The 225,601-nt window shown below is 42.3% G+C and overlaps 1 protein-coding gene across 3 annotated transcripts; it reads left to right on the top strand.

Annotated features, from left to right (window-relative positions):
- Positions 1-76,055: 76,055 nt before the first annotated feature.
- On the top strand, positions 76,056-209,745 carry NPNT (nephronectin). Of its 3 annotated transcripts, XM_056566068.1 has the most exons (14): positions 76,056-76,317; positions 116,185-116,285; positions 131,299-131,352; positions 165,224-165,316; positions 172,441-172,560; positions 173,655-173,774; positions 175,267-175,401; positions 175,751-175,873; positions 179,668-179,718; positions 179,848-180,321; positions 191,121-191,207; positions 192,502-192,600; positions 199,127-199,386; positions 205,200-209,745. In XM_056566068.1, exons 1-14 carry the CDS (start codon positions 76,247-76,249, stop codon positions 205,290-205,292), a joined length of 1,881 nt encoding a protein of 626 aa, XP_056422043.1. In that variant the 5' UTR covers positions 76,056-76,246; the 3' UTR covers positions 205,293-209,745. The 3 variants fall into 3 exon arrangements, with proteins under 3 accessions (XP_056422043.1, XP_056422023.1, XP_056422034.1); XM_056566048.1 differs by having other exon boundaries at positions 179,668-180,321; XM_056566059.1 differs by lacking the exon at positions 131,299-131,352 and having other exon boundaries at positions 76,058-76,317; positions 179,668-180,321.
- Positions 209,746-225,601: the final 15,856 nt, after the last annotated feature.

Below are 225,601 nucleotides of genomic sequence, written 5' to 3'. Positions count from 1 at the left end.
GGACAAGCGACAAGCAGAGCTATGTGCACCAAGGACAGGCAGGGTTCTGTGCAATGAGGATAAACAGGGCTCTGTACACTGAGAACAAGCAGGACTCTGCACTGAGGACAAGCAGGGCTCTGTACACTGAGGACAAGCAGGGCTCTTTACACTGAGGACGAGCAGGGCACTGTACACTGAGGACAAGCAGGGTTCTGTACATTGAGGACAAGCAGGGCTCTGTGCAGTGAGGACAAGCGGGGCTCTGTGTACTGAGGACAAGCAGGGCTCTGTGCAGTGAGGACAAGCAGGGCTCTGTGCGCTGAGGACAAGCAGGGCTCTATGCACTGAGGACAAGCAGGGCTCTGTGCACTGAGGGACAAGCAGGGCTCTGTGCACTGAGGACAAGCAGGGCTCTGTGTACTGAGGACAATCAGGGCTCTGTGCAGTGAGGACAAGCAGGGCTCTGTGCGCTGAGGACAAGCAGGGCTCTGTGCACTGAGGACAAGCAGGGCTCTGTGCATTGAGGACAAGCAGGGCTCTGTGCAGTGAGGACAAGCAGGGCTCTGTGTACTGAGGACAAGCAGGGCTCTGTGCAGTGAGGACAAGCAGGGCTCTATGCACTGAGGACAAGCAGGGCTCTGTGCACTGAGGGACAAGCAGGGCTCTGTGCACTGAGGACAAGCAGGGCTCTGTGTACTGAGGACAAACAGGGCTCTGTGCAGTGAGGACAAGCAGGGCTCTGTGCGCTGAGGACAAGCAGGGCTCTGTGCACTGAGGACAAGCAGGGCTCTGTGCGTTGAGGACAAGCAGGGACTCTGTGCACTGAGGACAAGCATGGCTCTGTGTACTGAGGACAAGCAGGGCTCTGTGCAGTGAGGACAAGCAGGGCTCTGTGCACTGAGGACAAGCAGAGCTCTGTGCGTTGAGGACAAGCAGGAACTCTGTGCACTGAGGACAAGCAGGGTTCTGTACACTGAGAACAAGCAGGGCTCTGTGCAGTGAGGACAAGCAGGGCTCTGTGTACTGAGGACAAGCAGGGCTCTGTGCACTGAGGACAAGCAGGGCTCTGTGCACTGAGGACAAGCAGGGCTCTGTGCACTGAGGACAAGTAGGGCTCTGTACACTGAGAACAAGCAGGGCTCTGTGCACCGAGAACAAGCAGGGCTCTGTGCGTTGAGGACAAGCAGGGACTCTGTGCACTGAGGACAAGCAGGGCTCTGTGCACTGAGAACAAGCAGGGCTCTGTGCACTAAGGACAAGCAGGGCTCTGTGCACTGAGGACAAGCAGGGCTCTGTGCACTGGCTCACACATCAGGATGATTGAGAAGCCAGGAGCCTGCACAGAACCGTGCTTGTCCCACCCTCACTTTCTGTATTTGGTCTCCTCACAGAGACAAAAAGGCAATAACTGCAGGGACATCATTTTTTCACCCAATAATATACAAAATGTGTAACCAATGTAATTACACATATACATATAATGGTATTATCTACATTATATAAAACATTTTTGTTAACGACAGGTACACTTTAACCCCTTCCCGAGCTATGACGTACCAGTACGTCATGGGTCGGGTGAGGAGAATATGACGTGGGCCCGCGGGTCGGGTCCGCACCATAACCAGCAGATCCCCGCTGCTGTTAGCAGCTGACATCTGCCGGTAATGACGGACATCAAAGCCGGCTCCGATGTCCGTAATTGAAATTGTTAAATGCTGTGATCAACAGCAATCACGGCATTTAAACATCAAATGCTGGTAATCCCTGGGGGTCTAGTGGTCCCATCTGCAGCTCCACAATGTAATCGCGGGCTGCAGATGGGTTGCTGGGGAAGAATGGGGACTTACCCGTCCTTCCTAGTCCTTGGTGGATCGACGATTCCTTAATGGCGTGTTATGGTGCTTTTTATTATTAATCCGGGCTGCAAAATGAAACAAATGAAACTAAACAAACTTGAACTCACCTTCCTACGTTCCTCTGTTGTGCCAATATTGGTGTCCCGTTCTCTGGTCCCTGTCTTCTTCTACTTCCTGCAGGTCGGTAGTCACACTGCTCTCAGCGTATCGCCGGCTGCAGCAATGTCCCGCAGCAGGCGGGGATACGCTAAGAGAAGTGTGACACACCATCCCACAGGAAGCGTAAGAAGACAGGGACCGGAGAACCAGACGCCAATATCGGCGCAACAAAGGAACGTAGGAAGGTGAGTTAAAGTTTGTTTTGTTTCATTTTGAAGCCTGGGCACAGAAGATTAACAAAAAAAAAGTGCATTTGGCAGCTCTAAGCAGCCCCCAGCACCAAAAACATAGATCAATGTAATACATAGATCAATATAATGCTATTGTAAGCCATCTATTGAGGGGGGCCAAACAATGTGTTAAAAAAATTAAAAAAATTAAAAGGAATTGTCCAGAGCAGGAGCCAATCTCCATAGCAAACCTAACCTGCTCTGGACAGTTCCTAAAATGGACAGAGGTGTCAGCAGAGAGCACTGTGTTCAGACAGAAAATAAATTAAACTAAATTAAGTTAAATTAAGAACCTCTTGTGGAGCATACAGCAGCTAAGTACTGGAAAGATTAGGATTTTTTAATAGAAGTAATTTACAAATCTGTTTAACTTTCTGGCACTAGCTAATTAACCCCTTGGGGACTTTTTTTTTTCCTCCGCACCTTTTAAAAATCATAACCCTTTCAATTTTCCACCTACAGACTCATATGATGGCTTATTTTTGCGCCACTAATTCTACTTTGTAATGACATCAGTCATTTTACCCAAAAATCTATGGCGAAACCCAAAAAAAATCATTGTGCAACAAAAACACCATTTTGTAAATTTTGGGGGCTTCCGTTTCTACGCAGTACATTTTTTCGGTAAGAATTACACCTTATCTTTATTCTGTAGTTCCATACGATTAAAATGATACCCTACTTATATTGGTTTGATTTTTGTATTGCTTCTGAAAAAAAATCATAACTACATGCAGGAAAATGTATAAATTTAAAATTCTGTTTAAAAGTCATCTTCTGACCCCTATAACTTTTTTATTTTTCTGCGAATCGGGCAGAATGAGGGCTCATTTTCTTGAGCCGTGATCTGAAGTTTTTATCGGTACCATTTTTATATTGATCGGACTTTTTGATTGCTTTTTATCAATTTTTTATGGTATAAGAAGTGACCAAAAATACGCTATTGTGAACCTTGGAATTTTTTTACGTGTACGCCATTGACTGTGCAGTTTAATTAACAATATATTTTTATAGTTCGGATATTTACGCACGCGGCGATACCACATATGTTTAATTTTATTTTTATTTACAAGTTTGTTTGTTTTTTTTTATGGGAAAAGGGGGGGGGGGGACACTCCTGCTGCGTCCTAGCTGATCGGGACACCGCTGTCTCACTGCGGTGATCCCGATCAGCCCGACTGAGCTGCCGGGAATGCTTTTTTTTTACATTTTAAACGTGGCAATCAACTTTGATTGCCGCATCTAAAGGGTTAATAGCACGCGTCACCACCATTGGTGACGTGCGCTATTATCCCCGGGTCCTGGCTACCGTCAGCCGCCGGGACCAACCTGATATGATGCAGGGTCACCACGTGACCCCGCGTTATATCGCGGAGGCGGGTGTAGGACGTACAGGTACGCCATGCGTCCCCAAGAGGTGAAAAAAATTGTTTTCCACCAGAGTCCCCCTTTAATTCCCACTAATACAAGCTATGCACTGAATCTCCAAATATCCTTTTTAATTGGGGCAACCAATAACTATCCTCTCTGGGCATCAAACTTTTACCAAGGTAGCAAATGTCATTAAAACCATATCAGACGGATCCCTCCAAGGAACAGCACAGCATAGGGCCGGCGCACAAACTCCAAAGGTAAAAAACTGTTTTATTTTACCGGGCATGCAACGCGTTTTGCTGGACAACCAGCTTCATCAGGCATGTTGGGAATGGGAAACACTAGGGGTATTTATACAAAGACAAAAAGGGAACAGAGAGAAAAAAATCCAGTAAGATTCTCTGTTAATTAACCCTTGAAAATGTTTTTTTTTTGTGGTAGATGGTATATCCTCAATAACTTTTAGTTTTAAACCATCAAAATTACCTGCATGGATCTGACAAATTTGTCGATGCAGGTAATTTTGATTGTTTAAAACGAAAAGTTATTGAGGATATACCATCTACCACAAAAAAAAAAACACATTTTCAAGGGTTAATTAACAAAGAATCTTACTGGATTTTTTTCTCTCTGTTCCCTTTTTCCTGATGGATTAAATGAAATGATTGAGAACGCTGGTCAGCATGAACTGCTATCCATTATTTGTTTTATCATATTTAATAATTTTTTATGTGTTTTTTTTATATGTTTTTTCTATATATTGTTTTTACACCAGCAATGTATGGGTTAATGTCTTTGTATAAATACCCCTAGTGTTTCCCATTCCCAACATGCCTGACGAAGCTGGTTGTCCAGCGAAACGCGTTGCATGCCGGGTAAAATAAAACAGTTTTTTACCTTTGGAGTTTGTGCGCCGGCTCTATCCTGTGCTGTTCCTTGGAGGGATCCGTCTGAGTGCTTTGCCTGTGTTGCCAGGAGCGGCTGCCGAGCTTCGCCCGTTGAGGGTATATTCTACGTTCACACCATAGTTGTACTTGGTCGGAGTACAACTCTCCTCGGGGAGCATTACTGCTTTGCAATTTCATTTCGTACATATTACGTTGTCACACTAGGAGTGCTCTCGCATTTGTTTTTAGTTGCTATTAAAACCATATTACCAGCAGCGAGATCTCTGTGAATGTAAAATCTATGCAGTTAGGAAAGTTCCTGGGACTTGATATGACAGGGTGAATCTAGTTGACACAGCTCACCATATTATGTTTTCCATAAACACATGATAAATCCAGCTTTGCCACTTTTTGCTACTTCAGCTTTAGCTTAAAGGAGTACTGCAGAGGAGTAAATCAACTGGTACCAGTAAGTTATACAGATTTGTAAATTACTTCTGTTTAAAAATCTTAATCCGTCCAGTACTTATTAGCTGCTGTATGCTCCAGAGGAAGTTGCTGCCACCCCTTCCTGTGTCAGGAACTGTCCAGAGCAGGAGAGGATTTCTATGAGTATTTGCTCCAACTCTGGACAGTTCCTGACATGGTGGCAGCAGAGAGTACTGGAGTCAGACTGGAAAGAACTACCCAATTTCCTCTGTAGTATACAGCAGCTGAAAAGTACTGACATTTTTAATTTACAAATCTATATAATCTTCTGGAACCGGTTGATTTGTAATTTTTTCTACAGAGTACCCCTTGAATGTCCTGACACACACAGCACATATTGACTATGATAATTTTTCTGTTAAACTTCCATAATGTACATTCATAAGTGACTTATTTTCCTTCCTCTGTACAATGGCTCTGTTGTTTAGAGATCGGCATGGTGCGTTCACTTATAAACCCTAAGGTTTATTTATTAAATATATTACAAATAAGTCAAGCATCAACTGCTTCCATCTGACCTCTGCTTACATTTTCTATACCAATTACATCTATCTATGTTTGTGGAACTGTTCTCAAAGTAATCCTAAAACTAAGTGTCAGTTAAAAATCAGATGCCTTGTATTATTATAACATATTAAAGAGTACGTGCCACCAAACTAAACTTTTAATATATTGTTCCTTATGTAGCTATAAGACACTTTGTTATTTACTTGCTGTCAAAATTCTAAATGTAATTGAAAAAACGATCACTAGGTGGCTCTGTTCTGTTCCTTGCGCAAGTCAAACAGTTAGTGTGGTCTCCTCTGGGCCTGGCAGGAGACCAAACTCAGGAAGTGCATGCAGGGCATGGCGAGGCACAGCTCTCACAGGCTTCAGTGATGTTGCACCTGCTGGGGAATGCCCAATTTCTTCTGCTGGGAGTTCACGCAATGTACGAAAGGGGAAAGGTAAGATACACAGCTTTTTAACCCCTTAATGACCGAGGGTTTTTCCGTTTTTGCATTTTAGTTTTTTCCTCCTTGCCTTTAAAAAAATCATAACTCTTTCAATTTTGCACCTAAAAATCCATATGATGACTTATTTTTGCGCCACCAATTCTACTTTGTAATGACGTCAGTCATTTTGCCCCAAAATCTACGGTGAAAAGGAAAAAAAAAATAATTGTGAGACAAAATTGAAAAAAAAAAACGCTGTTTTGTAAATTTTGGGGGCTTCCGTTTCTACACAGTACATTTTTCGGTAAAAATGATACCTTATCTTTATTCTGTAGGTCCATACGATTAAAATGATACCCTACTTATATAGGTTTGATTTTGTCGTACTTCTGGAAAAAAAATCATAACTACATGCAGGAAAATTTATATGTTTAAAATTGTCATCTTCTGACCCCTATAACTTTTTTATTTTTCTGCGTATGGGGCGGTATGAGGGCTAATTTTTTGCGCCGTGATCTGAAGTTTTTAGTGGTATCATTTTTGCATTGATAGGACTTATTGATAGCTTTTTATTCATTTTTTCATTATATAAAAAGTGACCAAAAATTCACTATTTTGGACTTTGGAATTTTTTTGCGCGTACGCCATTGACCGTGCGGTTTAATTAACAATATATTTTTATAATTCGGACATTTCCACACGCGGAAATACCATATATGTTTATTTTTATTTTTATTGGTGTATAGGAAACCAGTGATCGATGATTCTGCCGCTTGATTGCTCATGCCTGGATCTCAGGCACTGAGCAGTCATTCGGCAATCGGACAGCGAGGAGGCAGGTAGGGGCCCTCCAGCTGTCCTGTAAGCTGTTCAGGATGCCGCGATTTCGCTATCCCGAACAGCCCACTGAGCTAACTGGCATGCTTTCAATCAATGCCGCGCGATATTAGGAGGTGTTAGGAGTAGTTAGGGAATATAATCTGAGTTTAGAGAAATATTGTTTGATGACAATAAAAATATGTTTGTAATGTATTTTTATTAGGGCAGAAGTGTGGGCCAAAATGCTGAAATTTATCAACACAGTCACTTTCAAATATTGGTGTATAGAAAGCTGCAGCACTGATCTCTAAGGCTTCCTGGGGTGTTGATAGTGTCTTAAAAGATCAGGGGTACAAATTTAGGTCATATAAGACCCCTAGAGACACACACACACACACAAATTGATTTATATACAGCTATAATTTCAAATAATACCAGTATAAAATAAGGTATTACCCACCTACAATGATTTAATATTAAAAGAAAAAGGAGAATTCTGGATCTGATATAAAAAGGAAACATTGTATTTTTCCATTGTGTATCAGATACACTGATCTGATGATAGACTGTGAATTCTCCTTTTTCTTTTCATATTTTTCTATACACTTTTTTAGTATAAAAATGTTTGCTTAGTTAACCTAGTCTATCTTTGTTGTGAGCTGCACATTCTTTAATTAGTTTTTAATGAGTTAATATTACCTTTATACTATTATTGATCAATTATCAAAGACCGATATCAAAGACCGATATTACCAATGATACAACCTTACAAGGCCTATACAATACAGGCACAACATGACCACTACCCTTACAAAGTGACTTAAAAATACTACCAAACTTTTAATAGATAAAAAATATAAAAAATTACCAATATGATTTACCATATAATGACAATCTGAGTGATAACTACAAGTTCTACATAGAAAGTCTGCAAACCATAATAAGTGTTCAGGGGTGTGGAAATTTTATAAAAAAACTACTTGTCCACGGGACTAAAATGGAGCAAAATCTACTTGTCCCTCATGACGATGCACTTATCCGGCCAATTTTCACTTTTACGCTCTAATTTTTTCCTCCTCGCCCTATAATAGCCATAACTACCTACTATAAGGACACCTTTTAATTTTTCAATAACATATTCTCTGAACCAAAAAATATATATATATATTTGGGGAAGTGAAATTGAAATAGTAAAAGATAATTTAGCAGATTTGGTGGTTTTCTTTTCTGCGCCATTTACCTTGTGGTCAGATAACATGTTAGTTTTATACTTTAGGCGCCTGATTACAGCAATACCAGATTTGTATAGTTTACGTCATGTTTTACTAATTCTGAACGTTTTCTAATTTTTTTAATTGCCATTTTTTAACCCCTGTAGCTTTATATTTTTTCCGCATACCAGGCTGTATGAGGGCTCATGTTTTGCGCCATAATCTGTTTTTTGTATCGGTACCATCTTGGTATTGATCTGACTTTTTAATCGCTTTTTAACTTTTTTTTCTGGGATATTATAAAAATTGCAAATCTGTGGTTTGGTATTTTTTTACATTTACCGTACGGGATACATAATGTTAGGACTTATTGATAGCTTTTTATTCATTTTTTCATTATATAAAAAGTGACCAAAAATTCACTATTTTGGACTTTGGAATTTTTTTGCGCGTACGCCATTGACCGTGCGGTTTAATTAACAATATATTTTTATAATTCGGACATTTCCACACACGGAAATACCATATATGTTTATTTTTATTTTTATTGGTGTATAGGAAACCAGTGATCGATGATTCTGCCGCATGACTGCTCATGCCTGGATCTCAGGCACTGAGCAGTCATTCGGCAATCGGACAGCGAGGAGGCAGGTAGGGACCCTCCAGCTGTCCTGTAAACTGTTCAGGATGCCGCGATTTCGCTATCCCGAACAGCCCACTGAGCTAACTGGCATGCTTTCACTCTCACTTTAGATGCGGCGTTCAACTTTGAACGCCGCGTCTAAAGGGTTAATAGCGCGCGGCACCGCGATCAATGCCGCGCGCTATTAGCCACGGGTCCCGGCCGTTGTTAGAGGCTGGGCCCGACCCGCTGTGATGTGGGGCCACGCCGTGGCCCCGCGTAATAGATCGGGAGCGGACACATGACGTACCGGTACGTCATGTGTTCTTAAGGGGTTAAAAAATTTGGAAGAGCAGGAGAGGTGTTAGGAGTAGTTAGGGAATATAATCTAAGTTTAGAGAAATATTGTTTGATGACAATAAAAATATGTTTGTAATGTGTTTTTATTAGGGCAGAAGTGTGGGCCAAAATGCAGAAATTTATCAACACAGTCACTTTCAAATATTGGTGTATAGAAAGCTGCAGCACTGATCTCTAAGGCTTCCTGGGGTGTTGATAGTGTCTTAAAAGATCAGGGGTACAAATTTAGGTCATATTTTATAAAAAAACTACTTGTCCACAGGACTAAAATGGAGCAAAATCTACTTGTCCCTCATGACGATCCACTTGTCCGGCCAATTTTCACTTTTACGCTCTAATTTTTTCCTCCTCGCCCTATAATAGCCATAACTACCTACTATAAGGACACTTTTTAATTTTTCAATAACATATTCTCTGAACCAAAAAATATATATATATATTTGGGGAAGTGAAATTGAAATAGTAAAAGATAATTTTGCAGATTTGGTGGTTTTTCTTTTCTGCGCCATTTACCTTGTGGTTGAGATAACATGTTAGTTTTATACTTTAGGCGCCTGATTACAGCAATACCAGATTTGTATCGTTTACGTCATGTTTTACTAATTCTGAACGTTTTCTAATTTTTTTAATTGCCATTTTTTAACCCCTGTAGCTTTATATTTTTTCTGCATACCAGGCTGTATGAGGGCTCATGTTTTGCGCCATAATCTGTTTTTTGTATCGGTACCATTTTGGTATTGATCTGACTTTTTAATCGCTTTTTAACTTTTTTTTTTGGGATATTATAAAAATTGCAAATCTGTGGTTTGGTATTTTTTTACATTTACCGTACGGGATACATAATGTTATATTTTAATAGGTCGTACAATTTCGCACGAAGCGATGCCAAATATGTTTATTTTTATTATATTTGCATGTTTGTATATAGGAAAAAGGAGTGATTTGAACTTTTAACATGGAAGGGGTTAATGCAGCGGTCTTCAAACTGAGGCCCTCCAGATGTTGCAAAACTACAACTCCCAGCATGCCCGGACAGTCCTGGCATGCTGGGAATTGTAGTTTTGTAACATCTGGAGGGGCACAGTTTGAAGACCACTGGGTTAATGTGTCTTTCAAACTTTTATTAAAACTTTTTTTTTTTTTTTTACACTTTATTACACTTATAGGAGGAATCATTAGATTTCTCAGACAGATGAATAGATTCTATTTAACTCTATTAATCTGTGAGCTCTGTGATCCATTAATTGAGCCTGGTCCAGCCAGGATCTATCAATGACAGAGCCGGGACAGGAGGGAACAGAGGTAAGTCCTCTGGCTACCTCTATAGTGGATCGCCCCCCTGCGATCGCGCTGCGGGGGGGCGATCCACCCCACTAGCCCACCAGGGAGCATTCACATCTCCCTTTAGACGCCGCTGTCAGCTTTGACAGCGGCGATCTAAAGGGTTAATAGCCAGCCGCGTGCGATCGCCGCATGCTGGCTATTAGCGGCGGCCCCCGGCTACTGAAAACAGCCGGGGGCTGCAGAGTATGGAGCGGGCAGGAATCCCGAGCCCGCTCCATACATACTGCAGAGCGCCGCATGCATCTCCCCGTGCAGACGTGCCTCCTCCCCTCAGCTCTCCGAAGCTACATATGGGGGAGTGAAGGCAGAGGACGCAGGTCTGCACGGGGAGCAAGAAGCCACGCCCCCCTCATCTCCCCCCGCACGTCTGCAGACCAAGAAGCCACGCCCCCTCATCTCCCCCCGCACGTCTGCAGAGCAAGAAGCCGCGCCCGCTCATCTCCCCCCCCCCCCCCCCCCCCCGCACGTCTGCAGAGCAGGGGAGAGAAGACAAATACACAGCTTCTCATCTCCCCTGCTCTGCTTCCGAGGATACAGTTTTTTATTGTCGGAGGCGGCAGAGTATGGAGCGGGCAGGAGTCGGCAGCCCGCTCCATAAAGACTGCAGATCGCCACTGCACTTGTCAGGTCCGGCCCTGCTTGCCCGAAGCCCGGACAAAATTCACCTGCCCGGCGCCCAAAACTGCTTCTCGGGCCTCGGGCGATAGGAATTCCACATCCCTGTGGGGAGCCCCACCTGATGATGAGATAGGGGTTCCCAATAGGTGTACAGGTCCCCAGATATATATGACCCCTAGGGCTGGGCGGTATACCTGTTCATACTGAATAATGGTAATTTTATATATAAAATTTTCACCGCCCGCACATAAGGATAATGGGGCATCTTCTATGTGCTGGGACCTGTGTGTCACAGTGGGGGAGTGAGCTGTGACACTCTGTGCAACCAGTATACAGCTGTTTCTCCAACCAGGGAGCCTCCAGCTGTTGCAAAACTACAACTCCCAGCATGCCCAGACAGCCATTGGCTGTCCGAGCATGCTGGGAGTTGTAGTTTTGCAACAGCTGGAGGCACCACCTGGTTGGGAAACACTGTGCAGCCAGTATACCGCTGTTTCTCCAACCAGGAAGCCTCCAGCTGTTGCAAAACTACAACTCCCAGCATGCTCGGACAGCCAATGGCTGTCTGGGCATGCTGGGAGTTGTAGTTTTGCAACAGCTGGAGCCCCACCTGATAAAGAGATAGGGGTTCCCAATTGGTGCACAGGCCCCCAGATATACATGATCACCCAGGTAGGGTTCCTATTTAAACAATTATACCCCCTTAAACATATCTCTATGGACGTTTTACACTTACTGCTGCCTGTAAAGATCGCAGGACCTTGCTTTCGGGCCGGGGGATGCACGACGCGCGGGCCAGGGGATGCGCGGGCCGGGGGATGCACGATGCGCACGTCAAGTGACGTCATCCCATCCCTGCCTATGCGTCCCGGCGTCCTGCGCTTCCTATGACGTTACGGATAGTGCGCACCGCTTCAGGAAGGAGGCCGCAGGTACAATACACACGCTGCGCACACATTTAAAATTCTTCCGGCATTTAGCGCTGCTTGCCCGAAGCCGGGCTAAATGCTGGAAGAATCCACCTGCCCGGTGCTCAAAACTGCATGTCCTGGGCGTCGGGCTATATAATTTCCACATCCCTGAGTGAGTACAATGCATTTAGATCCAATAGCTCTTCTTCAAGCCATAACTTGTATTGGCAGAGCTTGTGTTACCCTTTTGTGCCTGTTTCTGCCCGTTCACCTCTTTTACTGTGCCCTTAAATACACTACTTCAGAAATAATTGTGTTCCCCAAGCACATACTGTGCCACACAGACAGTGCCCATGAAACCAGCAGTGCCAGAGTAATAAACAAACAGTGGCCCATATTCTGCCTCAGTTGGTTCTCAAGGTCGTAACAGTGCACCACACGGCAAAAATGCCCCCCTTTGCACCTCATAAAATAACAGTGCTACCTCTTTGTATCCCACACAGTAATTTGTACTGTTTTATACTGTATTTTGTAAAATACTAAGTTTCTCAGTGGCCTCAAACAGTAATAGCCTGTATAGATCCCAGAGTAATAATGGCCTCATGTAGTAATAATTGCCCCTATGTGTCCTCACGTAGTAATAATGGCCACTTTCCTGCTGCCTACAAAGTAACAATGCCCCTATGTGCTCTCTAGACAGTAATAATGTCATGTTCTTCTCCTACGCAGTAACATTCACCTTTGTGTCCCCTACAAGCTTTATCCATGTACTGATGACATGGATACAACTAAAAGCAGTTCTCTTCCAGGGCACTAAGCTAAAATTCATGTACCCCAGATTCCCAACTTATCACAACCCTGTATTTTATAAATGGATGTGAAAAAAGAAAAAAAGGTATATGTATAAAAAATGCAGAGATCTATTGGTCTCAGGAAAAGTAATAACAGAACAACTGTTATGAACACTTTCAATTCTGTGTCCAAAAATCACAAGTTCAAGGGAAAAAAGACCTTAAAAAATATTTTAATATGTCGTAGGGCCCAGTAAATGATGTCATTGTGCCTTCTATTGTATCGGAGAGAAGATCAGTTTACATCACATGTTTCTCAGGGCATTATATTATGGTTCTGTCAGCCTGACATGCTACTGACTGTCACTCATTAATAAACACAATGCCCTCTATAGCCTAGGGTAGAATGTACCTGTCTACATATCATACAGCATGTAGACAGGAAGATTATGTGCATTGTAATATAATTCCAGATTCATGTACCATACATGGGTTGTACCTGTGCAAATAGTTATGATCATGACATAGTGATGGGGGAGGGGTGGTGAGATGTTAAGAAGGGATGCCAGTTTTAAGCATTGTATCTTTAAAGGACAATAGCTTTCTATATATATATATATATATATATATATATATATATATATATATATATATATATGGGTCAAGATGCTCCGCACTTCACTCTGATAGACTCTGAGGGGAATTTATCAAACCATTTATACTGCTTTCTTGTCTTAGTTTGTAACATGAAAATTCGCAGGTTCGGCCCGTGCGACATTTTCTGTGAACATTTTATTTAGAACGTTTATATTTCATTACCATGAAGCGTTTATATAAAAAGCACTTTGTGCAGCGGTCACTGATCTATCATGTGCAAAAGTTTCACGAAAATGTTGCACGAGCCAGATTTAGAAGTTATCACAGGGCAAGTCAACCCTGCCCTATAGAACTCTCTGCGACAATTGTATTAAGGTCTGTGCGACATTTGATTCAATTGTCGCATGGCCGCCACCTACTCTGTGGTTTTTCGATTGCGTAAAATAGAGCATAACTTTAATAAATTTTATTCAGCATCCGCAAAATTTATCAAAGTCCGTTTTGACAATTGATAAATTTGGCGCATGTCTTCAACTTTCGCTGAAACATCTGTGCTCCCAAGCCGTTGAAAATTCGCACCAATCTTCGTAAATCCCAGCCTCTTTGTATTACTTGATCCCCAGTTCATTTGAAAGGAAACTATACAACACTCCAGATGTGCTTCACGTGATGGACCTACGAGGATCAGCTGATCGAACGCAGGTCTGTACTCAGGAGATGGTTAAAAATCCAGAAGGCTCGTTTCACACTAGCATAATGGGGGAGATTTATCAAAACCTGTGCAGAGGAAGAGTGGTGCAGTTGCCCATAGCAACCAATCAGATTGCTTCTTTCATTTTCCACAGGCCTCTAAAGAGGCCTGTGGAAAATGAAAGAAGCAATCTGATTGGTTGCTATGGGCAACTGCACCACTCTTCCTCTACACAGGTTTTGATCAATCTCCCCCAATATCTACACAAATTCCGGCCATAAGTCCTAGCCTGACCACAGATCCCATGGCCCAAACTGTCAGCTATTATTTTGGGGCATCAGACCCGCAGACAGGTTGGGCCTTGTAGCCATAATACAGATGCAATTATGTGTCCGTGTTATGCTAGTGTGATACCGCCATCATAGTGATTGTACACATACTGTAGTGGTGGTTTTTGTTTGTTTTCTCCTATAAATATAGCAGTTTTTGTTGTGGTTTGTCAATAAACTTTCGAGCCAAAGCCAGATATGGATTCAAAAGAAATGAGAGAGAAAAAAAGAAAGAACTTTTCCTTATGGTTAATCCACTTCTCGCTTTGACAAAAATGTTTTACAAAAATCTTACAATTCCTTTGTGAAAGGTCATTAATAGTAAAACACTATCTTTATTAGTAAGTACTCTCTAGTTATGAAATAACTAATGGAATGGTAATAGTAGTCCTAATGATGGAGCTTCACATTGTCTACCACAACATAATGTATCACAAACACCTATATCAACTTTATAAATGACAATATACATTGAGCAAGCAGTGTGATCAATTGTTATACACTTTATTTTCACTAACAAAATACATATCTTGTGGACTTTCACAGTTCCTTGCAATTCTTCATTCATTGCGTAAATCCACCATATGCTATGGTTTATTTCTGTTACCAGGATAAATCTGTGGTAGTTATTGACGGTATTTTTGCCAAACATGTCAAATGTCTCTGGTATGGGTTACCAGATGTACGCAAGGGCTCATTTTAAATAGAGGCAAGCACATACACAGATAGACATATATAGAACTGGAGAATCTTGTTGCCAAGTGAACTTAAAATACATGGTACAAAAATAAATTAGTTCTTCCTAGTATCTTTCCATACTTAGCCAGCAATAGCAACACTCTCTAAAACTGCTAAAGTAACCTGCAGAAGTTGTGGGAGCTCTGTTCACACTTATTTCTCACATTTTTCATTTTTGACATGTTGGCAATGCTCTTTGATGACCAGAGTAGCATGGCATAGTGCAATATTCAGTGATGTCCCAGTACAGGATATAGTCCAATGCAGTACTTAGGCCCTGTCAGGTTGAGTCCCTCTGTGTCCTAGGGGCTCTCCTCCCCTATCTATCTCACCCATAGTGTTATATGTATTATGTATAAAGGACCTTTTGAGGACCTTTGAGTTAGTCACATGATAATGTGGTCACATGTTAAAGTCACATGTTTTGTTACCCAGAGAGCACCAGGTGACCTGCAGCTTGACCTATGGGCTCCTTGCTCAGCCCCCCTTTACAATCGCTCTCTTGTGATTAATTCTCTGCTGACGTCAAGTTCAGTCCAGTAGTCTCAGAGCCAGTGTCCAGCACACCTGAAGACCTCAAGCCTAACCTACAGCCACATGTCAGTAAGTCAAGTCATCTCTGTCTTCTGTCATTATCCTCAGTCAAGTCAAGTCTATTATAGTCAGCATGGCTGTCCTAAAGTCTGTCAAGTTACTGCAAGTCCCAACAAGCTGCAAGGTCCCCTCCGCGTTACTGTCCACCTCTCTGGGATCCTGGTCTAGCTGTAAAGACTGTTACCATCTGTCTACCTCAGTAAAGCTGCCGTTAACGCTGACCTCACCTTGGACTCTTATTAGCTGTGCCTAACTAGGACTAGCGCTACTCGCATTCGGGTGGTTATCAGGAAAACCACACTCTGGCATCACAAACATTTAGGGGTTACCATCTGCCCCCGGGCTATAACATCTGCCCCATACACCTCACCTTCACACCCCGTGGCTCACCACAATACTATCCAGTATGATTCTGAATCCATCATAATCTGTTAGGATTTCTATAAAAACAGAGTCATGATGCCATAAATACTGGTCATTGTGTAATATTATATTCATTTGATGCCATCTGTGCTATTGAAATAAATTGATCTGGCACCAGTACGCTGCTGTAAAAGGTGGCATGCTGTTTTGGCAGTTTGATGACTTATACCACAAACAGAGGCTATTTTAAAATGTAAGCATAGCCTAAGATAACCTCTTTTAACAGGGTTCTGCAAATAAATGTTAGTTATTTTTTAACCCCTTAAGGACCAAGGGCGTACCTGTACGCCCTGAGTCCGCTCCGGTCTATAACGCAGGGTCAAGTCATAGCGTGTCGGGCCCGGCCTCTAACAATGGCCGGGACCCGTAACTAATAGCTCGCGGCACTGATCGTGGTGCTGCGCGCTATTAACCCTTTAGACGCGGCGTTGATCGCTGCATCTAAAGTGAAACAAAACTACCTCAGGCTAGCTCATCGGGCTGTTCGGGATCGCTGCGGCGAACAGCTGTAGGACAGCAGGAGGGTCCCCTTACCTACCTCCTGGTGTCCGATCACCGAATGACTGCTCAGTGCCTGAGATCCAGTCATAAGCAGTCAAGCGGCGGAATCATCGATCAATGATTTCCTATGAGAAACCATTGATCAATCTAAAAGATCAGTGTGTGCAGTGTTATAGCCCCCTATGGGAGCTATAACATTGCAAAAAAATTTGAAAAAAAAAGTAAAGATCATTTAACCCCTTCCCTAATAAAAGTTTGAAACAACCCCCTTTTCCCATTTAAAAAAAAAAGAACTGTGTAAATAAAAATAAACATATGTGGTATCGCCGCTTGTGGAAATGTCCGAATTATAAAAATATATCATTAATTAAGCCGCACGGTCAATGGCGTGCGTGCAAAAAAATTCCAAAGTCCAAAATAGTGTGTTTTTGGTCACTTTTTAAATCATGAAAAAATGAATAAAAAGCTATCAAAAAGTCAGATCAATTCCTAAATGGTACCAGTAAAAACTTAAGATCACGGCGCAAAAAATTAGCCCTCATACCGCCCCATACGCAGAAAAATAAAAAAGTTATAGGGGTCAGAAGATGACAATTTTAAACGTATACATTTTCCTGCATGTAGTTATGATTTTTTCCAGAAGTATGACAAAATCAAACCTATATAAGTAGGGTATCATTTTAATCGTATGGACCTACAGAATAAAGATAAGGTGTAATTTTTACTGAAAAACGTACTGCCTAGAAACGGAAGCCCCCAAAATTTACAAAATGGTGTTTTTCTTCAATTTTGTCACACAGTGTTTTTTTTTTTTTTTTCATTTTGTCATAAATCTTTGGTTAAAATGACTGTCATTACAAAGTAGAATTGGTGGCGCAAAAAATAAGCCATCATATGGATTTTAGGTGCAAAATTGAAAGAGTTATGATTTTTTAAAGATAAGGAGGAAAAAATTTAAGTGCAAAAACGGAAAAACCCTTGGTCCTTAAGGGGTTAAAAGTATTGGCGAGGAGGAGTATTTAAAATACTGGTATTCATCTGCCTGTGACCCACCTCAGCAGAGTGGGCATTTCTTATGTGTTGAGATACAAGTAGGAAGTACTTGGCAGCTGAGAAAAGCACCATGGGAATGGCACAGGTGGGGCATTGATGACAGGTGAGTTCCAGTGTTTTATTGTCCCCACCGACACCATAATGACTTATAAATACATTATATTATAAGAATTTAGCTCAGTAGAGACAGGCAAACTGCATTAAACAGCAGTCAGAGACAGTGACACAGCAGTATAGTTGAAACAAGGTTTCTTCTGTTGTTATTAAAAATACAACCTTTACAATCAGGCACAAAAATATTTAGTAAATCCTGCTTATCAAAGAATTAGCTAAACATAATAAACATTTCCTAGCAATTCAAGAGACTTCCTACCCATCACCCGACCAAAACAATATACTGTACATCAAGATGAGTTACTTCACACAAGTAACATGTGGCCCCACATTTGGCTGGCAGACGTCATTTTTTCAAACTTCCAGCAGAATTTCAGTTAACTCAGAGTCTCTCAGTGCACACTGTATAGAACCATTAATGAGCCTGGCCTCCAGCTCCAGGACTAACTCCAGCCAAACTAAGAACAGGGTGCAGTGTCTGTGGGGAGGGGTGGCACAAGGACTGGTATGAGTGGCATTAGGGCTACTCTGCCAGTGGGTCATTCCCCCTGTGGGCACTGGTGTTGGGGCAGTGGTGGTCGCCACTCAGTGCTGCGCCATTTTATGCTAGGGATGTTAGGGACCCGCTACTTACAAGTGGCCGTGACGTGGCTAGTAGGCTTGCACTTCATGATCATAAAGTACACTATTGACCTGTTAGTTTAATAAATGTTGCTGAAAATCATTAGATCAAGGTGCATGTTGTGGATGTGCGACCATTTCAGTTTTTTTTTCTCTATTTGAATTCACATTGTGTTTTCTATCCCCCTCTTTTTTTGTTTTCACTTGGTCAGCACTCTGCCCCTCCCCCTCAGCCCAGGCCTATATAAATTAGCAGGAAGCTGTATTAGGGCCATATTCTTTTCTGGCAGCCTCCCAGTCTCTGGCTGGGATCACATGATGAGTGAGCTTTTAACATCTGTGTGCTGTGTGACATCCATTGCTGCCCCAGCACCGAGTCTGTGGGGAAGCGTGGCCCAAGGACTGGTTTGAGTGGCATTGGGGCTGCTCTGCCAGTGTGTCATTCCCCATGTGGGCACTGGTGTTGGGGCAATGGTGGTCTCCACTCAGTGCTGCGCCATTTTATGCTAGGGATGTTAGGGACCCGCTACAGGCTAGTGGGCTTGCACTTCATGATCATAAAGTACACTAATGACCTGTTAGTTTAATAAATGTTGCTGAGAAGCATTAGATCAAGGTGCATGTTGTGGATGTGCGACCATTTCAGTTTTTTTTTCTCTAGTTGAATTCACATTGTGTTTTCTATCCCCCTCTTTTTTGTTTTCACTTGGTCAGCACTCTGCCCCTCCCCCTCAGCCCAGGCCTATATAAATTAGCAGGAAGCTGTATTAGGGCCATATTCTTTTCTGGCAGCCTCCCAGTCTCTGGCTGGGATCACATGATGAGTGAACTTTTAACATCTGTGTGCTGTGTGACATCCATTGCTGCCCCAGCACCGAGTCTGTGGGGAAGCGTGGCCCAAGGACTGGTTTGAGTGGCATTGGGGCTGCTCTGCCAGTGGGTCATTCCCCATGTGGGCACTGGTGTTGGGGCAATGGTGGTCTCCACTCAGTGCTGCGCCATTTTATGCTAGGGATGTTAGGGACCCGCTACAGGCTAGTGGGCTTGCACTTCATGATCATAAAGTACACTAATGACCTGTTAGTTTAATAAATGTTGCTGAGAAGCATTAGATCAAGGTGCACTTTGTGGATGTGCGACCATGCCTGTTTTTTCTCTAGTTGAATTCAAACTAAGAATATGGACTGACCAGAAAGGGAATGACATTCTCTACTACCAACCTGCATGTTACTTATTAAAAATCCAGGTCTGTAAATTTTGCCAATGTCCCTAAGCGACATGGAGGCATAAGCTGTGCATATTTGGCTTATCCCCTGACTGCTGAGCAGTTAAGAGTTAAATTTCCCTCTCCTGAGTTAGGCTGGCCCTCTCCCCTCCTGTGTAAACTGCCTGGCAACAGGACTTGGTAGCACCTATTTAGTATGGCCCTATCAGGGGGCTTTGGTGGTTATCGTACTTTTGAAGTTCCCTCCCCTCATTTCCCTTTGACCAGGAGTTTTGTCCCTCACTCCAGGTTTTATGTTTGTAAGTCACAGCTGGCTGAGTAATGAAGAGAATGCGGGTCATCCTGGGTAGACCTGCGCACCGGCAGGTGTGACAGTACCTCCCAGAATGACAGCAAGCCATCAGTGCCTTTGTTGATATGTTTATATGTTTCTAGTTATTTATTTTGTTATTTATAAATAAAAGCTGTGGCCGACTTTCAACCACATAAAAATGTAAATTGTTTGTTTGTGGGGACAAATACTTTTGGTTATCATACCACCTTGAGACTCTTGAATTTTGCTCCATGTCCATCTAAAAGGGGTGTAGTCTGTAACCAAACTGAAAATTTTGCTCCCCAAGTATTATCTTGCCAAACATTCACAGTCAACAGTGCAATTTTTTCTCAGGGGGTATACTTCTTGTTTAGGTAAGTGACAAAGTGTTTCTCACTTTTGACCTGTGATCACTGAAAACAATATGGACCTTTTGGTAAATCCAGTGCAATTTTAGACTGGCGTGGATTTACTTAAGACCATTGTTTTGGATGCGTTCCAAGTGACCACTCTAGGTTTATGTGCTGCTCCAAATTAGGTCATACGTGCACGGAGAAAAAAAACACTGACTCTTGGCCGGATCAAAGCAATTCTCTGTTTATTTTATTGTGTACACACAAAAGATATGCTTTAGTAGGGCGTAGCACATTGTATAAGCATTCTAATTGGTTAGCAGACTGTGTTTACGTAAGCATTGCATCATATTTTCTGTGTCATGCAGGATGGTCACGAAGGGCATAGTAAAGGATGTAACCACCATCTTAGAAGAATGATCTTCATTTTATATCTCTTATCCATAACACCAGTATGTGAAATGCCGGTCTTAGTAAATTCCCACCTATCTGTTTACTGTTTCCCAAGAAATATATACTGTAAAGGCTGATATCATTATTCTTCCACCTGTCTTAAAGTTGAACTGAGTTAGGAAGCCCAAGATTATGTATATTTAATCCCAGACACTTTTAGATCAAGGGAGAATTCTCATCTATTTTTTATGTAATTATTTTCAGGTCTCCTCAGTTTATTCTTACATCTAACATATTGTTTGCGGTCATGTTCATACACAGATTTTCAGCATTTCATGCATTATTGGTGCCTTCCACTTGAAATGTACCCTAAAGTGGCCATAGTTGTGGGAATGTGGTGGAAGCTCAGGGTGGCTTTTTTTTTTAAGCAAGTAAGCCTGTGAGGCCATTTACTGTAGTTACATAGCTAGTTAAAAAGTCAGACATACGTAAATCAAGTTCCACCAAGAGCTTAAGAGATGTAGACGTAGAGAGGTATGGGGATAAGCTTGAGAACTTTGTTTTCCCCCATTGGTCCAGATATAGAAACCCATAAGTCATTAACCAATATGCCTCAACTGTCCCTGCAATGACCAGCTCTTGAGGTAGACATTTCCACAGATTTACAGTTCTTATGGTAAAAAAGTTTGATGCATGGAGACTGAACCTCTTTTTCTCCAGGCAGAAGAAGTGCCCCCTTGTCTTTTTAGCACCAGGGCATCCCTTCTTTGAATTATTACCCAGAATTAAACAGCATATTTAATATAAGGCTGCAGCTATGTCTTATAATGTCGATAATAATATTATGTCCCTTTCTCACAGGTACATGACTTAATACATGACTTTGGGGGAGATTTATCAAAACGGAGTAGAGGAAACATTAAACAGTTGCCCATAGCAACCAATCACATTATTTCATATTTGAGAGGCCCTTTTAACAATGAAAGAAGTGATCTGAGTGGTTGCTATACGCAACTGGTCAACTTTTCCTCTACACAGATTTTGATAAATCTCCCCCAATATTCTTTACAATGTGTTCTATGATCTATGTGTACACCCAGATCCTTCTCCAGCTTTACTCTCCCTAGGACATCTAACGCATGCAGGTTATTAGTACCCAGATACATAACTGTATGTGGGCGTGAAGGTGCACCACAAATCTAAGACTAGCTCTACACAATTGTCTGTCAGCCAAACACTCTTTCCACTGACAGCCATTCTTTCCGAACCCTTGTGCACATGCACTACATTGATATAGTTGAGCACAAAATTTATATTAGGACAATCTAGGTTACTCGTCAATCAACTTAGCTAAATTTTCCAAGTGATCGGTTCCAATGTTGTCTAATGGACATTTAGGGCCTTGTTACTCTGTCAGAGCCTGGGTACACCAGAATTTTTATTGGTATTCCGATAAGCTAGTCCAATCCTGTATGTGTTTACATGAGGTGTAAAGCTATCTTAAAATTATCTGCTGGTTTTGCTTACACCCTCGGCCCATTATGTGCTGATTTCTTAAGTTGGTTATCTGCTTCTGTGTCACACAAGAGTTCATGCACTCAATACACAGGCTGAAAAGGTTGTTTGTACCATAGCTCATGAATTAAACTCTTATATTGTCTATGTAATTATTTTCCACATCTTATGATAATATTTGTCTGCATGTTATACTGATCTTGTAATGTTCCTAAAATCTCGTGAAAAGGAAACTATACAGTAATTAAATTATACACTAATGATTTCAATGGTACTTTTGGAATGGTACTTCTTCTAGAGTTCTTCAATGTGTGAATGATACTCCAAGTGATAATGATCATTAACTGACACTCAATGTAATGATGCTCATCAGATGGTACTTCTTTCTCTAGAGCTTGTTAAGAAAGTAAAACATTAGACTTTTACTTGAGGTTAAGATTGATTTACTGAAGAGTGTGGCTGAAGAGGAATACATCGCTTGAATCTTTCAAAGTTACCACATGTCAATGAGGAATTCCTTCTGTGCATCTTATGTGATGCTGTCTGTAATGCTCATTTCCAATTAAAGTAAAATACTGAGACCTGATCACAGTGAATTGTACTGTGTTACAGTGGTTTCCCGAACAGGACCATATGATTAACCCATAGACGACACAGGGCGGTCCTGGCTTTGTCCTAAGGCTAAGTTTCCACTTGTTTTTTTTTTGGGATATTTGCCACTGCAGTTTTTGAGCCAAAGCCATAAATGTATTCAAAAGTAATAGGACATATAAAGGAAGGACTTACACTTCTCCTCCCTTATGGATCCATTTCTGACTTTGGCTCAAAAACTGCAGTGGCAGTTTTCCAAAAACTGCCAGAAAAAAAACAAGAGGAAACTTAGCCTAAACGCACCAGTATATACATATATGTCCTGATGTATTTACTATATATGAAGCGAGTGCGTGAGCTGTTATTAGCAGCTGGGGACTCACCACTAATGGCAGACATCAGTGATCAGGCTGATGTCCATCATTAACCATTTCAATGCGGTAATTAATGCCTATCATGGCATCTAAAAGGAAAATGACAGTTGTCGATGGATTTGGAGGGCTCATTGTATCCGCACAGCACGATTAATGGGGTTCAATGCATTAAATAGCAGCTGGAGGTCTCTTACCTCCGTGCAGCAGTCTTCTTGTACGGTCTGCATCAGGCAGGCTGTACAAGAAGAGCGCCAATAGTACTATGTTTGCTATTACATAATACTGAACAGTACATGCAATCGAAAGATTGCATATAACAGTTTAAAAAATATATTTAAACCCTTAAGTACCAAGCCCATTTTAACCTTAACCCCTTAAGGACCGGAGGTTTTTCCGTTTTTGCATTTTCGTTTTTTGCTCCTTGCCTTTAAAAAATCATAACTCTTTCAAATTTACACCTAAAAATCCATATGATGGCTTATTTTTTGCGCCACCAATTCTACTTTGTAATGACGTCAGTCATTTTGCCCAAAAATCTATGGTGAAGCGGGAAAAAAAATCATTGTGCGACAAAATTGAAAAAAAAACGCTGTTTTGTAATTTTGGGGGCTTCCGTTTCTACGTAGTACATTTTTCGGTAAAAATGACACCTAATCTTTATTCTGTAGGTCCATACGATTAAAATGATACCCTACTTATATAGGTTTGATTTTGTCGGACTTCTGGAAAAAATCATAACTACATGCAGGAAAATTAATACGTTTAAAATTGTCATCTTCTGACCCCTATAACTTTTTTATTTTTCCGTGTATGGGGCGGTATGAGGGCTCATTTTTTGCGCCGTGATCTGACGTTTTTAACGGTACCATTTTTGCATTGATAGGACTTATTGATCACTTTTTATTGATTTTTAAATGATATAAAAAGTGACCAAAAATGCACTATTTTGGACTTTGGAATTTTTTTGCGCGCACGCCATTGACCGAGCGGTTTAATTAATGATATATTTTTATAATTCGGACATTTCCGCACGCGGTGATACCACATATGTTTATTTTTATTTTTATTTACACTGTGTTTTTTTTTTTATTGGAAAAGGGGGGTGATTCAAACTTTTAATAGGGGAGGAGTTAAATGATCTTTATTCACTTTTTTTTTTCACTTTTTTTTTGCAGTGTTATAGGTCCCATAGGGACCTATAACACTGCACACACTGATCTTCTATGTTGATCACTGGTTTCTCATAAGAAACCAGTGATCAACGATTCTGCCGGATGACTGCTCATGCCTGGATCTCAGGCACTGAGCAGTCATTCGGCGATCGGACAGTGAGGAGGCAGGAAGGGGCCCTCCCGCTGTCCTGTCAGCTGTTCGGGATGCCGCGATTAGCCGCGGCTATCCCGAACAGCCCGACTGAGCTAGCCGGGAACTTTCACTTTCACTTTTAGCCGCGCGGCTCAGCTTTGAGCGCGCGGCTAAAGGGTTAATAGCGCGCGGCGCCGCGATCGGCGCTGCGCGCTATTAGAGGCGGGTCCCAGCTTCACTATGACGCCGGGCCCGCCATGATATGACGCGGGGTTACTGTGTAACCCCGCGTTATATCAGAAGAGCAGGACCAAGGACGTACCGGTACGTCCTTGGTCCTTAAGGGGTTAAGGACCAGGCCAATTTTCATTTAGCGTTTTTGTTTTTTCCTCCTCGCCTTCTAAAATCCATAACTCTTTTATATTTTGAATGAAACCTCTCATTTTACCATAAAATGTACTGCAAACCCCAAAAAAATTATTTTTTTAGGGAGGAGATTTAAATGAAAATCACAATTTTGCACATTTTGGAGGGTTTCCTTTTCACACTGTACACTTTACGGTAAAAACATGTGTTTTTCATTCTGTGGGTCAATAACATTAAAATGATATCCATGGCTAGATACTTTACTGATTTTGTACAAAAACTTTTAGATTTTTTTTTTAAGCGGTACAAAAATAGAAATCTAAAACCGCCCTATTTTGACAGCCTATAACTTTTTCATTTTTCCGTATATAGGGCAGTATGAGGGCTAATTTTTTTTTTTTGCACCATCATCTGTACATTTTTATTGATACCACATTTGCATATATAAAACTTTTAGATCATTAAATTTTTGGGGAATAAAATGTGACAAAAAAGCAGCATTTTTTTTACTTTTTTTACGTTCACGCCATTCATCGTACAGGATGATTAACATTATATTTTGATAGTTACGCTTTTTGGGGGTAAAATGGGAAAAACTGGCAATTTTCATTTTTATTGGGGGGAGGGGATTTTTCCCTTTTTTTTTTACTTTTTTTATTTTTAAATTCTTCAACGTTTTTTTTTTTTTTTTTTTTTACACTTTTTATGTCCCCATAGGGGACTATCTATAGCAATCATTTCATTGCTAATACTGTTCAGTGCTATGCATAGGACATAGCACCTATCAGTAGTATCGGTGATCTTCTGCTCTGGTCTGCTCGATCTCAGACCAGAGCAGGAGATGCTGGGAGATGGACGGAGGCAGGTGAGGGGACCTCCGTCCACCATTACAGATGACCGGATCGCCGCGGCAGCGATGCGGGTGATCCGATCATCTATTTTAACATGCGCATTGCCGCAGATGCTGTGATATATACTGATCATGGCATCTGAGGGGTTAATGGTTGACATCCGTGCGATCGCGGATGTCGGCCATTACCGGCGGGTCCCCAGCTGCTGATAGCTCCAATGCTTGCGGTCGGAACCTGCCGTGTATGACGCGAGCACCCTTCCGATGCTCGCGGTCATACATAGGATGTAAATGTACATCCTGGTGGGTGAAGTACCGCCAAACCAGGACGTACATTTATGTCCGTGGTCGTTAAGGGGTTAAAAGCCCTTCCCCTAATAAAAATTTAAAGCACCCCCCCACAATTTCTAATTTTACAAATAAAAGATGTAAAAAAAAATAAAAAAAAACATGTTTTGTCTTGTCATGTGTGGAAATGTCCAGTCTATTAAAATATAATGTTTACAATCCCATACGGTGAATGGCATAAACTTAAAAAAATTGCAAACGCCAGAAATGCTGATTTTTGTCACATCATATATCAGTAAAATATAATTATAAGAATGTGATCAAAAATCTAAATAAAAATTGTACCAATAAAAACCACAGCACAAAAAAAATGCAAAAATTAACATTGGCTGCGTCTTTAAGGCCAAAACAGGCCTCGTCCTTAAGAGGTTAACTTTCTGCATAGTTGAAATGTGCAATATTATCCCTCTCATGCATTTTTACATATCCAGCATGCAGCAGACAGAGCAGCAGCATTCAGATAACTAATACCACACACACATTGTCCGTTACAACCTCCAGACTCCAAGAATGTTTATTTATCTACTGTACTTCGATCACTAGTCATGGCAATGATAAAATATTGACTACAGAAACCTGATTTGTTATAGTTTGCCCTAGGTTAGGGAGAGATACTCACAGAAAGTACCTTCTGAAAGAGATAGGAGACATACTGAGGACTTATATCAGAATGTTTTTAAATGTTGTTCTTTGTTAGTAAATTACTGTATGACCTCATTGGAGGAAGGATGTTTCTTGGATCAGGATCAGGTTGTAGTTTCATATCTCCTTTCTTCAGCTGTGGCATAGCTTATTGCAGTGACGATGCCCGGCCAATCACAATAAATACCTCAGTTGTTCTTTGCAAGTTGCAAGTATTAAGGGAGAGTTATCAAAACCTGTGTAGAGGAAAAATTGACCAGTTGCTCATAGTAACCTTTGGCTTATTTCATTTTTAAAAAGGCCTCTGAAAAAGAAAAAAGGCAATCGGATTGGTTGCCTTGAGCAACTGCTCCCCTTTTATTTGCACAGGCTTTAATAAATCCCCCCTAGCACTAGCTCATTATACCTGTGTTTATTATCCTTTTCTCTTATCTTGACCCTTGGCTTGTTCTCTGACTACTCTACTACTTACTGTATCTGTACTGCAACACTCTCACCAGTATTGACTTGGCTTGTTTGACTATTATGTTTGTATTTTATTTATTGTCTATCTTTTTGCTGTGCAGTTGACTTATATATGCTGTTTGCATTTTAGTTTTTGACCTGTCTATGTTCAGCACTTTAATAGGGTAGGGACTGGCACCATGGTTTAGGCCATGAGCACCCCAATAAACAGAGACAGAGGTTTGGGTAAGCTCGGGCCGCACTTATCCTTGCCTGATATATAAACATTCTTAATTAGTACCAATTGTCGGGGCCCAGTACGGGAGGTGTTACCCCGTACCCTTGCTGCCCTGTCAGGCAGCATCCCTTCAGTGTCCCCTGGGCCCCCTTGCATCTGTCCCCCATGTAAATATGTTTATTATGTATTATACTGTGTAATTTGTGAAGAAAGCGTTGTCACTTTGACTGTTTACCACGTGAGTTGTCATGTGATTGTTACCCAGGAGGTATCAGTGACCAGGTGACTTAAAGGTGTAGCCCAGTGCTGAAAAACGTATCCCCTATCCTAAGCATAGGATATAAGTTTCAGATCACTGGCCAGATAGCGGGTGTCGACCACCGCATGAAGCAGCGGCCGACACGCCCCCTCAATACATCGCTATGGCAAAGACGGAGGTTGCCGAAGGCAGCGTTCCGGCTCTGCCATAGAGTTGTATTAAAGGGGGTGTGTCAGCCACCACTTCGTGCGGTGGTCAACACGCCCCCTTCCCGCGGGCTGTTGGGGCCCCCGTAAAGGAGGTCACAGGGGGCCCCAGCAGTCGGACCCCCCGTGATCTGAAACACTATCCCCTATCCTTAGGATTGCGGATAAGTTTTTCAGCACTGGATATCTCCTTTAAGGGTGACCAATGGGACCCCCAGAGCCTCCCCCATAAAAGCCCTGGGTGGAGCCTCTGCTCTCTCTCTTGCTTCCAGCTGAGGTCCAGTCAAGTCGAGTCTGTGTGTGTGTCCAGAGTCATAGGAGGCGTCAAGCCTGCAGCCAAAAGCTACAAACCTGCAAGTAAGCCACAGTCACAGTGTTGTCAGTCACCAGTCCAGTCAGTCACAGTTATAATTTGTCAAGTCCACATGGCCTGCATTAAATTGACCCCATCTACTACAAGTCCCAGCAAGCCCTTAAAGGGGTACTCTGGTGGAAAACATTTTTTTTTTTTTAATCAACTGGTGCCAGAAAGTTAAACAGATTTGTAAATGACTTCTATAAAAAAAATTATTTACCCTTCCATTACTTTATAGCAGGTGTATGCTACAGAGGAAATTCTTTTATTTTTTAATTTCTTTTTTGTCTTGTCCACAGTGCTCTCTGCTGACACCTGGTGCCCAATCAGGAACTGTCCAGAGCAGGAGAAAATCCCCATTACAAATCTATGCTGCTCTGGACAGTTCCTGCCACGGACATAGGTGTCAGCAGAGAGCACTGTGGACAAGACAAAAAAGAAATTCAAAAAGAAAATAATTTCCTCTGAAGCATACAGCTGCTAAAAAGAACTGGAAGGGTAAATAATTTTTTAAGAGAAGTCATTTACAAATCTTGTAACTTTCTGGCACCAGTTGATTTAAAAAAAATGTGTTCCACCGGAGTACCCCTTTAAGGTCTCTGCGTCACTTGTCACCTCCGTTGGCCCTGGCTGAACTGTATAGACTTTTCCACCTGTCTAACCTCATTAAAGATACCATTGTCCGTAACTTGGTGTCGGAGTCATTATTGCCCCCGTGCCTAGACCAGGATCTAGCGGTATAGCTTCGGGAGGTATTGAGGATAAACCATGCCCTGGCGTCTTGAATACAAGGGGTTAATGCCATCTGCCCCTAGGGTAATTCCACCTGCCCTTTGCATCACACCCTCTACCACACAATAAATATTTAAACAATAATGAAGGACATTACAATGCGAAAAAATGTGAATTTATCATTGCTCTTACCCTATTTTTGGTGTAAATGTGTCGCACGGTTTGTCTCAGATGATGTTTAGAGACTTTTCATTGCAACTTTTGCTTTAGAAGCTTTTTCAAAAAATTGTGGAGCTATGCCATAGTCTGGTTAACATTTTGCAATGGGGTAAAAAGACATTCACCTACACCACTCTCAATGAATTCCCCCCATGAACTCCACAAGACCTCTGAAGGTCTATGTTATTTTTATTCTCCCACAACTTAAATTTTCCATCTATGTAGTTAAAGGGGTACTCAGGTGGAAAACTTTATTTTTTTTTTTTTTTTTTAAATCAACTGGTGCCAGAAAGTTAAACAGATTTGTAAATTACTTTATTAAAAAATCTTAATCCTTCCAGTACTTCTTAGCTGCTGAACACTACAGAAGGAACTATTTTCTTTTTGGAACACAGAGCTCTCTGCTGAATCATGAGCACAGTGCTCTCTGCTGACATCTCTGTCCATTTTAAGAACTGTCCAGAGTAGGAGAAAATCCCCATAGCAAACATGTGGTGCTCTGGACAGTTGCTAAAATGGACAGAGATATCAGCAGAGAGCACTGTGCTCGTGATGTCAGCAGAGAGCACTGTGTTCCAAAAAGAAAAGAATTTCCTCTGTAGTATTCAGCAGCTAATAAGTACAGGAAGGATTAAGATTTTTTTAACAGAAGTAATGTACAAATCTGTTTAACTTTCTGGCACCAGTTGATTAAAAAAAAAAGTTTTCCACCAGAGTACCCCGTTTAGGGCTTGTTTCTGCAGAACAAGTTATATTTTTAAATAGAAAAATTTTGGGGTACCCATAATTTATTTTTTAGCTTTTATCAATGTATTTTTATGGATTGCACCCCCCCCCCTCAATTTTTTATATATTTTTTTAAAGTAAAACCCCAAATGAACTTGTCAACTGTATTGTGTGGAATGGTGAGAATGCAGCATTACCAATTATGTATATCTATTATTATACTTGAGAGCTTTAGCACAATAAAAATCATTAATAGAAAATATACATTTTCTGTTACTGCATTTCAGAAGATACAGAGGTCCCTCAAGTTACAATATTAATTGGTTCAAGGACAACCATTGTAAGTTTAAAATGTTCAACATAACAAGGCAATCCACAAACTGTCCCCTCCCGTGCTTCCCACATACACTACCCTAGCTCATTCAGTTCTCACCCACCATCAAGACCATCAAAAGCACCCTTTTTGGACCATATTATTTTTTTTGCAGGACTGCTGAGGTTCTGGTCCAGCAACAAAACTGGATATAGTCCAAAAATCAGCTGACCAGAGTCACTATCTGACTCTATCCGGCTCATTCAAATGAATGGGGAGCAGCACAGGTCCGGCAGGGATACAGCAATGGCTGGTTTTCAATTTCTTCCTTTGGATCCGGCTGCCGTATCCCCAAAGCGTGATGTGAATGCCCTCTATCATGGGGCCATAACTATAAGGAAAACAAGAGAATCAAAATAAATCCTATTATATCTTAACTTTTATTTTGGTTTCTTAAAACTTAAAATATCTACAGTGGGGATCAATTTTTATTAATGTGCATAAAGAAGCCAAGGAAAGATGGAAAAATCTCCAAAAGGCATCAAATTACAGATTAGACATTCTTATAATATGTCAACAAAAGTTAGATTTTATTTCCATCATTTACACTTTCAAAATAACAGAAAACAAAAAAATGGCGTCTGCAAAAGTTTAGGTACCCGGCAGAGTTAATATCTTGTACTGCCCCCTTTGGCAAGTATCACAGCTTGTAAACGCTTTTTGTAGCCAGCCAAGAGTCTTTCAATTCTTGTTTGAGGTATCTTTGCCCATTCTTTCTTACAAAAGTCTTCCAGTTCTTTGAGATTTCTGAGCTGTCTGTCACGCACTGCTCTTTTAAGGTCTATCCATACATTTTCATGTTGAGGTCAGGAGATTGTGAAGGCCATGGCAAAACCTTCAGTTTACACCTCTTGATATAATCCCCTGTGGATTTCGAGGTGTGTTTAGGATCATTATCCATTTGTTAAAGCCATCCTCTCTTTAAACGGGTATCCCGGGAATTTTTTTTTATTTGACTATGCTGCAGGGGCTGTAAAGTTAGTGTAGTTCATAATATAGTGTCTTTACCTGTGTGTGACGGTTTTCTCACAATTCTTATGTGATTTTCATGCCAATATTTATTTTTATCAGCATACAAAATGACTGCTGCCTCGGATTTTTCCCAGCTTGCAATGCGGTTGAGACCTGACTCACTAGTCAGCTGATGACAGGGAGCCTGTCTGCTTCAATGGGTGGAGAGAGCAATCTGCAAGTAATGCAACAGCTTGAGGCACTCTGAAAAAAACAGATCTGCAGGAAAATGGTATCATGGGATTTGTAGGCAAACAAGAAAACTCAAAACAGGAAATACAAGTTCAGAGAAAGTTAGCCACAGTGTTCTGGAAATCTCACAGCATAGCTATTTAGCCCAAGACAAGCGCAGATCCTTCCTAAGCATGTCCATTACTGTCTGCCAGGTACATACTAAAATCACCTTATGCTGGATAACCCCTTTAACTTCAGCTTTTTCACAGATGGCATCAAGTTAGCATCCAAAATTTGCTGAAATTTTATTGAATCCATTTTTCTTTCTACTCATGAGATGTTCCCTGTGCCACTGGCAGCAATACAACCCCAAAGCATGATTGATCCACCCCCATGCTTAACAGTTTGACAAAGGTTCTGTTCCCCTTCTTCTTCTCTTACCTTTGCTCATTCCGGCCAAAAAGTTCAATTTTAACCTCTTCGATCCACAGAACTTGTTTCCAAAATGCATCAGGCTTGTCTATATGTTCATTTGCAAAGTGCAAACGCTGATTTTTGGGGTGAGGACGTAGAAGAGGTTTTCTTCTGATGACTCTTCAATGAAGACCATATTTGTACAAATATTTCTTTATGGTGGAATAGTGTACCACAACTCCAATGTCTGCCAGATCTTTCTGGAGGGATTGTGCAGTCAAACGTGGGTTTTGAATAGTTTTTCTCACAATCCTGCGAGCTCTTCTGTCTGATATTTTTCTTGGTCTTCCAGATCTTGCTTTAACTTCCACTGTTCCTGATGACTGCCATTTCTTAATTACATTCTGAACAGAGGATATTGACATCTGAAAACATTTTGCTATCTTCTTATAGCCTTCTCAAGCTTTGTGAGCGTCAATTCAACTATTTTCACTTTCAGATTTCTAGACAACTGCTTAGAAGAACCCATGGTGCTGATTGTTGGGCCAAGGTCAGATGAGTCTGGGCATTTAAAACCTTTGAGATTTACATCACCTGGTCTTCCCAGATGATGATTGATAACAATTCATGACATTGCCAGGTCTCAGCTTTGCAAAGGGGGCAGTACATGCTATAAATTCTGCAGGGTGCCTAAACTTTTGCAGACACCATTTTTTTTGTTTTCTGTTATTTTGAAAGTGTAAATTATGGAAATAAAATCCTACTTTTGTTGACATATTATAGGAATGTCTAATCTGTAATTTGATGCCTTTTGGAGATTTTTCCATCTTTCCTTGGCTTCTTTATGCACATTAATACAAATTTTTACCTGGGGTGCCCAAAATTTTGATCCCCACTGTAAGATACAGTGGGGAGAAGTATTTGATACACTGCCAATTTAGCAGGTTTTCCTACTTAACAAGCATGTAGAGGTTTGGAATTTTTTTTATCATAGGTCCTCCCCCCCCCAGGTTGTCCTGTTCCCTTTGCAGACAAGCAGCCCCAAGGAATGAAGAATGATGTTTCCACCTCCATGCTTCATGGTTGGGGTGGTGTTCTTGGGATTGTACTCATCCTTCCTCTTCCTCCAAACACGGCAAGTGGAGTTTAGATTAAAAAAAAAACTCCATTTTTGTGTCATCAGACCACATGACCTTCTCCTATTCCTCCTTTGGATCATCCAGATGGTCATTGGCATCCCGCGATGCGAATCCCGGTGTCTGTGGCCGGAACGCAGCATGTCACAGTACCCCCCCCCCTTTGGTCTCTCCCTCCTTTTACGGCTCAAGAAGCTTTTGAGAAGATCCTGATCCAGGATGTTATACTGTGGCTCCCAAGACCTCTCTTAGGGACCAAATCCCTCCCAATCTACAAGAAAGAAACGCTTACCTCTAATGAGCTTGGAGTACAGAATTTCCTTGAAAGAATATACATCAGAAGTACCAGAGATGGGAGCAGGAGAAATGTCCTTTTTAGAGTAGTGGTTATAGATGACTGGTTTCAGGAGGGAGCCGTGGAAAGAATTTGGGATCCGGAGGAAGGAAGGCAGATGTAGCGAATATGCTACTATATTAACCTTGAAAGGCCTCTTGACCTTGAAAGGCCCCAAATAGCATGGTCCCAGTTTGTAGTAAGGTACTCTGAAGTGGATATATTTAGATGACAGCCATACGTTTCCCCGAGTGAAAATTCAATAGGAGGACGCCTTTTCTTGTCCGCTTGAGATTTCATACGGGTCGTGGCACGAAGAAGGGAGAATGGTGGTGAAGTCCCTTACTAGTTCATCAGCCATAGGGACTCCGGAGGAAGAAGGTAAGGGTAGAGGAGGACGAGGATGAAGTCCATAGACTATATAGAAGGGTGATGTTCCTGTGGATTCGGTATCCCTATGGTTGTATGAGAACTCAGCCCATGGTAGAAGATCAGACCAGTCGTCATGGCAGGTGGAGACAAAGTGGCAATGATAATCCCCCAAAATCTGATTCACCCTCTCAACTTGACCATTAGACTGGGGGTAATAGTAGAGGAGAAATCCAAATTAACTTGAAGTTGTGAGCAGAGTGTCCTCCAGAATTTGGAGACAAACTGGACTCCTCGGTCAGAGACAATAGGTGTTGGCAATCCATGGAGATGGAAAATATGGGAAAGGAACAGTTTGGCAAGTTGAGGTGCAGATGGTAACCCAGGCAAAGGCACAAAATGTGCCATCTTAGAGAATCGGTCCACGACAACCCAGATGACTGTATTGCCACTAGAAGAAGGAAGATCCGTAAATAAAGTCCTTTGCAATGTTAGACCAGGGCAGATCAGGAACAAGCAAAGGATGTAGTAGACCGGAAGGCTTGGAACGTGATGTTTTGTCCCGGGCACAAACAGAGCAAGAACGAACATAGTCCATGACATCCCGTTTCAGAGTGGGCCACCAATACTGATGAGAAATTAGTTGCAAGGATTTACGGATACCAGCATGACCTGCCAACAGAGAAGAATGACCCCATTTCAAGATCCGGAGTCTTAAACAAGGAGAAGCATAAGTCCCAGGGGCAGACACTGAAGACTTGCCGGTGCTGCGGAAATAAGACGATCTGGTGGGACAATATGTTGCAGATGGGGTTCCAGGTCTTGTACCTCAGAAGATCTAGATAGAGTATCAGCTTGAAGATTCTTCTCTGCTGGACGAAAATGAATAAAAAAGTTAATTCTGGAGAAGAACAGGGACCAGCGAGCCAGACAAAGATTGAGATGATGGGCTTACTGAAGATAAAGCAAGTTCTTGTGATCCGTATAGATGGTTATTGGACGCACAGAGCCCTCTAAGAGATGACGCCATTCTTCCAAGGCCAACTTAATAGCCAGGAGCTCTCGATCTCATATAGTATAATTTCTCTCCGCTGAAGAGAAGGTCTTCGAGAAGAATCCGCAAGTCACAGTCTTACCCTTGAAAGATCTTTGTGTCAAGACTTCTCCAGCACCAACAGAAGACGCATCCACCTCTAAAGTAAATGGCATGACCGGTCAGGTCTTGACAACACTGGAGCAGATGCAAAGGCAGACTTTAACTTTTTGAAGGCTTCTTCAGCCTTAGGATTGGCAGCTTTTTTGGTTAGAGATATGATGGGGGCAACCAAGGTGGAATAGTGGGGAATAAACTTGTCGATAATAATTGGCAAAGCCAAGGAAGCACTGAATCGCTTTCAGCCCAGTTGGTTGAGGCCACTCCAGTACAGCGGATAACTTGTTAGGATCCATTTGTAGTCCTTGACAGGTAACAATATATCCCAGAAATGGAAGGCTGGTCTTTTCAAAGGTACACATTTCTAGTTTAGTGTAGAGTTGGTTGTCTCTGAGACGCTGCAAAACTTGACGGAGATGGAGACGATGAGTGTGGAGATTGGGTGAATAGATGAGGATTTCATCCAAATAGACAATGACACAGGAGTAGAGAAGGTCCCAAAAAATGTCATTGACAAACTCCTGGAAGACTGCTGGAGCATTACATAGTCCGAATGGCATAACAAGATATTCAAAATGTCCATCTCGAGTATTGAATGCAGTCTTCCACTCGTCCCCTTCTCTTTTAGAATTAAGTTTTAGGCCCCTCGAAGATCCAATTTGGAGAAAATCCTGGCAACTCGCAGACAACTCCAGTTTTTAACTGTGATTTTATTCAGTCTCCGGTAGTCGATGCAAGGACACAATGACCCATCCTTCTTTTCCACGAAGAACCCAGCTCCGGCAGGAGAAGAGGACTTCCTGATAAATCCTTTCTGTAGGTTCTCCTGGATATGGTCTGGGTTTCTGGAACAGAGAAGGGGTAGATACGGCCCCTGGGAGGTGTGGTACCGGGCAGCAAGTCAATTGGACAGTCGTATGGACGATGCGGAAGCAAAACCTCAGCTTGCTTTTCGCTGAAGACATCAGCAAAATCCTTGAGAAATAAAGGTAAACCGGGTAGAGGTCTAGACGAAGGTTCCAACTTGGTCACATGTATGTGAATGCAGTGATTATTGCAGTGCGGAGCCCAGCGAAGGACTTCTCTGGTTTTCCAATCCAGCTGTGGGGCATGGAGCTGCAACCAAGGTAGACCAAGCAAGAGAGGTGAAGGAAGTACAATGTGGGAGTATGTAGAAGGACAAGTTCTCCCTATGGGAGACTTCGACCTGCATCACCAGGGGTTCTGTGCGGTATAGCACGGTACAGTCCAGTCTTTCTCCATTGACCGTGGAGATGAACAGAGGTTTCAGGAGGTGGAAAACTGGCAGACGATACTTATGCGCTAGAGAGGCATCAGTAAAGTTTCCAGCAGAGCCAGAGTCCAGGAAAGCCAGAACAGAGAGGTTCTGTTTGGAGGGAAGAAGAAGCTCAACCGTCATATTTAGACGTGGAGAGGAGGAATTCACACCTAGGGTGGCCTCTACAACAAACCCTAGGTGCAAGTGTTTCCCTGTGGTTGGGGATGCAGAGGACAGTCCTAAACCTCCCTGGCGGTATGATTCTGTCTGGAAATTTGTACCAAAAGCGGTACAATATTTTGCATTGAAATTCCACATCTCCCCCCGTCACATTCCCCCTCCCTTGTTACATTCCCCCCCCCCCTTGTTACATTCTCCCCCCTTCATGTCACATTCCTCCCCCCCTGTCACGTCCCCCCCTTGTCACATTCCCCCCTCTGTCACATTCCCCCCCCTTGTCACATCCCCCCCCCTTGTTACATTCTCCCCTGTGTCACATTCCCCCCTCTGTCTCCTTGTCTTGTCCTGCAGCAGCATACACTGGGTTTGCCGGGCAGATTTCAAACCTAGTTTATTTGCTGCAGAACAAGCCCTTTCCCCTTCAGCCAATCACAGGCTTTACACCACTGCGGTCTGTGATTGGCTGAAAAGAGAAAGGTCCTGTAAGATGAATAGTGAAGGGACCAGAGCGCACGGAGGGGAACGGCACCTGCAGGGACCGGGATTAGGTGAGCAAAATATATTTTTTTTTTCCTCCTTTTTTTTCCTTTTTACTTTTTCACTTAGCTCAGTGTTTTTCTACCAGGGGGCCTCCAGCTGTTGTGAAACTACTGCTCCCAGCATGCCCGGACAGCCTTTGGCTGTTCGGGCATGCTGAGAGTTGTAGTTTTGCAACATCTGGAGGCCCCCTGGTTGAGAAACACTGACTTTTAGTATATGTCTTTACCTGCTCTGGCCGGCCCCCACCACGGGAGCTGACCCGAGCAGATAATCACATATTTTCCCGGGGGCTGCATCGCTATATCGCAAAAAGCAAAAATCGCGATTCGATTGCTTTTGCGATATACTGTGCAGCCCGCACAGCAACTCTGCAATTCTACCCCGAGCATGACTCGGGGTTACCGCTTCTAGCAGCGAAAATTAACCCCGAGTCACGCTCGGGAATACCGCTAGGCTGGTTAGGGAAGTGTAGAAATTATAAATAAAAAATATTTATGTGAACCAGTCCTCAAAAGCACAGGGGAGAGAAAAAGGAAAAGACTAGTGGAGATGGGATCCAAGAAATGGTCTTTATTATATAAAAAGGATATATATGACCAATCGCCTAGCAGGGCCCTTGCTAAAGGCGAATGGAATATACTGGGTAAAAAATAGATATAATAAAAAATACAGAATATAGTAGGATTAAAATGAGATAAATATGATGGGTAAGTAGCACCAAAGAAAATTCATTAATTAAATATCTGCTGCATATATCAGGAGAAAACGTTCTCAGTCCATGTAATTCATAGGGATATTTCAATGAAAAATCCACAAGAAATGTCCAGAATGAAAAGTCACAATTAGTTTGGGTGTGTCCGGAGTAACGGTATATGGTAGTGAGTGTAGCGACAATAGCTACAATAGGAAATTCATGGACAGGTAATGCAGACAATGTGGCAAACACTGTCAGCGATGAAGATGTCAAGTCTCGGTGCACAGCACCACTCACCCTCCTTTGGAGTCCTCAGGTCCGGGCTGGCACGGCTGAGTCCGGCACTCTGGATATCAATGCCCGCCTGGGTGGTATGCTGGGTGAATGGCTGAATCTCCGGGGGTCTGAGTGTCCTGGGCTGGCACGGGAGGCGTCCGGCCTTGGGGAGGATGATGTCCAGGAGTAACTCTGCCGACCGGGGCTGTGAGAGGATGCAGGTAACAGGTGGTGCGGATTGCACGTATGAATGAGGTGCTAACAGCGCGCGTGCAGCAGTGGTCCCGGAATCGTGGGCATCCAGCTGTTGCAATTGGAATATGGCAGATACAGTCTATTTGAAGTGATATACACTTATGGATAAGGTGCAGATAATGGGCTAGACGCGTTTCAAGGCCGCGGGCCTTTTCTTCAGTAGCTATAGCTATAGCTACTGAAGAAAAGGCCCGCGGCCTTGAAACGCGTCTAGCCCATTATCTGCACCTTATCCATAAGTGTATATCACTTCAAATAGACTGTATCTGCCATATTCCAATTGCAACAGCTGGATGCCCACGATTCCGGGACCACTGCTGCACGCGCGCTGTTAGCACCTTATTCATACGTGCAATCCGCACCACCTGTTACCTGCATCCTCTCACAGCCCCGGTCGGCAGAGTTACTCCTGGACATCATCCTCCCCAAGGCCGGACGCCTCCCGTGCCAGCCCAGGACACTCAGACCCCCGGAGATTCAGCCATTCACCCAGCATACCACCCAGGCGGGCATTGATATCCAGAGTGCCGGACTCAGCCGTGCCAGCCCGGACCTGAGGACTCCAAAGGAGGGTGAGTGGTGCTGTGCACCAAGACTTGACATCTTCATCGCTGACAGTGTTTGCCACATTGTCTGCATTACCTGTCCATGAATTTCCTATTGTAGCTATTGTCGCTACACTCACTACCATATACCGTTACTCCGGACACACCCAAACTAATTGTAACTTTTCATTCTGGACATTTCTTGTGGATTTTTCATTGAAATATCCCTATGAATTACATGGACTGAGAACGTTTTCTCCTGATATATGCAGCAGATATTTAATTAATGAATTTTCTTTGGTGCTACTTACCCATCATATTTATCTCATTTTAATCCTACTATATTCTGTATTTTTTATTATATCTATTTTTTACCCAGTATATTCCATTCGCCTTTAGCAAGGGCCCTGCTAGGCGATTGGTCATATATATCCTTTTTATATAATAAAGACCATTTCTTGGATCCCATCTCCACTAGTCTTTTCCTTTTTCTCTCCCCTGTGCTTTTGAGGACTGGTTCACATAAATATTTTTTATTTATAATTTCTACATATTACATTAGGCCTTTTGGGTGAAGGCAACACCTTTAACCTCAAGCACATTATTTCTTTTATCCTAAGTGAGCTACACATATTTTACATTTCCTATTTACCTTGGTTAGGGAAGTGGTCTGCACTGGCGCAGTATAGGCAAAGATTCTCGGTTCGTCGGTGAGTCCTTTCCTGCGGGGTCAGGCGAGACCGGTCCACTTGCACTACGGGGGGCAACGTAGAAGATTGCGGTGGTTGCTGGAAGACTGGTGCCAGCCGAGGAAAGCTGCTGCACAATGGCGGATAGCTGGTTAAGCTGCTGTTCCTGCTGGGCCAACTGCAGGGACTGGAGCGCCACGATAGATGCAAGATCCGTGTTGTCAGGCAGAGGAACCCCAGTTGGATCCAAGGCCGGATCTTACTGTCACGCACCTGAATGTGGGCTGTCACGAAACTGGATGTGGATCCTGTGGCTGATGACTCGGACCGTATCGGGGAGCGGAGTATAAGGTGCCGCTGGTCTTCACCAGAGCCCGCCGCAAAGCAGGATGGATTTGCTGCGGCAGGAGACACCCAGGTCGCTACCCCCGACATGGCTCGACCACACAGGTAACTGGGCAAAGCAGGGTACCGGAGAATGAGGCAGAGGCATAGTCAACATAGCAGAAGGTCAAGGCAGGCGGCAAAGGTTCGGAGTAAAAAAACATAGCAGGAAGGTCAGGAAACAAGGGTAGGCAAAACAGGCAATGGGAATGCTTTCTCTTAGGCAATAAGCACTGAAGATCCAGCAGGGGGGCGTTGGAGGTGCAAATAACTTATAACATGATGACAGGTTGAATACACTAATTCTAATTATGGGCGCACTGGCCCTTTTAAATTTCAAAGTTCCGGCGTGCGCGCACGCCCTAAGGGACGTGGACGCACGTGCAGGGTCTCAGAGGAAGCAGCTGCAGGAGCGGAGTGAGGTAAGAGATGGGCCGGGATTCGAATGCCAGCCCGCCGGCAGTCAGGGACACGGGGATGCAGCGCTCACAGCCGGTGTCTGTGGCCGAAGCGCAGCATGTCACAAGGAGGACCTTGTGTGCACTGCATGATTTTAATCCGTAATGCCGTAGTGTGTTACTAATGGTTTTCTTGGAGACTGTGGTCCCAGCTCTCTTAGGGTCATTGACCAGGTCCTGCCATTTAGTTCTGGGCTGATCCCTCACCTTCCTCATGATCATTAATGCCCCACGAGGTGAGATTTTGCACGGAGCCCCAGACAGAGAGAGAATGACCATCTTGAACTTTTTCCATTTTCTAATAATTGCACCAATACTTATTGCCTTGTCACCAAGCTGCTTGCCTATTATTGTTCTATAGCCCATCCCAGCCTTGTGCCGGTCTACAATTCTATCCCTGATGTCCTTACACAGCTCCCTGGTCTTGGCCATTGTGGAGAGGTTGGAGTCTGAGTGTGTGGACAGGTGTCTTTTATACAGGTAACTAGTTAAAACAGGTGCAGGTAATACCAGTAATGAGTGGAGAACAGGAGGACTTCTTAAAGAAAAAAACACAGGTCTATGAGAGCCGGAATTCTTACTGGTTGGTAGGTGATCAAATACTTATGTCATGCAATAAAATGCAAATTCATTTTCTTGAAAATCATACAATGTGATTTTCTGGGTTTTTGTTTTAGATTCTGTCTGAAACCAGAACAGCAGAAACCAGGAGATGCAGGGGATAACAGATGAACTGAATGTCCAACACTAAAAAGGTCAAGAAACATAGAAAACTGTTCGCACTGGACACTGAACAAACTAGACTCCCCACTCTTATCATGGAGGGACATCAAAACTAACGCCAAATAGACTTCTAGCCAGCCGGCACACTCCACCGTGTGATCAGGATACTGGCCTAGAAGGAAACAAAAATATAATACACAGAACACTAGGCTGAGAACAGGATGAGTCTGAACAGACTCCACAAAAAACAAATTCCAAAACATGAAGTAATACAGGTCAGGATACCTAACAGGAAAAAACAAAACCAAACTCCAAACATGGAGGAATACAGGTCAGGATACCAAACAAAGAGAACAGACACAAGCAAGACTCATAGTGTGAACAAGATCAAAAGGTTAAAGCAGAACGGACATACATAATCCTAAAAACTGACAAATGTAGTTCAGACTAAAATCTATCATAAAACAGGCATATTTACCATGACTAGAAAACAGATATATCACAAGATAAATACAAGGTGCAAGATAAACCAGACATGGTCAGAATAGCACTATAACAGGCACCCAGTAACACCTGAAGAGGCCTTTTATAACTCCCAGGGCTGAAGAGTTAACTTCTATGAATCGAAGGATGAATAACATAGAAAACAGTACATCACAAACCTAGAATCTAAATAGACACCAAAACAGAAAAATACAAAAATACATAAACAGACATTACACCATGTTTCAGGGATCTGTGCTTTCATGTTTGTATTGCGTTTCTTGAAGCCTCACTGTTTAAAATAAATAAATAAATAAATAAATGAATTAATAAATGTCATGCATTTATCATGCTATTGTTATCCTTAGAGTATATGTACAGCCTTGCAGTGCATTGTAATTTTTTATTTTTCCATTTATTTATTTTAAGCTCCTCTATAAACTGAGTGATATTCTGATCACTTCTATAATTATTTGGTATACTTGCCATACTTACCATGGTAGGTGGGGGCCCTTGATAATCCCTTGGCATTCATGGTATCCCACAATGTCCTGTGATGTTTGCTGGCTACTGATGGATGACAGAGGGCACTGTGTCGCTCTGTTAAACCACTTACATGCCACGGTCCCTACTGACTGTGGTATCTAAGGAGATCCTGGATTTTTTTTCTACAAAACTATCAGCTCCTCCTGCTTTATAACATGATGTCAGCAGATTGGGCTGTATATTCAACATAATAGGTTCCCTTTAAACTGCAGTGAACTAAGTTATCCACAATACGGGTAATTGTGGCAGGAACCTAGCTAATATCACCCCCATGGTTCTTCTACTAATCAGAACGTCATAATAGTATACTATGGCTTCTCTGAGGACTTCCGCCTGCACTGCACTATTACGGCATGGGTTTACAGGTAGTCAAGAGGTTATTGTTATCACTGATGCATGTGTATTATGCATGTACATATGCAATAAATAGAATAATACTTCCTCCAAGAAATACATAAACTCATATAACCTACATAGATGTACAATTACAGTAAACACGTAACACGGTAACACATAAATGAAAATCTCAATATGTTTGGGAGGTATGATATTCATGAGATGCAGTAACCACAGTCATGCTCTGTATATTTCAATGGGTTAAATAAAAAAGAATTTCCTTAGTTGTCTACTAGGGAACAAATTGCTTTTTATTATGCATAATCCAGTTGCTTCTGATGTCTTGATTTAAGAGATAAAAGAATTAACATTTGTAATTAGTCTCCAACTAAAAGTCTTTAATGTTAACTAATGGCGAGTCTCAAATATACTAAGCCGATCGCTTTATTTCTTCTCTTTTATTTCCTGTTGTTGGAGTATATACCCCCCCCCCCCCATCACCTTTAGTTCACAGAATAGATTTGTAGATCATGGTGTTGAATATTCTGCTCTTTTATGGAACTCAACTGTGACTATTGACTTCTCAAGCCAGACAGTCCAGTCTCTCAGAAGCAGTTTTGCTTTGTGTCTATATGATATTAGCAAAACACACATTTTCAGCTGTGCGGTGTCATTCCACATTATTTACATTGTTGTATTATAAATATATATTTTGACTGTATGCTTTTCAGTTCATTACCTTTATAGGCCATTAGAGAGGAAACATAAATGTGATACATAAACAATGGGTATACAGCATTCATACAGGTGTTGTGTTGGAATTTTCCTTTGTTGGGTTGGTGTTGGTTACATATTGGTGTTCCAGTTTTTTCCCAAGCTCCAAAAACCTTTCGATAGGTTAATTTGCTTCCTATAAGCATAGCCCCCTGTCTGAGTGTCTGAGACTGATGTGAATGGTGTCAATTTCTGTACAGTGCTGCAGAATATGTTGCTACAACATAAGTAGCACAAATAAATAATCATTCCTACCTTTTGTGTTCTTATTTTATAAAACACCACTACATCATTTTCATTATGTCTTCTGTTTTTCCCCCCAACATGTTCAGTGGAGAACTAAAAGTAAAGAGCGAGTCATTGGTGTTACTTTAGACAGATTCAATGAATACATTTAACTTTGTAGTTATCAGAAAAAGAAATGTGTTTTAAAAACTTTTTTTTTATTTTTTAAACATACCTGTACTTTTAAAAGATTTTTTACAAACCTACATGGTGCATCTGATGTCGTCTTCAGCATGAACAGTGACTGGCTAAGCGGCAGTATGAAACTCTGGGCTCCAACGTCACTTTGGTCCCAAATATCACAAATTCTGGCAGGAAGAGGACACCAGAGGGACAATGGGATCACTGAAGGTAAGTAAAGTTTTTTTCTATTTTTTATAACTTATAACATGTGCAATGGCAAAAAAAAAAAAAAAACCCTGCTGGTAAACACAAAGTTGGTTTGTGGTGGGAGATGTTCATAATTAATGCACTGGGTTTGCAAGGGGTTATGAGAGCAAAAAGGAAAGAAGCAGCAGCAAAGCTAGAGGTAAAGTAAGTAAGTAAGTGGTAGCACTATGCACTGAACTGCTGATGATGATAATGATGATGAAAAGCCTACAGATTAAAGTGAGAGTAGATGGAGTACATTCAGTAGGCAGCACTGTGTACATACAGTAGTAACAAAAGAAATGTTTACATTTACATAGGCACAGCTGCCCAGAACATCGTGGGTAGTCAGAGATAAGAGGAAAGCTTTGATTTATTTTTCAGGCCCAGTATGGACCCTTATGGAGGAGACACAGGCTCTCAGATTATAGGTACACAGCCCAGGCTCTCTCCATCACTGCTATGTATAACTCTGGTTAAGCCCCACACCACTTAAAGGGGTATTCCAGGAAAAAACTTTTTTATATATATCAACTGGCTCCAGAAAGTTAAACAGATTTGTAAATTACTTCTATTAAAAAATCTTAATCCTTTCAGTACTTATGAGCTTCTGAAGTTAAGGTTGTTCTTTTCTGTCTAAATCCTCTCTGATGACACCTGTCTCGGGAAACACTCAGTTTAGAAGAGGTTTACTATGGGGATTTGCTTCTAAACTGGGCGTTTCCCGAGACAGGTGTCATCAGAGAGGATTTAGACAGAAAAGAACAACCTTAAAGGTGTACTCCAGGCCAAAACTTTTTTTGATATATCAACTGGCTCCGGAAAGTTAAACAGATTTATAAATTACTTCTATTAAAAAATCTTAATCCTTCCAATAGTTATTAGCTTCTGAAGTTGAGTTGTTGTTTTCTGTCTAACTGCTCTCTGATGAATCACATCCTGGGAGCTGTGCAGTTCCTATGGGGATATTCTCCCATCATGCACAGCTCCCGGGACATGACATCATCATTGAGCAGTTAGACAGAAAACTTCAGAAGCTAATAACTATTGGAAGGATTAAGATTTACAAATCTGTTTAACTTTCCGGAGCCAGTTGATATATATAAAACATTTTTTGCCTAGAATACCCCTTTAACTTCAGAAGCTCATAAGTACTGAAAGGATTAAGATATTTTAATAGAAGTAATTTACAAATCTGTTTAACTTTCTGGAGCCAGTTGATATATAAAAAAAAGTTTTTTCCTGGAATACCCCTTTAATGTGTTCCATCTTGGGTTCTCTGCAGCTAGAGGCAGAATTCCACTAACTACAGGCAGTGAACAGCAGAGACAGCTAGTGACCAAGGCTCTAGGGCTTTTTCATGGGATAAGGAATTTTTGGTAAATGTATTGATTTACACATTTCTTATGCTACCACATTTAGGGAGTCTATTTGAAACGACAGTGACCATTTAAAAAAATGAACGAAAACCAGAGTATATTAAAGGAGTACTCCACCCCTAGACATCTAATCCCTGAACTTGATGGAATAAACGCTACTCAAGTTTTTTCACCACAACTTGGTGTGCTTGCGGTCTTCTTTTGCATTTATCTATGTTACATCCTGTGACCAGGGATCTGCACCAATAGCACCCACAACTTTTGGTGTGCTGCTTCCCTCTTGGTTTTTCTAATCCCTGATCCGGATATTGCGCCGGGTCCCACTGGCCAGGCATTTTATTCCCTATCCTTTGGATAGAGCATAAGATGTCTAGGGGTGGCGTACCCGTTTAACATGTATGTTGGATGTTCTGTTAGGAGCGCATATTTCTGATTCCAGTCATCTTCCTGTACCCTCCTAAGAGCACATTCTACAAGTCTTTTGCATGCAGCACTATGTTTTGCTCTCAAAATCACAGGTCAGATTAACCTCTTAAGGACTCAGGGCGTACCTGTACGCCCTGAGCCCAGGGTTTAAACACAGGGTCGGTCCCGGCTGCTATTCATAGCCGGGACCCTGGGCCGCGCGCTATTAACCCTTCAGACGTGGCGATCAAAGTTGACCGCCGCATCTGAAAGTGAAAGTAAACACTTCCCGGTAGCTCAGTCGGGCTGATCGGGACATCGCGATAAATTTGCGATGTCCCGATCAGCTAGGATGCGAGCGAAGACCCCCTTTCCTTGATCCGTCGCGTCCGATCTGGGTTTGATTGCTCCAAGCCTGAGCTACAGGTTTGAGCAATCGAGCCCCTATCTCGCTGATCCATGCAAAGCTATGGCTTTGCAGGAATCAGGGTAAAAGATCAGTGTGTGCAGTGTTATAGTTCCCTATGGGGGCTATAGCAATGCAAAAAAAAAGTGAAAAAAAAGTTAACAAGGGTCATTTAACCCCTTCCCTAATAAAAGTTTGAAGCAAAAAAAACTGCGTAAATAAAAAAAAACATGTGGTATCGCCGCGTGCATAAATGTCCGAACTATAAAAATATATAATTAATTAACTATAATATAATTAATTAATTATCATTTGGCCCAGGCGTTTTTAATTAGCAGGAAACTGCATAAGGGTTTCCTCCTACCATTCTCCTAGCCCTCACATGGTAGGTTTCATACTGGTATGGTTCTCTGTGGCGGCCATTGTTTCTGTGATGCTTTGTCTGTGGGGTGGAGTGGCCCAGAGCCAGGGGCTTGGTTGGGCAGTAGTGGGGCTGCCTGGCCACTGGAACGCTCCCCCCCCCCCCCCCCCCCCCCGCTGGGCATGGAGTCTCGGAGGCAGTGTTCGCCGCCAGGCGCTACGCCAGTGTCAGTTTAGGGACCCACTCTAACTAGGTGGCCTTGACGTGGCGAGTGGGCTTGTACTTTTGTATCAAAATGTATAGTAACAACCTGTTAGTTTTTGAAATTATGCTGAGAGGCAAGTAGATCAAATTACAAATGGTGGATGTGCGGCTGTTTTTCTCTTTTTGTGTTGCACATTTGTAGTCTTTCCCTTCTTCCATGGCGAGCACTCCGCTCCACCCATTTGGCCCAGACGTTTTTAATTAGCAGGAAACTGCATAAGGGTTTCCTCCTACCATTCTCTCAGCCCTCTGGCAGTGAGCACATGGTAAGTTTCATACTGGTGTGGTTCTCTGTGGCGGCCATTGTTTCTGTGATGCTTTGTCTGTGGGGTGGAGTGGCCCAGAGCCAGGGGCTTGGTCGGGCAGTAGTGGGGCTGCCTGGCTACTGGGTCACTCCCCCCGTCAGGCATGGAGTCTCGGAGGCAGTGGTCGCCACTGGGCGCTACGCCAGTGTCAGTTTAGGGATCCACTCTAACTAGGTGGTCTTGATGTGGCAAATGGGCTTGTACTTTTTGATCAAAATGTATAGTAACAACCTGTTAGTTTTTGAAATTATGCTGAGAAGCAAGTAGATCAAATTACAAATGGTGGATGTGCGGCTGTGTTTCTCTTTTTGTGTTGCACATATCATTAATTACACCGCACGGTCAATGGCGTACGCGCAAAAAAATTCCAAAGTTCAACATAGCGTATTTTTGGTAAAATTTTATATCATAAAAAAAAAGAATAAAAAGCGATCAAAAAGTCTAATCAATGCAAAAATGGTAACGATAAAAACTTCAGAACATGGCGCAAAAAATGAGCCCTCATACCGGTCTGTACGTGGAAAAATAAACAAGTTATAGGGGTTAGAAGATGACAATTTTAAACGTATAAATTTTCCTGCATGTAGTAATGATTTTTTTCAGAAGTACGACAATATCCAACCTATATAAGTAGGGTATCATTTTACCTACAGAATATAGATAAGGTTTCAATTTTACCGAAATATGCACTGCGTAGAAACGGAAGCCCCCAAAAGTTACAAAATGACATTTTTTCTTCAATTTTTTTTCTTCAAATTTTTTCCATTTCGCCGTGGATTTTTTGGTAAAATTGCTAATGTCACTGCAAAGTAGAATTGGTGGTACAAAAAATAAGCTATCCTATGGAATTTTATGTGCAAAATTGAAAGCGTTATGATTTTTAGAAGGTGTGACATCACGCTCCACCCCCTCAATGCAAGTCTATGGGAGATCCGTCACGCCCCCTCCCATAGACTTAAATTGAGGGGGCGGGGTGTGACATCACACGGGGCGGAGTTGTGACGTCACGCTCTTCCGCCATTGTGGTCGGGATCCGAAGCCTCCAGCGTTGCCGGAAGCAGTACAGGTGGGTGCTGCAGCCAAGATCCTGGGGGTCCCCAGCAGCGGGACCCCAGCGATCTGACATCTTATCCCCTATCCTTTGGATAGGGGATAAAATGTCTAGAGGCGGAGTACCCCTTTAAGGGGCTGGGAGAAGAGGGAAAGTGAGGAGGCTTACCAGGCTGTGGCACTTGATCAGCTCAGCTCTGCCTCCTTTACACTTGATTGAGAAATAAAAAGACATTTTTATAACTCTGGCAACCACCATCAGCTCCAAGAATTGTACAGTTTTTTTTTTTTAATACCCTAAGGCTGGGTTTACACCGTGTAAAATAAAAAAAAAAAAAACTTCATTAACATACAGTAGGTATGAAAAGTGAAATTTTTTTAAATCTATAAATATGCTCTAGGAAAGTGTGGTGACCCCGTACAGGATGTTGTCTTGTCAGGTAAACATAGCCTCAGGCACTTCTATTGTCACTGTTTGGGGCCCACTACTCCAGGGTATATTACGTTATGTTATTTTGTGATTCAAGTTTATGTAAATGTTTATCAGTGTTACTGTATGTTTAAGGGAAATCATGCAGAGTAAACATATGTGATCCTGATGCCCAATAGGATGCCCCCAGCCTTAATCTTTAAGTAGTGCAAGGGGGGAGAAGCTAGTCAGTTGAGTGAGAGTGGGAGCTGAGGTACAATGGGAAGAGGAGTTAGGAGAAGCCTGTGGTAACCTGAAGGAGTCCTGAGGAGAAGTAAAAAGTCAGTAACCATGCATCTACAAGCACCCCATCGCACAGATCCAGCCTACAGTCTCGGATAGAGGTGATAGAAAGACTCAAGCAACTCTTGGTCCCATAGTCTATAGTCCGTGCCTGGTGGTAAGCGAAGTCTACAGTTGCTAAAAGTCAGTCAAGTAAAAGAAACCACATGTTTCAGCAAGGCAACAGGCTCCTCAAGGTTACTCTGCATTTCCACTGCTCTGATCTGTACTGTAAATTATTTCACCATACATCCCTACCACAGAAAAAAGATAGTTTTCCATAAACCTGCATCTGTGGTCATTATTGTCCCCAGTGCCTGGCCCAGGAGAACTGCCTAAACCTTGGAGCATGGTGGTTAATAGTGTTGCTCGCGAATATTCGCAATTCGAATATTATTCGCGAATACCGCATATTCGCGAATTCGCGAATTTCGCGAATATAGCGCTATATATTCGTAATTACGAATATTCGTTTTTTTTTTTTTTTTCTTCACAGTACACATCACAGTGATCACCCCTCTCTGCTTCCAGCTTGTGTGGTGTAAAGAAGGCTGTAATACTACTGTGTGAGACTGACGTGCGAAAATTCGCATATGCGAGAATTCGCATATGCGAAAATTCGCATATGCTAATTTTCGCATATGCTAATTTTCACATATGTTAATTTTCGCATATGCGTATTTTCGCATATGCGAAAATAAAACGAGAATATAACGAATATGCGAATATTCGCGAATATATGACGAATATTCGTCCATATATTCGCGAATATTCGCGAATTCGAATATGGCCTATGCCGCTCAACACTAGTGGTTAATGGGACTCTGGCATCACAAACTGTGCATCACCCTATTAGGAAACCACAAAAGTTTATGGAAAAGAGGCCATTAGAGCACACATTGGGGGACAGAGTTATCAAACCCTGTGAAGAGGAAGAGCTGTACAGTTGCCCATAGCAACCAATCATAACAATTACATTTTTTTGAGGTCTTAACAAACAAAATGACAGAAGCATTCTGATTGGTTGCTATGGGCAGCTGCACCACTTTTCCTTTACATAGGTTTTGATAAAGCTTCCCCATTGTTTTTAAATACAGAAATAATCCCAAGGTTGAAATTACTACAGTTTTTTTTTATACGAATTGTGCACCGACAGACACTTTTCTATAGATTTTATTGCCACTTTTTAAACCTATTGACTGCAGTTTTTTTATTGTGATTTTACAATGTGTGAACATAGCCTAACAGCTTTCCAACAGTGTCTGCAGCACTAAGCAGTAACTAGCGCTAACAGATTATTTTTCTCTATGAAAGTCCTGTACAGTACAGTAAGTATGTTTTGGGACTGGCCACAGGGCAGGTATAATAATAATAATAATAATAATATATATATATATATATATATATATATATATATATATAAGTTTAGCTTGATTATGCTATGCAATAACCATCTCAATAAAGGTTCTAATAAACCCAAAGGTAAAACTGTAGATTTAAACTTCATAAAATTTCACCAATTAGTCAATGGATAGAATCCAGTCTTTTGTCCAGTCACTATGGTTGAATTTCCTATCCTTGATGCCTGATGGGCTAACAGTTTATAGCTAGCATCTATTGCTGCCTAATCCATTTAATGGTACATAGAGAACCAAGTGCTATCTTATAATACTCTTGCCTATAATTGGCAAATCAGGAATGGCTGAATATCACTTCCATCCATGTGATCACCAGTAACACTGCTGGCATAGCCGTCATGCCATGTACAGCCAGGAAAGCTAGCTAAACATCGGTCTTTGTTGATCTCTTCTGTGTTTCCTTCTGGGTCTGAAAGTTGCTTTTACTGTATATCATCAATTATACTATGATGGAGTATTCTTTAGAGACCTTACATATGTGCAAGGAGTTATAACAATATGTGTTTTGCAGTCTTTTGATCACTGTCCATACAATTATAATATCTTCTGTTCTGCATTAAACATGGGCCCTATGAAGAACTAGCAAAAGTGTAAACAAGTCCATAACTTGGCACTTCTGTTGAGGCCAGTTTTTAGAAAGCCTCAAGTACCGCGTTTTGTGGGCAGAAAGGCTGTGATATAAAATGACAATGACTAGCTTTTTTCTGCAAAATTGTTACAGTTTTACTACCATCTGCAAACCAGTCCTCTTCCTGTGTTCACCCAAGAGGACACGTTACACATGTTTAGACTTTAATAAATTAATAGCTGGTGTTTCTTCTTCATGATGTTCAAGAACCACATTATTTCCTGGATGTGTTGCCTATAGTTAGAATTGTCCTGCAGGATCGAATAAATAATACATCAAAGCACAGTTTTTGGCATCTATTTATATTCTTTATTAGAGGGATGCAAAAACACTAAAAAGCTTTCAGAGTTCTTGAAATATTAAAAGCCCTTTATTTCTTCATTATAAACTTTTATCATATGAATTACCCATTGTTTGGATGGCACCAATTTAGAAATTAAAAAAATTTAATTTGTGATAGAAATTCATTTTATAAAATATAGTTCTGCAGCAGCTTGGAAATGTATAATAAGGAATAATGCACCCTATTAAGCACCATAGCTTACCAACTTTTAAAACTAGTGTATGTAAATGCACATGCATAAAGTATATGTGATGTTCTATTTACTGCAATGCATTAGAAGGCGTCTATCAGCAGCCTAAAACCCCAAAAGTTCTGACAGCGCTATGTACACCACATGGAGAGATGTTTAACCATAATCTTGACAAGTGCCCAGAGATCTCTGCATTTAGGGCTTCCACAGCCCCTCCTGTCAGGGACAACTCTTTTAATTGTAAATAACCAAAAAAAAAAAAAGAAAACATTTCCAAAGAGTATATATTGGAGTGCTGTCCAACAGACCTGAAAAATATATTCAAAGGGGTACTTGGGGAACTAAAACCCATAACCCATCCTTTCCCTCTCATCAACCTATTTAACCCCTAAAGGGGGAACTCTAGTGGAAAAGATAATTATTATTTTTTTTCAAAATCAACTGGTGCCAGAAAGTTAAACAGAATTGTAAATAATTTCTATAAAAAATTATAATCCTTCCAGTACTTATCAGCTAATGTACAGTGGGGATCAAAAGTTTTGGCACCCCAGGTAAAAATTTGCATTAATGTGCATAAAGAAGCCAAGGAAAGATGGAAAAATCTCCAAAAGGCATCAAATTACAGATTAGACATTCTTATAATATGTCAACAAAAGTTAGATTTTATTTCCATCATTTACACTTTCAAAATAACAGAAAGCGAAAAAATGGCGTCTGCAAAAGTTTGGGTACCCTGCAGAGTTAATATTTTGTACTGCCCCCTTTGGCAAGTATCACAGCTTGTAAACACTTTTTGTAGCCAGCCAAGAGTCTTTCAATTCTTGTTTGAGGTATCTTTGCCCATTCTTCCTTACAAAAGTCTTCCAGTTCTTTGAGATTTCTGAGCTGTCTGTCACGCACTGCTCTTTTAAGGTCTATCCATAGATTTTCAATTATGTTGATGTCCGGAGATTGTGAAGGCCATGGCAAAACCTTCAGTTTACGCCTCTAGATGTAATCCCCCCTGGATTTCGAAGTGTGTTTAGGATCATTATATATTTGTAGAAGCCATCCTCTCTTTAACTTCAGCTTTTTCACAGATGGCATCAAGATAGCATACAAAATTTGCTGAAATTTTATTGAATCCATTTTTCCTTCTACTCGTGAGATGTTCCCTGTGCCACTGGCTGCAATACAACCTCAAAGCATGATTGATCCACCCCCATGCTTAACAGTTGGACAGAGGTTCTTTTCATTAAATTCTGCTTCCTTCTTCTCCAAACGTACCTTTGCTCATTCCGGCCAAAAAGTTCAATTTTAATCTCATTGGTCCAAAATGCATCAGGCTTGTCTATATGTTAATTTGCAAAGTTCAAACGCTGATTTTTGTGGTGAGGACATAGAAGAGGTTTTCTTCTGATGACTCTTCCATGAAGACCATATTTTTACAAATATCTCTTTATAGTGGAATAGTACACCACAACTCCAGTGTCTTCCAGATCTTTCTGGAGGGATTGTGCAGTCAAACTTGGGGTTTGAATTGTTTTTCTCACAATCCTGCGAGCTGTTCTGTCTGAAATTTTTCTTGGTCTTCTTGATCTTGCTTTAACTTCCACTGTTCCTGATGACTGCCATTTCTTAAAGGGGTATTCCGCCCCAAAGGATAGGGGATAAGATGTTAGATCGCCGCTGTCTCGCTGCTGTGGACCCCGGGGATCACCGCTGCGGCACCCCGCCATCATTACTGCACAGAGCGAGTTCGCTCTGTGCGTAATGACGGGCGATACAGGGGCCGGACCAGCGTGATGTCATGGCTCCGCCCCTCATGACATCATGGCCCGTCCCCTCAATGCAAGTCTATGGCAGGGGGTGTGAGGACCGCCACGCCCCCTTCCCATAGACTTGTATTGACGGCGGCGGTCCGTGACGTCACTAGGGGTGGAGCCGTGACGTAACTATGCTCCAGCCCCTGTATTGCCCGTCATTACGTGCAGAGCGATCTCGCTCTGCGCAGTAATGATAGCGGGGTGCAGCAGCAGCGATCCCATGGGTCCCCAGCAGCGGGACCCCGGCGATCTGACATCTTATCCCCTATCCTTTGGATAGGGGATAAGATGCCAGGGGTGGAGTATCCCTTTAATTACATTCCTAACAGAGGATATTGACATCTGAAAAACGTTTTGCTATCTTCTTATTATTCTTGTGCACTAGAAAAAATTTAGTTTAGTTTAGTTTTTTCATTTTGGAAAAATTTTTTGGTTCGGTAATATTTTCGGTTTAGATTTTTCGGATACATTCAGTATTCGGGTGTTCGGTTAGATTTTTGGGATACATTTGGTAAATCTTTTTATTCTTTTTTGGACTTTAGCAATCCTAAAAAATTATGGAGATACCTTTTTTATTAAAATTTCGTAGGGTACCATAATAAAATAATAATAAAAATGATACAGTAGTGATGGAAAAAGTTGTATCTAACGAAATGTATCTTTTTTATTATGAAACGTTTATTAATTTTTAAACAGGGATCAATTTATGTGAGCGGGTAAAGCACTTAAAATGTAGCTGACAATAATAAAAATGTAGTGTGTGTGTGTTTTTCACTTTTTTTTTTAAACATTTTTTAGGTAGTACTACTACTCCCAGCATGGAACACACTGTTCCATGATGGGAGTAGTAATTACCTGTACTAATTGACAGATCGCGGAGGTCCCTTGCGATCCTCTTGTATAATGTATAAATGCGGTGGCTGCTCTTCTATGGTCCCCTGCACTGACGTATATATATACACATATTCATATTTCTCGCAGAGCTGTGATTGGTCCGATGGTTCCAGCCAATCACAGCTCTCTGTGAGAAATAGGAATATGTGTATATATACGGCTGTGCATGGGGACCATAGGAGAGTGGCCGCCGCATCCATACATTATACAGGAGCATCACAGCGTCAGGAATGATACCCGCAGTGATCTTTCCTTTACTCCAAGTACTACGGCTCCCAACATGGAGTACACTCTGCTCCATGCTGGGAGCTGTAGTACCTGCATTAATAGACAGATCGCAGCGGGTGTCAGAAGTTACACTCCCTGCGATATGTCTATTAATGCAGGTACTACAGCTCCCAGCATGGAGCAGAGTGTGCTCCATGTTGGGAGTATTAGTACCTGCAGTAAGGGACAGATCCCAGCGGATGTCACTCCTCCTGACACCCGCTGCGATCGTCCTTATGTGAATGTCGGGATCAGCTGTTCTCAGGGCTACAGAGCCGGGAGAACAGCTGACACTGAGCCGTAGGTATACATCGTATATCTACTGCCCAGCAAGAACTTACAGTGAGCCTGCAATGTGTATACAGTATACACATTGCTGGCTCACTTAACCCCTTGCTGAGCTGTGCGCTATGCGCAAGCCCAGCAAGGAAAAAGTTAACTTACACTGCTGGACAGTGTAGGTTAACCCTTTGGGCGGAATACACTATATACAGCTATCTATAGATAGCTGTATATAGTGTATACAGAAGACAAAGTCCGCTCACTTCCCTCGAGTACCGGGCAGGTCAGTGTAGCTCTGCCCCCATTATTTTTTTAATTTAAATAAATAAATAAAAAAACGCATAGGGTTCCCCGTATTTTCATTCTCAGCACAATACCAACCAAACAGCAACAGCCTGAGGTTACCAGGGTGGGCGAGGACCATTGTTATTGGCCCTCCCCAGCCTAAATAACACCAGCTTGTTACTGCCTAGGCCCAGGAGCGCCATTTTTGACGCTCCGGGCCTGTTGGTACCGGCTCTTCCGGCACCCCTGTGGCGGTGGGTACCGGGGTAATAATTGGGTGTTAGCGCTAGCTGTTTTTGGGGCTAGCGCTAAGCCCTGGCTTAGTAATGGATTCAGTCAATAAGACCAGCTTCCCCTTCTAAGCCTGAAAATTCAATTAAAAAAAAACACAACACATTGGAAAAATTATTTTATTTAAAAAAACACTCCCCCACAGCCCTCATTAACCATTTTATTCAAAGAAAAAAAGAATAATCCGCTGTAATCCATCGAATCCGCAGTAATCCTCTGCATACACGGATCTGAAACGAGAAGAAAAAAAACACAAAAAATTGGTTATGACATTTTTGGCACTGTCCGCTGGGGAGAGAACCCATGATGCAATGTCTACCGAAACAGGGAGCCACCAATTGGTGCAAAACTACAACTTCCAGCATGCCCAGACAGCCTTTGGCTGTCTGGGCATGCTGGGAGTTGTAGTTTAGCAACAGCTGGAGTCTCCCTGTCTGGGTAGACACTGCCAGAAGGGTCTGTTCACATTATACAAAACGGACAATGTGAACAGAGCTTCAGATTAACTAGCCTAGTTCCCTTCTGTAGCTCCGCCCCCTAATGACATCATCACTAGGAGGCGAAGCTACACTGACCTGCCCGGTACTCGAGGGAAGTAAGTGGACTTCGTCTTCTGTAAACACTATATACAGCTATCTATAGATAGCTGTATATAGTGTATACCGCCCAAAGGGTTAAACTACACTGTCCAGCAGTGTAAGTTAACTCTTTCCTTGCTGGGCTTGCGCATAGCGCACAGCTCAGCAAGGGGTTAAGTGAGCCAGCAATGTGTATACTGTAATCACTGTAAGTTCTTGCTGGGCAGTAGATATACGATGTATACCTACGGCTCAGCGTCAGCTGTTCTCCCAGCTCTGTAGCCCTGAGAACAACTGATCCCGACATTCACATAAGGACGATCGCAGCGGGTGTCAGGAAGAGTGACATCCGCTGGGATCTGTCCCTTACTGCAGGTACTAATACTCCCAACAGGGAGCACACTCTGCTCCATGCTGGGAGCTGTAGTACCTGCATTAATAGACATATCGCAGCGAGTGTAACTTCTGACACCCTCTGTCTATTAATGCAGGTACTACAGCTCCCAGCATGGAGCAAAGTGTACTCCATGTTGGGAGTAGTAGTACTTGTAGTAAAGGAAAGATCACTGCGGGTATCACTCATGACACCCGCTGTGATGCTCCTGTATAATGTATGGATGCGGCGGCCACTCTCCTATGGTCCTCTGCACGGCTGTATATATACACATATTCCTATTTCTCACAGAGAGCTGTGATTGGCTGGAACCATCTGGCCAATCACAGCTCTGTGGGAAATATGAATATGTGTATATATATACCAAGTTATGCGCCACGCCGTGCAGCAGGGGACGCACACCGGAGGCCTGAAGCAGCGCGGACCCGACCCGGCAACAGGTAATTAGGCAACCGGGGATGGGGGAGGCAGCGGGGCGCCGGCACCGATAGTCAGGGGGAGAGAACGGGCAGCGGCGCCGATAGCCAGGGGGAGAGAAGGGCCGGCAGCAGGGCTCTAGACCCCAGGGCAGGCAGGGGCAGAGAAGCCGGCAGCGCTGGCTGTCTCTGCACCTGCAAAGCCGCTGCAGTTCATTGATTTAAAGCGGCCACTTTAAATCATTGAACTGCAGCGGCTTACCGGCGTATAACACGCACATAGACTTTAGGCTAAAAATTTTAGCCTAAAAAGTGCGTGTTATACGCCGATAAATACGGTATTTTTGGGGGGGCATGTTGCATTTAGGAAGTCCCCAGGGTGCCAGAAAAAAAACACATGGCACACTATTTGGGAAACTTCACCCCTCAAGGAATGTAACAAGGGGTACAGTGAACCTTAACACCTCACAGGTGATTGACGACTTTTCGTTAAAGTTGGACTGAAAAATGAACAATTTTATTTTTAACACTAAAATACTGGTGTTACTCCAAAATGCCCCCCCAAAATTTAAAACTTTATTTCTCCCAAGTGAGTAAATACCCCATAAGTGCTCTGCTGGTGTACTAGAGGGCTCAAAACAGAAGAATCACCATTGGGCTTGTGGAGAGAGAATTTGGCTGGAATTGAAGTCGGGGGGCCATTTACAAAGCTCTCATTGTGCCAGAACAGCAGAAACCCCCCACATGTGACACTATTTTGGAAACTATTCCCCTCAAGGAACATAACAAGGGTGAGTCCTTACACCTCACAGGTTTTTTGAACAGTGGGCCGTAAAAATGAAAAATTAGATTTTTAACCCAAATTTTTCATTTTCACAATGGGTAATAGGAGAAAAGGCCCCAAAAATTTGAGAATTTGGCTGGAATTGAAGGCCATGTGCACTAACAAAGCCCCCATGCTGCCAGAACAGCATGGGGGCTTTGTTAGTGCACATGGCCTTCAATTCCAGCCAAATTCTCTCTCCAAAAAAATAATTTTGCTCCTTCGCTTCTGAGCCCTGTAGTGTGCCCGCAGAACAGTTTATATCCACGCATGGGATATTTTCTTACTCAGAGAAGAAAAGGTGTTACAAGTTATGGGGGGCTTTTTCATCTATTATCCCTTGTGAAAATGAAAAATTTGGGGTAACACAAGCATTTCAGTGACAAAAATCTAATTTTTCATTTTCACGTCCAACTTTAATGAAAATTTGTCAAACACCTGTGGGGTGTAAAGGCTCACTATATCCCTTGTTACGTTCCTTGAGGGGTGTTGTTTCCAAAATGGGGTCACATGTGGGTGTTTTCCTTTTTGCGTTTATGTCAGAACCGCTGTAAAATCAGCCAATTTAGGCCTCAAATTGTACATGGCGCTCTCACTCCTAAGCCTTGTTTTGTGCCCACAGAGCATTTCATGTCCACATGGGATATTTCCATACTCAGGAGAAATTGCCTTAAAATTTTGGGGGTCTTTTTCTCATTTTACCTCTTGTGAAAATGAAAAGTTTGTGGGGCAACACCAACGTGTTGGTTACCCTAACATGCTAGTGTAGCGCCCAACTTTTCCTTTTCATAAGTGGTAAAATGAGAAAAAAAAACTGTAACGCAATTTCTCCTGAGTACGGAAATATCCCATATATGGCATTAAATCGTTGCCTTGAAATAAGACAAGGCTCAGGAGTGAGAGAGCACCATGCCCATGCATGTTAGTGTAAAATTTTTTATTTTTTACACTAACTTGCTGGTGTAGACCCCAACTTTACCTTTTCATAAGGGGTAAATGGAGAAAAAGCCCCCCAAAATTTGTAGCGCAATTTATTCCGAGTACGGAAATAACCCATATGTGGCCCTAAACTGTTGCCTTGAAATACGACAGGGCCTAGCAGTGAGAGAGCACCATGTGCATTTGAGGCCTAAATTAGGGATTTGCATAGGGACAGGCCCGGATGCAAGCATGGCGCTTGCCTCCTTCACCAAAAATACTGTATGGCAGTGTTTGCCAAACAGGGTGCGCCCAGCTGTTGCAAAACCCCCAGCATGCCTGGACAGTCAATGGCTGTCAGGCAATACTGGGAGTTATTTCACAACAGCTGGAGACTTAGTTTTCGAAACCGTGTCGTACGAGACGTTGTAAGGGTGTATATGTAGTGTTTTTTTTTTTTACCCTTTATTGTGTGTAGGTGAAGTGTTTTTAGGGTCCATTCATACAGGTGGTGGTTTACAGCGAGTTTCCTGCTGCAGGTCAAGCTTGTCCTGGGATGCTCGCTTTAAAAGCCCGCCCATGTGAGTTCACTTGGGGGGGGGGGGGGGGGTTGTAGTTATGCGACAGCTGGAGGCACACTGGTTGGGAAACACTGAGTTAGGTAACAGACTACCACAGTGTTTCCGCACCAGTGTACCTCCAGCTGTTGCAAAACCCAATCTATCAGCGTGCAAGGCCGAAGGGCATGCTGGGAGTTGTATGTATGCAACAGCTGGAGGCAAAACTACAACTCCCAGCATGACCTTTGTCTGTCTGTGCATTCTGGGAATTGTAGTTATGCAACAGCTGGATGCACACTTTTTCATGTCTGACATTGGGGATCGGGGGCCCCAGCTGCTGGTGTCCACTCCCGGCACCTGCTCTCGCCCTTCAGCCTAGTGACACCCCCAGCCGTGACACCTCCAGGTGCCGTTAGTGACACCAGCAGCAAGAGTCCTGATTCGTCGGCCGGTAACGGGCGATGAATCAGGACGGTCGTGAGGTGGCACCAGTGCCACCTCACTCCAGCTGGCAAAGAGTGATTGGTGCTGTCTCGGACAGCTCCAATCACCCTTTTTTACTGGGTCACCGGAGACCCGATTGACCCGGAATCACCACAAATCGCCGGTCTGAATTGACATGGGGGGGGGGGGGTCTCAGGACCCCCCAGGGGTTTGCACGGAATGCTGTCTTTACATGTGCCTGCTCGGAGCGGCAATTCGACGCTACGAGCAGACACACTGCGATGTGCGAGTCGCCGCCGAATGCGCAGTATACTCGCACATCGCGGCAGCTCTCGGCCTGGCTCATTGAGTAGGGGGAGCGGCCGCGATGTGCGCGAGTACACCGTGCATGCGCGGCGACTCGCACTTTGCTTCAGCGTGTCTGCACGTAGCGGCGTATTGCCGCTCCCAGAAGGCACATGTAAAGGCACCATACAGAGGTCCTTCAGTGGCGGATCCACAGCATAAAATATGCTGTAAATCTGCTTGTCTGAACGTACCCTGAGAATTCTTTCTGTGGAGCTCCATCAAGGACTCCATGGGGGAGATTTATCAAAACCTGTGTAGAATGGTGCAGTTGCCTAACCAGCAACCAGTCAGATTGCTTCTTTAATGAAGCAAGAGGCCTGTGAAGAATGAAAGAAGAAATCTGGTTGGTTGCTAGGGGCAACTGCGCACCACTCTTCCTCTACACAAGTCTTGCTAAATCTCCCTCATGTATCTGCTGCCCAGCCACAAGATCTGAACAACCTGAGACAACTCACTGAAACAGAGGAATCCAAGTCCAAGTATCTGCAAGCACACGTCTGGACAGAACTGGACTACCACTTGGACATCTGGCATGTCACCAATGGAAATCACTTTGAAAATTTGGGGGGACATTTATCATTGGCGTTACACCAATTTAATGGTCTAAATGTCCCAGCAAATTTTGTGTAATTGCATTTTTTGCGCAATTTTTGTAGAACATCTTACAAAGTTGTCTACTGTTTGGTGCACTGTACACCACCTTTTTTTTGCAGTGGAGCTGTATTTATTATTTGCACAAATACAATTTAGAAGTGTTTTTTTTTTTTTTTTGGCGCAAAGTCTACTTTTTTTACGCAAACCTACACCACCTAATAGGACATGTACAGATGTGTCAAATGCCAGAGCACAAAGCTTAAACCAATCTCTGCAGCTCCCTGGTTTCTGTAATTGTGCAGAATTAATTAAGTTGGTGCACTATTTTGGTAAATTCTGGGAAACTGTGTAAAAAATACACCAAGCAAACAGGGGTAAAACCTCTTCTACCTCACATCAACATTGATAAATGTCCCCCTTGGAGTGTATAGATTACACTTGGATAGATAGGGGCCCTGATTTACAGTACTATGGACTTGGATTTGCTACAACCCTGATAAACTCAGGTTCTCACAACTCGACCTATTTTCTATTGAAATCATCGAAAATCCTTTGAATAAGTGGCTGGAAATTCTCACCAAGCAAAAGCTGGTCAGAACTTTCCTGACCTGTGCATCCTTAGGCCATGTTCACATGGCAGAATTTCTGAGCCGGATTCTGGATTGGAATCCTGCACGGAGATTATGCTGAGTCCTGTTGAATTCAGTGGGATTCTGCTGCGCTGTGCACACGGTGGAATTTCCTTGCCAAATTTTTCGGGCACGGAAATTCCATTTTCTGTGTCCAAACAAAGAATGAACATGTTTTTTCTTTGTGCAGAGACTGCACAGAATGCAAAACTGTCTAGGAGACGGCGCATTCCTATGCGGTCCAAGCGTTGGCAGATTATGACAGCACCCGCACTCCCTGGAATGTCCGCACTGAGATTCTCCGTGCGGACATTCCAGCATGTGAACATAGCCTTATAGTAAATAGAATGGAATCATTCAAGTCCGAAACAGCATTCCAATGTTGGTTTCGTCTTATATGGCAGCTGGGCCCGCTTATGACTATGACTACCATTAAAGCTGCACAGATATGGCCAGTGATCTGGAAATTGATCAATAGTAATAGATCAATGATTTACTCTTGTATGTAAGGACTCTTTTTGTAAATTGTTATATAATGTGGAATTTCTCCATATGTATACAGATTATGACTATGAACACATTGGTCGAAATGCGTCAGTCATTTTATTAGGATCAGTATGGATTTTAAACTTGTGGTAAATAAAGGAATTTTGGACCATTGTGAGCTGGATCTTCTGTTTGTATACTTAAAAGGGTTATCCAGCATTTGAAAAACAACTAGCCCTTAAAGCGTTACTATATTTTCGGCTGGCGGCAGGATCAGACGGACTGCCTGATGTTCCATTCTGGAAGTCCCATAGACTTAAATGAGGCTTCTGGGCTGGAACATCAGGCAGTCCATTTAATTTTGAAGGGTACCTTTCATCAAAAAAACTTTTGATATATTATAGATTAATGTATGCGGAATAACTTTCCAAGTGCATGCTATTAAAAAATATGCTTCTTCCTATTTAATTTTCCACTTTGAAAAAATGACCACTAGAGGTCTCCCTACCAGTCCTGGCTGCAAGCCCTTTTTATAGATTTCAGACTCATGCTGGAGTCCTAAATCTCAGACTTCAGCCGGGACACAGACAAGCTCAGCACTGCTCCCTGTCTCTCAATCAGACAGGCAAGAGCCAGCACTGTGCTCATAGCACAGCAGTCTAGTCAAAAGTATCTTCATTCCTAAGTTGCCCTGTCCAGTCTTCTTCCTTCTTCCGTGTGCACGGATCATCACACTGCAGTCAGCGCATCGCTGGCCGCAGCAATGTCCTGCCTCGGTCGGTGATAGGCTAAACACTCTGTCATGTAAAGAGCCTGGGCCCTGCCTGCTGCCCGGAAGAAGACCAGACCAGAGGAGCGAACAGCTGTAGCGGCGCAACAGGGGAAGGGAGGAAAGTGAGTTAATGTTTGTTTTCTTTTATTTTTGCAGCCCCGGCACAATGGAATTAAGATTCTTTTGACTAGACTTCTCCTTTTAAGGGTGTATTCAACACACACACACCAGCTTTGTCAAAGTTGCAGATTTTACAAAGCAGTGGAAAATACATGGGAATTGCCATGCGGATCCGCAACTGCAGATGATTTTACAACTTCAAGTCCGCAGTTGATCCTGTGTGTGTGTGAGAAAATACACCCTAAAAAACAGCACCACACATGTCCTCAGGCTGTGTATGGTATTGCAGTTCAGTTCCACTGAAGTGAATGGAGCCAAGTGGTAATACCACTCACAACCTGAGGACAAGTGTGGTGTTGTGTTTGGAAGAAATTATCTCTGTTTCTCAAAACCTGGATAACCCCATAAATGTTACATCCAATATCCCATCATTTGACCTATGGAGTCCCTCCGGCGTAGCATGTGAGACCTCTTGTGTGCTTAAAGGGATTCTCCGGTGGAAAACTTTTTTTTTTTTTTTTTAAATCAACTGGTGCCAGAAAGTTAAACAGATTTGTAAATGACTTCTATATAAAAAAAAATAAAAAAACTTAATCTTTACAGTACTTATTAGCTGCTGAATACTACAGAGGAAATTATTTTCTATTTGGAACACAGAGCTCTCTGCTGACATCATGACCACAGTGCTCTCTGCTGAGATCTCTGTCAATTTTAGGAACTGTCCAGAGCAGCATATGTTTTCTATGGGGATTTTCTCCTACTCTGGACAGTTCTTAAAATGGACAGAGATATCAGCAGAGAGCACTGTGGTCATGATGTCAGCAGAGATCTCTGTGTTCCAAAAGGAAAAGTGTTTCCTCTGTAGCATTCAGCAGCTAATAAGTACTGGAAGGATTAAGATTTTTTAATAGAAGTCATTTACAAGGGTTTTTAAAAAAAAAAGTTTTCCACCGGAGTACCCCTTTAACCCCTTAAGGACCGAGCCCTTTTTCACCTTAAGGACCGGAGCGTTTTTTGCAATTCTGACCACTGTCACTTTAAACATTAATAACTCTGGAATGCTTTTAGTTATCATTCTGATTCCGAGATTGTTTTTTCGTGACATATTCTACTTTAACTTAGTGGTAAAATTTTATGGTAACTTGCATCCTTTCTTGGTGAAAAATCACCAAATTTGATGAAAAAAATGAAAATTTAGCATTTTTTCTAACTTTGAAGCTCTCTGCTTGTAAGGAAAATGGATATTCAAAATATATTTTTTTTGGGTTCACATATACAATATGTCTACTTTATGTTTGCATCATAAAATTTATGAGTTTTTACTTTTGGAAGACACCAGAGGGCTTCAAAGTTCAGCAGCAATTTTGACATTTTTCACAAAATTTTCAAACTCGCTATTTTTCATGGACCAGTTCACGTTTGAAGTGGATTTGAAGGGCCTTCATATTAGAAATGCCCCATAAAAGACCCCATTATAAAAACTACACCCCCCAAAGTATTCAAAATGACATTCAGTAAGTGTATTAACCCTTTAGGTGTTTCACAGGAATAGCAGCAAAGTGAAGGAGAAAATTCAAAATCTTCATTTTTTACACTCGCATTTTCTTGTAGACCCAATTTTTGAATTTTTGAAAGGGGTAAAAAGGAGAAAATTTTTACTTGTATTTGAAACCCAATTTCTCTCGAGTAAGCACATACCTCATATGTCTATGTTAATTGTTCAGCGGGCGCAGTAGAGGGCTCAGAAGGGAAGGAGCGTCAAATGGTTTTTGGGGGGCATGTCACCTTTAGGAAGCCCCTATGGTGCCAGAACAGCAAAAAAACACACATGGCATACCATTTTGGAAACTAGACTCCTCAGGGAACGTAACAAGGGGTAAAGTGAACCTTAATACCCCACAGGTGTTTCACGACTTTAGCATATGTAAAAAAAATATATATTTTTTTTACCTAAAATGCTTGGTTTCCCAAAAATTTTACATTTTTAAAAAGTGTAATAGCAGAAAATACCCCTCAAAATTTGAAACCCAATTTCTCCCGATTCAGAAAACACCCCATATGGGGGTGAAAAGTGCTCTGCTGGCGCACTACAGGTCTCAGAAGAGAAGGAGTCACATTTGGCTTTTTGAAAGCAAATTTTGCTCTGGGGGCATGCCGCATTTAGGAAGCCCAAATGGTGCCAGAACAGCAAAAAAAAAAACACATGGCATACCATTTTGGAAACTAGACCCCTCGGGGAACGTAACAAGGGGTAATGTGAACCTTAATACCCTACAGGTGTTTCACGACTTTTGCATATGTGAACATTTTTTATTTTTTTTTACCTAAAATGCTTGGTTTCCCAAAATTTTTACATTTTTAAAAAGGGTAATAGCAGAAAACACCCCCCAAAATTTGAAGCCCAATTTCTCCCGATTCAGAAAACACCCCATATGGGGGTGAAAAGTGCTCTGCTGGAGCACTACAGGTCTCAGAAGAGAAGGAGTCACGTTTGGCTTTTTGAAAGCAAATTTTGCTCTGGGGGCATGCCGCATTTAGGAAGCCCCTATGGTGCCAGGACAGCAAAAAAAAAACACATGGCATACCATTTTGGAAACTAGACCCCTCGGGGAACATAACAAGGGGTTAAGTGAACCTTTATACCCCACAGGTGTTTTATGACTTGTATATGTAAAAAAAAAATTTTTTTTTTTACCTAAAATGCTTGTTTTCCCAAAAATTTAACATTTTTAGAAAGGGTAATAGCAAAAAATACCCCACAAAATTTGAAGCCCAATTTCTCCCGAGTACGGCGATACCCCATATGTGGCCCTAAACTGTTGCCTTGAAATACGACAGGGCTCCAAAGTGAGAGTGCCATGCGCATTTGAGGCCTAAATTAGGGATTGCATAGGGGTGGACATAGGGGTATTCTACGCCAGTGATTCCCAAACAGGGTGCCTCCAGCTATTGTAAAACTCCCAGCATGCCTGGACAGTCAGTGGCTATCTGGCAATACTGGGAGTAGTTGTTTTGCAACAGCTGGAGGCTCCGTTCTGGAAACAGTGGCGTACCAGACGTTTTTCCTTTTTATTGGGGAGGGGAGGGGGGCTGTGTAGGGGTATGTGTATATGTAGTGTTTTTTACTTTTTATTTTATTTTGTGGTAGTGTAGTGTAGTGTTTTTAGGGTACAGTCACACGGGCGGGGGTTCACAGTAGTTTCTCGCTGGCAGTTTGAGCTGCGGCAGAAAATTTGACGCAGCTCAAACTTGCAGCCGGATACTTACTGTAATCCTCCGCCCATGTGAGTGTACCCTGTACGTTCACATTGGGGGGGGGGGGGGGGAGAAACATCCAGCTGTTGCAAAACTACAACTCCCAGCATGGACGGTCTATCAGTGCATGCTGGGAGTTGTAGTTTTGCAACCGCTGGAGGCTCCGTTTTGGAAACAGTGACGTACCAGACGTTTTTCATTTTTATTGGGGAGGGGGGCTGTGTAGGGGTATGTGTATATGTAGTGTTTTTTACTTTATTTTGTGTTAGTGTAGTGTAGTGTTTTTAGGGTACAGTCGCACGGGCGGGGGTTCACAGTAGTTTCTCGCTGGCAGTTTGAGCTGCGACAGAAAATTTGCCGCAGCTCAAACTTGCAGCCGGATACTTACTGTAATCCTCCGCCCATGTGAGTGTACCCTGTACATTCACATTGGGAAGGGGAACATCCAGCTGTTGCAAAACTACAACTCCCAGCATGTACGGTCTATCAGTGCATGCTGGGAGTTGTAGTTTTGCAACAGCTGGAGACACACAGGTTGTGAAACACCGAGTTTGGTAACAAACTCAGTGTTTTGCAACCAGTGTGCCTTCAGCTGTTGCAAAAGCTACAACCCCCAGCATGTACGGACAGCGGAAGGGCATGCTGGGTCTTGTAGTTATGCAACAGCCGGAGGCATACTACATTGGCTGGGGATGCTGGGGATTGTAGTTATGCAACAGCTGGAGACACACTGGTTTACTACTTAACTCAGTGTGCCTTCAGCTGTTGCAAAACTACAACTCTCAGCAGTCACCGACAGCCAACGGGCATGCTGGGAGTTGTAGTTATGCAACCACCAGATGCACCACTACAACTCCCAGCATGCACTTTAGCTGATTGTGCAAGCTGGGAGTTGTAGTTACACAACAGCTGAAGGTACACTTTTTCATAGAAAGAATGTGCCTTCAGCTGTTGCAAAACTACAAGTCCCAGCATGCCCATAAGGGCATGCTGGGAGTTGTGGTGGTCTGCCTCCTGCTGATGCATAACTACAGCTCCCAGCATGCCCTTGTTGCATGCTGGGAGCTGTTGCTAAGCAACAGCAGGAGGCTGTCACTCACCTCCAACGATCCTCGCCGCACAGGTCAGTCCCTCGTCGTCTCCGCCGCCGCCGCTGCTCCTGGGGCCCCGATCCCAACAGGGGCGCCGGGGATCGGGGTCCCCAGCACCGGGGGTCGTCTTCCCGCACCCGCTCACGTCCTCCAGAAGAGGGGCGGAGCGGGTTGCGGGAGTGACACCCGCAGCAGGCGCCCTGATTCGTCGGCCGGTAATCCGGCCGACGAATCAGGGCGATCGTGAGGTGGCACCAGTGCCACCTCACCCCTGCTGCCTCTGGCTGTTCGGGGCCGTCTCTGACGGCCCCGATCAGCCAGTAATTCCGGGTCATCGGGTCACTGGAGACCCGATTGACCCGGAATCTGCCGCAGATCGCTGGACTGAATTGTCCAGCGATCTGCGGCAATCGCCGACATGGGGGGACATAATGACCCCCCTGGGCGATATGCCGGGATGCCTGCTGAACGATTTCAGCAGGCATCCGGCTCCGGCTCCCCTCCGGCTAGCGGTGGGGGCCGGAAATGCTCAGGGCGTATCCATACGCCCTCGGTCCTTAAGGACTCGGAAACGGGGGCGTATGGATACGCCCTATGTCCTTAAGGGGTTAAAGGGGTTATCCAGGGAAAAACTTTTTTTATATATATCAACTGGCTCAAGAAAGTTAAACAGATTTGTAAATTACTTCTATTAAAAAATCTTAATCCTTTCAGTACTTATGAGCTGCTGAAGTTGAGTTGTTCTTTTCTGTCTAAGTGCTCTCTGATGACACGTGTCTCGGGAACTGTCCAGAGTAGAATCAAATTCCAATAGCAAACCTATTCTGCTCTGTGCAGTTCCTGAGACAAGCAGAGATGTCAGCATTGTTGCCAGACAGATAAAAACAACTCAACTTCAGTAGCTGATAATTATTGGAAGGATTAAGATTATTTAACCTCTTAAGGACCAGGCACGTATGAGTACGTCTCTGCACCCTGGGTCTTAAGGACCAGGCACATACTCATACGTTCGTGGGAATTTTGGTCCCTGCCGCGCGGCGATATCTATCAGCAGGCACCCCGCGCAAATGCACAGGGGGTCATCAGACCCCCCCCCCCCCCATGTCGGTGATCGGCCCAAATCGCAGGTGAATTCACACTTGCGATTTGCGCGATTCAGGGTCATTATGGGTCTATGGTGACCCGGAATATAAGGGGGATCGCGGGTGTCTAAGACACCCACAATCCCCCTGAAGAGATAGTAGTGAGGTGGCAGGGGTGCCACCCCTCCTATCCCTGCTTTGGTGGTCTAGACGCGACCACCAATAGCAGATCGGGGGCGGGGGGGTTAACTTTTGTTTTCCCCATCCTGCCCACCCACAATAGGCGGGGCAGAACGGGGAAATGACAGAGGACCGGCGCCGGAGTCCACTTACCGATCTGCGGAGGCTGCGGGCGACGATCGGCATTGGAGATCGGTGGGCGGCGATGTCGTGCAGCAGGCTCCCTGGATCCGACGTCTGCCATGCAACATCTGGAGGGCTGCAGTCCGAGACCACTATATAGTGGTCTCTATACTGTAGCACTTCAGATGTTGCAAAACTGCAACTCCCAGCATGCCCAGATAGCTGTTTCGGCATGCTGGGAGTTGTAGTTTTGCAACAATCGGAGGGCTACAGTTTGAGACCACTATATGGTAGTCTCTGAACTATAGCCCTCCAGATCTTGCAAGACTACAACTCCTAGCATGCCCACACAACTGTTTGCTGTCTGGGCATGCTGGGATTTGTAGTTTTGCAGCATCTGGAGGGCCACAGTTTGCAGTGGTCTCTATACTGAAGCTCTCCAGATGTTGCATAACTACATCTTCCAGTATGGCCTTCGGTGATCAGTACATGCTGGAAGTTGTAGTTTTGCAACAGCTGGAGGCACACTGGTTGGAAAATATTGAGTTAGATAACAGAACCTAACTGAAGGTTTTCCAACCAGTGTGCCTCCAGCTGTTGCAAAAGTACAACTCCCAGCCTGCATGGTCTGTTAGTACATGCTGGGAGTTGTAGTTTTGAAACAGCTGGAGGTTTGCCCCCCCATGGGAACGTACAGGGTACATTCACATGGGCAGGCTTACAGTAAGTTTTCTGCTTCAAGTATGAGCTGCGGCAAATTTTTCGCCGCAGCGCAAACTCCTAGCAGGGAACTCACTGTAAACCTCCGCCAGTGTGAATGTACCCTAAAAACACTACACTACACTAACACATAATGAAGGGTAAAACACTACATATACACCCCCTTACACTGTCCCCCCCCCCCCAATAAAAATTAAAAACGTATTGTACGGCAGTGTTTCCAAAATGGAGCCTCCAGCTGTTGAAAAACAACAACTCCCAGCATTTCTGGAAAGCCACTGACTGTCCAGGCATGCTGGGAGTTTAGCAACAGCTGGAGGCACCCTGTTTGGGAATCACTGGCGTAGAATACCCCTATGTCCACCCCTATGCAATCCCTAATTTAGTCCTCAAATGCGAATGGTGCTCTCTCCCTTCGGAGCCCTGTCGTATTTCAAGGAAACAGTTTAGGGCCACATATGGGGTATCTTCGTACTCGGGAGAAATTACACTACAAATTTTGGGGGGCTTTTTCTCCTTTTACTTCTTATGAAAAGGAAAAGTTGGGGTCTACACCAGCCTGTTAGTGTGAAAAAAAAAAATTACACTAACATGCTGGTGTTGCCCTTTACTTTTTATGTTCACAAGAGGTAAAAGGAAAAAAAGCCCCCAAAATTTGTAACGCCATTTCTCCTGAGTACGGAAATACCCCAGATGTGGGAGTAAAATGATCTGCGGGCACATAACAAGGCTCAAGAGTGAGAGCGCACTATGTACATTTGAAGCCTAAATTGGTGATTTGAACAGGAGTGGCTAATTTTACAGCAGTTCTGACATAAACGCAAAAAAATAAATACCAAAATGTGACCCCATTTTGGAAACGACACCACTCAGGGAATGTAACAAGGGGTATAGTGAGCCTTAACACCCCACAGGTGTTTGACAAATGTTCGTTAAAGTTGGATAGGAAAATGAAAAAAATATATAATTTTTTCACTAAAATGCTGGTGTTACCCTAAATTTTTCATTTTCACAAGGAAAAATAGGAAAAAAGCCCCCCAAAATTTGTAACCCCATTTCTTCTGAGTAAGAAAATACCCCAAATGTGGATGTAAAGTGCTCGGCGGGCAAACTACAATGCTCAGAAGAGAGGGTGCGCCATTGGGATTTGAAGAGAAAATGTGTCCCGGAATTGAAGGCCACGTGTGTTTACAAAGCCTCCATAGTGCCAGAACAATGGACTCCCCAACATGTGACCCCATTTTGGAAACTAAGGGGTACAGTGAGCATTTACACCCCACAGGTGTCTTACAGATTTTTGGAACAGTGGTCCATGAAAATGAAAAATTTAATTTTTCATTTGCACAGCCCACTGTTGCAAAGATCTGTCAAATGCCAGTGGGGTGTAAATACTCACTGCAACCCTTATTAAATTCTGTGAGGGGTGTAGTTTTCAAAATATGGTCACATGTGGGGGGTCCACTGTTCTGGCACCACGGGGGCCTTTGGAAACGCACATGGCCCCTGACTACCATTCCAAACAAATTCACTCTTCAAAAGCTCAATGGCGCTTCTCCTTTTCTGAGTATTGTAGTTCGACCGCAGGGCACTTAATGTCCACACATGGGGTATTTCCATACTCAGAAGAAATGGGGTTACAAATTTTGGGGGGTATGGGGGGTATTTTCTGCTATTAGCCCTTGTAAAAATGTGAAATATGGGGGGAAACACACATTTTAGTGAATTTTTTTTTTTTTTTTTACATATGCAAAAGTCGTGAAACCACTGTAGGGTATTAAGGCTCACTTCATTCCTTGTTACGTTCCTCAAGGGGTCTAGTTTCCAAAATGGTATGCCATGTGTTTTTTTTTGCTGTTCTGGCACCATAGGGGCTTCCTAAATGCGACATGCCCCCCGACCAAAATTTGCTCTCAAAAAGCCAAATATGACTCCTTCTCTTCTGAGCATTGTAGTTCGCCCGTAGTGCACTTCAGGTCAACTTATGGGTTATATCCACACTCAGAAGAGATGGGGTTACAAATTTTGGGGGTATTTTCTGCTATTAGCCCTTGTAAAAATGTGAAATTTGGGGGGAAACACACATTTTAGTGACATTTTATTTTTATTTTTTTCCATATGCAAATGTCGTGAAACACCTGTGGGGTATTAAGGCTCACTTAATTCCTTGTTACATTCCTCAAGGGGTCTAGTTTCCAAAATGGTATGCCATGTGGTTTTTTTTTGTTGCTGTTCTGGCACCATAGGGGCTTCCTAAATGCAACATGCCCCCCAAAAAACATTTCAGAAAAACGTACTCTCCAAAATCCCCTTGTCGCTCCTTCGCTTCTGAGCCCTCTACTGCGCCCGCCGAACAATTTACATAGACATATAAGGTATGTGCTTACTCGAGAGAAATTGGGCTACAAATACAAGTATAAATTTTCTCCTTTTACCCCTTGTAAAAATTCTAAAATTGGGTCTACAAGAACATGCAAGTGTAAAAAATGAAGTGAATTCAGGTAGAAGAAACAGACAAGGTCGCACATCTACATATTGTAATTTGATCATGTGTCTGCACTCTTCCCCACCCCCTCATCCCAACCCTATATAAGTAGTAGTTGGCTACACAAGGGCCATTTCTTTCCTAGCAGCCTCCCAGTCTGACTGGGAGAGCATGGTAAGTGAGCTGTAGCACCCTGTTCACACTGGTGGTGCTGTGCGGCGTCTGTTGCTGCCGTGGCGCCGTGTCTGTGGGGAGGTGCGACCCATAGACTGGTTTGAGTGGCATTGGGGCTGCTCTGCCAGTGGTTCGTTCCCCCTGTGGGCACTGGTGTCGCGGCAGTGGTGGTCGCCGCCCAGTGCTACGCCATTTTATGCTAGGGATGTTAGGGACCCACTCTAAATAGCTGGCCTTGACGTGGCGAGTGGGCTTTGTACTTTTTGATCAAAACGTATACTAAAAACCTGTTGGTTTTTGATATTATGCTGAGAAGCAATCAGATCATTATACAAGATTGTAGATGTGTGACCATGTCTATTTCTTCTACCTGAATTAACATTGTAAAAAATGAAGATTGTGAATTTTTCCTTCACTTTGCTGCTATTCCTGTGAAACACCTAAAGGGTTAAAACGCTGACTGAATGTCATTTTGAATACTTTGGGGGGTGCAGTTTTTATAATGGGGTCTTTTATGGGGTATTTCTAATATGAAGACCCTTCAAATCCACTTCAAAACTGAACTGGTCCCTGAAAAATAGTGAGTTGGAAAATTGCTGCTGAACTTTGAAGCCCTCTGGTGTCTTCCAAACGTAAAAACACGTCAATTTTATGATGCAAACATAAAGTAGAGATATTGTATATGTGAACCAAAAAAAATTTATTTGGAATATCCAAATTTGGGGATTTTTCACCAAGAAAGGATGCAAGTTACCACAAAAATTTTACCACCATGTTAAAGTAGAATATGTCACGAAAAAACAGTCTCGGAATCAGAATGATAACTAAAAGCATTCCAGAGTTATTAATGTTTAAAGTGACAGTGGTCAGATGTTCAAGAAACGCTCTGGTCCTAAGGTGTAAAATGGCCTGGTCCTTAAGGGGTTAATAGAAGTAATTTACCAATCTGTTTAACTTTCTGGCACCAGTTGATTTAACCTGTTAAGGACCCAGGGTGTACCTGTACGCCCTGAGTCTGCTCCCGATCTATAACGGCGTGGCCCTGCGTCATAGCAGGTCGGGCCCGGCCTCTAACAACGGCCGGGACCCGTGGCTAATAGCGTGCTGCATTGTTCGCGTAGCTGCGCGTTATTAACCCTTTAGACATGGCGTTCAAAGTTGAACGCCGCGTCTAAAATGAAAGTGAAAGCATGTTGGTTAGCTCAGGGAGTTGTTCAGGATAGCCGTGGTGAAATCGCGGCATCCCGAACAGCTTACAGGACAGCTGGAGGGTCCCTACCTGCCTCCTCGCTGTCCGATCGCCGAATGATTGCTCAATGCCTGAGATCCAGACATGAGCAGTCAAGCGGCAGAATCATCGATCACTGGTTTCTTATGAGAAACCAGTGATCAATGTAATAGATCAGTGTGTGCAGTGTTATAGGTCCCTATGGGAGCTAGAACACTGCAAAAAAAAGTGGAAAAAAGTAAATAAAGATCATTTAACCCCTCCCCTATTAAAAGTTTGAATCACCCCCCTTTTCCCATTAAAAAAACACAGTGTAAATAAAAATATAAATAAACATATGTGGTATCGCTGCGTGCGGAAATGTCCGAATTATAAAAATATATCGTTAATTAAACCGCACGATCAATGGCGTATGCGCAAAAAAATTCCAAAGTCCAAAATAGTGCATTTTTGGTCACTTTTTATATCATGAAAAAATTAATAAAAAGCGATCAATAAGTCCTATCAATGCATAAATGGTATCGCTAAAAACTTCAGATCACGGCGCAAAAAATGAGCTCTCATACCGCCCCATACACGGAAAAATAAAAATGTTATAGGGGTCAGAAGATGACCATTTTAAACGTATAAATTTTCCTGCATGTAGTTATGATTTTTTTCCAGAAGTATGACAAAATCAAACCTGTATAAGTAGGGGATCATTTTAACTGTATGGACCTACAGAATAAAAAGGTGTCATTTTTACCGAAAAATGTACTGTGCAGAAACGGAAGCCCCCAAAATGTAAAAAATGGCGTATTTTTTTCAATTTTGTCTCACATTGTTTTGTTTTTTTCCGTTTTGCCGTAGATTTTTGGGCAAAATGACTGATTTCATTACAAAGTAGAATTGGTGGCGCAAAAAATAAGCCATCATATGGATTTTTAGGTGAAAGATTGAAAGAGTTATGATTTTTTTAAAGGTAAGGAGGAAAAAATGAAAATGCAAAAATGGAAAAACCCCGGGTCCTTAAAGTGTAGCTCCCACCAAGTTATATATAATCTAATATGTCCCTACCTATTAATAATCTAGCCCTAACCCCCTACCTGGCTTTAAAAACATTTTAAATCGCTTTAATAGAGCAGATTTAGTGCTTCTAAATCTGCTCTATGAAGCAGGGCAGGAAGCAGCGCTTCCCAACAGGCACAACGTCACTGATGCCTTGCTGGGCGCTTGCTTCCGCTCTCAGATCGTCTATGCAGTGCTCCTGTCAGGAGCGCTGCATAGACGATCTGCCAATAGCACGGCAGGCAGCTCCGGGGTCTCCTCCCTGTTTAGCTGTGCATGTGCTATCCAGGGTGGAGGAGTAGAGGAGCAACGCCGGCCTGCCGTGCACGATATTACTGCCGGTGTGAGGTGTTTTTTTGCGCCCCGTAGATCCATGCGTCCACCTCACACCGGCAAATATAAGACCTCAGATCAGACTTACCCATCCAGAGTGCTCCAGCAATGAGTGCTCGCGCTGCCTCCGGACAGGGTAACGGGGGCGGGCGGGGCCGCGCGCAAGGCCAGTGTTGCTGGCCAATGCGCGCAGCCCCAGCTATCAGCGTGCTCGCTCTCGCCTGTTTGATTGACAGGCGGGAGCGAGCACAGATGTGCCTGAATTTCGACTCATTGCCAGGCTGAAATGAGTAGAAATTCAGTGGTGACGTCACTGCTGAATGCATTCGGCCACTAGGAGGGCGACCCCTAGTGGCCGAATTTAAAAGTGATTTTAAACTTGTTTAAAATCACTTTTTTTTTATTAAAGTATATTAGAGATATGTTGTAGTACTTAAGTACTACAACATATCAATTTTTGTACTTCATGACAGTGCCCATTTAAGGGGTTAAAAAAAATGTTTTCCACCGGAGTACCCCTTTAACCCCTTAAGGACCAAGGACGTACCGGTACGTCCTTGGTCCTGCTCTTCTGATATAACGCGGGGTTACACAGTAACCCCGCGTCATATCATGGCGGGCCCAGCGTCATAGTGAAGCCGGGACCCGCCTCTAATAGCGCGCAGCGCCGATCGCGGCGCCGCGCGCTATTAACCCTTTAGCCGCGCGCTCAAAGCTGAGCCGCGCAGCTAAAAGTGAAAGTGAAAGTTCCCGGCTAGCTCAGTCGGGCTGTTCGGGATAGCCGCGGCTAATCGCGGCATCCCGAACAGCTGACAGGACAGCGGGAGGGCCCCTTCCTGCCTCCTCGCTGTCCGATCGCCGAATGACTGCTCAGTGCCTGAGATCCAGGCATGAGCAGTCATCCGGCAGAATCGTTGATCACTGGTTTCTTATGAGAAACCAGTGATCAACATAGAAGATCAGTGTGTGCAGTGTTATAGGTCCCTATGGGACCTATAACACTGCAAAAAAAAAGTGGGAAAAAAAAGTGAATAAAGATCATTTAACTCCTCCCCTATTAAAAGTTTGAATCACCCCCCTTTTCCAATAAAAAAAAAAACACAGTGTAAATAAAAATAAAAATAAACATATGTGGTATCACCGCGTGCGGAAATGTCTGAATTATAAAAATATATCATTAATTAAACCGCTCGGTCAATGGCGTGCGCGCAAAAAAATTCCAAAGTCCAAAATAGTGCATTTTTGGTCACTTTTTATATCATTTAAAAATGAATAAAAAGTGATCAATAAGTCCTATCAATGCAAAAATGGTACCGTTAAAAACTTCAGATCACGGCGCAAAAAATGAGCGCTCATACCGCCCCATACACGGAAAAATAAAAAAGTTATAGGGGTCAGAAGATGACAATTTTAAACGTATTAATTTTCCTGCATGTAGTTATGATTTTTTCCAGAAGTCCGACAAAATCAAACCTATATAAGTAGGGTATCATTTTAATCGTATGGACCTACAGAATACATATCAGGTGTCATTTTTACCGAAAAATGTACTACATAGAAACGGAAGCCCCCAAAAGTTACAAAACAGCGTTTTTTTTTTCAATTTTGTCGCACAATTTTTTTTCCCGCTTCACCATAGATTTTTGGGCAAAATGACTGACGTCATTACAAATTAGAATTGGTGGCGCAAAAAATAAGCCATCATATGGATTTTTAGGTGTAAATTTGAAAGAGTTATGATTTTTTAAAGGCAAGGAGCAAAAAACGAAAATGCAAAAACGGAAAAACCTCCGGTCCTTAAGGGGTTAAGCACACCAGAGGTCAGCTATGGGACTCCATAGGTCAAAGGATGGGATATTGGATGTAACATTTATGGGGTTATCCAGGTTTTGAGAAACAGAGATAATTTCTTCCAAACACAACACTACACCTGTCCTCAGGTTGTGAGTGGTATTACCACTTGGCTCCATTCACTTCAGTGGAACTGAACTGCAATACCATACACAGCCTGAGGACATGTGTGGTGCTGTTTTTTAGGGTATATTTTCTCACACACACACACAGGATCAACTGCGGACTTGAAGTTGTAAAATCATCTGCAGTTGCGGATCCGCATGGCAATTCCTATATATTTTCTACAGCTTTTTACCCCTTTAAAAAAATGCCTCATGCAACTACTGAAAATAACCGCACCTGTGTGGATTAGGCCTTATAAAGCTCACGCACCTACCACCACCCAGCTTATCCAGGCTCCTGAATGGTAGAACACCCTTATCCTTCAGCCATACACAAGCCTGTCCATATTACTATAGAGCTATATAACCTATTGGGAAAAGCTAGGTGACAACCTATAGGAGCTCCACTGAAGGTATAGGGGAGAAGCCCGGCGTGCAGGCAGTGTGAGGGGCACCGGGGGGCACGGCGGAGATGAGGAGGAGGGTGAGGAGAGGCGCAGGTGACGTGCTCTGGCACTGAGGGTGTGGAGTGCTGCTCGGGCGGCTCCTCCTCACACACAGCCCGGGGAGGGAGCGGAGCGGCCAAGTGTCAGAGTACTGCTCCCTGCAGGGAACCACAGGACACACACGGCGGCTGCCACAGGACGCCAGGCTCCTCCACCTGCACACCTGGCGAGCCCGGCCACCATGGAACTAGCTGTAAAGTTCTTCATCGCCTGCTCCCTGTACGTGACTGCTGCCGGGGACTATGACAGGAGGTAAGAACTACAACTCCAAGCATATCCTTCCCGCTATGACATGACCTTGGTCTGCGGAGCCCTTCTGGTTGGTGGCACCTCCGTCTGGCGGGTGGGAGCTAAAGTTTAAAGGACTTGGTCATTCAACTATCTCCAGCACAAGAGGGTAGATAGCCTTCACAGATAGATAGATAGGTCTCAGGTAGATAGATAGATAGGTCTCAGGTAAATAGATAGATAGGTCTCAGGTAAATAGATAGATAGGTCTCAGGTAAATAGATAGATAGGTCTCAGGTAAATAGATAGATAGATAGATAGATAGATAGGTCTCAGGTAAATAGATAGATAGGTCTCAGGTAAATAGATAGATAGATAGATAGATAGATAGATAGATAGATAGATAGGTCTCAGGTAAATAGATAGATAGATAGATAGATAGATAGGTCTCAGGTAGATAGATAGATAGGTCTCAGGTAGATAGATAGATAGATAGGTCTCAGGTAGATAGATAGATAGATAGGTCTCAGGTAAATAGATAGATAGGTCTCAGGTAAATAGATAGATAGGTCTCAGGTAAATAGATAGATAGGTCTCAGGTAAATAGATAGATAGGTCTCAGGTAAATAGATAGATAGGTCTCAGGTAAATAGATAGATAGGTCTCAGGTAAATAGATAGATAGGTCTCAGGTAAATAGATAGATAGGTCTCAGGTAAATAGATAGATAGATAGATAGATAGATAGATAGGTCTCAGGTAGATAGATAGATAGATAGATAGATAGGTCTCAGGTAAATAGATAGAAAGATAGATAGGTCTCAGGTAAATAGATAGATAGGTCTGAGGTAGATAGATAGAAAGATAGACAGATCTGAGGTAGAAATATAAGATAAATAGCTATAGATGATAAATAAATGATAGATATCGGATGGATCATGTGACATAATAGAAGATAGCTGGAATACAGTAATGGTGATGACTGGATTGTTCTGCGTCTCTTGGACCTTGTTCTGGAATCACTTTGGATACTATTTGGACTGGACTAAAATCCTTCATATTCACCTATTATAGCAGAAATGATCCGAGAACTTCCCATCTAGGGCATGGGAACGTGCGCCACTTTCAGAATGACTTGCTATAGAACAGTGTTTCCCAAGCAGTGTGCCTCCAGCTGTTGCAAAACTACAACTCCCAGCATGTCTGGACAGCCTTCGGCAAAACGTACACAACATGTTATTTTTTACAAAAAAACTGATACGGGAACCGTATTGCAAAAACGTATTGCAAAAACAAGATGTGAATGAAAACGTTTTTGCAATACAGTTCCTGTATCAGGTTTTTGATGGATTCCTCAAAACCTGACTAAACTGTATCAAAACGTGTATACAAATTTTTATCTGTATACGGTTTGAAAAATGATGTCCGGCTGCATCCGTTTTTTAAGAAAAAAAAAACTATACGTTTTTAACTTTTCACTCCATTATGAATAAAGTTTCACTTGTTTGATTGAAATTCCCTGTGCAAAGTCAAAAACCGTATGGTGAAAATCGTATGGAACCGTATGCACATACGGTTCTGTAAAGTTCCCATTGACTCCCATGTTAAAAAAAAAACCGTATACGGTTTAATACAGTTTTTCACCCGGACCAAAAACCGTGATAGACTACGGTTTTGGGTACGGGAAAAAAACTGACAAAACCGTGCAGGAGGCAAAACGGACACAACCTGATGCATCTTTTGGCATACGGTTTCCAATGGAGAGTCAATGCATACGGTTTTCAATACGGTTCCATACGTTTTCCACATTGAAAACCTATATGGGAACTGTATTGCAAAAACGTGGTGTGAATGCACCCTAAGGCTGGGTTCACACCACGTTTTGTAACTACGGTTCCCGTATACGGCTGGGAGGAGGGGGGGGGGCGGGGCTTAATCGCTGCGCCCGCACTCAGCTGTATTCGGGAACCGTATTTATTGCATGTCTATGAGCCGATCGGAGTGAACCGCAGCCTCCGGTCGGCTTCGTTTTCGGCCGTATGCGGTTTCCCGACCACAGGCAAAAACACGGTCGACCACGTTTTTGCCTGCAGTCGGGAAACCGCATACGGCTGAAAACAAAGCCGACCGGAGGCTGCGGTTCACTCCGGCCGGCTCATAGATATGCATTAAATACGGTTCCCGAATACGGCTGAGTGCGGGCGCCGCGATTAAGCCTCGCCAGCCGTATACGGGAACCGTAGTTACAAAACGTGGCGTGAATGCACCTTAATACGTTTTTCCCCATTATGGTGCATACGGTTTTGAATGGGAAGTCTATGGGCACGGTTTTCTGTATGGTTGCATACGGTTTAGTTTTTTTTTTAATGAAACCGTATAGCAAAATCGTGGCGTGAACCCACCCTTAGAAAGTTTAGCAGCGGTGTTGTGAGCCAAGTGCTGATTTTGACCAAAATACTGTGTGTGAACCCAACCTTAGAATAGATACTGGATCATCCAGCTGATCTGCAGGAAAGTCTATCCTTGCACCAAGTTTTCTAAACTCATTTGTAGCCAAGAGATCATGGCAGCTTTGTTTTCCCCACAGTGTATGAGGAAGAGGGAGAAAGTCTCTGGAGCCGCCTTCTTCATCAGCTAGAACAGCTGCACAGTGTCCAGGATACTTGGACACTATACTATAGGACAGTGGTCTCCAACCTGCGGACCTCCAGATGTTGCAAAACTACAACTCCCAGCATGCCCGGACAGCCGTTGGCTGTCCGGGCATGCTGGGAGTTGTAGTTTTGCGACATCTGGAGGTCCGCATGTTGAAGACCACTGCTATAGGACATGATCCCAGAAAAGAGATCACAACTACTATGAGAAGCGGGCAGCGTGTAGTGAAGGTAGATAAGTCTGTGGGTGATAGGTGCGTCTGAGCAGGTCAGCCTGGCAGATGTGCATGTGGAATGAGGCGTGCAGATGTGTTGACAGATAGGACACCTGCATTAGAAATAACTAACTCCTCCACCATGGATTCCTAGGAGTTTGCTTAGTCCTCACTCTACTTCACGTCTGTTTTGTTTCGCCGGGCTTAGCTGACAGCATTCTAGTCTCCTATTCATAGAAGCAATTATTACTACTGTTGGCAATAAAGCGCAACTGCGGCTGCCAGCTAATGTTTGGCAGCAGCTAGAAGAAAGTAGAAAATGTATGGTTGTTGTGGTTACTTTGTATGTGCACCCTTGCTTGTAGCTACACCTTATCATTAAAGTATAACTCTGTCCAAATGAGAAAGGCGAGGGTTAACTGCAGTTAAAGGGGTACTCCACTGGAAAACATTTATTTATTTATTTATTTTTCAATCAACTGTTACCAGAAAGTTAAACAGATTTGTAAATGACTTCTATTTAAAAATCTTAATCCTTTCAGTACTTATAAGCTGCTATATTCTCCACAGGAAGTTCTTTTTTTTTTTACATTTCCTTTCTGTCTGACCACAGTGCTCTCTCTGCTGACACCTCTGTCCATTTTTAGGAACTGTTCAGAGTACAAGCAAATCCCCATAGCAAACCTCTCCTGTTCTGGACAGTTGCTAAAATGGATTGAGGTGTCAGCAGTGGTCAGACAAAAAGGAAATTCAAAAAGAAAAGAACTTCCTGTGGGGAACATAGCTGCTGATGAGCACTGAAAGGATTAAGATTTTTTTTAATAGAAGTAATTTACAAATCTGTTTAACTTTCTGGCACCAGTTGATAAAAGAAAAAATGGTTTCCAGTGGAGTACCCCTTTAAAGGAGAAATCCATCCTGAGCTGCTCTTCTGACATACCATGGAGTAGGCCATCGAGCTCGGAGCTCGTTTCCATAGTGTGTCCAGACTTGTTCAGCACTGACCTGTCACTGAGAGTCTATGACACAACAATCTGAGCAAAGTGTCATTCACAACAGTGGGGGTGTGCTTGAATGGTTTCAGTAAGAGGCTCTGATATATGCCAAATCAGAAGATCATCTTTGCCGTGTTTCCCTTTAAAGGGTTTTTAGTCATAAATCCAATACATTTTATTAACGATTTGTGGGGGTACTGTTTAACCCTTACACCGACACACAGTATTGATGAAAGGGCCACTGCCAACAGCCGCATCACCATAATTCTAGGAATCAATGGGGGTTCAGGGAGACAACCCTTCATTTAACATTTTAACATGCCTGTAGCCTACTTTGTTTTTTATAAAGTAATGAAATATAATAAAAACAGAGTGTATATAAACTTTTCAATATTATATCCCAAAGTTGTGATGGATCACCTATCCACAGGTGATAGATGGGTATCCGACCACTGGGATTCTCACCAATAACAAGAATGAAGGTCCTTTGTCACCAAATTGAAGAAAGTGGCAGCACACATGCTTGACCCCCAATCCACTCACTCATTATGGGACTTCCGGTGTTAGCCAAAAACTTTACTCCGTTCTTGTAATCAGTGGGGGTCCCAGTGGTAAGACCCCCACCAATAAGATTCTGATCAACCTATCCTACAGTTACAATCCTGGAATAACTCTTGAAAAATGTTTATTTCATTTCACATATTCTTCCAAGTGATATTCACAGGACTCCTGGAAGCTAAGATCTGATCTGGTGTTTGTAGATTCCTGATCTTTATCTCTCAATCTGCCTGACATGAAAGAAACAATCGTTTGGATTACCCGGACTAACCAAACAGTGTTTCCTCTAACCTTGTGGAGACATAGTTTTGCTAATAATTGTGACTACTTGCTCCTTCATGTAATTTCTTTAGAGCCAGGAGCTAGTACCACATCTGTAAAGATCTTCTATGAGATCTCCCAGATATCATGGCCCTTGTCAATGTGACCTAGGATGAGGGGAGAGAGGTTCTGTCAGCCCTAGCCAAACCTGGAGTTTCCTAGGAGCCAGAGAATATATGGGCTTATGTTATGTATGCAAAATGTGCAGATACAGTATATCAGCATATTGTTATCTTATTATTTTCTGGGGATATTGACTGGTGTGCCAAACACTTGATGGTATGGGCTCCACTTGTAGATCCTTATACCTACCTCCTAAAAGTGATAGCTGCCATCCACCTTGTGCCAAGCACTGGCATATTTTTCTGTGTCTTTTTTGAACATTCTAAAGTTGATGAAACCATAATGAAATAATTACGGCAGGTAGCACTGGTATACTCTTTGAAGAATGCACACAGATATAAAGGATACATTTGTTAGGGAGCCCTATGTCTGGCCACGGAACACAGTCTGAGCAATGAGCTACTCAGTTTGCCTTGGCTTAGGATATTGTTACAGTATTCATCCGTAATAAGGACAATATATTGTTTGCTATCAGTCAAGTGTAAACCCAGAAAACGGAAATTAGCGTAATATGATGGAACACTGATTTTCACCAGATAGCAAGTACTTTCTTTTAGTAACAGTATCACATTCAGTTGGACGTTCAGAAATTGTAGGTAGTAAGTCTATAAAAAGAATAGGAAAGTTGTGATCCGAAATACAAGACATGAAAAACCTGGTCTGAAAATTACAATATAAACTATGTATCCCAACTGTGTAGTTAAAGTAACAATGAGGTACTATATTGTACTCATTGAGATGGAGTCAGGTATACCGGTAATATAAGTCACAATTGCTCAAAACCATACACCATTTGTAATGACATATTGCTGATACTGTTAAATAATAATAATGTGACTCATCAGGAATACTTATTCATCTAAAACAAGTTCATTCAGGGGACAGCAAGCCTGACAATGAGCCAAGGAGCCACAGTGACATGGCCTTCAGTCCATCATTCTGCACACCCATCTAGCTTCCTTCCTGCACCTGGCTTCTACCTTGTCTGTTTTCCAGCCAAGGTGAACCACTGGCTTCTGTTGGGCTTTGCTTTAGATCACAAGTTATTTTTACATATGCTTTACAGTGGTTCTCTCTGCTGGGTGTTTACGTTGGCTTTAATTTCTTGAACTGGGCCAATAAAAAAATGAAGGATATCCAGTGGATGAGCTCTGACAGCACAATAATAGGTATTGACTGAAAAGACAAAAAATAGATCACATAAATACAGTGACAAAACTTTCTCATACACAGCTATAAATATAGGGGTTGATTTGGGACAATCTGGAAGTCTCCATTGTCAGTATATTTAATGGATATAACCCCTTCCCCAATCCTGAGAATGGCTGTCACCTAAACTGGGTAGGTAGATGCAAGTGGGCTGTGGGGCAGTGATAAAGAGGACATGTCCTGGACTTACCTGGGCTCTTGCCATTTATGGGAATGCCCTCTGAGCACTTAAGCCTTATCTGCATAATAACAAAAAGGCTTATATCTCAGCCATGGAAAGGACTATAGAAATAAAGAAGGTATATCTGGAATCCAGACCACTAGCCCTAGCTGACTTTAACCTGTTAAGGACATAGGGGGAGATTTATCAAAATCTGCCCAGAGGAAAAATTTGCTGAGTTGCCCATAGCAACCAATCAGATCGCTTCTTTCACTTTTAACAAGGCCTCTGCAAAATGAAAGAAGCGATCTGATTGGTTGCTATGGGCAACTCAGCAACTTTTCCTCTGGACCGGTTTTGATAAATCTCCCCCATTGTGTGTACAGGTGTGCCCTTGTGTCCTGATACTTCAGGACCAAGGGCATACCTGTACGCCCTGATGCCTTAAGCCGCTTAACCTCTTAAGGACGCAGGGCGTATGGATACGCCCTGCATCCCGAGTCCTTAAGGACGCAGGGCGTATCCATACGCCCGTGGGAATTCCGGTCCCCACCGCTAGCCGGTTGGGGACCGGAGCCGGATGCCTGCTGAAATCGTTCAGCAGGCATCCCGGCATATCGCCCAGGGGGGTCATTATGCCCACCCATGTCGGCAATCGCCGCAGATCGCTGGACAATTCAGTCCAGCGATCTGCGGCAATTCCGGGTCAATCGGGTCTCCAGTGACCCGGTGACCCGGAATTACTGGCTGTTCGGGGCCGTCTCTGACGGCCCCGAACAGCCAGAGCCTGCAGGGGTGAGGTGGCACTGGTGCCACCTCACGATCGCCCTGATTGGTCGGCTGGATTACCGGCCGACCAATCAGGGCGCCTGCTGCGGGTGTCACTCCCGCACCCGCTCCGCTCCTCTTCCGGAGGACGTGAGCGGGTGCGGGAAGACGACCCCGGGTGCTGGGGACCCCGATCCCTGGCGTCCAAAAAGGGCATGCTGGGAGCTGTAGTTATGCAACAGCAGGAGGCAGACCACCACAACTCCCAGCATTCCCTTATGGGCATGCTGGGACTTATGGTTTTGCAACAGCTGGAGGCACATTTTTTCTATGGAAAAGTGTACCTTCAGCTGTTGTATAACTACAACTCCCAGCTTGCACAAACAGCTAAAGTGCATGCTGGGAGTTGTAGTGGTGCATCTGCTGGTTGCATAACTACAACTCCCAGCATGCCTGTTGGCTGTCGGTGACTGCTGAGAGTTGTAGTTTTGCAACAGCTGAAGGCACACTGGTTGTGAAACTTAGAGTTTTTTTTTTACCTAACTCAGTGTTTCACGACCGGTGTGCCTCCAGCTGTTGCAAACTACAACTCCCAGCAGTCACCTTACACCATGCACCGTACATGCTGGGAGTTGTAGTTTTGCAACAGCTGGAGGCACACTGGTTTTGAAACACTGAGTAAGGTCACAAACTCCGTGATACATAACCAGTGTGCCTACAGCTGTTGCAAAACTAAAACTCTCAGCCTATACAGTCTGTCAGCGCATGCTGGGAGTTGTAGTTTTGCAACAGCTGGATGTCCCCCCCAATGTGAATGTACAGGGTACACTCACATGGGCGGAGGCTTACAGTAAGTATCGGGCTGCAAGTTTGAGCTGCAGCAAATTTTCTGCAACAGCTCAAACTGCCAGCGAGAAACTACTGTGAACCCCCGCCCGTGCGACTGTACCCTAAAAACACTACACTACACTAACAAAAAATAAAATAAAAAGTAAAAAACACTACATATACACATATCCCTACACAGCCCCCCTCCCCTCCCCAATAAAAATGAAAAACGTCTGGTACGCCACGGTTTCCAAAACGGAGCCTCCAGCTGTTGCAAAAAAAGAACTCCCAGTATTGTCGGACAGCCGTTGACTGTCCAGGCACCCTGTTTGGGAATCACTGGCGTAGAATACCCCTATGTCCACCCCTATGCAATCCCTAATTTAGGCCTCAAATGCGCATGGCGCTCTCACTTTGGAGCCCTGTCGTATTTCAAGGCAACAGTTAAGGGTCACATATGGGGTATCGCCGTACTCGGGAGAAATTGTGTTACAAATTTTGGGGAGTATTTTCTGCTTTTACCCTTTTTAAAAATGTAAAGTTTTTGGGAAAAGAAGCATTTTAGGTAAATTTTTTTTTATTTTTTTTACATATGCAATAGTCGTGAAACGCCTGTGGGGTATTATGGTTCACTTAACCCCTTGTTACATTCCCCAAGGGCTCTAGTTTCCAAAATGGTATGCCATGTGGGGTTATTTTGCGGTTCTGGCACCATAGGGGCTTCCTAAATGCGGCATGCCCCCAGAGCAAAATTTGCTTTCAAAAAGCCAAATGTGACTCCTTCTCTTCTGAGACCTGTAGTGCGCCAACAGAGCACTTTTCACTCCCATATGGGGTGTTTTCTGAATCGGGAGAAATTGGGCTTCAAATTTTGGGGGGTATTTTCTGCTTTAACCCTTTGTATAAATGTAAATTTTTTGGGAAACCAAGCATTTTAGGTAAATTTTTTTATTTTTTTTTACATATGCAAAAGTCGTGAAACACCTGTAGGGTATTAAGGTTCACTTTACCCCTTGTTACGTTCCCCGAGGGGTCTAGTTTCCAAAATGGTATGCCATGTGGGGTTTTTTGGTGTTCTGGCACCATAGGGGCTTCCTAAAGGTGAGATGCCCCCCAAAAACCATTTGACGCTCCTTCCCTTCTGAGCCCTCTACTGCGCCCGCCGAACACTTTACATAGACATATGAAGTATGTGCTTACTCGAGAGAAATTGGGTTTCAAATACAAGTAAAAATTTTCTCCTTTTTACCCCTTGCAAAAATTCAAAAATTGGGTCTACAAGAACATGCGAGTGTAAAAAATGAAGATTGTGAATTTTCTCCTTCACTTTGCTGCTATTCCTGTGAAACCCGTAAAGGGTTAAAACGCTTACTGAATGTCATTTTGAATACTTTCGGGGGTGCAGTTTTTATAATGGGGTCATTTATGGGGTATTTCTAATATGAAGACCCTTCAAATCCACTTCAAACCTGAACTGGTCCCTGAAAAAAAGCGAGTTTCAAAATTTTGTGAAAAATTGGAAAATTGCTGCGGAACTTTGAAGCCCTCTGGTGTCTTCCAAAAGTAAAAAAACTCATCAATTTTATGATGCAAATATAAAGTAGACATATTGTATATGTGAATAAAAAAAAAATGATTTGGAATATCCATTTTCCTTACAAGCAGAGAGCTTCAAAGTTAGAAAAATGCAAAATTTTCAAATATTTCATAAAATTTTGGGATTTTTCACCAAGAAAGGATGCAAGTTACCAAAAAATTTTACCACTACGTTAAAGTAGAATATGTCACGAAAAAACAATCTCGGAATCAGAATGATAACTAAAAGCATTCCAGAGTTATAAATGTTTAAAGTGACAGTGGTCAGATTTGCAAAAAATGGCCGAGTCCTTAAGGTGAAAAAGGGCTCAGTCCTTAAGGGATTAAAGGTCTATTCACACATACAGTATTTTGCGCAGGATTCTGCGATTTGATGCGCAGGATTTCAGTTTACATTGACATCTGCAGCAAAAAAATCCTGCGCATCAAATCTGCCCAGAATACTGTACGTGTGAATAAACCCTTAAGGCGAGTGCAGAAGCTGCGCTTGCTTCAGCGCAGTGAGTGTCGGCTACTTTCAGTATCCAAACACTTACTTCTAATGACAGGAAGCAGCAATCCCACTGCTGCCAAATATTTACCCATTTAGATGGTGATCACAGCATCTAAAATGAAAGTAAAACTTGCAGGTAGCTCGGTAGAGCTCATCGACGCACGCAACATGATCGTAGGGATTGGGTGAGCTAAAATGGAAGTGGAGGATCCCCTAACCGGCCTCTTGCCGCCAATCGCCAATCCGATGATGTAGCCAGGCATAGCATTATACAATGAATGCAATCTAATGATTAAATATAAAAGTACTCTTTGGGGACTTAAAAAGTGTAGAATAAAAAAGTATAAAAAATTATATAAAACCCCTCCCCTAATTACACCCTTATTTTCCCATTTTACAAAAAAAATAAAAAATAATTAACATATTTGGATTCTCAGATCTCGGATGTCTCGTATGAGCTCCAAGTGATTTCAGATCATTCCCCTTTTGCTTGATATCTACTTGGCCAATTCTGGTACACCGCTTCGTTGGAAGATCCATCCTTTTTGGTTTGATCTCATTGGTCCTAATGATCGGATCCCAGCTCCAGGTCTTCCTCCAAGCTAACTTACCTTGGGGGGTTGCCTATGCTGGTCTGGGAGACATTGAAAGCATACCTGAGGGGCTGCCTTAGGTCAACAATTTCTTTCATTAAAAAATCTTCCTTTAGGAGGGAGGAGGAATTGGCACAGAGTTATTCGGTCCTTGAGGCCCGGTATGAGTCTAACTAAGCTGTCTGGCTATCTGAGGGTCATCAGTATATGTTACATCTTCACGAAAAAGCAAATAGGAAATTATTTTTGTTACACTCTGCGCTCCGGCCACAAGCTCCGGCCTTGAGCGCAGTGTCTCTGTTTCCCCGTCTGCCGGCGGGGCTGGGATTCGCATGCGAATCCCAACCCATCACTCCCCACGCTCTACTGCCGCCTCCTCCCCTGTGTCTCAGCTCTGACGCGCACGTCCCTGTCTCCTAGGGCGCGCGTGTGCTGGAGCTCTGAAATTTAAATGGCCAGTGTGCCCATAATTAGTTGTTGCACCTGACACTACATTATAAAGTCCTTGCACCTCCCACACTTCCCTGCCGGATCTTCAGTGCCCCTAGCCTGAGATTAAGTGTTACATATTGCCTGTTTGCCTTATCCGTGTATCCAGACCTTCCCCCTACGATATTTGACTTTGCACCTTTGCCGCCTGTCTTGACTTTCTGCTATGTTTGACTACGCTACTGCCTTATCCTTCGGCACCTCGCCTTGTCCAGCTACCTGTGTGGTCGAGCCATATCAGGGTAGCAACCTGGGTGTTGCCTGCCGCAGCAAGCCCGTCCTGCCTTGCGGCGGGCTCTGGTGAAGGCCAGCGGCACCTTCGACTCCACTCCACGATACGGTCCGAGTCATCAGCCACACAGGTTATAGGATCCACATCCATCTCCGTAACAATTTTTCAACAAACAGTTCTATTTTGAACATGGGAATCAATCCAGTAAATTGCTATCCCATATTGTGTAGCAGAATTCATCAACCTCACTAATACTCAAGCTTAGAGCAGATGGGTCTCTTCTCATAGGTAATGAGGACTTAGCCCTCCGCTTCTCCTCTTTTTACGCTAACTTATATTGTTCCCAGGTTCAGTATGACAAAGCTCAGCTAAATTGGACTAAATCGGCAATTATGCCGTTACTTGAATAGAACTGGCCTACTATGATGTATGGACTTCCGGTGGTGACCGAGTTCAAGTACTTGGGGGTATACATAAATAGGAATTCCTCACTGGATTTGACCACTAATATTCTTTCCCTTCTGCCATATGTACGGAATAAGTTCCATATATGGGGGACGTTGCCACTAATCGTCTCTGGCCACATTAACCTTATTAAGCTCATTATTTTGCCTAAGTGCCTATTTGCTTTAGAGCATGCCTCCGTCCCGGTTCCTAAATCCTTTTTTAACTCGCTACAATCTCTTTTGTCCCCTTTTATTTGGGGTCCCAATAGACCTAAAATTCCCTCTCTACCTGACTTCTTCTTATATTATCTGGCTGGTCAGCTTCGTTATATTCGACACTGGGTTCTGGATGACCTGATGCCGGACGCCGAACAGTCCCTCACCTGTCCCGGCAGCTTGTCTTAGAGAGCACCATTATGGGTGGCCGGACCTTCTTGCCCCTCCATAAATTGGCCATTCAGGTTTGGCAGGCAACAAAGTCTATATACAACTATACAGATATACCCTCAGATATGCCGCTGTGACATAATCCGAACTTCACACATCTGGACGGCACTCTTGATCCTATATTTTGGCAGAATGCTGGGGTTCATACTCTAAACCATCAATACACTGATAATGTACTGCGATCATTTGAGCAACTATAATTTGAGATTTTCCTAGTGTTATGACGGAAAATATGAATTTTATTAAAGACAAGAGGCGAGTATTATATGCCATTCTTCCTTTACTAGGTCAGAATAGCAGCAAACAAATGGTTAATAAATAGAAAGAAAAAACATCACAGGTGATAACAGGTGTGCTAATGCATGAAGCACCAATCAGACAGCAGGGCAGATGATATAAGGCAGTAAAGGTCTTCCATATCCCTCTTTCTTTGATGCGGATTTGACCAGGAGATGAGAAGTCTTTCCCGCTGTGCCAAAGTGATTCTGAAACAGGGTAACAATCTTAACCGGTAAATGATCTCAACTGGGAACAGGAAAACTGCAGACGAACTGTTCTTAGGGTGAAGATCCTGCGAAGATCCTTCTACGAAACTAAGGAGAAACACAAACAGAAAAATCATAACAGGGTGGGTCCTGCAGGGAGGGATAATACTCGCCTCTTGTCTTTAACAAAATCCATATTTTCCGTCATAACACTAGGAAAATCTCATTTTATGGCAAGACAAGAGGCTCATATTATATGCCAGTTTAAAGCTTACAATACAAGATAATAAACTGCATAATAAACATATATTTACATAACGACACTACTGGCTATATGAAATTCAGGACGGAAATAAAAGGTTCTAAAGGTAGATTCTGAAGACCAATCAGCGGTTTTCAGAATGTCAGAAAGAGAAACTCCCGCTTGATAAGCCTTAGAAGACATAGCTCCTCTAACCGAATGGCCACCGAATTGAGAAATATCAATACCCGCAAGTTGCATGGTATTTTTGACCCATCTAGCCAAAGAGGGCGAAGATACAGGGAGAAAAGGTTTACAGTATGAGATGAGTAGTTGAGATGAGTTGGGGGACCTGAAAGGGAGAGTTTTTGCCTCATAAGCTTTAAGGCAACGAACCACGCACAGTTTTTCTTGTTGAGGAAAAGCCGGGTAAAAAACCGATTGCAGGTTGGTTTTTGTGCGTCTGACCACGGAGAAGCTAACTCCCTGTGGGGAAAAAGATCTACGAGAGATGTCCAGAGCCCGAACATCAGAGATTCGTTTCATGGAAATGAGGCAAAGGAGAGAAGCAAGCTTAAAGGAAAGAAGCTTAAGAGGAAGAAGATCGTGGTCTTCCCAAGATTTGAATAAATTGAAGATTAAATTAACATCCCATGTAAAGAGGTATCTGGGGCGAGGAGGTCTTTTAACTTTAATGCCCTTCATTAGTCTACAGACCAGAGGGTGTTTACCTACTGGAAAGTTTTCCAATGGAGGGAGGTAAAACGATAGAGCCGATCTATATACATTGATGGTACGGTAAGCCTTACCAGATTCGAAAGAAAAGGACAAATAGTTCAAGATGTCGGCTATAGATGCATGAAGGGGATCCAGGTCCCGTTGCATGCACCAATGTACCCAAAGCTTCCAGGCCGATCTGTAAGCCGATTTGGTACCGGGGGCCCAGGCTTCTGACAAGATGTCTTGAGTGAACTGTGAAAATTGTGCACTAATGTTTGTTGACCTGAGACCAACCATGCCACCAGAGTGAGAAGGTCCGAAGTCACTAGTGGATGAGAATTCCCGTCGGGGTCTGAAAGGACTTCTGGGCAAGAGGGGATGATGCGAGGGATGTCTATTGTCATTCCCAGGATTTGGGGGAACCAAGCTTGGGTTGGCCACCAAGGAGTTATTATGACCATCGTCACTTGTTGGATCCAAGCTTGAAGAAGAACTCTCGGAATGAGAGCGAAGGGGGGAAAAGCATAGAGGGTCATGGAGGCCATGATTGGAGAAAAGCATCCGTTGCTAATGCTTCAGGGTCCGGACGCCAGCTGAAGAATTGGGGAAGCTGACGATTCAAACGGGAGGCAAACAGATCTATGCTGAAGGGACCCCACAGGGAATTGATTTGTTGGAAAAAACAACGATTGAGTTTCCAATCGCTGTTGTCCACTAGGTAGCGAGAATTCCAATCCGCTACAGTGTTGGACAGTCCAGGGAGATATTCCGCTTTGAGGATGATGTTCTTGTCCAGACAGAATTGCCAGATGTCCTTGGCGATGTCCGCCAGGAGTTTCGATTTGGTACCTCCAAGTCGATTTATATATTGTACCGCTGAGATATTGTCCATCCTTAGTAGGATACAACAGTGAGACTTGTCTCTTCCAAAGCTTCTGAGGGCAAAGAAGCCCGCCAGTAGCTCCAGACAGTTGATGTGAAGAAGATTTTCATCTTCTGACCATTTGCCTCCAGTGGACAGCTGACCACAACGAGCACCCCAGCCCTGTAGGCTGGCATCTGATTCCCGAATAAGGTCTGGAATGGAATTGAAAATAGCTTTCCCGTTCCATTCTTGAATGTGGTCCAGCCACCAAAGAAGCTCTTCTCTGGTTTCTGGGGTCAAGGTTACTTCGTCTGAGTAGGCTAATCCTTCTCTCAGGTGTTGAGCTTTGAGACGTTGCAGCGCCCTGTAGTGGAGAGGGGCCGGAAAAATTGCCTGAATAGAGGCAGACAGCAGGCCCACTATCCGGGCAATGCTCCTGAGAGATATGAGTTCCTTTTTTAGGATCGCCCTGATTTCCTTCCGAATCAGAGTCAATTTCCTGGACGGAAGACTCAGTGTGGCTAACTGGGTGTCTATCGTGAAGCCCAGAAATTCTACCTCCTTTGCAGAGGTCAAAATGGATTTTTTGATGTTGACAAGAAAACCCAGGCTGGATAAAAGAGAGAGTGTCCAATGAGCGTGAAGTTTGATGAAGTGGAGCGATTGTGCCATGATGAGGATATCGTCCAAATATATTATGAGACGTACCCCCCTGCTCCGCAGGACAGCAACTACTGGTTTTAGGAGCTTTGTAAAGCACCAGGGAGCTGATGCCAAACCAAATGGGAGGCTTGTAAACTGCCATTTCTGACCCTCCCATAGGAATTGAAGGAATGCTTGATGTGACTGGTTAATGGGTACAGTTAGGTACGCATCCTTTAGGTCTATCTTGACCAACCAGTCGTTTTTGACCAGTAAATACCTTAGAAGATGGATACCCTCCATCTTGAAATGTTGGTATTTGACATAATAATTCAATTCCCTTTATGGTGTTCAGAACCCAAGCATCTGATGTAATCATATTCCAAGCTTGGAAAAAATATTTGAGTCTGCCTCCGAGGGGAAGAAGATGGAAGATTGTGACTTACCTGAAGACGGTCTGGATTTGGAGTATCCTCTATGTGCCCGTGCTCTCCAGGGCCTGGCTCTTGCAGGGAAGAAGGGTGACGGCTGGTATGATGTGGATCCATAATTGGTCCTGTCGGGGTTGGAGGGACCCTTGCAGGATTCTCTATCCTGGTACGAACGGCCGGGGAAGCGGCCCCTTCCTTTCCCGGCCTTTCCAAAAAAAATTCTTTGAAAAACTTTTTTTATGGATGTTTGCGCTTTATCAAGCGAAGAGAACAGTCCCACATATTTTGAGATTTCTTTGATGAATGCATCACCAAAAAGTAAGCCTTCGAACTGGGTGTCTGGCTCTGAATTGGCTAAATGCATCAGCTGTGGATCCATTTTTAACAGGATTGCTCTGCGCCTCTCACTGCAGAAAGCTGCATTAACATTGCCATACATGCAGGTAAGTCTTTGTGCCCAACCTCGCATAGTTTCCATGACAACGATTCTTACCTGGTCCCGTTCCGTGCTGTGGTTCACCAGCTACCCTCTTTGGTATCTCCCGCTCCGAGCCCGACTTTGAGCATGGGCGGAGCTTATTGACATCCCCTCTGCTGTTTACTAGCAGCTGGACCCAGCAGAGAACAGCAGCGGTGACATCACTAAGCTCCGCCTATGCTCCAAGTCGGGCCTGGAGCGGAAGATACCGAAGAGGATAGCTGGTGAACCACAGCACAGAACGGGACAAGGTTAGTATCGTTGTCATCAGTGTCACCTGCACTACCTGTCTGTACCAAAAAATGGTCTGTGTCCTTAATGGGTTAAGTCAGTGTACTTGCACAATATAGGACACTTCTCACTACAGTTCATGGTATTCTCAATTATAAAGTTATCTTAAAATATTTGGAATCCTCCATATACCTTTGTGCTCCTACTGTGCCAACTGTTTCTGAAATTAGGTCATTGGATTCTTGGCAGCTCCTTTTTAATACTTCTCACTACCATGACCTTTCAGATTATTGTGTACCCACTTAATATATATTAGCCTCCATGCCAAGCAGATATGCTGTCATTTACTACATAGATTTAATTATTTTCAAGTCTCTTTGTTTTTCAGATAACTAGAGTACTCAATGAACCTTAGTATTTGTAGACCTGGGATGACTTTTGTTGTTTTCATGTTTTTATTAAATTACTTTACTATGTTGTGTGAATTAAGAATTGTATGTGCTGTGTAATAGCCTAAGTTTTCTGAAGTAATTGTGTCTCAGGTGGCCCTTTGGTGGTCCTTGGCTCTACTTTTCTACCTTTATACTTTACAAGTGTCTTTCCCGGCTCTATTTGGCAGGGCGGCAGCACAAATATAGACCTGACGACTGTAAGTTAAAATGTGTTGTCTTCTGACCCCAAAATATTGGCTTTCTTAAAGTGGTTCCCATGCAACATAGGTTTACTGTGCTATTCTATACTTTATTTTTTATTGTATACTAAGGTATTCTTACCAGACAAATGCTAAAAAGACACTCCTTTGGCCTCCGCCGGACAATGGACCCCTATTTTCACAATGAGCGTTCCTGGCGCACAGTCTAGATGTAGGGACAAAACTTGACATAAATGTGACCTTGTTTACTTTTATAAATAAAGGGTAACTATAAGGGTGTTCAGTGGGGATCAAAAGTTTGGGCCCCCAGGTAAAAATTTGTATTAATGTGCATAAAGAAGGCAAGGAAAGATGGAAAAATCTCCAAAAGGCATCAAAGTACAGATTAGACATTCTTATAATATGTCAACAAAAGTTAGATTTTATTTCCATCATTTACACTTTCAAAATAACAGAAAACAAGAAATGGTGTCTGCAAAAGTTTGGGCACCCTGCAGAATTTATAGCATGCATTGCCCCCTTTGCAAAGCTGAGACCTGCCAGTGTCATGGATTGTTCTCAATCATCATCTGGGAAGACCAGGTGATGTCAATCTCAAAGGTTTTAAAAGCCCAGACTCATCTGACCCTGCCCCAACAATCAGCACCATGGGTTCTTCTAAGCAGTTGTCTAGAAATCTGAAACTGAAAATAGTTGATGCTCACAAAGCTGGAGAAGTCTATAAGAAGATAGCAAAACGTTTTCAGATGTCAATATCCTCTGTTCGGAATGTAATAAAGAAATGGCAGTCATTAGGAACAGTGGAAGTTAAAGCAAAATCTGGAAGACCAAGAAAAATATCAGACAGAACAGCTCGCAGGATTGTGAGAAAAACAATTCAAAACCCACGTTTGACTGCACAATCCCTCCAGAAAGATGTGGCAGACACTGGAGTTGTGGTACACTATTCCACTATAAAGAGATACTTGTACAAATATGGTCTTCATGGAAGAGTCATCAGAAGAAAACCTCTTCTACGTCCTCACCACAAAAATCAGCGTTTGAACTTAGCCAATGAACATATAGACAAGCCTGATGCATTTTGGAAACAAGTTCTGTGGACCGATGAGGTTAAAATTTAACTTTTTGGCCGTAATGAGCAAAAGTACGTTTGGAGAAGAAGGGGAACAGAAAGGGTACAAGATATTAACTCTGCAGGGGGCCCAAACTTTTGCAGACACCATTTTTTTGTTTTCTGTTATTTTGAAAGTGTAACTGATGGAAATAAAATCTAGCTTTTGTTGACATATTATAAGAATGTCTAATCTGTAATTTGATGCCTTTTGGAGATTTTTCCATCTTTCCTTGGCTTCTTTATGCACATCAATACAAATTTTTACCTGGGGTGCCCAAACTTTTGATCCCCACTGTAATGTTGTTGTGGCAGCAGCATATGTGTTTAAACTCCCTGCAACTCCGTAGCCTGCTGCGGGGTCTTCAGAGTTACAGGGTGTGTGAATGTGTATCCAGCCACTGCCACAACATTATAGTTACCAATTAATGTTCAGTGTTTCCTTAGTGTTGGAAGTTGTTTTTAAAAACCTTTGCATACAGTGCCATATAGGTATTACACTGGAGGGATGTAGTTACTGTGGAAAGTATGCTCCCCATTTACAGCAAGTATTAGCTGTAAGGCTTCTCTTACACTCTGTTTAATGCCCCCTCATGAAGCACTTTACAGCGAAATGTATGTTGGGGCATGTATGCATAGGTTTGGCTCTATACATGGCAGGTAATAGCATCTTGTATTTCCTTTGGTCTGTACTTATATGATATTTGTGTGTTCTTTTTTTGTTCTTGGATATACTGTTTGTGCAGTGTTTTTCCTGCATATATTTTTCCAGGGTTGCTTTGCTTGTACATGGTTTTTTCTCTTATCATTTTGACCTTATCATTTATCATTCATTTGCCTACCTAATGTGTATATCCACAATGTGTAAAGGTACCTTCCCTTTTTTATTTTTATTTTTTATTTTAATTTTTTATTAGGTTTTTATGCAATTGATATTTTTCTACTAAAATTAACAATTAGTTTTTTTAAATAATTAGTTGTGAATGTTCTACTTTTTGGGGTTTTGCAGTGTCCATAGGCCTGCATCATGGGAGGTCCCCAATATCCAGCATATGCTTATGACAAATGCCACTCAGTGTAATCTGTCATACATAGGGTCTCATAGTAAAAGTATGCATACCATACAATATGGGGTCAATTTATCAAAACCTGTCCAGAGGAAAAGTTGCTGAGTTGCCCATAGTAACCAATTAGATTGCTTCTTTCATTTTTCAGAGGCCTTTTCCAAAATGAAAAAAGCAACCTGATAGTTGCTATGGGCAACTCAGCAACTTTTCCTCTGGACAGGTTTTGATAAATCTCCCCCTATATGTTTTTTTACTGCATTAAGCTCAGTGGAATAGTGTGGAGTACACGCTGTTCCATACAGCATACCCTGCTGCATATGTCCTAAATGGAGGCCATAATGAAACACTTTTGGCCTTCTTCAGGCAAATGGGTGTCTATGGATCTGTTTAAAGTTTGTGGGACCTATATTGGCACTTACATTAAACCTAGCCTGACAGACACCATGGCTATAATAAGACTTGATGCTGATTCGAGCCATTTAAAACTTTAGTTTAGGGCTGCATGATATGGGGAAAATGTGCGATTGCGATTATGGGCCTAAATATTGCGATTTCGATATGCAATGCGATATAATAAATAAATGGTGAAATCCCCCTATTTCTTGTCCAAATCCCATTTTACAACTATCCACCCATTTAATGCCCACCGCCTATTTCACATCTCCCCCCTGTCACATTCTCCCCTCATGGTCACATCTTCTCCCATAACATTTTCCCCCTATGTCACATTCCCCCTCCCCCTGCCACATTCTCCCCCTTGTTTCACATCTCACCCCCCCCTGTCACATTCCCCATATTCTTCCCACGTCACATTTCCCCCTCCCCTGTCACATTCTCTCCCCATATCACATCTCACCCCCCCCCCCCGTCACATTCAACATATTCTTCCCCCATATCACATTATGCCCTCCCCCTGCCACATTCTCCCCCCATATCACATCTCACCCCGTCACATTCTCCCCCTGCCACATTCTCCCCCCATATCACATTCTCCCTTCCACTTGCTACATTCTCCACCATGTCACCTTCCTCCTCCCCTGTCACTTTCTCCCCCCTGTCACATTCTCTCCCCTTGTCAAATTCTCCCCCATATCACATTCTCACCCCCATGTCACATTCTCCCCCTGTGTCACAATCTTCTTTCCATGTCACATTCTCTTCCCCTTGTCACATTCTCTTCCCCTTGTCACATTCTCTTCCCCTTGTCACATTCTCTCCCCCTTGTCACATTCTCTCCCCCTTGTCACATTTCCCCCCATATCACATTCTCCCCCATGTCACATTCTCCCCCCTGTCACAATCATCCTTCCATGTCACATTCCCCCTTGTCACATTCCCCCAGTGGGTGTAGGCAGCAGAGTTCCCCCACAGTGGGTGTAGGCAGCAGAGTTCCCCCACAGTGGGTGTAGGCAGCAGAGTTCCCCCACAGTGGGTGTAGGCAGCAGAGTTCCCCCTCCCCCAGTAGGTTCAGGCAGCAGAGTTAGGGTTCCCCCTCCCCCAGTAGGTGTAGGCAGCAGAGTTAGGGTTCCCCCTCCCCCAGTAGGTGTAGGCAGCAGAGTTAGGGTTCCCCCTCCCCCAGTAGGTGTAGGCGGCAGAGTTAGAGCCCCCCCAGTAGGTGTAGGCGGCAGAGTTAGAGCCCCCCCAGTAGGTGTAGGCGGCAGAGTTAGAGCCCCCCCAGTAGATGTAGGCAGCAGAGTTAGAGTCCCCCCCAGTAGATGTAGGCAGCAGAGTTTTTCCCTCTCCCTCCCTCCCTTCCCAGGTTGAAAAAAAAAAATGTTCATCTGTATGTGTCCCACACAGCGATTGTGTCTTCCTTCCTCCTCAGTGCAGGCGCCGATGAGTGACGTCATCTGCACCTGCGCTGCGTGGGGGCGGAGGTCACGTGTCCTCTGTGTAGGCGCAGATACGGCTCACAAAGAGGGTACGCCTTTTCCTGTATGTGTGTGTACTGCACATACAGGAGAAGGCAGCGCTGTCTGCTGGGGATCAGAACAAGTGTTCTGGATCCTCAGGATGTATATGTATACAAAAGTTTGAAAAAGGCTCTATTGGTGCGCTAAAACGTTGCTTTGTACACAGATGTTTGAATAAATATCCAAGTTTTTTCACCTAACCTTGGAGTGCCGCTTCTACCTACACATATTTAATTTAATTAATTAAATTTTTTTTTTGAGGATGATAATAATAATAATAGAATTCTTTTAAATCAAGTAGATTTTACATTACCAGGAAAGTTGGGATGTCCACTGATGGTTTAGTCCTAGGAAGCAAACACTTGTAGTTTAAATGAACTTTGATATTGTAGGAGGTAGCGATAACATTTGAGGATAACGTGGATCCTTCCTGCTTCTTTTTTTCTCCAAAATACTTTAAAATGTAAAGAAAACCTTTGGGGGTCATGAACCTGCACATACTTGTCATCTGAGCTACCTAGATAGTATGGAATACTCTACATATAACAAATGCATGTGAAGCCAAGAGCCATTGAAATGTAAGTGACTGTGTAAGATAAGAACCATGGTCATGTTGAGACAGGTATAACATAGAAGACTAGAGATGGCGGAAGCTTGGAATGCAGGTCCTGCTGTGATATATTCTTATTCACGCCTCTTGACTGGCAGCACTGGAATTGCCAGCTCTCCAGTTCTGTAATGTACAGGGCTTTCTTGAGATTTCACATAAAGATTGCATAGCAGCCTAGAAAGACTATCACATATGTTAGTGTATTTGGATATAAAGAGTAAATGATTTCTCTGAGCTGCTTTACATGTAATGCGGTTTATCATGATATAGAGAATTACACATATGAGGTTATTATAGGGCTGTACATCGACTTACGTGGAGCGAATCTTGCCATGGAATTCTTTCCTAAGGTTTCTTATAACAGTGGAGTCTTAAGAGGTGTCAGAGGTGGCCTACTTTACTTGAGGCATATGCTCTCTTCATTGATTTACACTCTCAAAAGCGATATAGTGGGTCAAGCTGTTACTAGTTAGAGATATCTTTAGAAATGTATTTCATGGTTTGGATGATTTATTGCAGAATATTGTTTCTGTAGATAATCACTACCTCGATGCTCATAGCTGTTCTCAGGAAATTATTCCATTCATACATGTGCTTGGAGGTTGTCCTAGCTCATGTTTTTTTCTCTCAGCATTTGTTTTCCCAGTTCCCTTGTTTTCAGGCAGTGCGGACTTTCAGAACATACAGTAGCATGTTAACATGTTTACTGTGTCCCAGCTATTCTAATATTATGTTACCAGAGGGCTTGCCAAGCTAGTGGAGATCAAGCTATACAGGCTCTCCCTTAGGGTCTATTCACACAGCAGAATTTCCATCTGCGTAATCCGCTGGCAGAATTCCGCCTGAAGTGAAACCCGTAGAAGTATAGTGGGCTTTCACTTCAGGTGGAATTCTGCCGGCGGAATCTCTGCCGTGTGAAGAAACCCTTACTATGGCTCAGTTGCCTCAGAATGTGCATAAAAGTTACCTCTAGTCCACCTTTTTTTCATTAGTAGTTTAATATTTTATTTTAATCATTCTTCCCTTCCTGTAATAGATGTCTGCTCTCTATGACATCCTGTGTTATACACAGCAGCATGTGAAGAGGCAGCAGTTTGAACCAAGGATAATACAGGAGGTGTGTCTCAGACTAGACACCGTAGCCAAGCTGTAATCAAAGATCACCGAGCTGCCTCTAATGGAACTGAGATAATAAGTTTCCAATTACATTATATTTTAATGCAGATGACTGGACAGTCACTTTTATATACACTCACTGGCCACTTATTAGATATACCCCTTTTGCCTTCAGAACTGCCTTTATTCTTTGTGGCATACTTCCCACAAGGTGCTGGACATATTCCTCAGAGATTTTGGTCCATAAGGACTTGATGACATCACGCAGATACTGCAAATTTGTCAGCAGCACATCCATGATGAGAATCTCCCATTCCACCAGTTCCCAAATGGGCTCTTGTCATGATCACACCCTATTGGTCCAGCCAAGACGCTAGAGAGAATGTGATGGTGCAAGGGTTAAAGCCACCAGACCTCTGGGTATCCACTACTAGTCCCAGTAAGTCTCCAAATTAACCCTTTGATAAACGTGTTTCACCAGAGCTTTGTTCAGAAACGTGAGCTCATATATTTAGAGATCAAAGACAAGAGCTGAATGATGAAACATTTAATCTGAAAAAAGGTATCACAGTGCTATATATTAAATAAACAAATGACATACTGGTACAAAATTATATAAAAGAATTCGACAAGACAAGTTCAGAAAACAAAAATGAAGTCCTTACAGCATAATGGCATAGCAGTCCTTGTGAGTGAGTCTCCAGTTGTTGCTTAGGGTTTTATCCAACTTTTGCCACAGGCTTGAACAAACATTTGTGACTCCGGTTTCTGACTGAAGAATGTGCTCAGCACCTATGTTTTATAATGGTTTTTAGGAGGGAAAAGGGAATTCATCTAACCCCACAAGGTGGTGGGGGGGGGGGACTGTCATCCCTCTTTCCTGGTACGTTATTTTTGTTTGTTTTTATGATAGGACCAGAGTGCCTGACTTCAAAGGAGGTATAACACAAACAGACAGACCTCACCAATAAAACTGGAATACATAAAAACAACAAGTATTTCTCACAGAAAAGGATTGCAGTAACACATGTTTTGCTATACACATGTTTATTCCCTGTGTATTGGAACTAAACCAAAAAATGAGGAAAACATATGCAAATTTTGTGACATATTGTCACACCAAACTCCAAAAATGGTCTGGACAAAATTATTGGCACTCTTAACTTAATATTTGGTTGCACACCCTTTGAAAAGAATAACTGAAATCAGTGGCTTCCTATACCCATCAATAAGGTTCTTACATCTCTCACCCGGAATGTTGGACCACTCTTCCTTTGCAAACTGCTCCAGGTCTCTCTTATTGGAAGGGTGCCTTTTCCCAACAGCAATTTTAAGATTTCTCCACAGGTGTTCAATGGGATTTAGATCTGGACTCATTGCTGGCCACTTCAGAACTCTCCAACGCTTTGTTGCCATCCGTTTCTGGGTGCTTTTTGACGTATGTTTGGGGTCATTGTCCTGCTGGAAGACCCAAGATCTCTGATGCAAACCCAGGTTTCTGACACTGGGCTGTACAGTGCGACACAAAATCCATTAATAATCCTCAGATTTCATGATGCTTTGCACACATTCAAGGGACCCAGTGCCAGAGGCCTCAAAAGAACCCTAAAACATAATTGAACCTCCACCATATATCACTGTAGGTACTGTGTTCTTTTCTTTGTAGGCCTCATTCAGTTATTTGGTAAACAGTAGAATGATGTGCTTTACCAAAAAGCTCTATCTTGGTCTCATCTGTCCACAAGATGGATTTTGGCTTACTCCACAATTTTGGTTCTCAAGCCCTCAGACCGTTCTCTTCTCCTTTTTCTGTTGTCCATGCTTAGTGTGGCACACACAGACATGCAGAGACTAAGTGAACTTCTCTCCTTTTTATCTGCTTTCAGGTGTGATTTTTATATTGCCCACACCTGTTACTTGCCCCAGGTGAGATTAAAGGAGCATCACATGCTTGAAAAAATCTTATTTTTCCACAATTTTGAAAGGGTGTCAATAATTTTGTCCAGCCCATTTTTGGAGTTTGGTGTGACATTATGTCCAATTTGCTTTTTTTCCTCCCTTTTTTGGTTTAGTTCCAATACACACAAAGGGAATAAACATGTGTATAGCAAACCATATGTTACTGTAAGATGGGGACAGAAAGATATTGCCTCTCCAGGCTGATCTGTCTCCATTAATTGTCTATTTCTTTTCTTGACACCACAGACACTGCATTCCCAGGCAAAGATGGCATTAAAGGGGCCTATTTCCTCATTTAGCTGCCTTTTCTTTGCAGCTGAGAGCTGTGGATTGATCTCCACATCCTGAAGGGATCCCTGGCTCTTAGCTTCCTCCACTAGGTCCAGTAGGGGGCCACTACCCTGCCCTTCATCTGGTGCACTGCATACACTGAGTACCACCTCCTCAGAGTCATAGTATGCCTTTAACATATTAATGTGGTACTGTCTCTGCCTCTGACCTTTCTCATCAAGGGCTACTACATATGTGGTGGGTTCTAGGTTCTGTGAAATAGGGCAGGAACCCTCCCAGGCAGCCTGCAACTTTTTCTGCCTGATGGGGTTCAGAACCATTACCTTCATCCCACTTCATACACCTGGTACCTTGCATTGTGATCATACCAGTACTTCTGCCTCGACTGTACTGCTATTAGGGTGTCATGTACCAGCCAAGTCAATGCCTGCATCCTGTCCCTGAACTTCAGAACATAGTCAACCACATAAGTCTCAGGGGTATATAGCCCACCTTCTCATTCCCCTCTAACTAAATCTAGGGGTCCCCGCACTCTGCGACCATACAATAATTCAAAGGACGAGAAACCTGTAGACTCTTGGGGTACCTCCCTGTAAGCCAATAACAGATGGAGTAAATACTTTTCCCAGTGTCTGCCCTCTGATTCTACAAAGGTTTATAACATTTGTTTCAAGGTCACATTGAACCTCTCGCAGAGACCATTTGTTTGGGGGTGGTATGGGCTTGCTACCAAGTGCTGTACATTCACCTTCTTACAGAGAGCATTTCTCTGGGGAACCCAATGCTGCGTATATTGATCAGTGCAACTGCCACCTTATCTGCCTGGATGGAGGATAAGGCAACAGCCTCAAGGTAGCTGGTTGCATAATCCACCACAGTAAGAATAAATTGTATCCCTGTGCTGCTGGGTATAGCTAGAGGCCCCACAATATCCACTACCACTCGTTCAAAAGGTACAGATATGACTGGTAGGGGCACTAGGGGAACATGAGTAACTCCCTTAGACTTACCCACCCTCTTGCAGACACGACAGGATCTACAGTAATTTGCAACAGCAGTACCCATACTTGGCCAGTAGAAATTGTGTGCCAACCTGGACTTTGTCTTGGCCACCTCCAAATGTCCTGCTACGGGGTCTCATAGGCTAACCTCAGCAGCTCTTTCCTGTACTACCTAGGAACTACTAACTGCCCGTCTTTCTCCTGGGGCTCTAGCATGCCTTTGGAAAGGGACTCCCAGTACAAGATATTTTTTTTCCCAATATATCCAACCCCCATCTGTGTCAGCACCTGGCTATTCAGCATGTTGCCTCAGCCCTTCAAGGGAAGGGTCACTGCGCAGAGCTTAATGGAAATGCTCATTGCCCTCCCCCCATCTTGTGGCATCAGGGAGCACATTTCCCTCAGGTGATCTAGCATCTCCACCTTCCTCTGCTTTGGCTTGCAAGTCACACAGCTTGCCCCTTGCATCACCATCTTCCCTTCTTTTTACTGCTGCAGCCCTGGCACGCTGCTGACATGTTACCACTGCCACCATTGGGTTTACCTTCCTCCCTCTCAGTCCCAGACATAACAATGTTACAGGCATCATACACAGGCCCATGACTCCTTCCCTCCTTTTTCTTACACATTACTGTTTTATAGGAGTCATACACAGGCCCATCACTCCTTCCCTACTCCTCCTCCTCAGCCATCTTGGGCTCACAGGATTGGGACAAATCACTCACTGCTGGTCCCTCATCCTTACATGTCACCAGGGGCACACCTACCCCTCTCCCTAGCACATCTCCGCTAGGTTTCGGGATTGGTAATTCATTGTCATCACATTTTACAATATACCCCTTTTCACTTTTGGAAAACATCACTGGTTAAGTCACAGGTAAACATTTCTCAATTCCCGGCACTCCCTCGCAGTTATCACATTTCACAGTGTCTCCCAAAGTCTCGCACAGTACATCAGAATGAACTGGGCTCTCTCCTAGCCCATCTGGTGTGCAGGTAATGTCCTCCGGAGCATAATGACAGAGCATCCGGCCCAAATCATTCCCCAGCAGAACATTAACAGGGATGTCCTTAGAGACCCCCACCTCCCTCAAACCTTTGCCTGTACCCCAATCAATGTACACACTGGCCATGGGCACAGAAGGCCACACCTCCAATTCCTTTTAAAGCCATGGTTCTTCCAGGGTTGAAGTCCTCTGTAATTCAGGCCGCACCAAGGTAAATGAGGCTTCAGAATCTCATAAATCCACGGTCACCCACAGTTACACTCTGCAGGTTATCCCCTCTTTTCTCCACTGCTCCGGACACCAGAAGTACGGCTGTGTGTCCTCCAGCTGCCGGTGGAGAATTCTTTTTGTTGGGGCAAGTGGCACTCAGGTGCCCAATCTTATTGCATCTGTAACATCGGCAGGTGTCCCCCTGACTCAATGTGGCTCATGTTGCTTTTGGTGCTGATGGCTAGAATTTCCGGCTGGCCTGGTGGTGCTCTGAGGTTGTGTGGCTGCCCTCCAGGTACTTGCTCCACGCTTTGCTGGCGTCCGGCTATTGGCAAAGTCATCTACTAGTTCTGCTGCTTCCGCTGCTGTCTTGGGCTTGCGGTCCAAAATCTACTCTCTGGCTTCAAAGCTCAGAGTTTAAAGAAACTGATCCAGGACCATCAAGTCCTCCAGGGCCTCATAAGTAGTGACTTGTAGGCCCCCAGTCCATTGCCTGAATGCAGTCCTAAGCTGACCTGCATGTTGAGTGCAGCTTTCTGTGGCACTTTGTTGCAAAGTCAGAAATCTTTTCCGCTAGGCCTCTGGAGTCAGATTAAAACATTTTAACAAGGCAGATTTTATTGCCTCATAGTTCTGGTCACTTTCAGAGGTAAGAGAAGCAAATACATCCAGAGCTTTCCCTTTCAACTGTGGGTTTAGATATCGTCCCCACCGATCCTTAGGTAGATGGAACTGTCGGCAAACTTTTTCAAATCCCCCTCAGGAACACATCAAAATCGCCATCTTTCTCCAACATAGGAAAATGTTCCAGGCGGGTTTTGTGGTCTCCTTGATCCTGCACATCACTGTGTGTAGATAAAGCATCCCCTCTCAGCCTCAGAACCTCCATTTCATTCCTCTGCTGGGCCTTTCTTTCTGCTGCCTCTCTCTGAGCGGCTCATGCCTTTCTCTCTGCAGCTCATGCCTGTGCCTATCTCTCTGCAGTTTGGTACCGGAGAAGCAATTGTAGTTTCATATTAGCATCCACATTCCCAAGGTGTTGTAAAGCAGTCTGCATAAAGGAGTCCAATGCCTCATGTGGAGTACTATCCTGATGTTTACGCCTAATTCTTACCCTTCCATCTGAATGTCACAGCTGAGATAAAAATATCATAACCAGGTAATGTTCTTTCAGTCTTTCATTGGCCAATTTTGGTAAACCTGTGCAAATGTATGCCTTAGTTTACTGTTTATAGCTGACAGGAGTAGTACCCAGTGTCAGAAGAGAATAGGTAGACAGGTTTGAGATGACCGAAAAACAACAACAACTCTAGTAGGAGTCCATTCCAAAATCTTTTTTGAAGACCATGCATTCCTCACCTATTCCACAGTTTGCTTCTGTATGTAAGGACAACTATTGTGCCAAGACTGAAGATGTAGGTGTGTGCAAAAGATAGAGCTGTAGAATAAAAAATGTTGATCCAATTCACAGTCATATATGTTTAGTTTGTGGTATCATGTATAGTAAATGCAGAGCTCCATGACTGTAGAATTAAAATGTAAAGAAATGTTAACTCTGAGTAAATAGAAGCATTTTTGCTTAGATCTTAGGTTTTATACCTAACATATGTCATACACAGATGATATATCTCCTGTTTGCTTCAGTGTATCAGAGGTAGATAGATGGATAGAATGTGTCAGTCTAAGAGTGTTTGTTAGAATCTACAGCAGCAGTCCTGCACCAAACTATGCAGATTTTGATGCCTATTTGTTCTGAAATTCAATGCTGAAGATTCCAGTATGGAAAGCGTACCAGTATTAATGCCATTACAAACATTTGTAAAAGACGGTTTCATTCTAAAGCACTTACTGATTTAGTGCCTTTTACTGTAATAGGAGCCACCACTGTAATAAGTCAGTTTGTGTGATATCTTCCCTTATAGACCCATAATCAACTGTGAGTGATATTAATATATGCTGGAAGCTTTTTTGAACACAGCAACTCAGCCATGAAGTAGCAAACCACGTAGAGTTACACAACAGAGTTGCAGGGTGCTAAGACGCATAGTGCATAAAAGTCACCAATGCTCTGCTGACTCAGAGGTTCTTGGCATGGGTTTCCATGGCTGAGCAGCTGCAAGCAAGCACTTCATCAAGCACAATGACGTCGGATGGAGTGGTGTAAAGCAATGCTACCACTGAAGTGGAAACCTGTATATTATTTCCTGTCTACCAAGAATTGAGATACAGTGGGGCAAAGAAGTATTTAGTCAGCCACCAATTTTGCAAGTTCTCCCACTTAAATAGATGAGAGAGTCCTGTAATTTTCATCTTAGGTATACCTCAACTATGAGAGACATAATGAGAGAAAAAATCCATAAAATCACATTTTCTGATTTTTAAATAATTTATTTGCAAATTATGGTTGAAAATAAGTATTTGGTCAATTAGAAAAGTTCTTCTCAATACTTTGTTATATACCCTTTGTTGGCAATGACAGAGGTCAAACGTTTTCTGGAAGTCTTCATAAGGTTTTCACACACGGATGCTGGTATTTTGGCCCATTCCTCATGGTAATCTCCTATAGAGCAATGATGTTTTGGTGCTGTCACTGGGCAACACAGACTTTAAACTCCCTTCAGATGTTTTCTATGGGGTTGAGATCTGGAGACTGGCTAGGCCACTCCAGGACCTTCAAATGCTTCTTACAAAGCCACTCCTTTGTTGCCCAGGCGGTGTGTTTGGGATCATTGTCATGCTGAAAGATCCAGCCACTTTTCATCTTCAATGCCCTTGCTGATGGAAGGAGGTTTTCACTCCCAATTTCACAATATATGGCCCCATTCATTCTTTCCTTTACACGGATCAGTCATCCTGGTCCCTTAGCAGAAAAACAGCCCCAAAGCATGATGTTTCCACCCTCATGCTTCACAGTAGGTATGGTGTTCTTTGGATGCAACTCAGCATTCTTTCTCCTCCAGACACGACTAGTTGAGTTTTTACCAAAAAGTTCTACTTTGGTTTCATCTGACCATATGAAATTCTCCCAATACTCTTCTGGATCATACTAATGCTCTCTAGCAAACTTAAGATGAGCCCGGACATGTACTGGCTTAAGCAGGAGGACACGTCAGGCACTGCATGATTTGAGTCCCTGGCGGTGTAGTGTGTTACTGATGGTAGCCTTTGTTACTTTGGTCCCAACTCTCTGCAGCTCCTTCACGAGGTCCCCCCGTGTGGTTCTGGGATTTTTGCTCACTGTCCTTGTGATCATTTTGACACCACAGAGTGAGATCTTGCATGGAGACCCAGATCGAGGGAGATTATCTGTGGTCTTGTATGTCTTCCGTTTTCTAATAATTGCTCCTACTATTGATTTCTTCACACCAAGCTGCCTATTGCAGATTCAGTCTTCCCAGCCTGGTGCAGGTCTACAATTTTGTTTCTGGTGTCCTTCAACAGCTCTTTGGTTTTGGCCATAGTGGAGTTTGGAGTGTGACTGTTTGAGGTTGTGGACAGGTGTCTTTTATACTGATAACAAGTTCAAACAGGTGCCATTAATACAGGTAACGAGTGAAGGACAGAGAAGACTCTTAAAGAAGAAGTTACAGGTCTCTGAGAGCCAGAAATCTCGCTTGTTTGTAGGTGACCAAATACTTATTTTCCACCATAATTTGCAAAGAAATTCTTAAAAAATCAGACAATGTGATTTTATGGATTTTTTTTCTCATTATGTCTCTCATATTTGAGGTAGACCTATGATGAAAATTACAGGCCTCTCTCATCTTTTTAAGTAGGAGAACTTGCACAATTGGTTGCTGACTAAATACTTTTTTGCCCCACTGTAGATCTCCTCAAGTTTTTAGCTTAAATTGGCTTCTGATCATTACCCAAAAATCGAATGTGGCTCACAAGATGAAAGGATGGCAACCTCTGTTCCAGGGCAATTGTTATTAAAGGGGTTATCCAGGAATAAAAAAAAAAACACTTTCTTTTAAAAAACGCTCCCTGTCTGTCTCCAGGTTAGATGTGGTTCTGCAGCTCAGTTCCATTGAAGTGTATGGAGCCAAGTTGTAAAACCACACTCAACCTGGAAACAGACGTGGAACTGTTTTTGAAAGAAATTAGCTGTGTTTTTCTATTCCTGGATAACCCCTTTAAAGTTGTAAAGGTAGACACTGCTGTAAGGTCCCAAAAAGTACATGTATCATAGGCTCCTGTAGAGGAAAAAAAATTCCATGAGTTTGGTGGGTATTGGCAATCCAGGGGACCCAGATTTTGAAGATTTCTTATCTAGTCCAGATGTTACTTCCCCAAAGGGGGCAGAGGGTTTTTCCTTTGAACAAGCATATTTCTTAGTAGGAAGACATGTACCTGATACAAATCTGAACTGGAAAGGTGTATATTGGGCTATTTTGCAATTCATTTTAACATTTTGAAGACCAAAATTTTGAAGACCAATGCTGAACAATGTTTTAAAGAATCTGAATGTGTCCCTGTCCCACTGTGTATGAAATTTCTACTGTCCATTCTCTAAGGAGTATAAACAGGGGTTATCTAGTGTTGAATATTTTTCTGCCTTCCATGCAGCAGCACTATATGGAAAAATAACATTATACAGGGAGAGGTCTTCCTGCTGGAAACCCCACCTTATGGTCAGCTGTTATCAATGGGGTATACATGGAGGTCCCACTGATAGAAAGTTGAGCTCCTTTTTACCTTGCAATTTTATGATGTCTTATAGTGATCGATTATCCATTGATTGTTATGGTGGACTGACTGTGTCCGTCAACACAAGAATCTATCTTGCTTATTGGTGGTAAACACTGAGGAAATTCAGGCTCCTCTAAATAACTCAGTAGGGCAGCATATAAGGCCCCCTTCACATATGTCTGTTGTCCGGCACTGCTGAAAAAGCATCAGAGGGAAACTGATGATAGAACTGATCCCATTCATTTGAAAGGGACAGTTCACATTATTCCCTCATCTCAAGTTGGGCGCTGGATGGTTAACCACGCTGGACCGGAGAACGCACCTTGCTGCATTCCCCCGTCCAGCATTCAGAAATAATGGACAAAGGATGCTTAACAACTAATGCATGCTGGTATCAGTTGCGTTTCCTCAGGGAAGACACCTCTGGGGAAGTTGCCTAAAAGCGACGGTACACGTGGGGCTCTGTGGGGGCACATGTTGTGATCTGTTCATACCTGCATCCGTCTAATCCCCGTCTTGTATCCTGCACTGGTTTGCATGTTTTACATTCATTGCTATACTTGTGCACTGTAGGATAGCCAGTTCAGTCTGTGTATAGAGCAGCATTACTTTGCCTTGATGTTATACTGTGTAATTTGATTCTGTACACTAGGTGATTGTTTTTTTTCTGCCACATATATGGTTTACACATGTGTTTGGGGTTTTGGATGGACTGAGTAGTATTATCTGCCCACCAGCTATTTAAATTTGCCCTCTTAAGGGTGGTTATTGTTACGCCTAGCGCTCCGGGCCCCCGCTCCTCCCCGGAGCGCTCACGGCGTCTTTCTCCCTGCAGCTCCCCGGTCAGTCCCGCTGACCGGGAGCGCTGCTCTGTCATGGCCGTTGGGGATGCGATTCGCACAGCGGGACGCGCCCGCTCGCGAATCGCATCCCAGGTCACTTACCCGTTCCCGTCCCCTGCTGTCATGTGCTGGCGCGCGCGGCTCCGCTCTCTAGGGCGCGCGCGCGCCAGCTCCCTGAGACTTAAAGGGCCAGTGCACCAATGATTGGTGCCTGGCCCAATTAGCTTAATTGGCTTCCACCTGGTCCCTGACTATATCTATCCTCCTCCCATGCACTTCCTGGCCGGATCTTGTTGCCCTTGTGCCTAGTGAAAGCGTTTTGTGAGTTTAAAGCCTGTGTACCAGAACTTCTGCTATCTCCCCTGACTACGAACCTTGCCGCCTGCCCCCGACCTTCTGCTACGTCCGACTTTGCTTCTGCCTACTCCCTTGTACCTCGCCTATCTTCAGCAGTCAGAGAGGTGAGCCGTTGCTAGTGGATACGACCTGGTCACTACCGCCGCAGCAAGACCATCCCGCCTTGCGGCGGGCTCTGGTGAAAACCTGTAGTGGCTTAGAACCGGTCCACTAGCGCGGCCCTCGCCATCCCTCTCTGGCACAGAGGATCCACTACCTGCCAGCCGGCATCGTGACAGTAGATCCGGCCATGGATCCCGCTGAAGTTCCTCTGCCAGTTGTCGCTGACCTCCCTACGCTGGTCGCCCAGCAAGCTCGTCAGATTGCCCAACAAGATCACCAGCTGTCGTACTTGACCACCATGACACAGCAACTCCAGTCACAACTACAGCAAGTACAGTCACAGCTACAGCAGCAACAACCATCTCCTCCGCCAGCTCCTGCACCCCTTCCGCAGCGAGTGGCCACTCCTAGCCTCCGCCTGTCCTTGCCGGACAAATTTAATGGGGACTCTAAGTTTTGCTGTGGCTTTCTTTCGCAATGTTCCCTGCACTTGGAGATGATGTCGGACCAGTTTCCTACTGAAAGGTCTAAGGTGGCTTTCGTAGTCAGCCTTCTGTCCGGAAAAGCTCTGTCATGGGCCACACCGCTCTGGGACCGCAATGACCCCGTCACTGCCTCTGTACACTCCTTCTTCTCGGAAATTCGAAGTGTCTTTGAGGAACCTGCCCGAGCCTCTTCTGCTGAGACTGCCCTGCTGAACCTGGTCCAGGGTAATTCCTCCGTTGGCGAGTACGCCATACAATTCCGTACTCTTGCTTCTGAACTATCCTGGAATAATGAGGCTCTCTGCGCGACCTTTAAAAAAGGCCTATCCAGCAACATTAAAGATGTTCTGGCCGCACGAGAGACTCCTGCTAACCTGCATGAACTCATTCATCTAGCCACTCGCATTGACATGCGTTTTTCTGAGAGGCATCAAGAGCTCCTCCAGGAAAAAGACTTAGATCTCTGGACACCTCTCCCACAGTCTCCACTGCAATCTGCGCCTAGGCCTCCCGCCGAGGAGGCCATGCAAGTGGATCGGTCTCGCCTGACCCTGGAAGAGAGGAATCGCCGTAAGGAAGAGAATCTTTGTCTGTACTGTGCCAGTACTGAACATTTTTTGGTGGATTGCCCAATCCGTCCTCCACGTCTGGGAAACGCACGCTCGCACCCAGCTCTCGTGGGTGTGGCGTCTCTTGATGCTAAGTCGGCTTCTCCACGTCTCACGGTGCCTGTTCGGATTTCTACTTCAGCCAGCTCTCCCCTCTCAGCCGTGGCCTGCCTGGACTCTGGAGCTTCTGGGAATTTTATTCGGGAGTCCTTAGTGAATAAATTCCGCATTCCGGTGACCCGTCTTGTCAAGCCACTCCACATTTCCGCGGTCAACGGAGCCAGGTTGGATTGCACCGTGCGTTTCCGCACGGAGCCCCTCCTAATGTGCATCGGACCTCATCACGAGGAAATTGTATTTTTTGTCCTTCCTAATTGCACTTCTGAAGTTCTCCTTGGACTACCCTGGCTTTAACACCATTCCCCAACCCTGGATTGGTCCACTGGGGAGATCAAGAGTTGGGGTCCCTCTTGTTCCAAGGACTGCCTTCAACCGGTTCCCAGTACTCCCTGCCGTGACCCTGTGGTTCCTCCTGTATCCGGTCCCCCTAAGGTCATTAAGGACTCTGCCTGCCACAGGAAATGCCTCTCCCCCCCTCCCAGTCCCATCAGGCAAGCCCCTGTGTCCCCTCATGGCCCTCGTCCTGGTGTCACACTGCCCCGTGCCAGGTCTCGCCCTCTGCCCTCTCTCCCCATTCCTACTCCTGCTGTTCTGCCTGCCGTTGAGGAATCCCTCCATCCTTTCCCGGTGTCCTCATCCCAGGGGAGGCAGTTACCGGATAAAGAGAAGGGGAGACCTAAGGGGGGGGGTACTGTTACGCCTAGCGCTCCGGGCCCCCGCTCCTCCCCGGAGCGCTCACGGCGTCTTTCTCCCTGCAGCTCCCCGGTCAGTCCCGCTGACCGGGAGCGCTGCTCTGTCATGGCCGTTGGGGATGCGATTCGCACAGCGGGACGCGCCCGCTCGCGAATCGCATCCCAGGTCACTTACCCGTTCCCGTCCCCTGCTGTCATGTGCTGGCGCGCGCGGCTCCGCTCTCTAGGGCGCGCGCGCGCCAGCTCCCTGAGACTTAAAGGGCCATTGCACCAATGATTGGTGCCTGGCCCAATTAGCTTAATTGGCTTCCACCTGGTCCCTGACTATATCTATCCTCCTCCCATGCACTTCCTGGCCGGATCTTGTTGCCCTTGTGCCTAGTGAAAGCGTTTTGTGAGTTTAAAGCCTGTGTACCAGAACTTCTGCTATCTCCCCTGACTACGAACCTTGCCGCCTGCCCCCGACCTTCTGCTACGTCCGACTTTGCTTCTGCCTACTCCCTTGTACCTCGCCTATCTTCAGCAGTCAGAGAGGTGAGCCGTTGCTAGTGGATACGACCTGGTCACTACCGCCGCAGCAAGACCATCCCGCCTTGCGGCGGGCTCTGGTGAAAACCTGTAGTGGCTTAGAACCGGTCCACTAGCGCGGCCCTCGCCATCCCTCTCTGGCACAGAGGATCCACTACCTGCCAGCCGGCATCGTGACAGTTATATCATCCCCTTATGTTTTTGTAGGAGGTTGCTCAGGTTAGAGCAATTTTAATTGTTTTAAATTGTACTGTTTGTTTTTGTATCCATGTATTTTTGGATCTCACTTGCTAAAAAAGATTAATATTTTATACAGAATATTGTTCTTATTGATAGGTGTGCACTGCACTTTAATATATCCGCTTTTTTCTCCTTTTGTTTTGAAAATGGCTATTGGGATATATAGCTTTGCACCCTGATATGTACTCTAATATAGAGGTTGATCCCCCATTTGGTTAAACAATGATCTATGTGTCTTTCGGGTTATCATTGATGTTTCATATTTAGTGCACAAAAATAATAAGGGAAAGATGGGTGAGAAAGAACAGTAGAAATAAAGGGGGCTCTGAGTTGTTCTAGCAATGAGTGGAGAATATGGGCACACATTACCGGACATATCTTAATGTATTGTAAGAAATTATAAAAATGAACACAAATAGTAAATGCAATGCATTTCTCTAATCCACTGACTAATGCACTTTAAAAGGATCAGCCTGGCAAATATGTTAGTTTCTATCTCCATTCACTTCTTTGTACTGGACTTCTCTGACTCCAAGTATTAGGTGGCTTAAGACTTTGGGGGTTAGTTTTCACTTACTATTTCCCTCTATAACAATAGAAAATAGTTAGAGCCGTCACAGCAGTTATTCCCTATAGCAGGCTTTTTATGCCTTGTCCCCTGTCTACATATGTAGTGTATCCAGGCTTCCCTTCTCTCCTCAGTATATGCTTGCACCCCCAGGCTATGCTGCAGAAACCAGTAATTATGCATTAGATCTCCATTTTGTAGAGGACACTGTACACTGTATGTGCCAGTCCCATAGCCAGAGGTTAACCACAGATCTATTGGGTAATTATCAGTTTCCAGACATGTTTATATAGATGAAGAGCCCTGCGAAGTATAACATCTGCCTACTTGGAATTCTTCTATTTATATATAGTTCTACACCTTATGCCTCTTGTTGACAATGGGTTAAAGGCATTCCAGTCAACTGGATTATTATGTATTTCATGAAAAAAGCCTAGTTCTGTATTTCTAAGAGCTTTAATGTCTAATCTGAAACTTCTTAATGGATTTTTAAAGAAATGTGACTCTTCTCACTTTGCTGCTGCTCCAAACATACTTGCTTTAAGAAGATAAAAGCCAGAAAATCTGTAAGAATGTAAAGTACACTGACTGTGCATTGTAAATTGGCCAGGCTAGGTGTCTTCAACCTCCTTGAGAATGTGAAATGACTGGCGATTGTGCAGGAACAGGGAAACCTAAGTTTGAAAACAGTTCCTGCTCCTGTATGTGTCAGGATGGAGGCTGCCATTCTACATCTCGAGTCTTGAGCCAAGTTGCTACTGGTAGGGATGATCTGCGCATGGACTGGTGAGGAACAGGCTGAGGGGAAGGGCAGGGTATAGGGTTGATTTGGAAAAGAGTAGGATATAGGGTTACAGTGGGATCGTATTCCTTTTCCTATAGGCCTTGTTGACCTCTCTACAAACAAAGGGAGTCATTTATTAAGCCAGTGGGGCTGCTTTTTAGCTATATGAAGTGTCAAAAAGTCACACAAACTAAGGCTTGCCCAAAAATGTGTGACTTTCAATTTATGTGGGCGGGTAGGGCACTAAAGTAGCCCACAATAATAAAAATGTAGTGTGTGTGTGTGTGTGTGTGTGTTTTCCTTTTTTTTTTTTTTTTCTTTTCTTTAGGTAATACTACTACTCCCAGCATGGAACACACTCTGATGGCAGTAGTAGTACCTGTACTAATTGACAGATGCCATATATATATATATATATATATATATATATATATACATCTGTTTATATTTCCCACAGAGAGCTGTGATTGGCCAGATGGTTCCAGCCAATCACAACTCTCTATGGGAAATATCAATAGGTGTGACCATAAAAGAGCAGCCGGCCGCATCTATACATTTTACAGGAGGATCACAGCGGGTGTTAGGAGTGACACTTGCTGCGATCTGATCATTTAACTACTGCCCTGCAAAAACTTACAGTAAGCCTGCAATGTGTATACAGTATACACATTGCTGGCTCACTTAACCCCTTGCTGAGCTGTGCACTATGCGCCAGCCCAGCAAGCAAAGAGGTAACACTACTGGACAGTGTAGGTTAACCCTTTGGGCGGTATACACTGTATACAGCTATCATTAGAAGATGGACAGAAGACGAGGTCCTGCTATTGCTGCTTGGTTGGCATCTGGCTGAGAATAAAGATATGGGGAACCATATGCGTTATTTATTTATATTTAAAAAAACGCATAGGGTTCCCTGTATTTTTATTCTCAGCCAGATACCAACCAAGCAGCAACAGCCTGACGTTACCAGGGTGGGCGAGGGCCATTGTTACTAGCCTTCCACAGCCTAAATAACGCCAGCCTGTTACCACCTAGGCCTAGGAATGCCATTTTTGACACTCCGGGCCTGTTGGTACCGCCTCTTCGCAGCACCCCTGTGGCGGTATGTTCTGGGGTAATAATTGGGGGTTAGCACTAGCTGTTTTTGGGGCTAACGCTAAGCCCTGGCTTAGTAATGGATTCCGTCTATTAGACAGCTTCCACTACTAAGCCTGAAAATTCAATAAAAAAAAAGACACATTGGAAAAAAAAATTTATTTTTAAAAAACACTCCCCCACAGCCCTCGTTAACCATTTTATTAAAAGGGAAAAAAATCCAGTTCATCCGCAGTAGTCCTCCAAATCACTGTTATCCCCTGCATACACAGATCTAAAACGAGAAGAAAAAAGAAACACAAAAAATTAGTTAGGACATTTTTCATTTTTGGCACTCTCCGCTGGGGAGAGCGCCCATAATGCAATGTCTTCCCAAACAGAGAACCTACAATTGTTGCAAAACTACAACTCCCAGCATGCCCAGACAGCCTTTGGCCTGGGAGGTAAACCTTTGGCTGTCTGGGCATGTTGGGAGTTTTAGTTTAGCAACAGCTGGAGTCTCCCTTTCTGGGAAGACACCGCCAGAAGGGTCTGTTAAAATTATACAAAACGGACAACGTAAACAGAGCCTCACACCCATACCAGCCTGGCTCCAGTCTGTAGCACCGCCCCTAATGATGTCATCACTAGGGGGTGGAGCTACACTGACCTGACAGGGAGCGAGGGAGGTAAGTGGCCCTCGTCTTCTGTATACAATATATACAGCTATCAATAGATAGCTGTATATTCTGTATACCGCCCAAAGGGGCTACAAGAGCAGGGAGTCCTGTCAATCTGGTGACAGGATTCCCAGCTCCTGTATAGTATACACAGGTACACGATGCACCCCTGTATACTATATGGCCGGGGGAGGTGAGTAGTGATGCTATGCTGGCATTGGTGCAGTAAAGGCTTTTTTCTGGCAACTCTATTATGCAGCCCATTAATGGTTAATGTTTTTTGAAACAACCACACTTTCTTTTTACAGAGCAGCCTTCTGAGGATACCTGTGGGTTCTTCTGGCAGTTGTGGGCAAAATCTTTGGAATCTTTGGCAGTTCTTTTCTGTGCTCCATGGCTCAGTATCTATCCTGCTCAGTGCATTCATCTTAAAGCAAACTCATTGACTATTTATATACAGACACAAATTGCAATATAAAAAGCCACGGGTGTGGGAAATTGATGGCAAACATTCAACTCTTGATCAGAGCCATTTGGGGGATTTCTGATATCAGTATGATTTAAAAAGGATCAAAATGGCTGCACATGAACAAATAAGACAGTTTTATTGCACGATAATTCATATTTTCTGAACAAATTAAAAATGTCACTATTTCTTCTGGGGTATGCAAACCTTTTTGAGCAAAACTGTATTACACAACTACTTATATTTTGTTAGTTGCTTAAGTAAAAGTAGTTATGCTGCTGTTCTCATTACTACGGTACAGTGATGTCTATATCATAAGAGAAGCTATAGCTTTTATATATTTTACTGTACTAGATACAGGGGAGATCTAGGCATCTGACATTGTATGTATAGGACATACTGTATGTACGGTAAAAGCTGGTATTGTAAATTTAAGCTTACAATGAATCCATCAAAGTATATTCTGGTGTCAAATTAATGGCCTATATTTTTACACAGGTGGCCCACACAGGTTGCCTCTTCTACAGGACTCTGCCGGTATGGTAACAGGATTGATTGCTGCTGGGGATGGGCTCGACAGTCATGGGGTCATTGTCAACGTGAGTATTACTACAGCTGGGGCTTTCGCAATTTATTAGGGGCTTCTACGAATCTAATCATTGCTTCCATACATCATAGCAGGGCTTAATACTGGGGGCTTATGCACGTGCAGTCTTAATAAGGTGACTCTATATACCCATATTTGATTTTCAGACATGCTTATGAGTCTAGCCATCATAAATAATAGAAACCATCTGAGGAATCATATACTCTGAACAAGACAATACCACGGCTTAGTACTGAGGAGGCATAACTTCAAGCACTTGTGAGAGGACCTGCATTTTTCTGAAGTATCGCTAGATTTACTGTAACATACATGTTACATTCACAAACACATGACTTATCTACATGTTAGTTATTGTCTCTTCTTTTATTCTGTGTTTATTAGGTAACCATTTATATAAGGCAGCATGTATCTTATGGTATGATAAGAGTGTTTGATATATATACTTTTGAATTAAAGGGGTACTCCGGTGGAAACTTTTTTTTTTTTTTTAAATCAACTGGTGCCAGAAAGTTAAACAGATTTGTAAATGCTATTAAAATTTTTAATCATTTCAGTACTTATTAGCTGCTGAATACTACAGAGGAAATTATTTTCTTTTTGGAACACAAAGCTCTCTGCTGACATCATGAGCACAGTGCTCTCTGCTGACATCTCTGTCCATTTTAGGAACTGTCCAGAGCAGTAGGAAATCCCCATAGCAAACATATGCTGCTCTGGACAGTTCCTAAAATGGACAGAGGTGTCAGCATAGAAATAGAAAATAATTTCTAGAAATAGAAAATAATTTCCTCTGTAGTATTCAGAAGCTAATAAGGACTGGAAGGATTAAGATTTTTTAATAGAAGTAATATACAAATCTGTTTAACTTTCTGGCACCAGTTTAGTTAATAAAAAAAGTTTTCCACCGGAATACCCCTTTAACTTAGTCATCTGTCAAGGATTCCTAAGCCTTTTTTAGTACTTGGCCACTTTGGTGCAGAAAGAATCTAATGTATTAACTATAGTGGACCTATTAGTTAGAGTGCCCATGTACTTGATAGTTGTGCACTGTATTCATAGACAGTATCTTGTGCCATGTGACAGGGAACCAATATTGACAGGCATACTCAATGTTTAAACCTAGCTGATAGTGATCTTAGGCATAGGCCATTATAACGTGTTAATGATTCATGCTAGCAACGTGTACATACATAGCTTTTTAATTTTTTCACAGATATAAAAATGTTGAAATGCCTTGGTATGCCTTGTATGTAACAAATCATAGCATAGTACAAAACCTTCTAATGTGTTGTCAGAGTCTTCTGCCAAGATGGCTGGTATTTTAAGGGCCCATATAATTTTATTTATTTAAGTAAGATAAGAGTAAGATGTTTAGGTGGTCCACGTCTGTAGATCTTCAGTTTTACTACAGAGATAGTTTAACGTCAGCCACAGAAACAGCCATAAATGACTCCTTGTATGTAAAACCTTCTGGTTGATCTGCATTAACAATGTCTTTTTGTTACTGGTACATTATTTGCCATTGTATCTCAAAGCATCTTTGTGAACACCAGCTAGAGAGCACCTCATGTTTTATCGCACCCTTCTAACTAACCACTGCCTCTTTTTGTATGGCGCAGCAAGAACCACATACTATTATTCTTAAAGGGGTTATCCAGGAAAAAAACTTTTTAATATATATCCACTGGCTCCAGAAAGTTAAACAGATTTGTAAATTACTTCTATTAAAAAATCTTAATCCTTTCAGTACTTATGAGCTTCTGAAGTTAAGGTTGTTCTTTTCTGTCTAAGTTCTCTCTGATGACACCTGTCTTGGGAAACGCCCAGTTTAGAAGCAAATCGTCATAGCAAACCACTTCTAAACTGGGCGTTTCCCGAGACAGGTGTCATCAGAGAGGACTTAGACAGAAAAGAACAACCTTAACTTCAGAAGATCATTAGTACTGAAAGGATTAAGATTTTTTTAATAGAAGTAATTTACAAATCTGTTTAACTTTCTGGAGCCAGTTGATATATAGATATATATAAAAAAGTTTTTTCCTGGATAACCCCTTTAATAACTAATAGTTCAGTGATAAAGATATAATGAAGTACTAGATCTAATGCAAAGTTTTGGTACATAAAGACAATTCTCTTTCATATCTCTTTCATTGTTTTTATATAGTAAGTAATGCTTTCAAGCATTGTAATAAATCTAATACTACAGTTACTACTATAAAAGAAATCCCAAAATAAATGTATCACTGAAAAACAGAAATGTTAGGCTTTTTTGTTGTGGCCTCCTCCTATCCTGAATGAATTGTCTTCCTGGTCTAGCAAAAATCTATTTTCCTTCATTGCTTTATAGACAACTACATTGTGGTTGTGGTTTTATATCCAGAGCAGTTGTCGCCATCTTAGTCCCCTGGACTGTTACCCTTTATGTAGAATGTGTCGTGGCTGAGAACAGTATACTGCCATATTTTCATAGATGTTAGCAAAATAGGCAAGAGTTCTAGACATAAGACTAAAACAGCTGTCAAAGCGGGCATCGATAATGGTTGGATTATGTCTGCTGCAAATAGAGATGTGTAAGGTATTTGCCCTGTAAAATGTGCATTTAGAGAGACAACATTCATTGCATTCAGTCATATTACTATATCTGTCCACTGGTAATAAAAGGGGAACCAGAACAGCACTGGGAATTTTATTATTTGCCCTAAATAAATACAGCATAAAGAATGTGTGGCATACTGGTTAATAAAATAATAAAACACATGGGGTAATATGACCCACACATTCCAGTCATCTGAGGACTTCTCCTCTATAAATCCACTGCAGAGATGACAATATTGTGACCTATTTATGCCCACTTAATTTTAGGATGAGGTCAATTCATTTTTAATCGGGGGGGAGTTGAAATCCTGACCAGCAAAGGGACATGACCTTTAAAGGAGAGTCATATAAAAAGTTATGTACACGGTTTGTTGCTTTATAAACTTCTAAAGTCAGAATTCACAGGTAAACTACAGATTCATGGTATTCATAAACAATCTTTGAATCACCCATACTAACATGTTGTATAGGCTTGTAGTGTGGGTGACACAGATAACAAGGATACTTACCGATCCCTGTTTTGTGCCGTTGCCATTCCAGTTCTTTGGTATATGTAAATGACCTGCTTGTTGTACCGGGGTGATCCCAAGCTCCCCGTGCACAGTATCATCAGGTTGGCATCTTCCTATTAACACCTCCTTCTGCAGCAGAGGAGGATCAGCACAGGGGAGAAGGCATTAATTGGAAGATGCCAGCAGGACGTCACCCTGCATGGGGAGATTGGAACACCCCTGTGCACAAAGCAGGTTTTTTTTTTAGCAATATGTAACCAGCATTGCGACAGAATCGAGGCACAGAGCAGGGATCAGCACTTATCATTAAAACATTCCTGGCCAAAAAATAGTTTGCAGACCATAGATCTAACTGCAGGACATAGCACACAAGATGGAGGAGATGAAGGCTATAGCCTGCTCCTGGCTGTATGCAGCTACCACGTATCTGGACTCTTTATACTAATTAAGGATAAAAGATAAGAGGAAACACTTTCTTCTGCCAAAATCTATAGATATTTCTCTGCCAAATGAGGTTTCCCAATATACCTTTCAGTCTAGTCTATCCAAAAGAAGAATGCAGAAGCTAAGCTATATCAATGTACAAAGTACTGAAGACATTGGCCCTCATTTACTTAGAAAATCGGGTTGTAAGTCTATCTTGCTTTCTTACCCGATTGCTTTTTTCCCCTGGTATTTATTATTATGTCGCATCTTGTTTGTCGCACTGGGTTTTGTTGGTTTTGGTTTCCAACTCCTCTGAGCTGTCGGGAAAAAATCCACAACAATTCAACAAATTCGGGTTGGAAACCTTTATAAATACGTGGGAAAGCTCAGAAATGTCGGGTTACGCCCCTTTTTCGGGTTTGGGAGAATCCACATCGGGTCCGACGGGAAAAAATGTTGCATCGTATCGCAGACTGGCGCACCATGTCTGCGACATGGCGCAGACAAAGATGCGACAAAAAAACCCGACAAAACAAGTCGGGTTTAGAATAGTAAATGAGGGCCATTATATATCACTGTGATATCTCTTGTACATTGAACATTTTGGGCATTCACACTTCCTAAGAAAGTCAATTTATATTAATTGGAAAGTTTTTTTATACACCAATAAACATGTGATTCCAGTATTCAGTCAAATTGACATTGTACATCAGAGTGCTGCTCTGCACTGTAGAACTTTTGTAAGGCTTCTTTTACACTACCATCATGTCCCTGCATTTTAACAGCCATTTTTCTGCTGAAAGAGGTGATGAAAAAATAGACAAAATAACTGAACATAACGGATGCTAACAGCTGACCAATGTCTGTTATCTTAACCGGCATTCTGTCAAAATAACGGACATGTTCCTTCCGTTATCACTAGTTGTTTCATCCGTTATAGTCCATTATTTTATGTCTTTTATTTTATTTCCATGTTCTGAGCATGCGCAGTACAAATAACGGATCATAACTGATTTTCAAAATAACGGACACTAACGGATGTCAATTGTGAACATCCATCACCCATAGTTAAAATTTTAACGGCCGTTATTCCACCGTTATTTTTGACAGGACAAAGATGTGTGCATGCACCGTCTTTTGTGCCGTCAAAAATAATGTCCATTAGTCATAACGGGACATAACCGGTGCTGCATGATGGTCAAAAAATCCCATTGACATGAATGGGATTTTTGGACGGCCCTATTGGGGACTTTCAGATGGGAGTTCATGATGGGAGTTTTTGCAGGGTGGCAACGGTAGTGTGAAAGGGGCCTAAGAGTCTTCTTGGGCCCTTGGACATATGGGTGTGCTCCTTCTATATTTTCTTTCTCTGATGTAAATGTTTTAGGCTGCCCATACAGTTCAGAAATCTTGTGGCTGAAAGCTTTTTCATCAACAGCTATCTTTCCTGATCTGCAAAGATCTTCCCTTATGTTTGCAACGAAAAGTGTCAGAAGACCCCATACACACTAGATGGTTGGCCAATGCCACCAATTAATTTAATGTACGGAGGTGAACAAAATTGTTGGTACTCTTCTGTTTAAAAACAAAAAAAACACAGTGCTCCCTGAAATAACTTGAAACTGACAAAAGTAATAATGAATACAAATTTACTGCAAATTACCTGACGGAAATCAGACATTGATTTTGAATTGTGGCTCAACAAAGCCATTTAATAAAAAATAAAAAAAAGAATGAAACTATCCAAGACAAAAATGATGGCCCCGAGTCCCTTAATATTTTGTTGAACCTTTTGAGGCAGTCACTGCAGTCAAGGGAGTTCTATAACTCTCAATTGTGGACATTTTTCATTGTTTGCTTTGGTAAGCAAGTTCTGAAAGCTATTTTTTCTTGCTTTGGTTTTGCTTATGTGCCACATATTTATCATACTATCACATTGGTTGATAAATTTGGAGCACATAAGCAAAACAAAAAAAGTCGCAGCTGAGATTTTTAAAAATTTGCTCACGTACGGGAGTTTCGTACTCCAGGTCATACCTGGTGTAGAATTGTGACTTTTTGTAAGGGGTCTAGAACTTTTTTTTTCTTTTTTTTTTGCCTAAGTGCGACTTTTGCACATCATAAATTTGTGACCACTGCAATTACCGTATTTTTCACCGTATAAGACGCACTTTTTCTTCCCCAAAACTGGGGGGAAAAAGTCGGTGCGTCTTATACGGCGAATACACCCCTATCGCGGCGGTCCCTGCGGCCATCAACGGCCGGGACCCGCGGCTACTACAGGACATCACCGATCGTGGTGATGCCCTGGATTAACCCTTCAGACGCGGCGATCAAAGCTGACCGCCGCGTCTGAAGGGAAAGTGACACTAACCCGGCTGTTCAGTCGGGCTGTTCGGGACCGCCGTGATTTCACCGCAGCGGTCCCGAACAGCCCGACTGAATAGCCGGGTTAGTGCTTACAGGACACCGGGAGGAACTTACCTGCCTCCTCGGTGTCTTCTCCGTTCAGGGATCCCCTGTATGGCCGGCGCTCTCCTTCCTCGTCATCACGTCGTCGCGTACGTGCGTCGGCGTGCGTAACGACGTGATGGCGGCGACGGAGAGCGAGGATACCCGGCCGGCAGCAGAGACGTTCTGGAGCGACGGTGACAGCGATGGAGCGACATCCAGGGCAGCGGTGATTTGTCCGGAGCGGCGGGGACACGTGAGTATTACCTCCTATGCAGTGGTCTTCAATCTGCGGACCTCCAGATGTTGCAAAACTACAACTCCCAGCATGCCCGGACAGCCAACGGCTGTCCGGGCATGCTGGGAGTTGTAGTTTTGCAACATCTGGAGGTCCGCAGGTTGAAGACCACTATTGGGTTCAAAATCTTTATTTTTTTAGATTTTGCCCCTAAAAATTAGGTGCGTCTTATACGCCGGTGCGTCCTATAGGACGAAAAATACGGTAAAACTGAAATTTGCTTAGGTAAGGCTGTTTGTAACTTTTTGCTTACCCACAAAAGTCACACAATAAAGTGCTTAGGTGCACGTGCAACTTTTTGTGTGCCTGGAGTAAGAAAAATACCTTGATAAATGTTCCCCAATGAGACTTTTGCACTTGTCTCCAGGTATCTTGGTCCACTCCTCATAAGCTATTCTCCAGTTGTCTCAGGTGTGAAGGTGCCTTCCTCAGACTGCATGGATCGGAGAAGATACTTCTTGGTTGTTTTTAACTGTGTGTTTTGGGTCATTATCCTGTTGGAGGACCCAAGACCTGTGACAGAGACCAAGCTTCCTGACACTATGCAGCACAATTCGCTCCAGAGGGCCTTGATAGTTTAGAGATTACATTGTACCCTGTATTGATTCAAGATGTGCCAGATGCAGCAAAACACCCCCAAAACATAACCATGCCTCCTCAATGCCTCACAGTAGGCACATTGGGGAAGATTTATCCATGCCTTCCTGACATTTTATATGCAGAAATTTGGGCAGAAAATTTTTGTGCAGTTTTTGAGCAAACATTTTGTGCTATTTCAAAATAGACAACTTTGGCAAAAGAGACTGTGAAATGCAGTGCTTTCTTCTTGACTATGCAGTGGCCGAGATTTATTTATTGCGTCTGCAAATTTATGCCATCTCTGCCTTGCCTTAGAAAAAATGACATCCCACAGCAAGTTCTGAGGTGATTTTTCATTTGTGCAAAATGCATCAAAGTCTTTTTGATAAATTTGGCGCACATAAGCCAAAAACAGCAAAATAAAAAGGCTGTAAAGGGGCTGGACACAGATGCATATTGATAAATCTCCCCCAGTGTTCTTAGCTTTGTAAAAATTTGCATTTTTGTGACTGTGAACAAAAAAGTGATGCGACTTCCCAAAAAGTATTGACTCATCTGTCTTAAAGGGGTACTCCACCCCTAGACATCTTATCCCTTATCCAAAGCATAGGGGATAAGATGTCCGATCGCGGGGGTCCTGCCGCTGGGGACTCCCGCGATCTCCCTGCTGCACCTGGCATTCGTTTAGAGCGTCGGGTGCATTGCTGGAGGCTCACAAAATCACGGACACACCCGCTCTGACATCACAGCCACGCCCCCTCAATGCAAGCCTATGGTAGGGGGCATGACTGATGTCACGCCCCCTCCCATAGACTTGCATTGATTGGCCGTGACGTCATGAGTGGGGTGTGACCGTGACGTCATGAGCTTCCGCCATCAGATGTCTGGGGTGCCGCAGCCGAGATCGCGGGGATCCCCAGCGTTAGGACCCCCGCGATCAGACAAAGGATAGGGGATAAGATGTCTAAGGGGTGGAGTAACCCTTTAAAAGGAGTTGGCCATGATACCTGTAGACAAGTGCAGAAGTCTCATTGAGAGTTACAGAAATCCCTTGATCACAGTGACTGCCTCAAAAGGTTGTGCAATGTTGGATTTTCATCAGGCAAGTTTCAGTAAATTTGTGTTTATTATTACTTGCCAGTTTCAAGTTATTTCAGGGAACATTGTGTTTTTTTACCAACACTATTGTCCTCGTCTGTATATGGATGGTTTTAGATACATAATCTGATAGTCTTGTAGCTATGGTTACATTGCCTAACAATTACAGTCTTCTCTGTTTATGTACAGTTTAAATGTGCTTTTTAGGCCCATAGCACATAAATGTATGTAAATATAGGTTTAGTTAATTTCCTATAGGGGATTGTCACCTAGGTAGATCTACCTAGTTTTCCATTGATAAAAAAAAAAGCTATCTCTACCATTTTATCACCAAGAAAAAAGCATGACTAAGAAAGAGCTTCAATAATTTAGAAAAGCAATGCGTGATGTCAGCGGCCACACTCACAGAAGTCAGGAAGAAAGACAGCTGCCGGCACTTCTTAAATCTTCGTTTTTATTGCAGGTACTGTATATTAAAACAGGATACATATAACAAAAGATAAAATCCATATAGTAGGAAACGGTCGACAGCCTGAAACTGGTCAACCATGCTGTTTCCTACCATATGGATTTTATCTTTTGTTATATGTATCCTGTTTTAATATACCTGCAATAAAGAAATAAGGATTTTAGGAGTGCAGGCATCTGTCTTTCTTCAATAATTTAGGTCTATCCAGAAATACTGGTCATTTTTCAGAGACAGAAAGCCTATTACTAGAGAAGGAGATGGTCAAGGCAATGATAACCATAAAGTAATGGAAAGCAGAAGCACCTAAAATTCCAGGCCGCAGAGCTTGGTAAGACAAAATGTCCTGGCCCATCAAACAGTTTAATCCACAGAATGCAGAAACTTGCAGCACTTATACAAGTGAATTAACAGATTCTGAATACATGTGCATTATTTTGACAGACAGCTCCCTCCTTCTTAAACCAGTACATTGTAGCTGTCGGGCTCAGCATTTGTATGCTATGACCGTAAGTTTTCTGCAATGCTGCATTTAAAGAATAAACAATTTTAATCCATCCGCTCAGTAAGTAGGCAGGGGGCAGAGCCACAGAGCCATCTAATCACGCTGCCTCCACCCTCCTTCCAGCCACTCAGACTTGATTGACACCCTGAGGTGGGGTTTCATGAAGTTCCCAGCCTAAGTAGCTAGGAGGCGGGCAGGGTAAGGTAGGTACCTTAAGAGATGTAAGGTAACTTAAAGGAGTACTCCAGTCCAGGGGATATGTTCCTGATCGCTGGGGGATCTCCTGCATGGCACCCCCCGCTTTGTGCGGATGTGACTGTCCACACGCTCCCTTCCTTGATACTAACGGGGTGCCAGGCAGGAGATTGCGTGGGGTCCCAGCAATGGGAACACTGACACTACCACACCCCCCACCTCTCGCGGTCAGACACTTATCCCCTAACCTTTGGATATGGATTAAGTGTTCCTGCACTGGAGTACTCCTTTAAATTAGCAAAGGGTTTTCAAGTGAATAACAACTTATTCCCTATCCACAGATTAGTGGATAAATGTTTGATTGTGGGGGGGCTTACCATGGGGACCCCCTGATATCTCCTGAATGGGTCCTAGGCTATCTGAGAGGAGTGCATGCTGCAGATGGCACACGCTCCATGCATTTCTATGGAAGTACTGGAGATGCCTGAGAACAGCACTTCTGTCTCTTTGGCACACCCATAGAAATGAATTGAGTGCATGCCATGTGCAGCATATGCTTTTCACAGAGAGCCATGGACCCGTGGATAAGTTGTCTTTTACTGGACAACCCCTTTAAAGCATATCTGTCATTTCAGGTGACTTTTTTAGAATAAGCTGCCCTGTGTTTGTACACGAGGATCAGGCCACTATTCCTGGCAATTATATAACTTGTACATGACCTTGTTAGCAGCTTTATGCTCTGCAGGCCTTATCTCTAGTTTACAGTTCTCCCAGAGTTGTTGGCTGGAGCACCAAATCAGATACCAGGACCCATCTATAGACAACTGTTTGGAGGTTCTGGCCCCTGTCTGTATAAATCATGATGCCGGTTGGCTTGTTACTGACAAGGAGCAAGAACCCCCACAACAGGATTGTTCCTCTTTCTTTTGGAGGAGGTTCACCTAAATAGGTAAGATTAGAGAGACAAATGTCTTTCTTCTGGAGGAGAACTCATTTGCATATCTGTTACTCATAGCACTCTGCATACATTTTTTTAAAATAATATTTTAATGCACTCTTTTCTTGTGGAAGACCTCAGCTGGGGTTGAAACATTGTACTTGTACATGTAAATAAACAGGAGGAACTTTTAGTAAGAGTGAAATTGTTCTTGCCAACATACTCAGACATGCGTTCATATATTTTAGAATATGTCACTGTGAATAATAAACAAAAGTAACATTTATCATGTGCGGGGTTATAATAGAGGTTTCTAGTAATGCATATTGTACTTTTGGACACGCAAAAAATGATGCAAAAAATGATGCAGCAAAAATATCTTTGGTTTGGGCATGATGACTAATCCATGCTGTGTGTTATTCAAGGCACCAATAGTGTAAGCCTGCTGAAAGCACGGTCACATGTCACACAGCGTAGGCCAAGGCATCATAGTCACCCTACAGTACAGAAGACGTGTAGGACCTAGGTTGCTGCATGCTGCTGTTGGCTTTTCACAACTGCTTCTCCATGTAATGTTATTACATTGCTTGTGCTGCTGTATTGAAATGCATTCTTTATACCATGCACCTTTTTATTCACAGGCATTTTCACTCTTTCCCTCTCAGTGGTACTTTACTAAATCAATGGCATAGCACTGCTTGCAGCACTGCTAGTTCTGTCGGCACAATAAAATTATAAAGTACTGTGCTATATTTGCTCCTCTGCTATCATATCAAGTGTTTGTCTCCTGGCAGCAAGTTGTAATTGATGTGTTCTAAGGAAAAAAGGTCCTGTGTTTGGATAGCCTGTCGACTATTTTAGAAATGGTCATAGTTATGTACATCAGAAGGTTTGGTCATTTGCCAAAAACTGTCTTCTGATGGTGTGAGAACTGAGGATCTATGACGTGTATAGTACATTCCCAGGTCAATGTGGAGCACTCAGAGTCTATTTCATTCTGCAAAATGGACTGTTATATATGGATGTTCTGCCCACCCAAGAATGTGAGTTGTTCACTTATGAGGAACAGATTTTGAACACCACAAGAATTGTTTTATATACTACAATTATTGATATTGATACGTGTAATAAACACATTTCATTATTTATCATTTTTATATGTATTTTAATGCTTTTGTATAAAAAGTTCTGTGCATAACTTTCTGTGGCCATGCTGGTCTGGGACTATAGAAGGAGGACACAATTTAGGTATACAGCTTTATTTACACAAGTCTTACAAACAGATCAGACTACGATTGTATCCAAATTAACATATGCACTCTTATAGGATAAATACACATACACAGTAACTGTCCTCCTAGTCAAATGACCATATTACACGGCCCCAGCTGCCCTGTAAATGAGTGTCCATCTCATAGTGCTCATATACAAAGCCTATCAGATGGATGATTGGTGCGGCCCTTTGTGGTCCCCCGCACATCCCCTACCTATACAGGCAGATGTGTGGCAGACGGACAATGGGGGGGTCAACTTTTCCTCAGCTCAGGTTTTGATAACTCTTCCCCAATGTTTTTATTTTTGAGATTCATTCTAAAAAGAGCTTGGCCGCAGGCATACTTGAAGAGCTTCTATACTGTGTAGATGTTATTGTTCTAATGACAAAATGACTTTAATGGTTTTTATGAATTAACCTTAGAAATTGCATGTTTATATGTTAATGGTCTAGCAATGAACAGAGCAGCAGTAAAACACAGTGCTAATGTTATGGAGTAGGGTCAATCTCATTGCATTTGGTTATAAACATCATCTCAAATAAAAAGCAACTCACATTTGAAAGGATTTATTTATAGAATAATTACATCCCATATTGAAAATTCAATAAAATCTTGAAAGACTTATGATGGTATATATATATATATATATATATATATATATATCTTGCTTGGTCGAATAGCTTTTTAAATTATGCAACTCTGCTCATCAGAAAATTGACCTCATGAAATCGTTTAGTGTGAACAGTGCCAAAGTTATTATTAGAAAAGTGCAAGGGTTAATTTTCTGGAAAAAAAAAGTTAAATTACTTATTGAGCCTCTGCCACATCTTAGGAAAGTCTTTTACCACTGTTTAATATATATGTCATTGAATAGTGAACTGTTTGATTCAGTCATTTCCAGTCTGGGCTAGGAGCTTATCCTTACTGCAGTTACTAAAGTGAGAAAGGGAAGGAACAAACTGTTTGCGCCCAAGAGGAACTCATATTGCAGTTTAGAAATGGTTCGGAAGACAACTTTCAGTGCATATACCAGCTTGCATGCAAGAATTGGTTTTAAGTCACATTTGTTAAAGTGGGTTTAAAGGGGTATTCGGAAACATTAACAATGGTAACTTTCCCTGGTCAGCTGATATAACCGAGGGGAAAGTACTGTGGGACTAGTAAGTGTAGTGGAGCTGCCATTGAGTAGCTACCCAAATGACTTAAGAGACATCTGATTCCAGCCAAGGGCCACATATTAAAGAATAGATGGTTTCAAGCAAGCCACCAGCTATATATCAATTTTACTAGAACTTATAAGGCCTTTCACAAACAGTTGTCAGGTACATTACTTTTTTTATTAGATACACATGTTTAAATAATGTAAAAAGAAGAAGCATTTATCAGAAAAAAATGTCATCACCAGGATCTCTCCCAGAAGGAGGCTTTAGTGCTGAAATGCATGTGGCACCAAACTAAGTGCAGGTGCTCAACCCCCAAATGCAGTTGTGCATTTATGCTGGGGGAGCAGATCCTGCCCTTGTGGTCATTTGCTAAGGACAATCCCCAGCATAAAAATGCATACAATGGGGGATGCCTGCAGCGGACTACAAGTGCCACAATAGGATCCTACACCAGATAGACGGTGTGGATGTGTAACAATTAGAATAATACAGAAATTTAGGTGCACTACTGTGGTAGATGTAAACAATGACATTGGCTACCCCTTAAGACTGATGTTAAAATTGAGGCATTAGCCAGTATATCCTTGGATGAAGGACATACCTGAGCCTGCACACCAACGCCAAGGTTTCTCAAGTGGCACAGGACCTAACACTAACCTACCTGTGCAAAACCAGGGGCCAGTGGGCAATTACGGCATCATTAGGACGACTCACAGTGTCCTCCCAGGTTACCTCCAGTGTGGCTGGGCACACATACAATGGGAGGAGGGAGGCAGACTATAAGCCCCACCCAAGTTGGCTGATATAGTTGCTGGCCTCACAGGTTCACCTGGAGGGAACCTGGGATAAGGCTGTGAGTCGGCCTAATGCTACTGTAATTGCCCACTGGCCCCTGGTTTTCCTTATCACGCACAGGTAGGTTAGTGTTAGGTCCTATGCTACTTGAGAAACCTTGGCGTTGGTGTGCGGGCTCAGGTATGTCCTTCATATAAGGATATACTGGCTAATGTCTCAATTTTAACATCCATGTTGAGGGTTAGCCAATGTCATTGTTTACATCTACCACAGTAGTGCACGTAAATTCCTGTATTATTCACATGGATATACCCTGTATTATCTGCTGTTTTATCTTGAGAATGTGTCTATATAGCACTATTCCACTTAAAGAGTACCTGTCACAAAACTAAACTTTCAATATATTGTTCCTTATTTAATTATAAGGCACTTTGCTATTTACTTGCTCATTAAAATCCTTTATATGTTTTTAATGTGATTGAAAGAATGGCCTCTATGTTCTGTTCCCTGCCGCAAGTGTAGCAGTTAGTTTGGGCTCCTCCCGGCATGGCAGGAGCCCAAACTTAGGAAGTGGGTGCGGGGCATGGCGAGGCACAACTCTCGCAGGCTTCAGTGACATTGCACCTGCTGGAGTGTGCCAACTTTCTCCTGCCGGGAGCTCACACAATGTAAGCAAGGGGAAAGGTATGCTATAGAGCTTTTTAAAGCTTTTTTTTTACGGGCAGGAGGGGTGTTAGGAGTAGTTAGGGAATATAATCTGAGTTAGTTTAGATAATATGGTTCAATGCCCCAGCGGTACTCCGCTGCCCCAGTGTTCGGAACACGAGGGGCGTGGCCGTAACGTCATGACACTCGCCGCCCGCACCCAGCGTTCTAAATGAACACCGGGTGCTGCACAGAGATTTTTGGATAGGAGATAAGAAGTCTAGGGGCAGAGTAACCCTTTAAATGTGCATTGTACAGCACTTTATCTTTAGTATTTATGAACTTATATTTATTTCATATACTTGACCATATCCTTTTGCTATGTACCTATAAATCCCTTTAGTGACATTGTAATTGAAATAAAAGACCCTGGTGATGTGTTTTTTTTTATGTATGATTCTCCTACACATACTGTTTTGGAGCATTCACATTTCAGTGCTATATACCTTATTTCAGTTACCACTTTGGTTATCCACTTTTTTGTTTGATTATTGGTTAATGCCAGTAACATGGCATAAAAGAAGTAATGAAAAAAAATAAATAAAAAAACACTCAAACAATTATATACATATATATATTTATTTACTTATAATTACTACTGGTCCTTTAAATGACAAGCCTATCTGTGAGTATTAACAGAAATGAAACAAAAAGAAGTGCATGTTGTTTGCAACCATGAGACGCTGAGAGAGACACCTCCTGCTGTTTGTAAGGTGACATGTAGCAGCAGTGCTATGCCATGTACAGTACCATGCTACTAACTTGGTTTTCCTTTCAGCATGCATAGTGCATTATAATAACCATCTTGTTTTGTGCTATTACTTTAATTTTAAACCTGTCCCAGATTTTGTTTTCTTCTTGCAGACTTTCTGTGAAAGTTGAATGTGTTTAAGGCTGCCGGAATGTAGCATGTTGATTAAGACCCAAGTCCAGCCTACCCAAAAGGAACAAAAAAAAAGTTAAAAATAAAGATCTACAATTCCTTTTTTGGACATTTGTTTTGCAGCTTTCTACTACGTCTTAAGGCAGAGAATAGCCAGCGTAAGGTGCCGTACACAAGGTTAGCTAAACATATTTCTTACAAATCATTTTGGCAGAATACAGTGTGTGTCTGTGGAGCACAGACTCTAGATATATACTCATTTTTCAATGCTTTTTCCTGACCTGTATGATTACTTTAAACTGTGAAGAAGATCACCAACAGGTTTTTTTCTGTTCCATGAACAAAGTTACAAAGTGTTCAAGAGATTAGTCCTAAAACTTACCTGCAGACCAAATCGTGGCTGAAAATGGGTCACTGCATGTTGCGTGTTTGTATGACCTAAGCCTTGCCTTGTCTGTTTTATTATTTTGGAAATTTGGCATGTTTTATTTTTCATATGCATGCAAGTGTCTGAAAACATTGCCTGTGTCTCAGAGGAGGTGCACTGTGTTTATTGTGCCCTAAGGATACTTTAAAATATACCTACTATACAACATACCTGGAATTCCAGCGTCATGTGTCAGCTGTATAAGCACGTCACACAGTTGGCCTAAGTACTAAAAGTGAGAGTACAGTTCTAAAGGTCTTTGACTGTGTATTATTGTTATCTGCAATCAGATTAACTCTCCTCATGCATATTGCAGTCATTGCATTGCTACTCTTTTAAATAAAGTAATATGAAACAATATTATCCTTGTCTCATGTGAAAATAGGTAGGTAGAGCACTGGATAGTCTTTAAGAGATTTCCAGCAACAGTGCCACTCTTGGGGCCCTATTACACAGGGACAGTGATCAGGCAAGAAGTGTTTGCTTCTTTGATGGCTGATCGCTTGACAGGTGAAAAACCACCATTCTTTGGCACCATGTCTCCCTGTGTAAGGCTATGTTCACATGGCAAATTTCCACTGCAGTAGAGTATCATTGCTTATTGTGTGATTCTGCTGCACTGTGCACACAATTTCTGCGACAGATGTTTCTGCTGTGGAAATCCTGATTCCGCTGTCTGCTGAAACATTGAACAGGTTCAGTTTGCAAATTCCCTTTGCAAATGCATTGCCGTCTATGTAGATGCCGCATTTCCAAGTGCTGCCAAATCAAGCAAATTTACGGAATGTCCATCCGTATTTCCAAGCCATACATTCAACACATTGAACATGTGAACATCTGTCCATTTTAGGAACTGTCCAGAGTAGGAGCAAATCCCCATAGCAAACCTATCCTGCAAATGGACAGAGGTGTCAGCAGAGAGCACTGTGGTCAGGCAGAAAGGAAATTCAAAAAGAAAAGAACTCCTTTATCTGCGACAGAGTTCTAGAACACGGTGTCACATCTTAAACCATGCCCCTTTGCCAGATGCAGTGTAAATGGTTTCTAATGCACATCAAATTTGAGACAGTTCATTTAAGACAGTTTTTGTTGGTGCAAATTGTGCCAGAATGTTGATGCATTTTCAATTGTAAATCTGAGTATCTGTCATTTCAGGTTACTTTTCAAGATAAGCTACCCTGTGGGTGTACATGAGGAGCAGCACTATTTATATAAATTGTATATGACATTGCTTAGCAGATTTCTTGTATTGACTTGTCTTCCAGACATAAGACAAAGCTGGGCTGATTTTCAGAGTGTAATACAGTCTCACAGAAGAGGCTTGAAAACAGACAGGAGAAAGAAGCTTTTTTTTGTTTAATAGGATATATTACAATGTTTCTTGTTCAAACGACAGTGCCTATTTAAGGAGAGTAATACATATTGTTAGTGAATTCTCTAATTTTGTTTGTTACATGGGAGAATGTCGTTATTTTTAAGACCAGTTTCACGGTAACACAAACTATTATTGTTCATCAGTGGTTGATGCTAATAGCATCCATAGACATAAAAAGGTTTAGCTCATCCAACCAAACCAAACCATCTAGTATCTATGGAAATTTAGGCACCTAATGGAGATTCTAAAAAGCCCATATAAATGTCAGAATGCAATTTTCAAGCTTCTCTTATTATTATTATTCATAGATATATAGGCATATGCATCCAGTATCAAACAAACAAAATGTCTATGGCCAGTTCTGTATTCCTAGTTATCACTGTATTCTTGTATAATGCAGTGTTTCCCAATCAGTGTGCCTCCAACTGTTGCAAAACTATAACTCCCAGCATGCCCGGACAGCCTTTGGCTGTCCAGGCATGCTGGGCATTGTAGTTTTGCAACAGCTGATGGCACATTGGTTTGGAAACATTGGTATAATGCATGTGGCTGCTATTCTATCATACTGTGGAGCCAAACATTTTAGTCAGATCTGGACAGCAGCATTGACTTTTACATGTACAGCTCCCATAAATACACTCGAAGGCATAAAATTACCTTGCAGACCACAGAGTTCAGGCTTTGTGGCCAATCCTGCTGAATGCACGATGAGAGATGTAACTTCTGCAGATAAAAAGAAGTGCAAAAGTGCTAATCCTCATTCGTCAGTCTGTTTATGATCTGTATAATCCACCTTATCAAATCTCATTCTACATCACAGAGAAAACATCTGTTACAGCACAAAATAGTTCTTTAGATTCCTCTTTGTCTTAGTTTCTTTGTATTACTGCCAGCAGAATGGGACTGATGACAGCTGACTACGACTCTGTAGTGATGTACCACAAATACCATACAAGTGACCCTGGACTATCTGTCCCAGATATCCTGGGATGGCACGTCAACATTTTCTGATGTCAAAGACTTATTCCAGGATGAAATCTGTTCAGCTACAAATGAAATAGATGATGCACTTTTTTATTGAAGAAAGAAGAACTTACCTTGGTGTAATTTTAGCAACTTTTTAATGCAGATGTATATAGCAGGGTGTGGATGATAATTGACTTAAAGGGGTACTCCCTTGGAAAACAATCTTTTTTTTTTTTTTTTTTTTTTTTTTTTTATCAATTGGTGCCAGAAAGTTAAACAGATTTGTAAATTACTTCTAGGTAAAAAATCTTAATCCTTTCTGTACTTATCAGCTGCTATATGTTCCACAGGAAGTTATTTTTATTTATTTTTTTTATTTCCTTTCTGTCTGACCACAGTGTTCTCTGCTGACACCTTTGTCCATTTTAGGAACTGTCCAGAGTAGGAGCAAATCCTCAAAGAAAACCTATGCTACTCTGGACAGTTCCTAAAATAGACAGAGGTGTTAGCAGAGAGCACTGTGGTCAGACAGAAAGGAAATTCAAAAAGAACTTCCTGTGGAACATACAGCAGCTGATAAGTACTGGATGGATTAAGATTTTAAAATTAGAAGTAATTTACAAATTTGTTTAACTTTCTGCTACCAGTTGATTAAAAAAAAAAAAAAAATGTTTTCCAGTGGAGTACCCCTTTAAAAATATGGAACAATGGAAACTCTGAAATGAAGATGCTACATGAGTCTCTTAATGTGAAATTGGTTTCCAGTACTATTTGAAAGAATTTTTTGCTTAGGTTTGATGGCATCTTGTAGAGTTTGTGGTGTAACCTTAGATTTAGACACATTTTGTTTTTTTAAAGGAGAACTCCAGGTTAGGGAAATGTATCACCTATACTATGGATAGGGGTCAGAGGGGTCCGACCGATGGGACTCCTCGTGATTTCCCATATGCTGCCATGGCTCTATGCCATAAAACGAGCTGTGTCACCCACCGCACAAAGCTGTGGCTAACACACCCCCTCCATGCATCTCTATGGGATAGCTGGAGCACTGTACTCAGGTATCTCGGGCTCTTCCATGGAGATGCATGGAAGGGGCGTGTTAGCCACTGCTTTGTGCGGTATTCAACACACCTGTATTCATAAGGAGAGCCGGGGGACTGTACAGGAGATGGTGGGGGTCCCAGTGGCCAGACCCCCCACGATCTGACACTTATCCCTTATTCTTAGGAAAGGGGATACATTTTGCTAACACGGAGTACTCCTTTAAAGGGGTATTCCCATCTCAATTAATGTAAACTTGTAGGGCATATTAAGTTAAACATTTGCTTTCTTTTTCCCCTGATGCTCCTTCTTATATCCTTCCCTTGGTGATAGCTTATTGCCTAGGTTACAGACCACCACTCCATTCTAGAAGTGGTGGTCAGACTATATACAAGCACACCAGTCCAATCACCATTTCTAGTGTGTATTGTTGGTCTGGAACCTAGGCAATGAGCTGACAACAAGGGGAGCAGGAAAATCAGGCCAATATGGCAAATGTTCTTAAGTGTATTTGCAAAAATATTTAACTTGACATACCCTACAAATTTAACTAGGTTAGTTAGAGATTTGCACACCCTTTTAAGCAACAGAAAAACACTGGATATCTATGAAAGAAAAATGCCACAAACTGCCTGGAAAACACTGTACATAGAGTAAAGTGTAATTGGGGGAAAAAATAAAATCACCAAAAAATAATGAAAGAAGTTTGTGGTGTCACACACAGCACTTTCTGAAACATGGTTAGTAATGCAGTTTTGTGATCTAAAGCCAGAAATGGATCCAACAGCAAATAGAAGTACAAGTTCAACCATTATATATCCAATTTATTTAAAAACCATTTCTGGCTTTGGCTCAAAAAACTAACTGAAAAACTGCAAAAAAAAAAAAAATTTAATGCATGAAATCACACAGCCAGACACAGGTCCATAAGGAAATATAAAAAAATAAAAATAAAAAAAACTTAGCAAATAATGTTTTTGTGACATTTTCCCTTTGGGTATATTTTTCGGCCAGTGGCAGTTCTTCAAAAATACAACATGATGTAGATGTAGCATTTTTTTTTTCTCCCAAAGAATTCCTTATCCTGCTTAAAGGGTCACTCTCATTAAAACAAATTTTTGCTATTGCACTCCTTATGGTAAATAAAAAATATTTCTAATATACTTTGCTTTAAAAAATGAAGTTTTCTATGATTTATTTGTGCTTTAAAAAGCTCAAGAGCACATTTTCCCCCATCTTATACACAGACTTTGGACCGAAGCCCAAACACAGGAAGTGCAGCCTGGAGTACTGAGGGGGGCGTGTCCAGCCAACAGCATATGGCAGTTAAGTGTGAGAGGAGCTATGATTGGATGAGGCTGGACACCCCCCCTCAGCACTCCAGGCTGCACTTTCTGTGTTTGGGCTTCGGTCTAAAGTCTGTGTATAAGATGGGAGAAAATGTGCTCGTGAGCTTTTTTAAGCACAAATAAAACATAGAAAACTTTTTTTTTTTAAAGTTTATTAGAAATATTTTTTATTTACCATAAGTGCAATAGCAAAAATTAGTTTTAATGAGAGTGACCCTTTAAACATGCATGTGTAAGGGTATGTTCACACAGGTGGTATGCCGGCAAGTTTCCTGCTGTGGGCTTGAGCCACTGTGGAAATTTTTTTTCTGATGAGGAATTTCTGCAGTGGAAAACTCGCAGCAGATCTCATTGAGGTCAGTGTAATTTGTTGCAGAAAATCTGCTGCCCAAACCTGCAGCAGAAAACTTGCGGGCAACACGCCTGTGTGAACGTGCCCTAAATGTGTGTGAAAACACACTTGGGCAAATTTATGAGACTGTCTAAAAGAAAGACACTCTTTGTTATCAAAGCAACCAATCACAGCACAGCCTTAATTTTTAAGAGCAGAATATGAACTGAAAGCTGAACTCTGATTGGTTGCTGTGGGCAACAGATACAGTCTTTTTTGAATGATTTTGATAAAGCCAAAAAAATTCATGAAGCAGCAAAAAAACTGCTTAGATTTTTTGTTGCTTTTTTTTTCAAGCTTAAAAAATGCTAGAAAAAAAAACACGTATGAAAGAGGTACTTTCATCATTTTGGCTCTACTCCTGGCTAATATGCATTTTTTTTTTGTAGGCAAAACAAAGGTGATTTTTGGTCTTATATCATGGTAGCACTATGACTTTTTAGGGGTTATCAGTAAGACAGAACTAATCATTTTGGACATTTGTATAAAAAATAAAATGTATAAATGTATTTAAAAAAAACAAACAACTACTCTAGTATTAAGTCTATGACTGGCACTCTCTTTGATGTTGCAGAGAGCAGGGTGCCAGAAAGTTCGGTTTATGTCTGCTGTTTTGGAAACTGGATTTGTGCCATGTTAGGCTATAGTTAGAACATTGTGCTGTTTGACGGTAATTTGCCTTACACATTTTATTCTGAATGTTTTCACAAAAACAGTTATGACATTTAGGGGTCTATTCACATGTACAGTATCCTGCATATATTTGATGCGCAGGATTTTATGCTTCAGAGTTAAATGTAAACTAAATGACTGAACACAGCTTCAGATCCTGTGCATCAAATATGCGCAGAATACTGTATGTTTAACCCCTTAAGGACCAGGCCATTTTACACCTTAGGACCAGAGCGTTTTTTGCACATCTGACCACTGTCACTTTAAACATTAATAACTCTGGGATGCTTTTACTTATCATTCTGATTCCGAGATTGTTTTTTCGTGACATATTCTACTTTAACATACTGGTAAAATTTTGTGGTAACTTGCATCCTTTCTTGGTGAAAAATCCCAAAATTTGATGAAAAATTTGAAAATTTTGCATTTTTCTAACTTTGAAGCTCTCTGCTTGTACGGAAAATGGATATTCAAAATAATTTTTTTTTTATTCACATTTCCAATATGTCTACTTTATGTTTGAATCATAAAATTGACGTGTTTTTACTTTTGGAAGACATCAGAGGGCTTCAAAGTTCAGCAGCAATTTTCCAATTTTTCACAAAATTTTCAAACTCACTATTTTTCAGGGACCAGTTCAGGTTTGAAGTGGATTTGAAGGGTCTTCATAATAGAAATACCCCACAAATGACCCCATTATTAAAACTGCACCCCCCCCCCCCAAAGTATTCAAAATGACATTTAGTAAGTGTTTTAACCCTTTAGGTGTTTCACAGGAATAGCAGCAAAGTGAAGGAGAAAATTCACAATCTTAATTTTTTACACTCGCATGTTCTTGTAAACCCAATTTTTGAATTTTTATAAGGGGTAAAAGGAGAAAATGTATACTTATATTTGTAGCCCAATTTCTCTCGAGTAAGGACATACCTCATATGTCTATGTAAATTGTTCGGCGGGCGCAGTAGAGGGCTCAGAAGCGAAGGAGCGACAAGGGGATTTTGGAGAGTACGTTTTTCAGAAATGGTTTTTGGGGGGCATGTTGCATTTAGGAAGCCCCTATGGTACCAGAACAGCAAAAAAAAAAAAAAACACATGGCATACCATTTTGGAAACTAGACCCCTTGGGGAACGTAACAAGGAATAAAGTGAGCCCTTAATACCCCACAGGTGTTTCACGACTTTTGCATATGTAAAAAATTTTTTTATTTTTTTCACAAAAATGTGTGTTTCCCCCCAAATTTCACATTTTTGCAAGGGTTAATAGCAGAAAATACCCCCCAAAATTTGTAACCCCATCTCTTCTGAGTATGGAGGTACCCCATAAGTTGGCCTGAAGTGCACTACGGGCGAACTACAATGCTCAGAAGAGAAGGAGTGATATTTGGCTTTTTGAGAGCAAATTTTGCTCGGGGGGGGGGGGCATGTCGCATTTAGGAAGCCCCTATGGTGCCAGAACAGCAAAAAAAAAAACACATGGCATACCATTTTGGAAACTAGACCCCTTGAGGAATGTAACAAGGAATAAAGTGAGCCTTAATACCCCACAGGGGTTTCATGCCTTCTGCATATGTAAAAAAATATTTTTTTTTCACTAAAATGTGTGTTTCCCCCCCCAAATTTCACATTTTTGCAAGAGTTAATAGCAGAAAATGCCCCCAAAAATTTGTAACCCCATCTCTTCTGAGTATGGAGGTACCCCATAAGTTGACCTGAAGTGCACTACGGGCGAACTACAATGCTCAGAAGATGAGGAGCACCATTGAGCTTTTGGAAAGAGAATTTGTTTGGAATGGTAGTCAGGGGCCATGTGCATTTACAAAGCCCCCCGTGGTGCCAGAACAGTGTCCCCCCCCCACATGTGACCCTATTTTGGAAACTACGCCCCTCACAGAATTTAATAAGTGGTGCAGTGAGCATTTACACCCCACTGGCATTTGACAGATCTTTGGAACAGTGGGCTGTGCAAATGGAAAATTAAATTTTTCATTTTCACGGATCACTGTTCCAAAAATCTGTCAGACACCTGTGGGGTGTAAATGCTCACTGTACCCCTTATTACATGAGGGGTGTAGTTTCCAAAATGGGGTCACATGTGGGGGGGGTCCATTGTTCTGGTACCATGGGGGCTTTGTACAAGTGGCCTTCAATTCCGGATAAATTTTCTCTTCAAAATCCCAATGGCGCTCCTTCTCTTCTGAGCATTGTAGTGCACCCATAGAGCACTTTACATCCACATATGGGGTATGTTCTTACTCAGAAGAAATGGGGTTACAAATTTTGGGGGGCTTTTTTTTATTTTCCCTTGTGAAAATAAAAAATCTAGGGTGACACCAGCATTTTAGTGAAAAAAGTTATTTTTTTCATTTTCCCATCCAACTTTAATGAAAATTTGTCAAACACCTGTGGGGTGTTCAGGCTCACTATACCCCTTGTTACGTTCCGTGAGGGGTGTCGTTTCCGAAATGGGGTCACATGTGGGTATTTATTTTTTTGGGTTTATGTCAGAACTGCTGTAAAATCAGCCACCCCTGTGCAAATCACCAATTTAGGCCTCAAATGTACATGGTGCGCTCTCACTCCTGAGCCTTGTTGTGCGTCCGCAGAACATTTTACGCCCACATATGGGGTATTTCTGTACTCAGGAGAAATTGCGTTACAAATTTTGGGGGTCTTTTTTCCCTTTTACCTCCCGTGAAAATAAAAAGTAAAGGACAACACCAGCATGTTAGTATAAAAAAATATTTTTTTTTTTACACTAACAGGCTGGTGTAGACCCCAACTTTTCTTTTTCATAAGGGGTAAAAGGAAAAAAAAAAACAAAATTAGTAGTGCAATTTCTCCCGAGTACAGAGATACCCCATATGTGGCACTAAACTGTTTCCTTGAAATACGACAGGGCTCTGAAGTGAGAGAGCTCCATGCGCATTTGAGGACTAAATTAGGGATTGCACAGGGGTGGAGATAGGGGTATTCTACGACAGTGTTTCCCAAACAGGGTGCCTCCAGCTGTTGCTAAACTCCCAGCATGCCTGGACAGTCAGTGGCTGTCCGGAAATGCTGTGAGTTGTTGTTTTGCAACAGCTGGAGGCTCTGTTTTGGAAACACTGCCGTACAATAAGTTTTTTATTTTTATTGGGGGGACAGTGTAAGGGGGTGTATATGTAGTGTTTTACCCTTTATTATGTGGTAGTGTAGCGTAGTGTTTTTAGGGTACGTTCGCACTGGCAGAGGTTTACAGTGAATTTACCGCTAGGAGTTTGCGTTGCGGCGAAAAATTTGCCGCAGCTCATACTTGAAGTAGTAAACTTACTGTAAACCCGCCAGTGTGAATGTACCCTGTACGTTCACATGGGGGGGCAAACCTCCAGCTGTTTGAAAACTACAACTCCCAGCATGTACTGACAGACCGTGCATGCTGGGAGTTGTACTTTTGCAACAGCTGGAGGCACACTGGTTGGAAAACCTTCAGTTAGGTTCTGTTACCTAACTCAGTATTTTCCAACCAGTGTGCCTCCAGCTGTTGCAAAACTTCAACTCCCAGCATGTACTGATCGCCGAAAGGCATGCTGGGAGATGTAGTTATGCAACAGCTGGAGGGATCACAACTACAACTCCCAGCATGCAGAGACAGCTGTTTGCTGTTTAGGCATGCTGGGAGTTGCAGTTTTGCAACATCTGGAGAGCTATAGTTTAGAGACCACTGCACAGTGGTCTCCAAACTGCGGACCTCCAGATGTTGCAAAACTACAACTCCCAGCATGCCCAGACAGCAAACTGCTGTGTGGGCATGCTATCAGTTGTAGTTTTGCAAGATCTGGAGGTGCACAGTATAGAGATCACTGTGCAGTGGTCTCAAACTGTAGACCTCCAGCTATTGCAAAACTGCAACTCCCAGCATGCCTAAACAGCTCTCAGTGTTGCTTCCTGAGTGGAGTGTGATTAACTGGAATTACATTGGGTTTGTTAAGTGTTCCCTTTATTTTTTTGAGCAGTGTACTACACTGTTAGTGAGAGACTCGTCACAAAAGCCTTCCAAATTGAGAGCAGCCACCAGGACCTGCCCTGAGGACTAGTTACCTGGATCTGAGCAGCATATTTAAACTATGATTACTCTGAAATGCCCGAGCATATCGTAGTAATTAACCCCTTAAGGACCAAGGGCGTACAGGTACGCCTTTGCTCCCTGGTACTTAAGGACCAAGGGCGTACCTGTACGCCTGTGGGAATTTCGGTCCCCGCCGCACGCCGGGCGGGGATCGGGCCAGGGTGACTGCTGATATCTATCAGCAGGCACCCCGTGCAAATGCCCAGGGGGGTCATTAGACCCCCCCATGTCAGCGATCGGCGCAAATCGCAAGTGAATTCACACTTGCGATTTGTGCCGATTCCGGGTCATACGGGTCTATGGTGACCCGGTGAGCCGGAATAGAAGGGGGATCGTGGGTGTCCTAGACACCCACGATCCCCCTGTAGCGATAGGAGTGAGGTGGCAGGGTTGCCACCCCTCCTATCTCTGCTATTGGTGGTCTAGACGCGACCACCAATAGCAGATCGGGGGCGGAGGGGTTTACTTTCGGTTTCCCCGTCCTGCCCACCCACAATAGGCGGGGCAGGACGGGGAAACCGACAGGGACCGGCGCCGAAGATCCACTTACCCATCGGCGACGGCAGCGGGCGACGATCAGCGGCCGCAGCGGGCGACGATCGGCGGAAGAAGAGGACGGCGACGCAGCTCCCTGGATCCAACGGAAGCCGGTGAGTTACTTAGCAACATCTGGAGGGCTACAGTCTGAGACCACTATAGTGGTCTCTAAACTATAACCCTCCAGATGTTGCAAAACTACAACTCCCAGCATGCCCAGAGAGCTGTTTAGGCTTGCTGGGAGTTGCAGTTTTGCAACAGCTGGAGGTCTACAGTTTGAGACCACTGCAAAGTGATCTCTATACTGTGCACCTCCAGATATTGCAAAACTACAACTCCCAGCATGCCCAGACAGCAGTTTGCTGTCTGGGCATGCTGGGAGTTGTAGTTTTGCAACATCTGGAGGTCCACAGTTTGGAGACCACTGTGCAATGGTCTCTAAACTATAGCTCTCCAGATGTTGCAAAACTGCAACTCCCAGCATGCCTAAACAGCAAACAGCTGCATGCTGGGAGTTGTAGCTGCGATCCCTCCAGCTGTTGCATAACTACATCTCCCAGCATGCCTTTCGGCGATCAGTACATGCTGGGAGTTGAAGTTTTGCAACAGCTGGAGGCACACTGGTTGGAAAATACTGAGTTAGGTAACAGAACCTAACTGAAGGTTTTCCAACCAGTGTGCCTCCAGCTGTTGCAAAAGTACAACTCCCAGCATGCACGGTCTGTCAGTACATGCTGGGAGTTGTAGTTTTGAAACAGCTGGAGGTTTCCCCCCCCCCCCCCCCCCCCATGTGAACGTACAGGGTACATTCACACTGGCGGGTTTACAGTAAGTTTTCTGCTTCATGTATGAGCTGTGGCAATTTTTTCACCGCAGCGCAAACTCCTAGCGGTAAATTCACTGTAAACCCGCCAGTGTGAACGTACCCTAAAAACACTACACTACACTACACTTACACATAATAAAGAGTAAAACACTACATTTACACCCCTTTACACTGTCCCCCTAATAAAAAATAAAAAACGTATTGTACGGCAGTGTTTCCAAAACAGAGCCTCCAGCTGTTGCAAAACAAGAACTCCCAGCATTTCTGGACAGCCACTAACTGTCCAGGCATGCTGGGAGTTTAGCAACAGCTGGAGGCACCCTGTTTGGGAATCACTGGTGTAGAATACCCCTATGTCCACCTCTGTGCAATCCCTAATTTAGTCCTCAAATGCGCATGGCGCTCTCTCACTTCAGAGCCCTGTCGTATTTCAAGGAAACAGTTTAGTGCCACATATGGGGTATCTCCGTACTCAGGAGAAATTGCACTACAAATTTTGGGGGCTTTTTTTTCCTTTTACCCCTTATGAAAAAGAAAAGTTGGGGTCTACACCAGCCTGTTAGTGTAAAAAAAAAAAATGTTTTTTACACTAACATGCTGGTGTTGTCCTTTACTTTTTATTTTCACGGGAGGTAAAAGGAAAAAAAGTACGGAGATACCCCATATGTGGGCGTAAAATGCTCTGCGGACACACAACAAGGCTCAGGAGTGAGAGCGCACCATGTACATTTGAGGCCTAAATTGGTGATTTGCACAGGGGTGGCTGATTTTACAGCGGTTCTGACATAAACCTCAAAAAATAAATACCCACATGTGACCCCATTTTGGAAACGACACCCCTCACAGAACGTAACAAGGGGTATAGTGAGCCTGAACACCCCACAGGTGTTTGACAAATTTTCATTAAAGTTGGATGGGAAAATGAAAAAAATAACTTTTTTCACTAAAATGCTGGTGTAACCCTAAATTTTTCATTTTCACAAGGGAAAATAAAAAAAAGACCCGCAAAATTTGTAACCCAATTTCTTTTGAGTAAGAGCATGCCCCATATGTGGATGTAAAGTGCTCTATGGGTGCACTACAATGCTCAGAAGAGAAGGAGCGCCATTGGGATTTTGAAGAGAAAATTTGTCCGGAATTGAAGGCCACTTGTGTTTACAAAGCCCCCATGGTACCAGAACAATGGACCCCCCCATATGTGACCCCATTTTGAAACTACACCCCTCATGTAATAAGGGGTACAGTGAGCATTTACGCCCCACAGGTGTCTGACAGATTTTTGGAACAGTGATCCGTGAAAATGAAAAATTTAATTTTCCATTTGCACAGCCCACTGTTCCAAAGATCTGTCAAACGCCAGTGGGGTGTAAATGCTCACTGCACCACTTATTAAATTCTGTGAGGGGTGTAGTTTCCAAAATGGGGTCACTGTTCTGGCACCACGGGGGGCTTTGTAAATGCACATGGCCCCTGACTACCATTCCAAACGAATTCTCTTTCCAAAAGCTCAATGGTGCTCCTCCTCTTCTGAGCATTGTAGTTCGCCCGTAGTGCACTTCAGTTCCACTTATGGGGTACCTCCATACTCAGAAGAGATGGGGTTACAAATTTTGGGGGGTATTTTCTGCTATTAACCCTTGCAAAAATGTGAAATTTGGGGGGAAACACACATTTTAGTGGAAAAAATATATATATTTTTTTACATATGCAAAAGTCGTGAAACCCGTGTGGGGTATTAAGGCTCACTTTATTCCTTGTTACATTCCTCAAGGGGTCTAGTTTCCAAAATGGTAAAATGGTATGCCATGTGTTTTTTTTTTTGCTGTTCTGGCACCATAGGGGCTTCCTAAATGTGACATGCCCCCCCGAGCAAAATTTGCTCTCAAAAAGTCAAATATCACTCCTTCTCTTCGGAGCATTGTAGTTCGCCCGTAATGCACTTCATGCCAACTTATGGGGTGCCTCCATACTCAGAAGAGATGGGGTTACAAATTTTTTGGGGTATTTTCTGCTATTAACCCTTCCAAAAATGTGAAATTTGGGGGGAAACACACATTTTAGTGAAAAAAATGATAATTTTTTTTACATATGCAAAAGTCCTGAAACACCTGTGGGGTATTAAGGCTCACTTTATTCCTTGTTATGTTCCCCAAGGGGTCTAGTTTCCAAAATGGTATGCCATGTGGGTTATTTTTGCCGTTCTGGCACCATAGGGGCTTCCTAAATGCAACATGCCCCCCAAAAACCATTTCTGAAAAACATACTCTCCAAAATCCCCTTGTCGCTCCTTCGCTTCTGAGCCCTCTACTGCGCCCGCCGAACACTTTACATAGACATATGAGGTATGTGCTTACTCGAGAGAAATTGGGCTACAAATAGAAGTATACATTTTCTCCTTTTACCCCTTGTAAAAATTCAAAAATTGGGTTTACAAGAACATGCGAGTGTAAAAAATAAAGATTGTGAATTTTCTCCTTCACTTTGCTGCTATTCCTGTGAAACACCTAAAGGGTTAAAACACTTACTGATTGTCATTTTGAATACTTTGGGGGGTGTAGTTTTTATAATGGGGTCATTTGTGGGGTATTTCTAATGGAAAGACCCTTCAAATCCACTTCAAACCTGAACTGGTCTCTGAAAAAAAGCGAGGTTCAAAATTTTGTGAAAAATTGGAAAAGTGCTGCTGAACTTTGAAGCCCTCTGGTGTCTTCCAAAAGTAAAAACACGTCAATTTTATGATGCAAACAAAGTAGACATATTGGAAATGTGAATTAAAAAAAAAATATTTTGAATATCCATTTTCCTTACAAGCAGAAAGCTTCAAAGTTAGAAAAATGCTAAATTTTCAAATTTTTCATCAAATTTTGGGATTTTTCACCAAGAAAGGATGCAAGTTACCACAAAATTTTACCACTATGTTAAAGTAGAATATGTCACGAAAAAACTTTCTCGGAATCAGATTGATAACTAAAAGCATTCCAGAGTTATTAATGTTTAAAGTGACAGTGGTCAGATGTGCAAAAAACGCTCTGGTCCTAAGGTGTAAAATGGCCTGGTCCTTAAGGGGTTAATTGTCTTCTGGACTGGCAATGCATGCACCAGTTTTATTTTGCCCAAGCTTCGGGCAGCATAACACTGATGACAGGTTCATAAAGGCATAAAACTGATGATAGCAATTGTGTTGTATACCTGTCCGCTGAGTTTAGTAGGACCTCCTATACTGACAGACAGAGAATAAGTGCTTTCATTACCTCGACAGACCATATAAGTGATTACAGTTATGCCTAAGTGATACCACCACATCATAAACGCTATCATTACCACTACAGACTATGTGAGTTCTAGCACGCGTGTGGTGTGGCAATAACTCACAATTCATGACGCCAGGGTAGCATTAACCTCCACGCTCCAAGGGTAGTAGTTTCCTATGTCAAGCATAGGGGTAAAAACGACCACAATTGCAGGGTTATGGAAACCACTAATTTGTATTTAAGAACTTGCAACAATACAGGAATAGTTTAAATGGTAGTGCAAAGTTAATAGGAGTTTTCTGCAGGGATCACAGTAGCTTCAGAGCACTATGTGACTTGTAGTCCTTGCTGATAAACTAGTTTCTTGCTTGCCTACTATTGTTTAGATTGGACTGGCTTGAATGATGCAACTTCTATAAGACTTGGGACAGACACTGGCTCTCCTCTCCACACAGGTCTCTACACAGGTATCCAGAAATAGGGCTTTCCGGCAGGTGGAAAGTGTAGATTTATGGACCGGAGGCACTCAAGGCTTTCTTTCTCCTGTAATCCATTTCTTTTGGCTTATGGGCTCATAGACTTTCTTGGCTCTCCTCCCCACTGCAGACTTGCTTCTCACTTGGATAGATGTCCTGGTCGGTGAGATCCTGTGGAGAGTGCTGTAGCCCTGGGATATTTTTGTGCAGCCACTGGAAATTTATTAGGCCTGACCTCTTGTGGTGAGGTACAGGTCCACAGCAGAGGTCTAAAGGTGACCTCCACTTTCTTCTCCTCCTCACTCTGCACTGACTAACCCTGCCCTATCTAGCCCCTGTAGGTAGTCTGCCCCCTGTAGATGGGTCCCCCTATACGTAGTTCCCTCTTGTAGGCAGTTTTCCTCCTGTAGATAGGTCTCTCTAGGCAGTTTCCCCCTAAAGGCCCTCCCCCGTTTGTAGGTTCCCACATGGGCAGCCCCCCCTTTGTCTGTTAGTTAGTTCCACCCTGTATTTAGGTCCCCCTATAGGTAATGTACCCCTCGTAGGTAGTGCCCTCCTGTATATAGGTCCCCTTACAGGTATATTTCCCCCAAACGTAGTTCTTTCCATTTATGGTCCCTAAATAGGTAGTCCCCCCTGTAGGTAGCCCTCCTGTTTATAATGTGGTGTCAGCGGGGTGCATGCAAGGTAGCTGTTATAACCCTAGGGGTAGATGTTAATAACCCCTTCTTGTCGTGATGCCAGGGCGTGGTTTAGCCTTAACTACCGCTGGTAATACCGCTGGTCCTGGGCTAGGCACGGGGGCAATGAAGACAACGACGCCAATTTGTGGACAACGGTAGCTTTACTGAGGGTAGACAGGTGATACAGTCTATGCAGTATAGCCAATATCCCAAGGAGGTGACCAGTGACACAGGGGGACCTCGCAGGCTTGCTGGGACTTGCAGTATGTAGAGACACTTTAGTGCAGGCCACGGTGACTATATAGAAGACTTGAAATTTGACATGAAGATGACTTTGAGCTTACTTGAGCTGACTTGTGGCTGCAGACTTTAGGCTTGAGGCCTCCAATGGTCTGGACACACTCTGAGATGACTGTACTGGACCTCAGCAGGAATAGCAATAAGCTAAGAGCTCCAAGAGAAAGATTGCAGCCCCTCCCATGGTTTTTTATTGGGGAGCTTAGCAAGACCGTGCATGCTGGGAGTTGTACTTTTGCAACAGCTGGAGGCACACTGCTTGGGAAAACTTCAGTTACGTTCTGTTACCTAACTCAGTATTTTCCAACCAGTGTGCTTAGAGCTGTTGTAAAACTACAACTCCCAGCATGTACTGATCACCGAAGGGCATGCTGGGAGTTGTAGTTATGCAACAGCTGGAGGCACACAACTACAACTCCCAGCATGCCGAGACAACCTTTTGCTGTTTGTACATGCTGGGAGTTGTAGTTTTGCAAGATTTTGAGGACCATGGTTTAGAGACCACCGCACAGTGATCGCCAAACTGTGGCCCTCCAGATGTTGCAAAATTACAAATCCCAGCTTGCCCAGACAGCAAACTGCCGTGTGGGCATACAGGGAGTTGTAGTTTTGCAAGATCTAGAGGGCCACAGTTTAGAGACCACTGCACAGTGATCTCCAAACTGTACCCCTCTAAATCTTGTAAAACTACAAATCCCAGCATGCCCAAAATGCAAAATACAAGACGTCACTTGTAATTAACATAAACAGGTGAGTATAAAAACATACAAAACGTGACTAGTGTGAAAAAATAAAAACAGCTAAAACCAATTACTCTTACATCATGTGTATATATTATATGAAAACTCCCAAATCATTTTTATCATTAAAGCCTAAGGGGCCCATAGCATTTAACCTTATAATCCATTTGGCTTCCGCCTGCATTAATAGTGCCTCGTTCAGGTGTTTCCACCCGTTCACTGCCGGCAAATTTTAGACATGCGATATCGCTATTGTGGACCTGCCACATGTGGTTAATAAATCTTTGAACACCTATACCAGTACGTACCGAGCGAAAGCGTACTTTGATCCTGGTGATTAACTGTTTCTTCGTCTTGCCGACATAGAAAAAGCCGCACAGGCAGAGCAGGCAGTAAACCACATTGCAAGTTTTACATGTGATGAATTGCTTCACTTGTATATATTCTCCACCTAATTTGGAAATATTTTTGGAGATATTCACATGGCACAAGGAGCAATTCCTACATTTAAAATTGCCTACAGGATGGGAGTCTAGTAACCAATTTATTTTATTTTTCTGTTTTCGTTTAGTACTATTGATTAAACTGCGGATCGTTTTATTTCTACAGTGAGTAATAATAGGTTATTGAATAGTTATTTTAAAGCATCATCAGTTACGGTGTATTATGTTTTTGATGGTTTCATTCATTGGTGAGTTATCAAAAGAAAAAGTAACTCTACCTGGTTGCGCTGAAGTCTTTTCTTTTTCTTTTTATGATTGTACAGTAATTCTTCTCTGGTCTTAAGTTCTACCTTATTGATCGTCATGAGCATCCTCCACTCACTGCTCAGAAGGGCAGTTGAAAGGGGACTGCTTAGTGATATACAAGCTGAAAAACCTATTCCCAGCTTCGCTAAAAAACCATACCTATATATCCTCCCTAAAATCCACAAGTCGCTGAGCCGACCCCCGGGGCGCCCTATCGTCTCGGGGATTGGCTCGGCGACTGAAAGTTTGTCCGCTTTCTTGGATTGTCATTATCCCCCATACTTAAACTGCTTCCCTAGTTTCTAAGGGATACTGGTGATCTCATTTCTGCTCTTATTGACTTTGTGTCGTGTGACAACTACAAGTTGGCTTCCATTGACGTGAAGATCATGTACACCCGCATCTCCCATGATGCGGGTGTACAGGTAGTCCAGGAAGTTCTTTCATTTTCCAACAAATCACCCTCTTATATTTCCTTTGTCAGTGAAGCCCTTTATTTTGTCATAAAAAACAATACTTTTCAACATGATGGTATCATGTATCTACGCTAATATTTTTCTGTCAGTTTTTGAACGTAAATTCATCTTCACTTCCTCCAATCCCTTTATTAAAAATATTTTAAAAAATATGAGTTTTGTTGACGACATTTCCATAATTTGGGATGGAAGTGAAGCTGAATTTTCCAATTTCATGTCCTATCTCAACCAAGCTAACGACGTCAACATGTTGTTGACGTCGTTTTTTGGCAATAAAACACTTGATTTTATGAACGTTACTATTTCCATAAAAAACAACAATATTGTCACATTTTCCTATAGAAAACCGACTTCCAAAAACGCACTCCTACATTTTGAAAGCTCCACATCCTGTTTACATTAAAAGAAGCATCCCCTATGGGCAGTTTGTACGAATCAAAAGAATCAAGAATGATAGAGAATCTTTTTCACAACAAGCTAACGAGTTGTCTGCCTGTTTTATTAAAAGGGGTTACCTGGAAACCATAGTGAAAGAAGCTTTCAATAAGGTAGAACGTAAGACCAGAGAAGAATTACTGTACAATCATAAAAAGAAAAATAATACTTCAGCTCAACCAGATAGATTTACTTTTTCTTTTGATAACTCACCAAGGAATGAAACCATCCACAATAGCGATATCGCATGTCTAAAATTTGCCGGCATTGAACGGATGGAAACACCTGAACCAGGCGGAGATAGACATACACTATTAATGCAGGCGGAAGCCAAATGGATTATAAGGTTAAACGCTATGGGCCCCTTAGGCTTTAATTATAAAAATGATTTGGGAGTTTTCATATAATAGATACACATGCTGTAAGAGTAATTGGTTTTAGCTGTTTTTATTTTTTCACACTAGTCACGATTTTGTATGTTCTTATACTCACCTGTTTATGTTAATTACAAATGACGTCTACTTGTTGTGAATAAAAATGTGCTACAACGTATTGACGTCAGGTTGGAGCCAGAGGAAGCGCTTTAGAGCGTGAAACATTTGTTCCCCCCCCCCCGTCTGTGCTCCCCAGCCTTCTGTCTGCACCCGTCTACCATGCTCCCGATTGTGTCATGATTCCCCTGTGACGGAATAAAGAATTTGCAAGACGACAACCGGGGTGAGTGCTCCAGTTCTTTCCATAGCTTTCAGAAGAATATTTGTATCACTACTCACAGAACACCAACCTACTAGGTTCTGTGAACACCCAAGTAGGATACAAAGAGAATTCCATACAACAAAAGGTTAATCCCACATACAAATAAAAATAAAACAGGCATTTTTATTTGCATAAACTTTTTATATAATGCAGATAATAACATTGTATGTACATTTGAACTATACAAAGGTTAAAAAATATTTGGTGATATTTGTGGGTGAAAAAAATGCTGTCTTGTCCCTGCAGATATTGCCTGTGTGTATTGGCTGGGACAAAATAGGAAGTGTGGGCAGGACAAGCAGGCTCTGTGATATGCCACCGGCTCACAGATCAGGCTGATTGACAAGCCAGGAGCCTGCACAGGGCCCCAACTGTCCACCCACACTTCCTGTATTTTGTCTCCTCACAAAGACACCACACAGTCAATAGATGCAGGGACTAGACAGCATTTTTCATCCAAATATATACACATTTTTAATTGATGTATATTACAAATAAACAGTTGATGAAATAAGTATTGAACATATCACTATTTTTCTAACTAAATTAATTTCTAAAGGTTCTATTGACATTACATTTTCACCAGATGTTGGTAACAAACCAAGTAATCCATACATACAAAGAAACCAAAACAAGCTCAATAACTAAGTTATGTGTAATAATTTGACATGACATAGGGAAAAAGTATTAAAAACACTTACTGATATTTATTTAAAACTTTGTACTAAAGCCTTTGTTCAATACTAAATTCACCCCTGTACATATAATGTTATTATCTACGTTATGTTAAAAGTTTTTGCAAATGACAGTGCCCATTTTACCTTTAATCTCACACCAACAATTGCATATGACATAAAGTGATATACCAAGTACCCTAGGGAGGAACATATTGTAAATATACATATGGGCTTAAAGGACTACTGTAGTGGTCGACTTTTATCTCCCCCTGTGCCCGGGCTGCAAAACTAAACCAAATAAACTTGAACTCACCTGCCTACGTTCTCCCGTTGGACCGGTACCGGCCTCACGGTCCTGCGCTGACATCCTCTTGTTACTTCTTGGGGACGGGGATGCCACAGTGCCGTCGGTGTATGACCGGCCGCAGCGATGTCCCGCCCTGGCCGGTGATAGGCTGAGCACACTGTCATGTAAGGAGCTCTGGCCGGCTTCTAACATGACAGTGCGCTCAGTATATCACCGTCCGGGGCAGGACATCGCTGCGGCCGGTGATATGCCGACGGCACTGTGGCGTCTCCGTCCCCAGGAAGTAACAAGAGGATGTCAGCGCTGGACCGCGAGCCCGGTACCAGTCCAACAGGGGAACGTAAGCAGGTGAGTTCAAGTTTATTTCGTTTATTTTTGCAGCTCGGGCACAGGGAGACATAAAAGTCGACCACTACAGTTGTTCTTTATGTGTCTCATCATACAGGCTCTGATCCAAACAGATAAACATGAACTGTAGGTAAAGAGAAAGCTGGAGAAAGCTGCATCAGGCTAAAAACTCCCATCTAAAGTTAGCCTCAACAAGGGGAGGAGGTACTGAAAAGGAGAATATGAATAACAGTACCATTAAGAGGTGTGATTTCAAGGGAAAGGTATTCCTGTCTCCAGTTAATAGTCAAATATACAAAAGGGATTAATATATACATTACACCCTGTTCCAAATTATTATGCAAATTATATTTTTCTCATTTACCTAAATAATTGATGTAAATAACAGTCAGCATAATTCTCATGGTATCAACTATAAGGGTGCGTTCACACGCTAGTAACTAGGAACGGGTTTCCCGCTGTGGGAAACCCACTGTGAGTTACGCTACCATTCATTTGAATGGGTCCGCGGACAGTCTGCAAATCTGACACTATAGCGGACTGTCTGTGGACCCATTTAAATCAATGGTAGCGTAACTCGCAGCGGGATTCCCGCAGCGGGCAACTTGCTGCTAGTAATAGCGTGTGAATGCACCCTTAAGAGTACAATTCAAATTTTAGTTAACAAACCTCTTAACGATAACAGTATTTGTTTTTTTTACATAAAAACTTACAATGCACCGTTCCAAATTATTACGCACAGTAAGTTTCAAAACACTTAAAGGAGTAGTCCAGTGGTGACTCAGTGGTTTACAACTTATCCCCTATCTTAAGGATAGGGGATAAGTTGCAGATCGCGGGGGGTCCGACCCCTGGGGCCCCCCGCGATCTCCTGTACGGAGCCCCGACAGCCCGCGGGAAGGGGGCGTGTCAACCTCCGCACGAAGCGGCGGCCGGCACGCCCCCTCAATACAACTCTATGGCAGAGCCGAAGCGCTGCCTTCGGCAATCTCCGGCTCTGCCATTGAGATGTATTGAGGGGGCGAGTCGGCCGCCGCCTCGTGCGTACCGGTACGTCATGTGTCCTTAAGGGGTGCGATGATCACGCTTAAGTTTTCGTCAAATATCTAATGTTTTCATACCTTGTCCAAGGCATTGAACTATTTTGTTCTTTTCGGCAGCAAGGGGTCCTTTTCTTTCCCATATTGCTTGAAAATGGTGCTCTGCTTAATAATGTGGAACACTCACCTTTAGTAGTTTTTCCTTAAATTGGGCTCACCTGGCAATCTAATTATCACAGGTGTCTGAGATTGTTCTCAGTGATCATAAGAGCCCTGAGACACCATGCCATCCATGAGTTAAACTGAAAAACAAAATATTTAATCTTTTGTGACACTTAAATAGAATTTGCATAATAATTTGGAATAGGGTGTATCTACAGTGATTGAGTCCAATCAATATTCTAGAAACAAATAATTACACATAGGAGATGGGGGACAACTAATAGCGGGTTAGCCATGACATAACAATTTTACAGAAGACATACGCAATTCAGCTGCTCATAGTCCACTGGATGCATGTGGAATATCCATTCTGTTACTTTCTACTGTCTATAATCCTGTCCCAGTCAGCAGTCCCAGTTGTATTAGTGGTCTAATCAGCACCATCTCTACATACTTGAAACAAGCTGGATCTTTGTATTGTTGATTATTTACATGTCTTGCATACTGTTGCCCCACAGTGGTAGGTGCCCCACCACTTTCCTGAATGAGGAGAGGTAGGGCTGCCTGTAGGGACAACCAATTTTATAACCTTAAGGCTGGGCCCAGTTTCTCCAACTGGCACCCGTGTCTTTCCACCACGTTTGGGCCCTTGTTTGTGTGGAGGAGGCACATGATCTACAGTTTATCTGGCTCTCATTCATGTAGAAAGACAGTTCATGTTTGTTTGTCTGGATCGTACATATTATGAGACAAAGTTTTATATATATATATATCAGTGAAGTTTTAAGTTAAAACTGGTTTTCCCTAGTGATAACCAGTTTTTACTGAGCACCTTTTTGTTAAAACTAGAATTTACTGCTTTTCCCTAGTTAAAACCAGTAGTTTTCACGGTCATTCACTAAAAACTGGTTTTAACTAGGGAAAAGAAGTAAATTCTAGTGTAAACACTGGCTCTCAGTAAGAACCTGGGTTTCACCAGGGAAAGCCAGTTTTAATTGTAACATATATCTATTTATAATATGCCCTTGCCTAAGGTACTTGGCATATCACTTTATGTGACTTGTTGATGTGGGATTTTTTTTTTATTATACATTCAATAAAGTTTTTTCTGTATAAAGGGTTTGTTGTACGGAACATTTGTATGAGTGGTTAACCCCTCAACGACCACGGACGTATATTTACATCCGTGACTGGCTCCCGTAATGTGAAGCGTGCTCAGAAGCTGAGCGCGCTTTGTATCTGCTGGATGCCGGTTGCTATCAGCAACCAGGACCCACGGCTAATATCGTACAGCGCCGATCGGGCTGATGTCTGGCATCCTGAACAGCTGAGAGGACAGCGGAAGGAACCTTACCTCTTTCCATGCTGTCCGATCGTCATTTCATTGCTCCAAGTCTGAGATACAGGCTAAAGCAATTGAGCGCAGATTAAACTGATCAATGTTATGTTATGGCATAGCATTCACCAGTGTATGCAGTCAAAGGATTGCAAGTAATAGTCCCCTATGAGGGGACAAAAAAAATGTGTAAAAATAATAATAATAAAAAAAGTGGATAAACGTGATTTAATCCCTTCCTAAATAAAAGTTTGAATCACCTCACTTATGTGGAATCGCCGTGTGCATAAATATCCAAAATTTAAAAATATAATGTTAATTAAACCGCACGGTCAATGGCGTTCCAAAGTCCAAAATTGTGTATTTTTGGTCACTTTCTATACCCTAAATAAATGTATAAAAAGTGATAAAGTCTGATCAAAACAATCATGGTACCAATAAAAACTTTAAATCATGGTGCAAAAAATTTGCCCTCTTACCACCCCATATATGGAAAAATAAAAAAGTTATAGGGTTCAGAAGAGGACAATTTTAAACATAATATTTTGGTGCATGTAGTTTTATATGTAGTAGTAAAATAAACAAAAACCTATATAAATTGGGTATCATCGTAACCATATGGACCTACAGAATAAATATAAGATGTCATTTTTACGAAAAGTGCAATCGGAAGCCCCCAAAAGTTACAAAATGGCGCTTTTTTCCAATTTTGCCTTACAAATAATTTTTCTGGGTTCGCCGTAAATTTTGTGGTGAAATAAATGATGTCATAACAAAGTACAATTGGTGGCACAAAAAAATAAGCCCTCATATGAGTCTGTAGGTGCAAAATTAAAAGCGTTATGATTTTTAGAAAGGGATGAGGAAAAAACGAAAGTGCAAAAACAGAAAAACCCATGATCCTTAAGGGGTTAAAAGAAACAGCATGAGGAAGAGAAGAAGGGAGAGCAGCTGGGAGAGACATTTAACTGGATTAGATAACCTACAACAGTCTACTAGAGCATGGAGAGAAAAAAGAAACATTTATGGAAAATATAACAATTGTAAACAATGTGTTAACTGCTTTACTGAGCTAAGTATCATCTGCCAAAATGTATACTTTACTACACATGGTCATTAATAACCAACTTTGTTTCCTATCATTGTATTCTTGTGTTCTTGCTTACCCACTTTTTGATTTATCCACGTTGTGTTTTTTCTTTTTGTCCCTGATCCATATAAGATATGCATCTCTCACAGTGAGCATTTAAGGTATTTAAAAAAAATCTTCCAGTGTCGGTACTTTTGTTTTTGAGAACATTTTCCCAGTTTATAATGTAAAGGGCTTTTCTGAGCTAATAAAACTTAACCTTCCTAAAGTTCATTGTTCTTGTGGCTTCTCAAAAGGTTCCCTTATTGAAGGACAAGTTATAATGTATTATATTGTGGTCGCTATTTCTTAGGTGTCCTCCTATCTGCATATTAGTCAGGTCTGTTGGTTAATATTAAGTCCAGTAGGACGCCCCTTTTGGCTGGGTCCTGCACCATTTGGAACAAATAATTATCTTAGCTTAAAGGGGTTTTCCGGAGCTTAGACATCTGACCCCCGTGATCTTGCATGCGGCACCCCGTGCTCGCTCCTGGTCTGATTACCGGCGACCACAGGGCCGATGGCGTGTCACGTCACGCCTCCGCCCCCGTGTCATGTCACGCTCCGCCCCTCAATGCAAGCCTATGGGAGGGGGCGTGATTGCTGTCACGCCCCCTCCCATAGGCTTGCATTGAGGGGCGGAGCGTGACGTCACACAGGGCGGAGGCGTGACGTCACACGCCGTCGGCCCTGTGGTTGCCGGTAATCAGACCAGGAGCGAACACGCTCCGGGGACTGATTATAAACGGGGTGCCGTGGCGGGACTCCCGCGATCAGGCATCTTTTCCCCTCCTTTGGATAGGGGATAAGATGTCTAAGCATCGGAGAACCCCTTTAAACCTGTTTCCTTTATGAGATTTACAGGTCTCACCTTCCCAGTTTTTCCAGATTTTCGGCCTTTATTTGCCTCAATAATTGATCTCCTGCCGCTTCCATTAAATTTGGCGTCTTATAGTAAACCCCAGTATTTTATTATTTTTCTCTCCATATATTTCTATATATTTCTAATAATGATTCCAAATGATCATTTCCACTTCATACATCTTCCAGTAGTGAAGCATTTAGACAGGATTTTACATAAAGGAAAACTCCCCCCACACACACACTTCTAACACTAGTCAGCATGCAATTTAGAGGTGTATGAGTTTTCTTCTAAGCCTATACCTATTAATAATAATAAACACCTCCCTCCGCTCCACACCCAGGTACGCTAATAGTTCCCAGTTCTCTATCCATACTGTTTTGTCCTTTATCTCCAAGTCCCTAGTTTAAATATTCCTCCACCCTTCTAACCATCTTCTCCTCGAGCACAGCCACACCATCCCCATTGAGGCGCAACCTGTCCTTATTGTAGAGCCTGTATCCGACAGAGAAGTCGGCCCAATTCTCCATAAACCCAAACCCCTTCTGCCTACACCAGTTTCTGAGCAACTTGTTTACCTCCCTAATCTCCAGCTATGTCTCTGGTGTGACACGTGGTACAGGTAGTATTTCAGAAAATATTACCTTGAAGGTCCTTGCATTTAACTTGCTGCCAAAGCCCCTGAAATCATTTTTAAGAACCCTTAACCTATATCATACTTTCTCAATGGTGCCAATATGTACCATGACCACTTGGTCTTCTCCAACCCCTCTCTGTTTGACCATCCCGGACATTGTGACAGATTGCCCTGTCTGTCCCCCTAATAATTGAGTCCCCTACTACTAGCACCTGTCTGGCCTGCCCTGCTCTTCTACTCCCCTCCTTACTGGAGCAGTAAAGCTTTTCTAATTAAAGATTTCTTATTCTCCCATTTGAGTGGCTTTCATCTTAAAAATTCAATTACATAAATGTGTTTGTACATGAGAATGACCTTTAATTTGTTATACCAAAAGATCTAAAAATGCCAGCCTTCCATTGAACCAGAGTAGTAGCAATTATATGAATACAGAGCTATACAATTATATTTCAGGTACTATTTACTTTATGTTTTAGGCAGGGTATCATTAATAATTCATTGCCATTGTGACACATAACAGACGTCATGCCTCATAAACTTCTCTTAAAATGCAAATAAATGCCCTACATTTTATAGCTGTAGTTCTATGCCTGCTCACCATGGAAAGTAAACAATGGTAAAGAAAAAATATTTTAAGTCCCTAGTAACTAAATAGGTGCTTAGCATCAGCTATGATTTATTGTATAGGCACTCTGACAATACAGAATTAGTACATACAGTAGGTGTAATGACAAGAAAATGGATGTGATGCCCTGATCTGTCCTTGAACCCCTGTTGCCTTTTGTTGCATTTGCCAATAAGAGCGACCCCAGCCACTGAGTTGGTTCCTTACTTTTCTAGAGTAAGGGGGGGTATTGGGTCTAGAAGGGTAAAGCAGTCAACTTGCCATGGAAGAGAAAAATTGGTTGGCCCTGAGAATTTAGGGTATAGTCTAATGGGTCAAATAGCCAGAATTTAAAGTATCAGCAGAATCAGTAGATCATGTGTAATCAGGGTACAGTCTAAAGGGTCATATAGCCAGGAGCAAAATCAGCAGGCAAGAGGTTAGTTAAAAAGTGATCCGAGTCAGAAGGTCCAAATTCAAAGAAGGTAAATTCACAAATGTATGCTAGTGAGACCTAAACAGAAGAAATCATAAGCATCTGCATAAGGCACAGCCCAGGCTGTCAAAGTATGGGACGCTGGAGCAGAGCATTTTTGACCAGGAATCCCTGCTCACTGATAGGCTAACCAGCCCTGCTGACAGGGAGACAGGTGGCCGTTGCAACAAAACGATGCCCAAAACGATGGGAGCAGCATATGCAGTGCTCGTTGATGGAACATGGGGAGGTTAGTACATTAGAGTTGGTTTTACATGTGAAAGATTAAAGAACCTTAAACAAACCCTAAGCATAAGTCATACCCCCACTGATCTACCATTCATGACTTATCTGATGGTTTTAAGAGCTTTTATCTATTTATTCTTTAAAAGCACCTCTGCTCTTCTAGTGTTAGCAGATTATGATATCTACTTGATCTTGGCTTAAATGGCATTCCACATTAACGTAAAAAAAAATAAGTCTTGTGTCACCTTGTAAGAAAAGAATAGTAGGCACTGTTTAAATTACAGGTTGGCATAATAAACTTAGTCGACTTCTTGTCTGCTGATTTGTTACACTGTCTTCCCTATCATTGGCACCAGTTCACACAAGAGAGTGTGACAGCTTATCCAAAGACCTGACATTTAGCTCTAGAAGCTGTGTACTGATGCTGTCTACCGGTAGTCTAGGGAACTATGCGCACTCCTTGTTTTCAGGTGAGGCACTAACACTTGGTATAAAATCCAGTAAATATATAGCTTCCTAAAGGATACAGTGTTTGCTGGTGCGAAGCTAAAGCCTGAGCTGAATAAGTGCCAGTAAGTCCTTCTGAGTCATAAGATCTATGACTGTTGGGAAATGTTTCCATTAACAGAAAAAATAATGTTTGCTTTTCACTGTAATAATAACTTATACAAAGACAGAAGGGAACAGGCTTATGCTGGGACTTTTTGGGTGTTCCTTAAAGATAAACACATGCACTTCTAGGCATGTGAAAGACTTGTTAGTAGAAATCCTAATTGTAAATGAATATAAAATATAGATCTATTAATGGCAAACCAACAACAAGCTTAGCCAATAGGTATATGTATTATGCAAGGGACAGGCACCGCACTGTGCTCATCTGAATGAGGCCATATTTCATTACTATTCTGACCATCTAGTGATCCAAAATAACAGAATAAAAAAAAAATCTCTACTTTTAGTTTGGGTTTGTAGAACCATGGTTGGTCTAGGAGTCTGTGTGCATTTACAAAGTTTATCTGTAACTTTGTTAACATATGTTAATCTGCTGACACAGGGTAACAGGGGTTAGCATCCACATCAGTGTATTCCAAACGGTGTGCTTCCAGCTGTTGCAAAACTACAATAAAAGAAAAACACTGGTCCACATAAAAGGCATACCTTTGTATTTGTGCTTTTTTGCTTTATTGCAACAACCCATACACGCGCACACACACACACACACACACATTTTTACAGTTTCCCCGGGTCCAGTGGCCCTGTGCAGATTGCCTGATTGCTGAGTCTTACTCAATGCAAGCCTGCCGTCATAGCTTGACCTGTAACTATAGGCAGGGAGATCTAACTATTGCAACAAAATAAAAATGTGCATAAAAATGTGCATATCAACACCTAACCTGCATTTTTAAAACAAGGATTAATTTGTTGTTAGTGGGGCTTAAAACCTTTAAAATTATTGGAAAATGCAAAAAACAAACAAAAAAACAAACAATTCAACAAACGGTACTGTGATATGTGCCTAAAGGAGTACTCCAGGTAAGGGAAAATTATCCTCAGGATAGAGGATGAGTGTCAGATCATGGGGGGAGGGATGGTCCGACCACTGGAACCCCCCGCAATCTACCGTATGGGGCCTTGGCTCTCTGCATGAAAAGAGCTGTGTCTACCACCACACAATGCAGTGGCCAACAACCCCCCATGGGAGAGCCGGATCACTGTACTCGGATATCTCCAGCTCTGCCAAAAAGATGCATGGAAGGGGTGTGTTGACTCCCACTTTGTGCGGTGGTCGACATGCCTCCATTCATGAGGAGAGCCAGGGTGCCGTATAGAGATAGTGGGGGTCCCAGCGGAGCATCGTTACATCACGGCTCCACCCCTTTGTGATGTCACAGCCCGCCCCCTTAATGCAAGTCTATGGGAGGGGGCATGATGTTTGACACGCCCCCTCCCATAGACTTGTATTGAGGGGGTGGGCCGTGATGTCACAAGGGGGCGGGGCCGTGATGTAACGATGCTCTGGCCCCTGTATCACCAGTCATTACGCACAGAGCGAGTTTGCTCTGTGCAGTAATGATAGCGGGGTGCTGCAGCGGAGATCCCGGGGGTCCTCAGCGGCGGGACCCCCGTGATCTGACATCTTATCCCCTATCCATTGGATAGGGGATAAGATGCTAGGGGCGGAGTACCCCTTTAATTATCATGCACAGGCTCCGTACAAGTCCCTGAGCCTAGTCTATGACCTCTACTGCCCCTCTCAATTCCTTCAGTTTTGTACAGAGCCATACAGATTTTCTTTTCTGTTGGTTAATATTGAATTCCATTGAAAAAAAAAATGTGTTCCCTAAATGCCATTATCAGTTTTATGTCAGTTTCTTCCCGTAAATAAAAATACTTTTTACTGCCTGTTATTTCCAATTGCTGTAAATGTAATCAGTTAACCCTTCCAGTATGTCAGCTTCTAGACACATTTTGAAATGGGGTTTGGGAAACATTTCCTAATGGGGCTCCAGGAGGGGTCCAGAAATGTCCCCATTCTCCAGAAGTTGTCTTTTTAAATAGCTTCCAGTCTCTACTATCAGATTGCTTTAACTGCAACATTTATACATGTAACAGATTAAAGGAAAACGGTCAGCCTGTTCATCCACACTAAACCCAATACACTGGGTTATAGTGCGGGTGAACAGGAGTCCAACAAGGAGTCACTGACTTAAATATGTCCAGTAGGTCCTGAGATATGTCCCCAGAAGATCCTCTGCTGAATTAAGTGAATTGTGCACAGGGGGTGGGGCTTCACCACTCAATTTACATATCTACTGTCTGTGGCTCCACTTCATTAGGATTTGGAGTCACAGACAATAAATATGTAAATTAAGCCGGCAAAGCTCCGCCCCCCTGTGTGCGATTCACTGAATTTAGAGAGGATCTTCTGGGGAACATATCTCAGGACCTACTGTACATATTTAAGTCAGTGACCCCTTCATTGGATTCATGTTCACCCGCACTATAACCCAGTATTTGGTTTTAGTGTGGGTGAACAGGCTGAAAGTTTTCCTTTAAAAAAATAAGATTGTTTAGATTTGTACATAGCGATGGGGATTTATTTTGTGAAACCCACACTTTTTTTTCTCAGGTTGTGAAACACAGGTTTTGGCACATTGCCAGAATTGTGTCTCACTTGCGCCAGAAAATCAGAATCACAAAATCTGAATCAGTGACACGCGGTTCCTTCTCCAAACCTCACTGCACACACAGGGCTGCCGTGGAGAAGCCCTGTGTGTCTGCCCTGTGTGTCCGCTGCATACTGTATTTCCCGCTGCATGACAGATTTTCTGAAGCGTGAAATAGGCAGAGTATGTGTGACCCTATGTTTCTGTTTAGAATCCACATAGAATTCCTTGTTGGAATTTATTACAAAATGTAGAAAAATTTACCATTATAGAAATTTATTTATTTTTTGCTTTTTTTTTTTTTATGTATGCCATTTATCAGATCTTACATTAAAAGGGTACACTGGTGGAAAACAATTTTTTTTTTAATGAACTGGTGCCAGAAAGTTAAACAGATTTGTAAATTACTTCTATATAAAAATCTTAATCCTTTCAGTACTTGTACTTCTTTCTGTAGTTCTTTTCTGTCTGACCACAGTGCTCTCTGCTGATACCTCTCTCTGTATCAGGAACTGTCCAAAGCAGGATAGGTTTGTTATGGAGATTTGCTTGTACTCTGGACAGTTCCTGATACGGACAGAGATGTCAGCTGAGAGCACTGTGGTCAGACTGGAAAGAACTCTAGAAAGAAAAGAACTTCCTCTGTAGTATACAGCAGCTGATAAGTACTGAAAGGATTAAGATTTTTAAATAGAAGTAATTTAAAAATCTGTTCAATATTTGAAAAAATTTGTTTTCCACCGGAATACCCCTTTAAGTCACTGGTATAATACATTGCAGTAGTTGTGGTAGTACAGTGTATTGTGGCTGTCAGTAAGCCAAATTCCAATCAAATATTAAGCTTGGAAATTCCTGTGGAGCAGCTTTTAAAAAATATTATTTATTTATCGTTTTTGCTTTTTTATTTTATGCCATTTAGCTAACATCAGGTCACTGGTATAACATATTGCAGTAGTACGTCCAAGGAGGAAGACAGCACTAGTCCCTGCTCTTATGCCCGTGACCATCCGGATAACCAGTCCAGATATAGAACATCCAATTGGTATAGGTCACAGCAAAAAGTATGCAGACTCCCAATTTCAAAAAGGCTGTGGTCTTTATTTAGGTCATCAGCAATGCAACGTTTCGGCTATAGTGTAGCCTTTGTCAAGGATGCTTGACAAAGGCTACACTATAGCCGAAACGTTGCATTGCTGATGACCTAAATAAAGACCACAGCCTTTTTGAAATTGGGAGTCTGCATACTTTTTGCTGTGACCTATACCAATTGGATATTGCAGTAGTAGTGGTAGGGCAGTTTATTGTGCTTCGCAGCATAAGGGTATGTTCACACTACAACATTTCTGAGCAGAATTTAACTCAGGAATTGTGCTCGAATTTCCAGCAGCTTCTCATTGTTTTCAATTGAATTTTGTTGCACCATCCACACTGTAGAATTTCTGAGGAAGACGTTCCACCGTGGAAATTCTGCTGAATTTCTGATTCCCCAAAAGAATGGAATACCACACTGAATACATTGCCACCTATCGGAACTGGCAATGTCTGTGCAGTCCTAGCACCGGCCACCCTCATAATCATCAATTAAAAACTAACCTCCTCAATAATAGTTTCTTTTTATGGGTGTTAAAATCCCTCTCTTTTTTTGTCCTGTGCTGGTCATCCATTTCCTCCATCCTTTTCATTACCACAAGGTGATTCATGAGATGGATTTACCTCAGCCACCATGGTTGCCCTGTTATGGTTGTTGCTGGGCTTGGAGATGTAGATGGGATGATATGTCTTGCTGGAGACATTAGCACTTAGGTTCATCCGATGGTGAAAAATGTGTCTCTAGGAATTTTTTAAGTGTGGATATGGCCTTTGTTGTCTTCCTGAAGTCTTCACACCGAGTGACACGAGCCTCTTTGTGAGGTAAAGATGCACCATGTGACGTATGTGAGAGATTTGAGTGCAATGCGTGACAACCTCCAAATTCTGGGTAATGTGAGACACACAAATAAATGTGAAGGGCTTTACACAGTGGGAACAGAACAACACAAGCAATGCAAACACATACTATTGGTAAATGGTAGGAAAGAAATGTGGGCCAACAGTTTCAAGTATCAAGATGTGAATAATATATAACATCTGCATAATGGAAACATTATAATCCTCTTATAACTAATACAGTGATACAGCTGCACTTGCAGGTCTCAAGTGTCCACAAGGTTTGTCAGTTTATAAATCTAAGCCTTGTCACTATGTACACACCAGAAGTTGTAAAAGCAATGTCAACTTTGACTAAAAATGACTTGTATCAACCCAAGTAAAAAAAAAAAAAAAACAGGGCTCCTAGGCTTAAACCATTGTAAAGTATTAAACCATAGTATATCCAGTTCTTTACTACATGCCAGCATGTGAGTATAAAGATAACTATTGTCTTCTTAGGCTCTTTCACACTATATAATTTCTCTGTTTAAAAGACCCGTTATAATGTTCAGTTAAGGAAACCCTTAAAGCTGGCTGTTAAACTGCCATTATAAAATCCCATACGGCCACAGTCAAGTCTATGGGATTTTGTGATCAGCCACTATGACACATTAATGTCGTAAAGGACGTTATTTTGTGACAGGAGAAAAAAACTGTACATGCACTAATTTTCTCCCATCACAAAATAACGTCCATTATTCATAACGACATTAATGGGTCCTAACGGCTAATCACAAAATCCCACAGACTTGACTGGGATTTTGTAACGGTCGTATGTTTTTTTTTTAACAGCCGGTTTTAAGGGTTTCCTTAACGAAACATTATAACGGGTCTTTAAAACGGAGAAATTATATAGTGTGAATGCAGCCTTAGAGGTTATAAGGGGACATTTATCAATGTTTGCTTCTGTATTCCTTTTTTTATAGTTGTTTTTTGCTTACAATTTTTTTGCTTATGTGTGACTTATCTACTGGTTTCAGTCTGTTGATAAATTTCTTTCACGTAAGCAATTCATTATTATTTTTTTGCTTTGGTAGTGGCTTTTTCTGCTCCATGTCTGAGCTGGAGTAAATTTAGTACGTTTTTTCATGCAATTATTGCGACTTTCGCACTTCATTTTTGCTTTGGTAAGCAAGGTTCTTTTTTTTTTTTCTTTTTGCTTAGGGCACTGCACAATCAGAAAGTTGCACAAAAAATAGAGTAGTCGCACATGCAACTTTTTTGCGACAATTTTAAGCAAAAACAACCTACTAAATGCTTTGATAAATGTCCCCCATAGTGTTCTCCTGCAGTTTCCCTGATATTATAGTATGTAAAACGCAGATATCCTATAAGGATTCTGAATTCTATGAAGGCTGGTAACATATGATTATTACTGCCCCTTGTGTACGGACATCTGTGCTCCCAACACTGTTATGCAAGTGTTTGCACTGCAAAATGTTACTAAATCTTGCTTCCTGTATGAGACAAATAAAGATTGTATGGTATACAAGTCAGTGACTGGTCAATGTTAATCTTTACTATCTCTATTTCTGTAGCCGTTTGCCAACCAGGATGTAAACATGGGGATTGTATAGGCCCCAATAAGTGCAAATGTCACCCTGGATACACTGGAAAAACCTGCAATCAAGGTACGTGGGCACTTTAATTATTGCTTGGGCATTGTATATAAGGGTTTTGTCTATTGATGCATTAGATATCTGTAAAATGAGAAAAGTCGCATTGGATTCAAACTACAGTGCTAAACAAAGTCAAACCTGTAAGAAGAAATGTTTGTAGTTTTTGCTTGTATTCTTTGAGTTGATCCATGTACAGTAAATGGTGGTGACAACTTTCCCTGCAGTGGGGATTGCAGTAACTAGACACCTAAACATTATTTGGTCATAATTAACCTGGATTACATTTTTGGTTAGGATTACTTTATTGTATGTTTTTGACTATATGATGACTGACTTTACTTGCCAGGGTATGTCATCTGTGAACTAATCTTGAATTGTGGCACATTCATCTTAGAAACCTTCCTTCTATATATATTTTAAATAAATGTTCATGATAGAAGAAAGTCATTATCTCTTTTAAAGAAAATCTGTCACCAGTGTCACCTGCACTAACCTGTCGGTACTTACCTTGTCCCATTCCGCGCAAGGGATCACCGGTATTCTTTTCTGTTAGCTCCAGCTCCGGGCATTCGGTTTTGGGCATTGGGGGAGCTTACTGACGTCACCGCTGCTGTTCTCTACTGAGTCCTGGGAACAGCAGCGATGACGTCACCAAGCAACGCCTGTGCCCCAAGCCGGGTGCCCGGAGCTGGAGCTAGCCGAGAAGATTACCGGAGATCCCCTGCATGGAACGGGACATGGTAAGTACCGTTGTCATCAGTGTCACCTGCAGTACCTGTCGGTACTGACAGGTTAGTGCAGGTGACGCTGGTGACAGATTTCCTTTAATAACAAAATAAATGTGATTATTGTTGAACGTTAGCTACTGCATTCATTTACTTAAATTGGACTATTTCAGGCCATAAATAGTAGGACTGACATTTTATTGTCGTGATATTCCAACTTCATCCTTTGTATGTGATTTGTGTAAATATGAATGGGCATCTGAAAAAAAGTTCTTGCCAAAATTGCTTCTTTCTTCAAGGCCATCTTTATCTTATACAATACATTCAGGCTGGAATCACACATGCAGTTTTGTTTGCAACATTATTTAAAATCTAAAGCCAAGTTGATCCAAACACATAATACATACATACATAAAAACTTCTCCTCTCTCTCCTCTGTTTGCCTAAAAAACTGCATTAAAAACTGCCAGCCTCCAAGTCAACTCAATAGGCCATTTTGTTCCCCATCTTTGCCCTATGATTTTAGTGAATGTGAGTGTAATATATCAGCATAACACTTAGCGAAAACTACTATACACAATAAAAGCATTATTTGCATCCCCGTCATAGCAGACACACTTACTGACAAGCATATAATACATTGAAGGATGAGCTATATTCTTCAGTGTATCAAGGCTTTTTGCTTATACAATTCAGATATCATTTTAGGCATTGGTTAATTGCACCTCAAGTGTTTTTAAGGCAAAATCAACTTTTCCTTTTTGAACCACTTCAGGACCAGGACATAGTGGAATGTTGTTTAGTCAGCTTATCATCTGATGTAACCTTTGTGTTTACACAGATGTTTATAACCTAGCCTAACTGGGTAACCATTTTATTAAGCAATTTACACAATGATAAAGCTGGTGTTACACAAGCAGGGGAAAAAGCCATCTAAAAATACAGCTTAAACACTACAGGATGCTCAGCTGTAAGAAATCACCAAAATGATGATGATGAAGATTTGGGAGCATGTCATGTGCTAATGCTACATTAAGATTCCAAGACATTGTTTTTTTTGTATACACTAATATGATGAGGTACACATTTCCTCCTAAACGTATATGTGTAAATAAGCCCCACTGTGTCATATTCTGTTGGTTTTCTTATGTACTCCACAATTCTCACAAAAGAATTGTTGACCATATCTTCCTCCTTCGTATGAAGATGAGCGCCTATTGACCATCCAGCCTGACTGGTACCATGACGTGCCTGTTTATTATCCTGTGGATTATTCAACTACAGAGTTCCCTCCTGGGGGTGAGAATGTCTATTTTCTACTATGCCACTGCACTCCTTGTTAGAGTTTGGCTGTAGAAGAATGAGCAGACTCTTTGGCAGAAGGCTGGCCCTTGTAATGTTGGACTGATGGCTTTGACATGAAGAACAGGCTTTTAAAGGCATGCAGAACAAATATGTCATAAAAGTGCCTTCCTTTTCTAAGAATGAAACCTTTTCTCTATATCTTTTCTATCTATTTCTAGAGCACTGTGCCTTTTTTTTTTTTTTACAATTACAGTAATAGGGAACAACTTTCATATAGCCATGTGGCTTCATTATTAATTTATTATATTACATATATGCAGTATACAATAGTATATTATACTTATTTTATGCATTAGGCTGTTCTGCTATTCCTTGGAGCATATATTATGAAAAAATTAAGGACGTCATTACAAAGTCCTTCTTGCAAATAAAAGATCTTTATCTAGTGTGAAGTAACGCATTTCATTAAGATGATCCTATTATCCATGGAACACTATGACCCTTATGTTATATTGCCATGATAACTGATTTGTGGAGATTTAAAAAAAAAAAAAGGCTAAGGGCATCCACCTGTATGCAGAACAGGAACTAACAAGCCCCTATATAGATGATCCAAAATGACCATAAGAAAACAAAGCGGATCACTCACCACGACTTCAAATGCTGAATACTTTATTCAGTCACTGATGACAGTGACTATACAGATCTAACGGCAGGGCAGTTGGTCTTAGGGAGCCCCGTCCGGAGCGACGGCGCTGTTTCACGCCCTCTGGGCATTTCCTCAGCGTGAGCACCACTAACGCATTGGCTGATGCGAGCAAGCGCTTAAGTTACTGACAGCTCTCCGTATCCTTACCCTTAAGCAGTGCCAGGTGTACTCTCACATTGTGCTCCTAGATAGATGATGTCATGTGTTTTAGTGCCTCACATACAGTCATGGCCGTAAATGTTGGCACCCCTGAAATTTTTCAAGAAAATGAAGTATTTCTCACAGAAAAGGATTGCAGTAACACATGTTTTGCTATACACATGTGTATTCCCTTTGTGTGTATTGGAACTAAAACAAAAAAGGGAGGAAAAAAAGCTAATTGGACATAATGTCACACCAAACTCCAAAAATGGGCTGGACAAAATTATTGGCACCTTTTCAAAATTGTGGGTAAATAAGATTGTTTCAAGCATGTGATGCTCCTTTAAACTCACCTTGGGCAAGTAACAGGTGTGGGCAATATAAAAATCACACCTGAAAGCAGATAAAAAGGAGAGAAGTTCACTTAGTCTTTGCATTGTGTGTGTGTGTGCCACACTAAGCATGGACAACAGAAAGAGGAGAAGAGAACTGTCTGAGGACTTGAGAACCAAAATTGTGGAAAAATATCAACAATCTCAAGGTTACAAGTCCATCTGCAGAGATCTAGATTTGCCTTTTTCCACAGTGCGCAACATTATCAAGAAGTTTGCAACCCATGGCACTGTAGCTAATCTCCCTGGGCGTGGATGGAAGAGAAAAATTGATGAAAGGTGTCAACGCAGTATAATCCGGATGGTGTATAAGCAGCCCCAAATAAGTTCCAAAGATGTTCAAGCTGTCCTGCAAGCTCAGGGAGCATCAGTGTCAGCGCGAAATATCCAAAAACAGAATGAGGCCTACAAAGAAAAGAACACAGTACCTACAGTGAAATATGGTGGAGGTCCAATGATGTTTTGGGATTGTGTTGCTGCCTCTGGCACTGGGTGCCATGAATGTGTGCAAGGCATCATGAAATCTGAGGATTACCAACAGATTTTGGGTCACACTGTACAGCCCAGTGTCATAAAGTTGGGTTTGCCTCCGAGATCTTGGGTCTTCCAGCAGGACAATGACCCCAAACATACATCAAAAAGCACCCAGAAATGGATGCCAACAAAGCACTGGAGAGTTCTGAAGTGGCCAGCAATGAGTCCAGATCTAAATTCCGGTGAACACCTGTGGAGAGATCTTAAAATTACTGTTGGGAAATGTCGCCCTTCCAATAGAGCAGTTTGCAAAGGAAGAGTGGTCCAACATTCTGACTGAGAGGTGTGAGAAGCTTATTGATGGTTATAGGGAGCGACTGATTTCAGTAATTTTTTCCAAAAGGTGTGCAATCAAATATTAAGTTAAGAGTGCCAATAATTTTGTCCAGACCATTTTTGGAGTTTGGTGTGACATTATGTCCAATTTGCTTTTTTTCCTCCCTTTTTTGGTTTAGTTTCAATACACACAAAGGGAATAAACATGTGTATAACAAAACATGTGTTGCTACAATCCTTTTCTGTGAGAAATACTTTATTTTCTAGAAAAATTTCAGGGGTGCCAACATTTACGGCCATGACTGTAACATTAGTAGAAAAACCTGTAGCTTATTTTAGTTTTTGGTTAACCTCTCCTCTTTACACAGTGTAATTCTTGTATGTGCTTTCTATCTGCCTTGACCTAAAGCACCTCTTTCAGACTTCTGGCTGAACACCAAAGCTTATTGAAGAAACTTGTCTCTCCAAGCTGTTTTCCCATGTGCAGCATGCTAATTTGTTCCAATGAGAAATCTACAGTATGTTGACATACCTGACATTTCCTAATATCAATTAGTTTTAGGTAGATCTTAGTTACGCATTTTGTCAAATGTCACGATTCCTGCTGTCTTGCTTGTAGACAGATGCTACAGGGAAATGAAACAATAAGCCTGTGCAAACCTACAACTGTTCAGTTAAAGCTCCAGGTTGCATTTTTATTGGTCAGGTTTCCTGTTTTTGGCTAAAGTGAGGATTATGTCAGGTTGGTTTTCATTTCCTATTTCTACTGCTTGCATACAGGCAAGATAATTCCCAATAGTTTGATGTGTTTTGTTGAGCATTCATGTTATTTCATAAGGGAGGGGGGATAAATAAAACATCTGATCCGCATCCCAAGGGGGAAAATAAAAGTTTAAACAGGCTAAAATGTAACTTGTCCTTTTTTCCTCTAATCTGAGCCTTTGGGTGATGACGTAGTGAGTAATGTTCATATACCTTAGAACTTTGCATTAGCAATAAGTAAAATAAGTATTCCAATGTCTGTTGGGGAGTACTTGTGCTGAGTTTGGGGTGCTGAATGAAGTCTACTAGTGACTATGTTTGGTCTATTTTCTCACATATATTATTATTCTGCAGGATTCAAAAGAGCAGCCTTCCGAGCTTTTGAACCGAATGTAGTCACTAGTAGATCCCAAATGTATAGTACTTTTTTAGCGTGAGCATAGCCTTATATACCATTTAAATTGGATAGGGAGGTTTTCATGCTTGGTACCCTCCTTTACCCAGAACTCTTTAACCCCTTGGGGACTCAGTTTTTTTTTGTTTTTGCACTTTCGTTTTTATCTCCTCACCTTTTAAAAATCATATCCCTTTCAATTTTGCACCTACAGACCCATATGAGGTCTATTTAGTTTTGCGCCACTAATCCTACTTTATAATGACCTGTCATTTTACCCAAAGATCTACGGTGAAACCCCCCAAAAAAATCATTGTGCGACAAAATTGAAAAATATTTTGTAACTTTTGGGGGCTTCCATTCTACGCAGTACATTTTTTGGTAAAAATTACACCTGATCTTTATTCTGTAGGCCCATACGATTCAAATGATGCCCTACTTATATAGGTTTGACTTTGTCTTACTTCTGGAAAAACTCATAACTACATGCACAAAAATTAATAAGTTTAAAAATGTCCGTTCCTGACCCTTGTAACTTTTTTCCCCGCATACAGCGATATATGAGGGCTCAATTTTTGCGTCATGATCTGAAGTTTTTATTGGTACCATTTTTGTTTAGATTGGACTTTTTGATCGCTTTTTATTCATTTTTTATGGTATAAAAAGTTACCTAAAATACGCTATTTTGGACTTTAGTATTTTTTTTTTACGTGTACGCCATATACTGTGTGGTTTAATTAATAATATATATTTTTATAGTTTCGGACATTTATGTATGTGGCGATACCATATATGTTTATATTAATTTTTATTTACATGTTTTTTTTTTTACAATGGAAAAAAGGGGGGTGATTCAAACTTTTATTAGGGAAGGGGTTAAATTACATTTATTAACTCTTTTTTTACACTTAAAAAAAAAAATGTTATAGCCCCCATTGGGGGCAATAACAGGCAGTACATTGATTGTCAGCACTGTTCAATGCTATACCATAGCATTGCATTGATCAGTGTTATCGGCGGTCGATTGCTCAAGCCTGGATCTAAGGCTTGGAGCAATCAATCACTGATCGGATGCACCGGAGGCAGGTAAGGGACCCTCCGCTTGCGTCCTAGCTGATCGAGACATCGCGATTTTATCGTGGTGGTTCCAATCAGCCCGACTGAGCTGCTGGGAATGCTTTTTACATTTTAGACACGGCGATCAACTTTGATCGCCGCGTCTAAAGGGTTAATAGCAGGCGTCACCCCAAACGGTGATGCTCGCTATTAGCCCCCGGGTCCCAGCTACCGTTAGCTGCCGGGACCGGCCCGATATGATGTGGGTTCGCCGCGCGACCCCGTGTTATATTACAGGAGCAGGACGTACAGGTACCCCCTGCGTCCCCAAGAGGTTAAGAGAAATATCTGCCCATCATTGGTGGTAACTGATCACCAGTGGTTAGAGAAGACAGTTCCATTTCCAGATAAATTATCAGTAATATTTTTTGTATTCGGATATAGGTTTTCTCCTTTTTACTGTTTAAACTTTTGTTTGCATCAATGCATCTAAAAAAAAAAATGCACAGATTCTTGAATTCCATTAAAAATCAATAACTGTATTGTGTCTACAGCTTCCATACAGACCTGTGTGTCTCCATGGTAAAAGACTACGAACAAACCTTGTGCAGTGAAATCTTGTCGTCATATACTTTTGTATCTGACCTTATTGCACAGGAGAGGGATTATCAGACAAATTGTCACATTGGACAGTTGTCTGACTAGGATTTTGAGGAAGTATAATTATTCTTATGTTATTTGTTCTTTTAGACATATCGAAAAATAGACCAATAGATACACAGTCATGCTGAACCAATTAATATTTCCCAACAGAAATTAATATTTTCTTTTATTCCATATAGATCTAAATGAATGTGGACTAAAGCCTCGGCCATGCAAGTACCGATGCATGAATACATACGGGAGCTACAAGTGCTATTGTCTGAATGGATACATGATGATGCCCGATGGAACGTGTTCAAGTATGTCCAGGCACTGAAACTCGACTGCCCTGCATTGTCCTTCCCTCATTAGGAGCTGCTGATTTATTGAGATATAGGACTGCTGACACTGTTCTTCTTGTTCCCGTTTCTCAAACCCTGCAAGGGGATTTGTTTTGTCTACTTTTCACAAATAGGTTATCCAGAATTAGAAAAACAGAGCTGATTCGTTCCAAAAATGGCACAGCACCTGTCCTCAGGTTTTGCATGGTATTGCAGCTTAGTTCCACAACCAGAGGACAGATGTGGCGCTGTTTTTTGAAAAAAAAAATGTTTGTTTTTATTTTCCTGGATAATCCTTTAAAGTCACTTTTGTTTATGTTTGTATCCAAAAAATGACTAGTGTATGTCGCTCAGGACCAGTAGAGCACCTTTCCCAATCTGGTCCTCAAAATAATTGTGTGCTATTCCCATAGGGACCGTCAGAGCTATCACCCCAATAAGTACCCTAATAATAAAAACAACTCCTTTTTTATTTATTGATTCTTTAGAGAAGATTTTGCTGTGTGAAGGCTATATAAAGATTACTATGATATAATAGCCCCATATGGCATATCGGTATTTAGATACATGTTAAATAAAAGCACAGTGGCACCGCATAGAGCTGCAGTGGCACTTAGTCCTTCCTAGCTCCGACAGTTCTTAATAAGTGGTCCTCTGAATATACCTAATAAAAGTTAAGTTTTAATACAGTATTTTCTCTGAAATCCAAAGACATTGGCTTTTTAGCAGAATCTAAGAATATTACATTTGGGCTAAGTTCACATGTTAAATATTTTTGGTGTGTTCTGTTCTAAAATCTTCATCAAAGCCACTAACATTTCACAATTAGTGTACGTTAATTAGCTGTTTACATGCATCTGAAAAATCTGAGCACTTTTATTATCCTCATGTGGAAAAATCCTCTAAGCACATCCAGGTAGAAAGAAGTGTGGACTTCTAACATGGATGCTCTGGGATAATACATGCAGTGTTTACCACAGGCAAATCCTCAACATGTGAACTCTATAACAGTTGTAGTACTACTATCCATACTAATACTACAAATCCTAAACATTACCTATATCTTTCTACAGATGCTCATACCTGCTCCATGGCAAACTGTCAATATGGATGTGATATTGTAAAAGGAGAGGTCCGATGTCGCTGTCCTTCTCCTGGTTTGCAGTTAGGACCAGATGGCAGAACATGTGTGGGTAAGTGGCACCTGTAAGTGACAAGTCATTCTGTAAGTAGCTTGTGCAAAGATCTATACATAGAGATATTCTCCAGGCTCTGATGGCCAGCAATGTGAAGAAGAAAATCGAGAGCATTAGTAAATTGTGATTGGTCATTTTATGTTGTGGTATGAGTGTATGATAACTTACAGTAGCATTACATGAGTCAGGAAGCACATGGTAAGGTTAACTTGGCACTCTGTTCATACTGGTGTGGGGCTGCGTCATGGCCATTGTTGCTGTGTCACTGTGTCTATAAGGTGCCATGGTCAAGAGCAGGTGGCTAGGTTCTGGTAGTAGTGGGGCTGCCGGACCACTGAGTCATTGCTCATATGGGCATTGGTGTTTTGAAAATGGTGGTCACCGCCCAACGCCATGCCATTTTAAGTTAGCAACCCACTTGAATCAGGCGGCCGTGAAGAAGCAAGTAGGCTTGTACAGTTTTGTCAGTTTAAAGTGCAGCCATGCTTTTTTTTATTTGTGTTATAATAATAATTAGAATCATCATGCTATAAATTGACATTATTATGCTTACATTTACAGTAGCTCTATTTCTTGGACCTCACAGCAATCCATAAATCTAGCTGTACATGATGCAAATGTTTTTACTGATCCTCAGTGTAGATAGAAAGATCAGCTCTTTGTGACCATCCTAAGAATTATTATTTTTGGATATGACATTGCTGCAAACAGTATTGCATTGTAGCTTGATGGTTAATACTGCCATGCAGCACTAAAGTGTTCTCCCCATGTTTGCATGGGTTTCCTTTATGTACTTCTGCAAATATATACTGATAGGGTAATTGACTTCCGATGAAATTATTATTTTAAACCTTAAGGGTATGTTCACACATATTGTATAACTTTTGGGTTTTATGCTGCACATTTCATGCTGAAGACTTTATCATTGATTTACCAGCATGCAATCTGCAGCATAAATCCTGTGCATGAAAACCATAGCACATACAATACATATGAGCATATTATTCCATCCATTATACTCAAACAGAGCATGTAGCAAGCATTACAAGCAAATTAAAGGGATTACCTGTTTTTTTATATTTAGAAGAGCTCAGTGTTTCAGTAAAACATAAAAAAAAATGTACTCACCTGCCACCAATCCCCAGTGTCGTTCTGTTTGCTCCCATTACATTGGAAGTGGCCGCAGCAGTGTTCCACCAGAGTTTAGCTTCACAGCCATTTCTTATGTGACAGGACAGAAAAAAGGAAGGTCCACGTAGCAGGTTCAGAACTGTCAGAATAGCACCTGCCAGAATTGTCAATAGGTGTGAACAGGTGTTTTGAATGTTTTAATGTTTTACCACCACCCTGTGTTACTTGTAAATGTAAAAACGTTTCAGGTATACGTGTAAAACATTTGTCGTTTTGGCACATTAACCACATAATGTTTCAATCCTGTATATAAGTGTAAGTTACTGAAGCATATTCTCCAATAATGTCTCCTTGTCAGATGTTGATGAGTGCGCTACAGGAAAGGCAGTATGTCCAAGATTTAGGAAATGTGTAAACACGTTCGGAAGCTACATATGCAAGTGCTATCCTGGATATGACTTAATCCATGCTCATGGGAAATACCAGTGTTTTGGTAAGTATAGGCCTAGTATATAGAGTATTTGTATTCAGTAAGAATCACTAAAACACAGAGATATACAGTACAGCACATGATCTTAAAAGTTGGATGTGGATGTAAAAATGAAAACATGGTAGCTTTCAGGTAATTGTAAAATGTATTTATTTTACAGTAAGTGTGATAATTTATTAACATTTTATACTGTAAGGAAGTATTCGTGTACAGAGTTCCAATGTTAGAAAACACTCAAATAATGTAGAAAGTTATAAAATAGAATATTCTTTAATGAAAGTAATTTTTCTAGTTATTGTGGATTTTTGTGATGCATTACTTTGATTCTTATGTACACAATTTCTCTGGATAGATATTGATGAGTGTTACACTGGGGATTACCAATGCAATACGTATGCAAGATGCTACAATACACAAGGATCCTACAAGTGCAAATGCAATGAAGGCTACCGGGGCAATGGAGCTGACTGCACACGTACGTTCTATTTACGTGCTCTCACTGCTATTTAATGTAATAACATGTTTCTGTGCAATTCATTATGCTCTAAACAATGTATTTGGATTTATAGTTTAACCATTAGAGGTAGACTAGCAGTATAGGCTGATATGGACAGGACAGTGCACTATAGAGTCAGAGGTGGACAGTACATTTTTATACGGCACGGTTCCTTAACCAGTTACTTAGGCACAACATGTGGCTGCTGGGTACCCTGCTATTGACCGCTTCAGATACTATTATGCACTAGTGGTACCAGGAAGGTCATAGCATTACTTGGTACAAGCCTAAAAGGCATTTTACTAGAAGTAAATAGTAGGGTAAAAACCATATCATATAGATAAGCTTTTGCCTTTTGATCTTCATTGCAGCTCTATGGTATATTTGAATGTGGTGAAAGTTTGGTCAGTTTAAAGTGCAGCCATGTCTCTTTTTTATTTGTGTTATTATAATAATAATAATAATTAGAATAATCATACTACGTTGACATTATTATGCTTACATTTACAGTAGCTCTATCTCTTGGACCTCACAGATATTGACCACTTCAGATACTATTGTGCACTTGTGGTACCAGGAAGGTCATAACATTGCTTGGTACAAGTCTAAAAAGCATTTTACTAGAGGTAAATAGTAGGATAAAAACCATATCCTAAAGATAAACCTTTCATAAGCTCTTTGCCATCCGGTATGTTTAAAAGTGGTGTAAGCTTGAATTACTGTTATGGCAACTCAGTGTCTAGAGACACTGTGGAGTTCAAATCTGTTTTTATTTATTAAGCAATACTTGTTGATATGCTACCTGAGGGTGTTTATGGTGCATCCAATGTAGCGCAAATTACATGGGCACTCTAACATATAGATAATGGATTTGATATTACAACAGAGATACTAATGGAGTCTGTTGAGGGGGATTGTTACATCCTTCGTTTTGCTAGTTACATGTTGAAACCTTTGCATTGAATGGAACCACCCTTTAATCTCTGGATTAATCTCTTGGCTTTTTATTGATAGGTATGAAAGGGGAAACCATATTTTTTAGTGTCCTAGCTTTCCTAAAAAAATATTTAGATTTCTTTGGGATTAGTAGCCCCAAGATCAGGTCACTGGTTAAGGTGCTTCAATAGCTATCCAGGACTTGTTTTATTTGAGATTGTGGTGTATTATAGCTTGTTGAAAAGTCCATAGTAAAAACCTTTAGTTCACTGAAATTATCTTGTAAAGCTTTCCCACCCCAATCTAGGCTCATTGGGGGATATTTACCAAAGCTGTCTATGTCCCGCATCAATTTAGACCAAACTACAGAGGGTTAGGCTGGTCTATTGTGCGCCTAATTTATCAAAAGTCGCACATGGCTCTTGATAAATTCTGCCCACAGACTTTGTGATCTATGCTTTAGACTGTATTTAAACCTGCTCCAACATGGTCTGACATTTCAGCGTACTTTCAGCCGATGCGACTTGTCGCTGAAAAGTCGCTTTTGATAAATTCAGCACCAATGCATTTTCCAATGCATTTCCGTCTAAAATAGACTAGAATGCATCATGTTCTAAAAATCCTCTAGAGCAAAAGTCGCAAAAAAGTCGCTCATATTTAGACTGCGACATTCTGTGCGACAAATTAAGACAGGAAAAACCAGTCTAAATCCTTTGATAAATATCCCCCATTGATTCTACTTATTGTTGGGTTTCCTTGATTAATTGCAATGGATATCTCTTTTCATGGTAATAGTTTTCCATAGTGGACACTTGATGTTAGAGCTACATTTCTACCTCATTCTTTTTCATCTGTCCATATGGAATGTTTCTGGAATTATGAAGGACACTGTGCTCTTAGGAACTTTAAGTGTGGCAGAAATTTTTTGTACCCTTCTCCAGATATGCGCTTCCACACAATCCTATCTCTGAGCTCTACAGGCAGTTCTTTCCACCTCGTGGCTTGGTTTTTGCTCTGATATGCATTGTCAGTTGTGAGACCTTATATAGACAGGGCTGTGTCTTTCCAAATCCTGTCCAATCAAATTAATTTATCACAGGTGACTCCATTTAAGGTGTAGAAACATCTCAAAGATAGCTAAATTTCAAGTGTCATAACATATATCCTATATCCTTACAAAATTATATATTTTTTTTCCTTTTTAATAACTCTTCAAAAATTCTGTTTTTACATTTTCATTATGGGGTATTGTGTTTAATTTTAGCATAAGGACACAACATAACAAAATGTGAAATAACTGAAAATGTGCAAAGACTTTCCAAATGCATTGTAGCTTTCTATTAAATAATGATATAGCTAATCCTTCCCTGAAGATCTAAAGGTCACTTTTTAATGCTCGAGAGGTTACAGCATACTTTCTAAAAGGCAAGATTTATTACGGATTCTCATCTTTACATTGCAATTAAATGAACATGAAAACTTTTAAGCATTTTTTACTTGCTTTAAAAGAGAATCTGACAGCCAATTCACCCGCACTAAACCCAGCTATAGTAACATAGTCCATAAGGTTGAAAAAAGACCAGAGTCCATCAAGTTCAACCTATAACCCTAATGAGTCCCTACTGAGTTGATCCAGAGGAAGGCTAAAAACCCTCATACTAGAGGTAAAAATTCCTTCCTGACTCCAAATATGGCAGTCAGAATAGATCCCTTGATCAACCTTCTGTCCCTATAAATCCAGTTTACATAACCAGCGATGTTGTTATTCTCCAAAAATGCATCCAGACCCTTTTTGAACTCTTTTACAGAGTTCACCATGACCACCTCTTCAGGCAGAGAGTTTCACAGTAAATAACTCCTGTCTGTGCTGGTGTAGAAACATTCTTTCCTCTAAATGTAGGGGATGCTCCCTTGTTATAGATACAGTCCTGGGTATTAAAAGGTCATGGGAGAGATCTCTGTACAGTCCCCTGATATATTTATACATAGTTATTAGGTCACCCCTAAGCCTTCTTTTTTCTAAACTAAATAACCTTAATACTGATAATCTTTCTGGGTACTGTAGTCCTGCCATTCCCCGTTTTACCCTGGTTGCCCGCCTTTGAACCCTCTCCAGCTCCACTATATCTTTCTTGTACACTGATGACCAGTACTGTACATCGTATTCTATGTGTGGTCTGACTAGTGATTTGTACAGCGGTAGAATTATTTCCTTGTCATGGGCATCTAATAAAATGAGGGGTTACTCACTGAAATACGTTCACTAGGTGTTGTGTTATGCTTGTGAATGGTTTCATTACTAATTCACCCCAGCATGCATTGGAGGCGGGGAGCCATCTGGCTGAGTTCCCTGTCTCCTACATAATCCTTCGTCAGCCCTGCCCCCATCATTATTATGCTATTGAAGGCCGCGGGCGAGTGCTCACCCATGACAATCATTAGCATAACAATGATGGGGCAGGGCCAATGGGGGATTATGTAAGAGACAGGGGAACTCAGCCAGATGGCTCCCTGCCTCCAATGCATGCTGGGGGTGCATTAGGAATTAAACTATTTACAAGCATAACACAACACCTAGTGGACGTATTTCAGTAAGTAACCCCTGATTTTACAGCTCTTCACCCACGCTATAACCCAGTATTCTTGGTTTAGTGCAGGTGAACTAGCTGTCAGATTCTCTTTAAACTTTTTTTTCTGAAACTAGATATCCTTAATACACTTAAGGTGCTGTCTATTGGTGTGCATATTCTGGAAAATATTCTGTGCATATCAGAAGATATTTCCTTCAGAAATACTATAGTACATTGGTAGATCATGTTATGTTTTGTTTTTTGCAGCAATCCCCCGAGTGATGATTGATCCACTAGGCCCTCATAATTTTCTACCAGGTAAAGATAATATAAGAAACGTAATTAAAGGAAATGGCAGCACATTAAGTGGTAGTGAAGGAAGCAGCAACAGGATCCCAGACTTTGTCTCCAGACATCCTAAGTGGCCTCCTTCACCCTCTATTACAGCAAAACCGCATCCAAAGACACCTAAGCCCACATCCAGGCCATCTCCACCTGTAACACGTCCAGCACCAAATCCTGTAACAACGCCAGCACCAAAACCAGTAACCAGGCCACCTCAACCAGTAACCAGGCCACCTCAACCAGTAACCAGGCCACCTCAACCAGCAACAAGGCCACCTCAACCAGCAACAAGGCCACCGCAACCAGCAACAAGGCCGCCGCAACCAGCAACAAGACCACCGCAACCAGCAACAAGGCCACCGCAACCAGCAACAAGACCACCACAACCAGCAACAAGACCACCACAGCCAGCAACAAGGCCACCTCAACCAGTCACAAGGCTGCCTCAACCACCAATAAAACCACCAACACCCAAATCACCCACAGTTGTTACAACAACAGCTCCTCAGCTATCTACCAGATCACCAGACAATAACAGAATTGAGGACCAAGGAAAACAGAGAGGAGACGTGTTCAGTAAGTGTTTTTAATGACACTTTATATTTTATATTAATGCATAAAAAGCCTATTATAAAGCATGCTGTACTATTCTGTCTGGTATACAAAGTTCAACCAAGACAAGCACTGCCAATAAATAATAAGCAAAATAATGCTGGCGCTGCATGCCTGGAAACATTTAATAATCCAAGAAAAAACAAGGGAGGCTTGATAAGTAAGTGCAGTCAGACTTCAGATTCAAAAGTATGAAAAAATATTTAATCTTTATTAGTATACAGTCCAGACCAATAAATAAAAAGTTTAAATATTCTAGAATGCAATCTCTAATAAGCTGCATCCCCACACAGAACCATGCCCACTAAAAGTATGTCAGTATATATTCAAGAATAATGCATCCCCTATATATTTAGGGACCTATGTCCACCAATAGCTGCAAGTATAAAAAGTATTACCCGAGGATCAAAAATATATTATAGTATAATATAGTATACTCTCCTATGTGATAAGAAACCTTAATCCTGAAATGCAATAGTCATTCAACCCTCACAAAGTGCGATGTTCAAGGACACAAAGTGAATATAAAGTATATACATTGATATAGCATGGACCTATAACCAATAAATGCTTAAAGGGGTATTCCGGGCAAAAACATTTTGGATAGGGGATAAGATGTCTGATCGCGGGGGGCCCACTGCTGGGACCCCGTGACCTCCCTGCAGCACCCGCATTCTATGTGGGAGCTGCATCTCCAGTTTGGGAAACCTCTGGGTGCTGCAGGGAGGTCACGGGGTCCCAGCGGCGGGTCTCCAGCGATCAGACATCTTATCCCCTATCCTTTGGATAGGGGATAAAATGTTTTTGCCCGGAATACCCCTTTAAAGGGGCAGGTGGGAAGCCAAACAGCTAGGACTCATGCATATCACAGTAAGTTGTGGCGTCTTTAAAGATGTATTGTATTGTACTATTTTTTTTATATACTTTGAAGTCTGAAACCTCTCTTATTTTTCTATAATTCTGTCTGGTCTATCTATCATATCTGCCATGGCTTGACAAAAGCACGAATGCCAGAGTGATCAGAGCCTAACCAACATACATGTTTCCCTTAAAATGTGACATGTCAGGTCAATAATATACAAAGGTTCCAGCCTGTATGGGCAAATCTGAGCCTCATCTTCCTCTCCCTTCCTCTGTAATATGGTATTCAATGAGAACTGTATTGAGCTTCAAAAGAATAGGTACCCCTCCCACTACTGTTATTACCTTGTTACGATTCTACTTGAAAAGTACACTTTGTACAAAATATAAGGCTGTATGTGTTCTTCATGACAGTTCATATATTAATTTAAGGACAACTATGATATAAAGAGAGGGAAAAGAATAATGAGACATATAACCAACAGAAATAGGGTAAATGATATTGTAATAATACACTGCATGATGTAATCCAAGGCTGTCATATACACATAAAAGGAAGAACCTTTCATTTAAAACCAAGTAAAATGCAATCTGAGAGGACAGATATTTAGAGCATCAGGAAAAGCCAATTTTAAATAGTCCATTAATAGCGGTTTCTCTGGTGGGTTGCCAGTTTCAATTGGTACATACCAGGGATGCCTTTCTCATTCAGCCTTGAGCTAGATTGCTTCACAGGCCATTCAATCTCCTTTTATTAATTATTATTGCTGGCTACAGTAGCTAGAATGTCTTTCAATTGCATAACACTGCAGAGTAAACTTCAGTAGACCGTGACCAAAGGTGGCTTAAGAAGAATGTATAACCCGAATAGCAGTGATCAGGGCAGTGTATATGCATTGGGTTTTTATCAGAACATTATTCTTGCACCTTCAGGATGAAAGTCTAAATTGTTAAAGGGAATGCTGCTTATATTTATAGCAATTTACAAGTTTAGTTATTTCTTTGTTTACTCGGCCATACCTTATGTACCTTGCCTGTCCATTGTGGCTGTATCATAGTAGAGGAGCCAGTGGGCAAAGTAAATGTGTGTAACTGCCCAATGTTTGCATGTATGCTGCTTGACAATTGTATATAGATTTATACATCTGTTTAGTATAATAATATACAGTATTTTACAGAGAATGCTTAGCTATTGATGTGACGGATTACATTGTCATACAGTGATAAAGAAAAGCAATTATCAGTTGTTACAATGTTCTCAGTATTGTCAGGACATAAAAGAAGAAAAGCAGTACGTGCTTGTGAGGGGATAGCTGGAAATGTAATAATGGTGTGGTAGTCCTTAAAGTGATATTATAGCACACTTAGGTTTTAAACATGCATTGACTCCAATAGACTCCAAAACATGCAATGACTCCATGGAAGATGATAACAATGTTAGGGTTAAGGTTTTTATTCATAGTTATAGAGGAGATGTATGTTACTCACATTGTTTTAGTTAACCTGTTTGCTTCTTAAAGCACAATTTTTATATTTTGTTTTATTGTGGCTTGAATAGCTTCCATCCAGGTAAGGAAATGGGTAGACCCCAATCTCTGGCTGATTGAATGAAATCCAAAACAAAAAAAAACATTTGAAGAATGTTATCAAGTAGAAGAGCAGGGATGTACTGAAGAGGGCATCAGCTAGTGTGCATAGTGGTTTAAAGGGGTACTCCATCCCTAGACATCTTATCCCCTATCCAAAGGATGAGATGTCTGATAACGGGGGTCCGGCAACAGGGACCCCCGCAATCTCCGAGCCGGCACCCTGGCATTCTGAACATTTATGTTCAGAATGCCAGCTTTGGGCTTCCTTGTTCGTGACGTCACGCTCCCTCCATTTATGTCTATGGGAAGGGGTGTGGCAGCTGCTCCACTGCCATCACGCCCCTCCCATAGATGTAAATGAGTTGCATTGCAACAAAGTATTCCTTCAATACTCTTGAGCATCTTGGTAGGTAGATTGACATTCTTTAGTGTACAGAACCATTGCATCTGTTGTCTAGCACTTTGGCAGAACCTGATATACTACTTATGTGTGTGTGGTTTACATAGGTTTCTTTGGAGACTTCTGTTTCCCAGTATACCCTATGAGGGTGTTGGCTATCAATCACCTATAACATAGAGTGTGCTTGTGTGCTTACTTTGTGGAAAATTAGCAACTTTTTGAATTTCCTGATTTTGAATCTAAATGTACTATAAGAATTTTTTGATAATACAGGTTGTTGTAAATATTTGGTGCTAGCCCACATGTGGTTACCTCACGGCTGCCAGTGACTTGAATGTCAGACATTCTCAAGCAATGAAAACATGAATTACCAAAATCTTTAAAATTTCTCCTACAGCCGCTGGATATCTAGAACTGCTTGTTGACTGTGATCTTCATACAAGGTGCTGTTCTGTTGTTATCATTGAAAATTATTGAATATAGTTTCTAAAAAGAACATTTCTGACCAATGGAAATCTGTTCCAATAGTCAGAATACTCATTGTTCATGGTTTAGCATTTACTTTGTTATCATCTGCAGAAAACACAATGTGTGTTCTACCAGCAGAAGAAAAAAAAAGAAAAGAAATTTTGAAAGAAAATGTTTACATTTCTGAACATATACAGTTACTTTTCCCATTACTAGTAATATTTTTTTTAATTTTTTTTATTTCTACTCCGAAGTCATTGGATGCTGTAAAATGCATATCGATTTCATGGGTAATGTAGTACGGAACATAGAGAGGTGCTCATATGCATTTTTATTATGGGGGTTTATTCATACACTGGAATAGTAAACTCTTATCCAGCATCAATGTAGTTTACAGTTGTGTTCAAAAGTTTGCATACCTTGCATGGCCCATGGCCAGTGACCAGCGGTGGCTGCTGTTTCTGGATGGGATAGTCCAGTGACACCCCTAGGGACTGCCGCCGACACATTAATGTATCGTGACATCCAGTTTGAAAAGCTCTGCACTGGAGGGTCAACTTGACCTTGTACTTTAGAGTCAATGTCATGCTGGAAATTCCAAGAGTGTCCCATGTGCTGCTTTTATGCAGAAGAATACTGTATTCTCTGATAACATCATCTTACCATCAATTTTAACAAGATTCTCCATGCCTTTAGTGCTCAAACACCCCCAAAACATCAGTGACCACCATCATTCCTCACAATGGATATGATATATTTTTTGCTATATGCTGTAGCATGCAGGGCCGCCATCAGGGGGGTACATACAGTACTCCAGTAAGGGGCCCCGTCTCCCAGGGGGGCCCGGGCCCATGCTGCACCCCCCTGCAGCAGCCCCAGTAGGAATACTGCTGTTTAAGCAGCAGCCTCCTGCTTTCACTGGCAGCTGCAAAATACTTCCTGCCATCTGTCCTCTCCTCCCTGGATAAGGCTCTTACAGAGGACAGCAGCACAATGGAGTGATAACTGCCGAACATCGGGCTGTGTATGGGAGGCAGAGGACCTTTGGTGATGTCATTACCATGTGATCAGTCACATGGGTGTGAGGAGCCTGACTACTATGCAATGGAGGCCCAGGAAGAAGTTCCTGTATAGGGGAATGTGTATCATGTGAAGGTAACCTATACTACATACTCACACACAAATTACTATGTCTGTGTTTTCCAAACAGTGTGACTCCAGCTGTTACAAAACTACAACTCCCAGTATGCCCAGAAAGCCAACAGCTGGAGATACATTGTTTGGAAAACACTGCACTATATAATTCCCACACACTGCATTTAGTCCACAATTGCTAATTTTTTGTAATTTCATATACCATAAATAATAAATAAAAAGCGATTGAAAAGTCGCATCAAAACAAAAAATGGTACCAGTAAAAACTACAGATCAAAGCGCAAAATATGAGCCCTCACACATCCCAGTATATGGAAAAATGCTAAAGTTATAGGGGTCAGAAGAGGATGATTTTAAGTATACTACTTTTTGTATAAACGGAAGCCCCCAAAAGTTGCAAAATGGCGTTTTTTTTTTTACTGTGTATTTCATGGTAGCATGATTGATGCCATTACAAAGTAAAATTGGTGGCACAAAAAGCAACAAGCCTCATATAGGTGTGAAAGTTGAAAATTAAAAGTATTATGGCTTTAATACACAAGTGGTATAAATATCATGGTCGGCGCTGTCACAATCATGACTGAGCCCCCTGTGACCGCCCACCACTGCTGCCACAATATCTGGCTGATCTGCCGGCAACTGTAACTGTAAGGGTAAAACTCCAAAACAAAGTACCTACACAAAACAAAAAAAGTGTCCACATATCGCTAAAAGATCATTTTGTTAACACCAACCAAATTAAAAACATGTATATGAGGCATCAGGAGAAAACCACAAGTAAGCACAGAGGCCACAACACACATGAAATTCAGAGATAATGGGGGAGATTTATCAAATCCTGTGAGGTAAAGTGGAGCAGTTGCCCATAGCAACCAGATTGTTCCTTTTTTTTTTTTTTTTTTTTTTTTTAAAGGCATCTGAAAAATTAAAGAAGCGATCAACAACTACTCCACTTTCCCTCTGCACAGGATCTGATAATTCTTCCCCATTATCTCTGAATAAAGTGGCAGGGGGGATCGGGGGGGGGGGAATAAAGTGGCAGGGGGATCAGGGGGGGGGAATAAAGTTGCAGGGGGATCAGAGGGGGGATAAAGTGGCAGGGGGGATCAGAGGGGGGGATAAAGTGGCAGGGGGATCAGAGGGGGGGGGATAAAGTGGGAGGGGAATCAGAGGGGGGGGGATAAAGTGGCAGGGGGGATCAGAGGGGGGGATAAAGTGGCAGGGGGGATCAGAGTGAGGATAAAGTGGCAGGGGGGATCAGAGGGGGGGATAAAGTGGCAGGGGGTGGGATCAGAGGGGGGAATAATGCGGCAGGGGGGATCAGAGAGTGGAAATAAAGTGGCATGGGGAGGATCAGGGGGGTGACAAATGATATAGCACAGTGGGGAGTGGTTGAAATGGCACAGGAGGTTGATCAAGGGGGAGAATGCATGGGGGTAGCAGCCCAATTTGTAATGCTGATACTGGTATCATGTTATACGTCGTAGGACGCACAACGCGATATGTGCAATTGGCGGTACTGTGAGGGGTGTCCAGGGGGCCCAGGCCTGAGCTGTGTAAGGGGCCCCAAAATTTCCGATGGCAGTCCTGGTAGCATGTTTGTAGTAAAGGCTTCTTTCTGACATTTCAACCATGTATTTTATGTTTGTACAAGTATCTTTGTGCGATTTGAAACAATTAAAGTGTCTTTTTCCAGAGCAGCCTGTATTTCTCCTAAGAGGTTTTCAAATTTTGAGCACAACTGTTTAAAGGAGATGTTCATGGAGTTTCATGCATAAGGAGATAAGTTTCAGATCACAGGGGGTACAACTGTTGGAACCCCCCACGATCCCTTGCATGGGCCCTCTGCTCTCCCCAGGAACGGAGTGTCACAATCCCCTTACGAAATGGCATATATCTCCATGGAAGAGCTGGAGTTAGCCAAACATCTCTCCCATAGAGATATATGGACAGGGCATTTCAGCATTTTGTCTTATTCTACTGATCTTGTAACTAAGTTTAGATTAATATTTATATACTTTAGGCAAAAGTCTTATATTCATAACTTTTTAGTAGGGGAGTGGGCATGTAACATCTCCTTCAACTTTAAACAAAAATATTTTTTGTTGTTGCACAGTAACTGCTTGTTACATCTATATGCGCAGTCCAACTGATTCCAAATCCAACTAGCTTTCTGCATATTTTCTGCAGTTGATTTTGTTACGCATTGACTTCAGTGGGAAGGAAAATACTCACCAGCAAGTACACACGTGTGACATCTTACTGCCTAATACTATTGAAAGAATCTGATAAATATTCTGGTTAATGTTGATGTTAAAACTATATACTAAATAAAAGAAAACCGCCTGTTGTGTGGAAAACTTCAATGTGATGCAGTATAGTGCACATTAAAGGGCATAGTTATCAGCAGCTTCATGTTTTCCTGTTATAGGTTCAAGGCTGATCTAAATCAATGTGTTTGGTATTTGGACAGCAGAGGGGAACATTGATTCCTTGTCAGCAAGTGCAATATTTCATGCTGGTAGAATGAGTAATTCTTTGTTCCCACATTTGTTCTTAATGTCGTGTCACCAGATCTGCCAACGACATGAAGGATGGCTTCAGAGATTTTCGACCAGTTTTGTATACACATCTTTATTTCTTAGGAATTGTTTCCATTGAGAAGGGAAAGAAACATCATCAAAACCCTCCTACAGAATGCAGCATAGGTGATCATATGTGCAGCTTTAGGATTATGTGTGCAACGTCTCATATAGAAGATATTCCCAGAAATATGATCATAAGAGGTAGAAAAATGTAGACTGCATTGTGATTCCAAATAACTTGCTATGTATTTGTGTACTCAGAAACAACTATGCAGTCTGTATTCTTGACACTGGCAAAATAGAGAGATTAGTCTACAAGAACACTATGTTCCAGATCACATTATCATTTTCTACTAGTCACATCCTCATTCTTCTGTAACTTCTAAATCTCACATCACTTAAGGGGCCTTGTCTTTGATGTCACACCAATACCAGGGGCTTGCTAGGCTGCAGAACCAGACTTAACCTATAGCAGCCAGCTTCCTGGGGTCCTAAAAATGGCTTCCCACATTTAGACACCTCAAGGTCTGAAAGGGGTACTGAAGTGTTAATTTTCCTTGACCATTGATAGACTGAGCAGCATTAGGAACCGGTCTTATTCCTGCTGCCAGGACTCAATATGTCACACTATCGCTCAGCCTTTAATTGGCTGAAGTGGGACACCTCTACGGTCAGCGATTACCTAAGCTGCAGTCTGACACATCAATCCAGGCAACCAGGTAGAGAATCGCAGCAGAAGCTGGGGAAGCCATACTGGAGGCATCAGGGGACTTCCAGATTTTTTTGTTTTAATGCCAGCAGCCTAGGCAGGTTTTTAAAGAAAAATCTAATGCGGAGTACCTCTTTAATGGCAAAGCAAAAAAAAAGGTCCACCAGCAAATTCACAAGAAATACATTTAAGCTCATATTATTTCAGAAATAATGAGTAATCACTCACCAGATAGATTGTTGCAGATAGGAGCGGTAGTGGTTGAGCAACTACTCACTTAGGATGATAGCAAATAAAAGGAGTAGTAGTAATAACAAACTGATTTATGCAAACCACTAACATGCAAGAACCACATATGCTAGCCAACACAATCATATACAGAAAAGACAGACAAGAACAAGCTCACAGCAGGCAAAATATAACAAAGTAGGAGCAAGATGCTCCAAATATATCGGGTAAGAGTAGGTGTCTTAATACATTTTGATCACTTTTGACTGTGTGACACATTCTACCAGCTACCAGCTACCAATGGCCATAGATGTCTACTATAATTTACCCCCAGGGTTGTGGCATGAATTATGGGTTCATAAGTTCCTTTTAGTGGAAGGCACTTGGCCATTTTGAGTCTGTTACATTTTAAATGGCTGCTTAGAATTTTGAAGACTATTAAGTGTATTCAGGTTTCTGATACATAAATCCTTCACTGTTTTAAGGCTGGGTTCACACTGCATAAACTTTGGCAAGTATTGTATTTTACTTAGCGATTTGTCGCAAAACCGCTGCTGAAATCTGCAAAATGTGGCCGCATTTCACGGGAACAACCGCGTGCAAAATTCAATACGTATGCTGTTATAACCACGCCTAATTCTAAGAGAATCACTTCCAGTAACAATTGAAATATTTGTCTGTATTGAGGAAATGGTTAAAAGAAAAAAAAATTAAATGTCACCTATTCACTGGTATTTACACATAGAAGGTGCGAGTCTCTCTGTACCATTCTTGCATTCATTCCTTTAATAGGATTAATTGCTGCATTTTTTAAAGAGAAAACTATATAATAGAGATTAGTGTAAGCGTATTGTATTGGCTCTGAAAGCCGGTCAGCCTATGCACCTGCAGGTGGAACATACTACATGGTGCTCACCAGACCTCCCAGATTAAATGGAACCCATCTGAAATGCCAGATTTTAGAATTCTTTCTTAAGCATACAGTGTCAATGAAATGAGGAGTCTTCTTATGCAGGATTAAGTGCTATGTATAGTGAAATAAGAGGTCCAAGATTAAGTAACATGAAACACAATGCAGTCGAAATAGTTTAGATAGTTTAGCTTCTTATAGGACTCTAGTAACAACCTTCTAATCGTTCTCACATTTCACACTGTTGATAAAGAAATAATGAAAACATAATTTTCTTATTAATTACTTCTCAGATCCAAAATTCTCTCTAGTGAATTAAGTAACGCTATTTTAGGCCATTATTTAACATGTATATATATACTTGTATATGTTCATCAGACTTCTAATTTTCAGTTGTCCCTGAGGTAGTGGCTGGAGCCTAGCCTCCATGATGTCTTTTACACATTGCGCACACAGAAGGGAAGAACTTGCTCTTCTATGTCTCTATACATACACTAAGAAGCAGTAGCATCATGGAGGACCCCTTTAAATGTTATTTAGAAATATATTTATATATATATATATATATATATATATATATATATATATATATATTAGCCCTCATTTACTAATGTCAACCCGACTCTTTTTGTCGGGTTGTGCGACCAAATTTGTGTTGCATAGCCCATGCGACACAAATTTGGTCGCACAACCTGACAAAATATATCATCACTCAGAGTGTTTTTTAAACCCGCAAAAATGGGCGTGGTTATTAAAAAGAGGGGCGTGTTCCCAACAAAAAAGAAAAAACATTCGGAGTATGATGAAAAACTCACAGGAAAACCTGTGAATTTTCCTTCACCAAAACCTTACAGCTCTGAGCTGTCGGGAAATGACTCAAAACTGAATAAATCCTACCCCCATCATGGAACAGGGTCTGTTCCATGTTGGGGGTAGTAGTAAAGGGGCAAAGGGGTTCTGAGACCCGATCCGATCAAAAGTTATTAAGCAGGGGAGCGGGCGGCATGGTCCGCTCCCCAGCATTGTACAATGTATTTTACTTTCATTTTCAAGTTCTCAAATAGAAGAGCTGCGGTGGGGAAAGATATATAGAATCGCTGGGGGAATGTATATTTAGTCCTTTAAAATAATTAATCAAGCGCAAAAATAATACAAAACAGAAGCACAACCAGGGATTGTATTTTATATCTGTGTAGATGTTCTACTTTTATATTGGGGTATACAGAGCATGATCCACTTTATTCATTAAACTCTATCACCCCCTGGGACTTTGTCCCTATCTCTTAGGGACATTTCCACCTAAGGAATTATAAAGTGCTCTGTTTAATTCCTCCTCTCTGTCTCCAATCCTAACAATTGCCAGCTTCCAATGTAACACAATTACATGTGCAAAATTTACTTTTCATTCAACTACCATGAGAGCATCATATTTGTAAATCTTTTCTGCGGAAATAACTGAGGAATATTTGGACACAATAAAGGGCCCTTGTATTTTATATGTAAATAATATGGTAAACAATACAATACTTTACTCTATGTTGAGGACTGGGTCATGTCATTGCATGTTTACTTAAAGGGAAAGCAATATACTTAAAAAGTTCCCCCAAAAAGTAACCACAGTGGCCATGGGATGTTAAAACCTCAGTTTGTCTCATTCACGTGATGTAGTGAACTTTGATGTAGGTCCTGTTAGTGGAGTAATTCATGCAATTGATCTAACTGCAATCTGAGGTCTTCTGGAATATGGCGTGGGTCTTGTGATAAAAGTATCCACTATCCTATTTAATTTTTAGAGTCCGATATAGGCTCATTTGTCTAACGGAGTAGTGAATTATAAAAACATCTCTTTATATTACAGTTCCAAAGCATGAAAATAATATCTTTTTCAACTTTGATGTGGAGAGGGGGCTGAGTGCTGATGAATATGAAGAAAATGATGACCCAGGTAAGAATTTCTAACCACATGAAAATATTTTTCATCAATCTATTCTGTGTGTTGAAGTCAGGTAATGAATCTATTTACTTATCTAAGTGTCAGGATGATACAGGCCTTTGTATCTTCCTTGTGACCCCCACATTCTATGAAAGTGCCACATTCTATTAACTCACAGGTTCATTTTTTACGTATGTTAAGCCCATGAGCATATAACCAGAACAGGAGTATGACTCTTTCCAAAAAAAAGATTGGACATTCTTGTTTAAGTAAATAGAAATATGGAGTTACACATTGTTGCACTCAATCCATCCTTGATAATGCAGAATCTTACAAAACCAGAAGTATGTCTGATGGAGATTAGAAGAATATTCATCGGACAAAAGCAGTAATGACATGTATAATACATGTTCTTTTTCTTAGATGTGGACGTTTTGTATTTGGGTTGAACGTCTTTCAGGAAATTTTAACTTTTACTTTTGAATACTCCTCTAAAGATCTTGCCTCTGTCAGTGACTCTGGATTAATGGACTTCACAGTGCATACATATTCTACAATATCTTACTTACTACTCTTACATTATCTGTAAGGGTGGCATTACCTATTTACCAAGCAAATTAACTGTGACTGACATCTCAGTATAGCTGTTTTAGTCTTAAGTTGCTATGTATAATTTTATCACGTCGTAGAGCTGAGTTTGCAGTTTGACAAGATGTCTTGTGATATCAGAACGTGCAGGGTGAGTAGCGCTAATCACTGCATGTATGTCAGTTGTGCATCTCCCAAATATAGCACCGTCTGCCTATGACAAATGCCACTTGATGATAGCCATAATACATAGACTGCTTTTACAGCATGGAAATGGATCTCCAATTCAACAGTCTAAGGCTGCATTCACACTACGCTTGCAGCCTCTGGCTGGAAAATTTCGAAACCGGGAGCTCCCGCATCCCAGTCGCACTGGCGCCGAAACCCATTGACTTTAATGAGCTGACTTGAGTCAGACAGTGACTCCGATCGGCTCATTTTTACCCCATATCCAGTTTTGTGACTAGATCTAAAACCGTGATATACTACAGTTTTATGTCCGGTCACAAAACTGGATACGGGGCAAAATGAGCCGATCGGAGTCACTGTCTGACTCCAGTCAGCTCATTAAAGTCAATGGGTTTCGGCGCCAGTCCGACTGGGATGCGGGAGCTATCTTACGGGTTTGACTATCTTTACTTAATCTGTTTACCAGTGACATTTCCTTCTTAGCTTCAAGCCTTTGAACTTAAAACCCTATGAACTTGCTATTTTACAGGAGATATCGTCCATAGCTGTAACTTTGACAATGGATTGTGTGGTTGGATAAGAGACAGAAACAATGATTTACATTGGGAACTGGTCAAAGATGACTCAGGTAAATTGATGTCACATTGCTTAGCGGATTTATCATTATGAAGTTACCATATCATGTAGACAGCATTAATATCAATCAGTTAGAAAAATCTGTTCAGCATATTTACTAGGAGATTGCTAGCAAGCTATACCATTGCTTTATAGACAATACGTATTATTAAAGATGCATTTCAGGTACAATATTGTCTCTCTAACACAAAAGAGGGTTGGCACCCAAAAAAATCATAATAGAAAGATGTCTATTTTTAGATTAGCTACAAAAGACTGCAGGTACAGTATCCCCTCATTTTATTCTTCCTTTTAGAATTGTGTTCGCAGTAATGGAAATTCTTATTGCTGTTCATTTTAAAGGGGTACTCCGGTGGAATTTTTTTTTTTTTTTTTAATCAACTGGTGCCAGAAAGTTAAACAGATTTGTAAATTACTTCTATTAAAAAAATCTTTATCCTTCCAGTACTTATTAGCTGCTATATACTACAGAGAAAGTGCTTTTCTTTTTGGATTTCTTTTTTGTCTTGTCCATAGTGCTCTCTGCTAACACCTCTGTCCATATCAGGAACTGTCCAGAACAGGAGCAAATCCCCAAAGCGAACCTATGCTGCTCTGGACAGTACCTGATACAGACAGAGGTGTCAGCAAAGAGCACAGTGGACAGAAAAAAAAAGAAATCCAAAAACAAAAGAACTTTCTCTGTAATATACAGCCACTAATAATTACTTGAAGGATAAAGATTTTTTTTATTAGAAGTTATTTACAAATATGTTTAACTTTCTGGCACCATTTGATTAAAAAAATAAAAATTAAGTTTTTCACTGGAGTATCCTTTAATACGCCTGCAGTGACAAAAAAAAAGTGATGTAATACTCTTTGGGCAGAGTATTGGTTCCTTTTTTTATGGCTGTACTATATGTCCCAAGCCCTCTTGCATAGATCCATAGTTTCTAATTCATGTGCTGAGGAGGTTACACAGGACATTTGCAGGCAAATTGGGATTAATGGCTCAATTAATAAAAATGTTTTGGTTGTAGCAATAGATACTGTACAGTAAAAATTAACAGTATGAATGACTTTTGATGTGTTTTGGGAGTAAATGCCTTGGAAGAACATTTATTTTAGAGACAACTCGACAGGACACCTGTAGAGGTTTTGTAGAGTCAGTGCTTTAGGAGTCAAAGCTACAGCATTTTGGTGGCACGAGGATAAACCGCACAACATCAATGTTATGTTTTAATGTAATGGCTGCTTTCCGTATATGTGAATATCTATAAGTGTCCAAATAATTTGTGCTGGAAGATAAAAAAAAAAAGCATTCCGAAAAGAGATACCATGTAAAGGTATGGTTAAGAAGCTATTATGAAGGCTTTTTGGTGAGTGCGCAGTATAGATACATTGTAAGTGTCTCACATTTGACAGTTACAGAATAGCGATTTTTAACCTAAAGTTCAGAAAACATATTATGCATTATAAAGACATTTAGAGTTGCCCTCTGCTGTCTCCTCTCCACAAAAGTATTATGCATGGCTCCCTCATAAATCAAAAATGTCAGAGAGAGAAGGTATAGTCGGCACTACCTTAAAGCCCCTTGCTTGAAGTGCAGTAAGGTCCTGGCAACAGCTGTAGGTCCTCCTGTGATGCTCAGCTTGGAATGTAGACAAGTCCAACAGATCGGCAGGAGATAACCGAAAAGCTGCAGCTCACTGGTAGGTTGCAAAACAGACTTCTTTATTCTTTAGAACATGATGCGGGTACAAACATGTCACGGAGGGATAGATGCTTCAGAGCTTCATTCAGCGGACAACAGGTAACGCCTTTCCACACAACACGTGTGCTTCTACAGACCTGCCCACTTCCTGCACATCGGCACTGAAGTACTCGCCCCCAGTGACGTGTGCAGGACAGGTGAATTACAATTAAAACTCAGACATGAAAAAGATAGTGACAAAACTAAAATCAGAAAAAAATGCTAAAATCAACCTTGTCATTAATTCATAGCACAACTTGGGCTCTAGTTTTCAGGATAAGGTAGGCTTCTCGCTGTAACTTTCTATGTCTGTCTTCTCTGTTGTCACTAGTAACGCATTCTAATCCTAGACAGTGTAAACCTGAGGTATCACTATTATGTCGTATTCTTACATGGTTCAGGGATCTAGGTGAACCCTTACCAGATCTCACAGACCAATTATGCTCTCCGAATATGGTTAAACAGGGGTTTGATTGTAAAAAAAAAAAAAACAGCTACATAAGATGACATAATCAATAAACTTAGATCTACAACATATGAAATCAGTAATTTTAAAGTCTACCCCTCCTAAAGTAATACTCTTACATGGATAGAAACTTGAGCACCAGTTGCAATTACCGCACTTGTGGTTACCGCTGGGTCTGCACTTAGACAGCAGTTCTCTGACTTGGGTCATGAAGGAGGTACAAGAGGTTATTTATCCAACAGATGCTCCCAACTTGTTGAAGGCTGAAAATTATGCCCTTCAGTGGTTTAAATCACAACAGGGCATCATAGAAAAAAAAAGCAGATAAGGGAGCGGCAATACCATCCTCATGACAGAAGAATATTTCAAAAGGGAGGCTTTGCGCCAACTAGGCGATCAATCTACTTATCTTAAGTTACATGAAAATCCCACTCCCAAATTTAAGTCCAGTTTGCCGACCCAGGCCAAATTTCCGGGATGATATTTTTTACCCAAAATACATAAGACCTTAGAGTCCCCCTGGGGAGACCCATTGTTTCTGGGGTTGGGTCGGTAACAGAATCTCTCTCAAGGTACATAGATTGGCTCCTCTGCCCTTCCTTAATTAAGGATACCAATGAATTTTGGTCTGGAGGGATTACACTGGCAGGAAGGCTTTCCCCTTGCGTCAGTGGACGTAGAAAGCCTCTACACCAGAATCCCCCAGGCGAAGGGTACAGAGTGTATTAGGCATCTTCTTCTAAAATGGACATGGATAAGGATTTCATAGACTTTATTAGTGATACCCTCCACTTTGTGTTAAGCCATAATACCTTTGTTTTTGACGATACCTGGTATGCCCAGGTAAATGGGACGGCGATGGGCACGCCAGTGGCGTGCATGTTTGCCAACCTTTACCTGGCTGCCTTTGAGCAGCGATTCGTCTTTTCATCCTCCGATCCCTATTTGAGGCACCTACAGTGTATTTTCAGGTATGTGGACGATATCTTCATCCTCTGGACTGGTACGGTCCAGGAGTTTGAGGTTTTTGTCCCATACCTGAACACCCCAAATGACGTTAACATGCGATTTACCCATAAGATTGATAGTCACACTCTGGACTTTTTAGACATACAAGTGTTTATAGAAGATGGACACCTACATACAAAGGGCTTTAGGAAGCCAACAGTGTCCAATACACTGCTGCACCATGAAAGCTACCATCCTTAACACACTAAAAGGGCTATCCCTTATAGCCAATTTTTAAGATTAAGACGAATTAACAGTGATGATGGCATCTTCATGGAGCAGTCTCTTGAACCTGTAGAACGCCTTAAATTAAGAGGTTATCCTGAGGATCTCATTCTTCAGGCCCTGACCAAAACAAGAGACCAGAATCATTCTGATCTATTATTTAAGAAAAGGCAGAAAACCTATAGAGAAGGTACCCTTTCATGCTCTCTTCTTGAGAAGGAACAGGAGAGCCCCCAAGATACCTTAGATAAGGGTGAAGAGCGCTTTTGTTTCTCCTTTAAATTTAGCCCTGTTGCAAATACCATTAAGAAGGCAATTTTAAAGAACTGTCCTCTGATTAAAAAAGATCCTACTATAGGTCTCGTTCGGTTGAAGAGACCTATAATTACCTTTAGAAAAAGCAAACGTTTGAAAGACAAAATGATCCGGAGCAGATTTAAGACTACCACGTCAGAGAACTGGCTGTCTAAGTGCAGACCCAGCGGTAACCACAAGTGCGGTAATTGCAACTGGTGTTCAAGTTTCTATCCGTGTAAGAGTACCCGCATCATGTTCTAAAGAATAAAGAAGTCTGTTTTGCAATCTACCGGTGAGCTGCCGCTTTTCTGTTCTCTGCTGCCGATACACCTCATAAATCATATACTAATCATGTTATGAGGAAATTATTTATGACAAGTTCCCAATTTCCATTTCATTATATTTGAAGCAGCATACTTAATTTACAGATAACACTGAAGTTAATGAACTTAATAAAGACTAGTGCATTGTTAATGGAAAAGCTAGCATAAGTCACAGACTCCATTTAGGTTCCAGATGAAAATGGGCAACCTGTGGGTATTGGGTTTTTTCTTTATTTATTTATTTATCTTGAATTGCTAAGGGATTAATTTGTCTATTCCCTACAGTAAATAATAACAATAACATTGGCACAGCACCACCATATTCACTATTATTTGGCAGTATCACTTACTGAAATTGGCATATCACTTAGGTAGGTTAGAAGAAATGAAAGAATTCCAGAATTTGAATTTTTCAGTTTCAGTAAGCGAGGTGATGTTAAAAAAAGCAGAGGCAGTCGCTGGTGTATTATTGGAGTGCTGAGGTGATGTTACAGGAAGAGGTATACAACTGGTAGAGATGGTACTGAAAACCAAATCTGCTGTGCGTCCAATAGGGGCTGTGTAGAAAGATAAGATGGTCCAAGATTGATCATTGAGGAACCCCAACAGCAAGGCAAGGAGGTCAGGGTCTGAATGTTCAGTACCTGACCAATTGTAAGCAGAGCAGGAGAAAAAGGCAGCTGATCAAGACAAACACATATACTTACATTGTAAGGTTGTCTTACTTAACACGTTTTTTTCCTAGCTAGTTCTGCCTGAACACTCAGACCCCGACCGATCAAAATTTTTGATATGTCTTTACAACAAATCAAAAGTTGTTTTTTTTTTAAATGACAGTGCTTATTCCCGCAGCGTGTCTTCCCCCATGAAATGACCTATGCATGCCTAGAAATTATGGCAGCCCCATAATAAAGTATTAAAGAATAAATAAATAAACGCGGAAAAGAATATGTTTCTGTATTTGGCTGTTATCAAGAAAAAGATCTAGGTGACACATTTATTTTAAAAGAGAATGTAAAGACACCAGGAACATAAAAGCCGGTCAGCAGAAAAAGACCACCTGGTCCATCTCATTTGCCCTTATATTATTTCCTTTTTATTCCTATCTTAGTGTAGATATGTTTGTTTTTTTCAAAGAAGAAATAGAGATTAAATATTTTAGTCAGGGAAGTACTGACAGCCAGGGAGAGAGAATTGACAAAAAGTAAGGGAACATGATCACTAATACAGGTAGCAGGGGGTGAAGAAGAGAGACTTCTGTTAGTTGGTCAGATGCAGAGAGTGACCAAGAGGAAATGTTTTTTGGGGACTAGAAGATCATTTTATGCTGAATGTTGTCAGTCTTACAGAGATCTGTGATAGTAAGGTCGAGAAAGTTGTGTTCAGAAATCAGGAAAGGAAAGTTAAATGGCTTGTTCGGTACAAAAATTGTTGGCATACAAATGACCCTTCTGCCCAGTCCCGGCTGAGCAGCACTTCCTGCTTTCATCATGATAGAAATGCCTGCCTGCTCAGCATAAACTAGGGAAGATATTAGCAAAAGATTGGGTTGTTAATGTCACCCATAATGTAATTCAGTGTTAAAAGGAAATAAGGAAATCAGGCTGTAGGGGCGAGCCTAGGAGTGGTAGACAACCAGCACAGCCAGACAACCAGGAGAATGGCCAGGTGGATATGATAGTGTGAACCTCAAAGAAGAGCAATGTGAATAAGGTTACCTAAGAAATGACCTGAAAAGTACTATGCTTATGAATGTATCCCAAATGTTAAGGGTTTCTTTGTAAGGCACGCATAAAGTTTGCTGGAGTATAGCAGTTCCTTCCTGGTTCAGTTCTGGTATAATTCTGATTAGTCCCCATATAATACTACACTTATGGAAAATGCACAGAAATTTTGCAGGTCACATATGACCACTTGTCTTAAATATGTACTGCTTAGATACATTTTGACATCACCTAATTAGTGCTACCGCATGGGAGGTGAATGTAAGCAAATGTGGATCGGAAAGAGAGTTGTCTATAAGCACAGCAGGGAGGAAGGAAGTTATTAGGGATGTTGCCATTAGGGTTCAAAGGAGGATACAGACATAACGGTAAAGGGCTATTCCAGCCCCATATTGGCTGAGCAGTCAGTTCTAGTGCGCACATCGCATGCCAGGAACCAGGAAGCAGCAGTAAGTGGTGGAAACTGGTTAGTATTGGGACCATGAATCGTCGAGCATGGTTTCTTAATTATTTTTATAGAACCCTACACACATTAAATAGAATGCCCCTTTAAGAAGTGATACATAGGTCAATGCTTGAGCTATGCTGGGGTCTGTGGAGTTGAAATAACATAAAAGACAGAAAAAGTAATGAATAGATAATGGTATAAAGTATAAAGTGTATTTCAATAGACACGTTTAATTTACTGTTCGCCAGTGAAAGTTAATGTCATTGTACATCACAATTATCATTACTCTGTTTAGGGGGACAATATTTGACAGTCATGGAACCCAAGGCAACCTCTGGGAAGGTAGCACGGCTGGTCCTTCCACTTGGACACCTTTCATATTCTGGAGACCTCTGCTTGTCATTTAGACGCTTAGTGTCTGGATCGAATTCTGCTAAACTCCAAGTCTTTGTAAGAAGATCAGGTGTTCATGGTCGTGCTGTTTGGGGAAAAAATGGAAGTAATCATGCATGGGGCGAAACATACATTACTTTGCCTGGTGCAGGAGTCAGAAGTGTAAGTAGACCAGTGTTGTTATTGCTACTTTTGTCTGCATGTTTTATTCCTAAGAGTCCATATATTTTATACCAGTCTTTCATAAAAACTTGAATTTGTTACTACCACAGTCAAATATTCAGGAGTCTCTAAGGTCTGAGACGTAATGATACATGATGAAAGCACACTTAAGAAAGATAAGTATTGTCTCTTGAAATATGAGGGATCAGTTAAAAAGTATTGCAGCATATGAAAAATAAAAACAGACAAAAGCGCAAAAAAGACGTGCCGTTACTCTGGTGGAATGGAGGTTACCAATAGCAACAGGATGAATTCTGCTCACCTGGTGGTGTTATGCTAAGAGCAAAACAGTTATTGTAGCTTGTATACCCAGTTCTAGGGTGGAAGGTCGGGTTGCAGCCTGGATCGTGCCCGTCACTGGTAGATTCAGGAACGGTCGGAGAAGTAACCGCAATCAGCAGAGGGAAGATGATCCTCCTGGCGCTCACCCGATGATTGTCACCCGATGGTTGTATATAAACCGATACGGACAATGAAAATAAAATGAAATGTATCCTTTATTCTTAGGGCTGTGGACTATGCGTTTCGAGGGGTGGGACCCCCTCTTCGTCAAAAAAAAAAAAAAAAACATGCACTCACTTATTACTTACATCATTGCGATATATTTTCTCTTATATCCCCCACCGATTTCTCCAGTGGACTCTATATACATCTGTCCATGCCTCCTTCCCTCACTTATGTATTGCTCGCATGCACTGCTCACCATCATAAACCACCCAAAGTCACCTCATTCCATGGTACAGCACAGAAGTCACTTCATCACTTCACCCAGCCATCTGCTCTCCCTTTTCTTTCTTCTGCTTTTAGCTGCTGGGGACAATACCTGGCCCACCTTTCACGAATATTTGCTCTACACTACCTGCCTCTTGCGGAACCACTACAAACTAACTGCGCTCTTCTAAACTCTCGATCTGTGTGCAATAAGCTCACCCAGATTCATGACTTATTTCTCACTAATTCTCTTAATCTGCTGGCTTTCACAGAAACATGGATACAACCTTCTGACACTGCTTCTCTCGCTGCTTTATCTTATGGTGACCTTCACTTTTCCCATACCCCTAGATCTGACACCAGGCATGGTGGAGGAGTTGGGGTGCTTCTAGCCCCACAATGCACTTTTCAAGTCATCCCCCCATTACCCTCACTCACATTTCCCTCTTTTGAGGTCCACACCCTCAGGCTCTTCCGCCCATTGTCTCTCAGAGTGGTGGTTATCTATCGTCCTCCTGGTTCTCCCCAAATGTTCCTGGATCATTTTGCCACCTTGCTCCCTCACTTTCTTTCCTCAGAAACACCTACACTCATCATGGGTGATTTTAATATCCCCATTGATACCCCAATCTCCTCTTCTGCCTCTCGGCTTCTGTCTCTAACCTCCTCCTTTGCCCTTTCACAGCTTACTGACTCTCCCACACACAAATATGGGAATACACTGGACTTGATCTTCTCTAGACTTTGCTCTGTCTCTAAATTCACTAATTCTCCTTTTGAGCTCTCTGACCACAACCTTCTCTCTTTCTCTATCAGTAACTCCTATCCTCTTCCAGACACTCCAACCTTGTACACTTACAGAAACCTGCGTGCCATAAACACTAGTCAATTTATAGACATTCTACAATCTTCACTATCACCAATCTCTTCTCTCTCCTGCCCTAATCTAGCAGCCAAACATTACCATTACACCCTAAAGTCTACCCTGGATCAAATGGCACCCTCTAAAACACGAACCTCCCGACACAGACGGCAGCAACCCTGGCACATGCTAACAACCCGCTTTCTCAGGCGATGCTCTAGGTGTGCTGAACGTCTGTGGAGGAAAACTAAGACTTCTTCAGACTATCTGCACTATAAATTCATGCTTAAATCCTATTACTTCATCTCGCCAAACAAACATATTTTACCTCCCTCATCTTCTCTGTATATCAACCCAAAACGCCTTTTTGACACGTTCAACTCTCTCCTTCGGCCTAAAGTACAGACCCCAATCACTTATCTCTGTACTGAAGACCTGGCCAAATACTTCAAAACTAAAATCGATGACATTCGTGATGAAATCCTCTCCCAGTCCCCTAAAAGTTCTGATCCAATTCCCAGCCACGTCTCCTCTTCATCACTCTCAGTTTTTGAGCCTGTAACGGAGGATGAGGTTTCCAGGCTCCTCTCCTGCTCCCGCCCCACTACCTGCTCTAGTGACTCCATGCCTTCACACCTCATCCAGTCTCTCCCTCCTGCTATCAGCTGTCACCTAACTAAAATCTTTAACCTCTCCCTCTCTTCTGGGGTCTTTCCCTCCTCCTTCAAACACTCTATCATAACCCCACTATTGAAAAAAACATCTTTGGACCCGTCCTGTGCAGCCAACTATCGACCCGTCTCAAATCTCCCCTTTATCTCCAAACTCTTGGAAAGCTTAGTCTACTCCCGCCTTATCCGCTATCTCTCCGAGAACTCTCTCCTTGACCCCTTACAGTCTGGTTTCCGCTCCCTTCACTCCACAGAAACGGCCCTAACCAAAGTCACTAACGATCTTCTGACGGCCAAATCAAATGGCAATTTCTCTTTACTGATTCTCTTGGACCTGTCTGCGGCTTTTGACACCGTGGATCACCAACTACTCCTCAGTAGTCTCCGCTCCATCGGTCTCAAGGACTCTGCTCTCGCCTGGTTTTCCTCTTATCTCTTTGGCCGCTTTTTTAGCGTCTCGTTTTCTGGCTCTACTTCTTCTCCTCTTCCCCTTGCTGTCGGGGTTCCCCAGGGATCGGTCCTGGGTCCTCTACTCTTTTCACTCTACACATCCCCCATTGGAAAAACAATCAGTAGATTTGGTTTCCAGTACCACCTCTACGCTGATGACATCCAACTATATACCTCCTCCGCCAACATCACCCCTGCACTCCTACAGAATACCAGTGACTGTCTCTCTGCCGTCTCAGACATCATGTCCTCTTTATATCTGAAACTAAATCTTTCTAAAACAGAACTTCTTGTCTTTTCTCCATCAACTGATACTGTACCTAACCCTGGCATTTCCATCTCGGTATGTGGTATTACCATAACTCCCAGGCAGCAGGCTTGCTGTGGAGTTATACTTGACTCTGATCTGTCTTTCACTCCCCATATTCAGTCTCTTTCATGTTCTTGTCAGCTGCATCTCAAAAACATTTCAAGAATCCGCCTGTTTCTCACTACTGAAACTGCTAAAACTCTCATTATTGCTTTGATTCACTCCCGCCTCGACTACTGTAACTCTTTACTAATAGGCCTTCCTTTCTCCAAACTCTCTCCTCTCCAGTCCATCCTTAATGCCGCAGCCAGACTCATCTTCCTCTCCAGCCGCTACACCGACGCCTCCTCCCTGTGCCAGTCACTACACTGGTTACCAATTCAGTCCAGAATACAGTACAAAATCCTCAGTCTCACACACAAAGCTCTCCACAATGCTGCACCTCCCTACATCTCCTCTCTCATCTCTGTCTACCATCCTACACGTTCTCTCCAATCTGCTAATGACCTCACACTAACATCTTCTATAATCCGAACTTCTCACTCCCGTCTCCAAGACTTCACTCGTGCTGCACCGGTTCTCTGGAATGCTATCCTCAGACTCAACAACAACATCCATAGTTTCAAACGTGACCTAAAAACACATCTCTTCAGACAGAACTATAACAGTCTCTAATTGGCCTCAACATATCTTCATCATATCCCCAACATATCCCCAACATATCCTCAACATATCCCCAACATATCCCCAACATATCCTCAACATATCCTCAACATATCCCCAACATATCCCCACACCTCTTGTTTGAATAGTTATTGTGTAATTTTATGTCTGATACTTGTCTTTGTTTGTACCCTATAATTGTAAGCGCTGCGGAATCTGTAGGCGCTATATAAATAAATAAATAAACCATCGGGTGACAATCATCGGGTGAGCGCCAGGAGGATCATCTTCCCTTATGACAGATAAGGAAATACCATGAATTTCTCTATGCAGAAACAATAATAAATCTGTTATTTATTCTCACCTGCTTTAACCATTATATATCCTAATGGGGGGTTCTCTGTGTTTGGTTATTCTACCATATAAGTGCCTATAAAAAATTTTTTTTTGAAAACATTTAAATAATATATATATATATATATTTTTTTTTATAATAAACCAAAATCAAAATCCTTATTAGAAAATTTTTAATGCAAATGTTATGTCTCAGACTAGAGATTCAAGTCTTTTAGCCACAATCTGATTGCACTAGCTAAACTATGGTGCAGCATCTAAGGCATTCCCTGGTTTCACGCTTTATCTTCTGTTTTGACATGTGAACTTCAGTGCGGAAATTCTGCAGTCATAGTCTCCTGAGTGGTCTTGGAAAAGCAGTCCAGAGGTCACTAGTGGACTGTGTTGGGAAACAGGAGTATTGTGGCCCAGAACTATACATTGAACGATCACTGAATTAGGTACACCTACTCCATAATGGGTTTGTCCACTTTTTTGATGCTATGATGCAGATATAAAGGGAAAGATTTAACAAGGTAACGACTATTCTCCTTACTCAACTGAACATAGGCCTGCTGAAGAAGCTCTGTCAGTTTCAGCTCTTTCGGGCATATCCCAAACATCTTCAATGGGGTTACAGTTTGAGGGCCAAGACAGTTTGGAGAATTCATTGTCATAGTCCTTCAATTACTTCCTAGTGATCGGAGACCAATGACACAGAGCACTGTCTTGTGGAAAGATGATTCCATGACACCTTCACCAGCCTGTTTAACCCCAATGGTGCACCCATGGGATATGGCTTCATGCTGTTTATGCCAAATCCAGACCCAGCCATTTGTATGGTTCAGCAGGAAACCTGACTCGTCACTGCAGATGACCATCTGCCAAGAGTCTAAGGTCCATTAAAGGGGTAAAAAACAAAACAAAAAGTGAATAAAGATCATTTAACCCCTTCCCTAATAAAAGTTAAAATCACCCCATTTTCCCATATAAAAAAAAAAAACTGTGTAAATAAAAATAAACATATGTGATATCGCCACGTGTCACAGCTGTCACGCCCCCTCCCATAGGCTTGCATTGAGGGGCGGAGCGTGAAGTCACACGGGGGCGGAGGCGTGATGTCACACGCTGCCTGCCCCATGGTCGCCAATAATCAGACCCGGAGCGAACATGCTACGGGGACTGATTTTAACTGGGGTTAGGCATCTTATCCTTTAAGGGGTTAAATAGAAGTGATTTACAAATCTGTTTAACTTTCTGTTACCACTTGATTAAAAAAATAAAATGTTTTCCACTGGAGTACCCCTTTAAAATATTTCCTTGGCCCACTAGACCACAGTAGATGTAAGGTATTCTGCATGGTTATTGGTCCATCACTGAGGAATTAAATGTGCAACCCAATGCTCGCCTCTTAGAACAATTGCACATGTCCTATCACTATGTGATCATCTGTCAAAGATTTGTCAAATAATCAATTCAATTGACTGCAGGGCAGAAGAGAGGTCAACACATTGGGGGAGATTTGGTGGAGATCAAAACCTGTGCAGAGGAAAAGTTCTGTTGCTTAAAGCAAAGCCTGAAAAGCTCTGCTCTAGTGTAGCTAAAATACAAGTAAATAGCCTTACTAAAATGATATAACCATATTGTAAATACCTTTCCTATGCAGATCTACGGTATATGTTTCCATGGTTTCAGACTACAACTACATCTGCCTCTTGCTAACCTACTGTCTGTGTTTTGTTTTCTTTTACAGATTGTCTTTAAAGCAGAACGAGGTAAAGATGGCTCCGGACATGTCGGTCTTGATGATGTCAGTTTGAAGAAAGGGCACTGTTCTAATGCTTAAAACTCCTTATAGTTATAACTACACTGTGTGACAACCCACCATGCCAGATGGGCAGGAAAACTTGTTGTGGGACTGCAAGACAACAAATTCACAAAAATAACAGAGCCGAGAACTCCTGCATTCTCTCCTCATAAGATGACAACGGGCACGAGAACTTTCTCCCACAAATCTGTTTCCAGACAATATTTGCTTTCTAAAACTCTTTACTCACTACCAAAGAACTTTACCTAAGGAAATGACTTGATGAAAATCAAGAGGAACAAGTCTGGTCTGGCGCAGAGTTAATTCTTGAAATACATGTGCTCCAGCTTCTGAGAGTTGAGAAAACTCTGCCGTTAAATAACTTTTGCCAATTCAAACTCTACTAATAGTGGAGCTAAAAGCTTTGTAAATGCGTATTGTGTACCTATGTATTTATCGGAAGATTGGAAATCCACAAACTTTTATAATGGGTATAGCATCTTATTTAATTATGTCGAATAGCTCTTAAGGTCAAATGCCTAGTCACATCCCGAATCCTTGTAAAGGACACATAAATGGTGCTCTACAGCAGGCTTTGTCTGCCTCATGACATAGTTTGAAGTTTATATGAAAGTAAATATATTAATGTTGTTCTTTTAGCATGAGATATGTACATTCTTACCTACAAAGTGTTTAAATGATATTTTTGTATCATGTATAATGATGAGTCAGTGTTGTAATTGTTTTCTATTACCTTTACTTTAGAGACAGTTAGGCTTTTTTGATGCAAGATGATGTTAAACTCCATTGTACAGTCATGGCCATAAATGTTGGCACCCCTGAAATTGTGTATTGGAACTAAACCAAAAAAGGGAGGGAAAAAAGCACATAATGTCACACCAAACTCCAAAAATGGGCTAGACAAAATTATTGGCACCCCTAACTTAATATTTGGTTGCACACCCTTTGGGAAAAATTACTGAAATCAGTCGCTTCCTATAACCATCAATAAGCTACTTACACCTCTCAGCCGGAATGTTGGACCCAAAATCCATTTGTAATCCATAGATTTCATGATGCCTTGCACACATTTAAGGCACCCAGTGCAAGAGGCAGCAAAACAACCCCAAAACATTATTGAACCTCCACCATATTTTACTGTAGGTACTGTGTTCTTTTCTTTGTAGGCCTCATTCCGTTTTCGGTAAACAGGAGAATGATGTGCCTTACCAAAAAGCTCTATCTTGGTCTCATCTGTCCACAAGACGTCTTCCCAGAAGGATTTTGGCTTACTCAAGTTCATTTTGGCAAAATGTAGTCTTGCTTTTTTATGTCTGTGTCAGCAGTGGGGTCCTCCTGGGTCTCCTGCCATAGCGTTTCATTTCATTTAAATGTTGACGGATAGTTCGTCCTGACACTGATGCTCCCTGAGCCTGCAGGACAGCTTGAATATCTTTGGAACTTGTTTGGGGCTGCTTATCCACCATCCAGACTATCCTGCTTTGACATCTTTCATCAATTTTTCTCTTCCGTCCATGGCCAGGGAGATTAGCTACAATGCCATGGGTTGCAAACTTCTTGATAATGTTGTGCACTGTGGACAAGGCAAATCTAGATCTCTGGAGATGGACTTGTAACCTTGAGATTGTTTATATTTTTCCACAAATTTGGTTCTCAAGTCCTCAGATAGTTCTCTTCTCTTTCTTTTGTCCATGCTTAGTGTGGCACACACAGATACACAATGCAAAGACTAAGTGAACTTCTTTCCTTTTTATCTGCTCTCAGGTGTGATTTTTATACTGCCCACGCCTGTTACTTGCCCCAGGTGAGTTTAAAGGAGCATCACATGCTTGAAACAATCTTATTTTTCCACAATTTTGAAAGGGTGACAATCATTTTGTCCAGCCCATTTGTGGAGTTTGATGTAACCTTATGTCCAATTAGCTTTTTTCCTCCCTTTTTTTTTTTTTATTCCAATACACACAAAGGGAATAAACATGTGTATAGCAAAACATGTGTTAGTGCAATCCTTTTCTGAGAAATACTAAATTTTTTGGAAAAATTTCAGGGGTGCCAACATTTACGGCCATGACTGTATATGGACATTATCTTTTTATGTTATTAAGAGTTTGTGGCTGCAATGTACTTATGCACATTGATCAGCCATTACATTAAAACCACATGCTTACTATTGTGTAGGTCCCACTTGTGCCACCAAAACGGCTCTGTGCCACCAATCAAGGCATGCAATTTACAAAGGGAATTTGTCAGCTACAATTCACATTCCTAACTGTTGACACTGTTAGATGGATTTTAGGACAAGTAGACACCTTTCATGTTCTTCTATAACACAGAAATATGCTTTTATTCTTTGGTGCACAAAGTCAAAGAGGCATTCCCAAGCTCCTGAAGTGCTGAGGACTGAAACACTCCTTGCTTCCCTCCCATCCCTATCCCTGCTTCTTTGCAGTCCACTGGAAGGTGTGCTCTGATTGTAAACCTCACACCTGCACATAAAGTGCATGCACAGTGCGAGAACAGGATTTGGGAAGAGTGCTTGATGCTGGAAGCTCAGCCCTAGGTTTTCAGCCCTCAGCACTTCAGGGGCTGTGGACCACTCTTTGCACCAAATAATAAAAACATTTTTCTATGTTATGGAAGAACAGACAGATTTATTTAAGGCATTGTGTATCTCCTTGTCCTAACTGCTATCTATCAGTATCAGCAGTGTGAAGCGTGAATTATAGAGAGATTCCCTATAAAGGTGTTCTGGAGCATCTGGCACCGAAATGTTAGCAGCACATCCTTTAAAGAGTACCTGTCACCAAATAAACCTTTTAATATAGTGTTCCTTGTGTAATTAGCAGACACTTTCCCATTCACTTGCTTTTAATATTATCAACATAAATATGTTTAAAATGTAATAGAAAAAATGGCCGATAGGTGGCTCTGTTCTGTTCCCTGCCACAATTAATACAGTGAATTTGGTCTCCTCCCAGCCTGGCAGGAGGCCAAACTCAAGAAGTTCTTTTCTGCACTGAGCTTGATTGACAGATGCACAGAGCCTCATTGAAAGCTGCATAGAGCCTCACTGAAAGATACACAGACTGAAAGCTGCTGCACAGAGCTTGAGGTCTTCTATTCATCACAATGCTGCAACCATGTGAAGGCAGAAGTATTCCCCCAGCAGGCTTCAGTGATGTCATGCCTGCTGGGAAACGCAAATTTTCTCCTGCTGGGAGATTGCACTAGGTGAGCAAGAATAAAGGTAATATACACAGCTTTTTAAAGCTCTGAAATTATTTTTAAGGGTGGGAGGGGTGTTATGAGTAGTTAGGGAACATAGCCAGAGTTAGTTTAGAACAGTTTGTTTGGTGACAGCTACTTTTTAAGTCCTGTAAGTTGCAAGGTGAAGCCTTTATTAATCAGAATTATTTTTCTAGCACTTCCCACACGTGTTTATTTGGATACAGATCAAGAGAATGTGGATGCCAAATGAACAATACCCATTACCCATGCCATTGCTGAGGAACATTTGCAGCTTGGCAGGGCACATTATTCTGCAGAAGAGGCCACTGCCATTAGCAAATGAAGTTATGTACTTAGTCCGCACTAATATTTACATAGTTGTCAGTTTATCACATATCATACCACATGTAAGACAGGGGCCAAGGTTTCCCAGCAGAACATTAGCTGTGCCATCTCTGGCTTCTTCACAAATGATCCTGGTGCCATCTATTCCCCTGTTAAGCAATGCACACACAACTGGCTATCCATGTACAATGATTCATCAGACCAGGACACCTTCTTCCATGCTGAAGTTCTGATGCTTGTGTACTCATTGTAGGCACTTTTGGTGGTAGACAGGGTCGAGAATAAAACCTAGGACTAGTCTGTGCCTACACAGCTTTATACCCAGTAAACTCAATGCACTATGAGAGAGATTTATCAAAACCTGTGTAGAGGAAGAGTGGTGTAGTTCAACCAATCAGATTGCTTCTTTCATTCTTCACAGGTCTCTTTAAAAATGTAGAAGCAATCTGTTTGGTTGCCATGGGCAACTGCACCACTTCCTCTGCACACTTTTTGATAAATCTCCCCCTATGTATTTAGACTCTTTTTTTTACAGTAGCTCCTCTGTACGATCAGGCTTAATGGGCTAGCCTTCGTGGTACTAACCACAGCATACCTGCAACACCCCGCAAGACCTGTGGGGAGATGCTTTGAACTGGTCACATAGCCATCACAGTGTGGCCCTTATTAAAGTTGCTCAAATCCTTACACTTACCTATTTTTCCTACATATCAACATCAAGAACTGACTTTTCTTTACTGCCCAATACCCTTTGACATATGTCATTCTGACCAAATAGTTACTCATTTTAACAGTGGTTTTAAAATTCTGGCAGATTAATGTATATGTATACATCAACATTGTTTAAAATATTTTCAAGACAATTAAAGCTATTTTGACCACAGGGTCTGTGTCATAACTGATGTGGCCTGACAATCATTTACTGATATGTGACATCTTCTAGTCACATTTGCAGTAGCAAACATTTCTAAGACGTGCCTTTTGATTTTATTCTTAGTTTATTTTTAATAATCAAGTAGGCCATTTAGTGAAGTATAAGTGTTTAAGAGTCCTTTTTGTAATATAAAGAAACAACAATGTTATCCCAGCTGTTTATTCCCATAGGTGTTCAGGTCAATACTGACCATAGCAGCAGGGGTTGTCTATCTTTATTTAAAAAAAAATGTAAAGGCCTAAAATGCATTACAACAACAAACTGTTACTGTCCTCTTCCTCTGTTCCTGTGCTGATCCCCTGTTTTTCCTTCGGTCTGCGCTCTGGTGTTACTGTAGCAGCAGATGTCATGTCACTCAGCAGTCTAGGCAGTCATGCTCTATATTCTTGGAGTGGGTGAGCAGTTATGCCAGTAGTATGGAGCGTAACCGACTGCTGATTGGCTGCTTCTGCCGTAACACCAGAGCACCGACTGGAGGCAGAATAGAAGATCATCAAGGGAACAGAGGAGGAGGTTAGTAACAGTTTGTTACTTTAATGCATTTGGGACCTTTACATTTTATCTATTTAAAGGTATGTTCACACTGAGGAATTGGTGCGGACTTGTGCGTCAGAAACCAGCAGTGTGAATGCCTAACATTAGTGTAAATGAGAATTCCGCAGACCCATTCACACTGCAGAATTTTAGGCTGTCGAGAATTCTGCCGCTGAAATTGATCCATGGAAAGAATGAATTGAGTTGTAGTTTTGCAACAGCTGGAGGCACCCTGGTTCGTTGGGAAACAAACACTGGGTTAGCGCTAGTATAAAACACGTATCTAACATATTTTACATGTTCAAAATAATACACATCACATAAAAATATATGTATTAACAATAAATATATATTAAAAACACATTTTACTATAACTATCTACATAAAAAATACCATAGTAATAACCAACATGACACGTTATACATAAATCACCCATCGATCAAACACATCAATCATTCATACAGCATTCATTCAACATTCCATCATGTATTAATAAATACATGCAAATATTGACAATTCGGACAAAAACGAATTACTTTAGAAACAAATTGCACATGTCTAATGTTAATAATAATACACTGCTCAAAAAAATAAAGGGAACACTAAGAAAATACATTCTAGATCTGAATGAATTAACTAATCGTATGAAATACTTTTGTCTTTACATATTTGAATGTGCTGACAACATAATCACACAAAAATTATCAGTGGAAATCAAATATATCAACCACTGGAGGTCTGGATGTGGAGTCACACTCAAAATCAAAGTAGAGAAGCCACACTACAGGCTGATCCGACTTTGATGTAATGTCCTTAAAACAAATCAAAATGAGTCTCAGTAGTGCGTGTGTGGCCTCCATGTGCCCATATGACCTCCCTACAACGCCTGGGCATGCTCCTGATGAGGTGGCGGAGGGATGTCCTCCCAGACCTGGACTAAAGCATCCGCCAATTCCTGGACAGTCTGTGGTGCAATGTGGCATTGGTGGATGGAGCAAGACATGATGTCCTAGATGTGCTCAATCGGATTCAGTCTGAGGAGTTGGCGGGCCAGTCCATAGCATCAATGCCTTCCTCTTGCAGGAACTGCTGACACACTCCAGCCACATGAGGTCTAGCATTGTCTTGCATTAGGAGGAACCCAGGACCAACCCCACCAGCTTATGGTCTCATAAGAGTTGAGGATTTCATCTCGGTACCAAATGGCAGTTAGGCTACCTCTGGCAAGCACATGGAGGGCTGTGCGGCCCCCAAAGAAATGCCACCCACACCATTACTGACCCACCGCCAAACTGGTCATGCTGGAGGATGTTGCAGGAAGCAGAACATTCTCCATAGCGTCTCCAGACTCTGTCATGTCTGTCACATGTTCTCAGTATGAACCTGCTTTCATCTGTGAAGAGCACAGGGCTTCAGTGGCGAATTTGCCAATCTTAGTGTTTTCCGGCAAATGCCAAACGTCCTGCACGGTGTTGGGCTGTAAGCACAACCCCCACCTGTGGACGTCGGGCCCTCATACCACCCTCATGGAGTCTGTTTCTGACCGTTTGAGTGGACACATCCACATTTGTGGCTGCTGGAGATCATTTTTCAGAGCTCTGGCAGTGCTCCTCCTGCTCCTCCTTGCACAAAGGCGAAGGTAGTGGTCCTGCTGCTGGGTTGTTGCCCTCCACATCTTCTGATGTACTGAGCGGTCTCCTGGTAGTGCCTCCATGCTCTGGACAAAACACTGACAGACACAGCAAACCTTCTTGCCACAGCTCTCATGGATGTCCCATCCTGGAAGAGCTGCACTACCTGAGCATCTTGTGTGGGTTGTAGACTCTGTCTCATGCTTCCACTAGAGTGAAAGCACCGCCAGCATTTAAAAGTGACCAAAACATCAGCCAGGAAGCATAGGAACTGAGAAGTGGTCTGTGGTCACCACCTGCAGAACCACTCCTTTATTGGGGGTGTCTTGCTAATTGCCTATAATTTCCACCTGTTGTCTGTTCCATTTGCATAACAGCATGTGAAATTCATTGTCAATCAGTGTTGCTTACTGAGTGTTCAGTGTGATTTCACAGAAGTGTGATTGACTTGGAGTTGCATTGTGTTGTTTAAGTGTTCACTATATTTTTTTGCGCAGTGTAATATAAAGACTGCAGACCGACAGTAGCAACTTACTTGACTTGTGCTTTTTTTTTTTTTTTTGCATCTGCTTTATTTTGGCCCAGTTCCCTGGCGGATCCGGCTGGTGGAGGGGAAAACCATGCTCTGAAATCCATTGACTTTAATGAGCTGACAGGAGTCACCGTTTGACTCCGTTCGGCTCATTTTCGACCTGTATCTGGTTTTGTGATCGGACCTAAAACTGTAGTATACTACGGTTTAAGGTCCGGTCACAAAACCGGATATGGGGAAGAAATAAGACAAACGGAGTCAAACGGTGACTCCTGTCAGCTCATTAAAGTCAATGGATTTCAGCGCCGGTCTGGCTGGGGTACAGGAGAGCACAGTTTTCCCCTCCCCCAGCCAGATCCGGCAGCCGTAGGCTGAAAACGTAGGGTGAAAGGACCCTTAATGATATTTTCACATAAACTGATGCAAAAAAGCATGACCAGTTTTGACGAAAATGAGACCAAGGGCAACAAGGAAAGTAGCCTTTTTTTATTAATTTTTTTATTTTTATTTCATAGCAAGCCATAATAATAGTCGTATATTGCAAAGACAATACAAAATATACACCCCACCTAATGCAACCATATAGTTCAAATGTAATAATAAAGTATTTATATCGGAATTGATTAAATTCTGTAATGATCATACTATGCTAAATAATACTTAGTAGTTGTAATTTATCCAGTGGGTCTCTGTCTCATAGGTTTGTGCTGCAACCCAATGGTAGAGGTTTGGGGCATACCTCTCTCTTGTATATCAGATAGGGGGTACTATTTATATTGCAATATCTTAATATAATAGAGTACCATTACTCCAGACATGCAGCATTACTATTCCTCATTGTAATTGTTTGGATTTCTAATTTATAAGGAATGACATGTGAGATCCTTGATCGCTTACTTCACATAGAGCACAATGTAAGGTGACAAGTGCAGCCTTAGCACATACTTGACTAGAAAATGTTTCAAGACTGGGATAGTCAGGAACATTCTTTGTCTGTGAACATTTCTTTTCTGGCACGTGCAGATTTTATGACCAGCCTGAGACATGTGGATGTTCTCTCAAATGTTTTTGTTCTATGTAATGCTGGAACCCAAAGCACATTTTTTTGTTTTAAAGTTCATGCTTTTCTAATTATGTATAACTTGTGTTCAATGGTAAATGCTGAACAGTTAGATGTAATTTAATGTGCTACTAGATAAATAGAAGGGGGCAACACATTATCTAACAAGCAGCTCTTCAAATAGGTTCTAATGACAAAAACCTACATATGTAAGCCAAGAATTACTTTTTTTTGCATACCTCTGGCCCACAGAAGTCAGTGTTGTACGGTGTACATCTGGATACTTTCCATTCTCAATGTAAATTGCAAACAAAATTTCAGTCTAAGGGCTGTATTACATATCCTAACCCCCTGCCCAATATAATTGCTGATCTCTTAGAATAACACTCAATTAACAGTATTGGTCAGCCAGGGCAGCATGAAGTATCGCTAGATTGTTCATGAGGCCCTACACTGTAATCAATTGTCGGCCAAAGAAGATTTTTCGACCCGACAAAACCCTATGAGCAGCCAACATTGGCTGACTACTGGACTTATTAAAGGAGTACTCCGGTTTACTATAATATACCCCCTATCCAAAAGGATCAGGGATACATATCTGATCACGGTCAGACCCCCTGAGATCTCTGGCATGGCACCCCAGCTTTCTGCATGAAAGAGCTGTGTTGACCACGGCACAAAGCTGTGGCCCCTCCATGTATCTCTATGGGAGTTATGGAGATGCAGCATTTGTGCATCTCCGGCTCTCCATAGAGAAATATGGAGGAGGCATGTTGGCCACCGCTTTGTGCCATGGTCAACACAGCTTTTTTCATGCAGAAAACAGGTGCGCCATGCAGGAGATCATGGTGGTCCTAGCGGACCCTCTGCGATTAGACACTTATCCTCTATCCTTTGCTAACTTTATATTTTTTTTTGCATTGTACATTTGGAGGTGGTGAATGCCTCTATTTTGGTTGTGCCCTCCTCCCATCTCTCCTAGTTTGTTTTATTTAGAGCAGAGTATAGCTGGAGCCTATCTGCTCAGAGTTAACTTTGGTGGTCTAACCCCAAGAGAAGTAAGTCTAGGATCCTTTTTTGTGAGGTCACCATGTCGTGCACATGGGCTTGCACAATTGTATTAAAGTGTGTGTTTAGCTTATCTTCTGTATGATAGCACTCCTCTGTGCTCTCTCCTGTCTGAGAGGACTTCTCTGTGCTCTCTCCTGTCTGATAGCACTCCTCTGTGCTCTCTCCTGTCTGATAGGACTCCTCTGTGCTCTCTACTGTCTGATAGGACTCCTCTGTACTCTCTCCTGTCTGATAATACTCCTCTGTGCTCTCTCCTGTCTGATAGTACTTTCCTGTGCTCTCTTCTGTCTGATAGCACTCATCTGTGCTCTCTCCTGTCTGATAGCACTCCTCTGTGCTCTTTCCTGTCTGATAGTACTCCTCTGTGCTCTGTCCTGTCTGATAGTACTCCTCTGTGCTCTGTCCTGTCTGATAGGACTCCTCTGTGCTCTCTCCTGTCTGATAGGACTCCTCTGTGCTCTTTCCTGTCTGATAGTACTCCTCTGCGCTCTGTCCTGTCTGATAGCACTCCTCTGTGCTCTCTCCTGTCCGATAGCACTCCTCTGTGCTCTCTCCTGTCCGATAGCACTCCTCTGTGCTCTCTCCTGTCCGATAGCACTCCTCTGTGCTCTCTCCTGTCTGATAGGACTCCTCTGTGCTCTCTCCTGTATGATCAGGAGACAAATTTGCACCTAAAAATCCATATGATGGCTTATTTTTTGCAACACCAATTCTAATTTGTAATGACATCAGTCATTAAACCCAAAAATATATGACAAAACATTTAAAAAATCATTGCGCGACAAAATTGAAGAAAAAAAAAATATTTTAAACTTTTGGGGGCTTTTGTTTTACATTTCTCGGTATAAATGACACCTTCTCTTTATTCTGTAGGTCCATACAAGTAAAATGATACCCTACTTATATAGGTTTGATTTTGTTATACTAGAACTGTTTTATTTTTCCGCGCACGGGGCAGTATGATTGCTCATATTTTGCGCCATAATCTGAAGTTTTCAGTGGTACAATGTTTGTATTGATCAGACTTTTCGATCACTTTTTATTCATTTTTCAATATATAAAAGTGACCAAAAATACGCTATTTTGGACTTGAATTTTTTTGCGCATACGCCACTGACCGTGCGGTTTAATTAATGATATATTTTTATAGATCAGACATTTCTGCACGTGGAAATACCACATATGTTTATTTTTATTGACAGTTTATTTTTATGGGGAAAGGAGGGTGATTCAAACTTTTATTAGGGAAGGGGTTAAATGAACTTTATTAACTTTTCTTCCACTTTTTTTTTTTTTTTTTTCCAGTGTGCCCCATCCTAACCACCCTTATGCTTTATTAAGTTAATGCTTCCTTATTATTATTTTTTTTTTTATTCTCTTTCCACAAGGTATGCTCCTTAAGACATTTTGTGGGAGATTTATCAAAATCTGTGCTGAGGAAAAGCTGACCAGTTGCCCATAGCAACCAATCAGATCGCTTCTTTCATTTTGCAGAGGCCTTGTTATAAATGAAAAAAGAAATCTGATTGGTTGCTATGGGCAACAGGGCAACTTTTCCTCTGCACAGGTTTTGATAAATCTCCCCCATTGTCCTCAATTAAGTGTAACCTGTGCGTACATCTAAGTGGTGTACCATTTTGTTCCTGTTAAAGTCTTTAGGGCCTAGATACTGTGAAAGGCCAGGCAAAAGTACACACCTGTTGGTGTTGTAGACAAATACTGTTTTAAGCGTATTGTACTCCCCTCATATTTACACTAAGTATGTCAGGCAGAGAAGTGCCAGGACATGCACAGAGGAGTGGCAGAGGCCTAAATTCATCAGGCAGAGGTCGCAGCAGACTAGGGGTGAGTGGCAGCAGGAGTCGAATAGAGATGTCTGAGTTTTCGGTATTAGCTAGCGGTCGTGTCTCGACCAGCAAACCATCTGCCGACATTGATTGGTTAACACGGTCATCCACTTAATCACAAGTGACATCTGACACCCCCAGTCAACAGTCGGTGGGTTCCTCAGACACAACCCTCAGTTGGCATGGCCTGGGAGCAGTCCCCGTCCTCCCATTGCCTCTGTCCTATGCTGTTCCCTCTCCTAGAGAAGTATCTTATGCTGTGGGTTCAGTTCCACTATTTTGTGAGGATGATCTACTAGAGGACAGTCAGCAGCTACTGCCCAGCCAAGAAGTGGAGGAGACATCCACTGCTTTCTCCGCAAGGCAGGCAAGTAGTGATGAGGAGAGTGGCGTAGGAGGTGGTATTGCGAGAGTTCAGGCTCCTGAAGCAGGCACTGTTGAGGAACCTGAGGAGGACATCAGTGACATGCAGAAACAACTCGATGGTGATGAAGCCAATCGCACTTGGGAGCCGGTTGCAGAAGCATCAGGAGTAGAGGGATGCAGGTTGCCCGTGAGGCAGCAGCTGAGCCAGCAAGGTGGTAGCATGGTTGGCAGTCAACATGGTAGCAGAAGTGGAAAGTCTGGAGCCAAACGTGCCCGGGGTACACCTTCTCGGTAGCCTACCTTCCCGGGAGGTAGTGGAACAGGGGTTCCTGGAGTCGGCGTCAGTAGCAGTCTATCAGTGCGGACTGTTGGTGGGAAAATCAACTACTCGGTGCTGTGGCAGTTTTTCATCAAGCATCTGGAGGATGTTAACCTGGCCACACGCAAGATGTGTCGGTAGAAGGTGAAGCAAGGCCAGGGTATCAATGTTGGCACCACGGCCCTGTGTCAACATATGCACCATAACGAGGCCTGGGAGAACTGTAGCTCCGATGTGGTGGTCCAGCCTGCTGCATCACCCAGTGGCACACTGCTCCCTGTGTGTCATGCCCATCTTCTGTCGCTCCAGATGCTACTGCTCCTCCTACTTTGAGTCAGTCATTCTGCTAGTAATCCATCAGCGAAGCCATGTCCAAGAGACAACAGTATGCGCCCACTCATCCAACAGTGCAGAAGCTAAATGTGCTCCTGTCTAAGGCTGGGTTCACACCACGTTTTCTTAAATACGGTTCCCGTATACGGTTTGGAGGAGGGGGGCAGGGCTTAATCGCGGCGCCCGCACTCAGCCGTATTCGGGAACCGTATTTAATGCAAGTCTATGAGCCGACCGGAGTGAACCGCAGCCTCCGGTCGGCTTCGTTTTCGGCCGTATGCGGTTTACCGACCGCAGGCAAAAACGTGGTCGACTCCGGTTCACTCCGGTCGGCTCATAGACTTGCATTAAATACGGTTCCCGAATACGGCCGAGTGCGGGCGCCGCGATTAAGCCCCGTCCCCCTCCTCCAAACCGTATACGGGAACCGTATTTAAGAAAACGTGGTGTGAACCCAGCCTAAGCTACTGGTGCTGCAAACCCTTCCTTTTCAAGTGGTGGACTCTGCATTTTTCAGAAAAATTATGGCTTGTGCCGAGCCGAGGTGGAGAGTCCCAAGCAGTCATTTCTTTGCGAAGAAAGAACAAATGGAAAAACCAGCGCTCGGAGGCAGTATATAACATAATAACAATCAAACCAAAATATAGTAGATTGTCACTGAGATGAACTTACTTCACTAGGGGAGATGTGTAGGTACAGTAACCTTTCACATCATCCCCTTCCAGGAGAGTATGACAAAAAGGCCCGGAGGTCCGTGGATAGATAGGGTAGGTTTTATTGCGACGCGTTTCGGAGGGCTTACAGGATCGCCTCCTTCCTCAGGCATATATCAAAGCAAAGTAATAACAGCCCCCTTATATACATACCATGTCCGGGGTAGAGGCGTGTTAATTGGTTCTTGTGTTCTAATGGAAGGATGGTTTGAGGACCTGCAGATCCGGTTCTGCAGGTCACATGTTCCAGAGTCACGTGATCATAGATCACGTGATACCCAGAGGTATAGTGATTACCTCCTAAGGGGAGGAAAGCCCGGAGTTCCGGCAATGTGACCCGCGACCACGTGACGAAAATCGCCACGTGATCGGGGATGACACGCCGGCCCTCCGGACAGATGCGTTCCACGCTGGAGCGCACCAATGCGCAAGTGGAGATGGATGGAACACTCGACGCCTGCGCACCAGGCGTGTCGGCGACCCGATGCGCCCTAGGGCGGAACGCACTAAGGTAACTATCGGTAAATTGTTAAAGAACCAAAAACGCCCATCCTACGGACATGTTTACAAAAAAGGGAGGCAAGTAATACATTAAGAGAAACATGTTCAATTAAAAACATACAATACTGATATAGTATAATATAAAAAGAATACAAATGTAAAAATATATAAATATAGTGTACACATGTACATGCAGGTGCAAGGACATATGCACGCGCATGTACACATGCATAAAACACTCAATCACACATATGCTAACATACATACCCATACTCTCATATGTATATATATATATATATACACATACACATACATACATACACATTCACATATACTTAGAAATACACATACACACATACACGTACTAACATACACCTACACACATAAATGTATACACACATAAAAAATACATATACCAGTGTACATACATACATGCATGCACATATAATCACACATAGATATCACATTAAACACATAGAGTATATTCTAACATATCACATCTCAATCACAGGCATATAATTAATTTAACATTATAAAAAGAGAAAGAATAACACATTATATATATATATATATATATATATATATATATATATATATATACACACATATACATGTATCCATGTGTATACGCACACACACACGCGTAAAAGCACGTGTGTGCACATACACACATATCCACATTCTTCCATATAAAAGGATAGCTTAAATACATACTCCACAATATATGCATGTCATATAAAATTCGCGTCAATTACTTGATGTATAAAAGAAAGGAATCAATGCACTTGTTCTAAGGATTCGTTTAACCCCCGGGGCATTAAGGTGTTCAATTTGAAGATCCAAAACATCTCCTTATTACATAGTAGTTTGTAATTATTATTTGGAATCTTTTCAAGAGGTGTTATTCTTAATAGTGTTGGATCTCTATTGTGTTGGAGGTTAAAATGCCTAGATACACTATGGAGGTTGAAGCCATGGCGTATATTGAATCTATGGCCATTGATACGCTGTCTTAAACTCGTAGTGGTTCTACCAATATATCTAAGGTCACACGACACTCCAGTAGGTATATGATATAACCACTAGCACAGTTAAGGTAATCCTTGATGTAATAGGGTTACGAAGAAGGCAATACCAGCCCTGCACAATTTTGTGGAACAGAAGGTGGGCCAAAGTGTCGGTGTGTACCAAAGTGCATGGCAGCGCAGACATGTGGAGCTGTAACTATGGTCAGGGACAATACATGTCTTTTACATCCCACTGGGTGAATTTGGTTCCTACACAGCCACAACATCAACTTGGACAGGTCACGCCGCTTTCGCCTCCACGCTCTCAGGCCGTTGGTCCTGTGACAAGTGTGCAACTCCGCCTCCTCATCCTCCACCGTGTCCTCAGCCTCCCCTGCACGGACAAGTCTCAGTGCCCCTCCAGCATACCATGTGTGCAGGGCACGGTGGTGTCACACTGTTCTTTACATGGTTTGCCTTGGCAAACGGAATCACACAGGCGAGGAACTGCTAAAACTCATTCATCAAGAAATCGAATCATGGCTTACCCCATGAAAACTGAAAATTGGAACCATGGTGACCAACAACGGGAAGAACATCTTGCCTGCACTTAGACAAGGAAGCCTGAGACATGTGCCCTGCATGGCACACGTGTTCAATCTTGTTGTCAAGTGGTTCCTGAAGTGTTCCCCCCATCTGCAAGACATCCTAACAATGGGAAGGAAACTTTGCATGCACTTCAGCCACTTGTACACCACAAAGCACACCTTCCTTGAGCTGCAGCTTCAGAACGGTATCCCCCAACATAGTCTGATTTGTGACATTTCCACACGTTGGAATTCCACCCTCCATATGTTGGACCGATTATACTAACAGAGAAAAACCATCACCAATTTCTTGATGATCCAAGCGGATAGGGAGACTCTTCTGTGTAACTTCAATGTCAACCAGTGGCAGCTCTTACGTGACACCTGCCGTTTGCTCAGGCCATTTGAGGTAGCCACACTATTGGTCAGTCGCCAGGATTACGGGATGAACGTCATTCCACTGCTTCATCTACTATAACTGTCACGATGCCGGCTGGCAGGAGGTGGATCCTCTGTGCCAGAGAGGGATTGGCGTGGACCGTGCTAGTGGACCGGTTCTAAGTCACTACTGGTATTCACCAGAGCCCGCCGCAAAGCGGGATGGTCTTGCTGCGGCGGTAGTGACCAGGTCGTATCCACTAGCAACGGCTCAACCTCTCTGACTGCTAAAGATAGGCGCGGTACAAGGGAGTAGACAGAAGCAAGGTCGGACGTAGCAGAAGGTCGGGGCAGGCAGCAAGGATCGTAGTCAGGGGCAACGGCAGGAGGTCGGAACACAGGCTAAGAACACACAAGGGAACGCTTACACTAGGCACAAGGGCAACAAGATCCGGCGAGGGAGTGCAGGGGAAGTGAGGTATACATAGGGAGTGCACAGGTGAACACACTGATTAGACCCACTGCGCCAATCAGCGGCGCAGTAGCCCTTTAAATCGCAGAGACCCGGCGCGCGCGCGCCCTAGGGAGCGGGACCGCGCGCGCCGGGACAGGACCGACGGAGAGCGAGTCAGGTACGGGAGCCGGGGTGCGCACCGCGAGCGGGCGCCACCCGCATCGCGAATTGCATCCCGGCTGGGGGCGGTATCGCAGCGCACCCAGTCAGTAGATCTGACCGGGGCGCTGCAGCAGCGAGGATGCCGCGAGCGCTCCGGGGAGGAGCGGGGACCCGGAGCGCTCGGCGTAACAGTACCCCCCCCCTTGGGTCTCCCCCTCTTCTTGGAGCCTGGGAACCTGAGGAGCAGACTTTTGTCTAGGATGTTGTCCTCAGGTTCCCAGGATCTCTCTTCAGGTCCACAGCCCTCCCAATCAACCAAAAAGAACCTTTTTCCTCTGACCGTCTTGGAGGCCAGTATCTCCTTCACTGAGAAGACGTCAGAAGAACCGGAAACAGGAGTGGGAGAAACAAGCTTGGGAGAGAAACGGTTGATGATGAGTGGTTTAAGAAGAGAGACATGAAAGGCATTAGGAATACGAAGAGAAGGAGGAAGAAGAAGTTTGTAAGAGACAGGATTAATTTGGCACAAGACTTTGAAAGGACCAAGATAGCGTGGTCCCAGTTTGTAACTGGGGACACGAAAGCGGACATATTTAGCGGAGAGCCATACCTTGTCTCCGGGAGCAAAAATGGGGGGAGCTCTTCTTTTCTTATCGGCAAACTTTTTCATGCGAGATGAAGCCTGTAAAAGAGAATTTTGGGTCTCTTTCCATATGGTGGAAAGATCACGAGTCACTTCAGCGGGATCCATGGCCGGATCTACTGTCACGATGCCGGCTGGCAGGAGGTGGATCCTCTGTGCCAGAGAGGGATTGGCGTGGACCGTGCTAGTGGACCGGTTCTAAGTCACTACTGGTATTCACCAGAGCCCGCCGCAAAGCGGGATGGTCTTGCTGCGGCGGTAGTGACCAGGTCGTATCCACTAGCAACGGCTCAACCTCTCTGACTGCTGAAGATAGGCGCGGTACAAGGGAGTAGACAGAAGCAAGGTCGGACGTAGCAGAAGGTCGGGGCAGGCAGCAAGGATTGTAGTCAGGGGCAACGACAGGAGGTCGGAACACAGGCTAAGAACACACAAGGGAACGCTTACACTAGGCACAAGGGCAACAAGATCCGGCGAGGGAGTGCAGGGGAAGTGAGGTATACATAGGGAGTGCACAGGTGAACACACTGATTAGACCCACTGCGCCAATCAGCGGCGCAGTGGCCCTTTAAATCGCAGAGACCCGGCGCGCGCGCGCCCTAGGGAGCGGGACCGCGCGCGCCGGGACAGGACCGACGGAGAGCGAGTCAGGTACGGGAGCCGGGGTGCGCACCGCGAGCGGGCGCCACCCGCATCGCGAATCGCATCCCGGCTGGGGGCGGTATCGCAGCGCACCCGGTCAGTAGATCTGACCGGGGCGCTGCAGCAGCGAGGATGCCGCGAGCGCTCCGGGGAGGAGCGGGGACCCGGAGCGCTCGGCGTAACAATAACACGTGTTGGAAATGATGGCTGGTCAGGGCACTGGAGATGTGGCGCCTACATCTCACGGCCACATGAGCCCTGTGGGGGCTGAAATGGAGGGGGAGGTGCAAAGTGGAGCACAGTTTAGATTTCATGAGATGGGTGGTTTTTCTAGTCATCTGACAGGAGAGGAGGAGCAGCTAGAGGGTTTTGAGGAAGGCGAGACAGAGGACCCAGACACACCGTGGCAGTATGCAGTGGAGATGGAGGCAGGGAGTCCCTCCGAGTCACTTGCACAAATGGCCCGATGCATGCACACTTGCTTGTGTAGTGACCGCCGAATTGTAACCAGCAGGATGACTTCTGGCTCTCCACCTTATTGGACCCTCGCTACGGCACAAAATGGGGGCCTTTTTTTGCACCCACTGTGAAGGAGGAAAAACTGACCTACTACAGAGACATCCTACATAGTCAGTTTGCCAATGCCTATCTTTGCCATCGTCCATCCTCTCGCAGGATTCTTTGCATAAAAATAAAATATATGTACCCCAATTTTTTTTTAAATCAAACAAAAGGAAAGGTGTGCAAAAATCCCCATGTGCCACCTACACTACCAAGTATTGATGTGATGCAAAGACCTCTAAAAGGTGGTAGGGAACAACGTATGGTCCATTGTAACCGGTGGGGGTAAAAACGTCCCCTGCAAGGCCCTATTCCCGTATTATTAATTCCATTCTTGGCAAGTGTTACTCGCCCTAAAAAGGGCGGCCCCACACAGGAACCTCTCCATATTTTAAGGTGGAAATAGAGAGAGTTTCCTGTGTGGGGGAGAGTAGGGCCTTACAGGGGAAGTTTTTACCCCCACTTACTACAATGGTCAATACGTTCTTCCCTTCCACCTTTTTGAGGAAAGTGTTACTAGTCTTAAAAATGGCGGCCCCACACAGGAACCAGTGCTCCACGCTGTGTCATTCAGGCACTATATGGTCTCCTTATGCTTCCGCCACCTCCAGGCTGTGTCATTCAGATAAAAAAAAATCACACCCATATGATTTACTTTACTTTACTTCCATTTAAAGAGTCTGTGGCAGTTATTCAAAAATTCCAGCATGTTCTTAGGATAGCATTTTATTTTCAAGATATTGGCCCTCATTTACTATTGCAAACCCAACAATTTTTTGTTGGGTTGTGCGCCAGATTCTGGACAGAATTTGCGCCAGAATTGAAAATAACTCTCCATTTGACTAAGAAAACCCGAAAAAGGGTCATGACCATTGGGAAAAGGGGGCGTGGTCACCAAAAATGGGTGTGTTCCTGACATTTTCATAAAAACCCAACATATTTACTAAGGTGTCCACAGGAAATGTAGTGGATTTGAGCTGAGAAAACCGGACAGATCAGAGCATGTGTAAAAAAAGAAAATGCAGGGAAAGTGGAAAATGTAGGGAGGAAACCTTAGTAAATACCGTGGAAAATAAATTGCAGGGAATCAAAACCCACAAAGAAACCTACACTCCACTCTTAGTAAATCAACACCATTGTGGTATTTTTCCTTCAGCCGACTTTTATAGGTGGAAAAAAATGGCAGTCATATGATGAAAGAATCACGTGATTTGTAGTGAGAAAAACACATGGGATAAAACATGAATGCTAATACTACTTCTATACTTCTCTTTTTAAGACGCCGAAAAGTTGCATCTGTGTGTGCTGGAACATACACACATTGAATTATATATATATATATATATATATATATATATATATATGTATATAGACTAGCTGAGTACCCAGCATTGCCCGGTTTTTCCTTCCTAATCCTTGTAGGGGAGGAAAATCATCAAAGGAGGAAGCTTTTGACTTCATATCCCGTCCTCATATATTATTGTCATATCCCAACCCCCTATCCCGTTCTGATATATCTCAACCTCATATCCCATCCTCATATCTCAACCTCATATCCTGACCTCCTATCATGTCCATATATCTAAACCTCCTATCCCATCCTCCTATCTCGACCTCATATCCCGTCCTCATATCCCGACCTCCTATGTCGACCTCATATCCAGCACCCATATCCTGACCTCCTATCCCATCCTATCTCGACCTCATATCCAGTCCTCATATTCCAACCTCTTTTCCCGTCCTCCTATCTCGACCTCATATCCCGACCTCCTATCTCGACCCGTAATATATGTACGAGGTATTATTGAAATATCTCCAGCCGTACAGAAGTTATGTGGGAACATACATTTCCCATTGATTTGCAAGGGACTTTAAACAAGAACCCTGACCCTCACAAATGGGGGTAGTTAACCCCTTAACGACCATTGACGTGTATACACGTCCAGGCAGGATGAAAGTTCCCGCACCAGGACGTGTATACTCGTCCTTGGTTCTCGTGGGTGCTGCCCAGTCCACCCACGAGATCGCGGCTGGGACTCAGCTGTAACACACAGCCGGGAACCTGCCGCACTGCTGGGACCGAAGTAAACTTTGGTCCCGGCAGTTTAACCCTTACAGCCGCGGAAGTGACCGCTGGCTGTAAGTGTTATGACAGAGGGAGGGAGCTCCCTGTGTCACCCCTGCAGCACCCCGCAGCGCGATTGCGGGGTGCTGTGTGTAATCCCCGGCGGGCGGGGACCTGCCGCACTGCCGGGACCGAAGACAACTTCGGTCCCAGCAGTTTAACCCTTACAGCCGCGGTCGGAAGCGACCGCAAGCTGTAAGGAGTTTTGACAGAGGGAGGGGGCTCCCTCTGTCTCTCTCCTGTAGCACCCCGCAATGATCGCGGGGTGCTGCTGCTTACCTGGGCAGCCGGGGGTCTTTACAAGGACCCCCAGGTCTGCCCCGATTATTGCCTGTGAGGACGTCCTCATATGCT

This window comes from Hyla sarda, chromosome 1 (assembly GCF_029499605.1).
Source record: "Hyla sarda isolate aHylSar1 chromosome 1, aHylSar1.hap1, whole genome shotgun sequence".
Lineage (NCBI taxonomy): Eukaryota > Metazoa > Chordata > Amphibia > Anura > Hylidae > Hyla > Hyla sarda.
This window is presented reverse-complemented; position numbering and strand designations above follow the sequence as displayed.

Coding starts and splice junctions, on each gene's coding strand:
- NPNT (XM_056566048.1), top strand. CDS start 76,247: ATGGAACTAGCTGTAAAGTTCTTCATCGCCTGCTCCCTGTACGTGACT. Junction 165,317..172,440: donor TGGAAAAACCTGCAATCAAG/GTACGTGGGCAC, acceptor TATTCCATATAG/ATCTAAATGAATGTGGACTA. Junction 192,601..199,126: donor ACTGGTCAAAGATGACTCAG/GTAAATTGATGT, acceptor TACTCTGTTTAG/GGGGACAATATTTGACAGTC.